This window comes from Eretmochelys imbricata, chromosome 3 (assembly GCF_965152235.1).
Source record: "Eretmochelys imbricata isolate rEreImb1 chromosome 3, rEreImb1.hap1, whole genome shotgun sequence".
In the NCBI taxonomy this organism is placed as follows: Eukaryota; Metazoa; Chordata; order Testudines; family Cheloniidae; genus Eretmochelys; species Eretmochelys imbricata.
In genome coordinates, this window is record NC_135574.1 from 129,539,973 (window position 1) to 129,776,237 (window position 236,265).

Here is a 236,265-nt window from a genome sequence, read left to right on the forward strand (position 1 = left end):
TCTACATGATCCTTAAATTGAAAACAAAAATAATCTCGTGTTGAGTTTCCACCAGGGCCGGCTCCAGCTTTTTTGCCGCCCCAAGCGGCGAAGGAAACAAAAAACAAAAAAACCAAGCCTGGCTGAGCTGCCGCCGAAGAGGAAGAGAGGGACTGCAGGGCCCGCCGCCGAAGACCCGGATGTGCCGCCCCGATGACGGACCGAGTGCCACCCCTTTCTATTAGCTGCCACACGCACCTGCTTCCTTCGCTGGTGCCTGGAGCCGGCCCTGGTTTCCACAGTAAGGCACTGCTCCTGAAAATTGCTCAGCGCATGCAGTAACTGGAGTCTGCCTGGAGCGCAGTAATTTTGAAAAGGAGCGTAAAAGTGAAATCTTCGGTAAGCTTAAACACAAAATGGAAGCTTACAAAGAAGTGGAAACTCGGACAGATGACTAGGGAAGAGTATAAAAATATTGCTCGAGCGTGCAAGGGTGTAATCAGGAAGGCCAAAACACAACTGGAGTTGCAGTTAGCAAGGGATGTGAAGGGTAACAAGAAGGGTTTCTACAGGTATGTTAGCAACAAGAAAAAGGTCAGGGAAAGTGTGAGACCCTTAATGATTGGGGGAGACAACATAGTGACATGATGTGGAAGAAGCTGAAGTACTCAATGTTTTTTTGTCTCGATCTTCACAGACAAGGTCAGCTCCCACACTGCTGTCCTGGGCAACACAGTATGGGGAGGAGGTGAGCAGCCCTCAGTGATGAAAGAACAGGTTAAGTACTATTTAGAGAAGCTGGATATACACAAGTCCATGGGTCCATATCTAATGCATCTGAGGGTGCTGAGGGAATTGGTTGATGTGATTGCAGAGCCATTGGCCTGTTATACCAATAAAATAAAAACCAGCAGGATCTTATTAAAGGGGAAAAAGCAAAATGCCACATTTATTGTGAATAGAGAAAGAATCATAGTAAGCAGTTAGTTATAGCTATAACATTCCATTCAGTTTCATATTTATTCACACGTTCATTCATACACACACACACACACACAGGTTCTGCAAGGTTGTTATCATAGTTACCAGCCTTAGAGTTGCTCATGCCAAGCCACTGGCCAGATGTCCTGGACATGAGGAGGGAGCAGCGCCTCGTCAGATGCATATCTGATGTTCCTGGAAGTTGGTTTGCAGAATCAGACCCCAAAGTTCTCACTTTCTAGAGTCCATTTTTATAGGAATTTCTTCCTATGCCAGTCTATGGGAATTGCTTCATCATGCTGTTGCTGAATCAATCAGCAGATGGCACATTCCTGATGGCTCCGTGCTGCCAGATGTTATCTTGTTCTTTGGTTCTCCCATTCTTGCGGCTGTTGGGTGGATTCCAGTCTGCCCTCCGGGGATCCTCTGGTTATTTCCACTTGACACCTTCTTCAGCCAATGGACACTGAATTCTTAGGTTGGCACCTCCCTGATCATTCAGTTATTATCCACACCAAGCATCCATCCACATACATCCTCTATCTCTATTTTAATCACAATTGTTAACAAAGCAAGATGAATACAACAAAAGGGCGGGGAGTCTCTGGGTGCTGTTTCTATTGTTACAGAGTATTGCTTTGAGGTCCCCCACTCCTCCCCCCAGACGTTCTTGTTAAACCCTGGATTTGTGCTGGAAATGGCCCACTTTGATTATCATACACATTGTAAGGAGAGTGATCACTTTAGATAAGCTATTACCAGCAGGAGAGTGGGGTGGGGGGAGAGAAAACCTTTTGTAGTGGTAAACACCCATTTTTTCATGCTTTGTGTGTATAAAAAAGATCTTCTATACTTTCCATAGTATGCATCCGATGAAGTGAACTGTAGCTCACAAAAGCTTATGCTCAAATAAATTGGTTAGTCTCTAAGGTTCCACAAGTACTCCTTTTCTTTTTGCTTTGAGTCTCTCTCTGTGTGAGTAGTTGTTGTTACAAAGAATTGCTTTGAGAACAGACTCTGTCTTAGAATGTACTAACACAATTAGCAGCTTACAAGTTTCACACAGAGGGAGAGAAACAGTACCAAAAACCAAGAGACCTCTTAATTAGTAATACCCTGGAATTTAAACTGTGGGGTGTTAGGATATAGATATTCAGGCCTGTCGGTAAAGGCCTGTACTCGAAGAATTTAGGTGTATTCTTGGCTAGTTATAGAGGTATAAAAGAAAGAATCAAAATCATTGTCTGCCGGTGTAAGGTCCTTCTCTTACTGTGACAGTCTGAGGCCTGTTCTTAGGCTAAGGCCTTTGGCTAAGCAGCAGAGGCAGCCATGAAGTGGGAAGCCAACGGTCACATCCTTACATTCCAAACTAGTCACATTGAAATAAGGTGCTATTGGGCTGTTAGGAATACAATCCTGTCCTGATAGTGCCCATCACCTTCAGAGAAAGGGAAGTGCCTAGAAAATGTAAAAGTTTGATAGCATCCTGTTTGGCAAGAACTCGCTTATCAATAGCTGGGATGCGAAATCCTCACTTCTGTATTGTTTTGTCATTATAGTTCCCACTTTGCTATTGTTTGTCTGTATAATCTCTGTCTGGTTCTGTGATTGTTCCTGTCTGCTGTATAATTAATTTTGCTGGGTGTAAACTTATTAAGGTGGTGGGATATAACTGGTTACGTAATCATGTTACAATATGTTAGGATTGGTTAATTAAATTTCAGGAAAATGATTGGTTAAGGTATAGCTAAGCAGAACTCAAGTTTTACTATATAGTCTGCAGTCAATCAGGAAGTGAGGGGGTGGGGGAGATGGGAACAGGGAATGGGGGTAAGGAAATTGGAATCATGTTTTGCTAAAGGGGGAAATGGGAACAGGGAATGGGGGTAAGGAAATTGGAATCATGTTTGGCTAAGGGCAGGAATGGGAACAGGGACACAGGTGTAAAGCTCTGTGGTGTCAGAGCTGGGAAGGGGGACACTAAGGAAGAAAACTGGAATCATGCTTGCTGGAAGTTCACCCCAATAAACATTAAATTGTTTGCACCTTTGGACTTCGGATATTGTTGCTCTCTGTTCATGCGAGAAGGACCAGGGAAGTAAGTGCGTGAAGGAATAAGTCCCCTAACATGGGGAATCAAACTCATTTGTGATTTTAATACAGAACTACTTTAATATGATCCAACAGGCCACTATCTTTGGAAACATGTGGTGATCAGGGGAGGTCCCGGACGATTGGAAAAAGGCAAATATAGTGCCCATCTATTAAAAAGCGAAGAAGGAGAACCCAGGGAACTACAGACTAGTCAGCCTCATCTCAGTCCCTGGAAAAATCATGGAGCAGGTCCTCACGGAAACCATTTTGAAGCTCTTGGAGGAGAGGAAGGTGATCAGGAACAGTCAACATGGATTCACCAAGGGCAAGTCACGCCAGACCAACCAGATTGCCTTCTATGTTGAGATAACTGTGGCTCTGTGGATATGGAGAAAGCAGTGGACGTGATATATCTTGACTTTAGCAAAGCTTTCAATACAGTCTCCTACAGTATTCTTGCCAGCGAGTTAAAAAAGTATGGATTGGATGAATGGACGATAAGGCGGCTAGAAAGCTAGCTAGATTGTCGGGCTCAACGGGTAGCAATCAACAGCTCAATGTCTAGTTGGCAGGCGGTATCAAGCGGAGTACCCCAGGGGTCAGTCCTGGGGCCGCTTTTGTTCAACATCTTTATTAATGATCTGGATGATGGGAAGGATTGCACCCTCAGCAAATTTGCAGATGACACTAAGCTGGGGGAGAGGTAGATATGCTGGAGGGCCGGGATAGAGTCCAGAGTGACCTAGACAAATTGGAGGATTGGGCCAAAAGAAATCTGATGAGGTTCAACAAGGACAAGTGCAGAGTCCTGAACTTAGGACAGAAGAATCCCATGCACCGCTAAAAGCTGGGGACCGACTGGCTAAGCAGCAGTTCTGCAGAAAAGGACCTGGGGATTACAGTGGATGAGAAGCTGGATATGAGGCAGCAGTGTGCCCTTGTTGCCAAGAAAGCTAACAGCATATTGGGCTGCATTAGTAGGAGCATTGTCAACAGATGAAGAGAAGTGATTATTCTCATCCATTTCGCACTGGTGAGGCCACATCTGGAGTATTGCACCCAGTTTTGGGCCGCCCACTACAGAAAGGATGTGGACAAATTGGAGAGAGTCCAGCAGAGGGCAATGAAAATTATCAGGGGTCTGGGGCACATGACTTACGAGGAGAGGCTGAGGGAATTGGGTTTGTTTAGTCTGCAGAAGAGAAGAGTGAGGAGGGATTTGATAGCAGCCTTCAACGACCTGAACGCGGGTTCCAAAGAGGATGGAGCTCAGCTGTTCACAGTGGTGGCAGATGACAGAACAAGGAGTAATGGTCTCAAGTTGCAGTGGGGGATATTAGGGAAACATATTTCATTAGAAGGGTGGTGAAGCACTGGAATGGGTTACCTAGGGAGGTGGGGGAATCTCCATCCTTAGGAGTTTTTAAGGCCCGGCTTGACAAAGCCCTGGCTGGGATGATTTAGTTGATGTTGGTCCTGTTTTGAGCAGGGGATTGGACTAGATGACCTCTTGAGGTCTCTTCCAACCCTAATCACCTACGATAGGACACCATCTTGCATGCTGCCCTGCTGGAGGGCCTGTACAGAGTAGTGTGGCATCAAGGACTGTGATTTTTATTGTTTTTCCCATCCTTTATGGAGCCATTTATAGAGACAAAATAACACTGAAGGAGACTTCTCTTCTACCCCACCCAGGAACCAAATCTACAAAGTTCAGATTCGTATTATTTTGGCTCCCCCTCATAAGATTGCCACCTGTCCAGGTTTTCCCAGGATCGTAGCTGTGCCAGGGGATCTGTAGGGTGCTCAGGACACACTGCCAGCTGTCCGGATTCATGGGCTAAGGATCATCCCGCATTGCCCCCGTTGTTGGTCCCGCAGAGGTGGCACCTCTGCCCACACCCGGCTCTGCGGGGCAGTGGGAGCTGGCGGTGAAATGCAATAAACCAAATACAGACATGGCGGGGGCTGTGACCGCTGGGGGGGCTGCGGCCCGGGGCTGTTCGCAGCGGGTGGTTTTGGGGGTGTGTTTTATTTGCGGGCGCTGGGTTCTCTGGCAATAAACATCCCCCAGTGGGGGCCCCGCGCTGGGGCGGGCGGGCGGCCGGGGCCCACTGGCCCGCGCGGCGCAGCGGAGGCCGGATCGGGGCCTCTCCCGGGGCTTCTCCTCCCAGCTTCGCCCTCGCTTGGGGTGGCCACCGCGGGAAAGGGCCCGGGCGGCTGCGGGCGGAAGTGACGCGTTATGCGCGCGCCGGAGGAGGGCGCGGGGGCGGGCTGCAGCAGGTGGGGTTCAGCGCCGCCGCTGGGTCTGTGCAGCGCCTGGGGGGAGCTGGAGCGGCAGGTACCGAACCCCCCCCCCAGCCCCGGGCAGAGCCCGCGGGGTCCCGAGGCAGCGGCGGGGCGCGTGTCTCTCCCGGGGCCGGCAGCCGCCGCCGACGCCGCCGACGCGTGGTGCGAGGCTCCCCCGTCCCGAACCTGCCCCCATAGCCCCGGCTTCCTCCGGGACGGGACTGGGCAGCGCCCGCCGACCCCGGTCCGACCCCGCGGCCGCTTCTCCCCGCGGGCTACACCGGCCACGCTTCGCGCGGGGCGGCCCGGGCCCGGGCTCAGGCTCAGTCTCGGCCCCTTCCCGCCGCCCGGGAGCGATCCCGGCCGTGCCGCGCGGAGGCCGCGGTGCCTTTGCCCGAGGCCAGACAGTGAGAGGTGGGTTCCCATCCCCGAGCTGAGCGCGGCCTTTCTGGGGCTTTCCTCGCACAGGCTTGTCGGGGGAGCGCCGTCTTGTAAAACCTCTTGTGTGCAGAAAAGAGAAGCTGCGCTTCTTTCTGTACGCCTGTTATCTAGCCCCTCTCTGGTGCTCTGGCCTTCCTGAGCCTGTTGGCGTGACTAGGAGGGTTGGAGACAGGATTGGGGGGCACTGATGAGTTCAGTGTCGTCCCGATTAGCCCATCACTGTAGTATGTCGGCAACAGTAATTCTGATTTGGCCAGTGACACTGACTCCCTCGGTGTGATGTTGGACGAGTCACTAAGCTGCCTTGTCTCTTTCCCCATCTGCAAAATGGGAACAAGGCAGTATTGGCAAATCAGCCCTCACCCAGCCGCCTGAGGAGATTAGTTATTTGTTAGCCAAATAATATATCCTGAGGTGTTCATGATCACCCTCATAGTGAAAGGGAGGGTAAATCAGGTTTCATTACAGTATTTTGGGGTAACATAATTATGTACAATATTAGATTATTATGAAGCTTATTGTTAAGTGCTTTGAAGATGAAACATGCTATGCAATTACTAAGTATTATTACATAGTCAAACCTCCTGTTGAAGTTAGTGGGATATTCTTCCATCAGAAGTATTGGTTCAGGCTATCCATAAGTACACAAGTTCCATTCATGTTTAAAGAGTTCCTCTTGCTATAACTTCATATGCATTATTTTGTGTTAATGCTTAGTACTAAGGGGGGAAGCTCAGTGGCGCTGAAGGCAGGATATCCTCAGAAGTCCCTTGCCTGTGGAATTTGTTCCTTGCACAAATGTAGCTAAACTCAAAACAGGCCTTATTTACACTGTGTTGCAAGACCTTTGTCTAGTCTTTCTACTAACGGTGGGTCAAGGAATCCCTGATAAAAATAAGCAGCTGAACAGGTTTTCTTCAAACTTTCAGAACATTTACCTCAGGGCTGGAAGTGAGTCTGAGATTTCAGCCCAACAGGTAATTGTTTCAGGAAGCTGAAAGTTACTAGAAGTGTTTGATAGGGGGGTATTCTATTTTAAGCTTCTAACTGCCCTGTTGTTAGTGCAGCAGTGTAATTCAGGAAAATCAGAAGATTGCTGTGTGCATTAAAAAGATATGCATATATGTCAATTGGAAAACCCCAATTTTTTTCTAACTTTTTTTCTACTCTGTACGGTGCATGTAATTCTTTGGTGAAATGTCTCAGTGCTTCATTTTTTTATCTGGAGTTGGAAAACGAGATTCTTTTTTCTTTCTGATTTTAATAATGTTTTGTTGTTAAATCATTTCCAGCAGCTCAGGCTTCAAGAACAATCCCACAACAACAAATGAATGTACAAGCACAAGGACTAGAAATCTTGGTTTCAAACTAGTGAAGTTACTGTAGATTTAAAATAATTTAAAAAACATATGGAAGTACTTTGGTGCCATTTCGAAAAAATCAGACCAAATTCTACCCTCGGTTGTACCAGGGCACTGTGACTGAAATCAGTTGAGTCGAACTGGTGCAGTTGAGAATAGAGTTGGGTCTGCTGTGTTTTGGAAGCACTAATCAATATATGATGAGCTATAAATATCAAATTCACTTTATTTAGTATCTTGGTAAAATTTGTGCAACATTTGAGTATCTCGTATTAATTTTAATGCGAACATGTAATCTTTTAGTGAAATATTAAGACACAATAATTTTAATATTATATGAATGAATCTACAAACATAGATTTCTGCTACATTATGTTTAAAACTTAAATGAAATATATTACATGTGTTTTGGTGGCAAAGTTTGAAATCATTATAACTAAAGGCTTAGCCCTGCGAACACTTAGGGTATGTCTACATTAGAAATGCTACAGTGGCACAGGTGCGCTGCTGTAGCATAGACACTAACTACAGCAATGGAAGGGGGGTTTTTCCATCTCTCGTAAATCCATCTCTCCGAGAGGCAGTAAGTAGGTTGATGGAAGAATCCTCCCACTGACCTACAGCTTTCTACACCAGGGATAGGTGTAGAAAAGGGGAACTGTGTGTCTCAGATGTGAATTTTTCAGACCCCTGAGCAATGTAGCTAGGTCAATCCAACTTTCTACTGTAGACCAGCCCTTAGACATGTGTGTAGTCCCACTGACTCCAATGGGCCTGTTCGTATGTGTAAAGTCACACACCTACATAAGTTCTTGGTGGGAGTGAGGTTTCAAAGGCAGTATAATGTGCACAAAGAAACATATTTAAGGACTGCTATGTTAAATGGCAGCTGGATGTAATCGTACAAGTTTTTTAAACATACGGTTATCAAGAGACTACTTTTTCCCTTTCAGGTTTTGGCTTGTATTTTAGACTTACTACACAGACTTTTCTGGAGCTGATGTTTTCATAACGTTTCAAGAGTGGCTGAGAAACTAATTGCTGGAATGCTTTAGGGGGGAAAAAACCCGTGAGGGTGTGGAATTATTTTTTATTGAATTGGTGGAATTATTTCTATCCCGACCAAAGAAGTAACTGGAATCATGGATCAGAACAACAGCTTACCGCCCTACGCCCAGGGGTTAGCATCCCCTCAGGTAAAAAAACCCCGCAAATTATTTCAAATTTACTCATGAGATTAATTTCTTTGTAAAAGAGATTTCAGTTTCTTGCATGTAACCTGTCTTGAGTAACAGTATGGATGCTTATGGATAGGAAAGATTGTTTAGAACCTAGCAATATGAACGTGCTTATTTGCTAGAGAAGAGTTTAACATTTGTTGCTTCTGGAATTACTTTATAGGATAACGGGTACTAAGATAAAAAGTAGTTAGTTGTAATCTCTGGAGTATTTTCCTCCATTTCATCTTCAAACATGTAGATTACTATTTTTTTTGTTTTAGATTAAACTACAATTTCATTGCAATTGGGTTTTTAACAGTATTCTCATTTTCCAGATGTTAAAGTACAATTGTTCTGCAAATATCAAATTTTCTTGTGTGAATTGCTTATCTAAAACAGAAGAATATTAATAGGGCACTAAAAAAAAATCCAGTTGACAATTAACTAATTAAAAAAAATAAATCCACTTTGTGGTAAAGCCCTCTTTCACATGCACACACACAAAAGAAAATTCTTAAGGGTTTTTCTACTTCCCTGTAATGTTTATAAGGATCTCTTCAGTATGGGAGAAACATTCATCCTTGATGTAATTCCATTGACTTTAATGTAAACACGTTATGTAGTGGAAAGGGAGAAACTGATTATTCAGATGCACAGCGTAAGCAAATTAATTAAATAGAAAAATACGTTTTTGTAAACTTAAGGTTTACATGAATGGAGATTTCAGAAATATACAAATATATGGAATTCTCATTCTTTCTCTGTTTACATTTAAGTAAAACGAATGTTAAGTCCATTTTAGTGGTAACGTCTGAAATATTTGAATTTCAAAAATTTGAGCCTGGAGTGCCCATCACCCCCAAATATCACTGCCAGTGGCACCCCAATTAGTTTCTTTGGTCAGACAACTGAGCATTAAATTGACATGAGCCTGAATTCCCTTTTAATTTCTGGAGATTCTCTCCTGCTCACGTTTTGAAGCATACCTACAAGGTGATATAAGGAAGCTGCCACTGCTAATGCTGTATCTCTTCTTTTTATAAAAGGACAACTTCAATCTTCTGGGCTTTTAAGTAGGCATTTTCCACAAGCACCAAATTAACTAGGTTTGTTTTTGTTTTTTTTAAGTGAGAGCTGTTAGATATTAGCATATTCATCAGGAAAACAAAGCCCTGGAGTATACACTGAAGAGAATAATGCTTCACTGGCTAGTGGAGAGGAGTACTTGACTGGATAATTTAATGGAGATAAAAAATAATTCTAAGTACTGTCCAGTAAAATGAGCTTCTAAGGCCTGGCCTACGCTACAGAATTAGGTTGACACAAGGCAGCTTATGTCGACCTAACTATGCAAGTATCTACTCTAAAATTTCCACTCCTGCTGACATAACTGCCCTGCTAGGCTGACTTAACTCCACCTCCATGAGAGGCATAGAATCAACGTTGATGTAGTTCGGTCGACGCAGTGTCAGTGTAGATACAGTGTTGCTTACGTTGACTGTTACTGCCCTTCAGAAGCTGTCCCATAATGCCCCACACTGCCTGTACAATCAGTACAAGCGCTCCTGGTGAGGACGCTCGCCGTTGACTCAAGGAGTGTGGTGTGTACAAGCAAAAGTGATTTAATTACTGTGGCAACAGTATGCCAGCGTATGTTAGGTCGACATAATTTTGCAGTGTAGACATGCCCTTATCCCCACTCAGGCTGGACATGTACAAACCACCATTCTTGTTCTTAACCTTATGCAACAAATGTTTGATTTTTCTCATAAAAGTAAATGGACTCGACTGAACTCATGCTTTATTCTTTATACTCTCTTCTTTAGGGTGCCATGACTCCTGGAATTCCAATTTTTAGCCCAATGATGCCCTATGGCACTGGACTGACACCACAGCCTGTCCAAAGCAGCAACAGTCTGTCTATTCTGGAGGAACAGCAGAGGCAGCAGCAGCAAGCAGCACAACAGTCCACATCGCAGCAAGCCACACAGGGAACATCCAGTCAAACGCCACAGCTCTTCCATTCACAGACGCTTACGACAGCTCCTTTACCAGGAACCACGCCACTCTATTCCTCTCCCATGACGCCTATGACCCCAATAACGCCTGCAACACCTGCATCTGAGAGCTCTGGGATTGTGCCACAGCTGCAGTGAGTGTGCTTCATATCTTTTTATTATATATTCTCTTCCTCCCATACAATGAGCCTTTTAAAGATTTAGTGACTCTGATGATTTAGTAGAAGTGGGACTTCTGCTGGTCTTTGTTAGCCATATATCTAATATGCACTGGGTTGGGCCGCTTAATGTCATCCTATGTCTTCATGTGGTAGCTTTATAATGCTGTAACTGTTTTCGGCTATATTCGGTTTCCAAAGTCCCAACAAACCTGGCGTAAAATGTAATCCGAATTGACAATCTAATATTCCAAAATACATATAGCCTTAAATGTATTCTCAGCTGTAACCTATTGAAAGCTTGCATATTGTGTGTTTTTAAAATAACCTCTGTCTCCTGGTTATACTAGTTTGTTAATGAGAGGCTTATTAAAATTGAAAATATATATCTATTGTGGAAAGAGAATTAAAAGGGGGAAAAAACCCTGTTAGTCAACTATAGATGGAATTGTCTCTAATATTTTGTCTTGTTTTCTAGTTGACTACGGAGTATGAATTTATGTTCAGGGAAGAAAAATATAGAATTAGTTCAAGGCATTGGATCTGAAAATCTTTTTCACTGTACTTAGCAATAAAGGGAAAACACTAATTAAACTCTTTTTCTTTTATGGCAACTTATAGAAAAAGTGCCAGTGGGCATTTTGTACTCAACCTTATTTTTGAGTGCAGATGACATTCTAATATGCAAGGGGTCGGCAACCTTTTGCACCTGGACTGTCAGGGTAAAGCCGTTGGCAGGCTAGGCCGGTTTGTTTATCTGGCGCATCCGCAGGCATGGAGCCCCGCAGCTCCCACTGGCTGCGGTTCGCTGTTCCTGGCCAATGGGAGCTGCGGGAAGCGGCATGGGCCAAGGGATGTGCTAACCACTGCTTCCCGCAGCTCCCATTGGCCAGGAACAGCAAACCACGGCCAGTGGGAGCTGCAGGGCTCCGTGCCTGCGGATGCTCCAGATAAACAAACCGGCCTGACCCGCCAGCGGCTTCACCCTGACGGGCCGGGTGCCAAAGGCTGCCAACCCCTGTAATATGCTGTGATATAAACTCAAATTAGCTCTCTAAATTAACAAAAATCCTTTGTTTTTAACTGTTGAGAAAGATGGGAACCTTGTGATATGTGGGGAAAATTGAGAGAACTTTAATGTAAATCAGTTTGATCGTTGCTACCACCCATGTGCTAAACTAATCCTCGGTGTAACTCCATCACAGTCAATAGTGTTAAACTACAGATGTATCTGACCCAATCAACCCTGCTTGAACAGCAAAATCTCAGTATCTAGTCATGTAAGGTTTAAAAAGAGAGAGATTCCAGGAATCCTTCATTAAATCTAGCCTTACCAACTAATCTCTCTAACTTGTCTTCAGGAATATTGTATCCACTGTGAATCTTGGTTGCAAACTTGACCTAAAAACCATTGCGCTTCGAGCCCGAAATGCCGAATACAATCCCAAGGTAAGAGAGATGTATTAGATTTGAATGGGGGACAGACTTTTCACTAGCCATCAATGAAACAAGTCTTAAGCGTAGTCTGCTTTTAAAAATTTTGATCATAGAGCTATACCAGCAAAACCCACCTATTGTCAATGTTTATATGAGAAAAAAGACCTTATAAAAAGAGATTGTCAGTAGAGCTTATATTGGTTCAGGAAGTGAAATGAGTTGTACTGGAAAAAGCATTTCTGTACTGGTATATCTGTGTCTACACTGGGGCTTTTGCTGGTGTAGAAAAATCACACCCGTAACCAATGTTGCTAGATTGGCAAAAGCTTCTTGTGTAGACCTGTCTGTAGTAGTTTAAACAGGGAGTCATGTGCTTCCTGCTCTCAGGGGCTCCTACCTCCCACTTCTTTACCATCTCCATCCTCAAGTGTAATTGTAGAGTCAAATTTATTTGTTTCCATTGTGGGTCTGTGTAGTTCAAAGCCAAGAGCCGTGGCTTCTTAGAGCCTCTAAGCCAGCGGTTCTCAAATTGTGGGTCATGACCCCATTTTAATGGGGTCGTCAGGGCTGGTTCAGACTTGCTGGGGCCCGGGGCCAAACCCGCACCACCCGGGATGGAAGCTGAAGCCCGACCGCCACTGCCCAGGGTTGAAGCCAAAGCCTGAGGGTTTCAGCCCTGGGTGGCAGGGCTCAGGTTACAGGCCTCCTGTAACCTGGGGCTGAAGTGCTTAAGCTTTTCTCCTCCCCCCTCACCCCAAGAGTGGTGGGGCTCAGGCTTCAGTCCCCCCTCCTGGGGTCATGTAATACTTTTTGTTGTCATAAGGGGGTCGCGGTGCAATGAAGTTTGAGAACCCCTGCTCTGCACTATGAATTGATGGTGTTTGAGCACAGTTGTTAACATGGCTGGCAACCAGTCCCTCCCAAGATTCACTTCTCTTTTTGGTTCCATGATATTCAACTGAGATTTGCATTATCGTAGCAGTCAAACGACCAAATCAGGGCCCCGTGGTGCTAGGTGCTATGTGAACCTATAAGAAGACAGGTGTCAGTTTCAGGGCAACTGCACCTGTATTTCCCCCTTCCATGGTCCACCAAGGGCACTGATTTACAGGTTTCCAGTGCCCAGCCATCAGGCCTCCTGGGCAGAGACCCACATCTCAGTGCATTCTGACAAGGGTTTTTAAGGCTGCACAGCTCCCTGATTTACACTGATATCCCCAGCAAGCCAGACTGCCTTTTTGCCATCTCTTTGATGGGTATGACCAGTGTGTTGCCCGCAGTTGTAATTTGCCACACAGGTCCTACTGTGCTAGCACATTTATGCTTACGGAGAAAGCATTTACAGAGAAAACATATTAAACACTAAGAGAACTAAAATACATGCTAAAAAGCTTACCAGAGGTCACTCCCATTTCTAACTTAGGGCTCTAGTATGTTTTCATCCTTCAAAACCCACAACTGGGTTTTCCCCATGGTTACAAGTTCATTTGTCTTAGATCTTGAGCCAGAAAGCAGATTGAGCAGATCAGCTGTTCCTTATACAGATCAGGCCTTTGATACTGGCCTTTTGCAACAAGTGATCAGCAGACAATGGACCCATTCCTCATGCCTTTTCAGAAGGCTGGGTTTTTGAATAACTGGCACTGGGGAATTTGCGTTAACCTCTCCATAGGGATTCCCTAGGAAATCCATGTAACGCTTATTGCCCCAAATGTCCATACTTGTCTGGCATATTTTCAATAGTGTTTTGAACACCCTGGTCTCACATCTGTCACGTCTTTTCCCTAGAGAGGTTACATATGATCCCAGCCCACAGTAATGCATAAACTTAATACAATAAGGTCAATCAAGGATGTTTCAGGAAATTGCTGTATCCGTTACAACAGGGTCCCTGCTACGAAGGCCTTGTCCTCACTAGTGTGAGGCAGGGAGAGTGTCTAAAAATGTGTATTAGCTAATACACAAAAATGGCCATACTAGGTCAGACCAATGGTCCATCTAGCGCAGTATTTTGTCTTCCAACAGTGGCCAGTGCCAGATGCTTCAGAGGGAATGAACAGAACAGGGCATTTATCAGGTGATCCATTCGCTGTCATCCAGTCCCAGCTTCTGGCAGTATGGGGTTGTGTCCCTGACCATCTTGACTAAGAGTTATTGATGGAGCTATCCTCATGAACTTGTCTAGTTCTTCTGTGAACCCAGTTATAGTTTTGGCCTTCGCAGCATTTCCTAGCAAGAAGTTCTATAGCTTGACTGTGTGTTGTGTGAAGTACTGCCAGATGTTAGTTTTAAACATGGTGCCCCTTAATTTCTTTGAGTGACCCCTTGTTCTTATGTTATGTGAAAGGGTAAATAACACTTCCTTATTCACTGTCTCCCTGCCATTCATGATTTTATAGCCTCTCTCTAAGCTGAACAGTACCAGTCTTCTTAATCTCTCCTCATATGGAAGTTGTTCCTAATCATTTTTCTTCCCTTTTCTGTATCTTTTCCAATTTCAGTATCTTTTTTGAGATGGGGCAACCAAAACTGCAACCAGGACTCAGTGTGGGCGTAGCATGGATATATTGATGATATTTTCTATCTTTCCTAATGGTTCCTAACATTGTTAGCTCTTTTAACATGTGTTAACAGGGCAATTAGAATACTAAAAGAAAAGGAGTACTTGTGGCACCTTAGAGACTAACCAATTTATTTGAGCATGAGCTTTTTACCTGGATTTGTGCTGGAAATGGCCCAACTTGATGATCACTTTAGATAAGCTATTACCAGCAGGACAGTGGGGTGGGAGGAGGTATTGTTTCATGATCTCTGTGTGTATATAATGTCTGCTGCAGTTTCCACGGTACGCATCCGATGAAGTGAGCTGTAGCTCACGAAAGCTCATGCTCAAATAAATTGGTTAGTCTCTAAGGTGCCACAAGTACTCCTTTTCTTTTTGTAAAAGACCAGATTACTCAAGTTATATACACACTTGGGTAAGAAGGTTTCTATAATGGTGTGGTGGAAACTCTCTCTCTCCATATTTCGAGCTGCTGGAAAGCGGGGTTTGCTGTTCCTGGACAATGATCGGGAGTTCCATCTTTCATATCATTACATATCTGTACTTCAGTCCCTCTGCTGGAGAAGAAGCAATGCTTTTTCTGTGCTGCATTGCCACCCCAGAGACTTAGGGATGCGCAGGGGTCAGCCCCTCCCTCAGCATGGAGTCACTTCACCTCTCCTCCAACCTCCATTTTTGGGCCTTCTTACCTCGTAGCGCCAGTGTGTTTCTGAGCTGATGGTTAGAGGTTTCTGATGAAGAAGCAAAACTGACAGTACCCTGATTATTTTTTTTGGTCCATTTTGCTCTTGTCCACAAGATTCTAAATATCAGCAGTAAAAATGGATGGCTGTAGTTTATTTTCTCTTTTCTACAGCTTGGGAAGCTCTGAACAGCAAGTAGAGGACCTGGAGCTGTCCTTTAACTGGATCAGGGAAATGTCATTGCTTCAGCTTTTGTACTCCTTTCTTGTTAGGAAGGTTCTTTGCAACTAATTTTTTTTCAAATGAAAGCTTTAATGTTGCAGAATTGATGTCTCTTGCCTTCGGGAAAAGTTCCTACTTAGTAGTGGGGGTGTGGATTTTTTTTTTAAGGCCCTGGACAAGGGAAGTGCTAGTTTAAACTCTAGTCATAGAACAATAAAAGCACATGCTTATGTAAATTTGAGATGGTAGCCATAGTTGTACTATAGCTTATTTCCATAAAGGCAAAACATTAGTTACACAACCACATGTAAGTGGGATGTGACTTCAGCAAGAGTAGTTTGGGGCAACAGCATGATGCTATTGTTGTTTTTAAGGTAGGTAGGCTATGTAAAGTTTGAACTTGGATAATCAAGATGAGGGATTTGTTATTCACTCTGTTTTGATGATAATTCAATGTTTATCAACCTTTATTGTTTAATCTAAAAACCTTTTAAGGAATTTATAGTATCTCTAGCTTTCAAGCCATTCATCTGCATTTACAAGGAAGTGTAGTGTGGTTGTAGGATAATAGCTCCACATTAGATCGGGTGAATGATGATTTTAAATTGAGTTGGGATATTCGCATGAGCAATAGGCCCCAAGGCATGTGACCAAAAAGAATGAGCTTGGGAGAAAGAAGAGTTGTTGTGTTAAATTTGTAGTGACCCTTCAAAATAAGGGTGTTCTCTTATTTAAGGTTTGGGTTGAAGTACTGCATGCATCCGATGAAGTGAGCTGTAGCTCACGAAAGCTTATGCTCAAATAAATTGGTTAGTCTCTAAGGTGCCACAAGTACTCCTTTTCTTTTTGCGAATACAGACTAACACGGCTGCTACTCTGAAACCGGTAATAGAAATAAAACATGGTTAATTGGGTGCCAGGTGCAGTAAATTAACTATATGAGAAACTGCTTCATTTTGCCTTAGCTAAGGTCTGATCATTGGCAGTGACATCACTTGTTTGTTAAAGGGTATAAAAAAGTAAACTCTTAAAGGGGTTCATATGTTAATACCTGCCTGATCAAGCTGACCAATATGGATCTAAGCACCCCTGGGTTTAGTCTGTTTGTAAATATCTTGATCACATGTTTTGTTACTGCTTGGATGAAGTAAATTGCTTGGTATTTAAGCATGTTTAGAGCAATTTGTATAAATACCATTTGGCCTCTGGATTTAATAAAGGAATTTATGGTTAAATTAGTGTTGTGGTACCCTGCATAAATAAAAATTAAGCAGCAGTGTTGGAAATAATTTTCCTAATAATTTTATTAAGGTTTACCACAAGTCATTTTCCACACAAGCATTCCTTTGAGTCAAAAGGCCACATGGTGCTAGTTACAACCAAAATACAAACATAAGCATATCTACACACCTATATTCTATACCCTACCACGATACAGTTATAAGTATTGTCTAAATATACTCTCAATTGGATCACGCCTGGAAGACCCCTTCCCTTCATGGCATGGTTCCAGAGGGCTAGGGAAAAGCTCTGACAAAACACTTAGGAAGCCTTGCTTTTTTTAATACATTATAACTAACAAGTGACATCATTGTTGGTTATTGGGCCTTAGCTGAAGTTAGCTGAAGCAGTTGAGGGCTGCACTTTATTCAGGGGTATTTCCCTTATCTCACTTCCCATATTTTTTCCAACTACTGGACTAAGCATTTCTAACCAATTATTTACTGCACCTGGTGCCCAGTTAACCATGTTTTCTTTATTTCCCAAATGTTAAATAAGAGAACGCTGGTAATTTGCAAAGGGTCAATACAAGTTTAACATACACAATCCTTCTCATGAGTTCATTCTTTTTGGTCACATGCTTTGGGCCTATTACTCATGCCAATATCCAAACACAATTTAAAACCGTAGTTCACTCAAATGTGGGCTTAAATTTCTACACATGGAGATTACAGCCCGGAACTATGAGTAATGATGCTACTGGTGTGTGTTTGAAGTAATTCAGCTGACTTCCATTGACAAGAATTTGGCTTCTGGTTTCTACCCATAACATAACCAACATTCTGAGGTTGGACAATCCTTCAATTTCCCTGTTTTAGTTTCTCATCAGTAAAATGAAGATCTAAGAGTTTTGTACCTTGCAAGGGTGTTGAGGCTTAAAGGGACAAAATCAAACTTCTGTCTGGAAATTGATTGTCACAAGCAATGTTAATATAACTGAAAGATTGCAGAGAGTCTGTTACTTTTTTCAAATAATTTGGTGCATTTCACAACACACGGTATAGAATAATTTGTTCCCTTTTTATAGTAAGATTTCTTCTTGTCTATATCGGTCTTTCACACAGTAAAAGAAACATTTTAATAAAAAAGGAAAATGTGATTGTAAAAGCACATTTTTGCAAGGGGAGTCAGGCATAGTGTTTAAAGCTACTTTTCATTCATTTTTTAAAATGGTTTAGATCTCAAGTTGACAGCGCTTTCAGAATTAAGAAGGCTGCGTAAGTGGAAAGTATAGTACTAAGTTGGTTAATACTGTTTAAAATTTAGTAATGCATTTATTTGTATAGAATTCTTCTAGCAATAATATCACTAACAGCTTCAAGTTATGCATTTCAGCGTTTTGCTGCTGTCATCATGAGAATAAGAGAACCACGAACTACTGCACTTATATTCAGCTCCGGAAAAATGGTGTGCACAGGGGCAAAAAGGTTTGTGTAACTAACTTGTAACTGCTCATTAATCAGCTTGTAATTCAGGATCAATTGACCATTCCAGTCTACAGTGTTTACTGGCATTGGCTATATCTTGACCTACAAGCAAGCTTGGCAGCCCAGACACTTCTTTCCAAATAATTGATTAAGTTAGAACAGCATTTTTGGTGTATGTGCCATCGTCCAAATGGGGTGCAGGCTTTAGAAACTTCTATGGTTTCACCTATTCTCATTAAAACAAAGCCCTCATTTTAAAAATGGAATGTTACAGGCACAGAATTGTAGGTGTGCACTAATGCCTCTGAGAAACGTCTGAGCGGGTGGAGGAGAGTGATCTGACTTCTCAGTAATTTCCCTCATCCATCCCAAATCAATCATGATGACCCTCACAGGTTCCCATGTTCAGAGGCCCCTCCTCCTGGAGCTTGTCAGTGCTTCTGCACTGGCCAAAGGGGATCCTGTAGAGTGAAGCAAGATATACTCACTTCATATGCAATCTGGGCAGAGCATGATACCTGAACAGTGTTCCCAGTGCTACCCTCTGATTTTCCATTAGTATGAATGCATGGCTTAACAAAACATGATACATTAAATCCAAGCCGTGAAGTTATTACATTTTTCCACCAGCCAATAACTACACCACACAGTGTAATACTGATAGCTATGTGATTTCCTAGAGAGAGTATTGGGGTTCTTCATGGAATAAGAAAGCATTGAAAGTATTTTTATAACTTTCAAATGCCAATGCACATATTGTTGAATATTAAAAATCCATTAAAAGGAAAAGCCTAGTTTAAAGAAAAAGCTGAAGAAAATCCCTAAACTCCTTGACTTTAATGTTTAGCTTTAACAATATGGTTTAACTATGTTGTGTTTTGATGAATGTCTAGCTAGAGATGTGCAGTGTTGTGATAGCTGTGTCAGTACCAGAATATTAGAGAAACAAGGTGGGTGAAGTAATATCTGTTGGACCAACTTCTGTTTGTGAGGGAGACAAGCTTTCGAGCTTATACAGAGCTCTTCTTATTGGACAAAAGTCCAATTAAAAGATATTAACCTCACCCACCTGGTTTCTCTAGTTACAAACATAACATTTCTCCATTTTTACTGTAAAAATTAAAGACTGAAGGAATTTAATTGACTAAGCCCAGTCACTATTTGAATAAGGCATATATGTGTTGTCCAACTTTTGTGACAGGCTACCTTTCATTTGAAGAGATCAAGAGGATTACCAAAATGTTTGGGCTTTACTACTACTGACCGAGTGCATCTTTTTAGTTTTAATTTTTTACACAAATTTAGTTTAATTCTAATGAAGCATTTTTTACTATTGACTTTAAATCTTGAATGAAAACAATCCATCCTGTCTGGTTTCTACACTGACTGGTCACTGATTTATGTGATCTTAGGTACTTAACCAGTATGCCTCAGATTCCCCATTTGTAAAATCATTATATTTGCCTTACAGAGGTGCAAGGAGTTAATGTGCTGTGCACTTGATGGTGAAGTTATACTAGGGTTTGTTTATTTGCTTGTATCAGAGATACTCAGACTGAGGCTTGTGAGCTGCAAGAGGCTCTTTAATGTGTCTTCTGTGTCTTTGCAGTACATGATATTAAAACAGGGTGTGATTTAATTAACAACCAATCAGGATGCTTTTACTATGTTGTTAACTAATTGTAGTTGATAAAATAAGTCATTTTGCTGTGAGTATATATGTATATAAAAACTAAATATTTCCCTTCATATTGTTTAAATATGACTATATAGTACTATAGTAAATGAATTCACCCTACTGTGGCTCTTTTGGGTAATGCTGATTTGACCCCCCTCAAGCACTGAGGTCTGAGTATCACTGGCTTATATAATGCTCCTCACTGCAGCTGGATGCTTTACAGAGATTTAAAAATAATTAAAATAGACCTAGACCCAGTGGCCAAGAAAGAAGCTTTACTCTGTGAAAAGAAGAGCAGAGAGCAACCATCCAGAAAGGAAGGACAAAATAATCAGACTAAAGAATTCAGTTACAACGTTTTACTAGGCCTTGTAGACTAAGGGTGGATAGGGGAGAATAGGACTCTGGTAGCATATTGAGAGGGGGATTTGTAGAGAATGAATACTTCTATTGTTAATTTCATAAACTGTAAGGGCCAAAATGTGAAATAATTATTTTGAGGCTGCTGAAAGGATATTAACAGGATAGAAAGCACTGTTAGTAGTTGCTAACAATGTATACGAGTATTTTGGCATACAGCTTTACACTCCTCATTCCCTTCAGTTTTTCCACATATATATATTTGCTTTTTAAAGTTGGTCACTTCAGTGATACTTACATGAGGGAATACAATGAATGTCTTTTCTCCCTTCAGCGAGGAGCAGTCCAGATTGGCAGCAAGGAAATATGCCAGAGTTGTTCAAAAACTGGGCTTTCCAGCAAAATTCTTGGATTTTAAGATTCAGAATATGGTGGGAAGCTGTGATGTGAAATTTCCTATCAGATTAGAGGGATTGGTACTTACACATCAACAGTTTAGCAGGTAAATAATAAAGCTTAGTATGATTCATTATTGCTGAACACTTGATCTAGTGATCTCAAAAGGGTGTACTGTACTGGTTAGATTGTTCCATTGCAGATTGGGAGTATCCTACACCTTGATTCCTCTTGTTCCTTTGCCTCTGGTTTTGTCAGCCAGATGCTAATCCTTCCCCACTAAACCTTTGTGGAGCCTTCTCTTCTCCCCCCCACCCACCCCCCAAAAAAAAGTGAAGGTGGGATAGCTGTTTTCTGTTGCTAAACATGGGGAGAGTGAATCTGATCAGCTAACATCACTTTCAGATTAGTTTGTGCATTTGCTTGACCTTCTCTCTTTCCTTTCAGTTATGAGCCAGAGTTGTTTCCTGGCTTAATCTACCGAATGATCAAGCCAAGAATTGTCCTGCTTATTTTTGTTTCTGGAAAGGTGGTTTTAACTGGTAAGTAACCAAGCCAACACTGATGCTTTTAACGGTCTAGGGTTAGGCTACAAAACCAGGAACATACATCTTTCTTACTCAGAGTGTCTTTAGAATGCTCAACTACACTTCTCTGATTTGGAAAGGTTTTAAATTCTGAAGTTTCATTTGTGTATTATTTACTACTCAGTTTGTTGGTGTGGTGGACATGCTGAGAGCAAAAATGGGTTATAGGCTATAGTTATTTTTACACTATGTTCTAAAAGCCGTTCTTCTGAATAAAATTATATGAAGTTATAACAAGGAAATGCCTACAGGAAATCTATAAACTACAAGTATTCAACACTCAGGTATAAATACAATTATACTCTATTAGACGTATGAAACTATTCAATCATGATAATAGAAAACAAACCAACAAAAATTGCAAATTTAAAGCAATCCCAATAGTGTAGGGAAACAGGGAAGAGATAGTGTAAGTGTGATTGGAAGCTGCCTCATCTGTACAGTATCTGGATCATAACTAATTGTGAAATATAAGTATGTTATAACTGTCACAAAATGTACTTTCTGATTTTTTTTGTTTCTAGGTGCTAAAGTCAGAGCAGAAATTTATGAAGCATTTGAAAATATATATCCAATTTTAAAGGGATTCAGAAAGACAACGTAACAGTTTTTACATACTTTCAAAGAAATTTTTGGGGTACATTTTAAAAGGTATGGAGTATGGCACAGTAGTAACAAGAGATGGACTTTCAGTTACAAACTGCAACACCAAGACTCAGAGTGTTTTCCAGTTAGTGCCTACTTCCCTGATACTCATGGGAAACTATTATTTTTATGGATTATGTCTACTGAGTTACGGTGAATTGCTTTATTGAGCTGTTCTTGGAGCACCTCTTCCAAGTTTTATTTATATTTTAGCTTTTGATTGATTTTAATGTCAATGGTTTTAGGCACCCACAAATATTGGTAAGTTGGTTTGAGACAAATGCAACCATGCCACCCCAAATGTGTAAACCACTTCAATTGCTGTAAGTTTTTATCTTTTTCATAAATGTTTTTATAATCTTACTTCTAAAGTTACTTTTCAAAGTTCTCCATTTGTAGTTTTTTTTTGTTTTTTTTTTGTGCCAGACATTCCCTCTTTCCAGGGTTCAGCAGGACAGAATAAATTTATTAATGAAAATGGCTAGCTGTATATATTTGGGGGGGGGGGGGGGGGGCGGGAAACAAATGTCATGTTTTTTCAGCTCTATATGTACATTAATACTGTTTATAAAACTCTATGGGAAGACCCTTAATGACTTTTAAAAAGTAACCCTGCTTGACCTTTGCTGCTGTTAATGTGGTAAGTGCATGCTGTAGAAATATGTAATGTACTGAATACTTGAGTCTCTTTTATATGACTTTCTTAATAACATGCCAGTATTAAAGCAGTGCATTTGCCATGTGATTTTTGACCCTATTTTCTCAAAATAGTGATCCTCCCAATCTGGTTTGGTTATAAGCAGTTGGGTATTTTAGACATCAGTATTAACATTCTGATTTCACTGGGGTTCTTGAATATCTTTACTTTTACAGTATCTTCTCTTCTGCTTGGTGTTATTAAAGACTTCTAGTATGAAGTTCTGTTTCATCTGAATGACAAGTAGTGATTTGTGCAGATCTGATATATAGCTAATGTTTTGCTGAAAATGTGAATTGAAATCTAAGTGGTGGTGGTGGTAAAGATATTCTGCTATTTTGAGAATAGTGGACAACCAACCCTTAAGTGACATGCACTATTTTAAGATGAGTTTCAGTAGCGCGATGGACTTGTAATTCCTAACTGCTACATCTCCTTCAGTGGATGCTGAAGACAGAACTTGAGCTGCATCCTTTGGGAACTACAGGCCTGAGGATAGCAGACAAAGCCACAGTAAGTAAACCTGAATGGATTTACATTCAAAGGGAATGTCAGAACATTTGGTTAAAGCGACAAAATGTTTTGACCTGACTAAAGCAAGGGCTAGAGACTTCATGGATGCTACAGCTTCTTTAGCAGTAGTAGCATTCCTGAATCCTCTGTGTGGCTAATCGTTTACTTCTGCAGAGCTTTTAAAGAACTGTTGGGCCATACTTGCAGGATGGCAGACTCTCTTTCAGTCACTGCTTCCAGGACTCCTGAGTAAGAATAGAGAGGTTATTTTACCTTTGTATTTGGCACTGATGTGACTGCTGCTGGAATACAGTGTCTAATTGTGGTGCAATTCAAGAAGGATGTTGACAAATTGGAGAGGGTTCAGAAGGGAGCCCTGAGAATTATTAGAGGATTAGAAAACATGCCTTAGTGATAGACCCAAGGAGCTCAATCTGTTTAACTTAACAAAGAGAAGGTTAAGGGGTGATTTGATTACAGGTTGTAAGTACCTACCTGGGCAACAAATATTTAATAACTTCAATCTAGCTAAGAAAGGTATAACATTGTCCAATGGTTGCAATTTGAAGCTAGCCAACTTCAGCCTGGAAATAAGGTATAAAGTTTTAATGATGAGTAATTTATCATTGTGGTGGATTCTTCACTGACCATTTTGAAAATCAACACTGGATAGGAAAGATCTGACATGTTCTAGAGGAGGTCAGACTCCCTACATGATCACAGTGGTCCCATCTGGCCTTGGAATCTGTTTGTGAAACTAGGTCAGGAAGATTACTTTTATGAAAATTGCCTAATGGATGTCAAACATTTAAGTCAGGGAGCTTTGGTAGGATTGCAAGGTTGCTGGTGAAATTGTACCAGAACTTGAAGTTTCTAAACACCAGTATGTTGTAAAGTAACTGACCAAATATCTTACCCTGTTCAAACACTTTTTCTGGACTCTAGTTGTACTTCACTGGGAACGCTTTGAATGATTCAGCTCTAGTCAATGATTTGTGGCTGGTTATCAAGTAGTAAGTGTTGATGTGATAGCAATATCCACCTCTTCAAGAGTAGGATTAGGTAGCCATTTCTTTAGTTTTAAGCCCCACGGGTGTGTACTATGCTATCATGAAATTAGTCTCAATAACTTGTAGACATAAAAGTATAATTCCATACGACACAGATCAATTTTTAAATAAAGCTGGGGGTAGGACAGGATTGTACACAAGACAGAAGTAAATATGAAACTGATACCTCTTGTGTATATGGGTGCTCTTTTCAAGGGGACACCTCTTTCTATGAGCCAAGGTACTGTAGAGGGGAATTTATTCTGAGATATTAATACACCAAGACAACCTGACAGTTAATTACTTCCAGCAGAGAACTAACATGTGTGGTGGGATTCAGTTTCTTTTAAATAACCACCTGAATTGGGGGAAACTACATTTGCATAGCACCATTAAGCACTCTCAAAAAAAAATATCAGATAATCTTTTTAAAGCTACTGTAACATGTAGAATAATGTGTCAATTTACTTTGACAGCAAATTCAATAATTAAGCTACCCACTGCTGTGGAGTGTCTTCACAGCAATGGAATATTTCTGGATTTGGTGTAAAAATAGGCAAAGAGGAATCTAATTGCGAGAGCTAAAACACTGACTTAGTGATACTACTTCATATAGCTGGAAGCCCCATTAACTTATTTAATATTTTTGAAAAACTGTACAAACCAACATGTGCCACACAATATAAATTAAATACAATTTGCAAGAGGTTCACCTCCACAGTGCTATGCACAGATTGTAACCGTTGGGCAGGGACTAAGTTTCCCACACCACTGTTCAACCAACTGGACTATATCCCCTGCAGCAATAACTGCAAAACATTGAGAGGTCAAGAAGCACCAGTAATTAAAGTAAATGCACACTGAGTGATCAAGTACATTAACTCAACTGGCAGGTCACAAAGTAAATCATGCAGTAGGTGATCGGGTTTCAGATCAACCACAGTCTGCTTATCTCCATTGTTAAGAAAATGCTGACACATCACTGACTTAAAGGAAACAATGTCTGAACGAGCCTGAAATTGAGTATAACAGACAAGTTACTGAATCTAGGCACACTAGAAGTGTTTGGGTGAAACTAAAGATAACATTTTTTTTAAAAGTAAAGAGAAACAATTGCATGGGAAAGTGAAACTTTCAACCATGTAGTTTCACTGTCCAAGCTGAAGTAAAAGCTAAAAACAATGAGCAGAAAAACTTAAATGCTCAAGCTCATGTACTGGCCCACAAAAAAAATTTCAACCGAGTCTGTTTTAATGACTTACCTTTAATGTGTATATTGTAATTAAATGATAACCGATACAACTCTGGGCTAGTTCCTCAGTATGAAATATTAGTTCATTTACCTTTTTTTCCTTCTTGCAATGTGTAACACTTCAGTACATGTGTATAAACGCAATTAATTTCTTTACAGAAACTAACAATAGATTTATAGTAGTTAAGTCGAGTTTGCGGGAATGTCCTGCTTCCAGATGAACTCCTCCATATATCCATTTGCTTGGTTACAGTTTTCAGCACATGTGTAGACTACCAGTGTTCCCCAGTCAATACTTTCTCCTAGGCTATCAGCCTTCAGGTGGTTCAGGAGCTGAGGCATAACCTTAGGAACACAAGACATGATTTGTCATTAGAATGCATAATGTAGAATATGGCTGTCTATTCCACTCAATGTTTTAATCAAAGGATGTTATCCCACCCAGAAAAGGTAATAGCTGCAACAAATAGAATCAAATTATTTCAGTAACTGAAAAGAAAAACCGCTGACAAACAAAAATAAATTCATTAAGACAGGTCAAGAACATGGCTCTGGCTATTTTGTTTTGGAGTGGGAGAAGAGATATGGTGAGTGATGCACTGTTTGAAATGCTACCTCCAGTAGAAGTATAAATCAATTTTAAATAAAAATGTCTTTGTTTGCTAACCTGGGTGGTTCTCTTGCGTTATTTGTTATCTTTCTTTTGTTTCACAAGGCCTCCACTACTACATGTCAACACACACCTCTCGGGGATGGTCTAGATATACCTAATCCTTTAATTCTGACGGAGCAGGAGCGGGGAGGGTGGAGGGATGCACTAAATTACCTCTTAAAGTCCCTTCCAGTCCTACATTTCTGTGATTAATAGATTTCCCATCTTTGAGTGGTTTCTGGTGCAAGAGTGCCACCTTTTAGTCTGAGGATGGAAAAACCATGATCAAGCTATTACAGATGCATAAGGAGACATAATTAACTAGAACATCCATTGATATTTTATAATTAGAGCAGGTCAAATTTTCAAAAGGAATTATTTTGTTGGGAAATTTTGATTCAATAATCAAAACATTCATAGATATTTAGGTCAGAAGGGACCATTATGATCATCTAGTCTGACCTGCACAATAATTTCACCCACCACTCCTGCAAAAAACCTCACACCTATGTCTGTGCTATTGAAGTCCTCAAATCATAGTTTAAAGACTTCAAGGAGCATTCCACTGCAATGTTCTGATTTGGTTAAAAATTTTGATGGAAGTCAGGCAGGGTACTCTGCCTGCTTTGTGGGAAACTCAGGCTCCTATGCACCTCAACCAGGCAGGCTGCAGCAGAGCTGAGACTGGAAATGTTCAACAACAACAAAAACCCATTTTGGTTCTTCCAAAAAAGTGTTGCCTTTTTTTTTAGTTTAAATCCCTTCCAAACTAAACCAAGTAAAGCCACTCTTATACCAAAATAAGCATGTCCACACAGGGAGTTATACATGTACAGTAGTTTCTGCTTATGAGCAACCCCTTTATTGCCAGCAAAAAGTTGCTGTTATCCAACAGTTGCTGAGAAGCAGAAGGAAGGTTTGGGAGGCAGGAGCCAGAGAAGGAAGTGCCAGGACATACCTTCCTCAGGGTAGGGCAGCAGCAGGGAGGGGAAGCTGCAGCACAAATGTCAGGGCCTTGAAGCTGAACAGTTGCTCTCCACAGGTCACAGTTTGGCATTTCCTCGTGCACAGCCCGCTGCGGGCAGTGAGGTATTGTACAGCTCCAGAATGCAGGCTGCAACCTCTCTCCCAGCTACTGCTCTGCCCACCCCCCTGTGTCTGTGCAGGCAGGTATGCCAGGCTGCAGCCCCAGAAGGAAGCGCTGAGACAGACTTGCACCGGACACAGGCAGGCCTGTCCCAGCACTTATCTTCCCTGGCTACAGGCAGGGCCTTTCTTAAAAACAAACAAACAAACAAAAAGTTGCTACCAAGCAGCACACCATTGCTAATAACTGAATTTCATTAACAGTGATACGAATGGAAAGGGATTGATTCCCTGCAATATGTTGCCACTAACCGGAAGTTGCAGGATTGCTTTTAAGTGGAATCTACTATACAATTACACTAATCTAACTGATAAAACTTTCCCCTGTAGAGAAGTCCTAAGGGACTGTAGCGAAGTAAAGTATAATATAGACAGAATTAATGTAATGATGTGAGCTGGTGAAATGAAAGGACTTTCCACTTCCATCTTGCAGGCAACCTGTTCACTTATGATTTCTTCAGAATGTTTACCAAGTGACACTGTTTTAAATGGAATGTCAAGTTTCTTATCTTGTATATTAAAGATTTTGATAAAAAACAGTTGTACTCAGTGAACAACATTGTGTATTTCAGTACCAGGAAAGACTTTGTTTTTCATTCCAGCATTCCCTCACATTTGGGTTCTACCACTGCTGACAGGAAGAGATTTTCCCAAACAGCTGACTGGGCACATCAGCTGCAATGAAACCTAACACCAGATTCCCCTTTCCCTCAGTTTGTCAGCAATGTGGCAGAACACTTCCTCACACAAACTCTCCCCTCTTCCACAAGGAAGGCTGGGGGAGCACAAGTTGTTTGAACTTCATGGTGAAGGCGGCCATAACTGAAGTCTAGTAGTCCACATTAGAACATTTTTCTCTTTAAACAATACAGTAGTGTTAGAAACAATTCTGAAAGAGTCCCCCTTCACCCATTACTTTTTTCCATAGAATTCCACGTTTAGAAGACGTTCATCTGACCCTCAACTGGATAGAAAAAGTACTATTTTGTTGGCTGCAAACAGATCGGAAGGAAAAAAGGGCGATTTACTGCGTGATAAAATCTCGTAAGAAAGGACTGTTAAACTTGTAATTGAGGCTTCTACACTCTAGCACAGCTATCCTGTGAATTCAAATATAACTCCTTTCGTTCTAGCCATACGCAAATACTTCTATTTCAGACTTAAAATAGGTTTTTAATTATACACCAAAAATACCATATCTGTGGACCAATTCACATACTTGGAATTCAAACATCCTTTGGGCACCACATGAACAATTTGGGATATCTTTCATCTGAGGAATATTTTCACCTGAGATCCATACGGGGCCTTCTCCTCCTCGACAGTATCTGAGAATCTGAAATTGAATAGAAGTATTAAGTAACTGACAGTCTTTTCAGTTATATAATTAATAATCAACCACAGATAGCTATGTTTAAATGGACATTGATCAAGGTTGTTTCTTCCCCACTAAAACTTCTTAGCAAAGTCCATTGTAATTGGGTATGGGTTTTCTTAAATAAAACAAACAAACAGAGTCTTTTATATAGTTTGACTACTTGAGGAAACAAAATGCCAGAATTTCCCCACGTCATCTAGCATCAGTCCAGCAATAACAGCAATATTTTGTATTCCATAACAGATCATCTCAGAAGTCCTATAACAATAATTTTAGACTCAAAACTTCTGTTTGGGAGCAGGGGAAGTAGACTAATTCATCCAAGGTAACATATGAAATCTGTATCAGGTACCAGAAAAGAACCCAGGTCTCCCAATTCACAGTTCTGTCTCTAACAACAAGACCCGCCCCCCCGACTCTCATGCTTGAGTGATAGTGATCCAGTTTTACCTTGTAATTTCAACACTGGTTAGAAGGAAAAAAGAGAAAACAGGAAGGGAACCTGCAGGGGAAGGGGAAAAAGTGATGACGCCACTCTGCTTGTGTCATAAATATAAAGGGAAGGTAAACCCCTTTGAAATCCCTCCTGGCCAGGGGAAAGCTCCTCTCACCTGTAAAGGGTTAAGAAGCTAAAGGTAACCTCACTGGCACCTGACCAAAATGACCAATGAGGAGACAAGATACTTTCAAAAGCTGGGAGGAGGGAGTGAAACAAAGGGGTCTGTGTGTCTGTCTATAGTCTGTCTTTGTCGGGGATAGACCAGGAATGGAGTCTTAGAACTTTTAGTAAGTAATCTAGCTAGGTACGTGTTAGATTATGATTTCTTTAAATGGCTGAGAAAAGAACTGTGCTGAATAGAATAACTATTTCTATCTGTGTATCTTTTTTGTAACTTAAGGTTTTGCCTAGAGGGGTTCTCTATGTTTTGAATCTAATTACCCTGTAAGGTATCTACCATCCTGATTTTACAGGGGGGATTTCTTTATTTCTATTTACTTCTATTTTTATTAAAAGTCTTCTTGTAAGAAAACTGAATGCTTTTTCATTGTTCTCAGATCCAAGGGTTTGGGTCTGTGGTCACCTATGCAAATTGGTGAGGCTTTTTATCCAACATTTCCCAGGAAAGGGGGGGTGCAAGTGTTGGGAGGATTGCTCATTGTTCTTAAGATTCAAGGGTCTGGGTCTGTAGTCACCTAGGCAAATTGGTAAGGCTTTTTACCAAACCTTGTCCAGGAAGTGGGGTGCAAGGTTTTGGGAAGTATTTTGGGGGGAAAGACGCGTCCAAACAGCTCTTCCCCAGTAACCAGTATTAGTTTGGTGGTGGTAGCGGCCAATCCAAGGACAAAGGGTGGAATATTTTGTACCTTGGGGAAGTTTTGACCTAAGCTGGCAAAGATAAGCTTAGGAGGTTTTTCATGCAGGTCCCTACATCTGTACCCTAGAGTTCAGAGTGGGGGAGGAACCTTGACAGCTTGCTTTCTCCCTTTCCACAGAAGGGCAGCAGATCGCCCTCTCCCTGTGTCTCCCAGCTCCACTCAACCCTCCCACCTTAGCTAAATTTCTGCTTGCCTTGGTTAAGTAGATTTTTCCAAGCCCTAGATGAGTATCTTAATTTGCCAAGCTTTAACAAAACTGGTCTAAGTACAACAAAGGCTGGCTCCTTGCGGTAATATCAGGCATCTTGTATCTGGGGACTTTTATTCTATATTGGTGGACATGTGGACTGGATGATCTAGTGAAATTTCTCTCTATCTTTGACCTCAATTATTTAAGATATTTGTGCTAAAGAAGCACAATTTATAGAAACACAATCAGGATGCTATGTAAGCATCAAGGCTGCAATATATGCTTTAAAAATAAAGCAGGCATCCATCTTTTGACCATTAGGTGATTAGTATTTTAAAAGATACTTTTCTTTTTACCTGTTCTGGCTCCGCAGCTATTCGATTTTTAAACTTTTGGAAAATCTTGTCTTCTCGAGTCTCATGTTTTGCCATTGCCTCCAATACCTCCTCATCTAGTGACTCAAAACCTTCACCTAAGGGAAAAAAGACAACACAGGTTAACACAATATGGCCAAAGTTAAAGCTTACAATATAATGTCTCTACCATCCTCTAAAATCAGTTCAAGCATCCAATGTTCAGGAAAGCAAACTGCAACATCAGAGAGAAGCTTCAGCCTGTTTGGAGAGCCAACAGATTTAGCCAGTTGTGTGACCGATTAGTTCTGTACTATTTTAAGCATACATTTCAAGTTTAGAGCATTAGAGAGAAGTATGCAAGGAAGACAGGCAGAATTCATCTAGGAAAGTGTGTCTGAAACATGGAGCACAAACCTGATGTACTTTCTGAATTTGACACTAAAAAAAGACCAATGAAGTATGCACATGTGGAAATCAGTAAATTCACAACTTTAAAAATTTAACAATGGAAAAGACCTATGTGTTCGCATCCCTTATACAATGCTCACCACCCATGCTCAGTGTGGTTGTATCTTTAATAAGCCCCAGCCACAAAGTTTTAGACAATGTTAAATCACAAATTTAAAAATGGGTAGCATTGTGTCTCATCACAAACTTCAAACCATGCTATATCTGAAGTCCAGTCCAGTCAAGTGGGTATAGTTTCACATGATTCACTCACCCTTCATGGTAAGGATCTAGGGTTTCCTGTTTTTCATTCAGCGTTAAGGATACTCCTGGGGGAATTCTACACCAACAAATTAAAAATTCTACACGATGTTTTAAAATTCTGTAAAATGCTGCATATTCTATTTTCTAAAATAGCACTATGTAATCACACCAGTTTCAATTATTTTAGTAATTTATTTCAAAATACTTGTCAGCCACTATGTCTGTAATAATATAGACAAAAATTCCCCCCCCCAGGAGTAGAGAGTTAAAGAAAGGCCTATGACTTGCGAACCAGCTGAGCAGCGAACAGCAGAGCAGCTAACAAAAGGAGTTTGCCTGGGATCTGCCTGAGAGGAGGTACGCTAAGGGCTGCATTAAGGAGGCTGTGTTGGTGAGTATCTGAGTGTTTGTTGTGAGGACAGTGTGACTGTGTGCTGTGTGCTTGATTGGTTGTTTGAAAAGGGCGGGAACTGGGTGTGCTTTGTTCCAGGTGAGCCTTAAGTGGGCCTACTGCATAAAAAGCCGGTCAGTTGCAAACCAGCTGAGCAGCGAACAGCAGAGCAGCTAACAAAAGGAGTTTGCCTGGGGAGAGCCCACTGAGGCTTACATCTTGCCGGATTCTCTGAGTCATTACAACAACTCCTGAGGAAGCTCGTAGAAGGAAGGTAATATGGATGGGGGATGTTCAGCTGTTGTGACCTGCACTGGATGTGCTATGTTTGTCTTTGTTCCACAGGACAGATGCAACTTTGTCTGTACAAAGTGCAAGCTGGTCTCCATACTGGAAGAGAAGGTTCAAGGTCTGGAGCAACAGGTATCGACCCTGCATTGCATAAGAGAAACTGAAGATTTCCTGGACAGATGTCAGGATAGGCTTCTACGGGCACAAGGTTCTGAAGATTCAGAGCAGGCTGCACATCGGGGACAGAAGGATGATGAAGAAATTTGGCATCATGTGACCTCCAGAAGAAAAAAGGGGAACGTCCACGTACCAGCAGGGCAGACAGGTAAGTAACCGTTTTCATGTTCTCTCCACAGGTACTAATGCGGAGCGTGGACCAGATGATACGTCTGAGGGAAGGGAGCAGAAGGAGACTCCGCTGATTGGAAGGCATGGGATGCACCGTCCTAGGGTTGGGGGTTCCACGACCAACACTCCCAAGAGAAGGAGGCAGGTGGTGGTGGTCGGGGACTCTCTCCTCAGGGGGACTGAGTCATCTATCTGCTGCCCCGACCGGGAAAACCGAGAAGTCTGCTGCTTGCCAGGAGCTAAGATTCGCGATGTGACGGAGAGACTGCCGAGACTCATCAAGCCCTCAGATCGCTACCCCTTCCTGCTTCTTCACGTGGGCACCAATGATACTGCCAAGAATGACCTTGAGCGGATCACTGCGGACTACATGGCTCTGGGAAGAAGGATAAAGGAGTTTGAGGCGCAAGTGGTGTTCTCGTCCATCCTCCCCATGGAAGGAAAAGGCCTGGATAGAGACTGTCGAATCATGGAAGTCAACAAGTGGCGACGCAGGTGGTGTCGGAGAGAAGGCTTTGGATTCTTTGACCATGGGATGGTGTTCCAAGAAGGAATGCTAGGCAGAGACGGGCTCCACCTAACGAAGAGAGGGAAGAGCATCTTCGCAAGCAGGCTGGCTAACCTAGTGAGGAGGGCTTTAAACTAGGTTCACCGGGGGAAGGAGACCAAAGCCCTGAGGTAAGTGGGGAAGTGGGAGACCGGGAGGAGGCATGAGCAGGAGCACGTGAGAAGGGAGGGCTCCTGCCTCATACTGAGAAAGAGGGGCGATCAGCAGGTTACCTCAAGTGCCTATATACAAATGCACAAAGCCTGGGAAACAAGCAGGGAGAACTGGAAGTCCTGGCACAGTCAAGGAATTATGATGTGATTGGAATAACAGAGACTTGGTGGGATAACTCACATGACTGGAGTACTGTCATGGATGGATACAAGCTGTTCAGGAAGGACAGGCAGGGCAGAAAAGGTGGGGGAGTTGCACTGTATGTAAGAGAGCAGTATGACTGCTCAGAGCTCAAGCATGAAACTGCAGAAAAACCTGAGTCTCTGGATTAAGTTTAGAAGTGTGAGCAACAAGGGTGATGTCGTGGTGGGAGTCTACTATAGACCACCAGACCAGGGGGATGAGGTGGACGAGGCTTTCTTCCAGCAACTCGCAGAAGTTACTAGATCGCACGCCCTGGTTCTCATGGGAGACTTCAAATCACCCTGATATCTGCTGGGAGAGCAATACAGTGGTGCACAGGCAATCCAGGAAGTTTTTGGAAAATGTAGGGGACAATTTCCTGGTGCAAGTGCTGGAGGAACCAACTAGGGGCAGAGCTCTTCTTGACCTGCTGCTCACAAACCAGGAAGAATTAGTAGGGAAAGCAAAAGTGGATGGGTACCTGGGAGGCAGTGACCATGAAATGGTTGAGTTCAGGATCCTAACACAAGGAAGAAAGGAGAGCAGCAGAATACAGACCCTGGACTTCAGAAAAGCAGACTTTGACTCCCTCAGGGAACTGATGGGCAAGATCCCCTGGGAGAATAACATGAGGGGGAAAGGAGTCCAGGAGAGCTGGCTGTATTTTCAAGAATCCTTATTGAGGTTACAGGGACAAACCATCCCGATGTGTAGAAAGAATAGTAAATATGGCAGGCGACCAGCTTGGCTTAACAGTGAAATCCTTGCTGCTCTTAAATGCAAAAAAGAAGCTTACAAGAAGTGGAAGATTGGACAAATGACCAGGGATGAGTATAAAGATATTGCTCGGGCTTGCAGGAGTGAAATCAGGAAGGCCAAATCACACCTGGAGTTGCAGCTAGCAAGAGATGTTAAGAGTAAGAAGAAGGGTTTCTTCAGGTATGTTAGCAACAAGAAGAAAGCCAAGGAAAGTGTGGGCCCCTTACTGAATGAGGGAGGCAACCTAGTGACAGAGGATGTGGAAAAAACTAACGTACTCAATGCTTTTTTTGCCCCTGTCTTCACGAACAAGGTCAGCTCCCAGACTGCTGCACTGGGAAGCACAGTATGGGGAGAAGGTGACCAGCCCTCTGTGGAGAAAGAAGTGGTTCGGGACTATTTAGAAAAGCTGGACAAGCACAAGTCCATGGGCCCAGATGCGCTGCATCCGAGAGCGCTAAAGGAGTTGGCGGATGTGACTGCAGAGCCATTGGCCATTATCTTTGAAAACTCATGGCAATCGGGGGAGGTCCCAGATGACTGGAAAAAGGCTAATGTAGTGCCCATCTTTAAAAAAGGGAAGGAGGAGGATCCTTGGAACTACAGGCCAGTCAGCCTCACCTCAGACCCTGGAAAAATCACGGAGCAGGTCCTCAAGGAATCAATTCTGAAGCACTTAGAGGAGAGGAAAGTGATCAGGAAAAGTCAGCATGGATTCACCAAGGGCAAGTCATGCCTGACTAATCTAATTGTCTTCTATGATGAGATAACTGGCTCTGTGGATGAAGGGAAAGCAGTGGACGTGTTGTTCCTTGACTTTAGCAAAGCTTTTGACACAGTTTCCCACAGTGTTCTTGCCAGCAAGTTAAAGAAGTATGGGCTGGATGAATGGACTATAAAGTGGATAGAAAGTTGGCTAGATTGTCGGGCTCAACGGGTAGCGATCAATGGCTCCATGTCTAGTTGGCAGCCGCTATCAAGTGGCATGCCCCAGGGGTCGGTACTGGGGCCGGTTTTGTTCAATATCTTCATAAATGATCTGGAGGATGGTGTGGATTGCACCCTCAGCAAGTTTGCAGATGACACTAAACTGAGAGGAGTGGTAGATACACTGGAGGGTAGGGATAGGATACAGAGGGACCTAGACAAATTGGAGGATTGGGCCAAAAGAAATCTGTTGAGGTTCAACAAGAACAAGTGCAGAGTCCTGCACTTAGGACGGAAGAATCCAATGTACGGCTACAGACTAGGGACCGAATGGCTCGGCAGCAGTTCTGCAGAAAAGGACCTAGGGGTTACAGTGGACGAGAAGTTGGATATGAGTCAACAGTGTGCCCTTGTTGCCAAGAAGGCCAATGGCATTTTGGGATGTATAAGTAGGGGCACTGCCAGCAGATCGAGGGATGTGATCGTTCCCCTCTACTCCAGATGAGGCCTCACCAATGTCGAACACTGTGTCCACTTTTGGGCCCCACTCTACAAGAAGGACGTGGAAAAATTGGAAAGAGTCCAGCGGAGGGCAACAAAAATGATTAGGGGACTGGAACACATGAGTTATGAGGAGAGGCTGAGGGAACTGGGGATGTTTAGTCTTCAGAAGAGAAGAATGAGGGGGGATTTGATAGCTGCTTTCAACTACCTGAAAGGGGGTTCCAAAGAGGATGGCTCTAGATTGTTCTCAGTGGTAGCAGATGACAGAACAAGGAGTAATGGTCTCAAGTTGCAATGGGGCAAATTTAGGTTGGATATTAGGAAAAACTTTTTCACTAGGAGGGTGGTGAAACACTGGAATGCGTTACCTAGGGAGGTGCTGGAATCTCCTTCCTTAGATATTTTTAAGGTCAGGCTTGACAAAGCCCTGGCTGGGATGATTTAGTCGGGGATTGGTCCTGCTTTGAGCAGGGGGTTGGACTAGATGACCTCCTGAGGTCCCTTCCAACCTTGATATTCTATGATTCTATGACAACACAGTTCCTGTTTCTCTGCTCCATAGCCCCCCCAGCCCAGACACTTGCACTACCTCCTCCCCTAGAGCCCAGCCACAGCCTGCTCCCCTCTCCCGCAACAGCCCAGACACTCGCACCCCCTAAGGCCCAGAGCCTAGTTGCAGCGTGCCCCCCCAGGCCACACGCTCAGACGTACCCCCTACTCTCCCAGGGCCCAGGGACCTAGAGGGAGAAACAGCCTGATCCTGGGCTTGTCTGGAGTTTCCTGCATGCCGCCTCCTTCCTTTAGCGCATGCAGAAAACTGTAGCTGCCCAGACCCCTCCAGCTTGCTTCAGTATTGAGCAATAACCCTCCCCCGGCTCCCGGTTGTGGGGTTTTTAACTTATTTCACTGTTCATAAGCACACCGGGGGGGAGGGGGAGGCGGCGCATGGCGCTACCGCCAACAGGGCTCCCCCCCATTCCTGCTAAAAGCCCAGGGGATGAGGAAGCACCAGCACTAGAGGGGTTAAGCCCCCCCCGCAGTGCTTTCAGGGTTGTACATAGGTGCCCATGGGGCAGGGACACATGCCCACCTGGCACATAGGGTGTTTTCTTACCCAGAGACACTTGGGGGGCAAAAAGTTGCTCCTCCTCCATGGTTTTGTGCAGATTATTTTTGTTTTCGGAGAAAGAAAAATATTTGTTGGGATGTGGCAAAACCTGTATATAAAAACTTCCTTTTCACAAAAAACCCCAAACAAACCAAAAACCCTTCCAGCTTTGTCCCCTTCTCCCCCCTACCGCAATCTTTTATTTGTAAGCTGGCCTCTGCTGGATCCAGCGACCCCTAGTGGTGGCCAGCAGCTCAGCAGCCCATTTCCATGCGGGACCAAAAAAAGGAAATTCTGCGCAGAACATTAATTTCTGCACATACGCTGCATTGTGCAGTAGTGCAGCATTCCCCCAGGAGCATATGGAGAGTTAGCAAACCCATTTTCAAAACAGGTTAAAGCTTTCTTTTAGCACAGGCCAGATTTTAGGTACAGCTGGGTAAGTATTTTAACAGCTACTAACTACAAGTTGTCTCCAAAAGTAAACCTAGAGACTAAGAAAAGTCTTCAAGAAATCCCCCTACCAAACCAGAACACTGGCACCGTGCTAAGAATCTAGTCACTAGTTACCCCATTAGCATGCTTTCAATAAAATTTTAAAATGGTAATTTAAATGAATCATATATACTTTTACATGCGTCATAAATGACATGCACATGGTGATGAACTGTAGTTAACAGAAGCAGTAGCTACAGTGGGTTTTTTCCATTTGCCTCAATGATGATTTGTAGACTAATCCTTTGTAATATGTAGTTTATGGTTAACACATGATTTAAAATCACTGAATATTTCAATTTGTGAAGCAACACACAATGCATATAGAAAACTCTCTCTTGGAAGCCCATTTTATTTCTTACTTGCACTGCCTGCAGCCTCCAATTCTTCATGTTTCTCTAAGTCCTTTTGTGTATCTGTATCTGTTTGACTGTCACCAGGAGTTTCCATTTCCTCAGATTCTATTACAATTTCATACTCTGGAAAAAGGAACTTGTGATCTGGAATTGCAGTGTCCAATTGAGCTGAAACACACAAGAGAACTACTGTTTTTATCATTTCACTGCTTTATGCTATATTTCACGTTCTCTCCTGCTTAAAACTGCACAGTCAAGGTTGGCAAGGCAAATATGATTATTTATATAGTGTTAGTGCCTTGAGGCTCCAATCAGGATTGAGGCCCCACAGTGCTAAGCACTGCACAAATGAGTAAAACAAGAACAGTCCCCCCCAATAAAATAAATCACTGTTTAGGAGTAATGAAAAGATGCAACAGGTAGATGAAGAGACAGATTGGGGGTATGATGGACTGGAACACAAAATATAGAGTCAACACAGACATGTTTGCCTAAGTAAGTAGTCTTAGTGGTCAAAGTATGAAAACATTCTTTCACTTTACAGTGATTTGTTCTAGTAGTTTATTTTTTAAAATATCAGTTATCTGGGCTAAGAGAGCAGAAGTAGATTTATTAAAAAACAGATAGCACTTTGCAGAGATCTGTAAAATTAAAAGTCTTCCTTCTGACTGGTGTACTCACATGATGCAAGCACACAACACCTAATACTTCTCCAATAAATGCTTATTTGTTGTGAGTAAGACACAGGAAAAAATGCAGGCATGCCACTGTGTGCACCAGAGCCCACATAACTAAGAGGACCACAGTAAATGATGAGAAGACGAAAGAACATATTCAATAAAAATGATATGAAATATATAAGAAATCTACTCTCTGCAGCATTCAGTTCTTGTGTCACTTTAACTACCCACAAACAAGAACTTACGAGAAAAGCATACAAGTAGGGGAAGAGTACAAAAGAAAATGTACCAAGTGCACCAATACCTGCTAGCACATTTTCTGTCTACTAACTTTGACTGTATCCCTTTAAGAATCAACTTTAGATGTTCCTTTACACTTTTTAATTAAAACACCTTAAAAATGAACTGCAAAGGGGAAAAAAAAGTTTTTGGCCATTTTGTTATTTATGACATGAAGGCTAGAAAGCTGGCATTGAGACTGGCGGTTTTTTACTTTAGGAATATAAAAAAAAAAAACTTATAATCCTTGTTTTCGCTAAAAAACTCTGGATATGGATTGGGACTTTGTAGCCCTTAGTTGAAAGATGATGGTGTTCAATCTTTAATTGAAAAAATCTTTTCTCCCAAGTGTCTGAGTTAGATAGGAGTTATATATATTTCCTATGTATATATTTTTTTAAACGGTCAATAAAAGAAGCCAATCTTCCTCAGTTGCTTTTCTGGATTACATAAATTTACTAATTTTCAGGAGAGGCAAAGTAGACAAGATCTTAATTTCTGAAGTGTAAATCTAGCAATAGAAGAACTTCTGGAAAAAATCTGCAACAAGGGAGATTTAGGTCAGATGTTAGGAAAAACTTTCTAACTATAAGGGTAATTAAGGTCTGGAATAGGCTTCCAAAGGAGGCTGTGGAACCCCCTTCACTGGAGGTTTTTAAGAACATGTTGAACAAACGCGTATCAGAGATGGTCTAGGGTTACTTGGTCCTACCTCAGCTCAGGGGGCTGGACTTGACCTGTCGAGTTCCCTTCCAGCCCTACATTTCTAGGATTCTATTCATGCCTTCTTTATAAGTCATAAAGCAGCACTTATTTTCTTTCCTTTGCAAGTCATTAAACCACCAACCAAGACATTTTGATGAGTTGAAAAAAGTTTAGTTTTTGTTTTTTCTGCAACAATAATACTGACTTCTTGAACAGTTCTATATTATTTTGGTTGCAGTACCCTATTTTGCATATTTTCTTTAACAAATGGTACAATTTATGCAAGGCCAAGCAAGTTAAAAATAAGTCTTTAGCTGAATTTGTTAGTCTTTGTTTGCAGTATTGTTGTTTATCGTTTTGTCATACCCTATATCATTTATTACAATTAAAACGAACCAATTCAGATAAGCCATGCTCTATTGTTACACCCAGGTTTCACAAAGCTCCCTTTCCACATTACAAATTACCTGCTTATAACTGCAAGGATTATTCTGGACCACCAACCATGCCCACAGGTCACCTTGCAAAGCAAATATAACAATATCTATGGCCAAATATAAGATTCCTCACTACATACTAGGTTATATAATGTGTTTATTTATTAGCAACAAAACAATCTTAATATTTAACAGGGACTTTGGGGACTTCCTTGTTTATCTTGATTATATTTGGTTGGGGAAATTGTGACACTTCATCCTTGTTCTGTACCCAAATACCAGGAACATTTCAAGAAGTGAAATAACAGGATATTTAGTAAGCCAAAAATATTGTTCTGCATTCCTTTCCCCAAAAAGGGTTATTCAACGGTCTAATGAACCAAACTAAACTACGCCTATATCCAAACTATTATGCACTTGCTTATATAGATTACTAACTACTGTTATATATATATTATATAGACCTGATTCATTAAATACACTTAGGCCCTTTCCATTTTATAAGAGGTAAGTTCATTTGACTCTCTCATCTCCTTACATTAACAATCACTTCCCAACATGGTTAATGCAGTTCTATTTTGGACCACAGAAGGAACTTAACCCTTGGGTTTTAACCATGAATCAATCATGTTGAAGCCACAGACACCCCATCTGTGGGGTGTTTGAAGTTGTCCTACAAATAGAATCAAAACTTAGTATTCTCTTTAAAACAATACAGCCTTTGATTTTCCTAACTGTTTGCAGAGATTTATGGCATAATAAAGATGTGGACATGATCTTCTAGTCAATTTAGAAGGAAATACAGATTAGTGTTATTTCTCCCGTGCAATGTACTGTGTCTAGCAACAAGAACAATGGTCGACTCTTCCCCCGCTATATTATTAAGATTGTAAGTAACTCTTGTTGGACTTGCATCGTACTTTTGTTCTATACTGCACTACATCTTGAGAAGTTCTCTTCAAAATATGAACGGCAAAGAAGAAAACAAGCAGCAGCAGCATTGCATTATCTTCCAGACAGAATCTTCCCAGGTTTATTTTAAATTCCACTTAACTCACCTGACTGCACACAAGATAGTTTGTGTCCCAATTTCCAATCGACAGTCTGATGATCTTTACTACAGTAATGGGCCCTGTGACATTTGGAACATGTCTTTGGCCCTAAACAGCCACAGACTCTGCATAGATGAGCTCCACATTGAAGCTGCAGGCTCACAGGGGGATGCCCTTCCGGAGGGGGCGTTTCAGGTGGCGGATCATAGGAATAGGCGTCATTCTTCCTAGGAAGCTGGTTCCTAAAAACTTAAAAGAAACACAGGAGTGAAGGGACCAAATGCCATTTGTCCAAAGAGCAGCAGCATGGGGCACTTCCAAAAACCTGCCAGTGATGGTTTGGGTTTTTATTTTTTGCACCTAGGAAACCTATCCACGGGCCAGGCCCACCCCCACCGGTGTTAGGCGCTGTACAAAGGCAGCACAGACGTTGCCCCGGAGAGTTTACACATCACTGGGGGGCGGAGGGGGGGAAGTCCACCTGTGGAGGGAGAGGTAGGGCGGGAAGGAGGCGCCCCGCGTGGAGGGAAGGTGGGTGCCGCGCGGAGCGGGAGGGGCAGGGCCCCCCTGACAGGTCTCAGCCCGGGGGGGGGGGGGCCGGCGGCTCTCAGAGGTGGCGCGGAGCGGGACGGGGGGCGGGTCTCTCACCTCGCAGCGGGCCCTGGGCCCCGGGCCGGTAGCAGGCGGGCCCGCGGCAGCAGAACACGAAGAGGCCGCGGTGGAAGGCGTCGGGGCGGCCGGGGAGCGGCGCGTAGAGCTGCAGCAGGAAGGCGCAGGGCCGCCCGCACCGCCCGCAGCGCAGCTCGGCGGGGCCCGGCAGCCCGGACTCGCCCAGCCACGCCGGCCGCCCCCCCACCTTGCTGGGGAACTGGGCGCTGCGCAGGCGCCACGGGGCCGCCTCCTCCGCGAACCCCAGCTCCACGCGCGAGCCCATCCCCGCAGCACAACACGCGTGCACCGGAAGTGGACAGTGCCACAAGTCGTCCGACCGGCTCCCGTACCGGAAATGCGCGTTGCCGAAACGCGTCCCCCCGGGCTCCCATACCGGAAGTGCGAGCTGTTGCAATGAACGCGGACCCCTGTCAAGCTCCGGAAGCGCGGGCGGCGGCAGACTTGCTCCATCGTGTCCAGCTGGCCGAGGGAGGCTCGGGGGGAAGCTCGTGTTGTTTCTTTGCTCCCCTGTCAGACCTGATCGCGGAGCCGCCTCTGCTCCCTCTAGGGCCGGGGCCCTGCCCATATTCCAGCCCATGGAAACCATCATCAAACCAAGCCGTGCCCCAGAAAGGAGGGGGGAGGGGTGGTGGTTGTTGCCACCAGGCCCAGAGCCTGGCAGGGGAGGGCTGATTTGAGGGAGAGTTGAAGAAAAAGGTTTAGAACCCCCGTTCCTGTAGTTTTCAGAGTAGCAGCCGTGTTAGGCTGTATTCGCAAAAAGAAAAGGAGGACTGGAGACACCTTAGAGCCTAACCAATTTATTGGAGCATAAGCTTAGTGAGCTGCAGGTCACGAAAGCTTATGCTCCAATAAACTGGTTAGTCTCTAAGGTGCCACAAGTCCTCCTTTTCTTGTTCCTATAGTAACTTCCATGTACACATCCTACCCCTTTTACACATTAGTTACCGGCTACATACGTGGGTGTTTATGCGGTTAGTTTTACATTTACCGTGTTCTTCATTTAAAAACCCACCTCTTAAACTACAGCCTCAACTCCCCCCAGTGACATGCAGTTAACTCAAGGCTAGCAGTCAGCTGATGATGCACAACACCTGTAGCAGAGGAAATTTTACATAAAGATATAGTAAAGCTCACTACACACACACACACACACAAACACTCAAAAGTTAGGAAATGCCAGAATTAAGGTGGCTAGTGCCTTTCCCCCCCTAATTTGAGTGTCTGTGCAGCATTAATGTTCTGAGGTGGGGGTAGGTGTAATTTCCTAGGATGTTAAAAAAATTATTTGATCATCCATCATATTGTCACCCCGAATGGTCATCAGCTAGGTTGGAACCCACTGAGCTAATGGAGTGTTGTCATACCCTCTGTGGACCTAGAGAGGGATACAACGTTTTAGCAGTGAGTTGCACAGATGTTTACTGACAGAAGACTTAGGATCTTGGTTACATTCCAGGTTTTTTGTCCCAATCTACTCCCCTACTCCTGGTCCACCTCTTGTCCCGTCTGAATTCAAATAAGGCACCTTCCTCCTTTACACTGCCAGGCCCAGTAAGGAAAAGAAATCTCCATCCTTTCCACTCTGGTGCCTAGACCCAGAACCAATGTGGCCCAGAGCAGCCCAGAACTAAAACTGCAGAGAAAGTTCTGCTTAGCTCTGGCTGCAGCATGCACAGAACGTTTAGGGAACTTAGCTAAGAAACTGTAGCAAGTCTGTATTGAGCATGTATGAACCTCCCCCCCCCCCAAAAAAAAAGCTTAAAACTAAGCAAAATTTAGGCAGATTTTCATGGGACAGCAAGACACATCCCTGATACAAGTACCACCTTCAGAGGTGGTAGCGGTACCAGAATATAGATATCTATTTATACAGTATACACACAGATCACACGGTAGTTGAGAAGGGCAATAACACTGACAAAATGAGTTTATAAAACCTCATTCACAAAGAAACAACAAGGCATTGCACAATAACTATTGATGTCAATATTTTAACAATTGAAAACAGCACAAACTGCTTTAAACTCAGTTTTAAATGCTAAGGCAGATTTTGTGCAGAAGCTAAATACTTGGTAGTTCCAGCTGCACATAAAATAAATACAAAACAAGTGATAAGATAGAAGCAGAATTTTGGCAGTTACAGGACATTTATTCTATGAAAGAAGACCTCAATGGCAATATCATAGATATGACAACCAGCAACATTTTTGTCTAAATATTATGTTTAATGTTAAGTCTTTAGTTCTCAGTTACAGTTTCACATTGATGAAATAACCTATTTGAAACAAAACATTTCCTTGTAACAAAACTACAAAAGTATTTAAAGTAGATGTTTCTGTGCATTTTTTCTTTAAATATGTATCCAAAAAGATGTTTACATTTAGTTTAAAAAGGAACACAGTAAACATCAGTACTGACAAAGTTCAGTACTGGTAATGAAAATATTCCAATTGAACATCCTTTGCCCGCCATCTAGTATAATACATATGAAAATTCCCAAATGGAAAAGGCAAGGTTTATACTTCTGTACCTATCCATACTCCAGCTGAGTACTTGTCAGTGTTCCTTGCGGATTATAGTGCACACGGTCAAGTAATTCAAAGCCTTTTGATTAATATTAAAGTCTTGAGGTCACAAGTTTCCTTATGGGTATCTGAGAATCTAAGGATGAAAGAAAAGCACATACATTGATTAGAAGACTACCTTCAATGCCAAGCTGGAGTTTATCATGCAAGCAAGAACATTTTAAAAACTGCTTATTTTTCATTCAGCTCTCACATTGGTATCGCATTACAACATATGCAGTAAAAAAACTAGACATAATGTGACTTTCAATGGGAATTAGGTATCTAATGGTTCTTTGTGACTTTGAAAGTCTCCCCATAAATACATGTTTAATTAGTATACCAATAAGAAATACACTTACCAAACATTTCTGCTGTTTTACTGAGTGCCTCTTTGTTTACAGTGTAAGTAAATCCATTGGTCCTAGATATGGAGAAAAAAAAACACAGTAATAGGCTGTTATTCTTTTGGGATGGAAAAATGAATATTTAAGAAAAGGATACTACTTCAAGTTATCTGGAGCAAATAATATTTTCGTTATTCTTCCTCCATCAATTTTACCCACATAATCAACTTTGAAAGATCTGCTGACATCACAGATGCTCTTTGAAAAAGCCATACTACAGAGGGATAGATATGCTTCTAGAACATTTATTTTTTCCCTTCCCCTGTTGTTTTATTATATGATTTTTAACTACCCATCTGAAATCAAGTTAGATCTTGAGCTAGTGTAAATCATCATAGCACCATTGACTTCCATGGAGCTACACCAATTTACCTCAGCTGAGGATGTGCCTCAAAAGTTTTTTTCTGTATCACAGTTAGGTGCTGCGGAAAGGATGATACCACAATAGCAACAGTACCTTGCACTGACATATTCAAAGTGCTCTACAAGTCTTAACTAATTCATCCTCACAACACCCTAGTCATGTAGGAAAGCATCCCTATTTTACACTAGCGTCCCCACCAGAAGTAGTCTGTTGGCAGTCTTGATTGAAATCTGAGTGTTTGAGCTAGAAGGTCACACAATCAAAGAACTAAGATAGAACACAACTAAGATCACAGAACAAAGACCAAATATTCACAATAAATTGGATACATCATTTGGTCAACTGTGACTAGTATGTAAGTTTGTAAAAATGTGTCTATTAACAGACTATTCATAAAAGGGAAAAGGGCTAAATTTGCCAGGTAATTTGCTCGCTACAAACTGTTTGCCCCACTAACTAATACCATAGGAAGATCCATAATATATTATAGAATTTATAAAATATGAACACATTTGTGTGTATACACACAATATTTTTATAGCATTGGTTGGTCTCATATTTTATCAGTTAACCGAAGTATTTATTCACAATTAGAAATGTTAGTGTAGCTTCAATTCATTTAACTTGCAATGCTAAAGCAAAAGTCAACACAATGGTACAGTCAGAATGAGCAGTTTACTATATTGCCTGTAACAGTCATTTGTGTCTCCGTTTTAATAAAAAGGAGATTAAAAAAACCTAGCTATTTTTAAGTGTGTTACAAACAGTCTATGCAAACAGAGCAGAATCCTGTTTATCCAAAGATCTTGGGGGGGAAACACCTCATACCTCAAGATAAAAAAGAAATGGGGTCCAGAGATTTAAAAGCCAGCTAGTGAAATCTGTAAATTCTGTATTTCAGATCGCATAATCCTAGCATAGAATGAAGAGATGCCATATTTGGGGAACTGGCGCATACAAAGAAGGTGCCAACTTTGTGACTCAGTATGACACTGGGGGGTATATAATCAAACTGTAGTTGGCTCAAGTTCAGAAAATCAGGGTTGTAATATATTGTTTAGTATTTTATAGGTCAACCATTAAGATATCAGATAAAAGAGCCCCATGGTTCTGTATGTGAATTATGGTATACTAACGGAAGTATCTCCAAAGTACAACCACTCATTGCAATTGATAATTACGTTAGATCTCATCCTTGGATCTAGTTAGACTCATAATGACAACACATTGTCTGCATTTACCTCCAACTTTTGTGTCCAGACCTCAGCAAAATTTTTTTACTAATAATATTCTTGCAAACCTGAGGGCCTCTTATATTACTTACGTTTTCATCTTCTTCACTACATCTAGGCGCACAAAAGCTGCCAAGGCATTTTTCTGCAAATCAGAAGACAAAACTTCATAACATGGAGTGCTTCCTACAGAGAAAGCATAGGGGGCAATTAAAAGTCCATTAATTACTCAAACTATTACACGTGTAAGGAATCACAGCACCAACATCATCATACAAAGCAAACATACCTGTCTCAAGAAGCTGAAAAGCAAAGTTACGGATTCCAAGTATAAACTGCTTCTCGGTAAAGGCCTCTTTTATTTCTTTTGAAAGATATCTGCCGATTATCTAAAAAATAAAAGTTTTTAAAAAAGTATTTGAGCTTTTCCTCTTATTCTATAACTTGAATTGGTCTTTAATTACAAACAAATATTTTTAAAGGAATAACATATCCTAATAATCATCAATTTGGAAGACACATTTTTAGTAGGCTAACAAATATAACATTATGCAAAGCATTAGAAAATTTCAATAGTTTGGGTAATCATAACAAGAATCTTAGTATTTAAAACAATACTGACCGAATAATAAATCATATTAGAAACTGGTTTATGGTCCTTGTCTTTGAAAAAGTTGCCTTGCTGTCAAAAGTGACATTCCTTTTCAGCAACACCCATTTCACAGATGGGGAAAGTGAGATCCAGAAGTGAAGTAACCTGTCCTAGGTCAACAGTGAGTCAGTGGAAGAGCCAGCAATAGACCAACAAGCATGTGGACAAGGGGAATCCAGTGGACATAGTGTATTTAGATTTTCAGAAAGCCTTTGACAAGGTCCCTCACCAAAGGCTCTTAAGCAAAGTAAGCAGTCATGGGATAAGAGGGAAGGTTCTCCCATGGATTGGTAACTGATTAAAAGATTGGAAACAAAGGGTAGGAATAAATGGTCAGTTTTCAGAATGGAGAGAGGTAAATAGCGGTGTCCCTAAGGGGTCTGTACTGGGCCCAGTCCTATTTAACATAATCATAAATTATCTGGAAAATGGGGTAAACAGTGAGGTGGCAAAATTTGCAGATGATACAAAACTACTTAAGATAGTTAAGTCCCAGGCAGACTGCGAAGAGCTACAAAAGGATCTCTCAGAACCGGGTGCCTGGGCAAAAAAACGGCAGATTAAATTCAATGTTGATAAATGCAAAGTAATGCACAGTGGAAAACATAATCCCAACTGTACATATAAAATGATGGGTCTAAATTAGCTGTTACTATTCAAGAAAGATAGATCTTGGAATCATTGTGGATAGTTCTCTGAAAACATCCACTCACTGTGCAGCGGCAGTCAAAAAAGCAAACAGAATGTTGGGAATCATTTGGAAAGGGATAGATAAGACGACAGAAAATATCATATTGCCCCTTTTTAAATCCATGGTACGCCCACATCTCGAATACTGCATGCAGATGTGATCGCCCCATCTCAAAAAAGATATATTGGAATTGGAAAAGGTTCAGAAAAGGGCAACAAAAATTATTAGGCATTTTGGAACGACCGCCGTATGAGGTGAGATGAATAAGATTGGGACTTTTCAGCTTGGAAAAGAGATAACTAAGGGGGGATATGATCGAGGTCTACAAAATCATGACTGGTGCAGAGAAAGTAAATAAGGAAGTGTTATTTACTCCTTCTCATAACACAAGAGCTAGGGGTCACCAAATGAAATTAATAGGCAGCAGGTTTAAAAACAAACAAAAGGAAGTATTTTTTCACACAACGCACAGTCAACCTGTGGAACTCCTTGCCAGAGGATGTTGTGAAGGCCAAGACTATAACAGGGTTCAAAAAAGAACTAGATAAATTCATGCAGGATAGGTCCATCAATGGCTATTAGCCAGGATGGGCAGGGATGGTGTTCCTCGCCTCTGTTTGCTAGAAGCTGGGAATAGACGACAGGGAATGGATCACTTAATGATTACCTGTTCTGTTCATTCCCACTGGGGAACCTGGCATTGGCCACTGTGGAAAGACAGGATACGGGGCTAGATGGACCTTTGGTCTGACCCAGTATGGACGTTCTTATGACCCTGACCGCTATGATCTAACCAATAACTGACATGGTTTCACAGTGGTGGGAATTTGCTATCCTCTTCTAGCATATTTATTTTATTTAAGAAGTGTAAAGAGTTATTTAGTTTTGGTAGGCTTCGGCGGGGGGAGAGAATTAAAATAAACACTGACAGGGCGAAGAATTCCCACACAGGCTTTGGCCAAACATACAACCAACTTCTGCAGTTTGCATACTATCCACTTACATATGCTAAAGAAGTCCTCCTTCTAAGGACTGGCAATTAGCCCATTAACAACAGATTCCCTGAGAAGTGGGCTTTATAAATCCAGAGGGAATTATTTTCAAGGGAGAGGGCTAGAGCTAAGGGAACCAGGTAGCCTACCCTTCCTCTTTTGGCTGAAAACCTCATTTATTTTTGACTTGGGCACTTTTTGTGCTGGGACCTAAACAGAACAAGGTGTTTGTTGTTCTGGATTTCTCTTCTTAAATAAACTGCCCTTCACAGGGCCAGAACACCAACCCTCACATGCAGATTCAATTGTATAAGATACCACAGCTCCAACTAGCCTGTCATAAGACCCTTAGCACTACCACATAAAGTTAATTACCCTGTCATTTTTTTTTTAAATCTGTGTCATGAGAGGGAACCAATCTCTTCACATCATTGGATAAAACTTACTACTACTATGTATCTTCTCCCTTCCACTCCCACCCACGCTAATATTTAGTGTTTGTACCACAGAAGAACTATGACTCATGTCATTCCCCATGGAAATTATGAGTTGGAGACGGGAGAGAGTAGGTGCAAACTTTGTGAAGAACTGTGTACCTGGTAACCTTCCATAAAAGGCCTGAACAGAGCTGCCAAAAAAGCTGCTACAGAATTTCCTTTCTCTGTAAAGAAGATTTCCTGGGGAGTCACTTGAATTACATCACATTTTGTAAGCAGAAAACATCCTTCTTCAAAGTCCTGTAGGACAAAGGAAAAACAGTGTAATTGGTACTTTTCCCAACTAGGACAAGTGCAGCTAAGTCTCCTCATGAAAATAAAGCACACAGCTACCATCAGCCTGCCACTGAAGTTTCTGAAAGAAGTTTTCTAGACACTCTCAGATATACCAAGAATCAATTTCTAAACAGGTATTGAGTTCATATTTTCACCAAGTTTATATTCTCAAACTGCGAGCCTCATAATAGAATGGCCTCTCTATCTTCACAGGAAGGCCTCTGGGACCTTGTCTTGTCTAGGAAAGAAGTTGGCATTACATTAGCCTACATCACTTAATCTAGGACTTTGTCCCAGTATGATGGGTGTTAGCTGGTCCTCGTGGTCAACCCGAGGCTCTCCGCTAGCATCAATGACAACCATCTAACATAAAACATGTTAAAATCTCTCTGGAGTAGGGACCATGCCATGGGTGAAGTGGAGTTAGTTATCATAAGGTCAAACAAAACTGGTTTTCCTACTTAAGATAAGGCAGGAGATTTTCAAAGACATAAATGACGTTTAGGCACCTAACGCCTATGGAAAGTCAATGGGAATTCAGTGCCTAAATTTCTGCCAAGGTCTGTAAAAGTTCTATTTCTGAAGTAGTGCTTTGTCACCAGCTTATTTTGGCTCAAAAAAGACTGGTTACGTTAATCTTCCAGTTCCTGGTTTGCTTCTGGAGATGAGCATTGTCTCTGAACTTTTCCAGTTAGAAATAATCATTACATTAAATTTGATATTTCTAATCAGCAAACGGAGCAAAAAAAGTTAATGTACATAAAATATTCTAGTAGTGCTGTCAAGCGATTAAAAAAATTGAATTGCAATTAATCGTGCTGTTAAACAATAGAATACCATTTCTTTAAATATTTTTGTCTTCTACATTTTCAGATATACTGATTTCAATTACAGTACAGACTACAAACTGTACAGTGCTCACTTTATATTTATTTTTATTACAAATATTTGCCCTGTAAAAAACCAAGAAAAAGAGTATTTTTCAATTCCCACATTACGAGTACTGGAGTGCAATCTCTCTATCATGAAAGTTGAACTTACAAATGTAGAATTCTGTACAAAAAAATAACTGCATTCAAAAATAAAATAATGTAAAACTTTAGAGCCCATAAGTCCACTCAGTCCTATTTCAGTCAGTCACTCAGACAAACAAGTTTGGTTACAATTGGCAGGAGATAATGCTGCCCACTTCTTGTTTACAATGTCACCTGAAAGTGAGAACAGACATTCGCATGGCACTGTTGTAGCCAGCGTCGCAAGATATTTACATGCCAGATGTGCTAAAGATTCATATGTCCCTTCATGCTTCAGCCACCCTTCCAGGGGAAGTACGTCCATGCTGATGATGGGTTCTGCTCAATAATGATCCAAAGCAGAGCAGACTGATGCATGTTCATTTTTATCATGAGAGTCGGATGCCACCAGCAGAAGGTTGATTTTTCTTTTTCGGTGTTTCAGGTTCTGTAGTTTCCACACCTGAGTGTTGCTCTTTTAAGACTTCTCAAAGCATGCTCTACACCTTGTCCTTCTCAGATTTTTGGATGGCACTTCAGATTCTTAAACCTTGGGTCGAATGCTGTAGCTATTTTTAGAAATCTCACATTGGTAAGTTCTTTGCGTTTTGTCAAATCTGCTGTGAAAGTGGTCTTAAGATGAACATTTGCTGAGTCATCATCCTAGACTGCTATAACATGAAATATATGGCAGAATGTGGGTAAAACAGAGCAGGGGACATAGAATTCTCCCACAAGGAGTTCAGTCACAAATTTAATTAACACATTTTTTTAACGATCATCATCAGCATGGAAGCATGTCCTCTGGAATGGTGGCCGAAGCATGAAGGGGCATACGAACGTTTAGCATATCTGGAACGTAAATACCTTGCAACACCAGCTACAAAAGTGCCATGCGAACACCTGTTGTCACTTTCAGGTGACATTGTAAATAAGAAGCAGGCAGCAGTATCTCCCGTCAATGTAAACAAATTTGTTTGTCTTAGCGATTGGCTGAACAAGAAGGAGGACTGAGTGGGCTTGTAGATGCTAAAGCAGGGATCGGCAACCTTCGGAACGCGGCCTGTCAGGGAAATCCACTGGTGGGCCAGGACAGTTTGTTTACCTACAGCATCCACAGGTTCGGCCAATTGCAGCTCCCACTGGCCGCGGTTCACCGTTCCAAGCCAACGGGGGCTGCGGGAAGCGGTGTGGGCCAAGGGGTAGTAGTTTTATATCTCACCTGAAAGACTCTTCTTTCAGCAGCACAAGCCCTTTAATGCTATATGGAGAAACTGCTGCAAATCTTACTCATGGTAGAACTTGGCATTTACTGAATGACCTACACTTGGTTTTCCTTTGAGATGTTCTTCCCATGTACTGATCAGGCTCACTCCTGCTTAGCGGAGATCTGACAGATCTCAGGCTCAAAGAATTTGACACAGAACTCCCATTACGGAGACTCCTAAAGCTAATCCATCATGCACCCAGATAAAATTACATGTACCCTTATTTATTTACACAGGATGGTTTTACCTTCAATGCAATGCCAGGGAAGAAGATGAACTCATCAGAAAAAATGTCTCGCAAGAAGTTGAAGCAGCTATAGATTTCCTCTGGGTGGGCGGGGGGGGGGGGGAGGAGGAAAAGATAAGGTTAAGGATATAACATTGTTCATTTAAGTCATTTGTAAAATAAAGGGTGGGGGGAGCCTTCAGTGTAAGAGGAAATTTTTAACAGGGCACAATTAGCACAAATGTTTTGACAAAAAAATATAAGCATGTGCACAGAGACTGATTCAACTTGAAATAGTATCACCTATATACTTTATGCAACTAATCTTAAAAAAAAGGGGAAGAAGTTGGTTGTATTTGTGCAACCTCCCTGAACATACAGGAAATACTGTAGATGTTTAAAATTAATCTTTGCCAAATCAAACATTTCCTGTTTAAAAAAAGGTATCGCAAGTACTGAACAAGGGAAAGTGCTGACTGCTACAATATTTCACTGAAACAAGCAAGGAGATGGAGAGACAAACTGCACTCTGTGGGAATAAATCTAGGATGCAGGTAGTGTCAGAATATGTGTACACACACTCAAACACCTGAACAGTCAGAGCAAGGCCACGTCCACACTAAACTATTCCACAACCCTATCAAACAGCATTCAGACCTTACTAAAGGAAGTAGCGTGTATCAAATACTGCTCCATATACCACAACCGGAGCGTGGAAAGCTATTTACACTGTCTGTTTGCAGGAGTTAGTCCTCCCAGGCAAGCTCCCAGTGCAAATCAGAAGCCAACAAGAGAAAGGCCTGCAGAGTATCTACTTTCAAATCAGTAATATGTCACAGATCAGTATAAGTACTGTCAGGAATCATGAGAGTCACATTAACTTGTCCCATGACTTAATACATTGCAAAAACATCTGCCGTGGTTCCCAGAGGAATGCTGTAACATGGCTGTGAAAATGGGTTAGCTTTGTCCTAGTGTGAAGAGGGCATTAAAAAAGCTGGAAAAAAAAAAAAAAGAAAGAAAGAAAACCCCTCAAACTCTGATGCCAGTGGGCCTCACTCTGAATGTTGGTGTAAATATTCAATTTGGTTAGCACCCCGTGACATCAGCAGGCACTCCAGGTGCCCAACACCTCTGACCTCTGATCAGGTCAACCTCCCTTAGAATATGTTAATATTATGAAGTTACCTTTTCTGAAACTTTGCGTCATCTGCAATGCTACAGCCACCAGAGACGGGCGCACAAACACATTTAGCAACTGGTTCCTGTAGGCCCCACACATGAGGATGGAGAGCGCCTGTTTAAAAACAAGCTCCTCTGTAGCTCCAGCCTCCATTCCCATGTCATTTAAAACCACTTGGCCATTGACAAGGCTCACAATGTTGGAGTGCAGGGCAACGCTGGACGTGATTGCTTTATTGGCACATAGATTATCTAGTAAAAGGACATAACACTCAGGCACATGCTAAAGGAAAAAGTATGTACAGAATGTATATTACATTATATTTTAAAACCCAGAACAATTTTTACCTCTAGGAACACTTAGAAACCTGTTCCAGGATGATCCATGTTGGAAAGAGGCAGGAAAAAACATAGGGTGAGGTGGAGACAATAATTACAGGCATTGCTGGAACTACAACCTAGACCTTACCAGTAGGGCCCTACCAAATTCACGGTCCATTTTGGTCAATTTCATAGTCACAGGATTTTAAAAATCATAAATTTCATGATTTCAGCTATTTAAATCTGAAATTTCAGTGTTGTAATTGTAGGAGTCCTGACCCAAAACAGAGTTGTGGGTGGATCACAAGGTTATTGTAGTGGGGGTTGTGGTATTGACACTTTTACACTTCTGCGCTGCTGCCTGCAGAGCTGGGCCATCAGTCAGCAGCTGCCACTCTCTGGCTGCCCTGCACTGCTGCCTTCAGAACTGGGCAGCCAGAAGGCAGCAGCGCAGGGCCGCCAGAGCATGGCAGCTGCTGACTGAGGGTCCAGCTCTGCAGGCAGCAGCACAGAAGGAAGGATGGCCTGGTATGGTGTTGCCACCCTTACTTCTGCGCTGCTGGTGGTGGGGTGCTGCCTTCACAGCTGGGACCCTGGCCAATAGCTGCCGCCCTCCAGCCGCCCAGCTCTGACGGCAGTGTAGAAGGAAGGGTGGCAATACCCCCCTAAAATAACCTTGTGTACCCCCCCACTCCCTTTCAGGTCAGGACCCCCAATTTGAGATACGCTGGTCTCCCCTGTGAAATCTGTATAGCATAGGGTAAAAACACACACAAAAAAGCAGATTTCACAGGGGGAGTCCAGCTTTCATGGTCCAGGACGTGTTTTTCAGGGCCGTGAATTTGGGAAATAGGAAGTAGTCTCCTTCCTTCTCTGCAACCAAAAGTGGGTAACCACTGTTCTGAACCTCTCAATGGAGAACACAGATCTACACTATTAGACAGGTACACTGCATAGCTCTGTTCACCACATTTATTTTAGATCTGCAAACATACATTTTTAATTCTCATCTACCCTTCTGTCAAGGTAAAAGCAAATTCCCACAAACCAAAGATCCCTCACACTCACCTTAAACTAAAAGTAGTAAAAATGGGACCATCATGCATAACACACCTGCTTACAGAGATAACAGACTGTACCCAAGCTCAAAGTTCCACTTGCTTCATAAGACATATCCCTGGCACACTTTTTCAAGAACAGTTTTACTGAGAACGCTATTCAAAGATGTAAGTGAGTGTTTGCAAAGAGGAGCGTATAGCAGATAAAAAAAAAATTAAGAAAAGCACATCCCAGAACTGTGGTATGAGATCAAAAATATACAGCATATGCACAGCCTCTTCCACTCAAAAAGCTTAGCTTGAGTTATTCTACTTTGACTGATTCAGATATTTTAATTTATTTAAACTAATTGTTTCAAAACATTCTCAGTGTAGAATATGAGACAATATTCTTTGTCTGACCAGAATATACTAACATGCAAGGGAATAGACAATAACCTTAAACTGAACATGAAGAGGTAAAACATATGATCATAGGATTGTGTGCATGCCAATCTACAGGACATTGAAGGGGTACATTTGTTTCTTTTAAAAATCAATTTTAACATAACCTTCATCCCCAAGCAGCTAGTGGCTTATCTGCTGCTTCAACGTGTCGTCCTATCTTTGCCAGTGCACTAAAGTTGCTCAACTGGGTGAGAAGTGGTGAGGCAGACAGGTTGTTTTGCAATCCTTTAATATAGTTTTCTTACACATAAGTACATTTCAACAGTAGATAAATAAGCCCAGTGTATTACAAACAGCTACTAACTACTTCAAATAAATAACTCAAAGTAAAAAAAACCCAAATGTGTAATCATACCCAGGGCTTGTCTATGCTATGGGGGACTATACCAGCATAGCTACATCACCATGGCTATGCTGGCATAAGCTTGTAATAGAAATGGAGCCTACACTCACGGAAGGGGTTTCTCTGTTACTGTAGGAACATCATCTCCCAGAGTAACAACGGCTACATTGATGGAAGCATTCTTCCATTAGCCTAGCTGCATCTATGCTAGGGGTTAGGTTAGCATAGTTAGGTCACTCTGGGATGAGGATTTTTCATACCTTTAAGCAACATAGCTATATCAACTTACAATTTAAGTATAAACCAGGCCCCATAAAGTGGCCAGCGCAAAATAGTGGAATCTGCTCTATCATCAGTCTTTTGTCTTGCATTTTGACAATATAGGTTGCTTATTTTAACAGTAAATGGAGGTGATTCTGCCATTTAGTTTTACAGAACATGGAGGGCCAAAGAGACCACTGCTAGCAGACATGGTCTAGGAGATGAGTACCGTGGGCCAAGCTAGGACCACAGTTTTTGACTGCTGGGATGCTACCGCTGCTGATCTGTTAAAAAAAAAAAAATTGCTGATGTGCCACACAAATGCTGCTTAAATGCCTGGATCCCTTCAATGCATCATGAGTAATATACCTGCAAGTATATATCAGTCATATCATATATTTAAAAAAATCTGGTTGCTGAGTGTTCCAGATCACAGAATTTCAGACCACATCTGGAGGTCTGAAAACTTCTGTAAAGCAACCAAGGGCTCCAAAGATACAAACACCTAGTGGAAGAACTTTTCAGAATCCAGAATACCACATCACCAAGTTTAAGGATAAACTCACGGGGAAGGAAAAAAAAAAAAGAAGGAAATTGAGAATCTGTGGTTTGACATTTTACAGCAATTTAGATTAGCTGTTTTATTCCTGATGAACTACAGCCCTCAGAGGGAGGGAAGGACCATCAGCAGAGATTGTCATTGCTTATAATTTACATTACTGTAGCATCTAGTGGCGCCAAGTGATATCAGATAAGATATCAAAGCTTCACTTTGCAGAAGTGCAACAACATTTTAATGCAGGGGTGGGCAAACCTTTTGGTCCGAGGGCCACATCTGGGTGAGGAAATTGCATGCAGGGCTATGAATGTAGGGCTGGGGCAGGGGTGCAGGAGGGGGCTCAAGGCAGGGAGTTGGGGTGTGGGGTGCAGGAGGGGCTCAGGGTGAGGGCTCTGGCCCGGCGCCGCTTACCTGGAGCGGCTCCGGAGTGGCAGAGGCATACACCGGGGCCAGGGCAGGCTCCCTGCCTGCCTGCCCTGGCCCCAGCACCGCGCTGCTCCAGAAAGCAGCCAGCACCGCGTCCCTGCGGCCCCTGGGGAAGTGGGGGCAGACGGCTGAGCGCGCTGCCCTTGCCTGTGGGTACCTCCCCCGAAGCTCCCATTTGCTGCGGTTCCCCGTTCCCAGCCAATGGGAGCTCTGGGGGAAGATACCCACAGGCAAGGGCAGTGTGCTCAGCCCTCTACCCCCCGTTCCCCAGGGATGTGGTGCCGGCCACTTCCTGGAGCGGTGTGGGGCCCGTGGGGCCACGGGGGTGGCAATCCCGCGGGCCGGATCCAAAGCGGGTCATAGTTTGCCCACCCCCGTTTTAATGGAAGCAAAAATTATTAGAGAGCTCATTTACAAGAAAATGTCTATGTTCCAGAGCCCAGATTATACTTATAACTAAGGTTAAGATTATGTATTTTTTAGTAAAAGTCAGGGACAGATCACAGACAAACAAAAATTCTCAGAAGCTCGTGACCTGTCCCTGATTTTTACTAAAAATACCCTGGGGGTTGGGGAAGGACAAACAGATCGCTGCCAAGGGCCTGCGGCTGCTCCAGTCCCACCACTGCTCCTGCGGCACTGGCTGACTGCTGCTGCTCCAGCTCCAAGGGGCTGACCCAACCCCAGCCACTGCTCTGGCATGCTGGGGACCATGGCTCCGGCAGCCTTGGGGCTGGTGGCTGTCCCAGCAGTTGCTGCTCCTGCAGCCATGGAGCTGACACTGCAGTGGCCCTGCCAAGAAGTCACAGAGGTCCCAGAAAGTCATGGAATCCATGACAGAATCATCTCCTTATTTATAACTAAGGTCCTACTTAAACTGCGATGTTGCAGAAATTGCAGATCCCACAATATTAGGCTTTCACCACAATTTTGTTAGCCCCAGGCAGCTGACAGTGGGAGTTCCCTCTGTCAGTCCCATGCATTCATGACCGTAATACAGTTGCAGCTAAATGTCTGCTTATAAAAAAAAAAAATTAACAGCATAATATTGAGTGTTCATATAGTTCCAGCAAATTTTTCTTAAACAAATAGGTCTACTCTGGCTTTTCCAAATTACCACAAAATAATGAAAGGTCCATTATTACTTTTCCACAATTTTCCATGTCTTGTCTGCAACTCAACCACAATTATTTGACAGTCATACCGCAGTTCAAGTAGGGTCTGTCTTATAAACATAATTTTTTGTTTTAGTAGGATTGTTTAAAACAAAACAAAACCCTGCAAAATGCCTACATTTGGAGTATTCTTTAATTCACTTTGCAATAAGGCTGTTGATTCGGGACATATATCATTTGGGTAGTTATTTTTACTGGGCTTCCAAAGGCAGAGCTTTCCTTCAGTCAAAAAACTGAAGTATCCGGAGGGAAGAGAGATGGGTTGTTTTTTTGTGATGGACAGTTCTGTTACAGTGTAGTATGTCTATTTTTGCCCTGCAGTTAGGGCTGGATTAATGCAGGGATTTAGGGGCTGCAGCCCAGGGCCCTGGGGTAAAGGGGGCCCCAGCACAGCAGGGCTCAGGCAGGCTGCCTGCATGCCGTGGCCCCACGCCACTCCCGGAAGCGGCCGGCTGCTGGCATGTCTCTGCAGCCCCTGGCAGGGTGGGGTGGGGGAGGCCGCTCTGTGCACTGCTCACGCCCCCAGCAGCGTCCCCACAGCTCCCATTGGCTGGTTCCTGTCCAATGGGAACTGTGGGGGCTGCATTTGCGGGCACAGGCAGCACACGGAGACACGCTGTCCCCCTCCCTGCCAGGGGCGGCAGAAACGTGCCAGCAGCCAGCTGCTTCTGGGAGCAGCATGGGGCTATGGCAGGCAGCCTGCCTGAACCCTGCTGCACCACTAGCCAGGAGCTGCCTGTGGTAAGTGCCTCCTGGCTGGAGTCTACACCTCGCACTCCCTCCTGCACCCCAGCCTCCTGCCCCAAGTCAGAATCCCCTCCTGCACCAAACCCCTTCCCAGAGCCCACACCCCTCAGCTGCACCCCAACACTCTGCCCCAGCCTGGAGCCCCCTCCTGCACCCAAACTCCCTCCCAGAAAGAAACTAATATAACAGCTGTTTTAAGGTAAGAAGTAGGCTATTTTGAATTAACTTAATTATATTCTACATGTTAAGACTGAAATGTAACCACAGAACGGCTTAATGTTAATTAAAAGACAAGTTTAGTACAGCATTAATAGCCTCGATGCTATAATTGTGATAATTTTGTTTTAAATTAGGAAAAAGACTTGTATACAGGGGTGCCACAAAATCTAATAGCCCCAGACCCACAGGAGAGTTAATCCAGCCCCGCCTGCACTGTGTAAAAATATTCCCCCTTTTGATTATGTACAAATGAGCACTAGAGTAAAGACCTGCTTGGACTATAGTTTATATATTTGAGAGACTTTGAAGAAAAACTGTCGTCTTAATCATATAGTGTAAACTAAGTTCTTTATGTATGTTACTACTTATACACTGAAGCACGAGACTGGATTACGCTCATCGTTTTGGCTTGCATAGCTCTCAGTGGCTCCCCATATGAAGTATCATGAGCCACTTTAAGGAGAGGTTAAATATAAAGAATGCTTAAATTAAAGAATTGGGCAGGAGAGCGAACCCTGAGGCAGGCATAAACACTCTCAAACTATGGAATAGAAGAAAAAAATAAAAATCAAAGTTGTAATGTGACTTTCTGTGCATGTGTTCGGGAGAGTTCTTGATTACAGGGGCAGTTTACATTACACTGGATATCAAACTTTAGACTTAGTACTGTACTGAGCTCCTGTTGCAGCTCAGATAACGTTCTGTGACCCATGCTTTCAAAAGTTAGGGTTTGGATAAAGAAACAATATTAGGCAAATCTCAGTACTGTTTTAATATAATTATACTGGAGTTTCTCCCCCTTTACCGCTTCACACCTCAAAAAAGTAGCATATCTGTTCTGTCTCCATATGACTGGATTTTCAGTCAAAATTTTTTGATCAGGACTAAAACTCCTAAGCTCGGCTTTTAGTACTGCTTCAACATAAATAAAACTCACTTCACAGTGTAACTTTCCTTAGCAAAAGAAATATAACTTTCTCTGCGTACCAGGCCACTCGAGGAATCCTCCAAAAGCTTGCGTTAAGCCTTTCAGCCAAAGTGTCTTTTCAACCAGAAGTTCAAAATCTATGGCTGGCAAATTCTGGAGCAGGACAGAAGCAATTAATACCCAGGGGCTCAGAACCATGTTTTCTATCTGTAGAAGCTCTATTTTGTAGGCTATATCAGTAACAAATTCCTGGATATCCTCAGATAGCCTTTGGGGAAGATGCCTGAAAGGAAAAGTCGAAATAACATAATACATTACAACCAAGAAGAAGCTCTACATCCTAGGATATAATTTATATCCTAATCCCATTAGTCCTGTACTGTACCCATATATGTATGTTTTCTCACATAGATACTCTTCTGCCCATTGTACCCACAGTACAGCACCTAACACATTTGGGCAATTATGCAAGTACACGAGACCTAAATTATGAAGCAAGGCTTCCAGATCTAAGCAAGACTTATGTTAACTGATTACAAAAAATCATTCAAAACCTTCCACTTTATTGAAAAGATTCCAAAAATACCATATAATGTGAAAATATATTGCTAATGCATATTGTCTGTTTGCATTATAGCAAAGAAATATCACACCTGCCAGGATAAAGCAGCTCAAAAGGAGGGTAGCCTTTCTGGATTCTATGTCCAGCTTAGGGAGAATGGTTGTTTTTGTGGATTTATGCAATATAAACACATATTTGCAACTCCGTGGGAAAAGGTAAATTTTGCAGCTAACAACATGGTTACATATTTGCATTATGTATGGGGCTTTGATTTTGGGTGTTAAACAATGGTAAACCCTTCACTCTCTCCAGAATGCTCTATTACACAAACATTCTCTCACACACTTAACTCCTTAACTACATTACCCTCCACACCACCTCTTTTAGACACTGAAAATGACTGAAAGCCAAAGTTGGTTTGTAAAGAGAATGTAGTAAATTTCCAGAGTTGGCCTGAGGTTCTTTCTGCCCCGTGCAAAGTAGAAAAATCTTTCCTTCTCACAGCTGTAGTGTCTGCCTTACCTGTGTTGGAGGCAGAGACTTGGATGAATATAAGCTGGAGGAAGCAGAGTCCAGACAAGACAGAGGCAATGATAGCATGCAAGGGGAAAAGCATCTAGATGATCAGGGTAGTGCGGATGAATCCCCACAATAGTGGGGAATACAAATCCTTTGCCAAGAGGTTTGCAGTTAAGAGGTGCTTTTAAATATCCATTTTCTGTCTTCCTGGGAGCTCATCATCTCGGACAGATGGATCTTGAAAGTTGTATCCACAGGTTACTCTATCCAGTTCAGCTTCTTTCTGCTCCCTCGCCTCCTCCCGCCCCTTCTACAGGGACCCCTCCCACAAGAGTCTTCTGAGGCAGGAGGTACAATCCCCCTAACACTGGGGCCGATCAAACCTGTTCCACGGGACTTCATTGGGAAAGGATTCAATGCGATTCCTGGTCCCAAAGAAAAATGGGGTGGAGACCAGTTCTGGATGTCAGTATACTCAACACCTTTGTTCACACCCAGTGGTACAGAATGGTAATCCTAGCAGCGATCACTCCTTCTCTTGGCCTGGGAGATTGGTCTGTCTCCCTTGACCCCCACGATGCTTATTTCCATTTAGCCATGAATCCTTCACCGAGACATATCCTATGCTTTGTGGTGGGCAGAGACCACTGTCGATACCACATCCTACACTTCAGCTTTTTCATCGCTCCAGGAGCTTGGGGCTATAACGTCTGCTATCCTCAAACAAAAGCCATGAAAATCTTAAATTCCAGATATCAAATTGGGAAACCATTCATCCTGTCAGAAAATTACCACTTCCTGGCACAAGGACACACGCTGTCTGCAATGAAGAAGGTGGCAGTGGTGGGGGAAGAGGAAGACCTGAAATGGTGAAACAACTGAGATACTTCAATTACTGACAACTCTCGATGGTAGAGCTCTGCATTTGAGAGCCTAGCATGGCACATACATACATCACCATAATCTTGAATAGGGTACTCAGTGACACTCACAAAACAAGTAACAAAGAATGAGCTTCTTCAGAAATACTTGATCACCGGAATCACACTAGTGCCTGATTTTTAGAGAAACACGGCTGAGCTGCCTGAATGGTCAGATCAAGTAGAGGGGAGAAGAAAGAAAGAACCTGACCTGCTCCCAGCATGGAGATGAAAAGAAAAATGCTACTCTCCAGCCTTCGCTGTTTCACATGAGTCAAAAACAAATTATGGATTTGAACCCAAACTATTGGGAGATCAGATGTTCTGGTACCTTGGGACCAAGTTATGAGGACACCAATTGATTCTGCCAGATGCCAATGTTCTGAGTGATACAGGCTGCCCAAAATACACATGTATGCTTCCAAAATTGTCGCTGAGGATTTTTCTGGCTTTCAACAACCCCTGAAGTGAGGAGAGGGAAAAATGTGAGTTGATATTGCAGGGATATACAGAGAGGCAAATACATTGTATTATTATTGAATATATTTACATACAGATGTAGACTCTTTGGGCTTAGGGACTCCTAAAAGTTCATATGCATAGAGGGATTCTTCTAATGTCCTGTCATAGCTGATGCTGACTGGAACAAGGTAGGTGTCAAAAACCTCTCGTTTAAAAAATGGCTCCATCACAATACTGAGAAGACCTGTAAATAGGTGGGTGAAGGGGGAAAAAAAAAAAAAACATTCTGAGGCTTCTGGAAAGGAAATTAAGCTGAATTGCAATTGAAAGGAGGCATCTGGTTGTGTACCAATAGACAAAAACTATGTTAGAAGATACGCTTTGTGCTCACACGATGCAGATGCAAGCATAAGCCAAAGTTGCTGTCTGTGCTTTAAAACAATGCAAATGAAAAAACTGTTACATTTGATCAAATACCTGTGCTGTATTTACACAACAATACTACTGCTTTGCATTCACATAGCATCTTCCATCCAGCAATCTCTCAGCACTTCTGTGATGATAAATAACTGTTGTTACACCCATTGCAGATGGGAAGCAGGGAGAGGTTAAGTGATTTGCATCAGGCCACACAGGGAGGCAGTGTGAGAATCAGGAATCTTGTATGTTTCTATTATTTGTATTGTGGTACCATCTAGCAGCCCCGGCCAAGGAACAGGAGCCCCTTGTGCTCGGACGTATACAACACAACACTAACCAGTACAGTAGGCTGGTCTGGAGGCCTACAGGACCATTCCATACAGCTCCTGAATTTGTCCACCCCACAACAGACTTGCTCTACAAAATGGTGTCCTCCGTGCAGTGTGACCTCACACACACCTCATGTGCGATGTTATGCCATTTGGTGCCACACAACTACACATGGTCACTGAAGACGTTGGACCACCTTGCTACTCTCCCACATTCTATTGTTTTGGTTCCCCCCAGCAACCCAGTAAGGTACTCTAGTGAAAATCCCCAAATTCAATGAAGATTTTAACTTTTTCAACCAACGTACCAAACTTTGGAGTCAAAGTCTTCGCGGTGCGGCTTCTGGTCCCCTCGAGAAAAAATTCAATTGGGGCATAGCCATTCTTCAAAACAAAACAAAAAAAATAAGTTGATTGGGGGAAAAAAATCAATATGATAATGTTTAATCTTCTCTCTCCACATAGTAAAAAGGCTTATTTTAAGCTGGGAGTCACGCAAGTCTAACATCAGGCATCACTACACCTACATGCATCCATCACCTCCAAAGCAGCATATAGTTAAATTAACCAAATAAAGTTTTTTGCATTAATGTATCTTTCATAGAACACATGTGCCAGTAAGGTCAACTAATGCTTTAAAATGTACTTTTAAAAAAATTGTTCAGTAGTTTATTTACCCTTATCATTGTTTTTACATATTCAGCAAAAACTGCCCAATAGAGTCTGTTCCCACTGAACGTACGTCGCATAAAAAAAGCGCCTGACCTTCGTAGCAGCTCACCAACTATTTTCATTCCTAGGAAATCTGGGGGGAAAAAAACAAACACAAAACTTATTGATTGACTGTGCCACCGAATATTAATCAGTTTCCCTGAAGCTCTGACCTCAGCTGTTGCCATAAAGGACTAATCCTTTGGGGATGTATTGTAAATATCTTCCATTAGCTTTCAAGCACCACACACACAAAAAAATCTACACACAGTGGGTCAAGTTTTTGAATTCTGCATTTGTATGTGCAAAGGGGCACTTACAATCACAACGATCTCTTCTGACATTTAGATGACCAAACTTGAAAATCTGGTCATTGTTATACTGACACAAAGTCCATAGTAATTTCAGGCTTGGTCTACAACGCCAACTTATGTCGGTATAACTAAGTCGCTCAGGGGTGTGGACTTTTCACACTCCTGAGCAACACAGTTATACTGACCGAACGCCCACACAGCGCTATGTTGACAGGAGGGCTCCTCCTGTTGACATAGCTACCGCCTTTGGGGAGTACCTATGCCAATAGGAAGAGCTTCTCCCTTCGGTGTAGGTAGCGTCATCATTAAGCATTGCAGTGCTGTAAAATGTAGACAAGCCCTCAGTAATCCTGAGAGGGAGCAACACATCCATTTAAATATATTCTAATAGATCCAGAGCTGATGTAAGTTGGCCTAGCTCTATTCAAGTCAATGAAACCAGGCCCATTTACAATAGTTGATGTCTGGCTCGCCAACTTTATGAGGCATGGAAAATAGGAACTTGAAACTACAGCTGTTATGCGTTTCCTAGTCTTGAGGAATCAGGATTACTCCTTTCTGGGTTTTGGCAAGTTATTTAGATCACTTGCGTTATAACAACGAATTGTTTGGGGAGTCACATAATGCAGGAGAGTTTGAAAACAGTTTGACCTGTTAGATTCTTGGATCTTCTTCTGATGCACTATATTTGGGAACCTTTTAAGGTTGCACAGTGAATGTCAAAGTCAGTAAACACAAAAGTTACAGTTCCAACAGCAACATGAACTTGGTTGCCATGAATATCTTGTATAACTTTATAGTGCAGTACAGAGTAAACGATAACACACATATTAAGGTACACATCTCACTAGAAAGAGAGGAATAGAACATATACATGTGCAATACAGTGAGCTCAAAGTTTCAACCTTAATTTCTGGTGACTAATCTTAACATATTAAAAATATATTTGGGATTTAATGTCTTATATTGAAAAAGAATAAAGAATAAAATCTGTAATCACCATTAGTGCCTAACACACCTTAAATCCATAGTGTGTTGTAAGGCACAGTAAGTTCTGAACATAGCTGAGGAATTAACGTATATTGCAGTGCCATAAATGACTTAGGGTGCATTCATTTTGGTCTAACTCTGCTCCCATTAACTTCAATGGGAGGAAAGTTAAGCTAATACAGAGTACTTCTGAAAACTTTGTAGGATAGTACCACTACTATCATACAACAATAGGTGTATACCTAATATATAAAGTAATTGCCACATCTGCAGCACCTTGCATGTGAAGAGCACAAAGTTAAGTCCCTAAGACTGAGCGCTACCTACTGACATACTGAAAAGTGCATAATAAGGTCTCAGCTAAAGCTGGTTGAAAGTTTTCTCATGCAATATTTTTTCTGCTGGAAAATGCTAATTCATCAAAAGCAAAACGTTCTGTGAGAATGTGTTGATTTTGACAAGTCTTAACAGAAATCAGAACAGGTTTTCAATTAAATCTTACATGGTTCCCTGCCAGCGCACCTGGTCCCTCCCACCTCCCAAACAGCCTGCTCGGTGGGCTACCAGGGAACCCAAGCTCCCAGTTCTCCAGTTTGCTTGTTGCAGAGCCATGGCTCCCACGACTTCCAGGCTCCTGTGTCCTCCTCCACAGCTTGCCTGCTTCCCGGGGCTTCCCAGACTCCCAGCAACACACCTATAGCTACTCGGGAGTCCCATGGTCTAAGCTCCCTGGCTCGCTGCTGTGGAGCCAGGGCTCCCAGGCAGCTTGGCATTTCATTTGCACAAAAAATTTTCAAGATTTTGGATTTTCATCACGGGAGATGAAATTTTTTCCAAAACCTCACTTTTCTCAGGAGCAGTCAGAACCTTTTTCACAAGATCAGATGCTTACAGGGGCACTTAAAAAAAGCCACGCACAGCACAACAGATATATGAAAATGTTCTACTGCACATATGCAGCTGCCAGTATTCAATCATACCAAATCATCCTCCTCCAAACCAATTTCCCCTCCCGCCCAACTTGCTCAAGTAGATACTCTTCAATAAGTAATAGTCACATAACAAGTTTCAGAATCCAGCTTCAATTATCTGCAAGTATAGGAAAAAACATGGCAACTTTTTAAAGTGACATAAGTATTTCCCCCCACCATTACCGAGAAGTGCAGTTAGTGGGATTTTGCTCAAACGTGCTATAAAAAAAATTCACCAATGAAGCTTGTCAGAACGTTTTAACCATATGAAAATGGGGGGTTATTACAGAAGTTATTTCAACTTTAATGCTGGTAGCTAGTACCAGGCACCTGCTATAATAATATCTCTGCATCTTGAAAATGGATTGTTAAAAGAAATACTTGCCCATTCCTGCAGCAATGACGGGCAGAGCCAAGTCATATGTGTATAACAAATAAGATAGCATCAGAAAATCTATATAGCTTCGGTGACTGGGCAGCAGGACAACTGGATGCTCCTGAATGGCCTGTTGTAACTAGAACAAACACAAACAATATTTATGGGAACCCCTTTCATGGAAGCTATCACTGCAAATTCCAACAAGATCTCAGAATAGAATGGATTTTGTTTCAAGATGACATTATAGTGAATTTCATTAGAGGGTGGTCCTTGTGTTTATCAGTAGTCTGTAATTCTTTCAGTTTTTGCTGACATACAACTTGGAGCTACAGTAACACTAGCACTGGACCCCATATCAATCTAGAGTTTCTCAAAGGAGAACTCCCCTTTAATCATATATCTAGCAGGACCACTCGATAGTGGGAGATGGGTCATGGAAGACTGCTGACATTTAACATGTGTTCTGATTGTCTTAATGAGTCACTACATTTCAGTATTTTGTTTTGGGGGCATTCATACAACATATGGAGAAACATGACCTTTACTTTCTATTCCTTCCAACACCCCTCTGAAGTGCTTTAATATATTTTGGATATTTACTGAGTTAGATATAACGGATATAGATTATAGTGAAATTCTTTGAAATACATATTGATAAGCTAGCTTCTTATTCTCTCAGGCATACCATATACCCATCACCATGGTGTAACTCCAACCAGGTTCCCATGTTTCTATTAGTCACCAATCCCATTCTTCAGTGCTTATGACCATATCCCACTTCATCATGGGTCCAAACTTTACTTCTAGAACCTTTCTTTGTCAGCGCCTACTACTAAACATAAATTAAAGAAAAAAAATGGGCTTATGCCTTTTAGAAACAAAACTTCTTTCATAAAGTTTCCCCAAACACCATAGAGAAGTTACTCTTATGCAATTTTATTTTAATTTAATTAGGAATTCAGGCCCTGTTCAGTAAGACTCTATACTGACCAAGGAACTAATAAAATGGTAACATCATAAGAGAGTGAAAACTGAATGAATGAGGGGAGGAAAATATTTAGACAGACTGTGTCTTTGTTTTGTTAACTATTTAACTTCAAAGACTAATTAATATTCTGGAGAAAGGAAATCTTCAATAAAGATTACTCCCACCATTTCAATAAATGCATGCAAAAGCTCACACGCAGCTTCTGAGCCTGCCAACAAGTCCTTGGTGGGGGGGATGGGGGAGGGGAAGCAAAGATCAGACTTGACATTCTTGATATTTCCAAGGGAAACACCAAGAAAAAACCTTGTTAGGCCTCTCTTTATACAGAATCAAGGGTACAAGCACAAATAAAAAAAATTCTTTGTAGGTCATCTTTAGGAGTTACTGTTTTCTCGGTTTCAAAATTTGTCCCAGTCACAAGCCTATCTAATAGCTCTGTACAATGGGATAAAATGCATGAATTATTTAAATCTGCTGATACTTGTGTACTGAAATTAGGAGTTTAGATTCTCCTTTGAATTCTTTATTCACATCTAGGTTTCTCCCTTTTTAATTGTTGAAAAGGATAATCCTAGTTAACACAGGCCTTGCCACTTTTATTCTTTAAAACTTTTGAATCTATGAATTTGGGTGAAGATTGCGCGTCTATGCCTGAGTGAGTAATATAACCACCAGTTATGTCAGCCTTTATACCAATACTTACTTTCTGAATTCCTTCTTCATTCACACAAACCCTCTGGAAAAGGCGTTTAAATATTTTGCTCAAACTAAAAGCAAAAAATCGAATAGCTCCTATGTGTAAATTGTGACCCATCTCATCCAGGATTTCAATGGCTTCTTCTTGAATAATATCAGTGGACTCACCCATCTCTTTTGATAGCTAAATAAAAAGCAACAATAAGATCAAAAGTCATTTCCCATAATTTTTTTTTAAAAGACTGTTCCACAAACTATAACTATTATTCTGTCAAACTAAGAGAAAGGTATTAAAGCCAATGAAATGTAATACATTCTAAATGTTTCAAACATTATTTTGGGGAAATGTGGGTTCTGCTTTATAGGACAGGCATAAACCTAATGTTACCGATTCCGTTTTATTTCAACAACAAAAAAAAGTAAAGCGTGAACTCCTCTGAAACACAGTAACTTAAGTGATTACCTTCTGAAACATAAGTTTCATACAAAGGCTGTATTTATATTTATAATAAGCCATTAGGATGCACTGGCATATATACGTTATACTAGATTTGTATTTCTTTTAGGAAGCTTACATTTTAGAAGAGGATTTATTAAATTGCCTTTCTGACAAATGCATGCTTTGGTCTTCTTTCACTGATTAATAAAAAGTTAATTTTAAAAAGCCAGTATTCTTAAGACACATTTGTAGAAAAGTTTTAAAATGCTTTTGGGGTAAGATTTTAGTTACCCGGGGATATCCACTCCATTACTCATGCACTTCTTTGTAATGTATCCTTTTGGCAATGGCTAGCTGAAATGCATACAAAGTACCATCACTACAAATGTTGCATATTGATGTTCAGTTTTAATTGTTGCAAATCTTTCATTTGGGAGATTGTTACTATGGAATTAAAGAGTGGGAATCTCCTTATTCAGTATATTGACTCAAAAAACATTTAACCTAAAAGATACTCTTTATGATTAAACAACTAAATAAGGAACATGCATGTTATAAAGGCATGGAGGATGCAGTGAACATCAGTGAATTAACCATGTCTCCTTAGAGAGGTGTACACTATTTACCTTATTAGTAATGTTTTCACTTCTATAACGGTCAAGAAATTTCTCTTCTCCCACCCTCCTCCATCCCAATCAAGTGGCCATTTCATTATCAAATCGATGCATTCAAACTTCCTTCTCTACATAATTTATTTCATCCTGAATAGTTTCAAGTCTAGCACAGCCCGATTATTTTAGCAACACAGAAGAAACCAGCGACTACCTTCTCTAACCCCACCAAACAAAAATCAATATTTAACAGGAAGTAGATTTTTATTATTTATTCAGGGCAGGCACTTTGTTCTCCTTCATTCGTAAAATGCTTACCAGCACACCTATCATTCATGAATAAATAATTATTAATTTATAGAGTGCATATCTCCTACAGCAGCTAATTACTTATGCCATAAAACTAGGAAACAAGAAACCCATATAAACCACAAAAAAAAAAAAACAAACAAACAAATGCAACTCAGCTCATACCCTGAAATTTTCTAGACCAGTTCCAGCAAATTGCCAAGGAAGAAAATTCCAAAGATGGTGGGTGGTTCACTCAAGTGAGTACGTTTTCCCCACTCAGACAGCAGACTGTTGTGCTCTACACCAGCTGTAGCTGGCAGATATATTCCCAAGACAGCCCCAAGTAGAGCATCTTGCAATAGACTGAAGAAGAAATGTTTGAGAGTGGACTGTAACTGGCAAGATCATTAACCTCCAAGGATGAGTCTACATTGCAGCTGGGAGTATGCCTCCTAGCCTGGATAGACAGACTCATGCCACCTCTACTCAAGCTAGCATGCTAAAATAGCAACGTGGACGTTGCAACAGGGGTAGCAGCTCGGGATAGCCACACAAGTCCAAGCCTGCCGATCCCCAGGTCTGAGCTTGGATGGCTAGCCCAAGCCACCACCTCCATATTGATATTTTTCATTCACTAGTTCAAGCAGAACTAGCATGAGTCTGTCTCCCGGGGCTGGAAGACTCGCTCTCAGCTGCAGTGTAGACATACCAAGTGCGTGGGGGATTTCTGAGTAAGGGCTTAACCACCACTTGTTTCAGCATTGCTGGCAGCTTGCCCTGCTGAAGAGATGGTACTGAAATTAGAGGAGGAGCTGGTAAGTAACCCTTATGTTTCAGCTGCTAAAACGCTTTCCACTATAAAAACAGTCACAAGAACCTTTTAAAAAGAAACTAACAGCTCCATGGTTTGCAGCAGCTTTTAAAATGCAGCTGGGAGAAAGCCATTGGGCTAGAGAAGAGCATTTTCTTTGTCTCATGAAATTCCATGCAGGGTTAACATAAAAACAGCCATACTGGGCCAGACCAACGGTCCAGCTAGCCTAGTATCCTGTCTCTAACAGTGGCCAGTGCCAGATGCTTCAAAGTGAACGAACTGAACAAAGTGAGTGATCCATCCCCTGTCATCCAATCCCAGCTTCTGGCAGTGGGAGGTTTACGTACACGTGGTGCATGAGGTTGTGTCACTGACCATCTTGGCTAATAGCCATTGATGGACCTATCCCCATGAATTTATTTAATTCTCTTTTGAACCCAGTTATACTTTTGGCCTTCACAACATCCCTTGGCAACCAGTTCCACAAGTTGACTGTACATTGTGTGAAGAAGTACTTCTTTTTGTTTGTTTTAAACTGCTGCCTATTAATTTCATCAGGTGACCACTAGTTCTTGTGTTACGTGAAGGGGTAAATAACACTATCCTGTTAACTTTCTCCATGCCATTCATGATTTTATAAACCTGTTTCATAACCCACTTTAGTCATCTCTTCTCTAAAATGATCAACCCCAATCTTTTTAGTCTTTCTTCATATGGAAGCTATTCCATACCCCTAACCATTTTTGTTGCCCTTCTCAGAAAATAATATATTAGAAATGGAAAAAGTATAGAGATGAGGTAACCAGAACCGCATGCAGTATTCAAGATGTGGGCATATCATGGATTTATAGAGTGGCATTAGATATTTTCCTGTTTTATTATCTATCCCTTTCCTAATGGTTCCTAACATTCCATTAGCATTTTTGACTGCTGCTGCTGCCTATTGAGCGGATGTTTTCAGGGAACTATCCAAGATGACTCCAAGAATCTCTTTCTTGAGTGAGAACACCTAATTTAGACTCCATCATTTTGTACATATAGTTGGGATTATTTTTCCAATGTACATTACTTTGCACTTATCAGCATTGAATTTCATCTGCCATTTTTTTTGCCCAGTTTAGTGAGATCTCTTTATAACTCTTCACAATCGACTTTGAATTTATCTACCTGGTGTAATTTTGTATCATCTACAAATTTTGCCATCTCACTGTTCACCCCCTTTTCCAGATTTTATAAAGCTGTTAAACAGCACAGATCCCAATATAGATCCTTGGGAGACCCTACTATTTATCTCTCTCCACTGTGAAAAGTGACCATTTATTCCTACCCTTTGTTTGGTTAGCAGTTATAAAGTGTTAAAAACTGTCATTTCCCCTACATTGCCATTTGTCCCCATCACCATCCCCTCCGTGGACCTAATACATCATCCGTGTCCTACCCCATCCGGGAGCACCAGACAGGGCAGGAATTCCTTTAACTTCTCGGGAGGGGCGGAAGGAAGGCAGCCAAGCCAGGTTCCCACTCACAACCTCCTGGATCCAGCAGCCCACCTGAGTCTGGGATAACGGCCTTCTCTTGCTGCCAGCTAATGCAGTGAGTCCTGTAGCTCAAGCAGTAGCAGGCTGTGCTGAAATGCTGAAAGTTCAGGCTTCAAAACCTGATGATGATGCATGAGGGGAAGGAGTTGTTACAGTTGTTTTTACTAATTGTTTCCAATTTGTTTTTACCATTCTCCTTTAAAGAAAGCTAGGAAATTTCATTAAAATGTATGCTTATGTATTTTATAATGTTGCTTTCTTTCAAGACCCATAAAAAAAGTCAAGCAGGGTGGATAAACTGTGCAACATACTGGCATGCTTGTAAAATCAAAACACTGCTTGGAGATCATCTATCATAACCCTGTGGGTAAAACAGTGTATTTATTTTGCCTGCTAGCAAAGGGTGGTGTTCAAGTTCTTGATTTACTGGTCTTTCCAACAACAAATAAATAACCTGTCTGACAGAGATTAGAAAAAGGATTCTCCCCTCCTCCCACACAATGTCTATCTGAATTTCACCTACTACGAATTAGAGACTCGATGTTTGGTCTCACCTGTTTGATAACATACTGAACTTGCTCAGACTGCACAACACTATTTTTAATGGCACTTGGTTTGCAAGCTGAAAGTCCTTTGTAAATGACAGGAGTGTAACATTTCATTGCATATCGCAGGTCACTGGACTGCCGCCTCTCCTCCAAGATATCTTCAAACTCATCCCTTTTCTTTGATGTGAGTTCTTTCTGCTGGGAATATGCAAACACAGAATGAGACCATATCTTAAACCAGCCAATGGTATTCTTAGATATATCAGTTAAGCTTTATTCTGCTGTCATGTAATACTTTTGCAATGTTTGTTTATTGAATGCTTAAACAAATTTCCCATGCATAAACAAATATTACAGAGACGTAACCTTCCCCACCAAAAAGAGCTTGGCAGAACAAATGGGCTTTGAAAGTCAACAGGGACCACAGAAAGTGCCTTGCCTCCAGCATCTTCTTAATTAAACTAATGGGTTGTGACTTAAGCACTTCTGATTTCAACTATTGCAATTACATGCAAGGAATGAGGTGATCTCTGAGATATCCAAGATGCAACCCATCTAAGGCTAAGGATAAATCAAACTGGAAGACAGTGCAAATCAGGGAACACAAGTGTAAAAAGGGTCCTTGAATGAAACACCCTTTACCCAGTGCAAAATGCAATGGCCAGTTTGTTAAAGTTTCTGGGTCGCTTGAAGTGCAGGCTCATGCAATACATACTGTATTATATTTATCCATCTGGAGGTGAGAAAGGCATGGATCACCACGGTAAGCTCCACATATAAAAGAAGAGGACCTGACCTCCCTCTGGCCAAACACAAATAATAAAAAGAAAAGGCGTACTTGTGGCACCTTAGAGACTAACAAATTTATTTGACAATAAGCTTTCGTGAGCTACAGCTCAATGCATCCGATGAAGTGAGCTGTAGCTCACGAAAGCTTATGCTCAGATAAATTTGTTAGTCTCTAAGGTGCCACAAGTCCTCCTTTTCTTTTTGCAAATACAGACTAACACGGCTGCTACTCTGAAACAAATAATAAATAGATTTTTTTGGCCACTGATACTAACTCAGTATCCTGAAGCAACGGTGGATCCAACAAGACCTCAGGGAGAAAAGCTGAACAACAAAAGGCAAACTCTTCCATTTGAAAGGGATATTTCCTATGCCAATTGCTCTGGCTAGTCCCCTTAGTCTTGCTGGGGCTGTATTTCAGCCATCTCGCACCCATCAAAACTCAAGCAGCAGCAGCGCCAAACTCTAGGCAAATCAATTAACTGCACTGGCTGGACTCAAATGAAATGGAAACAAAACTGACAGTCATCTGCACATTGGAGATATAAGACCTCATGTTGCCTCAATGTATCCCACAGAAACCTCACAAATATGTTGAGCAAGAAGCATCATGAGATAGAAGCCTGCAGCAACCAACACAAGAGGACCCTTGAGGCAGACAGGCACCACCTTCTGTGCTCTCTTGGCCAGAAAAGAAAAGAAGTCACTCATCCCTGCCAGTGACCACACCAATACCTTGCGGTCAACACAATCAAAGGTAGCTCACAGACCTAGAAAGGCATGGGTCCAACTCAAGTGGTGGCCTGAAGAAGAGAGATATAAATGTTCCCATGTTGCATTTAGGAACTAAAATAGTATATCTATTCATACTACAAAACTCATCCTATAGCCTGCACCCAACTTTTCTGCCTGTATCAGATATGTGGGAATTTCAAACTCATCTGACAGAGGTGGGTATACTGTAAACTCTTTGTTCCAGGGAGAAAAAAAGCTATATTTTCTACCAACACCACTGGGCATATGAGATAGCAAAGGGCACAGTAGTCTCCTGCATGCATCACAGATTCACAGCTATCTCAGTACTGCAGTAAAAACCCCAGCTGCTACTGAAATAGGGCTTGATTCAAGTCCACTGAAATCAAATGGAGTCTTTCCAAGACTTTAGTGGTCATGGACGTGGCCCATAGTCCCCAGGACTTTGTTCATAATTGAAAACCATGTGTGAGGGGCGTGCAAATGGCAGGGAAGTCCCAATTATATTGAGATTGCTGGCAGCTACTATCTAAAAAGTAATAAAAAAAATACTGTATGTGTGATGTGGCTAAGTTAACCTTGCTATTAGAACCTTTACTCTTACATTTTCCTTATTTGCATTCCAAGTTGCAACTAATTTAGCACTACTGTAGTTTTTTGCATTTTGTTTCTCTTTTTTTTTTTTAACATAAAAGAAAAATAAAGCAAAGTGCCTTAGGCTATGGCACTATAGAGATGCACAACTCCACAAGTCTTAAACTGCACCAAATGATAGTTACACAAAAATCTGCAACAGCAGCATTATACAGCTATTGCATAACTCAGATCTGTGCAACATTAAAGTGTTGCAGATAATTATGAAACTAAAAGCCTAATAAAATTGTTTTACTGTGCTTACAATGAAAGCAAGTTTACGGTTGTTTACTACTATGTTATTTTAAAATCCGTTTGATCATGCTTGCCAAACAACTCTTGCACATAAAGGTGAAGTTCTGGGTGATTTTAAAATTCAGCCATTCAAGTTACTTGTACACAAAAACAAAAATTTTGATTTTTTTACTTAAATGAAACAGAAGTATACTTTTTTCACTTGCTTAACTCACTTAAAAAAAAACAACAGATTTTACACAAACTATCCAAAGCAACTCGTATTTGTGTAAAGACCAAACACCAAAAGAACAAATTGAGAGGTGAGAATTTACAGGAAAGGGAAAACAGTAGATTAAGGCTATGTCTACCCTGCGCACCTTACAACGGCGTGGCTATGCCACTGCAGGTGCATCATTGTAAGGTGCGCTGTGTAGCCGCTCTTTATCACTGGGAGAGAGCTCTCCAGGTGACAAAATAAAACCACTTCAGACAAGGGGCAGTAGCTTCATTACCGGGAGCAAAGGGCCTGCTGCTGATGTTCTGTCCACACCGGTGCTTTCATCGTCAAAACTTTTGTTGTTCGGGGGGGAGGGGGGCACAGAGGATTTCCTCACCCTTAAGTGACAAAAGTTAACACGACAAAAGTGCCAGTGTAGACATAGCCTAAATCTCTACCAGTTGTTAAATACAGATGTGGCCATTTAAAGTTCCTTACACTCGATTTTTTCAGTGAAATTTAAAAGGATTATAAAACTTTCAATCTTTGCTTCTCTCTCCAGTCTCCAATTGATCAGTGTGCTACAATACCTAAGTAATCTAAGAACATATGTGCTATGACTGATATTAGTGTGTGAAGTGTGTCAGCTGTTGCCACTGATCTCTCTGCATCAATCCTCCTGCTCAAAAATAAAGCAGGAAAAGAAGAATCTATAAAAGGGGCTCCAAGACCTAAAATGAGATCAGCGGCTGGGAAAAAAAGGCATAGAATAGTGCTAGTTCATATATTAAATACATGTAACATGACAAAATATATTGGTACATAAATATAAGTTAAAGCCTTTATTTCAGCTAGAAAACGTTAAACAAAGCCCTGAAAATTTGGTAATCTGCAGCTATGTAAAAATGAAAAAATGCAATACTCAGCTTTGGCATTATTACATCCATTACCCACTGCATTGCCAATGCCACCACAGAAAGCTTATCTGGTGACAGCAGATTTTAAAAGGACACTGTCAAGCTAAGAGTTAAATTTCTATCTGACTGAATAGCCAGACCACAGAAACATCCCGCCTTTCTCAGTTTGGTTACATCGTGCAATTTGACAGTGCTTTTCCTACAGCCAATTTCTCTTCTGGCCCAATGGTTATTTTTGTTTCCTGGCCTCAAGCACTGCTCGGGGAGCCCCTGTTCACACTCTCTTCCCCAAACACTAAAAGCAGGGTGGTTTTACAGAACAGCAAAGCTACTGTTTCAGATTGGCTGGACGCTGCTATAGAACTCCCTCATTTAGAAAATTATATTAAATGTTTTAAAATGCACATATTAACAGTTGTCATGAGAAATGTACAGGTATTGCAGGATACTGGAAAAGACAAGCAGCCACAAGCCTGGAATTCCCCAAACTTTACAGAGCTATCCCCCTGCTCCCAGGATACCAGTATGGAGCCAGGGAGAGGCGTAAAGAAGAAATCAGGAGGCTGTTCCCAGACACTGGAACTGGGAGTTTCCTCCTCCTCTCCCCGATACCTTTTCAGAATCCAGGTAGGAGAATGGTTGAGCATCCCCCCCTCTCAAATTCTCTGCATGAAACAGGGAGAAGAAATCCATGAAAAGTAGGGCTAGGCATGTTCCCTCCCTCCTCCCTCTTCCCCAGAGCCAGGAGAGAGATGAAGGGGAAACAGCCAGGGCAAATGGGGTCCCCTAGACTCATCCCTGGATCCTGCCAGAGGAAAGAGGGCACAGTGAAGTGTGGCAGCACCCCCAGGAACTCTCTACAGTACTGTGGAGTGGCCCTGGCCAAGAGGGTAACCACAGGGATGAGAAAATCTTCACTTGTTCTTGTACTCAGAGCCAGGAAGTAACGGCAGGTGCCCGGGCATATTGGATGAGAGAATCTCCCTGAGCACAAAGAGCAGTGAGATGGCTTTTGCTGCTGTTATAGAAGGGTAGGAGATAGGAGAGAAGGGGCCTTGCATGGGGACTTTTGTGCTGGGAGTGGGGAAGAGCAGTCTTCGCTTCACATGCCAGACTCTGATGGTACCAGGGAGTGCTAGGCACAGATGATACAGAAATCTCCTGCATTCACAAGGGCCATCCTTGAGGCCAGGAGAAAACTCCCATCTCTTCCATAAAGCCAGAGAGCAGCTGCTGGGTGCCTGAGATGGTCTCCCTCCCAATAGCCTGGGAAGTGAGAAGCAGCTGCAGGAGCCAAACAGGTGCAGAGGAGCAGCAGGAGGTTCTTCTCTGAATCCTTACACGGGCCTAGATGGCTGAGGATTGATTGCAGTGGGAGTCAAGTGAGAAGCAATGGAAGGCTGGGGAGGTTTCCCTTTACTCTTCTTCAGGACTAGGAGAGGTGAGGAGCTCACTTTTTCTCCCTTCTCTCCTCCTTCCCCCCCAAGAGCATTTGTTTCAGTCCAGAAGGTGCTCCATGCTCATTCACAGCACTACAGTGTAGTCCTCACCAGCTGTGAGCTTCAGGTCCACACACACTTCTGTAACTCACATACAAAAATCTTCACTAACAGGGATTTAAGGTCATAGGCCTTTAGTACTGCCCTGTGCTAACACAGCCACCCAGTCTTGGCTCTCACCTCTTTGATCCCTTCCTTAAGGAGCTCATCAGGGCAGACACAGTACCTTACCTCCCTCAGCATCTGCCAATCAGCAGCAATACATCCCAGACCAATAGGTCTGCAAACAGCATGGTGATAGTCCATGGAACTCCATGACTACGATTGCTGATTTGGAGTTGTGCTGGGCACAGTGTAAGTGGTAGGTTTGTTTATGGAGGGCTATGGTATAGTTATATTCCTAGTGCCAAGTTAAGGTTGTGCTGTGGGGGAAGTGCCATATTAACTCTGCATTTCCTGGTTTTCTAATGTCTGAGTTTTGGGAACTCTTACACTCTGTCAGGGCATGAGGAGCAAAAGGCAGTGCTGAGCGCCTACAAACTCAACTTCATGTTAAGGATGATATGTGTGTGTGTACATTTCTTGTTTTTTTGGGGAAAGTAGGGGACAGTGAGGAGGCCATAATTAAGTAGGGGCAACTGCAGTATTACTAACTCTTCTGAGTTTATCACAAGTCACACTACTTGGTGTCTCTCAAAGCCACAGCTTCTGGATTCATGTGAGGTCAGAAGCTCATATTTCATTTTTTAAAACGTTAGTTTCTAGCACTAATGTTGGCAGAGAAAAACTTTGAAAATGTCAATGCTAAAGGCTCCAACAGCAGAAGATAAATGAAAAGAATCCAAATTGTTTCACTTTTGGTCTCATGATTTTTAAGCCACTCGTGATTTTTGGACATTTGACTCATGAGATTTGAACACCTGGGTTTGGAAATACTGCAACAGGAGAACATAAGAACTGCCATACTGGTCCACATAGCCCAGTCTCCTGTCTCTGACAGTGGCCAGTCCCTCAAGCTTCAGAGGGAACGAACAGGGCAATTTTGAATGCTCCATCCCTGATCCAGTCCCAGCTTCTGGTAGTTGGAGGTTTAGGGATTCCTGGAGCATGGGGCCACATCCCTGACCATCTTGGCTAACAGCCATTGTTGGACCTATCCTCCATGAACTTATTCTGTTTTTAATCCAGTTATAGTTTTGGCTTTCACAATATCCCCTGGTAATGAGTTCCACAGGTTGACTGTGCATTGTGTGAAGAAGTACTTCCTTATGTTTGTTTTAAATCTGCTGCCTATTAATTTAATTAACCCCTAGTTCTTGTGTTATGTGAAGGGGTAATTAACACTACCCTATTCACTTTCTCCACACCATTCATGATTTTATAGACCAGTATCAGATCCTCCTCTTGTGATCTCTTTTCTAAGATGAACAGGCCCAGTCTTTTTAGCCTCTCCCCGTACTGGAGCTGTTCCATCCCCCTAATCAGGAGGAAGGGAGGGTGCTATCAGGAGATTTCCTGGGCACTTCTTACAATCCCTCAGATCATAGGCACGGACTCCGTGGACTGGAGCACCCACAGGGAAAAATTAGTGGGTGCTCTGCACCCACCAGCAGCCAAGCTCCCCTCCCCCCCGCCCTACCCCCAAGCGTGCCACATCCCCACTCCTCCGCCTACCTCCCAGCACTTCCCACCGCCAAACAGTTGTTTGGCAGCACTTAGGACTTTTCAGAAGGGGGGGGGGAGGAGTGGGGATGCAGCCCGCGCAGGGGAGGAGGCGGAGAAGAGGCGGGGCAGGGGTGGGGACTTGGGGGAAGGGGATAGAATGGGGGCAGGAAGGGGTCAGGGACTTTGGGAAAGGGGCGGAATGGGGGCGGTACAGGGGCGGGGCCAGGGTGGGCTTGAGCGCCCACCAGGAACAGTGGAAGTTGGCGCCTATGCCTCAGATATCACTGAGGAAATGTCCCTGAGAGGTAAGAGGAAAGCAGATGAGAAACCTCCATTTCAGTGGCAAGAAAACAGGACAAAAGGGTGACTGCGAGAAATCTCATCAAAGGATTAGAAGTAAGAGGGAGGGACCCTGCAGTGGGTAAGAAGGGTAAAGAAGTCAAGGGGTCAACAACTGAGCTGAAAAAGGAAAGGGAGGACAGAGATGTTAAGTCTTGAACATGAATGGATTGGGAAAAACTGAAGGAGCAGGTGGCAGTGCAGAGCAAAGGAAGCGGATGGGCGATGCAGTAGTAATGAGAAGGAGCGATCCTTGGTGAAGCTGAAGTCAAGCAAGCGACTGTTTGGAAAAATGGAGATCCAGACCTGAAGGTATAACAAGACGGTGAGGAGAGGAAGGAAGCTAAGGAGCGGACGGGATGTCAACTTGGAAGCTGAAGTTATTGAAGATGAGGGTGGAGGACTGCAACGATAAATCACTGCAGCATGAAGGGGAGAGCCTCTCTCTGTGCTGTGGAGCCCTACTGAATACAGTGGGACTCCACAAGGGCATATGAGTGTACAGATCAAGTTACAGTCATCACAGACTCAAGAAGCCATTCTGCTTTAAAATAGAGTTCCAATCTCCTTTCTAGATTCCACACATGCACACATCTTTCAGCTGTTCCTACATTTCTCAAACAAATTCCTGTTAGTCTGAAGTTCATGATTCTGTGTGTAGGAAGGAAGAGAAGAGATGGAGTAGATTTTTAAAAGGTTGAACAAATTTTGCTCAGTTATTTGAATGGAGAGCAGTTTATCCATATGTTCTAAATAATAAAAAATTGCATTAATTTAGGTCCCTCAAAAATTGGCTGATGCTAGAAATGTCAAACTGCACTTGTTTTGTGGAATCCTCACTAGGAAAGGGGGAACAAAAATCAAGTTTTACAACAAACAGTTCTACAGTAAAAAATGCTGAAGCTGGGAATTTTACACATGTTATTTGTGTAACTGAGCTGGAGAAGCAGGGCAGATTCCACAGTTAAAAGATATACTGCTTAACTGATCCACTTAGAACCACCCTAGTACTGCTATCCCACTAGACAGGCACAAGATATCTAAAGCATTCTGGGCCTGATCCAAAGCCCAGTGAAATCAACCAGAGTCTTTCAGTGGGCATGAATCAAATTCTTTGACAACAAAGACATCTAATAAATTGGTTAGTCTCTAAGGTGCCACAAGTACTCCTTTTCTTTTTACGGATACAGGCTAACACGGCTGCTACTCTGAATCTATCTTTAGTCTTGGTGCTTTCCCTCCCGCCCCCATTCTCCTTCAAACAGACAGGATTAAGTGCAAAAACTAGCATTATTGTAATATTAGATTTGAGAAGTCAAACACTCAAAAGTCAGGACATTACAAAAAGCTAGAGTTGCAATCATAACATCTTGTATATATCACAATATTGATTAAACAAGTAATACTGTAGGTTTCCATTTAAAAAGGAGGTGTTTGTATATCTGCAATAGAAACCTTTTTGTTGGTGATAGGGAATTTAATTACTATTTCTTTCCAACTATATAATTTTTTTTTTAAAGAATTCAGATGGAAAATAAGTCTCCTGTAAAGGGAAAGGAACTGAAATAAGTAGCCACCTTCAGATTTAGGAGCCTATAGAGATGTAGTTGATGGCTTCTGGACAGAACCCACACAGAACCACAAATTTAGTGAATGTTAATTAACAGACATTCAGATGATAGTAAATTAGTGTTATTTATTGTCAGTTTAAACAGCAATCATACTTGCAAATCTCTCTCTTGTTTGAGCCTATTTTCTTCCATTACTAAGTAATTCCCACTAGTGTGTGGGAGGTGAGATTAGTTTATAACAACATATAGCCATCATCACACCAGCATCATGTCTTGTCATTTATAAGGGTGCATTTATTACCTCATCCCAAGTGTTTTCCCCCAGGCTATTAATTGTAAGATACTATAGTTCATTTTATGGGTTTTATTTGTACTAGACATTTCATATTCTGCCTGGGAAGCTGAAGCAAAAAGAAAAACCTACAGTGACTAAAAGGAACAAGGGGGAAGATTTCAAACAATCCTGAATGAGAGTGTCAAACCAGAATGTGAAACCATCAGAACAGAAGGCAGCAGGTTACACGCAATAGTAAGATCCCTCGGGTGGGGCGGGAGAGAAAGAGAACGACTAATTTCCACCTTTCCTAGGGGGGACACCGAATGAAGAGTTTATAATACACAGCAAAATCCCTCCCACTCCAGGACAGAGAGCGGCCCCAGCTCCCCACTCTGCTGCACCTGAGGGTTGGCGAATATGACCACGGTGGGTGCAACCACCCTCTACTAGAGGGGAACGGGCAGCGCACTGAGGGCTGGTAGCGGGCACAGCACCGCGGCTGAGCAGCCCCACGGGAGCGCGGCCATTTCGCGGGGAATCGTTAGGGTTCGGAGTGAACGGCGGCGACAGGGGTCCCCTCGCCTGCGGTCTGCGCGGCGCCCCCGGAGCAGTCCTACTCGCCCCCAGAGTCCGGGGACCGGACCGGACCAGACCGGACTAGCCAGCCCCACCCCGCCAGGCGGCCCCGCAGCGCCCTCTTCCGCTCCCCAGGGGGAGGAGACCCGATACCCGCCCCCCAAGTGGCTGTCGGCGGCGGCGCTCCGGAGCCTGGTCGAGCCCAGACGCGTGGGGAAGGGGCCGCGCCGCGCCCCCGGCACCTACCGAGTACATAGGAGCCCCGAGCCGGGAGCGTCCCGCCGCCGTCGCCATCCTGCCCGCGCTGCCGCCGGACTGAGCCCGCCCCGCCTTATCGGGCTCCGTCTCCACCTGGAGCGCCCATTCCCCCGCCCGCCTCGCTCTGCCTAGCGGGCGGCTCCGAGCGAGGGCGGGGAGAAGCGACCCGTGGGCGCCGCCATGTTGGATACGACGGCGGCCGCGTGCGGCCAAAGCCGCGCGTGCGTGCGCTCGTTCTTCCGCGCCGCGGGCGGGTCGGGGGAGAGCGTGGCCCCGGGGATGAAGCGGCGCCCGGGCAGGTGCCCGCAGGAGGAGGAAGAGGAAGTGGCGGCGGCTGCGCGCTGCTGTCTGCTGGACGCGGTGCTCGGCTCCCTGTATGATCTCGGTGGGTGAGAGCGGGAGCCGCGCGTGTAGGGCCGGGCGCTACAGTCCCTGAGGCGGGGCTCGGGGCGGCTCGCTCCAGGGGCCCCTCGCAGGCACTGTGCCCCCGGTGGAAGGGTGCAGGGCAGCTCCTGCGGTTCCAGTGAGCCCAGGAAGTTTGTCCGTAAGCCCTTCATCCCCCTTCCCCTAGAGACCCTCGAGTCCCCGTAGGCTTCCCTCGAGCAGTGCTAAGGTAGCAATCGATTCCTCCCCGGATCAGGAGCTCGGTCTCTCCTTTGGCTGTAAATTTCATGGGCTCCTCAAAACAGCTCTGTTACCTCCTTCCCTGCCCCGGTTAACTCTGCTTAGCATTTAGCCTTTACTAGGCTAGCAGTCTTTTACTATGTGCCTATCACGTGCCCATCATCACTGTGTGGTACATAGACACCCAGTGGTCCCTTGCGCAAGTAAACCTGCGTTGATCGGGGCTATACCGGTGGCTCTCAACCTTTCCAGACTACTGTACGCCTTCCACGGGTGTGATTTGTCTTGCGTACCCCAAGTGTCGCATCACTTAAAAATTGCTTGCTTACAAAATCAGACATAAAAATACAAGTGTCACAGCACACTATTACTGAATTCAGAGTAACAGCCGTGTTAGTCTGTATTTGCAAAAAGAAAAGGAGTCCTTGTGGCACCTTAGAGACTAACCAATTTATTTGAGCATGAGCTTTCGTGAGCTAGAGCTCACTTCATCAGATGAAGTGAGCTGTAGCTCACGAAAGCTCATGCTCAAATAAATTGGTTAGTCTCTAAGGTGCCACAAGGACTCCTTTTCTTTTTACTATTACTGAAAAATTGGTTTCAGAGTAGCAGCCATGTTAGTCTGTATTCACAGAAAGAAAAGGAGGACTAGTGGCACCTTAGAGACTAACCAATTTATTTGAGCATAAGCTGATGAAGTGAGCTGTAGCTTTTCTTTCTACTAAAAAATTGCTTACTTTTCCATTTTTACCATATAATTATAAATAAATAAACTGGAATGTAAATATTGTACTTACATTTCAGTGTATAGTATATAGAGCAGTCTAAACAAGTCAAATTTTAGTTTGTACTGACTTCACTACTGCTTTTTATGTAGCCAGTTGTAAAACTAGGCAAATATCTAGATGAGTTTGATGTATCCCTGGAAGACCTATGCATACCCCTGGTTGAGAACCACTGGGCTATACAAAAGAGAGTGAAAGGTTGTGAGGGGAAAACAAACAAACACTACATGTCTTAAAGTCTGATTATTGGGTATCTGAGAAAGAAAGCTGAAATGTTTGTTTTGAAGCACAGGAGAAGAGCCGTTAGTTAAAAATGAAAAGAAAAAGATCCAGAAGAAAAATGTGGAGAGCAAGATGGGGTCAGAACCTTCCAGAACAGTAATGGAAGATAGAGCTGCATGTCCTGATTCAGCAATCCCAGGCAAAAGGAAAAGTGCTTCCAGTTTCTTTGAAAAACTGAAAAATGAGATGCATCATGACTCTGTTGATTCAAAACGATCAACCCCAGAAACCAGCGGTTCTAATGCTGTGTCACCCGAACCTACGCAACAGGGAAAGACCACAGAGGTGGAAGTTGTGACATTTCATGGTCGGAATAAAAAGAAGAAACCTAAAGTGGAACTCACTCAGGACAGTGTTTCAAAGGTAATGAATGGGTCATTCATTCAGATCAAAGGAGGTGGGCCAGGGCTCCAAGGTGGTACAGAGTATTCTCTCTTTCATGTGGCACCTTAGAGACTAACCAATTTATTTGAGCATGAGCTTTCGTGAGCTACAGCTCACTTCATCAGATACATACCGTGGAAACTGCAGCAGACTTTATATATACACAGAGAATATGAAACAATACCTCCTCCCACCCCACTGTCCTGCTGGTAATAGCTTATCTAAAGTAATCGTCAGGTTAGGCCATTTCCAGCACAAATCCAGGTTTTCTCACCCTCCACCCCCCCACACAAATTCACTCTCCTGCTGGTGATAGCCCATCCAAAGTGACAACTCTTTACACAATGTGCATGATAATGAAGTTAGGCCATTTCCTGCACAAATCCAGGTTCTCTCACTCCCTCACCCCCCTCCAAAAACCCACCCCCATACACACACAGACTCACTCTCCTGCTGGTAATAGCTCGTAGTCTGTGTGTGTATGGGGGTGGGTTTTTGGAGGGGGGTGAGGGAGTGAGAGAACCTGGATTTGTGCAGGAAATGGCCTAACTTCATTATCATGCACATTGTGTAAAGAGTTGTCACTTTGGATGGGCTATCACCAGCAGGAGAGTGAATTTGTGTGGGGGGGTGGAGGGTGAGAAAACCTGGATTTGTGCTGGAAATGGCCTAACCTGACGATTACTTTAGATAAGCTATTACCAGCAGGACAGTGGGGTGGGAGGAGGTATTGTTTCATATTCTCTGTGTATATATAAAGTCTGCTGCAGTTTCCACGGTATGTATCTGATGAAGTGAGCTGTAGCTCACGAAAGCTCATGCTCAAATAAATTGGTTAGTCTCTAAGGTGCCACAAGTACTCCTTTTCTTTTTGCGAATACAGACTAACACGGCTGTTACTCTGAAACCTCTCTTTCATGTGATTGACTTGCTGATTCTTGTTCACATGCTCAGGGTTGAAGTGATTGCCATATGTAGAGTCAGGAAGGAATTTCCCCCCAGGTCAGATTGGCAATGACCTTGGGGGGGTTTCTCCTTCCTCTGCAGCATGAGGTCTGGGTCACTTGGCTCATCTGAGTACATCTCAGTTAATCAATTTCCTGCCATGTCAGGAGCCTCCGGCAGTGGTGCACCTCGGTAGCTCCTAGTCTCTCTGCCTGTTTAGTCTCCTGAGGAGTATAGTACCTTTTTCTAATTTCAGTGGTTGGGTTGAGGGTGCGGATGCTGGGTGATGTTGGTGACTGTGTTATACAGGAGATAAGAGTAGATGATCTGGTGGTCCCTTCTGGCCTTAAGTTGTACGACTTTCTGAAGTCTTGAAACGGCAGAGACTATGCTAGGCCAACCCCGCCCCTGGCAAACTCCATTGACATAAAACTAGATGAATTTGATGTTTTTTGTCATAAAAAATTGGCAGTATTTGTAGACTGTGTTTTGTCCATTATTTATATTATAATAACACAGTAGGCTAGCCTTTTTTCTTGCACATTGCTGACAGAGTGGATACTTCTTAACATGCCACAAATTTGCTATTTGTTGCTGTAATACTTTATAAACACATTTCCTTACAAATGTAAGATTTTCGTCCATATTTGCCTTGACATTCAAATATATAATGTAGTGATTTCAATTACCTCAGTTAAATCTATTAACTAAGGGTTGTTTGGATGGAAAGTGCATTAAGGATGAGATTTTCATAGCCATCTAGGAGACTAAAAGGGCAACAAAAATGATTAGGGGTATGGAACGGCTTCCATATGAGGAGAGATTAATAAGACTGGGACTTCTCAGCTTGGAAAAGAGATGACTAAGGGGGGGATATGATAGAGGTCTATAAAATCATGACTGCTGTGGAGAAAGTAAATAAGGAAGTGTTGTTTACTCCTCATAACACAAGAACTAGGGGTCACCAAATGAAATTAATAGGCAGCAAGTTTAAAACCAACAAAAAGAAGTATTTTTTTCACACAACACACAGTAAACCTGTGGAACTCTTTGCCAGAGGATGTTGTGAAGGCCAAGAATATAACAGAGTTCAAAAAAGAACTAGAGAAGTTTATGGAGGATAGGTCCATCAGTGGCTATTAACCAGGATGGGCAGGGATGGTGTTTCTCGCCTCTGTTTGCCAGAATCAGGGAATGGGCGACAGGGGATGGATCCCTTGATGATTACCTGTTCTGTTCATTTCCGCTGGGGCACCTGGCATTGGCCACTGTGGAAAGACAGGATACTGGGCTAGATGGACCTTTGGTCTGAGCCAGTATGGCCGTTCTTATGTTTTTAAGTTCAGTGTCTAGTTTTTGTTAAAGTTAAAAGGAACTGGACATCCAAACCCCTTAGATGGCTCTGAAAATACCACCATAGAAGTAAAAGGTATTATTATTAATTTGTTGTCTGTCTGGGCAATGAGCTTATTTTGTAATTTGCCACTGTGGATCATGAGACAGACACACACGTGCTCTCTATGCCTTCACCAAGTGTGCTTTTAGTAGGGCTGCCAATTAATCGGAGTTAACTCACGCGATAAACTCAAAAAAATTAATCGCGATTAATCGAAGTTTTAATCGCACTGTTAAACAGTAGAATAAAGAATACCAATTGAAATTTATTAAATATTTTGGATGTTTTTCTACATTTTCATATATATTGTATTCTGTATTATAATTGAAATCAAAGTGTATGTTATTTTTATTATAAATATTTGCACTGTAAAAATGATAAACAAAAGAAAGTATTTTTCAATTCACCTCATACAAGTACTGTAGTGCAATCTCTTTATCATGGAAGTGCAACTTACAAATGTAGATTTTTTGTTGTTACATAACTGCACTCAAAAACAAAACAATGTAAAACTTTAGAGCCTACAAGTCCATTCAGTCCTACTTGTTCAGCCAATCGCTAAGACAAACAAGTTTGTTTACATTTACAGGAATAATGCTGCCCTCTTCTTATTTACAATGTCACCAGAAAGTGAGAACAGGCATTTGCATGGCACTTTTGTAGCCAGCATTGCAAGGTATTTATGTGTCAGATATGCTAAACATTCGTATGCCCCTTCATGCTTTGGCCACCATTCCAGAGGACATGTTTCCATGCTGCTGATGTTCGTTAAAAAAATAATGGGTTAATTAAATTTGTGACTGAACTCCTTGTGGGAGAATTGTATGTCCCCTGCTCTGTTTTACCTGCATTCTGCAATATATTTCATGTTATAGCAGTCTCGGATAATGACCCAGCACATGTTGTTCATTTTAAGAACACTTTCACTGCAGATTTGACAAAATGTAAAGAAGGTACCAATGTGAGATTTCTAAAGATAGCTACAGCACTCAACCCAAGGTTTAAGAATCTGATGTGCTTTCGAAAATCTGAGAGGGATTAGGTGTGGAGCATGCTTTCAGAAGTCTTAAAAGAGCAACATTCCGATGCAGAAATTACAGAACCTGAACCAACAAAAAAGAAAATCAGCTGTCTGCTGGTGGCCTCTGACTCAGATGATGAAAATGAACATGTGTCGGTCTGCACTGCTTTGGATTGTTATTGAGCAGAACCTGTCATCAGCATGGACGCATGTCTTCTGGAATGGTGGTTGAAGCACGAACAGACCTATGAATCTTTAACATTTCTGGCATGTAAACATCTTGCGATGCTGTGCCATGAGAATGCCTGTTCTCAATTTCAGTTGACATTGTAAACAAGAAGCAGGCAGCATTATCTCCTGAAAATGTAAACAAACTTGCTTGTCTGAGTGATTGGCTGAACAAGAAGTAGGACTGAGTGGACTAAAATTTTACATTGTGTTATTTTTGAATGCAGTTTTTTTGTACATAATTCTACATTTGTAAGTTCAACTTTCATGATAAAGAGATTGAACTACAGTACTTTTATTAGGTGAATTGAAAAATACTATTTCTTTTGTTGTTTTTACAGTGCAAATACTTGTAATCAAAAATAAATATACAGTGAGCACTGTACACTGTGTTCTGTATTGTAATTGAAATCAATATCTTGATGGAAAATGTAGAAAACATCCAAAAATAATTAAATAAATGGTATTCTATTATTGTTTAACAGTGCATTTAATTACGATTAATTTTTTTTAATCACTTGACAGCCCTAGTTTTTAGTTATACATGAAAAAATATGGTTACCTCTAAGGCCCCAGTTCTGCAAAGATTTATGCATGTGCTTAACTTTATGAATAGTTCCATCGATTTCAATGGGACAACTCATAGTAGTAAAGTTAAGCACGTGTGTTTGTAGGCTTGAGGTCCAATTTCCCAGTTTAGGGGAGATGTTTAAACAGATTTATTCAAATTTATATTGCTGGTGGAATACTTCAGGCACTTTGCACAGACTAACAATATTTACAACAAAAATTTAAATAATAATCAGTGTATAGAACTTCCAATACTACAATAAAAACAAGCCTGCCAAGTGATAGATAAAACAATGAGTCATACCCCTTGTATTCCCAGGCCCCTTATACAAATAGCATGAGTTAAGCTTTTATAAGGGACTTGTTCAATAGAAATATGTTTGTTGCTTCAGGTCAGAAGTAAAGCTTTGCATAGTCTTCAACAAGCAACAGCAAAGATGGGTCTAGTGTCCTAGAGACAAAAAAGACAAAAGTCTGCCTCTCAGACTCTATGTACACGTTTTGTGTTGTCACTGAGCCACCAGCTGCTCTGCTCTGACCTTGTGAGCTGGCATAGAAATGACATCCATAAGGATTCTTCCCTTTCTCTGGAGTCACAGCCTTGTACAGTTAGTACTGTGTCTGCTCATAGACGAGTTTGGAGAAGCAGATAGCTCAGGGAATTGGGGATGAGATAATGGAGCCTGTTAGGTAGTTGGCTCAAATCCAGACCTGGTCTGTAGTTGTTTGGTGGTCTCAGTCCATTTCTTAATGCTGTTGAGATCCCAAAAATCACCATCATAACTGGCTGTAACTGGCCCACTTGTTGACAGAGTGAGCAGACAAGGACTGACAGAGCCAGGCAGCTGAACTACCTCCCATGCCTAGAAGAGGTTCCCTTCAGTTATTAATTAGTTACAGAGTCTTGGGATAGCTGGGGAGGGATAGCTCAGTGGGGGTTTGAGCATTGGCCTGCTAAACCCAGGGTTATGAGTTCAATCCATGAGGGGGCCATTTAGGGATCTGGGGCAAAAATTGGGGATTGATCCTGCTTTGAGCAAGGGGGTTGGACTAGATGATCTCCCTTCCAACCCTGATATTCTACGTCTATTTCAAAAGTAGTGTTTATTGCCGTAATCTCTAAGGTCCTGATGCTACAATGGGCTTCGCCTGGGTAGATCCCTGTGCCTCCACTGCCTGTAGGTCTGCTGAGGTGGAGCTCATTGTAGGATTTGGACCTTAGTCACGAACAGCTTGTGAGAGCTGCAAACCGTACGATGGGTTCTGCTGTTCATCCCTCTGTTTCTAGGAATCTCTTTACGTTGTTTTTCTCCTCCCCAACACGCTCTTCTCCCTCTTCTTCGTGTTTGTGGTTTTTGCTTATGGAAGGTTTTGGCAAATAGCATGTTACAGAGTGCTCTGGAAATTACAAGCAATCAGATGGTTGAGTTGTGATGTTTCATATCTGAATTTTGCCAAAGTTTGGAGGTATTTGGGTTTGATGTGTTGAGTTAACTTGATACATAGGGAGCTGCAGCATGAAATTCAGGTTTGATACGAAAGGGGGTTGAATTCAGTGTTCTAATGCAGATTGAGCTCTAGTTTGAATAGCTCTACGTGACGCTCCTGCTCCCTCTGGGGAGAAGGTGGGAAGGAGAAAAATGCTTTTGCATTTAGACAGTAAAAGTTGAGTGGACGAAACAGTGAAATGGCCTGAATTTTCCAATCCAGAGTGCCACCATACTGCATCAGCCTGCTTAGGAGCTGGCTGTGTATTGGCCTAGAGAGTGCAGTTTGATGTGACTGCTCCCTGATTGCCAAACTCAAGAACTTTAAAAAAAAATAAAAAGACAAACTGAAATAACTCAATGAGATTTATTACCAATCTGAAATGCACAGAGAAACTTTCAGGGTCCCACAGGAATGCATTACACACCTTTGCAAGTAGTACTGTATCCTGAAAAGAGCAGAAATCTTACATGAAAATAGCCTGTGTAGAGACAGGTGGTGCCCTGTTCCCAATTTGTCAATTCATGCTGCTTCATACCCTGCCATGACATCTCCTTCCTCCAGCAACTGAACCATCTCCGAGTTGTGGGATTTTTGATTAAGTCTGCAACTGTAGAACCTCATGCAGCACAGCCTTGCGGTCACAGCTGAGGCATGTTGGCCAGGTAATGTGGAGAAGCTTGCATTGCTGCTGCGCCAGTTCTTTGGTTAAACCAAGTTATTCATTTTCCAGGACTGTCCACCCAAACTACTTTCACCAGCATGAACTTTACCTTTTGAGGAAAAAAAAAAATCACACCAAGCTAAGGAGACATAGGGCTCTGAAATGATCTAAGCTTTGGGTGCATGAGTTGTTTAGCAGGAAAGATGTAGTTTGTACTTTTCTCATTGTGGGCAACTGATAGTAGATTTCTTTATTTTTTTTAAATAGTGCTTTTATTGGCCTGCCATTGTTGACTGTGCTCCTGCATAAGATTTTTTTTCTTGTATCCATCATTTAAGATGGCTATATACATTAATACATTTGTTTCTGTAAACAACTATAAATTGAGCATTGTCCTGCAGATTACCACAAATTGTCAGGCAGATACTGGTACCACTGTTCCCTCGAGGAATACACAGATTTTCCATGGCTGACGTACAGTTTGTTTTGACCACTCTGTGTGTCCCATATTTAATGTGCGAAATAAGTGATTTCAAGCTTATATCCTCTTCTTATTCTTTCTTGGTGACCTTATTACAAATTAGTAATAGAAGTACTGTTCTAGCAATAAAATAAAAACCAGCAGGATCTTATTAAAGGGGATAAGACAAAATGTCACATTTATTGTGAATACAAAAAGAATCGTAGTAGGCAGTCAGTTATAGCTATAACATTTCATTCAGTTTCACATTCATTCACACATTCGTTCATACACACACACACAGGTTCTGCAGCTGCTGTATAGTTACCAGTCCTGTATGTAGCTTGAGTTCGTGGCTTGGGTTCGTAGCTTGTGGCGGCTAACTGGCCAGGAAAGCCAGGCACAAGGAAGAGCTGGGTCTCTGTTGGGCATGCACCAATGCCCTTCCATGTTGGCAGCAGAATGCTACCTTTCAAAGTCTTCCATCTCACCCATCCTTTTCGTAGGCTTTAGTTTGAATCCAGAGTCTATAGGTCTTGCTAAAAGAAAAGAGAGTCTGTATCCGCAAAAAGAAAAGGAGTACTTGTGGTGCAGCACCTAAGGTGCCACAAGTCCTCCTTTTCTTTTTGCGGATACAGACTAACATGGCTACTACTCTGAAACCTGTCATTTTGGTCTTGCTGTGTCACGCTGCCTCTGGGTCCGTTGCAGACTTTCAGCCTAGGACCTGGCTTTGATGTTTCTTCAATTGTACTTTTGTTCTTTTTTTTTTTTTTTGAGGGTGGACTCCTCTTACTTTGTCAGGGCTGTTTACACTTTATTTCATCAGGACAGGCTGGGGCTGGAGGCTGATTCCATCATCCATACATACCTCATTCAAACATCTAAACTAAACTAATAAGATTACAGCCGAATTTTTCAAAAATGAAGGTTGCAGCAAGCATTTACAAAATGGACTGAGCATTTTAAAATGGAGTTTGGAACAAGTTAAAATGGAGTTTGAGTTACAATATGGACAAGTGTAAGGAATGACAAACAGTGAACAGAAGTTACAATGTTGAAACAGTGTAAGTTTCAGCGATTTAAGCAGCAATTGGATTGAAAGTGAAACTTAATTAGCCAGTTATTGGGGTAACCGGTTTTACGAATGAATGTTGTTTCATTCATAAAACTTTGCTTATGAAGTTATATTAATAAAGTGAACAATTAAAAACAATTTCATTGATCAGTTCTACAGTATGTGAGGTAAAGATGTATTTTGCAGGCAGTATTTTTTTTTTTTCTTTCTGACAAACTGCAAATTAAATTTGAATTTTTAAACCAAGTCTGCATTGCAGTTATGCAGAATGTGGCCTGTATATTGTTAAAGAGTGAGTAATTGTGGAATACCAGTGTCCACACAAGATGAATAGAGTCTGCTTTTAAAATGGATTATTTTTCTTGTGTGACATTTGCAGGGGTAAAAGACTATCAAACAGAAACACACACACACACAGGATAAAGAAATATGCATTTTTAGAGTCCATACTCTGGACACGATACAAAATTGTTCCATATAAAAGTCTAAAATGTTTATGTATTGTAACAGAGACACAAGAGGTTCCTGCTGAAAGGCTCTAAGCTCTTTCTAGCATTTTATTGCCATTCAAAAAACTCTCGCTATTGGCACACATTTTACATCGTGGCTAGTTGTCAGATTGAAATGGAAACACTTTCTTTTCTTTATAGACAAAGATGGCTATTCCAGAGAAAAATGTGGCTGGACAAGAATTTAACTTAGAAAAAGTAAGTTACTTTGGCTCATCTAATCATGATGGTTGCTTAGAGTGTGTGTGTGTGTGTGTGAGATTGGGAAAGTTAAAGTGGAGACCAATTTGGAATGTTCTTAGATAAATTTATCTTTTGCAAACAGAGCATTCCAGAATATATTGTTTGGTGCAGGCATGTCAGAGGACTGCTAGAGCTGTTGCATAGGGTATCCTTTGAAGATAGATGTATCACAATTGTTCCATGTCCTCTTCTTTCTAACATATTTGTAGCCACTAATGAATGGTCACTGGCTCACTCTGTGTGAGCTTCTTATAGCTCCTCTCCCTCTATTTGTTCTTCAGTTATATTATTAAACTAAAGTAAAAATCTGTGTCTTTACTAATTCCCCCTCTGAATGTGTATCCAGAGACTGGGGTGAAAAAAAAAATTAAATAGGTAATGATCGATGTTCCACAGTAGTACCAAATTTGATTAGTCTTATTTTATAACTATGTTGATTTGCCAAACATTTGTTAAGCATTCTCTGGAATGGATTTCCTTTGTGGTGTGCCGACCATTTTTTTGTGATAGCTCATACCTTTTCTGAAATGGTTTCAAATTTCTGTAACGTTTTAGGCCCGTCTGGAAGTACACAGGTTTGGAATCACTGGATATGAAAAGAAAGAACAGCGGATATTGGAACAAGAACGTGCCATCATGCTGGGAGCCAAGGTATATAAAGATCATAGAATATCAGGGTTGGAAGGGACCTCAGGAGGTCATCTAGTCCAACCCCCTGTTCAAAGCAGGACCAATCCCCAATTAAATCATCCCAGCCAGGGCTTTGTCAAGCCTGACCTTAAAAACTTCTGAGGAAGGAGATTCTACCACCTCCCTAGGTAACGCATTGCAGTGTTTCACCACCCTCCTAGTGAAAAAGTTTTTCCTAATATCCAACCTAAACCTCCCCCACTGTAACTTGAGACCATTACTCCTTGTCCTGTCCTCTTCTACCACTGAGAATAGTCTAGAACCATCCTCTCTGGAACCACCTCTCAGGTAGTTGAAAGCAGCTATCAAATCCCCCCTCATTCTTCTCTTCTGCAGACTAAACAATCCCAGTTCCCTCAGCCTCTCCTCATAAGTCATGTGTTCCAGACCCCTAATCATTTCTGTTTGCCTTCGCTGGACTCTCTCCAATTTATCCACATCCTTCTTGTAGTGTGGGGCCCAAAACTGGACACAGTACTCCAGATGAGGCCTCACCAGTGTCGAATAGAGGGGGACGATCACGTCTCTCGATCTGCTCGCTATGCCCCTACTTATACATCCCAAAATGCCATTGGCCTTCTTGGCAACAAGGGCACACTGCTGACTCATATCCAGCTTCTCGTCCACTGTCACCCTTAGGTCCTTTTCCGCAGAACTGCTGCCTAGCCAAGATGGTACAAAATGTTGGGTTTTGTCTCTTTCTAAAACGATTTTTTAAATCACACCCCTGCTTTTGTCTATGTTGGAAGAGTCTTTGGCTGACTGGAGAATTAGTAGGTGTATGACATCAGAAATACCCAGGAAGTGAAAATATGATTGAGAGGGAAAGTGATTTCTATTGAGGCCATTTGAAATTTAGTCTGTGAATTTTGTGCATGTTTTTAACCCTTACTGAACTTAGTTTTTCTCCCAGTGTTTCAGTTAAGGCCCTAGAGAGCTTTCCATCTACATTTCCGAGTGGTCCAAGAAACTACCACCAAAAAAGGAAAGAAAACAACAAGCAGAAAACCTTTTTTCTTTTAGGGTTTGTTTGATTTTGGGGGTTCTTTTATTGGGGAGGAGATTGTGGAAACCTTTCAGACTTTCTTAACAAGCCCCCCGTGTCCACTCCCCAAAAAGGACACACAACCTATTTATTCTGTTTCCCTTTGCAGTCGCTCATGGAAGCTGATTCTATGTAGAAACATGTAGATTTTTAGAATATGTGTGAATCTTTCTTGCAATGATAGCTTTACTCATCTTTTTCACTGCAGCCTCCCAAAAAGGAATATTTGAACTACAAGATTTATCAACAGAAAATTAAAGAGAAGAAAACAGTGAAGAAAGAGGATCATAGTATGGTTTGTATGCAATGTTTCCTATAAAATAACAAGGGGCAGATCGCAACTAGTCCAGTAGCTTAATGGGATAATGACCCAGATTTCATTACCAATTCCAGTCTCTTATTACTTGGGCTGGTGCTCTGCCTTGAAGATGGGAGGATATTGTTCCAGTCAGCCTCAACCCATTAGATCAGGGGTCGGCAACCTATGGCATGCGTGCCAATTTTTAATGGCATGCTGCTGTCTGCCTATCCCAGCAGACAGCAGCCTTCCATTAAAAATCCTGCCCTGACCGGCCTGCTCTTCTCTGCCCCCTGCCCACTGCTCTCTCCTTGCAGGGCAGGCAAGCTTCCCCCTCCCCCCACCTCTTCCCCCAGCATGCTGGGTTCCTGCCCCTTCTCCTCCTCCTCTCCCTCCCTGTGGCAGATCAGTTGACGGCCCTTGCTGCGGAGGGGAGAGGGAAAAGCGGAACCGCAGCGCACTCTTTGCTCCGGGGACCTTGGGGAAGTGGGTGGAATTGGCATATCTCCTCCAGCCCCCTGCCGTGAGCCGCTCAGGGCAGGGGGCTGGGAGCACCCCCACGACCCCAGCCCACCGCCCTGACCCCTGCACCCCCCCACACACCCTAGCCCTCTGCCCTGACCCCTGAATCCCCACCCCAACCCCAGCCCTGACTCCTGCACCCCCCACATCCCCACCCCGAGCACCAAACTGGAGCCCACACACTCTCCCTCCCCCCCCCACCTGCACCCCTCACACCAAATGGGAGCTGCCCAGGTAAGCGCTCCACACCCAAACCTCCTGCCCCAACCCTGAGACCCCTCCCTCATTCTAGCTCCTGGCCAGACCCTGCACCCCAACCCCCAGCCTGCTCCTTCCTCCCCAGCCCTGTTCTCAGCGCACTCCCACCCTCATCTCAGTGCAGAGAGAGGAAGAGAACGGCTAGAACCAGGGAGAAGATAGGTACCTACTTTATGTGGACAGGGCCAGGACCCTAGCTGGCAAGAGCCCGCGGGCAGAACCCCAGACTGGCAGCGGGCTGAGCCGCTCAGCCCACTGCCGGTCTGGGGTCCTGGCCGCCGGCCTCTTGCCAGTCAGGGTCCCGGCCACAGGTGCTGCTCAGTCCACTGCCGACCTAGGTGAATGGAACCCCAAGCCGGCAGCGGGCTGAGCGGGCCAGCGCTGTAAGATCAGCATTTTAATTTAATTTTAAATGAAGCTTAAACATTTTGAAAACTTTGTTTACATACAACAACAGTTTAGTTATATAATATATAGACTTATAGAGAGAGACCTTCTAAAAAACGTTAAAATGTATTATTGGCACGCAGAACCTTAAATTAAAGTGAATAAATGAAGATTCGGCACACCACTTCTGAAAGGTTGCTGACCCCTGCGTTAGATTATACTGTGGTATTGATGATCTTCTACAGAGCGTCCCAGTCTATCAGAAGGACAGTAGCCGTTATATCTAGCCTCGAGAGAGGAGGATTCTAACAGGAATAGCGAGGCCATCCTATGGGACAGGGAGCATGTATCTCGCCCCTCTCCCCCTACTCCTTTCCCCCCAAGGTTTTGTGGCAGGGTTGGGAGATCCACTGAGGTTTGTAGCAAGCTTTACAGAGATTATATTTGTAAATTGCAAGAGGTGTGGGAGGACTTTCTGATAACTTAGTGGAGCGGCCGTTGATGCCGATCAAATCCTTTTCCTTGGTCTTTCCAAACTGCCTTATCCATTTGTGGAATTGTGAAACAGATCACCTTATTAGGAGGGGAGCCTAGAGCTCATTACTCCATTTACTCCCATGAGTTATTTGTTCTGATTCTAGCAGGGCTGTTCCCATCAGTGAGGATTGTTCACATGATTATGGAGGATGCAGACTTAGGATAATATGTTTCGTTTAATTTCCTGCCCGCCAGCCCACCCTTGTTTAAATCAAGCCAGCAGTATCACTTTCACCTTTCAAAAGAAACAGAATTAACTTTAGTGGATTTTTACTGCATGTTGCCTAATTACATTTGGCCGGATCCTCAGCAAAAGGAAATCTGCATAGCACCATCAAGGATCCAACCCATTATTTAAGCCACCCTGAAACAGTCCGCTCCCTAGACACACAATATGCAGGAGCCTTTATGTTCTGGACTGCTGTTCAGCCAGGAGCATCTGTTCGTTTTCCACTGAAATATTTATCTTTAAATCTGACATCAGGAATATAAATCTGATTCTATCAAGAAAAAGAAGAAAAAAGGTCAGGAGCAGAGGTGAGACATTTTAACTAAGTATTGATAGCAAACTTGCTTTTGCTTACGCTTTCCTGGTGAATTGCCTGTAAATAAAAATGCAGTCTTAGGCCAAAAGCTGTGCATATCAAAATGGAGTTTATTTTTTCGTATACATTCTAGAAACTCCTCACTGCAACGGTGTGATCTTGTTTGTCTAACCTTTTAAACTTGCTAATTTAAGCATTCTCAATTAAACTGCCTTAATTCTGCCCTGACTTGTCAAAAGGTTTGGAAATAGTGGTTTGAGAGTAAGGTGAGGCACTTGATGTGAAATCTAGTGCCTTCCGCCCCATCTTACAAAACAGGGCATTGGTTTTGTCCCTGAGGACAAATTTTAAAAACCACATGACATGCTCAGAAGGTGTGATTGCATTTTTAATTACAATGTAGTTGGTTCACTGGAACGATTTCTGTATTTCTCTAAAAGCCTTTATGCTTTCTGATTTTATTTATCCAAATATCTGTGTATGGTTAAGCTAGTACGTCAAAAATTAATCACATGCATAAGTGTTTGCAGGATTGGGCTATATATTTGTAAAACTTTTCAAAACATATTCATGGCATAACTAGGACCATAAAAATAAGGAAAAAAGCTACTTTTGACCTAAACTGAAATAATGTACTTCTAATATTTTTCTGATTTTTGTATATGTTGTTTTAGGGGTGGTTGATTTAAAGTTATAACTGACTTTAGGGAAGCGCTAACCTTCTAATTTTAATTTTGTTGTTTTTAAAATTTGTATCCTATTTTTGGAGTTTGTGTCCATTTAAAATTTGTGTTTATTTAATGTATTAGATGGTTTGGCCTGTAGCTAAGACTCTATATTAATAAACTTCAAACTACTACTATTGCATTATTATAGGTTATGAAACAGGTGTATTTTCACCTTAAATATAGCATTTTTTGCAAATGCTTTGGATGATGACTTTTCTTTATCCTCATTTTTTCTTTAAACCTAGGAAATCCAAAAAGAAAAAATCAGCAGCCAGTATTTTGCCAACAGGACAGGTTGGAAAATTTACAAATGGGACCTTGATTCTTAGAGGTAGTGACCTAAAGAAAATTAAATCATCAAAAGCGGTTAAATGAAGTTGGTACACCACATCAAACCTGAAAATGAGCTAGAATTAATTTCTTAACTAAAAATGTCTACATAGCCAATGTTTCTTCGCTGTATTTTAATACCTGTTGCAATACTTTGGGGTTTTTTGGTTTTTTTACCTCAACATCACCCAGTTTCCACTCTGGGGAGAACATAAAATGCATACATCATAAATTCTGAGTAAGAAAAAATAAGTTTTTTTTTTTTTCCTCTAATGGCAAGTAACCTAATTAAACGATTATTTTCATTGGCTAACAAAGGTGTTGTACTTTATTAGTCTGAGAACTGTTCACTTTGCGAGCTGAAAATTACTTGGGTGTTGTCTCAATGAAAAAGTGACTTATGTTTGTTTGGGATTTTTTTAACTGAAGAAAAAAAGTTTAGCTTTTTGTGAGTATGAGGACAGTGAGGAAATAGCCCACGCTTTCCTATTTAAAAATAACATTCTTTGGATGTTTGCACTTTTTTTTTTTAAACAGCTCTTGCACTGAAACACAATCATAGATGGGCAACTCAAGTTTAGCAGGGAGAATAACCCTCACTGTGGATTTCAGAGTAACAGCCGTGTTAGTCTGTATTCGCAAAAAGAAAAGGAGTACTTGTGGCACCCTAGAGACTAACCAATTTATCTGAGCATGAGCTTTCGTGAGCTACAGCTCACTTCATCGGAGGCATACTGTGGAAACTGCAGAATGTCTTCACATCCGATGAAGTGAGCTGTAGCTCACGAAAGCTCATGCTCAGATAAATTGGTTAGTCTCTAAGGTGCCACAAGTACTCCTTTTCTCCTCACTGTGGAGTCCATGCTTCTGAATGTCCTGGTGGCAATTGGCAAGCAGTTGGCCCAGTAATGACAGTTCAGAAAGCACACTTCATACGTGCACAGCACCAGGGATGGATTAAGGCAATCTCGGGCCATGTGGAAGCATGTCAGAGCTCTCCAGTGTGGCTCTTCTCTTTCTGAAGCAGGAGCATCAGCATGGGATTCCCTTCTCCCCAGGAGTGGCTGTAGCCAGACACCCAGCCCCCCCCCTCAGACCAGCATTGCTGGGAACACAAGGGAGCCAAAACAACAGGGCACTTAACATCAATTCCAGCACAGCCTTTGAAGCTGTGAGAAGCACAGGTGTGCTGCTACAATGTGCCTCTGGGAACATATACAACGATTAGGCTCACAGCAGACAGAGAAGCTGTGACAGACATGGCTCTTAGCCCCTACTAAATAGCGTGATGCACACACCCCAACATCCTAGGTGGGAAAATATTTACCCTAATAAAAGGAATGTCCAGTAGTCAAAACTTATTGTTTTTCTCCCTTGCAAGCGTAAACTACTCTTGCGAGAGCTGGCGTCGCCCAGACAGACCAGCCCCAATTTGGCATAAGAAAGGAGAAAGAGAATAAAGGAGTACAGAGGTATAAGTAGGGGACCTACAGCACCATGATTTTTTTGAGTGCTTTTCACTATCTATCTGCTGGTCAGATAAGTGACAGCCTCCCAAGGCTTCTGCAACTAAGAGGGTCCCTAAGCCTTGTCCCTTATTTGTCTTTCCGCGGAATTGAGTGACCGATCCTGGCTTGGCACCGCTGGAATCGAGAGATGCAAGGAGGGTAAGAAGCACCCACACCTGAACTCCTATCTTTAGTGTACACATATTTTGAAATAGAGCTCTATACTTTGTTGTCTTTCTTTGGGATTGTGGCTTCAGTTTTGTAACTTGTTTGTGTGTGTAACATCTCTACATTTAAATAAGTAGGCACTAGCAATTTTGTAACCACATGATTAGACTCTAGTTTAATAAATTTTGGTAACCATTTGTGCATAAGCCTGACTTGTTTCTCTGGTTTACTGTAAAGCAGCCAACACAATTAAAGAACCTCAGCCGTTTTGGCTCTAAAGCCTGGCCATTAGGTGAGAGTACTAAGAGCCTAGCGTTGAGTTGTGCCGCCTCCACGGGGCAAACTCTTGGGGCACCTGTCAGTCAATCCTGACTGCCCACTGCGAAGGAGCTCTAGCAGTTAAAGTCACGGGTGTTTAGGACCTTGGGGCATCCGTCAGCCTAGCCCGGGCTGCCCGCCGCGAAGGGACAGTGCGTCCTAGCGGTTAAAGTCACGGATGGTATAAACGGGCATAGCTGGCACCTCACCAAACATCCTTGGCCATCGGCTAACAGATTTGGCGTCACGAACAGGATTGTGATATAGGCTGCACTACAGTAACACAATGAAACCAGTCATGATAAACACCACAGAATTCCCTGAGCTAGAGAAAAGTTTGACCCAAGAGGGATGGGGAAATCCTCTGTGGAGCAAAGAACTGCTGGAGAAATATTGGGGAAAACCAGCAGAGATCTGGCAGCATTTCTGTAACTGGAGAACTGCCTGCAAGATGAAGAAAGGGAAAGGAAAAGGTGCTTGTATATGGCTGCTTACTAACATTTGGCAAGCTGCCTGTAAGGATTATCATAGTCTGGCAATAGAATTTAATAGGCTACAACAGGAAGGGGACACACTGCGCAAGGAATGCCAGAATTTAGATACCAGAGTAAGAACACTGAATAGGGATATGGAACATCTTCAGAAAAGATTACTTCCCTTAATTGAGAAAGAAGGGATAGAACGAAGGGAAAAGCTGGAGACTAAAACACGCAGAATCAACCGGGCTAAAGTTGAGACTGCTCTCTGGCTAGACCCTGAGGAATGGGATGGAGACATTTGGGATTCAGCAGATGAGTCCCCCTCCTCTGAGGAGGAAGGTCCCTCTGAAAAATTAAGACCAGCTATCACACATCACAAATCAGAAGAATATGAGGGAAATTTGAGTGGGGCAGAGCTGGATGAAGAAGGGGATGACAATGATCCATCCACCTCTTCAAAAACAAAGAAGGGAGGTAAAAAGGGAAAAGGGAGTAAAGCTCCAACACACTTTACCAAAATTACCACCCACCAATATACTCCCATGGAGTTAAAAACAATCCAGGGAGATTTTGCTAAAAAGCCCGAGGAAGGTATAATAGAGTGGCTGGTCCGTCTCTGGGACACTGGGGGGTGGATATATACACCTGACAGCCCAAGAAACTGAGCACCTTAACTTAGGTGCAGGAATATTCCTGGAACATTCAGAGGGGAACACCCCTAAAACACTTTGGTCTCTAGCTTGTCGATGGGCAAGAGGAATTTACCCAGCAGACCGAGATGAACCCGCAGTAATGCACTGGACCAACATAGATGAGGTAAAAATAGCTCTATTAACTGTGGCTGTCATGAGCATGCTTGGCCAAAACCCTCAAGAGTTAGCCTATGAAAGTCCATGGGAGGGTCAGGTAGATGTAGATGATCTCAGACCCCTGCTTAAGGGAGCTCTGAGTAACCATAGGGCTATGGCACTGTCCCTTAGATCAGAAGCTGCAGCACATAACAGAACCTTTCGGGCACTGCTAAACCGTCTGGTGTCATACTTTAGAGAATTCGGAGACATCAGAACACTGACAGGCAAAGCTAAGATGCGTTCCCTTCAGGGAAACAAGGGGGCACCATCTAAAGGACATAAAAACAAGCGAGAGCCAACCCAGGAGGAAAAGGAGCTTAGAGCCAAGTTGTGGAGACAATGTCTGGCTTTAGGTTATCCCAGAGATGTGATAAATGGACTGCCCACAGAGCGGCTAAAATTATTAACCACCTTTAAAAGAGCTGATTGGGAGACAACTAATGCTACTCCCGGTGCACCTCTGCAGCTCTCTCCTCCTCCCCCACCTGCAGACACCCTGTATACTCCATTGCTGCAGCAACTGCAAGAGTTACCAGAGCAGGGAAACTAGCTTGCGGGGGTCAATCTCCTCTCCTAATAAACCAGCTTAAATCCAAAGAGGAGAAAACAACAGCAAAAGACCCCCGGATACATGTAACTGTAAATGACAAACACATTATTCCTTTCTTAATGGACACAGGGGCTCAAATGTCCATGATTAAGCGAGAAAGTTTTCAGGGCTCGCCACCTGCTGGCCGAAAGCAGGTACTTGTTACAGGAGTAAATGGCAGTACCATAACTTACCCATTAGTTAAGATAAAACTGGATATCCCATTGCAACCCCACCATCAGCCCCGAAAATATGAGGTGATTTTGGGCAATGCCAACATACTGGGCATGGACGTTTTAAGAAGAAAGAAGGGAGTAAAGCTCCAACACACTTTACCAAAATTACCACCCACCTGGAAGAGGAAAGCCCTCCCCACTATTCTGTAAACTTACTTAGCAGCGCGCCTGCTCTCCCGCCCTCAACAGTAACAAACATAAAGCAGTGTAATGTCCCAGCTGAGGCCATAAGCCCTGTTACTGACCTGATCAAAGATTTGGAACAGCGAGGAATTTTAATTCGTACCCTCTCTTGCTTTAATTCTCCTGTGTGGCCCATCAAGAAACCAAATGGCAAATGGAGACTCACTATAGACTATAGGAAGCTAAACAGTAACACTGGACCATTAACTGCAGCAGTCCCTAGCATAACAGATATTGTAAACACCATACAAACCTGGGATAAACCCTGGCTAGCAGTATTAGATGTAAAGGACATGTTATTCATGGTCCCTTTGCAACCAGCTGACCAAGAAAGATTTGCTTTTACTTGGAGAGGTGTATAATACACTTTTATCCGAATGCCACAAGGGTTTAAACACTCACCCACTATTTGCCATGGGGCACTGGCAAAGGTCCTAGATGACCTTACACTGCCACCCAATGTACAAACTGTGCAATACATTGATGACATCTTAATAGGTGGGAAAACCTCAGAAGAGGTACAGGAGGCTATGAATCAAATCAAAGGAGCACTAGAAGCCGTTAATTTAGAGTTACCAGCTGAGAAATGCCAAGGTCCCTCCCAAGAGATAAAATTCTTAGGTACTGTATGGATGGGAGGTAGTGCCTGTGCCTAATGACACTGTGCAAGAGCTAAATCAGGCACCCTCCCCTGAAAGTAAAGATCAATTGAGACAGATTTTGGGAACCCTGGGGTTTTGGAGAAAACATGTACCTGGCTTTGCCATTATAGCCAGACCATTGTACAATTTGTTAAAGAAAAGTGCTGCCTGGGAATGGGCTTCTGCCCATGAGGAAGCCCTCAGGCAACTGATAGGGGAGATACACATCTATCAGGCTCTGGGTCCCATACATCCTGAAGCCCCATTCCATTTGTACCTAACTGTGGGAGCCACTGGAATGTCTTATGCTCTCTGGCAAGAAAGTGACACTGCTCCCAGACGACCAATTCAGTTTGGTTCCAAGTCATGGCAAGGGTCACAGGCTAACTACACGCCTTATGAGAAGGTGCTTCTGGCAGCTTACACAGCCTTGAGAGAAACTGAGGAATTAACTCAGGATAAGGACATCACAATTCACACTCCTCTTCCAATCATTAAACCTATATTGGAAGGGAAAGAGTTACCACTTGGTGTAGCACAAAAATTGACTATCCAAAGATGGGCACTTTACATACACCACAGGGTAGGTAGTGCAGACACTGCACAAAACCCCACTATGATTCAGGAATCCCTAGGGAAAGTAGGAATGCCTGATGAATACCGCCTACCTCCACAGCAGTCTCCCATTAAGGATGCTGCCCCATTTGATCCTTCTAAGCCTGAGGGAGTATGGTTCGCTGATGGCAGTGCCAGGCTGGTTAAAGGAAAATGGAAGGGAAAAGCTGCAGCAGTGCCTGCAGACACCTCTGCAGCACCCCTAACTGCTGAAATTGATGGGTCAGCACAACTTGCAGAATTGGCTGCAATTAAACTGGCCTGTGAAGCAAGAGCCACCGCAGTATATACAGACTCCTATGCGGTATGGGCAGGTGCCACTCAGTGGATCACTAACTGGAAAAATAACCACTGGGAAATAGGAGGTAAACCAGTCTGGGGACTGGAATACTGGAAGTGGTTATATCAGCATGCCCTGCAACAACCCCTGTCTATAGGACATGTCTCAGCTCATCAGAGGAATAATACCCCAGCTGCACAGTTAAACAATTTAGCCGATGCAGCTGCCCAGCTCTTTACCGCACAAGTAGAATGGGAACGCTTATATTCATGGTTACATGATAATTTAGGACGCACAGGAAGTGATGAGTTAGTGCGGCAAGCACATATCAGGGGGTGGCCTATCACCCACAGACAGGCTAGAGACTTGGTGCAAGCCTGCGCTGTTTGTGCTGAGACTAGAAAACATATAGCAGAAGGACAAAGGTTTGCCAGGCTAAGAGATGGAAAAACACTATGGGCAACCTGGCAGGTCGACTATGTCGGACCACTGCCCACTACAAGGCAGAGGTGGAAATACATCTTGACTGGGGTAGAAATTGTTTCAGGGATTGGTTTTGCATATCCAACCCAATTGGCAACAGGGTTTTCCACAGTTATGCGACTAAACCGCTTAACAGCAATTGTCCCAATGCCTCAAGAAATCCAATCAGATAATGGTTCGCATTTTAAGAATAAACTTGTAAGGGAATGGACCCTTAACCATGGAGTCCAATGGACATTCCACCTTCCATATCGACCTCAATCTAATGGCATGGTCGAGCGCTGGAATGGGTTGCTAAAGAATCACTTGAAGCCTACTGATGGCACATGGGGAGACAGACTGGACGAAGTGGTGCAGAGATTAAACAACAGACAGACTCCTACAGGAAGTCCAATCAGCAGTGGATTCTTCCCTACAGGGAAAGCTATCTCCCCTGCCAGAACACCACTGCACAGTTCCAAGTATGCTCCCGGAGACACTGTTGTGATTAAACACCCAGCCCTGGGAACCTTTACCTGCGTTTTGCATGCATATAAAGAGAAAGGTGTATGGAGTACCTTAAATGCTGATAAAAGGCTAATAACCATTACAGAGGCTTGGATCGCATCCAAGACCGGCTGCCATGTGATTTATTGCAGGAATGGTCCCATGGTTCCGAGCAACCTGCCAGCTAACCTGTCAGCAAAATGGACCATGCAGCAGACCTGTTTGATCACTAGAGACTACTATGGACTGTTGATATATTTGCCATTACTTATAATAGCAGGTGTAACTTTTGCTTTTGGTTTTAAAAATAAGTTTTTTAGCTAGAACACGACCCACCAGAGATATGTTCCTGCAAGCCCTCATGATCCTTCTGTTGGCTCCAGTCACCTTGGCAATACCAGAACATCCTCTTCGGGGAGCAATCCAAACCATCGCCTCAGCTGCTGGTGCTACAAATTGCTGGATGTGCACCTTGCTAAATTCAACCAATGGACTGGGAATTGAATTTGTACCACTCAGCCTAAACGATTGGTGGAACAAAAGCGACATCTTTTGGTGGGGACCAGCATGGTACACCAACAACCCTCGCATTGACTCGGGGGGGGGGGGGGGTGGGACAATGGCATCGCACTGTTTGGGGATGGCCTGTGGAATATGTAACGGGATCATCTAAAGAAGTATACCCTATTTGTTTTGAAACTCAGGGTGACATACAAATGGGTAGTCTAGATAAGCAGCAATGTGCCCATACAATTGTATTTGATAAAAGAAGTGGGGATTGGACTACCTACCCACCCATGAACGACAAAAGGACTTTAAAATGTTGGAAAGGTCCCATCAATGGCACACTTGAACATAGACCTCTTTTTAGAATATATAATGCCACAATTTTTCCCCTGAATATGAGTAGATACCCTGAAAGCAGAGATTGGTATGACCAATCACTGTTCTTTATTCCCAGTTCCGGACACATTTATAACCCATTGCTAATCAAATCTATTAACTCCTTATTAGATCAGTGGCTGAGAATGGACAAACCTCATGGATGCAATGGTTAGCTCAACACTTGGGATTTTCCCTCTACCCATTTTTACATTCGGTTGTAAATACTGTTTTAACCATTTTAATTATTGTAATTGTTTTTTGTGTAACTTTATGTATTATGAAGCGTTTGATTCAAACTGCTCTTTCCTCCACACAAATCAGATACCTAGAGCTAAAAAGGGATCCTAACCAATTCCGCGAACCCTCATCCTCTAATTTGTTTGTTGGGTATTTCTAGATTTCCCCAAGGAGGGCAAGAGGTGCTGGCATCACCGCCACCTTGCAATCTGGGATGTAGTGTGGTGCATCAGGGGGTGGAATGTAGCCAGACAGCCAGCCCCCCCCCTCAGACCAGCATTGCTGGGAACACAAGGGAGCCAAAACAACAGGGCACTTAACATCAATTCCAGCACAGCCTTTGAAGCTGTGAGAAGCACAGGTGTGCTGCTACAATGTGCCTCTGGGAACATATACAACGATTAGGCTCACAGCAGACAGAGAAGCTGTGACAGACATGGCTCTTAGCCCCTACTAAATAGCGTGATGCACACACCCCAACATCCTAGGTGGGAAAATATTTACCCTAATAAAAGGAATGTCCAGTAGTCAAAACTTATTGTTTTTCTCCCTTGCAAGCGTAAACTACTCTTGCGAGAGCTGGCGTCCCGCCCAGACAGACCAGCCCCAATTTGGCATAAGAAAGGAGAAAGAGAATAAAGGAGTACAGAGGTATAAGTAGGGGACCTACAGCACCATGATTTTTGAGTGCTTTTCACTATCTATCTGCTGGTCAGATAAGTGACAGCCTCCCAAGGCTTCTGCAGCTAAGAGGGTCCCTAAGCCTTGTCCCTTATTTGTCTTTCCGCGGAATTGAGTGACCGATCCTGGCTTGGCACCGCTGGAATCGAGAGATGCAAGGAGGGTAAGAAGCACCCACACCTGATCTCCTATCTTTAGTGTACACATATTTTGAAATAGAGCTCTATACTTTGTTTTCTTTCTTTGGGATTGTGGCTTCAGTTTTGTAACTTGTTTGTGTGTGTAACATCTCTACATTTAAATAAGTAGGCACTAGCAATTTTGTAACCACATGATTAGAATCTAGTTTAATAAATTTTGGTAACCATTTGTGCAGAAGCCTGACTTATTTCTCTGGTTTACTGTAAAGCAGCCAACACAATTAAAGAACCTCAGCCGTTTTGGCTCTAAAGCCTGGCCATTAGGTGAGAGTACTAAGAGCCTAGCGTTGAGTTGTGCCGCCTCCACGGGGCAAACTCTTGGGGCGCCTGTCAGTCAATCCTGACTGCCCACTGCGAAGGAGCTCTAAGCTCTAGCAATTAAAGTCACGGGTGTTTAGGACCTTGGGGCATCCGTCAGCCTAGCCCGGGCTGCCCGCCGCGAAGGGACAGTGCGTCCTAGCGGTTAAAGTCACGGATGGTATAAAACGGGCATAGCTGGCACCTCACCAAACATCCTTGGCCATCGGCTAACAGTGGCGTTGTATGTTGTCCTCTCCTCAGCAGAGGCAGAAGGGGTGCACCCACTTCTGCCTCCCCACAGAAAGGACAGCAGCTGGGGCTCCCCAGTACTTCATCCGAACAGCCAGGGCATATTTATTAAGGGGTTGTCCTCTGCAGGGGTGGTGTTGGGACAGTCCCCCAAAGTAGGCTCTTGGCTTTAATGCCCCATTGGAACACAAGGGGCAGTTCATACCTCTTGTAGCTACTGCTTAGGGTTCTCAACTAACTCAGGCAAACATAAGAATGGCCATACTGGGTCAGACCAAAGGTCCATCTAGCCCAGTATCCTGTCTTCTGACAGTGGCCAATGCCAGGTGCCCCAGAGGGAATGAACAGAACAGGTAATCATCAACTGATCCATCCCCTGTCACGCATTTCCCAGCTTCTGGCAAACAGAAGCTAGGGACACTATCCCTGCCCATCCTGGCTAATAGCTATTGATGGACCTATCCTCCATGAATTTATCTAGTTCTTTTTTGAAACTCTGTTATAGTCTTGGCCTTCACAACACCCTCTGGCAAAGAGTTCCACAGATTGACTGTACATTGTGAGAAGAGCATCACTGCATTAGTTACTCTGTTCATGTTTTCAAGGGCTATTTTGCAACCCTAAGGGCTAGAAACTTTTTCTTTTTTTCTTTTAAAATGAGAGTTCTGATGCTAACAATTGCCTGACTTCTGAGATGGGGGTCACAGGCACATGCTTATGCTTTAATCAAACCCTGCACAGTCCTTGAGCAGTGATTTCTTTAGCCAGTTTCACCAACATTCTAAACAAAGGCTAAATTGCATATCTGTTTGGGCTAACTTGGGTATGCAGCAAATGAGTCGTTTTTGCATATTGAGCATTGTCCACTGAGCATGCTTGGTAGAAAATGTTAAATTGACATTATATGCTGAGATGAGTTCACTGCAGAGCCAAGTGCTCGTGTTTCAAAACTGGTTAAGGCAGCAGTTGGGTTTCGCTTCCCTGCTACGTTATAACTTGAATTTTCGCACTCACTGCCAAACGCTCCAGCCCACTTCTTCTCTGCTCCACCTTTGAGTTAAGGTAGCTCAAGCTTTTTTCCTTGGCTTCAGTTGCTTAGATCCCTTGAACTTTATGGATGCTTAGACCCTAGTGAGCTTAGGAAGCTTATAGGGGTGGAGCCATCTTAAAATTTATGCAGGAGCAAAGCTTCAGTTATACGGAGCTCCTAACCTTTGCAGAACTGGAGTGCAGACCTTGTGGGATCTGTTAAGGAGCTGGGCAGCAGGGATGCAATTTTTTTTCTTTATATAATCCCTCTCCTCCCTACAGAAAAAACCCTAGAAAATTAAGTGCCAAAACCAACAATGTTATAGTTGCTCATAAAAGCATTACACTCAGGAAATGCAAAACCAACAATTTTATAGTTGCTCATAAAAGCATTACACTCAGGAAATGCAAAAGGTTGAACACACAAGCCTAATGCTTCCTCTTGTATTATGACTGAAAGCTCTCATATACTCATACTGTTTGTCAGTATAACGTTTCAACAGCAACTCTTCAGGTAGTTATATTTCACATATGTAGAACTTGGTGTTTTGGGTTAAATACAGTATGTAGTTTTAATTGCTGTTAAGTAAAAATGGTGAAACTTATGTAATGCGCAATGCCACTGAGTAAACATTGCTGTGAAACCTTAACTTTTTTATGCATTTCATATTGTATTGAGAAAACATGTAACTAATGCATGGACGCAAGGGGGCAGTGGGTGGTTGCATGTTCATCCGGTACTTTGCATGTAATGTTGTAGCTATGTCGGTCTTAGGATATTAGACAAAGATGAGGTAATTTCTTTTATTGGACCAACTTCTGTTGGTGAGAGAGAAGCTTCCGAGCTACACAGAGCACTTCTTGACTTGAAGAAGAGCTCTGTGTAAACTCAAAAGCTTGTGTCTCTCACCAACAGACGCTGGTCCAATAAAAGAGATTACCTCACCTGTCCTTTGTCATATGCTGACTTGAATGTTTCACTGTGCAACTTGAACAGTGCATTTATTGTTTTCTTTGATTTACTATATGGCTGTAATTTTCAAACTGTATGTATGGCAGGGGGTGGGGTAGGCTCTTGCAATGGAACAGCAATAGAGACAGTATTGGTGGTAGAAAACACAATATGTGAGCGGTGTACAACCAGTACTGACCGGACTAGTAGCAAAAGAAAGGTGATAACTTATTTTATTCTGCCTTCTTCCTGGGTGAGGGAGGGGGAATCTCTGCATCCTGCTAGAATTCAGAGGTTCCCTTTCCTTAACTGCTCTACCTTACAGCCCTCACATCCTAACCACAAGCTCTCTGACAATCCCCAGAAAGGCTGCAGCCATCACTATTGAGTCTTCCCTCTTCCAACACCTGTTTCTTCCCCACCCACCTTTTGCTAGCCTGTGGAGCCAGGGAGTGGGGCATCAAACCTAGGTCTCCTACAGAACACTACGCCGATGCTGTGATTACCCCGTCTTTATGCTTGAGTCCAGCCACCATCTCCCGCCAAGGTGTTCCCACCAGAGCTCATTGCTTAATAATATTAATAACTGTGGAAGCCTCACAAGCAATGTGAGGTACTTTCCTTTCCCCAGGGGCTAAGTTTGCTGCCTCCACAGCATTTCTCAGTCCCTTGCTGGCCTGAATATGCAGTTTCATGTACTTTATATGTGGCTGCAGGCTTAGTACACCCTACAGTATAAACCACTTCTCTTCTTAAGGAACTGTACAGTTCCTGCACACACAAGACCTCTTGCATGCACTATGACTTCTGTAGAGCCCAAAGGTGTTAAGAACATAAGCATGGCCATACTGTGTCAAATCAAAGGCATGGCCATACTATGTCATCCAGTGCAGTATTCTGTCTTCTGACAGTGGCCAATACCAGGTGCTTCAGAGGGAGTGAATAGAACAGGTAATCAAATGATCCATCCCCTGTCTTCCATTCCCAGCTTCTGGCAATCAGGTCACCTACTTTCATAGTATTACAATTACTATTGTACCCTGCCTATTTCAATAATTTATTTGAGAAATTCTGGAGAGTAGGAAACCATCCAAAAGTCTTAGCCATAGACTGAGCTAAATAACATGTTTGAATACACTTCACAAATGTTCAATGCAAACCATACAAAAATACACAGCTGACTGGAGGATTCATTCCCTGCCTTGGAAGTTAATAAGCGTTCTAAACCAGGAAATGAATAATTGTGTGATGAAGATGAATTTCCTCAGCTTTCCCCTATCATTAAATCAGCAGGTTCTTCTGCTAACTTTCCCAAATTGTTGGTTGCATTGTACGAGTGCAACTTGAACTTTATAACAGCCATTTATCAGTAACAGTAAACCAGGCACCATCAATGAATTTGTTGGCAGTGTATTAAGAATTTATTTAAAAACTGTAAAACAGCATAAACTCATACGTCACGTTTTCCAAAAAGGATATTAATACAGTCAGACTTAGACCAAAAGACAAAAAAAGTTTTGTTTCCAGTTCAAAAAATACAAACTTTTGCTACAGGTACAAAATTATAAAAAGTTTATTTTTTCCTTTTGATCTGGTGATGTACATATACAGAAGTGATGTATATTCCACCAGTTACAATTGATGGAAACTATGGGAAATTATAAAAGTAAAAATGTCATGGCTAGGAAGAAAACAGGAAACAAGTTTTGTCTTTTATTTAACCAGATGTGAACACTATGTTATTTTGTTCCTTTGTACTTTTTTTTGCCAACATTTAAATTAATGTCTTTCATGCTTCATATCACAATTGGAGAAAAAACAGCAGTCCTACCTCATGCATTAATTCTAACATTTCATCACATTGTGTCTCCTGGCTGTGCTTCATTTATTAGTTAGAAAGCTTTATATTTTTATTGACAGCATTTATGCAATGGTGTAATGGGTTAACATCATGATTGCTGTATTGAGAGAGTGCAGTCTGGACCCATAAATGTTTACATACAGATCCACTATATAAAATTGGAGATTCTCCAAGTGGCATGGAATTTAGTTTTGCATCTTGTTTTACTTGGATTTGCTTGCAGTAGTATAGCTGTCAGATGAGTTCATTTGACCCAGAAATGCTACTGAACACCTGTTTCAGTAAAAAACACATCCATTTTCTATATTGTGCAAGGATGCAGAAGCCCTGGGACATCTATTCTCTGCGGTTTGCATGGGCTTCTGCACCTAAGAAGCCTGTATGTATTTTAAACAGATTTGTGCTTGAAGTTCCCCTTCTATTTCATGTGGATAACCAGCATTGCTGGTCAGAGGAATTCCAAACAAGTGCTGTCAATAAAAATGAGAAACAGCTAATTTCCTTTAAAACAAAACAAAAAGACAGAGAATCTTATTTTCAGTGACCAGTGAGGTCTTTTACATGTGAACATATCATTTTGTAATGTTTGATATATTACTTTAACCTGCTGAAGGACTCACTGAGTTTGTAATCTCTCTTCCATCAATGAGCTGGCCAAGATGTTTTATCACTACTCTACAGCAAGGTTAATGCTTTGCTTTGCTATTAAAAAGGACACTGCAAAGGTGGCAAAGCCTGAGATTAGGCCTAACAGTTTTGCTTTATTAACTATCTGTTTTGGAATGCAGGATTCCAGTACTTTTCAGCATTTTACCTTCTCATGGGACCAGGTAGGCATAGCAGATCTGTAGTCTGGTAAACACCCCTAGATCATAATCTCAGACACAGTCCCTTGCATTTGTTTGTGGTGGATTAGCCTTGATCTTATCTCTTTAACCTTGTTTATTCAATATTATCCTTATTAAAGTAAGAAGGCAAAAAAACTGTATATCACATTTCTTCTTGCTCTATAACGTCTAAGAAACTAGGGTATCTGGTGCTCTTTCCTATCTTTTTTAATTACACTTTAAAAAAAAAACAAAAAACCCACCAAACAAACGTCACAACACCTACAGTACTACAACAGATTACCAGCCAAAAACCAACTACAGCAATACATTACAATGTTCTTATTTACAATATGATGGAATATTATGTATATGATAAATTACATTAATACTTTTCCTCTTAAACTCTGATATACGTAATCATGAATTTTTTCTTTCATTCCAATATAAGTACATTTGTCCTCTATAGCTCTCTTTAATTATATAGGCTATAATGGGAGACGACACTGGTTTCACCTGTCTTTTCTAAATTTAAGAAGCCAAATTGCACTACAAATTCTGGATAAATCACAGCTCTCTTCACTAACATTTACATTTTAAAGATATATATTATGTGCTTTCTGTGTACCTTTTATAATGAGAAATAACAAGGGATTGTCTGACAGGCCCACATCCAAACTGATCAGGTTGTAGTAACACTTTTGTGTGCGCTTCTTTTGAACTGATCTGATTAAAAGAAGCCAATAGTGGGTGCATAGGTCTACAACAGTGACAATGGTGTGTGGCCCTGTAGAGCTGGTACCCAAAGAGGTTCTGGGGGTAGTGGAGGGGAAAAGAGTATGGTCCTGAGGTGAAATTCCCCATTCTCCTCTCCCTCCACTTTCTACAGCCGCACAAGTTTTCTAATCTGTTTTACTGAACATATAGGGGAAATCTGTAGAGGAAAGAACTGAGAGGAAGGTTTACAAGGGGTAATGTTCTGGATCACACAGCAGTGTGATGGAAATCAAGGAACCCTCATTATTCTCTAAACAGTAGTGTTTTTCTTTCACCGTGGTAGAGACAATCCAGGTGTGTGGGTACAGGAGTCAATGCCTTAATTTTTTTAATTTAAACAGAATTTAAACTCTCCGAGGTCAAGATTTTTTAACTCTGTAAATCAGTTTACCCCTGTCTTGTGGAGTCTGCACCCAGGCAGGCAAACTGTAATAGGTAAGATTTATTCCAATGCCTAAGGTCTTGCTCACCCTCACCTGGGATAATCTGTCCCAGGGGAGTAGAGGAAACTCCATGAGAGAACTTTTATGCTTGTCCAGCTTGCCAGGAGGCAGAGTTTCACACACACACAAGAAGCTGGAAGCTCGATCTCCCATGATCCCCAGAGATCTACACAGATCTCAAGGAAGCAAGGGGCATCCCAAATGGACTCCCTTGTCCCTGCTCTACCATCCAGCCCCATTGGTCCTTCCTGGCCCATCAACAGCCCAACTTCTGCGAGAACCATATTCCCATGGGCTTCCTGCTAAAGAAGGGGTTGGGGGTAGTGGCAATATGAATTAATTCAGCGAAAGACTGTTTTACTTTTCAATTGTAGGCCCCACAGCTTGTGTGAGGAGAAGCTGGAGGAGCCCCTGAAGGCCTGCAGAGCTGCAGCCCCAAGGAGGTGCTTGGGGGAAGTGGAAGGGAAAGGAATATGCACCTGAGGTAAGATTGCTCTTCCTCCCCCGACTTTCTACAGACACAAGCTCCCCTCTGTGCACAGATGTTGAATAGAGGAACACAGAGCCGGCAGGGCTTTGTGGATGGAAGGGCCTTGTGTTAGTGATCTACAGTGGAGTGAATTACTTCCAGCCTAAACAGAGGAGTTAATTGCTTTCATTCCTCATGCAGTGCTGGTCTTAAAGGGACAAATTTTGCCCTCACATACACACATGAGATTCCCACTAAAGTCCATGGGAGCTCTGCATGTGTATTCAAATGCAGAACTAGTCTCATAGTCTGTTTCTAATTATTTTTTCATTACCCCATTAGACAAGCTACCAAAATGCATGCAGCTTAAGTTATTAAAATTTTCTTCATAAGGGCAACTTGGTCTAGTTTCAAATATAAGTCCTTAAAATAAACACATACGCAACCAAAAATAGACTCATCCTCTATAGACTTAGTCTAATTAAAATTGACAATGTTAGTACAGGATATATGTTTCTAACTGCTCCATTTTGCAGTTTCTCTAGGTTGGAAGGGGACTGCAGTTTAAACTAGTCTGCATCACACTTTTACCAGTGCTGGAATATGTAGAGAACAGCAATGGAGAGGTCCATGTGTTTCTGCACAAATTTGGAGCCTGCCCCACCACATTTCATTAGCTCTTTGAAACCTGTAACAGTCTGTATTTTTCATTAATAAAAAGAAAAATAAACTTCAACTGCACCCTGAGGAGTGACACACAAGGAATGATACAGAAGCACTTATGAAAAACAAAAACAACATAGATATCAAAAGCAATTCCAAAACCCTTTCAGAATTCACTTTAAACATCTGGCAGTGGTTGTGGATTGGAAGGATTTAAATTCATGTGAATTTTACTTCACAGATATTCGGAGTAAAGATAAAAGTTCAGTCCTTATACCCTATACAAGCAGTGCTCTTCTTTTTAATAAGAAAAGTAAAAGTGGAGTGCTTTCTTGTATCAAAAATTGTCACCGGATGTTACGTAGTATAAAAATCCATATGCAACTTAAAACACACCATTCCCATGTGCTGCTCTGTAAAGCTGTACTCAAAACCAAGGCTACTGTTACAACTTCTGTGTTAGCAGAAGACAACTTTACAGCGAGCACACACAAGAGGAAATTCAGGGTCCTGTAGCATTCTAGCTGAGGTAGGCTTAAAACAGACCCACTGAATTAAAAAATCCTGCACAGGGTCAGATGGTATTTAAAAACAACAGACAAAAAAAAAACAACACAGTTGGTCTCTGTTAAACGTTTAACAAACTGAAATTAGTACACCACAGTTATTTCCGTGTCTGAAAATGCACTAATAGAACATATAGCTGTCTTGGAGGAAAGTATATCTGCTCTTCCACTTAACAGTTTGAGGGGTGTTTTTTTTTTTTTTTTTTTGTTATGCTTTCTAGTTCAGTTGTGATATAAAAGAAGCTACATTTCTGTTCTGTAAGGGGAGGCTGGGTAAAGCGAATGGGTGGCAATAAGCATCCTGCACAGATGGTTATAGATTACTTTTAACTTACTACTTCATTCTGGCTTGCTCTAATACCCCATTTTTCATCCCTCCCCAATGGCTGTTCATTATGATGGCATCTTTCCTGTAACCAGAAGTGCAAGACCCTCTGTCACATTGGAATCTGCCATCACTTGGTATTACCTGTAGTGGGGAATGCACTTAAGCTGGAGATCATACGTGCGCCCACAGCAATGTGCCTTATTTCCAGCATCCCATCCATGAAGAGCTCCTTGGATAGACCTGTGCCTAAAGTTTTACACAAGGCAGTGAGCTGGTTTAAAAATTACTTTTCAGGTTTACTGACCACACAACATATTAAAATCTGTGTGCCATTATATATATATAAAGGGCATGGTCATACACATGTGTATGTGTACGGATATGTGTGTGTGTAGGAAGCATGATTACAAAGGAAATAGTATAACAATAGTATGCAGCGGGTTCTGGTGTTTCTGTCTATTAGCACCACGTTTAGGCTGGATCATGAGGGCAGAGTTCTAGGTACAGTGTCATGATGCAATCTGTTGGGACTGGCTACTATAAATTAACTCAGTTCACCACTCTTCCCTCAGCAAAATACACACATGCACACATTATTTTGTTGCGAGAGAGAAAGAAATTGAAAATCAAAATATTTACTGCTGACTGCATGCTGGCAAAGGTGCTGCCTAGTTTTGCCATGGATTGAAACCGTCAGTAGCCAATCAGTCACTTACTTTTGTGGACGCCATTTGACAAGGCGTCTCATTTTCATATGTTTCAGGTGACCACAAAATTCCTGAGGTGCAGGACAAAGTCAAAACCTACCAGATTCTTAGGCCCCAGTTCAGCAAAGCGTTTGAGCATGTGCTTAAGTGCTTTGCTGGATCAGGGCCTTAATTAGTTCATCCCAGCTGAGTAGAAAATTAAGACCTTTGATCCCAAGAGATGTTGCCCATCCACAACTCTCAGTGAAATCTACGGGCACTGCAGGTGCTCAGCACCTACCAGGATCAAGGCTATAAAGTATCACTCCTCTTCCCAACACAGTCTATTTTGTGTATACCATTTTCAAAGAAACATCTGTGATTTCACTGGACTCTCCTCTGCTCCCTTTTCAGAAGACGATTGTTGCAGGTAACTGAAATGAGTTCTCCCGTTTGTGAGACCAAAAGCCACTGCAGTCACACTGAAATGAGAAGCACTAAGGTTTACTGAGCAGTTTTAACCCTCACTAGGTATATATCCTAGTGCTAACTAAAATGAGCACTAATTTTGTATAAAAGTACCTAGGGCCTAATTTTGTTGCCACTGAAATCAGTGGGAGCATAATTCATAAATGCATTTGAGGTCAGAAGGGACCATTATGATCACATAGTCTGACCTCCTGCATAACACAGGGCAATGAATCTCCCCCAGTAATTTCTGCTTCAAGCCCATAGCTTCTGTTTGAACTATAGCATAGCTATTAAAAGATAACCAGTCTTGATTTAAAGAACTCAAGTGATGGAGAATCCATCACCTCCCTAGATAAATTCTCATGGTTAATTGCCCTCACTATTAATCATCCATTCACAATAATCATGTGAAGCGCAGATCCAATTATGAAAGGGAAAATGTGCTCATTTTAGCTGTCACTATGTGTCTGTAGTGTGCTGTATATATGTGCTTTTGTACTAAAATGCAGGAATGCACACCCATTGTAATAAAACACCCCATTCTAGAAGCATTCTTGTTACCAGTGTAAAACTAAAAATGGATGTGGATTAATATTAATTATCAGATCACACAGTGCTAATTAGCAATGTTCTGCATAAGTGTTAGTCTAATTTAGGGATGACACTGCTTTTCTACTGACAGCGAATAATGACAAATTGTATTTAGAAACATTACAAAATCCAGCATAGGGTTAGGCAGCAGGAGCTCAGTTAGTTACTGGGCAGCTTTGGCTGTCTTACACTCTGTGGTACTTCCAGTCCTGTGTGCAGAGTCACCTGTGCAGAAAAGAAATAACTGCTTAGTTAAAATACAAAGTGGGACATCCTTAGTATAGAGAGTTTGTGAAGGCCAAGAATATGTGGTTAATGGTGAAAAGCTAATGTCACCAGGGGAGGACCAACGTACAAATGATTCTTCCCCTGAGGTCAGGTCTACACTACAAACTTACATTGGTATAACTACGTCGTTCAGGGGGGTGAACAATCCACGAAGTAAACAGAGCGTCTCCCGCCGCCATAGCTACTGGCTCTCGCAGAGGTGGATTAACTACGCTGACAGGAGAAGCTCTCCCGTCGGTGTAGTAGCGTGGTATCTTCACTAAAGCAATACAGTGGCGCAGCTGCACTGGTAAGTGTAGAGCTGCCCTGAGTCTAGCTGCCAGGTGTTTGTGACTCTTCCCAAGGCTAGCAACCATTTATCAGCCACCGCTGAGCCAGCTGCTTCTTGTCAGCAGGAAGGGTGACCCCAGATGGAATGGGTGCCCAAGGGGTTATGAGGCAGGTGGAAAGTGGACTGGGGAGAGGGTCTCCTCAAGTATACAAAGCAGAGTCTTGTAGACCTTTCCCTGCGACCCTGTCAGTGTAGGACACAGGAGGTTCTACAGGTCTCACCATAGCCTGACACCGCTGTCATCTACCAGGGTTCTGACAATGGCATCCATCACTGTAGGATCTGAGCGCCTCCCAGGAGCTCTCACAAGCTGAAACTCACAAAAGGGTTCTCCTCCACCCCCTCGTCTGCATCTTGTTCCCCGGGGAGGGCAGAGGGGATGGAGGGCATGTTGTGACAGCAGGGGTGTAGCAGACTGGTTGGGGCACCTGGGCAATGGGGGGAATTGGACTGCAGCACTAGAACTGCCAGAAAGGCCCTAATAAGCCATGTAACGTCAGTGTCATTTTCCTAGTACCCTGTGTCTGTCTGGTCTATTTAGATTGTATCATCTGTGGGGGAAGAACTATGGGTTAGATTTTTAAAGGAATTTAAATGCCTAAAGACACAGATAGGTGCCTAGTGGGATTTTCATGTGGAAAATGGGAGTTAGGCACTTTTGAAAATACCAATAGGTGCCTATCTGCATCTTGAGGTGTCTCAGAACCTTTGAAAATCTGACCTGTGTCTTTCTGTGTTTTAGTATACCACCTAGTACACAGATTCATAGATTCCAAGGCCAGAAGGGACCATTGTGATCATTTAGCCCGATCTCCTGTATAACACAGGCCACAGAAGTTCCCCACAATAATTCCTGCTTGAACTAGATCATAACTTTAAAAAAAAATCCAGTGGAATCTCGATCTTGACTGGCATATTTGGGCACCATTAATAACAAATTATTAAAATGTTATTAATATAATAAGCAGCACATGCAGAGTCATTGTGATAGTTTGGAGTATTTTGAATTATTATTAATAAAGTCTGGGTGTCTAATCTCTTTGTTAACTTGGTGTGACTGGCTGTAAATACCTACCTACTCTGCAACATGCCATATGGAGTCCCTTGCAGTTATTTCTGAAAGGCTGTGTAATTCTTAGAATTTTGTATTACCTTTATTACAGTCGTGCCTAGAGCCCCTAATCAGAGATCAGGGCCCCACTGTACTGGGTGCTCTACTCCACTCCACTCACAGAACACCTGCTGGGTGCCTGAGTCCATATTTAGGCACTTAGAAAGTGACCCAATTTTCAAAAAAGCTGAGCACTGCAGCTCCGAATGGGAAATTCAACGCAGGCCCAGGGTGTAAAGCTGCTGCACAGACTCCAGAAGTTACTACTACCCCGTCTATGGGCTGGACTAGCAGCCACAGCCCCTCCATGCCAGTTGCGCAGGGTATTGGGGCCAATGGATTCACATCACCTGGATCTGCAGCCTCACCCCAGCCCCGCTCCAATGTAATCTTCCAAGCCTACATATAGCCTGTTCAGAGACCTTTCCTGTGGCACGTAGGGCATGCACAAGAACTTCTGTACAGCCAGTGGACTCACAGAGTAGCTCCTCTGAAGGGAGTAAGTGATGTGGAGGGTCTTGCACTAGCTCTTCCCACCACAGGTGTATTTCACCCTGTCTGAACAAACTGCAGTGCAGTCCAGGGCCCACCAGCTCACTACCAGTGGGAGGTCCAGTACACGGGGATCCTAGTGCACCCCATAGGAGGTGGCCACTGGGAAGAAGAAAAGGCTATTGCTCCTTTGTACAAGGGCCTTTGTGGAAGGGGGAGACACAAGGACTTCAGAGGGAACAGCCAAGAGAGGCTACCAGCTTCAAGGAACAACGCTGAACTGAGACACTGCTAACAAACAGATTATAAGAATACAGCTACCAGTCATTGACCTTTTTAACTTCAATTCCCAGACCACTATTAGTACAACTTCTAAGTCCTTCCTTCCTTCCTTCAGTGAACAGTACCTAGTATAAATGTAGCTGTAATTGGACCTGGACAGTGGGAGTTTATTGCTGTCATGCGACATCCCTTGAATGAAGGATTCTCTACCCTTGCAGAAAAAGAGGAACAAACTGGGGTTAAGCCAACATGCAGGCAACTCAAGTCAGAGGAAAGAGACTTATGGGGTGCAGCAGTCTCTACCCACACAGGTACCACACTTGGTTATTGTGGATTCAGGCTGGTGTCACATGAACCCTCCAGCCTTTCAGGTGCTAGGGCACATATAGGATCTAATTCTCAGTTACATTAAGGCCCCATTCTTGCAGTACAAAGGAGCCTTAACTTGGGTTATCATAAATTACATTTACACCATTAATCCCAGAGAATATATAAGTGTTTCCAAATGTCATGAATTAAAGAGTGTGAATGAATTGCTTACTGGGTCTTCTCTTTCGAACTAGACATTCTTTGACCTACATTTTCTTAGCTTTATTTACCACCATGCTGCTGAAATTGTACTTACTCAGCAGTTAATTATCTCCAAACATAAGAGATCTAAGAGTATTTAGATATCAATACTTTTACTAGAGGCTGGCCTTAGAACATTGCTGCTTCCTGGATGGTGGAGCAGCAACAAAGCAATCCTGGGGTTGTGTGTGTGTGTGCGTGTGTGCGCATGTACCTATTTATTATTTCTAAAGCATCTTTTCCCTATATCTGGGATGTGACACAAAAAGGTTAAATCCAACTATTCTCTTTTAAAAAGTGGTACTAGCCCAGATACAGTCAGCAAACAAAACTAGACAAAGTGGGGGGAAAAAAATCCATATTTACACCTAAGAACTGCATCTCAATCTCTTCTCTCTGGCAATCATGCAATAACTTTTGACAGGCAGTAGAATTTCTCCTTTGGTTGACATGCAGAACGAGTTAGACGGAACTGAAAAGGATTTACCTGTACATTTCGGTTGAGGCTTAATGCAGGCATGAAGACACCCTCCACATTTTCAAATGCTGGAGGTCCTTGCTGCTGCCCATTTATGTAAAAGGCCAGGCTGTGCTTGTTTAGGTCCAGGAGAACGCCCACAGTGGCACCTTTAGAAACACCCCCTTCTGTCCTAAGAAACAAAGTGACCATATTGTCCATCTTAGAGGAGGCAGATTGTTACATTCCAGCCTCTCTCTATTTCAGCCAGTCTTACTAAAGTGAAAGGAAAGTGGAGCAGCATGGTAAAATCAGTATTAGTTGGAGGACATCTGCTAAAGGCCTTTTCTCCATGTGTAGTTCCCATTTTCCACTAAATGCAGGCAGCCTTGAGAAATGAGGCCCCATAAGGTCATATCCACCCAGTGGGTACATTTTGGCACAGCTGTAAAAGCTGAAAGGGCTTGACAGAGAAAGGGGGAGTTCAATTAACACGATAGAGCAAAGACATTGGGGACGGAAAAGTTATGGTTTGAAACCAGTACTCTTCATACCTCACATTCTGGAGGGAATATGTTAATATTAATAAAGAACTGATCCTAAGAGCTTTCCATCAGCTTCATTGAAATTCACAGGATTGTTCACATAAGTAAAGGCTGCAGGAACTAGCCTAAATGTTAATGTGCATTTGAGGTCTCAGATAGGGCGGCACATTAAACTCTTTATAAGATAGACTGTAAGAACAGACAGTCGCTTATGACTGATGAAATCCCTTCTGCCTGAACCAAATACACAACATTCATTCTATTTTAATTTGGTTATCACAGCTAGCAATTGGGATCTACTCTGCTCTAGTCAGAGGTGCTGAGTTTCTGATTTCTCCAGGGGTGCTGGACACCCACTCCACCCCAGGCCGTGCCCACACTCCACTCCTTCCCCCAAGGGCCCACCTGCACCCTACCTCTTCCCACCCCCACTCTGACTCTGAGTGTGCCCCATCCTCGCTCCTCCCCCTATCCCCCCCCAGCGCCTCCTGCATGCCACTGAACAGCTGATCACCGGTGGGCCGGAGGCGCTGGGGAGAAGTGGGAGGAGCTGATCAGCGGGGCTGCTGGCGGGTGAGCACCCACTATTTTTTTCCCCGTAGGTGCCTATGGCTCTAATTGCAGGGAAGGACGCAAAAATTATGTCCAAAAATAGCAGACACCTTAGGCTGCCCCCAGATTGGGGGGGGGGGGGGGTTGTTTTGGTGGTGGTGGTGATAATCAGTTGTGTCAGGAGTAGCTGTTGAGAGCTACTGTAGCATCAGAATCCTACCATGACGACAGATTCAGCCAACTCTTATACGCAAGAATAATCTGACATTCATGCACTTGTCCTTTAAGGACTAGGCTAGCTCAATACCGTACTACTTGAAAGAGCACTGAGCTAGAAAACCACTAGATACGTGGATTGGCCCTAGGCACTGATGCTTTTAATGTCACTGGAATTGTGCAAGGGAATTATAGCCTGACGTGCGTGGATTCAGTGTTTATAATATTTTTTAAAATTTACAGCAGAAGAGAAAACAACTCCCCCACAATTCACAGTATAAACACAATTTTAATGTAATATTCATCAGAATGTCTAGTGATCAACAATAACATGCATGCCAACCAGAAAAAAACGATTAAGGCCAAATATGTGGAGCAGGGAATTGATATTATTGGTAATGGCTGTTTTAGTTTTAAGAAAAGGAGTACTTGTGGCACCTTAGAGACTAACAAATTTATTTGAGCAAAGCTTTTGTGAGCTACAGCTCACTTCATCGGATGCATTCAGTGGAAAATACAGTGGGGAGATTTATATACATAGGGAACATGAAACAATGGGTGTTACCATACACACTGTAACCAGAGTGATCACTTAAGGTGGGCCGTTTCCAGCAGTTGACAAGAACGTCTGAGGAATGGGGGGGGGTGGGGGGGCGCGCAATAACATGGGGAAGTTTTACTTTGTGTAATGACCCATCCACTCCCAGTCTCTATTCAAGCCTAAGTTAATTGTATCCAGTTTGCAAATTAATTCCAATTCAGCAGTCTCTTGTTGGAGTCTGTTTTTGAAGTTTTTTTGAATTATTGCCACTTTTAGGCCTGTAATCGAGTGACCAGAGAGACTGAAGTGTTCTCCAACTGGTTTTTGAATGTTATAATTCTTGACGTCTGATTTGTGTCCATTTATTCTTTTACGTAGAGACTGTCCAGTTTGACCAATGTACATGGCAGAGGGGCATTGCTGGCACATGGTGGCATATATCACATATATCACATTGGTAGATGTGCAGGTGAACGAGCCTCTGATATTGTGGCTGATGTGATTAGGCCCTATGACTGGGAGTGGATGGGTCATTACACAAAGTAAAACTATTTCCCCATAAAAAGAAAAGGAGTACTTGTGGCACCTTAGAGACTAACAAATTTATTTGAGCATAAGCTTTCATGAGCTACAGCTCACTTCATCGGAACTGTAGCTCATGAAAGCTTATGCTCAAATAAATATGTTAGTCTCTAAGGTGCCACAAGTACTCCTTTTCTTTTTGTGAATACAGACTAACACGGCTGCTACTCTGAAACCTGTTTTAGTTTTGTCCACCAGGTGGCACAAGGTGGTTTTCTTTAGATTAGACCAGTGATTTAAAACTTTTTTTCGTTTGCGGACCCCTACAAAATTTCAACTGGAGGTGCAGAACCCTTTGGAAATCTTAGATATATTCTGTGGCCCATCCTCAGTCCACGGACCACAGGTTGAAAACCATGGTTCTGTGGCAATGACAACCTTTCATGGACCCACTTAAGCACAGTGTGTGGACCCCCAGGAGTTCTCAGACCACAGGTTGAAAACCACATGATTAGACCATTGCGTGGCTCAGCCCAGCTCCCCATGAACTCAAAAAGAGTTTTCCTCCTGACTTCAGTGGAAATAGGATTGTATCCTTTATTGGGCTGATAATGAGAATATGGCAGATTCTTTCCCCAATGAAATCTCTTTAGACAATACCAGTATTCCACTCAAAACTTATGAGTTGGGTCCCCCACCTAATCATGAGATCTGTTTTAAAAAACCCCACAAGATAATAACTATGGGATGCTTTTTTTTGCCTCCCAGTGTAATAGTCACTTGGGATTGTGTTTTCAAGATTTGCTCTATAACTGTAAGGGCTAGGAACCTAATTTTTTTTAAAATGAAAGATGAGATTCTCATAACCTAATTACATGAATCCAGGATCTGGGGCTTAAAAAAAAAAACACACACACCCCAAATATCACAAGATTCATGATAAAAATGGCAAGAACTGGCAACACTGAGATAACAGAGATATTTTTCTGATGGACTTTATTTTTTCCCCTCTTAGTACCTGATTTGATTACAAATTTTGTCCTGCTTTACATGCTGCAGCATACAGCTGAGTTTTTAAATATACTTTTTCATCTTTTAAAATGTCACTTAGCAGAAACATTGATCCTCTCCAAAAGCAGAAATTTAAGCTTCACCCTTTTTGATTATTATTATTATGCTCCTACCTATCTAAGAAGTTAGTTAATTCTCTGAAGCTAATGAATTGTGTGGTAAACCAGTGGTTCTCAACCAAGCGTCTGGGGTCCTCTGGGGTGCCACGAGCAGGTTTCAGGGGGGCTGCCAACAAGGGCCAGCATTAGACTTGCTGGGGCCCAGGCCAGAAAGCTGAAGCCCCACCGCATGGGGCTGAAGCCCAGGGCCCTGTGCCCCTCTACCTTGGGCTGAAGCCTGAGCAACTTAGCTTCACAGAGCCCCCTATAGTGTGGGGCCCTGGGCAGCTGCCCGGCTTGCTACCCACTAATGCTAGTCCTGGCTTTTATATGCAGAAAAACAGTTGCTGGGGCACTGGTGGGCCGTGGTGTTTTTATAGCATGCTGGGGTGGTCTCAGAAAGAAAAAGGCTAAGAACCCTTGTGCTAAACAATGACACAGAGCCATAGGTCCCTGCCCCTCCACAGGCTGAGGGTATGAGAGCCCAGCAAAGCCCTGCTTGCAGGCTGGAACCGAGGACTGCTGCCCCTGCAGTAGTGTTCCCCCAGCCCATACCGGAACAGAAACCCCTCCCTGAGATCTATCATATGGAAAGGGGCAGAGTTGGAGGTATACCCACTTTCCAGCATCATCCTCCCACCAAACCCACGGGTCTCGAGCAGGTAAGTTACTAATATTCTGTCAGCATTAACCACTTCCTCACTGTAATTTGGAACAATTTCTCTAGGGGTGTTACGGGGCAAAGGCAGAGAGGGGATTCTCTAACACCGTGGCTGAGGGCTGCAGGAAAGAGGGAGCCACTGCAAAGACAAAGGGTCTCAGTGCAGATTGCCCTGTGTTTCTGATGGTTCCCACAAAAGCTACACACCTCTTGGTGGTCCACTGCTTTTGGGACCAATTTCCCAGTCACTCTAATGATGGGGAACGGTGGGAAAGTGAAAGTTGCATGGACAAACTTTACCAAGGCATTTCCTGACTTCTAAGTGCTTTATTTTGCAGTTTTAACATTTAGTTTTTTTCTGATTGAATGCTTTGGATATAACTTAGAAACCAATTGGCTGAACAGACTTTGAACTCATGTAATTATGGTCTTAAATAATACACACCACAGAACTACCATGCCTTTTCATTAATCAGATCACCATGCCACATCCAAAATATTTCTTGTTAAGCAGCATCCACATACAAAACACAGTTACATAGGTTCTCCCATCGGCATAGTTAATCCACTTCCCCAAGAGGTGGTACCTAGTTTAACTACACCAGGGGTTAGGTCGTCTTAAGTACATCGCTCAGTGGTGTGGCTTTTTCACATCCCTGAGTGACATAGCTGGGTTGATCTAATTTTCGAGAAGACCAGCTAATAATTCTAGTGTAATTCCTTTTTATAACTTCATACTTGTTTTAAATATTATATATAAGATAATGCATGTTACATTTTATGTGAAGCCACTTAGTGTCTTAACAATCTGCATGACCACTTAAACGGAAACAGCAGCAATTTGTTATAATACTTTAGGCAGTTAAATAAATATTTACTGGATAAGAATCTTTCTTTGTAGAGATATCCACCAATTTTTCAGTATTTCCATATAAGACCCAATTCCGCCACCCTTACTCACATTGACTCTGGTCCTGTTGGATTATTTCATCACGTGTAAAGTTAAGTATCTGTATGAGCGTTTGCAGATTTAGGACCACTGAGTAGTACCTTACTCCATGAGAAACCCCAGAAGGCACTACTGCTTGTGAGTAAAGATGGAGGAATCTGGCCCTCCATGAATAATGCTGTTGTCTCTCAATAGAGCCTGCCACTTTAGAATATTTCCCAGCAGGGGATTGACCAAATTGATGATGCAAAATAGGTCTGAAAGAATTGGCTATATCATTAGAAAATGGCAAAAAGTTTCAAAGTTCCTGTAACACAGGTCCTAACATTTTAAAAACACCTTTTAGTTAATGTAAAAATTGGTTTAACAACTAAGTTGATATTTGTCTTATAAACCTACCCTACAATAATTTGAATACCTTCTGATTTCTAATGGCAAGGCTGATTCCTTTCACTCCTACTTTGCTTCTTCAACAGCCTGACAAAAGCCCATTGAAATCAATGAAGAGACTCCTACTGATTTCTGTCCCAAGTTCTCAAGGTGCAGCTTTTCCCATCTGATGGTTAATTATTCATTTTTAGGATGCTCCAGACACAAACTCTTCTTAGTGATTTTTTTCTTCTTCTTTGCGATTTGTTGCAGTGGTTGGGATTTTATATACATTGCAATGTATACATTCCTCGCCAGAGAACAGCTCCACTACCATGAACTCCAGTGGCTCTAGACAAGGGACACATTGCACACCTGGTGTGTCTGTGCACCTATTCCCAGCAGTTAACAAATGGGAATTGATACTTGCTAGCCTAAGTTTTTTGTGCCTCTTTTTCTGCACTTCTTTTGCTTCATGAAAGACTGATTCTCTGCGCTGCTACGGCTACTAACATTAATCAGCCATCTTCTGATGTTTTTTAAAAAAATTTTTTAGGGCCCAGTTATGCAAGATGCTGAATCAATGAGAGCTGAGGGTGCTGCCAACTTGCAAAAGGAATTTAGCAATTTCCATGATTAGGACTTTTGACTATGTTTATTTTCAGACTCACACATTCCTATAAAATTTGTGAAAGCTGAAACAATTGGTCTCTAGATATCTATAATTATAGTGGCCCCCATTACCATAGCATCTGCAACCCTCATAGGCTTTAATAGATTTGTTAAATATATGATCACTCAGAGGTATATTTCTATTTCCACTGGGGAGTGATAGTTAAGCAGATTCTACTGTTTTTAAAAGACTGTTGAAACTAGTGGGTTAACCAAGTGACCTAACTGGTTGCCATGGTTAAAAATATAATGCCTAGCACTAATACCATTAAAGCGCATGTACGTTAAAAAAATGTGCACTCCACAGTTATGCGTCACTCTAGTGAATAATCCATCAGTCTGTCCCTTTTTAAGCTATCCCTGTAACAGCTGGCAATTCAACATCCATGGAAGCGGTTTTGTTCTCCCGTTTAGGCAGAGTGATCAGAAAGCCAAAATGTGTCTACTGTTTGCTGTCCATGGAAAAAAAGCTTTTGCTAAGCTCTTGAGCGGCCAAGCAATACAGAGTGCTTGCCCGTAACAACACTCCAAGGCTGTTACTCTGAAATCTGACTCCAAGGCTTGAATCCATTAAATAGGTTTCTAGGACAGTGTCACACAGACTATTTGCCAGCATTTTTTCAGAAAGCATCAGCTATTTCATGGACCACTAATTTATTTACTGCTTAAAATTACTTCTGCCCTAAATCCAAAGGCACTAAAGGGACAGAGACAAATATCTTTTCATATAATTTATCACATTTTGTTATTTTATTCTATGTTGGTTTAGGGCCTGAGCCAAAACCCACTGAAGTCAATGGAAAAATTTCCACTGACTTCAGTACACTTTGGCTCAGCCCTTAAATTCTTTTGCCAATCTATAATGGCCCAGAAGCCAAGATGGCTTTTTAAAAAATACTTCTTTGTTGTTGTCATGCATGTCGTTTGTGATGCTGCCTATAACATGGTGATGGCTGCATTATAAATTAGAACAGAGACAAATATACAGATTTCAGAGCAGCAGCCATGTTAATCTGTATTCACAAAAAGAAAAGGAGTACTTGTAGCACCTTAGAGACTAACATATTTATTTGAGCATAAGCTTTCGTGAGCTACAGCTCACTTCACTGAATGCATCCGATGAAGTGAGCTGTAACTCATGAAAGCTTATGCTCAAATAAATTTGTTAGTCTCTAAGGTGCCACAAGTACTCCTTTTCTTTTTGTAAATATACAGACGATATTCACAAAAGAAATGGTCAAGAATTTTTTGACAAATCACTTTGTTGGAAAATGATGATTCATCAAAACTGAAACTTTTTGCAGGAACATATCTGTTTCAACAAAACTTTCTCAGGTCGTGGATAGAACACCTGGGATGTGAGAGACCCAGGCTCAAGTCCCTGCTTCACCTGATTTGTCTCAGGAATTGAATCTACGTCTTCCACATCCCGGGTGGGCACCCTAACCACTGGGCCACTGGCTATTCTTGGAGGAGGTGGGGGTCCTCTCACCCCCAATTCTTTTTTTAAATGTCTAGTATTCATTCCAATGGGTAACAAAACCAAATGTTGAAAATTCAAAAATTTTCACAGAAAAATAAAAATAAAAATCTAACTCTTGTTTTCTGGCCAGCCCTAATCCACTGTTTTGGGAACAGGATTTGCTGGATAACTTTGCAGCAGTTTTGCTAGGTCATGTTCTGGCAGTGGCCTTCGCTTTAAAAAATTTTCAGCAACTGTGGTATATTTTAAAACATAAATACATATTATAATATACAGTACGTGCTACAGGAGATATAGAAACCAACTTTAAGGTAATGTGACTATGAGGTAAATATCCCTTTAATATCTAAAAAAAAGGGAACATTATAAACAAGACTTTTCAAGATCATTGCAAGACTCTCTTCATTATTGGTTTTAAGGAACAAATATTCAAGATAGTGGGGTAAGGAGGGGCAGTGTGGTCCAGAAAATAGGATACCGAACCAGATTCTATTCCTGGTTCTGCCATAGACCTGCTATGTGACCTTGGGTAAGTCACATAATCTCTCTGTGTGTCCATTTCCCATACCTGTAAAATAGGGTTAATAATACTTAGGTAAGCTTTTCAAAAGCAACAAAGTGCCATAGGCGCCGCCTATATCCCATTGACACCTTTTGGCACCCCCCGATTGACTTTCATGACCCCCATATGGGTCATGACCCACTTGTTGAGAAACACTGGTATAGATAGAATGGCCCAAATTCACTCCACTACATGCTGTTGTAATATTGTGGGAATAATATGTCAGTTCAGAGAAGAAGGTCCTGGCTGTGTAGTTAGAATATAAAGTTAGAAATCAAAGATGTGGGCAACCAAATAAAAATCATCAGAAGACTCAAAATAAGCAGAAGAAGCAGAAGAAGATGATTACTTTTCTTAGTCTTACAAATGTTATAACTAAATAAAATTCTCGATAATACTTACTCCTGCCTTGAATGCAGGGGACTGGACTAGAAGACCTCTCGAGGTCCCTTCCAGTCCTTCAATTCTATGGTTCTACGAAAAACAGCATTATCCAGTGATTCAATCAAGTCAAACATCATGACATGAATGGCGAACCCTAATCATGCCACTTGGTTTGAAATATTTCTTGTGACCCATGACTGAGCAGTCGTGTCTGCAATTTACCCTAACAACACTTACATGAACCATCATAGCATTCCTGAGAGTTACCTGATACTCCTAGACCCAAATTCAACCCTCATGTAAAACTCTACTGACTGCAATTGTAAATCTTTTAATTATTATTATTTGGTTGCTCACACTTTTGATTACTAACTCTATTCCAACTACACAACATTCTTCCCAGCCATGCCTCCATTTCTGAAGGCACATATTATTTCCAGAAATTACAGTATTGTGATATTGGCTGTTACACGCTGGCTGATGCTGGGAAAATCTTCCTGATAAAACCAGGGTGCAGAATACATAAATGCCGATCTCCACAGTGGTAGGAAGGGGAGTTAAGTATTTCAGCCTTAGCCTGTCTCCAGCCCCCAACTGCCCAATTCCCAGATAAGGACCCCCAAATTTTCTCCACTTTGTGCCTTCAGTCCTAGCAAGCTTCCATTACAACCACTAGTCTTCCTGCTGAAGAAGACTGACAGGCTTTGCAAAGAATCCCATTCAATACCTCTGTTTAATACGGCAGATTGGTCACTCTTCATCAGTGTAAGGCATTCCCTCCTCTGTCCTTGTCCTCAAATCACCCCTGGGCGTAGCCTATCACTAGGTTTAATCAGCTTTCAGTACTGACAGTAAATATCTTCATTTTGAACAAATTGTTATTGGTGCTAGTGTTTGCCTAATTGCTATACTGCCCTGGGACCACAAAGAATCCTAGGGAATGGAATGAAATCACCTTTCCCACTGCTTCAATGAAAAGGAATGCATAATCTTTAAACTGTGTCGTACTTAAAGGGGGGGAAAAAATAAAGCCACGAGAAAAGTCCATGATCAGAGCTTACCGACTTGTATGAGAATTGCAATGCATGAACCAGCTGCGGTTGTTGTCAACATACATGGCCCATGCCTTGTCGTCCTTTCCTAGCATCATGTCCTTGATCACATTAATTCTGGCAATTCCAAAAGCCGGATCTGGATGGTTATCATAACGATCCACATGTAGTTCCCAGTAATGTACACCCTTGGAGAAGGCCGCCGTGCCCAGAACAACACGATCGTCGTAACTACTACAAGTGGCAGTCTGGTTGTCATTCGATAGGACTATGTCCCGATGGGCTGAAGAGGGGTCGAAGGTAAACCAGGCCACTGTGCAGGAAGAATAAAGGCAGCTTAATAGCAGGAAAGGATGCAATAAAATTTAACTGTGCTTTATTTTAAGTAAGTTTCTTCCCTCCTAAATTCCCACCATACTTTCAAGTGGAGAAGATATTCTTTCCTTGTTATGCTAGACTACAGCACTATGCACTGTTTCACCTCAGAGATGATTGCATTTAAGTCGGGGAGAAAATAAGAATGCTTTATGTCATTTACATAATCAGTAAAATTTGCAATGCATTTTTCCAATCTGTTTGGATTAAAGGTGCTATATAACTGTAAACCAGGCAATGTGTTTTGTCCTATCTGGGCCTGCCTTTCAGGATGTAAGCTCCCTGGAGAAGAGAGTATCTCTGCTTGGGTCAGGTACATTCTTGAGCAAATTACTGCTGCACAAATAAGAGAGAAAAATAATTTGACTCTGGACTTCCGCAAAGTCTGGGGCTGTTCAGATATGGGATTTGGTTCAGGCCTGTGTCTACTGGAATTACTGTTTCATTGTGTGTCCAAGTTCATCACAACTGGGTTTCACTCGCTTATTTTAAAAAATTCTTTACACCTAAATATTTTATTCTGCCATATTTTGAAAACACTATATAAATACGGAGCACGATTATGGTATTTGCTTCAGGATTAATTTACAGTATTTTTAATCAAGATGAACTTCTTGTGGTGCCCATATGGATGTCAAGTGTAATTACACGGAAACACAGCATGAATTACCACCCAGGTCTTATCAAACACTCTTGTGAAATTAGTATCAGTAGTTAAGAAAACACTGAAACACCAAAGACACAGAGAGAGAGGTGGAGACAAGGAGTGGCATATAGATATTCACAGTGTGTGGTATAAATGACTACGTACTCTAGAGCAAACACCATTTTAATTAAACCCAAAGCTTCGACAGGCAAATGCACTTGTATCATTTGAAACCTGAAGAGCTGCCAATAACTAAAACATGCCAAAAGTCTAAAGAGCTGGATTTTATTTTTCTTTTATCATTTTTGAGTATTTGGGGCAGGGGAAAGTGCTGGATTGACAACCTCAGAGACTGCAGGCTTGATTTTCAATGAGGGCACAACATAGCTGCACAAGTACTTTCCCAGCACTAAATCCTGTGAATGTACCCAACTGATCCTAACGCTGTGTGCAAGCGTTAGACTCCACAAATGTGCACACACATACTACTGCTGGAAAGTATGCACATGGAAATCACATGTACACTCATCAAAGCCAAGGTCTGCTAAAGGGGATCTTATATCTTCTATTTAGCCACAGAAGGAGCAGCAGGAGTGTGGGCATCCCCATCCTGCCCCACTAACCTACATCAGTCCTGACCTGGAGTCACAGCATAGAGGGCTGAGAGCAAAGCTCAGTCTATAGGCACGTTCAGTCCTGGGGCCCCTTTCTGAAGGTTATCAAAACTCATAATGCCAAGTATATTGGTGGATGTGATGGAACGTGAATACCTGGCCGCTAGAAACTGGGGCTCTTTATTTTTTAATGATCTAAAACAAACTCACCGTCAGATGTCTGTAAAACAACTGTCTTGCTATAAGGGCCAACTCCTGATGAATTAAAAGCTTTGACTCTTGCATTGTAGGTACTGTTGAAATGAAGGCCATCAATTGTGCATAGGGTCTCCTTGCCAACATACACTTCCTGAGCATTCAAAAAGACAGGAACATAGCTCACCACCTTCTTCCCAACACAGGGTCTCACAGTCAGACTTTCAAACATAAGCTACAAGTAAATATTGTTCAATGTTTAGGGGAATTTAGAATTTACATTATTATAGTAGGGATACTTACGTCCAGTGAGGCTCAACGTGGAGAAGAGAAGTCAAGAAAGAAAGGTGAAGGCAGCAAGAGTGAGACAAAGATTAAAAAAGGGAGTCTAAAATGTATAGTTTTGTTATTTCAAGAGGGCTGTCTCAATCCTCCTATGGGTACTGTTAATATACAGCAATGTAGTTTTGGAACCTAGATCCAAACCATGAATACAGAGTCTGAAGAGGCTTATTTCTGAAGATAAAAAGAACTTTGTATGTATCATTTGGGTATACATCAACTAAGAGGGTGGAGGGAATGTGATAAATGGCTGCAAGGATCTGACTGGTGCAAACACCAAGCAGGATGAGTCGTCATTTGGGCACAAAGGGGATGGCTAGGAGTAATGGCATGAAATTATGAAAGAGAAAAATCTAAGCAAAATATAAGTGAGATCTGTCAGGCAATGGAAGAGTCTATAGGGATGAGGAAGAAACCACATTTTTAATTGGAGACTAGATAAAGCATTAGATAATCTCCAATAGGTGAAATTCTTTAATTTTTTGTTTTATTTTTTGGAAATTTTGCATTATTTCATGTCATCCAGCCCCAGGAAAAGTGGAAGCCCTGGGGTGGGATGGGGTCCGGCTTAGGGGGCAGTAATGGAGAATGAGCCTGCCCCACACTCACCCCTCAGTGGTAGTTCTTGTCCCGTAGGGCTGGACCCGGCTCCAGGTGTTGTGACCTGTCCTATGGGATCGCAGCACTGCTCGGCCTTGACCCAGCAGCACCCCCATCATCATGATGGAGGGGTGGCTGGGCCAAACATGAGCAGCACTGCAACCCTGTAGGCCAGGTCGCAATGCCCGGAGCAGGGAGGCAGGCCCAGACCTGTGGGACAGGCAATCCCACTTTTCCTTTTATAACTTTTTATACTATCTTTTTTGTTTTATTTCGTGTTATTTCATATTTGCAAAAAACGCGGGGCTCTAGAAATAATCCTGCATTGGCAGGACGACGGAATACATGACTTCTGGAACATTCCACATCCAATGTCTATGATACTGTGAACTACTTAGATTTATAGTACTAATGCCCTAACACAGAGCTTATGGCCCAGATTCAGCGCAGCACTTGTGCCCCAATTCTGTAAAGCACTTAAGAACCTGAGTAGTCCCACTGAAGTCAGCGAGCCTTAAGTATACATTTAAGTTCACTGCTGAATAGAGAAGGGATTACTTGTGCTTTCAGTAACACAATAAAAAGTCTAAGGCCTTGACTTCTCCTCCAGTCTTTTGATCAGAGACACAAAGGTTATTGTGAAGTGGTTTATTTAGCCCCATATTATAAAATACATTTTGTGCGAGCTAGATTGTGATTTTTGGACAATTCTTGCTTTCTTGTATGTTTTCACCATTGTTCACCGACTGTTTGTGCTCATTCAGAGTATGGCACTTTGCAGTGATATGAACTAAAGCTTCTTGTTAAATTCACAGGCCAGATGCGGATAAAGTTTTGGGGGAAATCCAGTTGGTATTATTGATTTAGACATCAAATATCACATACAAAATGTAGGCATATTTTTATTGGAATGGCCTTTCCTGAGACGTAGGCACTTTGTTTTAAAACAGCTAAAGCAGATGATATTTATATCACAGCAGTGCAGGCAATATTATCCTTTTAGAGGCATGTCAAAAATTGGGATCTTTCTTGTTATATTCTAAATCCACAACTTTGAAATTTTGGGATTCACAAAATCAATCAGAAAGATAGATCTGAATGTGTCCCTGCTTTGGGTATAAGTAAAGGCTGTACTGACCTGAGATCTTATAAATTATTTATACTGGGGATGACATTTGTTTTTAGTTATTTAGATTTAAATGCTAATTTTAAACATGCCTATCAAAGACTCTAGGAGCCCTAACATATCATTACTACTACAATAAACTCCAAGAATCATTAAAGTATTAGATAAGTTAAAAAAAGAACTAGGTAAGTTCATGGAGAATAGGTCCATCAATGGCTATTAGCCAGGATGGGCAGGGATGGTGTCCTTAGCCTCTGTTCGCCAGAAGTTGGGAATGGGTGACAGGGGATGGATCACTTGCTGATTACCTGTTCTGTTCATTCCCTCTGGGGCACCTGGTATTGGCCACAGTCAGAAGACTGGATACTGGGCTAGATGGACTTTTGGTCTGACCCAGTATGGCTGTTCTTAAAGTAATCATTTCAACAGGCACTCAGCCATACACCTCCAACAGGCACTCAGCCATACACCTTCCTTCCACCCTTTCTTTGTTGTGGAAGCACACCCTCAGCCCTCTCCAAAACCCTAGCAAACAGATGGCTTTTACAGCATGCCCAGAAGGCCACCTATTTTGGGATATTTCAGATCAAGGAGGTGGGGGAGCAAGTTCCCAAAGTCCTGCAGCCTGCACAGAGAACCACCCTGCCAGCCACTCTCTCTATTTCATAATCAGCGGGTTCCTACCCTTGCTGGCCACAACTGTGGCAGTACGGCACAGGGAAAGAGAATATCCCTCAGGTAGGCCAGTCTCAGGTCAGAGCCATCACCTAAACTCCACCCAGTGACCAATGGCCAGTCAGTGCAGATCCCAGAGCACCGGTGTCATGCGCTCCCAGCATGATGACCTGCTCAGTAAGCGATTTGATGTGTTCTGCACAAGCATTAAGTCACTGAATGGTTTTAAGGTGCAGCCCATTGAGCACATTGCAACTGTCTAATCTTGAGATAACAAAAGCCTAGATAATGGTGGCACAGTCCACACCTGAGAGGAAACACTTCAGCCTCCAAACCAGATCCAGATGATAAAAAGCTGGTCGGGTCACTCCTATGACTGTCAAGCAGAAGGAGGGGTTTTAGATCACCTCTACACTGCAAAAATTTGTAACTAATGGCAGACATACTCCTTCAAAGGGACTCACATAACCTCTGCCATCTACTGCTGCTTCCCCCAGCCCACCATCACCACTTCAGTCTTGTCCGAGTTGAGCTTCAGCCACTCACCCTCTTCCATGACCATAGAAAGGATTTTGAGAACCTCAGATAAAGGCCAAAATTTACCCAGAAAACCGGGCATAATAGAATTGTTCCATGACTGCATTTCTTGATCTGGGTCATTGTTTGCTGGGTGCAGCTGACAGTGAAATCTGCAAAGGAACCTCCCCAATTCCTGGGCCATTTATACAATGGCTTCAACCCCAGCACACATTAGAGCAACCTTGGGGCGTCTCTATTCCACTCCAGTTGACTATATCCTGCAAGGGGCTATCATCCAGCTGTGTACTGCAGTAGTGCCCTGAAATCCCACCTTCCACCCTCACAAGCCCAGAGAGAACCCAAATAAATACTGAATGAAGTCCTCACTCGGAATTGGCCACCATCTCCATCATCAAGTTCCAAGATATACCCTTCCACTGGATTGTGGGTAAAGGGTGGCATCCTCCAGGCCAATGTCACACTGTTGTTTCGGGTACAACACTTCTCCAGCTGCAGTAACGGGACTGGTGGCACTGTAATGGGAACTGAGTACAGATTAGTGTAATTCTGTCCTTACCCATCAGACTCTGTTGTCAGCAATATGATGAGCCATCACTTCCCTCACCTCGCTTTTAATCTCCCTCATCCTGCAAAGCAGCCAAAGTTACTTGGAGATACAGCTGGTCAGAAAATGTGTTTTCCCCACGGAAAATTTCAATTTTTCACCAAAAATTCTGTACCAAAAATTTTATCTGAAAACTGAAAAAAATTCAGCTGATACCAAAATATTTAGGCCAAAAAATAAAATTTTGATTTAGAAAATGCTGCCACAGTGCCTCATGGAAATTGCAGTTCAGGTACCACAGACTTCCATTCTCCTCAATAAGCCAGACTCCCTGCCAGACTACATCTCCCATGATGCATAACAGTCTCCCCCCCTTACAGAGGGGAAGTGCTGCCTGGGATTGGGTGTCTCATGCCATTATGCATCATGGGACTTGTAGTGTGGCCAGGGAGCTCAGCCCATAGAGAAGACTGGAGACATGAAACAACCCAACTTCAACACCCATGAGGCACTGTGGTACCCTATCCAAACTGAAATATTTCTGTATGGGGTTATTTTGTTTTTCAATGAAAAATTGAAATTTCTCACAGAAAGCAAATTTCACAACATTTTCTGTGTAGTCAAAAACCCCATTTTTTGTTTAAAAAAAGTTTCAGGAGAAACGTAAGAATACTATTAAAGAAAAAAAATTTCATTTGAATCTTATCTGAATCACTGTGTTCAGGTAGAAAAAAAGGTCATTTTTAGGTTACAGGAGTCTGATGTTGGCTTCATCCATTTGGAAACTATAAAAGTGAGGGTGAGGTTGTGGATGAGGGTATTGTCTGTACTGACTGGGCCAGGAAAATGTTACTGTGCCATTGACCGGGCTGATATTTCAATAATAAAAATAAGCAAAGTGGAACATTCAGCCATGCTTCTGTGAGGAGGGATCATGTATGTTATCTGTCTGTGCCACTAAACCCAACTTACCTCTCTTGCCTAGCATCACAGCATCTTTCCGTTCTCCCTTCACTAGAATTAGTCAGCAAGAATCCTAATTTAGAGTGAATTTCATCCTTGTACAGAAGACTAGTACAAGGTTTATGCACCACTTAAATCCCAGGGCTTTAGTGGGGTATAGTGGCATGGAGGCCTTGGACTGGCCTTCTGCATGGTTCTGAATTTTACTATTAGGGCTCAGTTCTGCAAAGTGCTGGGTGCTTCCTGCAAGATGCTGAGCACTTTCAGCAGGGGTGGATGTAGCCTCCCAGTTCAACGGGTGCTCTATACTAAACTGCTGAGGGGGTAGCAACTGCTAGCAGTAGTACTCTCCTCCCTAGCACTGCAACCCTAATCCTGGCCTGGAGAGGAGGAGAGGCCCAGGGAGGGGTGGGTGCTGAAGAGCAAGCCTGCCCCACACTCATATCACAGTGACAGCTCTGGTCCTGTGGGTGTGGGTCCAGCTCCATACTCAGGGTGTTGTGACCTGGAGCATGGAATCACAGAACCACTCAGATTTGGCCCAGCCACTCCTCTGCCATGATGGCTGGGCCAAACCTGAGTGGTGGTGCAACCCTGCAAGCCAGGTTGCAAGACCACTCAATGAAATTTGGCCCAGCCACCCTCCAACCCTGAGTGGTGCTGAGACCCTATGTGATAGGTCACAACACCGAGAGCGGGGATCTAGGACAGGAGCTGCTAGTGCAGGGTGATTTCTGTGTGTGCAAATGACCCCATAAGCTCATGCTAAAGCCACCCCTGGCTCTCAGCTCCCATGGACTTAGCTGTTAAAAATGTCAATTTGCTCTTCTTTTGTAGTTTGTTTTCCTCATTTGCCTGTGTGAAAGCCAGACCTTTGTACTGTTCTTTCTATTCTCTCTCTCGCTGGTATACTGTGCAAAGAACACTGTGTAAAAATTACTGGGATTGTGTTACGTAGCCACTCACGAGCTGACAAAATATCAATATTGCACTTGCAATAAACAATACAAAAGTTATAGTGGCCTTCTGATGGCATCAGCAAGCGTTGCAGTGAATGCTGGTACTACGGAGCCCGGAAGAATGTGTGGCTGACAGCTTTTAAAACAAACTATTAAAGGTGACCCCCTCCCCCAAGTTGTGACCTTTTTTGCTTCTTTATGATATTCAGTGAAGACTTTAATGATAATAAATAAAAATCTGCTTGTTTTTTTTTTTTTTTTTTTAACATTCGAGCTTGGGTCTGGTCTTCCCTAGAAGATGATATGGTAACTGGAGTACTAGTGAAATTGTGATATCACAACAGTCAAGAAACTAAGTGCTTTGTAACTAGGAGGTGAAGGGAGTTTTAGTTGGACTGTTTAAAACTTCTGGGTTTTTTTTGTTTGTTCTTGTTAACACAGATGTAATGTCAGTGACTAATGAACGCGTTGGAGAAAAGATGTTTTTGTTAAAAAGTCACACTCCTGCCACTGTAGTTAAAATGTAAAGTTCACAATACACATCCAATGAGACCCTCTCCAAGATCCCCTTCACAAAACAAGGGGAAGATCAGATTCCTGACATTTCTAAGGTTTAAATCTAAGCAAAAAAATCCCAAAACTTTAAAAGAAAGTTTTCAGGTTTTGTCCATCATAAAGAAGTGAAAAAAGCCACAAGCCCAATTTAAAAAAATTCCTTTGAAGATCATCTTTAAGAAGCAGTAATGTCATGTAGTTTTGCTATGTACTGTTAAATATGTGAGACAATTCTCACTCCTTCCCCTCACCCCCCAACCCTTTTCGCCCAGGACACCTAGACTTCAATGTATATAACTCATATCTTTTGAGGCAAAGAATTGGGGATCTGCTGTGCTACATCCCAGAAGTGGATGCACTTCAGAATTTGTGAAGTGATCCTTGTGCACCTCCGACCTACCACACATGGATATTGTGAAACTTAGGGCCACAGTGTTCTGGAGGACTGCATGGTCACACAGTACTGCAAGGGGGAGTAAGACCCACAACCTACCTCTCTACCCCTAACTAGGCCCCTGCACAGCCTCTCTGGATTTTGGGTCCACGCATATAAGAGTAAGCAGTTGCTGCATGCCTGCTGCTAATCTCCTCCTCCCACCACATGTAGGTAGGTGGGGAGTAAGTAGGAATGGGCAGAGCTTTGACTCCACCCCCAACCCTAGCTGGCCTGGGTGGAGGGGGCAATCTGCTACTGATAAGAGCCAGTAGCAGACTGCCAGTCTCCTGGGGAAAGGGGGGGGGGAAGGAATTGTGCCTCTCGGTCTACAAATACATAAAAGGGAAATGAATTGTTTTGGGCAGTACACTGGGCTGTACCTAGGAGCAATAACACACACTTCAAAAAAAGGTAAATGTAGGCTAAGTATCAGGTGGGGGGAGGAGATGGAATAGAACACTTAGCTGTTAAATTACAGAACTATCCCATTGTTTGTGCCCTTTAAAACTATACTGTAGAAAGCACTAAAAAAATGCTGTACGGAACAATGCTGCCTTGGCAGGGAGATGGAGCTGATAACCAAACCCGTTTTTTCCATCTGTAAATGCTGTGCTGTGCTTCTACAAATGATGCAGGCAGGACATCCTTTGGGTACTAGATCAACACTGTGTCACTGATGTCTCATGTCAAGTTAGAAGCTTAGTCACACGCAATTCAATGCATCCCATTGCCCCTCCCTCTGTAGGGACAGAGCTGGATGTTCAAAGGTTCTGTTCTGCCGTTTGTCAACCTGACCGGCGAGTTGTACAATGACTTTTCCCCTAGGCTAGACAGTCGGGGGGATTATATTCAGCAAGACAACAGTCCAATGAGAAATTCTGTAAGCTTTAGGTCCCCCTAAATTAAATAGAGATAAAACTAGGGATGAAGCCACACCTTTGGATTTTCCAAACACCAAATAATTTCTTTGTGATGAGTCTGAGTTGTGAGAGACTTGTCAAGTTGTGGGGGGGGGGGTCAGGAGGGAGTCCCCATAGCAAGATGTGAGTGGGGTGATCATGGGGGCTGGGTAGGGATGACAGGAGGGAGGTATACTCCTCAGAGAGAACCAGACAGGTTGATATTTGGAGCCATCAGGGTGGAAAGAGGTGGTTGGTTTTTAAAGCTGTGTCAGGCTGGCAGAGAAGACCGCAGTGGTTGTGAGTCTTTCGAAAGCAGGGCTGGATATTGGACAGGAGCTACAGCAGAGGCAGTGAAAGTATGGGGGTTATCTCTGAATCATGCCACATGGCAGGAAGTGGCTGGAGTGGGTGAAAGGGAATGGGGGAAAAAGATGGACCACCACATGCCAAAAGTTATTTTAAGCATTTGTATCCATTCTCCATTTTGCAAACAAACAAACACACACTAATCCCATCAATATTCCAGCATTCAAGAACAAATCAAACCTGGATTAGATCTCCATCCATGTCTTTAGTGAAAACAGAGAGAATGTGATGTACAGACACAGCTAGTCATGGAGAAGGGTAGGGATTTCAGATCATGGCAATCAGAAAATATAATGGAGGGAAGAGGACGGAGGTGAAGGAAAGAGGTGTGGGCTAGATCAAAATGCCACCACATATTAGACACTGCGCAGGTTTCTCAGTGGATCAACCTATCCCCTGGAGTACTGAGCTATTGCTAACAGGCTAGCAAAGAGTCACTCCTGTCACTCATCATTACAGTACCACCCTTGTGCTTTCTGTGCAATTGATTACATTTCTCAATATTAAAGAAACTCTGCCTGATCATTATTTACTGAGATTAGTTTTGGATCTGAGGCTTATCCTTAAACCATGAGTAAGATATATGCACAAGTCATCACTAAGGCTAATTTAATACAATCCGATCTCATTTTCATTATGCTTTGTCTAACGCAGTGAATCAGTGTTTGTTTATGAGCAGGCATTCACCTCCCACTGACCTGTGCAAACTCAGTGATGTTGAATGAGGCGAGGCCAGAGATTTGAAAAAAGATTTCAGAAATTCAGGCATCAACAAGGGCTGATGACAATATTCCATTCCTCTGGGGTGAAGTTACCCCTTGCAGTTCTCCCCTTCCTCTCTACCCCACCTCTCATCTTCCTTATTTAACCATGGACAGCTTCCTCCAGTTTCCAATCTTCAGGCAACAGGGTGAAAATAAACATATAGGAAAAAACAACTTGCAGTTAAAAGGGTCGGTCTGGTACTTTTCCCCTTGGGACTGTACCGGATCTCCCATTGTGGTTTAGCTCTGAATGTCATTAAAGCTCATTCTGAATCTGCTGTTTCCAGACCAAACACAGAGAGTTGATAAAATTTCCATATTACACCAAAACACTTGGCAAAGACTGATTGCTCTCTGGGGCAATGTGGTGAATGGGACTGGAAAAAGAGGAGCAGGTTTCAGGAGGGGCATATATTTTTGTGAGACTACTGGTTCAGGAATGCAAGCTTAGGGGTTGCTCTGTATTTAGTTTATAGATAAATAGCAAAGCCTCAACATGTTATGCTGGCTTGCCAGTTATTTATAAAGCTCTGTTTCTTACCACTCTGATTTTTGGCTAGTGAAACATGGCTACTTATTTTGAAATAATTCCTTCCATTTCTATATGCAGGGCCATCTAGATAGGGGGTACTTCAGATTCTCAATATGTGAATGAGATGATATTGTAAAGTTGGTTTTAAATTTTTTAGGTACTAAGGAATTAGTGGGGAAGGGAGAGACTTTACAGAAGGAACGGGAGTCCACGTTAGCACAAGCTTGCTGACACAGAAAAGTTTTTTGGGGCAAGTCAATACATACTGGGGCAGGTGGACACAGACTGATGTCAGGAATACAAAGATACCTTTCCGTCTAGTATAGAATGGAAATGAACTGGGGGAGAAAAGGGTTGAGATCACAAAAATAAAGTCCAGTAAATACCAACACGTCTATACCTCGATCACAGGGTGTGGCTGCAGCTCAAGTGCACATACTTGAACTCGCTTTAATCTAGTTATCTTGGGAGCTGGAGAGCCTGCAGTAGGGTGCATTTCAGTGCTGGCTAGCACTGAGACTAATTATCCAGGGTGCAGTGTGGGCCTGTTCAGCCCATGTTGAAGTGCACTCTGCAACGATTCACTGCTCAGAACCCGAGGTAGCTAGATTATAGCTAGTTTGGGTATGTCTACCTGAGCTGAGTCACACCCCGTGACTGCAATATATATATACCCTGTAAGGTTACATAGAAATAGGCACACAGCCAAAAATTTTATTTATTTGTTATTTATTTATATATTTATTTTTTATATTTATTTTATTATTATTATATTTTATTTTTTTATATTTATTTTATTTATTTATTAATTTTATTTATTTATATATATATATGTCTCTCTATGTCAAGCAACTCCTATCTTCCTGTGATTGTATATTTATTTAGAACTAGAATATGGCTTGTACTACTTGATCAAACAGCATAAGGGGAAGTAAGAGCCTTCCCTATGCCCCTGAAAGGGCTACCCTGGTCTTTGGGTACATTTCCCCAGGAGAAAGAAGGTGCTACAAGCCCACTACTCCCCACCAAGGCAGGTGTGCAGAGAATGGGCACAGCCTTGGTCCTACCCTCCAAATGCACAAGTGAGTGGAGGTGACATGGCCTAGGGTGGGAGGGGAGGGAGAGTGATTTTCTGCAGGTTGTAAATTAAATCTAAAGTGTTCCCATCTCAGGTACTCTGTGGGTTGCTTAGCTATTTGGAATGCATCAGTGGCTTAGTTAAATTCATTATTAGCTGTTCAGGAGGGACCATAATCCACTATTACATTTAGATTGATTAAAACACCAGTCTAAGTTGACAGCTGACTCCTTGGCAGATAACACTCAGAGAGGATCTCTCAGTTACATGTTAAATCTCATGCCTTGTGCTCTTGCTTCTATTTTTCTCTCTGTTATGTTTTTAAAGGGGTAATTTACTGATGTTTTTAGAGTGGCTTCATTAATATATCCCATTTATGCTGAGATGCAATCCCCTCTCAATGATCTTATTTTGGCCTTTAACTATTTATCTGAATTCAACAATTTCCATTGTTTCTCCAAGGATTTATCTGTCAAATTAGCCACTCTGTTTCGGTTCAGGACTAAGCCTACAGAGAACAGATAAATTACTAAACATGAGGATTCATGTTCATCTATGGAATGGTCTTGTGGAATCAGAGAAAAACAAAATTATCTTCAGCCCATCCAGTACTTTCTGGTAGACTCTTCCGTGTCTTCCACATGTATCTGTAGGTCTGGATTCAAAGCCTATTGAACTCAATCGAAATACTCCCACTGATCTAGAAGGACTTTAGATCAGGCCCCTACAGAACGTCTATCTGTCCATACATCCAGTCTGGATGTGTCCGTCTCCCTAGTATCTAAGTTCCAAGCACAACATTTAAAACTGCATTACATTTTTTTTTTTTTTTTTTGCAAATGGCACCCTATTCCCTACCAACTCCTACTTTCAGGCATTTTTAGCTTAACTTCCCCCCGCCCTTCCTTTTGTTCTCCCCTTCCCTGACCACAGGAAACATCACTAGGCTACTCTTCTGTCATTTGTATTGAAGGAGGCCTTGTACAAAACGATTGGTTTTGCAATTTGTCCTACAGACAGTCAGGACTTATCCTGATCTTTGGTGTTAAGGAATTCCATAGCCAATGACATTCCATGGTAATTTCTTGCCCATACCTCCAAAACTTTATCTTGGGCTCTGGCAACTGCAGTATCCCCACTGAGCATAATTATCATGGTGGTTCTGCCTTACTGAGGGTTTGTCTTTATTACCACATTAAATCAGTGCCAGTAGCGCATCTGATGACAACACATCACGCTGACAGGAGAGCGCTCTCCCATCGACATAATTACGTCACCTCAACAAGAGGCAAAAGCTATGACACCACTGTAAGTCGATTTAAGTTACATTACTCAGGGGAGTGGTTTTTTCACGCCCCTGAGCAATGTAACTTACATTGACTTAAGCGGTAACACAGACAAGCCCTGAGCATAAGAAGTGACTCATTTGCCACTGATGATACTCTTGCTGAAACACTGAAAAATTTTCAAGCAACTCTAATTACCAATTAAACTGTTTTCTGTCAAAAAAAATGCTGTTTTGTCAAAACCTAAAACGTTTTGTGGAAACGGATCAGGTTTGACAAAAGTTTGAGGGTGGGAGGAAGAAAGAGAGCACATGAGCAAGTTCACTTACAGTAGCCAATAGCATGGTGGTTAGGGCACTCATCTAGGATATGGGAGACTGGGGTTCAAGTCAATGTCCTAATCACTGAGCTATATAGTCAGTCTTGTGCTTTCTCTCCTATTGAAATTGTTCCACCTTGTATGAATCATTCAATATCAATTGCTCCAAAGTGATACTGACTATATAGCCCAGTGGGTGGGGCACTGACCCAGTTGTGACTCAGACAGAGCAGGGACTTGAACCTGAGTCTCCCAAATGCCAGCTGAGTGACCTAACCACCAGCCTACTGGCTCTTCAGGGCTGGCTTCTTGCCCATGTTTTCACAATAAAATTTTGAAACCTCAACATTTTCCATAAAAGGCAATTGTGGTTTTTCCATCCAGCCCTATCGGCAACTCATTTTTAATTAATTGTATTAAACTTGTTAATGCTACACAAAACAGCTAAGTTGTTTTCAAGTTCACATTGACACCAATGTCTTCACCACCTTCAAAACAGACAGATGGTCTTTGTTTGAAACTTTTATCTTTTCAAATCTTTAACTTCACCTAATTTCACTGTCTGAGCTTGTCCGGTCACTTGAGGTGAGGTGAAAGCCCTCCTTGGTAAATTCATGTTTGACTAAGAGAAGACAAAAATAACTATCCATAAATTCGCAAAAAGAAAAGGAGTACTTGTGGCACCTTAGAGACTAACCAATTTATTTGAGCATGAGCTTTCGTGAGCTACAGCTCACTTCATCGGATGCTGTAGCTCACGAAAGCTCATGCTCAAATAAATTGGTTAGTCTCTAAGCTGCCACAAGTACTCCTTTTCTTTTTGCGAATACAGACTAACATGGCTGTTACTTTGAAACCTATCCATAAATTGCAAGTAGTTTCTCTTTCTCCCCACCTTCCTTCACCTCTCCCTCTACAGCACTGTTTCAAAACAGACACACACAAAATAAAAATCAAATCACAAAAGCTCACCCCTACATTTCATTTGAATAAAATCCAGCTGGTGAATTGACTGTAGTAAAGGTTCACTATCCAGAGTCAGGTCAAATTCAGCTGATACTTTTGGTTCCAAGGCTCCTTTGACCCACTGTTCCTGAGACACCTGAACACGTTTGATTAAAGCATCTGAAATCTTAAAAAGAACATTAGGCTTTTAGTGAAACTGCAAATGCAAAAATAGATCAGAATAAATTAGAAGTGACAGACATGAATGACTATGCTATATCATACAAGGTGACTGAGAGCCTCATGGTCTAACTGAAGCAGGGCACGTGGCAATTTTGCTGTGAGTTCCCATGTGTGTTGCATCTTCCCATGTTGTCTTTTCAAAGCAAATCCCCTGTGAGAGTTGGAAAAGTTAGTTTTCTTTGAAAAGAAGCTTTGTGGAACAGGGCTAGGGAGCTATCTTAACTGCTTGAGAGCCACACAGAAAGCGGACTTTCCTCTCTGATCTGCACAGCAGCTGTCTTGATGTCTCATTTCATCTCCATGAATAGAAGGGAGAAGATATCTGACACTAGAAAGCTTTTTAATTTAGCAAAGTCTAGCAGACAGAAATTGAAGCTAGAACAATTCAAACTGGAAAGAAGGTGCCCATTTTTAATAGTTAGGGGAATTAACCATTGGGAACAGATCTCCCCAAAGGATGAGGTTGATTCTCCATTAAATTAAGATTGGATGCCATTCTTAAAGCTCTGCTCTAGTTCAACCACAAGCTATTAGGACTTGACGAATACTGCCAAGATAAGTATTCACCCCCTTCTGTTGGGTTTGAAATGGTAACCATGAAAAGATCTTAGAATTTTCAGAAACAACTTAATAAATCCATATTGAATGGCAAACTAGAGAAAGTCAGAAGAAAGCATGTCAGTATGGGGATTTCATTGTAATAGCTGAGCCTAAATGATCAGATAGTAAGTCTTTACACTTGGCAAAGGGAGGAAGAAGACACCTGCTGGTCACCATGTTTTCTTTTGTAATTGACTCAGGATCATCCCCAAAATCCTTATTCAGCTATTATTAGTTCTTGCAGAGGCAAAACTCCAATAGGCCAAATCCTGAGACAAGGGAACTGCAGATGTTCAGAGCCTCTCAGAGTTTGGTACATAGCTTCAGTGAAGACTGAGTAAGGACTTCAGATTTAGCTCTATTAAAATACCATGGTAAATGGCAGTTTGGATCAAAGAAACTATTTAGACTTTGCCATGTGTTAATTTGGGGTTAGACTGTGCTTTGGACTAATTGCCCATGTGGGGGTACCTGTAGCCCCCCTCCCTTATATCCCAGCACAGATTTCCTGGCAGCAGAACTAAAAATAAAACTGAGGTTTCTGATATTGGAGACAAAACTATTAGCCACTCAATCATATTGCCTTTCAAGCAGAATGCACCAACCAGGTACTTTGGTTTTCCTGTCTCCAAACGTTACATTGTGTTTCTCTCCCAGAGTAAGGAATAGAACCAAGCATCCTCATCTCCAATATTAACTGCTATCTAGCGAAGAATTGTGTAACCCACTGTCAAGGCCACCTTTAGAGGCTAGTCGACAGAGATAACAGTAATTCCATCTGTAGTTCAAGTGGTAAAGGTCTGTGCCGAGGATCTAGAACTCCAGGGTTCAATCCCGATAATGCCTCACATTAGGGGACTTTTTTCAGAGTAACAGCCATGTTAGTCTGTATTTGCAAAAAGAAAAGGAGTACTTGTGGCATCTTAGAGACTAACCAATTTATCTGAGCATAAGCTTTCGTGAGCTACAGCTCACTTCATCGGATGCATACTGTGGAAAGTATAGAAGATCTTTTTATACACACAAAGCATGAAAAAATGGGTGTTTACCACTACAAAAGGTTTTCTCTCCCCCCACCCCACTCTCCTGCTGGTAATAGCTTATCTAAAGTGACCACTCTCCTTACAATGTGTATGATAATCAAGGTGGGCCATTTCCAGCACAAAACCAGGGTTTAACAAGAACGTCTGGGGGGGGGTGGGGGGGGATAGAAAAAAACAAGGGGAAATAGGTTACCTTGCGTAATGACTTAGCCACTCCCAGTCTCTATTCAAGCCTAAGTTAATTGTATCCAATTTGCAAATGAATTCCAATTCAACAGTCTCTCGCTGGAGTCTGGTTTTGAAGTTTTTTTGTTGTAATATCGCAACTTTCATGTCTGTAATCGCGTGACCAGAGAGCTTGAAGTGTTCTCCGACTGGTTTATGAATGTTATAATTCTTGACATCTGATTTGTGTCCATTTATTCTTTTATGTAGAGACTGTCCAGTTTGACCAATGTACATGGCAGAGGAGCATTGCTGGCACATGATGGCATATATCACATTGGTGATGTGCAGGTGAACGACTCCCTCTTCAGGCCCTACGCTACCAGCACTCCCAGCTACCTTCGAGACACCACTGACTTCCTGAGGAAACTACAATCCATCGGTGATCTTCCTGATAACACCATCCTGGCCACTATGGATGTAGAAGCCCTCTACACCAACATTCCACACAAAGATGGACTACACGCCATCAAGAACACTATCCTCGATAATGTCACGGCTAACCTGGTGGCTGAACTTTGTGACTTTGTCCTTACCCATAAGTCTTTTACACTTGGGGACAATGTATACCTTCAAATCAGCGGCACTGCTATGGGTATCCACATGGCCTCACAGTATGCCAACATTTTTATGGCTGACTTAGAACAACGCTTCCTCAGCTCTCGTCCCCTAATGCTCCTACTCTACTTGCGCTATATTGATGACATCTTCATCATCTGGACCCATGGAAAAGAAGCCCCTGAGGAATTCCACCATTTCAACAATTTCCATCCCACCATCAACCTCAGCCTGGTCCAGTCCACACAAGAGATCCACTTCCTGGACACTACAGTGCTAATAAACGATGGTCACATAAACACCATCCTATACCAGAAACCTACTGACCGCTATTCCTACCTACATGCCTCCAGCTTTCACCCTGACCACACCACACGATCCATCGTCTACAGCCAAGCTCTGCGATACAACCGCATTTGCTCCAACCCCTCAGACAGAGACAGACACCTACAAGATCTCTATCAAGCATTCTTACAACTACAATACCCACCTGCGGAAGTGAAGAAACAGATTGATAGAGCCAGAAGAGTTCCCAGAAGTCACCTACTACAGGACAGGCCCAACAAAGAAAATAACAGAACGCCACTAGCCGTCACCTTCAGCCCCAAACTAAAACCTCCAACGCATTATTAAGGATCTACAACCTATCCTGAAGGATGACCCAACACTCTCACAAATCTTGGGAGACAGGCCAGTCCTTGCCTACAGACAGCCCCCCAACCTGAAGCAAATACTCACCAACAACCACATACCACACAACAGAACCACTAACCCAGGAACCTATCCTTGCAACAAAGCCCGTTGCCAACTGTGCCCACATATCTATTCAGGGGACACCATCACAGGGCCTAATAACATCAGCCACACTATCAGAGGCTCGTTCACCTGCACATCCACCAATGTGATATATGCTATCATGTGCCAGCAATGCCCCTCTGCCACGTACATTGGTCAAACTGGACAGTCTCTACATAAAAGAATAAATGGACACAAATTAGATGTCAAGAATTATAACATTCATAAACCAGTCGGAGAACACTTCAAGCTCTCTGGTCACGCGATTACAGACATGAAAGTTGCGATATTACAACAAAAAAACTTCAAAACCAGACTCCAGCGAGAGACTGTTGAATTGGAATTCATTTGCAAATTGGATACAATTAACTTAGGCTTGAATAGAGACTGGGAGTGGCTAAGTCATTATGCAAGGTAACCTATTTCCCCTTGTTTTTTCCTACCCCCGCCCCCAGACGTTCTTGTTAAACCCTGACTTTGTGCTGGAAATGGCCCACCTTGATTATCATACACATTGTAAGGAGAGTGATCACTTTAGATAAGCTATTACCAGCAGGAGAGTGGGGTGGGGGGAGAGAAAACCTTTTGTAGTGGTAAACACCCATTTTTTCATGCTTTGTGTGTATAAAAAGATCTTTTATACTTTCCACAGTATGCATCCGATGAAGTGAGCTGTAGCTCACGAAAGCTTATGCTCAAATAAATTGGTTAGTCTCTAAGGTGCCACAAGTATTCCTTTTCTTTTTAGGGGACTTTATGGCTGCATGTGACAAGAATCTGATTTCCCAGTTTGCATTTTAAAAAGTGGTTTAATTAATTCACATATTGAGAAAATAATCCTTTAAACCAGTGGTTCTCAAACTTTAGCAACCGGAGGACCCCCATTTTGATTTAAAATTTTTCACAAAACCTGAGTCCCCCACTCAACCCCTTCCCCTAAGGCCCCCTCTTCTTCCCTCCCCCACTCCACCCGTGCCTCTTCCTGCCCCCTCTCCCAAGCTCGCCCCCTCTCCGCTCCACCCCTCCCTCCCAGCGCCTTCTGCATGCCGCTGAACAGCTATTCCCCTGCATGCAGGAAGCACTGGGAGGGAGGGGGAAGAGTTGAACAGCAGGGCTGGCGGACCGCCTGGAGTACCCTCACAGACCCCAGTTTGAGAAACGCTGGTTTAAATGAAGTCTCAATCTAGAAAACATTATCGTCTGTAAATTAGGTTTGACACGCAACAAGATAGGTGTTCCATATCTGCATCAAAATTGGCACTCATTTTGCACTACACACTGGCAGGTATGAAGGTTGAGAGGTATGGTGCCAGGAAGGGGACATATCAGAAGCAAGCTGGAGACTTGGTGGTATCAATGGAGTAAGGTCTCTAGGCTGCTCTAACTAACCAACACTGGGACTGGGTTGGTGCAAAAATCAGGAAGCCATAACCAGTTCCCTGATGGTCTCTTACCCCATTTCTCTGCAAATAGAGCAGGCTGGGCAAAGGGGAGAATTGAATCTTCTAGACCATTCAAATCTTGGCCTCTACTTAGACTACCAACGAGAGTACCAATTATGTTGGACGCTTCTTTGGTGATGCAGACCCTTGTCTATTGGTAAACGCATAGATGCCACCAAAATCATTTAATATTAGCTACCAAACTGTAATAATTTCTAGGTATTATTGACAAGGACAGAATGTGAAACTGCAACTGAAAGACTCCATAGCCCATTTCCAAGCCATTAAGCCAAACACTCCACCATAGCAAGTTTTACATTCCAGTATAATCTTTTTGTTTCTTCACAACAGTAGAAAAGAAAATACCTGTAAAAAACCAGAGGGATCATTTTCTTTGATTACTTCCAGACAGTATTCCATAAGCCCTGTTGACTGACGTAGCTTCAACGTACAGTGATTTATCTGGTCCCAAACAACCTGCAAATGAAAACCTCAGTACATTTCTCATAATCCTCTCAGTTTTCACTGAATCAAGTAAATTATTTCAGAAGCAGCAGCAGTGAATGGAAGAGAGTGTTAAACCTATGTTTGTTTTAGCTGCCATATGGGTATAACCCCATCTGCATCAGCTACACTTCTTTACTCTGTATTGTAAATACTGATAATTAGTTTGGCAAAATGTCATGTACAGGGAATCTCAAGTATCAGAGCAGATAAAGTGTTGAATACCCAGGTGTGCTCATGGCTGAAGGAGTTAGGATCTAATAAGTGTAGAATTTGTTCACTGCACATGCAACCACACTTCCATTAAAATTTGAGCTTTAAATAACAAAATAACTGAAACCTAATATATTAAACAGAATAACTATGAGGACTACTGGGCAGTTTATATTCTATCATTCCCTTCACAATTTACAGTAGACCCTTGTTCATCCAGAGGAAAAGAATAAGAAAAGCACATCTCTCATTTTTCCCCAACTTTGGACTTGTTTCTGCTCTCATACTGCTGTAAATCAGGAGTAAGTCCACTGCAGTCTATGGAGTTATTCAAGGTAAAAATGGTGTAAGTGAGAGGAGAATCAGGCCTTTTAGTGGGACATCACAAATTTAGGAAGTTGTGAGAGTGGGGTTCCCAGAACATTGAGCTGAAGCAGTTTGTCCATTCCCTCTACATTGTGTTAATCAGACAACAGAAAAAAAATCTAAAATATTTATAATGCACCCAGAACTTGTAATATTTTCAAATACAGAGCTATGAGTTGCATGAAATTTCACCACAAAGAACCCTACTGATCACCACTCCAATCAGCCAGTTACATTTTCTCTTTCCTTCCCCTTTCTCTTATTTCTCTTGAGAAGAGAGTAAAAGAGGATCCCAGGATGTGTCTCACTGACACTTGAGATTCTGAAGGTTTAAAGAATGGACTAAATCCTGAAGTTTTTATTCAGTCCTTTCTCAAACAAGATGGCTTCTACAAGGTCAAAACCAGAGATGTAATAAGTGCTTGAATTGCCCATTGATTTCAGTGGGAGTTGTGATTACTTAGCACCTGTCAGGATTTGACCCATAAACTTCAATAAGAGTATTGCCTAAAGACTGAAGCACCAATTCAGCAAGTTACTTAAGCACATGCCTAACTTTAAACACATGCATAATTCCATTGCAGTTATGCTTATGTACCTTGTTAAACTGGGGCCTGAATAAGGACTTCAAGATTTGGTCAATGAGAATTTTCACTAAGGACTTCAGGACTTGGCGTCATGTGCATTAACTCTAGGCTAAAGAGTCACTTCAATAGAAATATTTGTAGCCACACTCTCTAGAATGCTTACAACACATAATAGTTGTACTCACCTTTAATTTGTGCTCACGGTCTTTGGTAACTTTTGTGAGCAGTTTTGCCTTTTGACGAGTTAATGCATCAACCAGGGCATCACACTGAGCAACCAGACAAGCTTCATAGTCCAACCCATTCTCCTAGAAGAAGGTGACAACCATATTCATCTATGAAAATGAATTTTTTACAGTAAAAGCTGTTATTTACCCAAACCAATATACGTGTTTTACATTTAGAAAATGTTTCCTTTCAAGAGTTTGGCACGTCATGTTTCCTTTGTGATTCCATTATATATTGCACTGTTAACAACTGCTAGCTATAATATGCCTTAAGGGACACTGTCAAGATGATCATGCTACAAAATTAATTTATTGTAACCCCTTAATATACTAGCATTTTCCAGACAAATGAATGTTTAGGAGTCTCTATGTATTATTAAAATATTGTTCCAAATTCTGCTCTGAGTTACCTCACTGAAATGCCTCTGAAATCAGGGGGGTCGCACCATAGTAACGAAAGCAGAATGTAGTCCACAGACTGATCCCAAGGGGAATAAACCAAGAATAAATATAATTCTTGAGATTGTGGTATATTGCCTCAAGCTGAGGGCAATATGCACAATCAAAGGAACAATTTTAATCTAAGCACTTTTTTTTGAGCTTCTTCTTGTTAGCACATGCTTACATCTTCCCTGGAAACATGAATTTGGTTAGCCTTTTAAAAATAATACACTGTAGATTTTAGTCCCGTAGCAGTGGAATTCACCTCTATACAGAGTACCAGCAGAAGGCATATACAGCACTTTAGTCAGAGCTTAAGTGGGATTTAAATAGTACTAGGCTTTGGTCTGGCCCTCTGCACACAGGTGAATTTCACTCCTATGGAATTCACAACATAAAACTGGTTTAAATGGAAGTCATCATACAAGCTAAGCAGCTGCTCTTGAGGAGGGAAGGAAGCCTTCACGCGCCTGTTTCCAGGAGACACTGGGCTGACTAACTAGCTTCTCCCCAAACCCCAGTTCAGCACTTAAGCTTTAGTGTGCTTAACTTTAAGCATGTGTTTAAATCCTATTTAAGTCAATGTCTCTCTCTGTTTCCCCCTTGGATTATATATTACTAATCTGATTTATCCACTTGGCCAAAATTAGATTTGTCCTATTGCCTTCCTAAAGGTTGGAGGACAATTCTTTACATTTGATATAGCCACTGCTATCCACTTCTAACAGGCTGGCCACTGTGGTAGTCAGTTTTCCCAGGACAAGTATAGGTGGCAAAGTTCTCCATTGTCTTCTGCTTAGAATCCCAATTCAGAAAAACACTTAAGCATGTGCTTAACTTTAAGATTAAATCCCACTGAATCAACAGAGAGTCTCAGAGAAGAACTCATCTGTCAACAGATATAAATACTGATTCACCTCATGTGGGCATTTACACCTGTGCAAAGTGGGTGTGAAATACTACCAGTCTGATGGGGAGAGTTTTACATGCACTTTGCATTGGAGTAAATGACTCTAAGGTGAAAAGCAGTGGAAAATTAGGCCCAGTGATGATAAAGAGATAAAATTACCAAAGGGTTTACAGTATTTTTAGACCATTAACCTATCCATTTCTCTGACAAGGGTCTCTTTCAAATCAGTTATTAAAACCACAAGTGTTACTTTTACAGGAATTAATTCCTGAATGCTTTTAGGTTTTAAATATAAATTAATCTATGAATATCCACAATTTGGTGCCCCAATATGTATGGGTTATAAACACTGCTTTGTTTATGTTAGGACTACATATATGTCTTTTTATCTCTGGAAAAAAAATCAGTTTTAGAAAAAAACGGTTTGCCAATTTTACTTCAGTATTCTGGATCCATTGCCAAGCTAAATTAGGTTTAAATGGGCATCTTGTCTTAAGATGCAAGTGCCATCTCTTCTACAAAGTATCCCTACTTTGGGATATCAATAAACATTGCTACCAAATTCCTCTATTCTTGATCTTCCCTGTTGAATTGATTCAAGTGATAGAAGGGACATCTAGATAGGAAAGGAAAATGAAATTTAGTTCTATAGTCAATGGACCCAATTCTCTTCTTTCTTATATCACTTTTGCACCAGTGTAACTCCCTTGACTTTGACAGTTTCTTCTGATTTACACCAACATTAGAGCACCATCAAGCCTATGCTCTCATTTACACTGCCATAAATCAGGAATATCTCTACTGAAGTCATTGGAGTTACCTTACAGTAAAAATAGTGTGAGAGGAGAATCAGGCTTTGCATAGCTATCCCTTACACACGCGTTACTTATTCCCGTCTTTTTCCCTTTGTTTCGGCTTTTCTCTTCCCCACTATTTATTTCAATCTACCTCCGGTTTTAGATTAAATTTTTTTACCTTCATCCTTACACCCTAAGGCATGATTCATGCAGCCCTCTCTCTGATTAAGGAGAGATAGAACATTCTTCCCCTTGGAGCTGAATGCTCTGCCTCTTTGGCTATGTCTATACTGCAGGCACAAGCTCAGTGTAGCTCAAGCTGACATACCCAAGAGAGCTATGTTCCAGAACAGTGACGTTGCAGTGGTGTATGCTTCAGTGCAGATTAGTCCTGTGAATAGTCACCCATGGTTCTCTGCTAGCATGGGGAGCAAGGGACCAAGCTTGGCCTGAACTTAGATGAGCTACAACGAGACCACGGGTTAGCCCCAACCCCTTTCCACTTGTATCTGTCCCTCCTCTACTTGGGTTACACTCCCTGTACCTTCACTTTGTCTCTCACAAGATGATAGGGAAATGTTAGTTTCTGCACAGAGCTCGAGTCAGAATGAGTGCTCTTGTGGGTGACCCTGTCATGGAGACTACAACCCCTCCCCACACACACACACACACACAAACACAGTACTTGTTGCAGCAGATGGGAGAAGACTGAGGATCTTATAGTAAGAGCAACAAGGCCCCTTAGAGAGTCAGGGAAGAGGTAGTGAGGGCAATCGGGCAGGTTGTGAAGAGTGTGAGAAGAATAGTGTAAGGGACTTGAAAGTGACCTAAGAAGAGAAAAAGGAGAGAAGAAAAGCAGAAATCCACAGTCAGGGAAAAAAATAAAGAGCAGAGAAAGAAAAAGGAGGCTGTGAACCCAAGAGTAAGCCCTGGTCTACATTATAAGTTTAGGTCGAATTTAGCAGCGTTAGATCAATTTAACCCTGCACCCATCCACACGACGGAGCCATTTTTGTCAACTTAAAGGGCTCTTAAACTCAATTTCTGTACCCCTCCCAGACGAGGGGATTAGCACTGAAATCGACATTGCCGGGTAGAATTTGGGGTCGTGTGGACGCAATTCGACGGTATTGGCCTCCAGGAGCTATCCCAGAGTGCTCTATTGTGACCGCTCTGGACAGTACTTTCAACTCAGATGCACTAGCCAGGTACACAGGAAAAGCACCGGGAACTTTTGAATTTCATTTCCTGTTTGGGCAAGTGGCATGACCATACAGAGCTCATCAGCAGAGGTGACCATGCAGTCCCAGAATCGCAAAAGAGCTCCAGCATGGACTGAACGGGAGGTACTGGATCGCTGTATGGGGAGACGAATCCATGCTATCAGAACTCCATTCCAAAAGACGAAATGTCAAAATATTTGAAAAAAAATCTCCAAGGGCATGAAGGACAGAAGCTATATCAGGGATACACAGCAGTGCCGTGTGAAACTTAAGGAGCTCAGGCAAGGCTACCAAACAACCAGAGAGGCAAACAGCCACTCCAGATCAGAACCCCAGACATGCCGCGTCTATGAGGAGCTGCATGCAATTCTAGGTGATGCCCCTACCACTACCCCATCCCTGTACGTGGAGTCTCACACAACAGGGATGAGGATTTTGGGGATGAGGCTGATGATGATGAGGTGGAGGATGAAACCATTCTCCCTGACAGCCAGGAACTGTTTATCACCCTGGAGACCCTCCCAACGCGGACTCCCAGACTTTGAAGGCGGAGAAGGCACCTCTGGTGAGTGTACCTTTGTAAATATAATACATGGTTTAAAAGCAAGCGTGTTTAATGATTAATTTTCCCAGAAGACTTGGGATGCATTCGTGGCCAGTACAGCTACTGGAAAAGTCTGTTAATGTGCCTGGGGATGGAGCGGAAATCCTCCAGGGAAATCTCCATGAAGCTCTCCTGGATGTACTCCCAAAGCCTTTGCAAAAGGTTTCTGGGGAGGGCAGCCTTATTCCGTCCTCCATGGTAGGACAATTGACCATGCCAGGCCAGTAGCACGTAGTCTGGAATCACTGCATAACAAAGCATGGCAGTGTATGGTCCTGGTGTTTGCTGGCATTCAAACAACATCTGTTCTTTATCTCTCTGTGTTATCCTCAGGAGAGTGATATCATTCATGGTCACCTGGTTGAAATAGGGGAATTTTATTAAGGGGACATTCAGAGGTGGCTGTTCCTGTTGGGCTGTTTGCCTGGGGCTGAAAAGAAATCATCCCCGCTTTTAGCTACGCAGTGGGGTGCTGGGTGGGGGGAGCATTCATGCTGAGCTGTTCACGTTTGGCTGGCAGGGATCTTCCCTGATTCTAGTCATGCAGTGGGAGGAGGGGTGAAGCGATCATCCCAGAGAATTGGGGGAGGGGTTTAGTTGGATTTGTGCTGCACGTTAACCCGAAAACTGCAGCCCCTCCTTTTAAATGGCCAACCCAATGAGTGCTTGAAATGGGAAAGGAGGGCGCTGCTGTTTGAAACCATTCACCATGAAAGAGTCTACCCATTGTTCTCTAAAATGTGTCTTTTTAAATACTACTCTCCCTTTTTTTCCTCCCGCAGCTGCAAATGTTTCAATGCTCCCCCTATCATCTCCATCCCAGAGGCTAGCGCAGATAAGAAGGCAAAAAAAACGCACTCGCGATGAAATGTTCTCTGAGCTCATGCAGTCCTCCTGTACTGAAAGAGCTCAGCAGAATGCTTGGAGGCAGACAATTGCAGAGTCCAGGAAAGCAGAAAATGAATGCGAGGAGCGGTGGCGGGAGCAAGATGATAGGTGGCGGCAGCAGCATGGTGAGAGGAGGCAGGAGGCAATGCTGAGGCTACTGGAGGATCAAACTGATATGCTCCGGCGTATGGTTGAGCTGCAGGAAAGGCAGCATGAGCACAGACCGCTGCTGCAGCAGCTGTGTAACCGCCCACCCTCCTCCCCAAGTTCCATAGCCTCCTCACCCAGACGCCCAAGAACGTGGTGGGGGGGGCGCCTCCAGGCACCCAACCACTCCACCCCAGAGGACTGCCCAAGCAACAGAAGGCTGGCATTCAATAAGTTTTGAAGTGCAGTGTGGCCTTGTCCTGTCCTCCTCCCCCACCCCACCCGGTGCTTCCCTCTTCCCCCACCCCTCCTGGGCTACCTTGGCAGTTATCTCCCTATTTGTGTGATGAATTAATAAAGAATGTATGAATTTGAAACAACAATGACTTCATTGCCTCTGCAAGCGGTGATCAAAAGGAGGAGGGCGGTTGGTTTACAGGGAAGTAGAATGAACCAAGGGGGCGGGTTTTCATCAAGGAGAAACAAACAGAACTCTCACACCGTAGCCTGGCCAGTCATGAAACTGGTTTTCAAAGCTTCTCTGATGCGCAGCATGCCCTCCTATGCTCTTCTAACTGCCCTAGTGTCTGGCTGTGCGTAATCAGTGGCCAGGCGATTTGCCTCAACCTCCAACCCCAACATAAACGTCTCCCCCTTACTCTCACAGATATTGTGGAGCACACAGCAAGCAGTAATAACAATGGGAATATTGGTTTTGCTGAGGTCTAACCAAGTCAGTAAACTGTGCCAGCATGCTTTTAAACGTCCAAATGCACACTCTACCACCATTCTGCACTTGCTCAGCCTATAGTTGAACAGCTCCTGACTACTGTCCAGGGTGCCTGTGTATGGCTTCAAAAGCCATGGCATTAAGGGGTAGGCTGGGTCCCCAAGGATAACTATAGGCATTTCAACATCCCCAACAGTTATTTTCTGGTCTGGGAATAAAGTCCCTTCCTGCAGCTGTTCAAACAGACCAGAGTTCCTGAAGATGTGAGCATCATGTACCTTTCCCGGCCATCCCACACTGATGTCCCTTGTGATCCACCAGTGCTTGCAGCACCATTGAAAAGTACCACTTTCGGTTTATGTACTAGCTGCCAAGGTGCTCCGGTTCCAAGATAGGGATATGCGTTCCGTCTATCGCCCCACCAAAGTTAGGGAAACCCATTGCAGCAAAGACATCCACTATGACCTGCACATTTCCCAGAGTCACTACCCTTGATAGCAGCAGCTTAGTGATTGTGCTGGCTACTTGGATCACAGCCGCCCCCACAATCGATTTGCCCACTCCAAATTGATTCCCAACTGACCAGTAGCTGTCTGGCGTTGCAAGCTTCCCAAGGGCTATCACCACTCGCTTGTGAACTGTGAGGGCTGTTCTCATCTCGGTATTCTTGTGCTTCAAGGCAGGGGAAAGCAAGTCACAAAGTTCCATGAAAGTGCCCTTACGCACACGAAAGTTTCGCAGCCACTGGGAGTCATCCCAGACCTGCAACACTATGCGGTCCCACCAGTTTGTGCTTGTTTCCTGGGCCCAGAATTAGCGTTCCACTCCATGAGCCTGCCCCACTGCCACCAGGATGTCCAAATTGTCAGGGCCCGTACTTTGAGAGAAGTCTGTGTCCATGTCCTCATCAATCTCATCACCGTGCTGCCATCGCCTCCTCGCCTGGTTTTGCAGATTCTGGTTCTGAACATACTGCAGAATAATGCGCGAGGTGTTTACAATGCTCATAACTGCCGCGATGATCCGAGCGGGCTCCATGCTTGCCGTGGTATGGCGTCTGAGGAGAGCAGAGTTGCAGCTCTGGAAGTGGTGGATGATGATGGTTAGCAGGCCTCCTACACCGTCTGCTGAAAGCAGTATGGCATCCACACGGAAAAAAGGCGCGAAATGATTGTCTGCCGTTGCTTTCACAGAGGGAGGGGCGACTGACGACATGTACTCAAAACCACCAGTGACAATGTTTTTGCCCCATCAGGCATTGGGAGCTTAACCCAGAATTCCAATGGGCAGCGGAGACTGCAGGGATAGCTACCCACAGTGCAACACTCCGAAAGTCGACACTAGCCACTGTACTGTGGACGCACTCCGCCGACTTAATGCGTTTAGTGGGGACACACACAATCGACCGTATAAAATCGCTTCTATAAAAATCGACTTCTATAAATTTGACGTAATTTTGTAGTGTAGACATATCCTAAGAGCACAGCTCTCTCTCACTCAGCAAGGGAGTAAAGGGTTTAATTTGCTGTCTGACTTATATGGTGTTTAAATACAATGATAAAAACTACACATCTTTTATTCCACTGAGCAAATGTTTGTGTGTAAGACAGTTCTGCTGAGGAGTGAAAGTGGGAGGCTGTCAGTACTGAGGTATTTATTGGAGACAACCAGAATCATGCTTCTCAGTTCAAGCCATGGATCTGAATCCAAATATTCCCAGTGTTCTGACTTGGTCAGATTTTGTGTTCCGGTTCAGACCCATTATAGAGATGGGCCCATGAAGTGGAGTTCAGCCCAGCTCCAGATTCAAATTTTCTCAAAACTCAGAGGGTGGGGTGTCATAACGATAGGGCTAGCCTAAATTCCTCCTTACCTGTAAGGGGTTAAGAAGCTCAAGTAACCTGGTTGGCACCTGACCAAAGGAACCAATGGGGACAAAAGATACTTTCAAATCTGGGAGGGGAGAGGTTTTGTTTTGGGTTCTTTGTTTATGTGGCTGTTCGCTCTTGGGACTAAGAGGGACCAGACATCAATCCATGTTCTCCAAATCTTCCTCAAGAAGTCTCTCAAATTTCAAACTTGTAAGTAACAGCCAAGCAAGGTGTATTAGTTTACCTTTGTTTTCTCAATTTGTAAATTTTCCCTTTGCTAGAGGGAGGTTTATCCCTATTTTGTTATAACTTTGAAACTACGGCCAGAGGGGGTTCCTCTGTGCTCTTTGAATTTTCTGATACTCTGTAAGGCTAACTACCAGCCTAAGTTTACAGAGGTGATTCTTTTACATTTTTCTCTTTAAATAAAATCCTTCTTTTTAAGAACCTGACTGATTTTTCCATTGTTCTAAGACCCAGGGGTTTGGGTCTGTAGTCCCTTTGTAACCAATTGGTGAGGATATATGCTCAAGCCTTCCCCAGGAAAGAGGGTGTAGGCTCGGGGGAATATTTTGTGGGGAATAGGACTCCAAGTGGTCCTTTCCCTGATTGTTTGTTAAATCATTTGGTGGTGGCAGCAATCCCAAAGCAAGAAAGAAATCTGTGCCCTGGGGAAGTTTTAACCTAAGCTAGTAAGCTAGTAAGAATAAGCTTTGGGGGTCTTTCATGCGGGTCCCCACATCTGTACCCCAGAGTTCAGAGTGGGGAAGAAACCCTGACATGGGGATTAGCTGCAGGTTTCTACTTTGGGTTCACCTCTAGGATTTTAGTAACATGGGGTGGAGATTCAGGGGGTCACAATCAAGAATACCAGAACAGACAATTCCTGGTCATTCAACTCTAACTACAACAGTACCATTATGCATAACAATTTTCCACTGTTTCTGTTCATATGCATTAAGGGATTTTACAGCACAGTTTTAAATATCTTTAGGTTTCAAGAGGGCAAAAGTAGCTACTGACGGGGGCTAGGTGACCCAGTGGATCAGTGATGGACTATGGAGTCCTTCAGCTGCAGCTCCCTGCTTCAAAGCTGTCCAATATAGTGAGTGGCTGAAGTTCATTACCACCTGACAGTTGTTTGGTGGCCTAAGGGACATGGGTTGGTGGTTCAGGCCAGTTCCTATCAGTCAGTTATCCATATCACCTAAAAAAAATAAATTAATCTCCCTTATTGGCACTTCTAGCAGAGCAAAAAAGGAACACAAAAGGTGGCGGATACAACATTCTGTGGCACTTCACATATGTTGGCAGCATTTGTGGTATAAACTCAATTTGGGGTTTTTTAAATAATTTAATTTTAGATCAAATTTGTATTTCTCAAACTCCTGCCTTCCCTTTCTGGGCAAAGCAGGAACTGAGGATTGCTCACTGATGACAAAAGGGCCAGAAGTAAAGCAGAAAGCACACAGTGAGTATACCATAGAAGCTACGCTAGAAAAGATCACTAGTTAGAACAATAATAATCCTCCCCTAGCGCCCTGCTAAATCAGTATAGGGAAGCAGGCACTGCTGCTCCATGTCCCAGACCTGTTCTATGGGTAGAGAGAGAGATGAAAATTCCCCAATATCCAGCAACTTTCATAAGCCTACATTCACTTGAAAAAAACAATTGAGTTTCCCACTAGTTTTGTGCTCTTGTCGTGCAAATATAAATTTATGTTTTAAAAGACATTAATTAGCCTTTTGCCCAATGTAATGAGTCAAAATCCAATTATCAGAGCTGAACATACATATACACAACAATAATTTCCACTCAATACCTCCCCGAATTCATTTTGGCAGTGTTTGGGCCCTTTTTGTATTTTGACTTTCCACAAATATCCGAACTATTAAAATATAAGAATGTTCTCAGAAACAGCATAATTTATGCAAATGTTGAACTATTCACGGGTAGTAAGTTTTGAATTTGTAAAAATGAGTATTTGTACCAAAACCCTGACTCTAAGAATTACATTCATCCAGTCAGTGAACAGAAGCACACCATACAACTAATGAGTCCAATCAGAAATTAAACAACACAGTTCAAACTTCCAATTTTGAATATCAACTTCTTGCAACAAATGGCATACAATCTACAGGCCAACAAATATTTGTAGACATTAGCTGATGAATAATTTTGCCTAACAAATACATTCAAGAAAAGAGTATGTTATTCCACGCAATTTGTGAACAGCAAGAGACTAAAGTCATCAAATAAATTATGCACTCAGCTCTAATGATTACTGTATTATCAAAACAACAAGTAGTATACAATTACCTGTATCTGCTGTAATATATTTTTCAGCTGAACCAAAAATTCTTTAGCTTCCTTTGCTTTATCTGAAACACCATTTAAAGCCTGAGACAGCTGTGTCTGTAAGAAACAGAATTTAAAATGAAAAATTAGAGATAAAATGCAAATGAATTCTTACTAATCCTTACTTCTTACAATTAAATGTTAAAAGGCTTACTTGGCATCGCATGTATTCTTACTTGCATAGAGGATTTGTGCTAGAAAAGAGCAAGTTAGAATTTCAATTGTAATAGATTTAGTAAGGGTGAATCTCTGTGTGGGTAGTCAGTTTTTGTCTCCATTTTCCAATTAAATGTAATGACTAGTTAAGTCACAACACTTACAAAAGCCTAAAACTGCTCATATATGCATGGAAATGATAGCATCTTATATTTACATAGTGTCGGTCATGCTGAAAAATCCCCAAAAGATCTCAACTAGCAATTTCTTAACTCTAAGCCTGAAATTTTTACCAACTTTGTAGTGTCAGCTACAATTAAAATATATTAGAACTTTCGTTACAAACCCTGTTTGTATAGTCTTGTAACATTGTATAAAAATTTCTTTTGGGGCTGAAAGCATCCATTCTTCAACTTAACCCAGAGGTGAATATTTCTGGAAAGATTGAGAAAAATTCCTTTACCCATTTTGAGTTATGAGAGGGTGAAAAAAATATATGAACTTTCACCATTGTTCGACAACTTTAAGCTAATGTTTTGTTTATGAACAATTTAAATGGCAGAATTTTACAACATGATATTTGAACTACAATTCTAGCCACAAGACTAAGCAACTTTAACTCCACCCCTTTGTGCATATGAACTACAATTATCTTTACATGACCACATATTAGTGCTCAAAGTATAAAACATGGCATTTGATAACTTTGTATTTAGCTGTGATACTCTGAACACCTTTCCCAGAGCTGAAGAAAAGCTCTGTGTAAGGTCAAAAGCTTGTCTCTTTCACCAACAGAAGTTGGTCCAATAATAGATATTACCTCAGCCACCTTGTTTACTTGATAATAACCTTAGACATGTGCAGTATCTTGCACAACCATATTCAAGTAACACACACAAAAATGCATTAAATTATTTCTCTGAAAAGTACACGTGAAGGCCCTGCTCCTGTAATTGCATCCATGGAAGCAGACCCTTGCCCCTGCGTAGAGCTTCAATTACCTTTGCCCCCTCACAGATGAGATTGCAAGATCAGGCTCTAGAGTATATTTAAACAACATACTACAGATGCAGAATAGCAAAACTGTCTAATTGTCAACTGCACTATGTTTTGTGTTACGTTATCGCAGATGTAACTTCAGGAACTCTTTCAATACTATATCAACCAGCAGTGCTTCATTAAAATAACTTGTGGAAAATATACTATGAGCCACATCCTCTGCTGCTGTTAATTGATGTAGCTGCATTGAAGCACATGGAGCTATGCCAATTTACACTAGCTGAGGATCTTGCCATTGGTCCCTTACTACAATGTTAGCTCTTAGGCCCAGAGCCACAAAGGTACTTAGGTATTCTCTCTCTCTCTCTTTCTACCTCAATAACCGTTTAAATATTTATCTACAGTGAAATGTTAGATTACTCTGAAATCTTAGGTGCCAAGTGAGTTCAGGGACCTACAGAGTTCGGCAGGAGTTTTATGGCTCGCAGTGGAGCGAAAACTGGGACTTAGATACCTAACTTTGTTGTTTAGGCACTTACGTACCTTTGTAGATGTGGGCCAAAGTCACCATTTATTCTCTGCTTGCTCCTTGGGGGAAGTGATTTACAGCTACCCTGACAAGAGCACAGCTCACTTCCCCCTTGTGCCAGCTCAGCTCTACCCAACCCCTCCCCTGCTCTACCCGTCCTTCACCCCTTCCTCCCTATGCACCTGCTCAACTGGGAGAGGGAAGACATTGGGTGCTCTACTCCTCCTGCTCTATTTCCTATGCTTTGACCAATGTGGTAGGAAGCTCTAACACAACCACAGGAGGGTCTTACCTTATGTAGCCACATTAGGGGTAGGCACAAATTGGCCCTTAATGGGACATAGCATTGAAGGCTTAAGGAAGAATCAACCCTAATGTTTACCCTTCTGTTCATGGGAATGTTCCATATTAAGCCCAGTTATATGTATTGTACTGGTACCAAATTTGAAAATAGAATATCCTCTACTACAATTAACTTGTAACTAATCTAATAGGAAGAGCTATAATAATTATATTATTGCTGTCAGTACCTATGTATGTGTTTTTACAACTTCCTACTAAAATTCTTGGCATCTCACAAAATTTGAAGTAACAATGTCTGGTACAAAAGTTTACCAGGCTCATTGGGCCAAATTCTTATCCCTTGATAAGGTCCCTATATGCTACCAGAGCACCACAAAGAGGCTGGTGAAGATTCCCTCAGTTTTACATGCCTTTTGGTCACATGCCTGTACCCCACCACAGGACATATTTTTGCCAGCACCAGGTGGGAATGTGATGGAATGGTGTGACAAAGTATGGAGAGAGTGGGGCTGGAGTGTGATGTGCTCTGCCAATCAGTGGCTAGTGGAATGGTCTCAACAGGACAAGTGTGCCTCAGCCACAAAACAAAGACAACTATAATTAGTCCATGACAAAAATATAATTGCCACCACTCCAACATCTAATCCCATCCCCAACATCAGAGCACAGTGCATCCCACAGTATGGATGGGGCCAAAAACTAGGGTTTGTCCCATAGGTATCATGGCAGCCATTAAATTCTGAGTCAATCCAGATCAATCATCAACTACATGGATATTAATGTAACTGAGCACATTCAGTCTCAGCTCCTCACATATAGCCACCATGAAGACCCTGTATATAAACTTGACAAAGACTGATCAAATAACTTGACCAAACTTTTCCACTCATTAAACCATTGCAGTTGTGCTACTGCAAGTAGAATATGAAAGCCAGTTCTCTGAGCACTAAACCCATTTAGAGATAATAGCCTTGTTTATTAAAACATTTATAGGGTAGTTTTTAAAGCAAATGGATTTAGCCATGTACTTTCCATTAAAACAAAATGGATTCAGATGCCTAAAACCTCCATAAGCCACTATAAAAAGCACCCTGTACATTCAGAGCTTTCTTTCAAACAGTGGAAGGATTTGCTTGAAGCTGAACAGCAAGTTACAAGCTCTATTAATTATGACAATTAATAATTCCTGACTAATGTTGTTCTGTCCACATTGATCTTAATTTTAATATCTGGGTCCAGCAATGAAATAAGGATTCTGTAGATGGGTAAAAAGGTTATACTCTTATCAAATATAGTAACAGACAGATAACGAGGAGGACAAGTAATCAAATCTAGCTAGGCATAGAAGACTGATGTTTTCCCTGATTTTAGAAAATGAGACTGATAATTCTATCATTCTTTTTCAAAAGAAGAGTTCATTGCTCATTTATCTTTCTTTTTCTCCATCTATCATCATAGCAAATTAACTACTGATTACATCATATGATCCAGGCACTGAATTCTTAAAGAGCTTCCAAGTTTCTGGGAATGGAGGGTAGGGGTTTGGGGGCAATTCTGGTCTACCTTCTAAAGGGGCATCCATACTCCAATATTTGCCCTCAACTACTTGCTCATATCCCTATGCCTCAGTGTCCTAAACAGACCCCTGTCCAACTAAAGTTCCTGATGCCATCTCTACTACAAGATCACACATACACAATAGTTATATTTTTGATGTACATGGCGGGACTCAACAGAAGTTGCAGAGCTGAGACTTGTTCACCATGCTTCCCCATACCTGCGAGTCAAAGGGCCCACAAGTTGAAATCTATCATTAGTAATATTATTAATATTTTTGTATTACAGTAGAGCCTAGAGATCCCAAATGTGATCATAGCTCCATCATACTAGGTGCTGTCCAAACACAAAGTACAATATCCTTCCCTCCGACAATAGGAGCACACAATTTTGATCAATCCCTTTAAAGCCTTCCTACCAGAACCTCAGCTGATATAAATCAATGATCCTCCACTGATTTATACCAACTGAGGATCTAGCTCCGTGTCTGTATATTACATAATTTCTAACTTCTCCAAAATAATTTACTTATGGCAGATTCCTACATATATTTCTAGGGGAAAGTATCTTTATTAAACTAATATGACTACAAAATGCTCATGGCGGATGAGCTAGATTATCTAGCAATAACATGTACAAACAATTAAATGTGTCATATAATTCTAAATACAATACTATAATTTATGGTTGGCCAAAGTTACAGGACCCAGGAGGCAGTAAGTGTAAATTACTGCATCTGAAAACTTACTAAGGTCCAACTACAAATATCCAATTCCAAAATCCAACTATCTGAAAATAAACATGAAATGAGCGGTTAGACTGGCTCCTGTTGGCAGTTTCAATATTTTTATTTCCTGCCAAGTATATTATTCTAGGATAATTAAAACTTACAAGACATGAAAAGATTACTATCACAAAATTAGTTAATTTTAGGTTATTTTACTGTTCTCTTTAGAACCTTTATCATAACATTCAAGCTACATATAACAAGGGAAAATCACATTCTGTGAGAACAAACTCTCAGGAGGAAAAGTGCAGTGAAAACACAAAACAACAGAATTTAGTTCATTCCTCTGACAAAGTCTCTAAGAAGAATGAGAAATGATTTAAAATGTATCTTGATCAGCACCACAGTTTATCACATCATTTCAAAAGGCGTTAATCAGTTGTAGCACAAGTAGACTCTAGTAGAATACAAACTGGCTTCACAATCTACAAAACACTAACACTTATGCATACTGAAGTCAATCATTGTTCATCAGGGGTTCGGCAGGCTCCTTGATGAAGACTTTCCACCAAAAAATCAGATTCTGCAATTAGCATAAATGGCAAAAGCTGTGAATTCATGACCTGAAGCTTATGAGTCAAGTGAATTTAACTCCTGAACACAAAAAAATCAAGTTATTCAGGAGATGGTTTAATGGTCTAAGTAAGTCCTTAGCTGGAAGTACTATGACTCTATTGAAACACAGATTGAAGTACTGCCAGGGCTGATTCACCCATTCATTCTTCTGATCAATAAACAAAGTTCTGTGCAATGGATGCCATGTGGGATCTTTTCATGAGTCTTTACAAATTGAAGCCCAGTGTGTTCTGCATCAGCACTACTGTGTGGGGGAGCCAGGGATCAGGGCACAAGAAGTGATCCATTTTCTTCCCCTATGCAGAAGCCAGAAATTATCACAGACCCTCTCATTACCTCCACAGGTGCTAATCATACCAAAGAGAACAGGGAGGAGGTGAGCCTTTCCTCTGCAGTAACCAACAGAAGGAAGCAAGCTGCCCCACCTGAAGGGTTGTAGCAGTGGGGTGCTCACCCTCCATGAGGGAGGGACCCGCCTCAGTGCTGCTGTATGGATAGTTGTAATGTGCTGAGGATGACAAGCACTCTATAAATGTAAAATATCAATCATTAATTCTTAATCGAGTCAGTGTCCAGGCTTCCTGGCGAGTCTGACAAGCTTCAGATCAATTTTAAGACAATCATCTCTTGGTCTCTATCCAAAAAATATATGAAACAACCTCAGCTCCATCTTGCACACAAATATCAGCAAACTTATGTAAAAGTACTATCTCCCAAAACCCCCAGACAGGTTCAAATTATAATGAGTATTAATACTAGGGATGAGTGAACCAAACTGGAACAATCTGTGAACTGGCCAAGCCTTCATCTGTCCCATAACCAAACACTACCATCACTAGTTTTTGGATCAATGTGGATAAGACCCTCACCTCCTCAATCCTTAACTGCCATCATGACTGTGGATCACAGCCACCATACAACCCTCTAAAAGACCCTAGCACGACTTGCAAATAAACCTCTACACACCTTCCCTCTCTGCAGCCCTCCAGTGGGTCCCGGGCAACCTTCTGTCACTGATACGTTTATAGCAAAGTGACAGCTAAAGATGCTATCGAAGGCCCAACAACTGTCTGCCTCTCTAATTTAATTTGGATTGGGAAGAAAGCAGATTTGGTTTGAGATTTGGAAGTTGAGATATTATGGCCTAATGCAAGATCACAGAGAGGGAGCGTTTGGGTTACTAGAAGGTCATGAGAAGGGAATATGCTACCCAGGGTCTAATGGAGGGTCAACAAGAAGGGAGGAAGGACCAGGGGCCTATTGGAGAGTTGCGTGAAGGGAAAGGAGAGCGGAAGGCTATCAGAGAATTATGGAAATGAGGTAGCCTCAATGTTCAGATAAACATCAAGACACTAAGGTGAGTCACCCAGAATCTCCCTCTTATCTCACCCGCCTCAACAAGAACTGTCACTGACATAGAATACTTCTTCCTCATTGTGGGGCTAGATCCTTGGCCCCATTAAAGATACATTGTGTTACTCTGGTGGCATAAAGTGTACCGCTGCCCTGAAGGGGTAACAGGATTCTGCCAATACAGGGGAATCTTGGGTGGGCTATATCTGGTGTAGCCAGGTTTATATCAGCCCCCTTTCACAGAAGGTGTATTGGGGCTGGCTGAAGTTGGGAGGGGACATTCTGAGAATGTCCCTGTTGGATCATATTAAAGAAGTTCTGTATTAAAATCACAAATGAGTTTGATTCCCCATAGTTTAAATTCCAGGGTATTACTAATAAAGAGGTCTCTTGGCTTTTGGTCTCTTGTTTTTACTGTTTCTCTCCCTCTCTGTGTGAAACTTGCAAGCTGCTAATTGTGTCAGTACATCCTAAGACAGAGTCTGTTCTCAAAGCAATACTTTGTAACAACAACTACTCATACAGAGAGAGACTCAAAGCAATACTTTGTAACAACAGAAACAGCACCCAGAGACTCCCCGCCCTTTTGTATTCATCTCGCTTTGTTAACAATTGTGATTAAAATAGAGATAGAGGATGTATGTGGATGGATGCTTGGTGTGGCTAATAACTAAATGATCAGGGAGGTGCCAGCCTAAGAATCCAGCGTCCATCAGCCAAAGAAGGCATCAAGTGGAAACAACGAGAGGACCCCTGGAGGGCAGACTGGAATCCACCCAACAGCCTCAAGGATGGGAGAACCAAAGAACAACACGGAGCCATCAGGAATGTGCCATCTGCTGATTGATTCAGCAACAGCATGATAAAGCAATTCCCATAGACTAGCATAGGAATAAATCCCTATAAAAATGGACTCTAGAAAGTGAGAACTTTGGGGTCTGATTCTGCAAACCAACTTCCAGGAGCATCAGATGTGCATCTAACAAGGCCCTGCTCCCTCCCCGTGTCCAGGCCACCTGGCCAGTGGCTTGGCATGAGCAACTCTAAGGCTGGTAACTATGATAACAACCTTGCAGAACCTGTGTGTGTGTGTGTATGAATGAATGTGTGAATAAATATGAAACTGAATGGAATGTTATAGCTATAACTAACTGCTTACTTTCTGTATTTCTTTCTGTATTCACAATAAATGTGGCATTTTGCCTTTTCTCCTCTAGTAAGATCCTGCTGGTTTTTATTTTATTTGCATAACATCCCAGGGGTGTGCTGGGGGCATTCCAGGACTAACCTTGTCTAGGGGACTCTTATAGACAGCATAAATTGCAGCAGTCCTGGGGCTGCTTTAATTTGAGTGAAGGGCCAGTTTAACCCCCTGCCTGCTACAGGAGTACCGGAGGAGTAAAGGTAACTGAGAGCCACCTTTATCTCCTCCCACCTCAGCATGATCTTGAGCAGAGGAGGATTGCAGAACCCAAAACAGAGCCCCAGTCTGGGGAAAGTGCTTGGAGGTCTGGAGCTGGAGGGTGTTGGAGAAGAGGCGAGTGGAGCTAATGATCCGAGACCGTCCCCCCCCCCCCCCCAGTCATGAAGGCAGGGCCGTGCTGCTTGGGCTGGGGGGGGGGGCACCCCCACGCCCCCGAGCTTACCTTGTGCTGTTTCCACATAGCCCCCAGGGCTTTCACCTCGTGCTGGCCATGCTTGCCCTCCTCCAGGCACTGGTAGCAGACAGGGGTGCCGCAGCTCACGCAGTACATGCTGTAGTTCTCCAGCTCGTGATCGGCGCAGGTGGGCAACTTGCGGGCGCCCCCCGCCGCCTTGCCGCCGCCGGGCCCGCCCGGGAGGCTGGGCGGGGGCAGCAGACGGTGCTTGGCGAAGGGCCCCCGGGTCGGGTGGCACTTGAGCTGGCAGGCGGCGCAGTACAGCACCTCGCACTGCTCGCACGCCACGGCGGCCGCCTCGGGCGGGCTGCGGTCGCAGAGCTGGCACTTGGCGGCGGCCCGGCCTTCCTGGTAGCGCTGCACGATGGCCTCCAGCAGCCGGTTGCGCGGGAAGCCGCGGAGGCCGCGCGGGTCCAGGGAGGCGCTGCGGTGGCATTGCGGGCAGGTGAGGGACGAGCTGGGGCCCGCCCCGCGGGGAGCCGCCGCCGAGGAGGAGCCGGCCGGGGCCGGCCCCAGCGGCAGCACCCGCACCCCGTTGGGGGACTTGAGGCTGGGGGTGTAGGAGCCGTAGCCGCTGTCGCTCTCGCTGTGCAGGCTCAGCTTGTCCGCGTGCTCCCCGCCGCCGCCGCCGCCGCCCCCCGCGGCGCCCTCAGCCTCCGAGCCCGCCGCCGGCCCGGCTGCCGCGGCCCCGGGGGCCCGGGGCTGCAGCAAGGCGGGCAGCTGCTGCTCGCGCTCGGGCGTCTGCACGGCGATGGTGCGGGCGCAGGGCAGGCAGACGTTGTGCGAGCAGGGCAGGATGATGGGCTCCCGGAACAGCGAGCCGCACACCGGGCACTTCAGCTCCTCTTCCATGGCCGCGGCGCCGGGCCGGCCGGGTCAGCGGACAGGCCCGCCGAGGCGGGGCTCGCTGCCGCCTTCCCTGCCCATGCCCCAGCGTGGCCCCCGGCGCTGGGGCTCAGCACCCCGGGGGAGGGACAGCGGCTGGCTGGGCGGGGGCGGCGGAGCTCCGCGCGCCGGGCTGCACACAGAGCCGCTGCTCCCGTGGCGCGCGCCCGGCGGGGCTGGACAGCTCCTGAGGGGCTGAGCGGGAGAGGAGGCGCCGGCGCTGCAGCGGCAGGAGGCTATTGTTTATGGCCAGGCGATTTCCTCGCCCGTGGTGTGTGTGCAGCGCGCGGAGCGGAGCGGGCTGGCTCTCCACTGCGGCGAGTAGTACGGGGGGGGCGGGGCGCGGGGGGGGGGGGGAACAAAGGGCGGGAGTAGGCAGTGCCGCAAATAAGGGATGGCTCGCTGGCTGGCTGAGTCCGGAGCCAGCGACTCCTTCAAAGGGACTGTGCTGTGATGGCTTTATCGGTTTAAAAATTCCGTTATTAATGGAAATAGACAGAGAAGAGGAGGAAGCTTGAAAGCGAATAACAAACCAAAAAAATATGTTTCTTTCGATACATTTCTTATCATGCTCCAACCCAAATGCGAGCCACAAAACGTTCAAGCATTGTTTGAGAGAATGCAAGGGGAGGGGGGGAGTTTGCTATTATAGGCATGAATCTTGGTTGGCTGCTCCATGCACAAGCAGTGGGAGTGGGAATCATGAGTAAAGAAATGCACCAGAGCTAGTAGCAATGTAACCCAAACCGACATTTGCTGAGAAAATAAATCAGAGATGCCAGCTGAGAGTTTTGTGAATTGAAAATAAGCATCATTATAAGAAAGGAACCAGTGGTGGGAAATCCCCCATCTGTTTTGTTTGCGCTCCATATGTTTAGAGGGGATGTAAGGGTGGTTTATTAAGGGAATGAAGAGATTATAAATAGAAATGATTTCACTACTTTGGGTAGATTACACGGTTTTGTGAGTCCCATCATGATTTAATATATAGTTTGGTTAAAAGCCACATTCATATTAAATTCCATCCCACCAGCAGACTTATTGTTTTTGTATTTAAATGTTTGTGGGTTGTCTTAAAAGAGAAGGTTACACACCCTGTGCAGTATCTGAGGTTTGTTTGATATGTGTGTCCCTGGGGGTGCTCCACTTCAGGTGTCGGTGCATCCCGGTGCCATTAATCGGAGATCTTCAGTAGCAGGGCCCGGTCGGGACACACGTGCACAGTTGGTGTCTCGCGGCATCATTGGAGTCTTTGGCACGTGCATGCGTTCCGACCCCCTCACTTCCTTCTCCGCCACAGAGTCCTTTGAGTCGAATTCCAAAGCAGAGGGGAGGAGGGTGAGTAGTGGAGCACCCACAGGGGGACATACATCTTGAAGAACCTCAGTTACTGCACAGGGTGAGTAACCTTCTCTACTTCTTCGAGTGGTCTCCCTGTGGGTGCTCCACTTCAGGTGAATGTACAGCAGTACCTGCTATGGTTGGGGGGACTTTGGAGTTGCGGATTTGGCAGTGGCAGACAGTACTGTATGACCTACTATAATGTCTGCTCTGGCATCTTGTGTGATGGTGTAGTGTTTGGCAAACATATGGTCTGACAACCATGTAGCGGCTTTGCATATGTCAGTCATGGGTACGTTGTGTAGGAACTCTACCGATGTTGACGTAGCTCGAGTGGAATGAGTTCTGATGCCATCAGGAGGTTCAACGTCATGGATCTGGTAGCAGGACCTAATACAGTCGGAGATCCACTTGGAGAGCGCTGTTGTGAAATAGCAGCTCCTTTCAGCAGTAGATACGAAGAGTCTAGGTGATTTATGAAATGATTTTGTTCTGTCCAAGTAGAAGGCAATCGCCCTTCTAACATCCAGGGTATGAAGTGCCGCTTCCTGTGGGTTTTTGTGGGGTTTGGGGTAAAAAGTGGGGAAGTGTATCAGCTGGTTAAGATGGAAAGAGAACACCACCTTTGGCAGAAATTTAGGGTGGGGTTGCATCGTGATCTTGTCCTTAAATAAATTAGTGTATGGGGAGTGGGCCATCAGTGCCCTTATTTCTCTGCCCCATCTGGCTGACGTGATGGCCACCTTCATGGACATGTGGAGTAAGGAGGAGGTTCAGAGGGAGGTTATTGGTTCAGAGGGAGGTTTCATTAGGCCTCTGAGGGTGAGGTTCAAATTCCAGGTGGGTGTGGGGTGGGGTGGACTTCAGGGTAGAGGTTTTGGAATCCAGTAAGGAAACATTTTGTAGTAGGGCGTGTGGAGACAGAGGAGCTGTCCAGTTTCTCATGAAAGGCATTGATTGCCACGAGATGAACTCTGATGGAACTTAGTGATAGACCTTTGTTTTTGAGTTCTAAAATTTAGTCTGGGATATCAGGAAGGGATATGGTGCAGGGTGTGAGGGTTTTCTGTAAGGACCACATTGAGAATTGTTTCCACTTTTGGAGGTAACTATTGTGAGTGGAGTCGCATTTACTGTGTAATAACACGTGTCTGACTTACTCCGAACAGGCTAGTTCTTGCAATTGGAACCAAGGAGGAGCCTCTGAGGTGGATGAAGTTTCTCCAGTTGTGGATGGAAGATGCAACTGTCGCTCTGGGAGAGGAGGTGCGGTCTCATCGGGAGAGTTCTTGGAGGGCAGATTGACATGTGAAGCAGGTACGGATACCAAGTCTGTCTGGCCCGTGCCGAGGCGATAAGCATGACCTTGGCCTTGTCGTCCCTGATCTTGCGGAGAACTCTGTGTATTAGAGGAATTGGAGGGAATGCATACGTAACTGTCCAGTTCCATGAGAGTAGGGATGCGTCTCTCAGGGAGCCTTTCCCGAGTCCCACTCTGGAGCAAAATAATTGGCATTTGCGGTTCTTTGCTGTGCCAAATAGATCTACCGAAGGAGAGCCCCAAAGGGAGACTAGGTGGGATGCGATCATAGAAATTAGTTCCCATTCATGTTTTTGTGAAAAGTGTCTGCTACGGGTGTTGGCGGTGGTGTTCTGACACCCCAGCAGGAATGAGGCCATGATGTCTATGCTATGTCATATGCACCAGTTCCAAAGTTTGATGGCTTCTATGCACAGGGAGTGTGATCTTGCTCCCCCTTGTCTGTTGATGTAGAACATACATGCAATGTTGACCGTGAGTACTCAAATAGATTTGTTTCGAATGAGTGGGAGGAAGTGAAAGCAGGCGTACCTGCCTGCTCTGAGTTCTAGGAGGTTTATATGCAGATGGGCCTCCAGTGCAGACCACCTGCCCTGTGTCATGTGGTGTTGCAGGTGTGCCGCCCCCTCGCGTATCAGGGAGGCGTCTGTAGTGAGCATAAGCGCGGGGGGATTTTGGCAAAAGGGAACTCCTGCACATATATTCTCCCTTTCCGTCCACCAGTGCAGTAAGTTCAGCACATTTGTGGGTGGAGTTACCATCATGTGGAGGCTGTGCTTGGCAGGTTTGTACTCAGCCAGCCCTGTAAGGCCTCATGTGTAGTCTGGCGTGTTTCACCACGAACGTGATAGCTGCCATGTGGCCCAGAAGTTGAAGGCACTTTCTGGCTTCGACCCTTGGGCAGGTGGACACTGTATGTATGAGGTGTTTGACGGTGAGGAACTTGGCCTGCGGGAGGAAGGCTCTGAGGAGGGTCGAGTCCAGGTAAGCCCCATTGAACTCTATTTTCTCTATTTTGACTTTTGGAAATTTATTTGCAATCCAAGCCTTTGGAAAAGAGCGATGGTTGACTGGGTGGCCGTATGCATTTCTTCATACGATCGGTCCTTGATGAGGCAGACATCCAGGTATGAGAAAAATATGATCCCTTGTTTACGTAGGTAGGCTGCCACCACCACGAGAGTCTTGGAAAACATCCGTGGTGCAGTGGAGAGACCGAATGGGAGCACTCTGTATTGGAAGTGGTCGTGTCCCACTGTGAACCATAGGAATAGTCTGTGTGCTGGGTGTATTGAGGTATGCGTCTTGCAGGTCAAGGGCTGAGAACCAGTTCCCTCATTCCAGCACCGGTATTATCATGCCCAACACGACCATTCTGAATTGGGAGCGGACAAATTTGTTGAGTCATTGCAGGTCTAGAATGGGTCATATCCTCCGCTTTTCTTCTGGGTCAAGAAATAGTGGGAGTAAAATCCCTTTCCTCTGTGCTGTGTAGGAACTCATTCCACTGCACTTAAGAGGAGTAGGTGAGTTACTTCTTCCCGAAGTAGATGTTTGTGAAAGGGGTCCCTGAAGAGGGACAGGGAAGGGGTAGGGGGGCATGAAATAAAAAGGATGGAATAGCCCAACTGCACTATTTCCAAGACACAGTGATCCTGTGTGATGTTTCACCAAGCGTGGTGAAAGCATTGGAGGCAATGGTCAAAAGGGCAAGTAGGCGCTGGTGGTAAGGAGTGGTCACTTAGACCCTCGACCAAGACTTCAAAATTGCGGTTTGTGGCCCGATGGGTGGGACGTAGGTTGTTCTGACTGGGTTTGTCAATGTCTGTTAGACCTGCCGCGGGACCTCCCAGTGTCATAGAATCATAGAATATCAGGGTTGGAAGGGACTTCAGGAGGTCATCTAGTCCAATCCCCTGCTCAAAGCAGGACCAATCCCCAATTTTTGCCCCAGATTCCCTAAATGGCCCCCTCAAGGATTAAACTCACAACCCTGGGTTTAGTAGGCCAATGCTCAAACCACAGAGCTATCCCTCCCCATACTGCTTGGACTGTGGGCAGTTGTATTGCTGCAGGTGAGACCTCTGGTAAGGCTGGTATCTCTTTCTCTTGGAAGGAGGGGTGTAGATCCCTAGTGTTTGGAGGGCACTGGAATCTTTCATTGTGTGAAGGACTTCATTGGTTTTTCTGGAAAAAAGTTTATCTTTGTTGAACGGTAAATCCTTCACTTTGGTCTGCAGCTCTTTAGGGATGCCAGATGAGGAGAGCCAGGAGGCCCCACGCATCACCACCATAGTAGCTGTGGTGCGAGCTGCTGTGTCAGCCATGTCCAGAGATGCTTGAAGCGCTGTTCTGGATACTAGCTGTCCCTCTACCAGGAACAATTTAACATCTGCTCTTCGGTCCTCTGGGATGTGGGAAGTAAATTCAGAAAGTTTGTTGTAATTATCAAAGTCATAGCTAGCAAGAAAAGCGGTATAGTTGGCAATTCTAAATTGGAGAGTAGAGGATGTGTAAATCTTGCCACCTAAGAGGTCAAGGTGTTTGAGGTCTATTTCTGGGGTGTGGACCGCTAATAAGGTTGTTTAGCCCTATGGTTAGCAGCTTCAATCACAAGGGAGTTGGGCTGCAGGTTTGAGAATAAAAAGTCCACGCCCTTAGCTGGAACATAATATTTCCGGCCAGTCCTTTTGCAGGTTGGCAGGACAGAAGCTGGTGTCTGCCAGATAGTGTCGGCCAGTTCCAATATGGCTTTGTTTATGGGGCATGCAATCTTTGAGGATGCCAAGGGTTGGAGGATCTTCAAGAGTTTATGTTGATTCTCCTGTACTTCCTCCAATGGAATGTCCTGGCTGATTGCAACCCTCTTAAATAATTCCTGAAATTGCTTAAAGTCATCTGCTATAGTTGGTGGGGGTAGCATGACGGCTTCATCAGGTGAAGAAGAGGAGTTGTGTTAGGGCAATTCCATGTCAGGTGTGGGCTCTTCCTTCACTTCCTCATGTAGATCCTCAAAGGCTCTAGACGCAGATGGTGTTGGGGATCCAGGTGGAGAGTGGATCTGCACTCTATGAAGCGAGGAGGTGTGGGAGTAGTGGGCCTTATAGGGTGCCCATGAGTCCCAAGGTGTCCATTGCATGGGATATGGTAGTTGAGGTCCCATCCATGGTGGAGCAAACCATGGGAATTGGGGTTGGTCCTTGTGATGCACGTTCCTGTCAGGTGGTCTTTGTTGTGGTGGAGGAGAGTCAGGTGGAGAAAAGACTGCGTCTCCGTGGTCGTCATCATTGCTGTCTGTGAAGACAGAGCGTTCAGTAGAGCGTTCATCCATTATTGGGAGTAGACCACATCCACCCTGACTGAATTGGCCTTGTCAACACTGGTTCTCCACTTGTAAGGTAACTCCCTTGTCTTCATGTGCCAGTATATTTATTCTTGTATCTCTAATTTTCACTTCATGCATCTGAAGAAGTGGGTTTTTTACTCACAAAAGCTTATACCCAAATAAATCTGTTAGTCTTTAAGGTGCCACTGGATTCCTCATTGTTTCAGTAAGAGAGGGTGCCTGGATCACAGGTGAGCCCTTGGTACCGAGTGGCGGTGAATCCAGCACCAGCGCCACTGAGATGTCTCGAGGCATTAGAAATTGCGTCTGCGCCGGAGAGTGCGACACCGTGGATTTAGAGTCAGAAGCCATTGGTTTAAGCAGTTTGCCTTTGGTCCTGGCTGGTGCAGTAGCCCCATGGTGGCACTGTCAGTCGCTGCCGGATGGTGTGTCGGTGGAGTCGCCGGTGCCAACGGCGTTGTCGGTGCCAGGGCTATGTGCACAGATGGCGCCAACTCCGGCACAGGCGTCAGCGCCTTCGGTGCCGAGGAGGAGACCTGGCCGTGACGCGGTCTTGACTCCTTACTTTTCTGCACCATATGCCCGGTGCCAGAGGTGCTGGGAACGTCACAGATGCTGACCCTTGAGGCAGTTGGCACCGCTGGCAAGGACCTCACTGGGAAACATTTCTTTTTGCCCGGTTCCCTGTGGGGGGAGGTCAAGGCTCTCTTCCTCTTCTCATGAGAGGGTGGAGCCCTGCTCGTGGTCAGTTCTGACTTGGTCGGAGAGCACCTAGGAGAGTTGTTCCTCCCGTCTCCAAATAGGTTGGAGGGATTTCTCCATAAGACCCATCTTTAAACCCCAGTCTCTGTCTTGGCTAGCTCTGGCTTTTAGATTATTGCAGTGGACGCACTTATTTGGGACATGAGTCTCACTGAGGCATTTGACACACCAGCAATATCCTTCCGAGTGTGGTATGGGGTCCTTGCAAGAGTTGCATTTTGTAAAACCGGGAGACCCCAGCATCTTGAATGTGGCCCACTCAAGAAAGTCTAAGAATGAGACCTTAGCGGGGTTCACTCCCAAAGTGGGAAAAGGGGTTAAGAAAAAACTAGGGTTTTTTTGTTTGTTTTTAAAACGAACTATATGCAACTATCTAAAGGTAGGGTAGTAACTGGGGAGTTTTTATCTAACTAAAACTAATTTTCCTCTCAAAATAGAGGAAGAGGTTCAGCAATGCCCTGAGTTCTGTCTTCAGCCAAGGAGGGTTCAGAAGGAACTGAGGGGGGTCAGAACGCACGTGCACCAAACGGACTCCAACAACAATTCGAGACACCAACTGCGCACACACGTCCCGACCAGGCACTGCTACCGAAGATCTCTCATCAATGGCGCCGGGATGCACCGACACCTGAAGTGAAGCACCCACAGGGATACCACTCAAAGAAGAACTTTTGTTTTCAAACAAAAGGCTAGCATTAACTTTTGGTAGCTGAAAAGCATAGTGAGTAGAAAAGCTTAATCCTCTTTCATGATTCATTACAAGGATTTTAGCATTTTATTTGTGTCACTGGAAAGGAGGGCATACATTGGTTTTGGCCTTTGCCTTTGTCCTACTTGTAACATTATAGCTGTACATTAAGTGGGAAGTTTTAATACCAGTTATGCAGAAATGGACTAAATCGATAATGAGATAGCATTTGACAGAGCTAGACCTGAGTAGGCTGACCATCTATGTGGCATCGTAAGGATATTAAAAACTCCCACTATTTTCATTCTATTCACTTGCCCCATTTCTCAGGTCTGGCCAATGCAGGCCCCAAGAGGAAGGGACAAAGTGGCTTTATATCTTTGTAGCTTCCCAACTCTGGGCTGAACAGGGCTGTTTTGGGCCCCTGTTACAATTTAGGAAAGCCTCGGGGCTGCTATAAATCACATGTGGCTGCCTTGGCCATCAGGTGGTAGGGTGATTAGATGTCCCTATTTTATAGAGACCGTTGCAGTTTTGGGGTGTTTTTCTTATATAGGCTCCTATTACCCCCCACCCCCCGTCCTGATTTTTCACACTTGCTGTCTGGTCATCCTATCTGGTGGGGACCAGGATATGGATGGTGTAGATCTGCTGTGCTCAATCAGAGATACCATTAATGCAAGGGGATTTCCCAGGTAGCAGGTCACACTGATTTTTCCAGATGTTTTATGCCATCAGATCTTAGGGAAAAACTGTGACCAGTATCCAGAGGTGAAAGTAAGCCAGCACGGTCCGGTCTGGCATACCGGCAAGAGCCGGTATGCCGTGCCGAACCAGACCAGCTTCCCCAGGCTGGCGATTTAAAGGGCCCGGGGCTCCCCGCAGCGGCCGGAGCCCCAGGCCCTTTAAATTACCACCAGAGTCCCGCTGCCAGAGCCCCTGCGTAGTGGAGGCAGCTTGGGCGGTGATTTAAAGAGCCCTTTAAATCACTACCAGAGTCCCCGGCTCCCGCTGCTACCCCAGGGACTCCGGCAGCAGGGCTCAGATGGCGATTTAAAGGGCCCATGGCAGTAGCGGTAGTTGGAGCCCTGAGCCCTTTAAAACGCCACCCTAGCCCCACTGCTGGAGCCCTGGGGTGGCGGCGGCCCGGGGCTCTGGAAGTGATTTAAAGGGCCAGGGGCTCCCAGCCGCCGCTACCACAGTGTAGCCCCAGGCCCTTTAAATCTCTGCCAGAGCCCCGAGCCCTGGAGTAGCGGCAGCAGTCGGGAGGCCCCGGGGCTCCGTCGGCAATTTAAAGGGCCTGGGGCTCTGCTGCAGTAGCGGCGGCTGGAGCCCCGGGCCCTTTAAATCTCCACCGAGCCCCGGGGCTCCCAGCCACCTCTGCAGCTGGTAGCTCAGGGGGTGATTTAAAGGGCCCTGGGCTCCCAGCCACTGCTACTGCAGCCGGGGATTTAAAGGCACCACCTCTTCCGGTTGAGGACACGCCCTGCTCAGGACTCCGGCGTACCGGTAAATCCTTTAAGTTACTTATACCCCTCCCAGTGTCTCTTATATGGTGGTTAAAATATTTGTATCATCTAGATAGTCTAAAGTGGACCTCCCCAACTATGGGACTAGATGTACAATGAATATTTCTGGTATGGATATATGTCACACATGTTATGATATATATAATTTCCTAGAAGCAACAATTCTTATGGAGGTCTTTTGGGTTCTTTTTGGCCTTTTGCTAGATTGCTGTCACTTTTAGTGATCATGTGGGGTGTAATGGCATATCTTCTCTGAGAGATTATTGGTACGGTGGGAGCAGAAGTAAAGAGATTGGTCAAAGTGTGCACAAAGTTTGACTACTACAGTGTCATGCTGGTTTCCAGATTTGGCAGGAGCTGATGGTACTTGAAAGTAGGCCATGGGCTTTGCAATATTTCCTTGAAGCAGGAGCACTGGTCAAACACATCTGGTGATGAGATACAGCATTCTGTTTTAGACTGAGCTTTATCTGTGTCATGCACAAATCTGGTTTTGCCTCACTATTTATTTTTGTAATGTATTATTAACCTTGAAACGGAGATTATAGAACAAGTACTAGATGTTTAAAAAAATCAATCCACATCATTTCAAGATTCTTTTTCTACTATTTTGTGTCATGTCTTTTATTCAAGGTCTTTGCCATCCAGTTTAAAAGGTCATTGTCATACATTTAGGTCTTGGGAGGGTGACAGCTAAGCCTCAGAGGAGTAGTAATTTAATATGATGCACTTGTTCACATATGCTAGTCGCCTCAAAGGGTCTTGTTTCAAAATAATTCTAGAGGCTGATTGCATGCTCAGTCAACAAAGTGACACTATGGGCTAGTGCTGGAAGAGTCAATGCTGTGATGGGGAGCAGAACTAGTTTTTACCTTATGCCAAAGGTACACATAATTGTAATTGCATTAGAGATGTGGATGTGAAGGATTATAATGAGACTGTCATTTTTGCTGCTCTGAGGGCAGAAAAGAAACTAATATAGACAGTGAAAAATGACACTTAGATTACATAAGAAAATACAGCCTGTAATCCCTATGGACCAGATTCTGACACCTTACTCCTATTAAGTAACAACTTACTCTGAAGAGTCCCATTGATTTCCCATTGATACTTGTGTAGTAAGGTGCTATTCAATGTGAGCAAGGGTGTCAGAATCTGGCTTGAACATGTTTTGTATCTACATTATTCTTATAAAAGCTGAAGCCTCTTATATTTCCTCCTCTTTTCTGTCTTCAGAAGAATCTGAGAGAAATGGGACTGGACATGGATAACCTGGAGACCCCTATTCTGGCAGTTATGGCTTTGATTCTGAATGTCTTTGCCTTGTTATGTAAATACCTCAGTTTTATAACTAATATCCCCTTAAATCATTTACCTTCTATCAGTACTCATTCATTCATATCTTATAATTGAGTATTTATGCACTGGAGCAAAATGAATAGATTTTATTTTTATAATTAAAAAACATAAGTCAGATAGCAATTCAAACCATGAAAAGAGAGAGAGAACAACAACCAGGAGCTCATTTATTTTGTTGGGTGGATTTTTGTGTGAGTATATTCTTTCTGTATTCCTACTTTCTCCATGTGTCAGGTGGTTTCCTCTTTTGTTCTCTTCCTTTCCCTAACTCTTTTCTTTTATGTCTTACACTATTTTCCTCTCACACTTTACCCTCTTTCCTATTAATTTTTCCCTCACTTTTTCCTCAGGTTCTTTTCTTCAAAAGCTGCTGCTGAGATCACTGTAGGTAGTTTTCTTCTTTTTTACATTTCCCTGATCCAATTGCCTTCTCCTAGCCTTTATGGAAAGCTGGGGTTCCAGTAGTCCATTCCTTTTCCAATTAAAGGGACATCACTCAAAACATACTGCTTGCTGTTCGAATGGCAGCAGAGAAGAAAAGGATATCACGCCAGAGGTCATCACTCCATTGCAGAAGCAGCTACAAGAAAGGGTTCATAAGTTAAAAAAGACAAAGTGCACCTGGACCAATTCTAGAGGCCTACACTGCAATGTGATTTTTTTTTTTTTTTGCACCATTGAAAATGTGTAGCCTGACTATCAGAGCTGCTGAGCACTCACAGGTGCCTGCTACTGAAGTTAATGGGATCTGCAAATGCTCAGCACCTCAATATCAGGTTACTAGTTTAAACTAGTGTATGTTTGTCACACACATACACACCCCCATATACAACAGATTGCATTCACACTACAACCTTAACTCTGCCCTCTCATCACTTCCTGCACACAGCCTTTAAACCAAACTCTCCCTCCAAACACTGTTGTGGATGTTTGGTTTGTTTGAACAGGATGGTTTGGCTGACAGGGTGCTGAAAATGTGGTATCCATAGTGGGGCAGAGTTAAACTTGTTGTGTATGATCTGTGACGTATGGTAGCTGTGGTGATGGTAAGGTGTGTACCTGTGGCTGGAGGAGTAGATGACAGGTACTGTTAAGTGGCTTGACTCTTCATTTCCTTTCGTTTGTGGGTGTGTGTCATGTATGTTATACAACCCAGTTTTTGTGTGTATTAAGTTATGTGTTCAATGAAGCAATGGGGACAGAGATAGGGAGGATACCAGAGCTGTGCCACAGAAAAATAGTTGCTGATAAAGATTTTACCTGCCTGCTGACAGAGAAGATTGTATCTGTCAGAGAAATGCAGCTGTGCATAAAATCTTCTCCATGAGAGGATAAAATCTGCCAGAAGAACGTAAGTGCTGACAGAGAAGATTTCTATCCAGTAGAGAAGATTTTATTTATTGACTACTTGTTGAACACAAGGTTTCATTATCATTAATAATGGCAAAAAATGATCCTTATCCAAACATTTATTTTCAAGAATTACCTAATCTGCTTCTGATTCACCTGTGTACCGATTTTGGTGTAAACATACAATGTTGTTTTAAAAATACATGCCAACCAAAGAGGCTGGCAGACAAATTTCAAACAAGAAGCCAGCTTCAAATATTTCCTGTCAAAAATTTATGCAAAGCCAAATTACTTTGAAAACACAAAGCGCACAACAATGAATGCTGTGTGAAGTTTCGCTCTGACAAACCACCTACATAAAGAGAAGAACAAGAATTTAGGCCCCATTTTAAGATTATTTCAGCATGCACCATCACTATGATGTCATAATCAGCACCTCCATAATATCAGAAGCTCTCTTAACATCTGCCACCCTTTCAAAGGATGCAGCATGTATTTCCTTTGAAGCTGACCCAGCTTCGCTAATTGGTATAGCAGGGATGGGGCGATGATAGCTCTTCACTTTCTCCTCCCTATCTCCAGCAATGGCATTAGACTCAATCAGTCTTTATGCTCAGTGAGCACAAGGACTGGGATTGTGATTGGTTGCTGAATAGGAGGGAGGAATGCTCCTTGCACCTCATTCTCCATGTCTGCCATTCATCCTCCCTTCCCCACAGCTGCACAGGGCTAAACATAATCTGGCCTTTATTATACCAAGTCAATATAATTTTCTTTTAAGGCAGAACCATTGAGAAGAGACACCGAAAAAGTAAGGAAAATGTAAGCAGTGGGGGAAAAAATAAAATTTCTGAACAGAAGGAAAGACACAGGAGATAATATGTCTGTAACACTGAAAAACTGGTTCCATCTAAGCAAGAGTGCCTGAAACAACAGACAACTAGAAACACTAGAAAAGAAGCTTGGTTCACCATTGCCTTGCACCTTGTATAATTATTTACACAAGGTGGGTGTAAATTGCTACCACTCTAATATGGTTGCATTTTATACTCCCTTGGCATTCACTGTGCCTGAGTATAAATGATTAAACCCTGGTCTACACTTAAAATTTTGGTCCACCTACCTGCATTACTTAGAAGAACAACACATACCCATAGTGCCGTAGTTAAGATGACCCAACACCTGCTGTTGATATGGCCAGGTTGACACAGGAATTCTTCCGTCAACCTAGCAACCACCACTCTGGGAGGTGGCTTAACTACAGCAACACAAAAACCCCTTCCACTGATATAGGAAGTGTCTATACTGTGGCACTACAGAGTGAAAACAGTGGTTTATTTGGCCCCTGAAGTTTAGGACATCTGAAAGGGGAAGTAATATTCAGTGAACTGAGCCATACAATTGATCTGTCTGTGACTCCCAGAGAACAGGTCTTACCAAGCAGGGAGCAAAAGGAAGGGAATTCAGCTGAATCAAAAAGGATTGATAAATACCCTAGATGTGGGCTTTGCTTGTCTATTCCTAAGGAAGCTAAAGATCAGTTCCTGTCACAAGGGCTCACAAAGCCATTATCAGAGATGCTCTATTTGAAAAACCTGCCAGACCTATGAAGCAAGTAAGCATTTGAAGCAGACAAGCCTGACCTGGCTACAAGGACTTGGACAAAACCAGAGGGAGGATACAGTGGATTTCACTGACCACTCATCCAATCAATCACAAGCTCTCTCATGGTTGGCCAAGCAAAGTAACCATAATGTAGAGCAGTCATAAGTTGTGCTGCAAGCTCTTGGACAAGTCCAGAATCCAGAGGGCACAAAGATGATTGTGTCTCCTGTGAGGCCCAGCATAGAATCTGGCTCATCAGGCCTGATTCTTTTCTTACTTACACCAGTTTTACACTCTTGTAACTCTACTGATTTCAATACAGTTATCTTCTAATTCATAATGGTATGAGTGAAGAATCAGATATATGGAAGGGCCAGTTCCTTCTCACGCTGCTGCTACTGCCTTCTAAGGATAAGCAAGATGAATAATGAACAGGCTAACATAATAAAAACTCAATAGTTAGTCTACTGTAATCCAGCGTTTCCATTTCTTCATAAAAAACCATGAGCAATTTGAGTTTCAAGTTTGGGTATTTGGTACCCACACATAAACAAAGCAGGAAGATTCTAGTGAAATAAGGAATCAAGTGTACTTGTGACTTTAAGAAGAAAAAAAATATGATAGTATATTAGACCAGATGCTGGTCAAGCTTCTCCAGTGTAAACCTTTTGTTACTTCATTGAAATCAATGGATTTAGTCCAGCTTTACACTGAATTGTCTGAAATCAGAATCTTGCCCCCAATGTTTCCTTCTTAGGTGTCTTGCTGGGTCCCTGCCAATAAGTCTGAACCACTTTTAATTTTATGCTTACTATGAATAACAGAGAACTAAAACATCTGAAGGGGACAGATAAGAGACTTAAACCAAAGTAACCACTGTCCCAGTCCAAATTGGATTGACTGGTTTGGTGCCCAGAAATCCCCCCAAATCTCTATGGATATGCAATTTAATAGAATGGAAAACATCTTTTCACAGAAAAAAATAAGAATAATAAAGCACTCTTGTGGAATAGAATATCTTCAGTAATGTGTGTATATATGTATGTATACACATATGGCAATAATAATGTATATATGTATGTACACACATAATACAAACATATTATATATCACACACATGCACTTACATTACCCTACCCTGAAAACAGCTAGTCATCTGTGACATTGATGAACACTTATCCGTGCAAGTAGTCCCACTGTGAAGACAAGGGCAGTGCTTATATGTGTAAGTGCTCACCAGTGCACATGAGGGTTCCACAATTTGGCTCTCTGGGCCTGATATAAGCAGTAACTATTGCAGTGACAGAGCACTGGATGCCTGTACAACAATTAACACATTTTTCTTAAATATCTGAAAATATTTCTCACAAGATTATATCAGTTCTGAAGGCAAGTCAAATGCTGGAATCCTCAAAATATTTGTCTCTCTCTTCTTAACAACTCAATAGATTTAGAAGGTTAAGATTAAAATTCTGCTAAATTCCTTTCCCACAATTCAGGCAGATCCCTGCCCTGGATGTATGCTGTATTGCTGTAATCTCTCTCTCTCCTTCCTGTTCCCTCTTTATTTAATCTATTCCACTTTACTTCACAAAAAGTGTCTTCCTTTGCTCCCACAATAGAATAGCGACCGGGTGATTTAATTCTCATTTGACCCTTTGATCCCTTTTTGGTATTTCTGCCTGCAACATAACCTTTTCTCTGTCAAACTTTGATTTTCTCCTCATTTTCCTCCCCCTCTGCCACCACTTTCATCTTTCTCTACATCTTGATCCCTTGGTTTCGTTATTCTTTTCTGCCTGGAAAATGCAGTTTAACCTGCTCGCTGCTGATCCACCACTGCAACTGCTGTGAACAAGGAAGTCAGTGGAATGTTACAATGGAGCTGGCTCATTCAGCATCACAGCAGGTGTTTCCTACCAAGAAAGGTAGAGAGATGGACAGAAAGCTTTTCAAGTCGTGGCGGCATTCAGTCACCATATTTGGCCTGTGTTAAACTGAGGACAGCAAGTGGGAGTGGAGGAATCTAGAGATTTCTGCCCTTACAATGATCTAAATGGCTGGGAGCCAGGTTTGCATTAGAGACAGGAATGGGACAACAGAGGCAGCAAGAGTATAGTGGGGATAAGAGGAGTTAAGATTCAAGAGGGCAATTCTATCGTGTGGCCAAGGAAGAGCAACACAGTTGACAATTCCATACTCTGGTCACCAGAGAATCAGGGTACTTCTGGCCTCACTTGCAGTCATTTTTGTATTTAGGATGATAATGCCATCTCTGAGATTCGGCATAAATCAACCCACATCCCGCATGGCAAACAAAAGAAAATACACAACAAATAAATTAAATAGCACAAACTACCTTGTGTGGAGAGTCTTCATCTCTCAGTAGGTCATCTTGACCCATCATTGCCATCCTCCTCTAATTCTAGGTTTCTAATGCATATCCCTCTTGCTCTTTGGTCTATTCATCCTTATCAGAAATTGTTTGTAACTGTGACATACCAGGGTACAATCCAGAATAATGAGCAGCTGTGTCACCCCTGCAACCTTGGCTGCCTTACAATGCCTTGCTGAAGTAGCTCCCACATGCGCCGCTCACAAACAGCCTTCCATTGTGCAAGCCACACTCTGAGTATAACTGGAGCCTGCCAGCCACCTTTGGGTTATACTTTTCCTCTCACCAGGCTTGGTTATACTGCAAGGTGACCCCGACACACCCCCAATCCCATATTTTCCCCCAGAAACGTATCTCCTGTACTGCCCAGCCTGCTTGTTATCTGGTTTCAAGGTTTGGTAGTCTACAGGGTCGAAAACTGCTGCCTTTTTCCTTGACAAAGACGATTGGCCCACCAGCCAGCAAGGGTGGATGATGAATCCTTTGGCTGGTTTTCCTGGAAGTATTCATGCAGCACAGGCAGATTGGGTTCTGACATGGCATAAATCCACCTGAACTGTATTTTTGCTCCAGGCTGCAGCTCTATGGGGTAGTCCCAGTGCAGAGGGAGGTTTTCCCCATGTTCTTCTTTTCAGACCCTTCAGCATATTCATGATATTTAAGGGGGATTCTGATGTAGGTTCAGAGGGTGTCCCTGCCTGGGTGATCACCTCCCCCTGAGCCCTCCAGGACCTGGGTGTTGGGCCATCATCAGTTTGCTCCTGACAATATTGTTGACAGAATTCTGAAGGGAAACTGACCTCCTGTTCTTGCCAATGAATGAGGGGATTTTGAAGGGTGATCTAGGAGATGCTCAGAATCAGAGGGAAGTGTGGGGATTGAACTGCATTGAATCATAGTATTTCTCAGTGCCCCTGAATAACTGTTTCCTGGGGGACTGTCTCCTTGATCACTGGACCCGAAGACAGAGGGGAGCAGTCCACAGTTTTTATTAGGTGCTGAGTGGCCTTGCATTGCAAAGTAAGTTCCCAGGCCTGGGCTGCCACTGCATCTATGAAATTGTTGGCTGCTCCTGAATTGATGAGAGCCAGCTGTGTGGAAATCCATGGGGGCCTCTCAGGGATGCACAGCCAGATATGCACCTGCAAGTATAAAGCTCCCAAACAGAGCAGGGTGCATGTCCCAGTCAGGACTAAGGTGTGGGGAAATTCTCAGAGCCCAGGCCGGTCCCCCTTACCAAACCTGAGTCAACTTGTTTCCCAGGTCCCGTGGGGCTCGTGCAGGACAGGCAGAAATGGCATGACCGGGTTTGCTTCAATAGAAGCATTGGTGGTGCAACAGCATTGTTTTCTTTGGTGGTGAGCTGTCAATGAGCCAGATTCACCTGCATCAGTTGAGTGGATGGAATGGGCACCCATGCAATGGTGGTCAGACACAGGGGCTGCAGGGAACTTCTCTTTTCCTTCCTCTATTCCTGTAACTGATTATCTATGTGGATGGCAAGGTTGATGAAGACATCCAGACCCATGGGAGTCTCTACACAGGCCAGTTCATCTTTGATTTCCTCCTACAGACCCCACCGGAACTGATACCACTGCATCACCTTGTTCCTTGCTGTGTCTGCAGGGAGATGGCAGAAAAGCACTGCCTAGAAAGCAATGATACCCTGCCCCTGCCAGAGTTTCCTTACAGCAGCCTCGGCCAAGCGGGCACAATGCAGGTCATCAAAGATTGTGGATATAGATTGGAGGAAGGCATTCAAATTTGAAGGCACTAGGCTGTTAATATACAGCAAGAGGGAGGCCCAGTGCAACACCTCTCCCATCAGCAGGCTGATTATCAAACCCACCTTGGCTGGATCAGAAGCCTAAATTTGGGCATGCAACATGAATAGGAGGCAGGATTGGTTCATGAAGCCCCAGAACCACTAGCAACTCCCACTGAATGGTTCTGGCAGAGGTGTTGCAGATCTCCGTTCAGGACAGGGCACGGTGGGTTGTATCTGGAATACAGCATTCTCCACAGAATGCTGGTTTGCTCGATCCAACAGCAAACGGTTCTCTGAGCTTAGCTGCATGACTTGGGCCTGCAGTGCTTGGTTATCGGCCTGGAGGCGGATAGTCCTTTTGGCAAATCCAGTACCTCTGGAGGCAGCAGTTGGGCTGCTAGTACCATACCTCTCACCTTGGGCCCACCCTCTTGAGGATTACTGTGTGGTCCGTACAAACTGTCAGGGTCAGGATGCAGGTGGCCATGCCTAGAGGTTAGTGTTAGGATAGGGGGCCGGGTCCTCACGCCAGGCAGGGTTCTGAACCAGGAGGTCAGAAGTTGAGGTCAGGGACCTAGAGTCAGATTGCAGGAATCAGGCCAAGTCAGGACACCAGGGAGGCTGGGGCAGGAGGCAAGAGCAGGTAGTGCTGAGTGAGCCGTCCGAAGCGGTGTGGAGCCCAGTTATATAGACAAATTCCTATTCCTCCCTGTGGCTTAAGTAAGGGGAGCAGACCAACCAGGAACTCTGGTGTTCCGCCAATCAGGGCCCAGGGTGGAGCCTACTGTCTGAGCTGGGCTTCAAGGAGCCCTGGTTCTAGGTGATACCAGGAAGCTGTTGGGTGGAGGATTAGAGTTTGATGCCCCCACCCTCCTCCAGGAAGCTGTAGACCCAGGTTTGAGACTCCTGGGGTCATGACAGGTGGGTTTCCATAAACAATGACACTCTCTAAATAAGAGGATTCATTGACTAGGGCCGCCAGGAATAAGAAGTGCAAACAATCCTAGGCATGCTCACTTTACACTTACAGCAAATGAACAAAACAACAGTTCCTAATCCAGCCCCAGGGCCAGACCACTACAGGGGTGAGTCTAAAGGTAACTGTAGTTGTAACCTCACCCCAGCATTCTGCTGCCTTCTCTCTGCAACTACTGCTGGCCTCTTGTCAGCAACAGGGGAAGTCTCTGTCCACCTCTCAGGTTGCCTGATATCAGGGTACTATAAAGAGAATTGGAAAATATCTTTATCCTTGAAAATTGTCCATTCTATATCTGTATTCAAAAAGTGAAGATGCATGTGTCTGGAATCTGGAATGTGCAGAAGAGCAAAGAAGCTGCTGGTCACACTCAAACAATACAATTAGTGTGACATACCATTAGACAGAAGCTGTCGTGCACATATGTCAATAAACATATTTTACATTAAACCAGTAACACAATTAGGAAGGTTAGGGACGAGTTAAATCACCTTGATTAAAAGGCAATGCATTCCCTATATCAAAAGGAACTCCTTTGATCACAAAAGAGACAGTGGTGATTAAAGCAAGCAAATGTCCTGTGGAAGTGTTTGAAGCAAACTGCAGACTCTTGATCAAAGCCTAGGTAATTTAATTATTTGTCTTCCTGACTGAAGTCCTTTGATGTGACACTGACTAACAGTATATGGGGATGTTTTATGTTCCTGATCAGCCTAATCTGAAAACCCAATGCCCAGAAGGGATTGTCCTATTACCAAAATAGAGCTCCTTAAGAGAAAAGTGAAAGCAGAAGCTTAAAGAAGAGCCTTGTCCACAGAGCAACAGTCTTTTGGTATAACCATGCCAGATAATCACGTTCTAACTTGGCCAAATGGGTCTGTAGAGCAACACTGATACTAGCCTGTTTCAAAAGTGTTGTATCTCTGTCTGTCAACCCTATGTGTACTGCATTATGGCAATTCTTAACAGCTATCCTAGAGTTCTTCATCCACTGATGCTCAGAGCAGGGGATCCTGGCAATTTTCCAATATGGTTCCTCCCCACGATGCATTGCACTCTGGAGATTTTGCACCAGTTTGAGAATCCCCTGGGTGATGTTGCACACTGATAGGCATTGTGAGAATTTTCTAGGTAGAGGCCTCTAAACTAGGAGTTTTCGCCTCTTCCTTCATAAAACACATAGAACAAAGTATTTGGAGGAACAGATGTGCACAAATGCTGGTGATAGCTGGATAAATATGAGAAAAGTACAAATCCACAGACCCACCTAGTCTCTGGCTTTGAAGACCTTTTAGTCAGATTCTGGCTTTCCAGTTCTGTCTCCTGCTCTCTTGGCTGTACTCTGCCATGTCTGGCTGCCTCACTGCCAAATTAAAAAACAAAAACAACAAATCTGTGCCTCATACCTACACAAGGGCTCTGCTCTTCCAAGCGCTGCAAGGCAGGCAAGAGGCCCACCTGAGATCAAAAAGAAACAAGGAAAGCCCCATGCCTTTAGGGGTCTCTCTGCCTGCCAGCTCCTCCCCATCACTGTGGAGCTCATGTGGGAGAGCAGCAGCTGGAAAACTCTGCACAGCACGGCCAGGCCAGCAGCGGCCCCTCCTCTCCCTGACGAGCTGTGATCTCAGAAGGGAAGGAGGCCAGGCTGTTGTGCAGAGGAGCCTGATCCCCATGTGGTACCAGATGGCACTGTGATTCTATGTATTATGGAGGTGGGAGAGGACGGATTGATTTTTGTAAGAGTGGAATAAATTTTGAAAAGGGGAATTGATTTGGAGGAGGCACTGAATTTTGGGTGGGCTAAGAAACTTGAATTTATGTTCTGAGGTGTGTGATGGGCAGTGCTTACGGGCACTGCCACTTAGTGGTCAGAGGGCGAAGGGAGACCTAGTACCATCACCAGCGTCCATCACTGGCCCCGGTCACATCCGTGGCAGTCTGCCTTTCGGTGCGTGTGTGTTGACCCAACCTCCAATCTGTTCTCCAAGTAGCTGTATCCCCCTCTGGGATAACAGTCTGAAGGAAGATATCAGGCCCCATGCTCTCCCAAAGGTGGGCAGGAGGAGGACCTTCCCTCTGTTTACCAACCCCTGCAGGTGTTCAGCCCCATCCATGGGCTTTGCAAAGTCTTTACCCTCTCTGTATTTCCCTGGGGTGAGTTTGGAAGAGAGGGTTTTGTGCCCTCCATATGAAGATGATTGGTATGAGAGTCCAGGTCCTCTCACTCCACTGGGTTCCAGCCCAGAGCTCTGTAAGAAGCAACAATGTCCAGCACCTGGAAGTGCCTAAAGGATCCCCCCCATGTCACATCTTACCACTTGCTACCCCACCGAAGTCTTACAGTTTGACACAGTAGCAAAGTGTAACGGGGTGGCACCCACCTCTCGTGAGTGCCCCGGTCGCGTGTGTGTGCTGCAGCTCTCTCAGTTTGTGGTGACCCCTGTTCGTGGTTTCTCAGGCAGGTTTTCAATGACTCAGCCGTCCAGCTGAGTCTCACACACAGAGTCTGTATTTGAAACTGTACAGACCCCTTCCAGGGTATATAGTCCAACAGGAGCCAATCCCAGTACTCCTCTGTTGGTATCTCTGTAGCCCTCCCCAGCCTCAGTCTTTAAATAGTCCTGGCCCTACTATGGGGCTGTATCTCCAGGGCTTCCTCCCTGGAGACACTGCCTTCCTGCAGACCTCCATGGGCTCAGTCCTTAATCAGTCCCACAGCCCGTTCTGGGCAAGCCATCAAATAGTCTCTGACCCTGGTATGGGGGCCATACCCCCAGGACTTCCTCCCTGGAGATTCTTCACCGTTTCTGGACCCACCTCTCCAGCTGGCCACTTAACAGTTCAGTTTCTCTTCCAGGGATGTATCTCAGTTCAATATTCAGGCCAATTCTGTAGTGGCAGGGGAGGGACTGGGCGCGCTCACTACTCCAGGTCCCAGACCAGGGACCCTATGAATAGCAGCCGCCTACTGCATCTCTTTAACTAAACTGTGTTTCTGTTCCCTGGGCCACTTCCCTGCAGCTCCAGCACCTTCTCAAATGCTTCACCCTTACCATAGGGCTGAAGTCTTGTACTCAGTCCCAGCAGCTCCCTCTTGCTCCTCCAATCCCTGCCAGCAATTGATCTGTCCATGGTCCTGCTGCTCCTTCAGCCAGCCAGCCAGCCAGGAACACAGTTCTCACTCCTCCAGCTCCAGGCAACAACTAACTCTCTCTAGTACTGCAGCTCATTTTATATGGCCCTTTTGGGTCCTGATTGGCTACTCCCCGCAGCTTCTTTCTAATTGACTGCTTCCCCCACAGCCACTCCAGGCACCCTGGAGGACTTCTGTACTGCTCCTTTCTGGGACAGGGTGTAGTGGGACTCTGAGACCTCCAGCAGGGGGTCTTTGGGCCTATTCCACCCCATCACAAAAGGAAAAGGAGAATAACTGAATCTTCAGCCCCTCTGGGCTCAGCAGGCAGGCTCTTTCCCCTGGGAAAGGTTTCTATAGCATCCTTCTTCAGAAGCTCCCAGAGTAGGTCTCACTACCTTCCCTGTCTGGCTCTCTTTTAAACTTCATCTCCAGCTGCACACTGCAGGTGGGGATAGGTGGGGCTGCCTGGGCCCAGAGCTGCTCCTTAACTGGTACCATTCTGGTGTGGAGTTTATTCACCCCACCACAAGGTGGCATATTGATTTTTATGAGGTGGCAAAGAATTGATATGTGGGAGGAAATTTGTTTTGCTGGAGGAGAAGAGATCTGACTCTGTGTGTGGTGGTGGCAGGGGGAGGTTGAATACTTGATGGATTGTGGGAAGGGGGATTTGCAGAGAGAAAGAGAAGGAGTTGTGCAAGGACAGTGTCTTACTTGTGAGGAGCGAATCTCAACTTGTCTCTCCCTTGCAGTGGCACACCAAAGGGTTCATTTCAGCAGAGGGAGGAAGGACAGACACCAAGAGGGAAGAAGTGAAGCAGAGGAGGAAAGAGCAAGAGCCAGAGTTGTGATGGTAGAGCTAATAAATGGTATGCAATATTAATGTAAATGTTTTTCAAATTTATCCTCCATCTTTGATGGGCCGGTGTTGGTAGATGTGGGAGGATCCTGTTGCAGAAATCCCTTTGGTGCTACATCTCCCAAATATCCTGTGAAGAAATGAAAATTTGCACCAGAGTCTATTGTACTCCTTGGTGAACTGGGAATATTCTGCAAAGAAGAATCACACTGAACGGCTGACTAACTTGCAGATGACCAGGGCTGCCTTTAACTTTCTCTGTCTAGCCCAACATTTCATCAGCAGTCTGTCCATTTGTGAGCTGCAGGCCTGTAGAGAAGGGAATTATTATTACTTAATGGATTCTGCCTCTAAACTTTGAATACCACTCCCTGACAGGTTCTGAAGTCCTGTCACAAAGAAATCTCTGAGGAATGTATCTTCATCTGTTTCTTTGGCAAGTACTTTCTTCCATTTGCATAGTATTTTATAAAAAGCAAGTGGAGACTCCTGTGCATGTGTCAGCTGCATTTTCCTTCTCTGGGCAGAGTTGAGCTCTCATTACACACACTGGGGTTTTAGAGTGTCATGACATGTACTGCATTACATTTATTTTTAGAATGATAAAATGCACCCTATCCAAGTTGCCTCAGAAAGCATATGCATAATGTAGTAAGAATACGTGTACAAATGTATCTCTTATGAAAGGCAAAAAGAAAGAAGGACAAGCTCTCAGACCAAGTACTTCCCCCTCGCAACCAGCTTACCCAACCTCCCTGAGGCAAATGCCTGAAAAAAGAGAGGGGCCTTGAGCTGAGTCCTAACTGTCAAAACCATGGCCACTGCCTGATCAGCTAAAGGAACAAATTTCAGAGTTCCAGCCTAAGAATGCCCTTCCTCTGTCCCTGATATTTAAATGTGGGGATGGGCATGCGCACCCCAGTTCATCTCTACTTCCATGGTGGTTCACAAGGAGAAAGGTGATCTCTGAGTTAGCCAAAAATTGATACTTGAAATACACCCAGAATTAATAGGAAGCTACTGCAACCGCTGAAAAGACTGGTGTAATATATGCCCATCAACTACCATAACCTAAGAGGCTGGTGTGACATAACAGAGAGTCAATCCAGACTAATAAGCAGCTGTGTCACCCCTGCAACCTTCATAGAATCATTGAATATCAGGGTTGGAAGGGACCTCAGGAGGTCATCTAGTCTAACGCCCTGCTCAACCTTGGCTGCCTCACAATGCTTTGCTGAAGTAGCTCCCACCAGGCACACTCATAAACAGCCTTCCACCATGCAAGACACACACACACACTCACTCAGGGTGTGACTTGCAACTGCCAGCCACAAATGGGTTATACTCTGGATCTCACCAGGCTTGGTTATACTGCAGGGTGACCCCAACACCCCACCCCAATCCCAGATTTTCACCCAGAAACATATCTCCTGTATTGCCCTGGACAGTACAGATTATATTAAGTCTGTTATTCCTTTAAGATAATAATATGCACACAACTTGTCACAGAGTTACTCAAACACTTCAATTTAAACACACTGGATTAGATAAAACAAGTTTATTGACTACAAAGAGATAGATTTTAAGTGAGTACAGGTAATGAGGCATAAAAGTCAGAAATGGTTACAAGAAAAATATAGACAAGACATTTATTATTACCTAACTTAAACTAAATCAGATTCAAGCAAAGTTTTTCACCACTTGCTTTCAGCAACCTTACTGACCAAAGCCTATAGGTCAGGACCCATTCTCCCTGAGTCCAACAAATGCTTCCTTTGTTGCTTCAGGTGTAGCGAATGTGATGGGCAGGAAGAGGGGCGGGGTACCTTGGGGATGTTTGTCCCTCCTTTTAATAGTTTCAGTCCCCCGCTTGAAAAACATTTCCAGCTGGGCACCAGGAGACAGTCTATGGGGAAGGATGTTCCCTGCTGCTTTTTTCTGACCTCTTTGAGCTTTCTTTGTTTCCCTCTCTGCTTGATTACTGTGCTTACTGCTTAAATGATAATTAAGTGAAGCACACATTCCTTTGTTTAGGACTGACCTGTCTGCCAAATTCTGTTCGGGCAGAGCTGTGGGGTTTGAAACATGTGTTAATAACACCATACAGTGGAATCATATAGCTTTGCATACAATGTTGCCACACAAATTTTACCAGGACAATACTGACCAGCAAATTATGAGTTTTCAAATGATACCTTACAAGGCATACTGTGTACAAAGATCATTACAGTCGTGTGTAGGGGGTTTGGATACAGGGGTGTTTTCTGTCACAGTAATATGTGCCCATCAACTACCATGACCTAAGAGGTTGGACAGCCATATTCTGCATCAGCAGCAGTTCCTGAGTGGTGTTAAGGTGTAGCCTAAAGTAGAGTGCAAAGCAGTAACCTGGTCTAGAAGTCACATATTCATGGGTCACTGTGGAGAGGCCAAATCCAAAAGAATAGGATGCAAATGACTAACCAGATGTTGATGGGGAAAAAAAGCTTTTGGTCTCTGATGCTAGTTGGAATCCAAGAAGCAATCAGAGATCCAAGAGTACCCTTGAGTAAATTGCAAACCTCTTAGACTAAGAATGCACAAGCACATTCAATAATAGCAGCAAAAATCTGTCACATCTTCAGAATCATCCCTCAGGACACTAGCATCAGAGTTGGGTGAGAAATGGTTTTTCTGTCCCATAAAAATTTTCACGATTTCAAAAAATGTCCTGTTTTGCATGGGGATGAAACCAAGACTGTTTGAAATTTTTAATAAAAAGCCAGAAAGAGAGAGAGAGAGTTAGAGACAGTGTCAGTCAGTCTCTGGCTTCCTTTCTCAATCTCTCCTGTTGGAGCTAGCCCACTTTGTATAATCAAGAAATATTCACTGAGCCAGATTAGGAGACACTGACTTGATAGCCTGGTGGTTAGAGCACTCAGCTGGAATGTAGAAGACATGGGTTCAAGAGGGCCTGTCTCAGGCTTCTTGCCATATTCATTATGGCCCACTGGGTGAGGGTAGGGTCTCCGATAAGTATGGCATGCAGCTCTTTGTAAAAGCGGCAAATCTGCAGATCAGCATCAGATTGACTGCTTGCCTCTCTGGCCTTATGGTATGCCTGACACAGTTCCCTCGCTTTCATGTCGCATATACCCATTCCCCTGCATTCCCCTGTGCAATCTGGCCATAAATGTCCATATTTCAATGGCTGGTCCGTAGCTGTGCTTGCACAGCTTCTTCTCCCCCCAGGCATAGGAGTTCCAATATCTCTGGATATCTCTAGCCCACAAAAGCTTATGCCCAAATAAATTTGTTAGTCTCTAAGGTGCCACAAGGACTCCTTGTTGTTTTTGCTGATACAGACTAACACAGCTACCACTCTCAAATTTCTCAATTTATGAGTTGTAAGAATTTATTTTTAACATGGGCAAAGCATATTTTCCCCCTAACTTTGTTCTAGGAAACAGGTAACTGCCTTTGCTGAAATTCAAAGGGAAAAAAAAGCCTGAGGCAGACATTTGGCATGGAAAATTTCAGCCCAACTGTTTAAAGTTTAGCAAAATTATAAGCCACTAGAAACAGGATCTTCTAATGGCAAGTGTTAGCTAACCTTAACTAGAGGCATTGCAACCAGCACTGCTCATAACAACAGAGATTCATTGTGAAGGGTGCTTTTTAAATGAAGGTGCAGTTGCACTCTGGCTAGGAAAGATTATAATGTACTAAACTATTTGTGTTTTTAAGGGGACCTACAAATACAAAAATAATAATTTTCTCCCATTGTTTCTTTATGATGCAAAGAGAAGGCATGAAAGGTTCAGATTTAATTTTTTCCCATTTATTTTGAGTCTTAGAAATATTGGGAATGTTGAGTCTAGTCTTCCCCAGTGAGTCCATTAACAACAATAGTGATCTCATGTGTGTATTGGGAGCTTTTCATAGAATCATAGAATATCAGGGTTGGAAGGGACCTCAGGAGGTCATCTAGTCCAACCCCCTGCTCAAAGCAGGACCGATCCCCAACTAAATCATCCCAGCCAGGGCTTTGTCAAGCCTGATCTTAAAAACTTCTAGGGAAGGAGATTCCACCAACTCCCTAGGTAACGCATTCCAGAATTTCAACACCCTTGTCGTGAAAAAGTTTTTCCTAATATCCAACCTAAATCTCCCCCACTGCAACTTGAGACCATTACTCCTTGTTCTGTCATCTGCTACCACTGAGAACAGTCTAGAGCCATCCTCTTTGGAACCCCCTTTCAGGTAGTTGAAAGCAGCTATCAAATCCCCCCTCATTCTTCTCTTCTAAAGACTAAACATCCCCAGTTCCCTCAGCCTCTCCTCATAACTCATGTGTTCCAGTCCCCTAATCATTTTTGTTGCCCTCCGCTGGACTCTTTCCAATTTTTCCACATCCTTCTTGTAGTGTGGGGCCCAAAACTGGACACAGTACTCCAGATGAGGCCTCACCAATGTCGAATAGAGGGGAACGATCACGTCCCTCGATCTGCTGGCAATGCCCCTACTTATACATCCCAAAATGCCATTGGCCTTCTTGGCAACAAGGGCACACTGTTGACTCATATCCAGCTTCTCGTCCACTGTAACCCTAGGTCCTTTTCTGCAGAACTGCTGCCGAGACCTTAACTTTCTCAGACCTTAACTAAAAGTGGGAGGTAGTAAATCTTTAAGGAACAGATCTTTTCTTCCAACTGTTTACTGAACATTTTAATTAAACAGATTACTCACAGCAATGCAAAACAGAGTTTCAAACAGTTTGAATAAGTCACTTTCCCTTTCAATAATCAGATTTCATTTCTTGATATCTGATGTAATGATTTCACTAATTCTCCAGATGCATAGAATCTTCTAGCAAAAACATTATCAATAGCTCCTAGATTCTAATGTAAAATTCATGTATGCAAAAAAAAAAAAAATACAGATAAAAAAAACTATTCAGGCCTTCATACAGCATAAAAAAGCAAAACAAAAAAGTTGGGGGGACACAAATATTTAGGGAGAGAAAGGGAAAAGAGAAAATATGTGGGTAGATGGGATGAACATAAGAACAGCCATACTGCATCAGACCAATGGTCTATCTAGGCAAGTATCCTGTTTTCCAACAGTGGCCAATGCCAGGTGCTTCATACGAAATGAACAGAACAGGGCAATCATTGAGTGATCCATCCTTTGTCAAACACTCCCACTTCTGTCCGTCAGAGACTCGGGATACTCTCAGCATGGGGTTGCACCCCTGACCATCTACACTAATAGCCATTGATGGACCTATCCTCCATGAATTTATCTAGTACTTTGTTGAATCTTGTTATAGTTTTGGCTTTTACAATATCCCCTAGCAACAAGTTCCACAGGTTGACTATGCGTTGTGTGAAGAAATACTTCCTTTTGTTTGTTTTAAACCTGCTGCCTATTAATTTGATTGGGTTATCCCTAGTTCTTATGTTACGTGATGGATAATGGGGAGGGAGGATTGGGATCGTGTCAGACAAGGGAGTAGGTGTAAAAGGAAAACGGGTGTGGGAGAGTAGGTTAAATTTAGGGGGTAAAGAGTAGAATTCTGTATGTGTGTGAGAAGAGGCAGCAAAGGGTGGCACATTGCAGTCAATAATCGTGTGCATGTGTCCTTTCATTTTGTTCATGTCAACTATACAAACCAGGCCTCCTTTCTTCCTCTCTTGGAGCATGACCTCTTGGTGGCAGTAAGCATGATATGATGGGGGGTTCAACACAGGAGTTATATCATCTTTCTCCATTTTGTGACTCGTAATTTATGCCTGAGGAAATGTAGCAGGTTGATTTCCACACTGCCCATGAGCACAGTATATAATAAATAGCCAGGTATATTTCTGCAATGATTATGGACCTGATTTTCCTTTTGCTTACACTGGTTTTCAGTTGGAATTGATGGCATTATTCCTATTTTATACTGCTGAGAGAAGAGAATCAGGCCCTATGCCTTCTTACCAGCTCTGCTGGTGTAGGATTGTAGTCAGAGTCATGACCAGAACCAACAGAGATTTGGTCTGGAAAACTTGGTAAAATTGATGGTGATTGATGAATGTTGTGAACTGTAACAGGGTTCACTCATCACAGGAGCTCCTCCTTGTGACCAGACATAGCATAGCAGCTGTCTCCTCTGCTGATGGTCCCTCCATTACTGCAGTGGTCTCTTTCCCTGCAACTTGGCCCTCTAACCCCTTACACATTAGTCCACCCCTTCCCAGGTAACAGGGAGTCTGACCCAGCTACAGTCCAATGACCTTACAGCAGATCTTCCACCTGTCTCTAGGCTCTGTGGTCCTTACACCCCTTTCCTTAGGGGATTTCAACCCACCTTCCTACATAGCTGGTCGGGGAGCCCAGTCCCATCCTCTACTCTGGGATCCAGTCCAGAGACACTAGCTGACTATCAAGGTCTACACCCTCAGACTCCTTGTTGCCTCCCTAGGCTGCTTCCTACCTTTTCTACCCCCAGAAAGTGACCACAGACCCTCTCCCTCCAGCTCTTTCTGCTGCAAAGTTCCTGGCTTTATTATTGCCACCTAGCCCCTCCCCAGCTGGGCTTCATTATCAATTACACCTGGACCTTGTGTGTATATGTGTGTGCTCTCTTTCTCTCTCTCAGGTGCTGCCAGATATGTTAATTCACCTCTCAGGCTCACATTCGCTCCTTCAGGGCCTGTGTGGGGAACACACCCCATCACAATGACCAATTGCTTATTTTGTTATTGGTGCTAAACTCTAGTTTGCCCATGTCTGGATTAACCAAAGACAGGTGCAGTTCACCTCAGAGAAAAGCATAAACCTCCCCTGTAGTGCATCTCACTGCACAATGCAATATTAGGTTGAAATTCACCTATTCTGTCTTTGTATCTTATTTAAAAGGATATAATAGTGCCCCTCCCCTCTCCCCACCTACCCATTCCCATAGATTCTCCCTCATTTCATGAGCTCTGGGAAAGAGTCTGTCAGGCAGAACAGATCAAATTCATAACTGGTGCAGTACTGTAGTCACAGTTATGCCCGTGATGAACCAGGCTCATCTGTGTCAGCCTTGCATGCCAGCTGGTAAAAATAAATCACCCAATTAAGAGAGAGTGTGCAGTGTAGGAGTGAATAATTTCAGTAATACACAAAAATTAATGGGCCTGAAAGAAATAGACATAATTTTGTGAGAGGATTTAAAATAAAGTATTGTCACACACACACACCCAGTTCTTAGTAGCTTTGTCAGTCTTCACTTAGACTTCTTTTGTTGCCTCACAAAAAAAGAAAATAGCACTTCAAAGTGCTAATGGAATTTTTTCCCACCTAATAAGTGTCTGATAAAGCCTTGAGTGAGAACCGTTTGCCTCTTCAAAATGACAGTTGAAGGGGGCAGTTAGCACTGCTTCTCTGCAATTCAATTCTATGTTTGTTAGTCTTGCAACAACCAGCTTCTGACTCTTAGCAGTGCAAGCTCCATTTACAGTAGCAGCCTTGCAGAATCTGATTACTGAAAGCTAACTGGTGAAATTAGAGCTATAGGCTTTAAAGGTATTTGTCTTATTATCCCAGTGACACTGAACCAGGGCTGGCTCTACAGTTTTTGCTGCCTCAAGCAGTGAAAAAAACTGCCGCTCTGGACGGCAAAGGGGAGAAGCTGCCGCCGAATTGCCGCCATGGCAGAAACACTGCCGCCCCTTTCTAACTGCCGCCCTAAGCACCTGCTTGGAACGCTGGTGCCTGGAGCCGGCCCTGCACTGAACAGACCTTTCTCTTTGGAGAGATCTGTGGTGGGGTCAGCTCTTACGGGGGTGCTCTCCTGGTTGTGCTGAGGTCATCTGAGGTGGAATTTATGAAAGTTCTTACTCTGCACATAAATTAAATGGCAGAAATGAAGTGCTACCGAAATGTAACAGACAGGAGAAGTGAGGATGATTGGTGCTCACAATATGTGCAGTGTTTCAGATTCTCCAGCCATCTGATCTCTGCCTTGATGCGCTTCAGAGGGGGAGCAAATGATATTTTAAAACAAAACTAATTCTCTATTTATTTTATGTGACATGTGTATAAAGCACATTTTAAGCATATACAGCAGTTTCTACGTAGCATTATATTCAATTTATTAAAACAGGGATAATTTTTCTCTCTTCCTCCCCCAGCCCCCAAAATAAGTTATGCATAATTTTTTTTTATTTTACAAAAGCAAGTCTACATACCAGGCAAAGCTTTAAAATAGTAATATTACAAATATTTAAAGTTTCAACATGCATCATACAGCAAGAATAATTGTTGAAAATAATGTTTTGGCATGAGTGCATATAACATCAGATTCTGACCTGAAATGAACCTGAGACAGAAATGTAACCAAGGCCATTTAAATTATAGTCTCTCAGTCAGAGAAGAAAATGCAAATTCCTTTCTCTTCTTCCTCTGTCAGGAAGACATGACAAGACCCTTCTGAAGCCTAGTCTAAACTACAAAGTTAAGTCTATGGAAGCTGCCTTACGTCAACATAGTTATACATGTGTCTACACTTAAATTTGTCTCCCACTGATGTGAGTGCCCCATTAGAGTGACACAATAACACCACCTCCCCAAGCAGCGTTGAGCCATGGTCAATGTACTGAGGTCAATGCATTGTGAATATAGACACTGTGTTACCTATGTCAACTCTTCTCCAGCAGCTCTCCCACAATGCCCAACAATGACTGCTCTGGTCACAACCGAGAACTCCAGTGCCCAGGGGTCACAGAGAGTGGCCAAACCGGACAGTCTCTAAGCAAAAGAATAAATGGACACAAATCAGATGTCAAGAATTATAACATTCCAAAACCAGTAGGAGAACACTTCAATCTCCCTGGTCACTCAATAACAGATGTAGAAGTGGCAATTCTTCAACAAAAAAACTTCAGAAACAGACTCCAACCTGAAACTGCAGAATTGGAATTAATTTGCAAACTAAACACCATCACATTAGGCCTGAATAAAGACCGGGAGTGGTTGGGTCATTACAAAACCTAAACCTAATTTCCTCCTACTGTTACTCACACCTTCCTGTCAACTGTATGAAATGGGCCACTCTCATTACCACTACAAAAGTTATTTTCCCTCCCTTGGTATCCTACTGTTAATTGAATTGTCTCGTTAGACTGACCTCACACTCGGTAAGGTAACGTCCATCTTTTTATGTATTTATACCTGCTCCTGTATTTTCCACTCCATGCATCTGATGAAGTGGGTTTTAGCCCACGAAAGCTTATGCCCAAATAAATTTGTTAGTCTCTCAGGTGCCACAAGGTCTCCTCACTGTTTCTGAGAAATTTTAGTGTCTCCATTTTGGAGCAGGGACTTGAAACACCAAGGTGACCCCCTGCCAAATTTCAGGGATGCTCCTTTTGCCATTCCCATGGAAATCTGCTCAAATTTGCCCAAGTTATAAGTCTCTGAAAAACTACAGTTTGCACATGCTCACTAGAGTTTTGTTAGAGGTTGGCAGCATTATTTTCTGAAGATTTCATCTACATTGAGCATGCTCCATCCCCACACAGTTCCTATATGCTTACTGGATTGTGCGTGCACCATCTCAACTCAGTGACGAAGCATATTCAAGACTGGTCAGGGGCTGAGCAGGAATTTTCCTGGATCTACTTCTCCAGGCTGCCAAAGGCTGCTGTGGCATGAGGTTCCGGAAGTGAAAGGACCTTAATCTCTCTGTGTCCTAGGCCATGTCTACACTACAGTGGCACAGCTATGATACTGCAACTGTGCAGCTATAGTGTAAATGCTTGCTGCAGCAGAGGAAGGGAGTTTTCCATAGATGTAGGTAATCCATCTCTCCGACAGGCGGTAGCTAGATCAACAGAAGAATTCTAGCTGTACCTACAGTGGGACTTAGGTCCAGCTAACATAGCTCAGAGCTCTGAGTGATGGAGCTAGGTCAACGTAAGTTTTAGGTGTACATCAGGCCCTAGTTTTAGGTGTACATAATTCCACTCTGTAAAACAGGGATAATAATGCCATCTTATATCACAGGAGTGTTGTAAAGAGAAATTAAAAAATGTTGTGAACCAGTCAGACACTACAGTGTAGAACATCATAGAAAAGCCTGTTACGAAATCAATACATTAATTCAGTGAAGGGTTCACATGATTTGTAGTAATTAAGGCATAGTGCTATATACTGACTGATGACGGGAAAAAGAAATATTGAATGACTACCTGTCAGTGACCACTGTCCATCCCATGCACTGAACAGGGCAGTGTTTTGTGGAAAAAACAGTATGTGATCATGTAATTAAAGACTGTATCAGAATGCATATGCACAAGGAGGCCAAATTAAGATTATATAGGCAGCCTCGATTCTGTCATTTCCCAGCTTTTGAAAACTTAATATTTTAATGTATTTTTTTCTGTGTATTTTCTATCAAGAAGCATTAATTAAAGAAAAGTTAGCAGCAGTAACACCTGTCTCTAGTCTAGTTCTAAAAACTAAAAAAGGCTGAGGGCTAGACCCACAAGGGACGTAGGCCTGGCATACACTACACATGCTTTGCCAGTCTAGCTCTTCTAGTATAGCTGTACTGACAGAGCCCTCTAGTGTAGATGCAGCATATGCTGTCAAGTTTTTCTGCTGGCATAGTACCACCTTCTATAACAGCATCACAGCTGTGCTGACAGAAGCCCTCTTCTGTTAGCATAGCGACACTGGGTGTTTCGCTGGCACAGCTATGTCAGCGGAGAGCAGGGGTTCACATCCCTGACTACCATAGCTATGCAGACAAAACTTTTTTTGTGGAGAACCAGCCTTTGGGGTTGCAAAGCTCAAGGTTGCAATGCCTACCATCTAGGCACCTGGCCACCTCGTGGAAACCACAGCCCTGAGTTAGGTCCCCTAAATCAGCGCTTCTCAAGCTATCTGATGTGGGGGACTGGCTTTTTTTTTTCCCCAATGTGCACGCAGACCGGCAACTGATGGCTCGCGGGCGAGCACCAGTCCGCGGACCACCACTTTGAGTAGCACTGCCCTAAACAATGCATGGGGAGATCTAGGCACCTAAGAATGTGATCTACAGAAGCCAACAGGCTGAGTGGGGAATTGCCCAAACTAGCCAATAGGAAATGCCAAGGGGAGGGGTGTGGCCTAAACCCAGCACTTCTCAGGCAGTTAGGGCTCCCAAAATCTGGGCCAGAGGGAGACACCTGTCTTTGCTTGGGATTCTCAGCTGTGAACCCTCTCCTAGAGTTGCGCGTCTAACCTGTTTTTTGCAAGAAACGTGGGAGGGAAAAGAGGCTTCCCTTATAACCTTTAGCCCAGTGGTTAGAGCACTCACCCAAGATGTGAGAATCAGTTCCCCCCACTGCCTGATGTAGAGCTGAACATGGCTTCCCTACCTTTCAGATGTGTGTCCTAATCACTGGACTATAGACCCATTCACATGTTCTATCTGGCCCAATGCACATTTAGTAATTTATACACAGCAGAACAGCGTTAACACAAGAGATGGAGAGAGATTCACACCAGACTACATCATAATCCAGTGGATAGGGCACCTCTCCTGAGAGTCGAGTATCCAGGTCCTGCTCCACATCAGACAAAGAGCGGACTGGAACCTGGCTGAGTGTAAAGGTTAAAACCCCAACTGTTTTGTGTGGTTTAGGCATGCTCTGAGAATGCCCAATGGGCAGGTCCCGCTGGCAAGGTAGGTGGGGAACGCCTCGTCTGAGGATCCCACTGGGCCTTGGGCATGAGATGTGCCCTGATGCCTAGACTCAGAGGCGCCAACTTACAGATTTCCCCAGAGGTGCTCAACCCCCACTCTGCCCCCCCAGCCTCTTTCTGCCCCCTTCCAAGCACGCCCCACCCTCCCTCTGCCTCTTCCTGCCACACTCCTCCACCACCCCCCAGTGCCTCCTGCGTGCCACTGAACAGCTGACCACCGGTGGGCAGGAGACACTGGTGGGGAGGAGCTGATCAGCTATTTTTTTCCTGTGAGTGCTCCAGCCCCAGAGCACCCATGGCGCTGGCGACTATGCCTAGACTGAGGCAACAGTGTACATGCTGACTGGCAGAAAAGTAGGTGCTTACGGCAACTTTAACAGTGGAAACTCAGGTGCCCAGGCATTTTAGGCACCTTCAGGATTAGGTGGCAGGTGAGCGGAAATTTGAGGACCTCAGGGGCACCTAAATGTTGGACTTAAGTGCCTAAAATGGCAGTTAGGCACCTAAGTCCTTTTGTGGATCTAGCCCTGAGTGTGTTATATAATTAAAGGAATTACATTCATAACAGAGAGGCATAATTGCCGAAGACTCCAGCTTCCATTATCACCATGTTACAACTGGGTCAGAGTAGATAAACAGCTAATTTAGACTTAAAAAAATAGGTTAACTTTGCATGAGTGGAGCCATTTAGAGCCTGAAAGTCAATAGACAAACTTCACAATTGATATGAACCTGTACTGTAAGCCAGTGTAAAATTTTTTTTGTTAAATAGAAGTAAAGATGTAAGTGCAGGATGCCTAGAAGATAAAATGAGAATATTCAAAAGAGGTTCCAAATGGCTTTCATTTAGCAAAAATGATCTTTGGTAACAGAGCAAAGAAATAAGTCCATTAATAAACTGAAGGATAACACAATACCTAGATCCTAATACTTGAAGAGTCAATAGTACTGTCATCAAACATACTTGACATAGAGGGAACATGGCTCTGTTGATGCATTTAGCCTACATTAAGAATGGTTTTAGTTGGATTTAATTTCATAAAATAACGTGATAGCCACTATGTGACTCACCATTGGTGCCAACAAGCAAAAGGTTCATGGTTCTTTACAAGCAACTCCTGTCTCAGAGCTGACAAACTCACTGCACCTAATATACCACTTTCAGGTATTTATCCATGAAGAGTAGCATGTGAGTTTTCTACTGAAAGCTTGTAACTTATCAATACTTGTAATCATTGTAAGATGTATGTAAGGGTAATATTTAAGGAATAATGTAACTATATTGAAAACTATGCCTTATGATCATAGAATAAAAGTTAGTCACCTGAGAATCATATTTCTCAGTAATGGCTCATTGAAGCGGGAGGGAGTTGTTATCCCGCCCTGGTCAGATGGTGATGTAATGCAGTTGTCTACCCTTGCTCCATTCCAGAGCAGTCAATGGAAAACCATCAATGGCAATTGCAAACAATCTAAACCACTTAGAGATAAAAAGGAACATTATAACAGACAGGGGATTGTCCTGTCTGTGAATAAAGACAAAAGACTAATTCAGTAGATCCAAGGTGCAGAAAGACACTCTACATTCATTCATTGAGGAGACATCTTGTTGAGGGAAAGTGTTTTATGAAAGATTGGATCCTGGCTTTTGGGAAGCCAGCCAACTCTGCCTCAGACTGATCTGGGGGGGAGAGGGGAACCTACTTTATTAGATAGGAAAGGTAACTATTAAGTGTAGGCCCTCCTTTGTATTTTGTTTTATACTGTTGTTGCCCTGGAATGGAGGGGTGTGTTACCCCAGAAGCTGATCAAGCTAATTGCAACCATATTGTGTGCATTTAGCCACCATGAATTAATAAAATAGAACACCACATAGTTAAGGGTTAATTTGAACAAGCAGAGCTTCTGGAGGCCAGGTCAAATGCTAGCTACATGTTTGCAGTTTCTGCTAATCAGAATGAGAAGAGGGGGAAAAAGGAGTCAAGACAAAAATTGAGACTGAAATAAACTAAGTGGATGGAGATCTTGAGTTTGGGTGTCTTTGCTATGGAAGCTTATTAGACTAAGATTGTTAGGAATGTTATGTTGATAAGTAGTTGATTGAAGTTAGGAGAAGTGATGACCCAGTAGGGGTCACTATGAGTTATGTGTTTTGTAAAAATTAGTTATAAAAAGACTAGATAATAGAGTGTACTTTAGAGCAGTTCTCTAATGCTATCCTGAGAGACTGTTTTCTGACACCATACTCCCTGGCGCAGAAGTGATCAGCTATCGCTGACCTGCTGCTAATTATTCAATACCATCTCAGATTCTAGGTAATTGTTTGGGATGTTTTAAACCTATAGCTTATGCCTGTCTGTGCTAAAAAACTGTAGTTTTAGATAAGAGCATGCTTACTTGCATCAATCTGTCATCAGCCGCAAGTACTGTGTTCCTATTGTTTATACCTGACGCTGCCTGGAGTGAAACAGTTAAGTTATGACTGTTTTGGGTTCTGAAAACCATGAGTAACATTGTAATAATTGTTTCTATCAATGATTCTCTTTTGCTTCTAGTGGACCCAGTATTCTTTTTTAACATTATTTTATTATAAGTGCTGTGTTATACAGAAGTGGGGTCTTAAAGTAAAACTGGGTACAAACAGCACCTTTGGATGCAGAGGATCTGAGGTTTCTGTGAGTTGCCAGTGTGAGGGGCTGGATATCACAGGGGAACGCTTCAAGGGACTTAGGGAATGGGGTGCACCTCCTGTTAACCTCCAAGGCAAAGACAGGGCTGGCATAGCCCAGAAGAGAGTGTCTGAGTGGCTAAAAGGCTGGTGGTGTTAGTGAGCTATTTTATCTTTCACAATTAGTTAGGAATGAAGTTGCCTCATGACAAATGGAAAGGATAACTCTTCTTGACTATGATCTGCATTATAATCCCCTTATAACTGATCTCTGAAGAAGCACATAGATAGAAAACATAGGTTGGTAAAAAAATCCGTATTAAACTGATTTAATGAAACTATTGTCAAAGACAGCAATGATATTTAAACCATGTGAAAGCCATACGAGTCAGAAAGAAAACTGGGTGAAGTTAATGCCACCTTTCGTCAGGGGAAAATGGGAAATCACTTAGAGGCTTAAGTCACACACTAAGAAGGAAATGATCTGGTCAGTTCTTGAACAGGAAACATTGAAAGACAATCTACGGTTGTTGCTGTGAGTGATGTTGGTGATTCAGCAGATGGCAACCTTCCTGCTGAACCAATGTCACAGCATGGTATGGGGGGCTACTGTAATACTGAACGTTTGCAAATGAGACAGACGAGCAAGGTCCTGACCCTTTGTGTCATTCTAGATCATAAAGTAACTTTTGCAGGAGTAGTAATAATAGCACTGATGTCCTGGACAAATGCCAATTTTGTAAAAGTACATACTGTCTCCTTAAATTTCTCTGCATGGTTACAATGAGCTACCCGGTTATAGAGAATCCAACATACCAAAATCTGTAGAAGGTCCATCAAGGCCTGTATCCTGCCTCTTGCTATAGCCTGCCAGATTTGATGCCACAGAAGGTGCAGAGCCCCTTAGTAAAGTACCTAGCCAATTACACAATGCATATTCGGGGAGGAAAGAAATTCCTTCTTGACTCCTTAGCTAATTAGTTTACATCCTGATGCATAAGATATGAAATGCCGTTAGGATGCAGAACTCAAATGTTATTAGTAATATATTACCCTGTTGTTCTAGCCTGTTGTGCAGTGGTACTGTGTGCTCTTAAACAGCCGCAGAGTTCTATAGTATAAGTGGCTGCATTTCAGTGAATGGTGAAGTGGTTCATCCATATGTTTCTTATGTGTCCATCTACATATGTAGTGATTTCATTCCTGTCAATTGGTGGAAAGACATTGAGAACTGGTGGTGCAATAATCTATAACCTTGCATCAGATAAACAGGTATGAATTGGTGTACACGCAGTCCCAATGATCATTGTCTTCTAAGTGGTTCCGAGGATTGTACCGCTAAACTGCATGCTCCCAAGAGTCTGGATCTGCAGTGGCAATGTGTTCTGACAACTCCAGTTTTGTACCCTTCCTTGATTTTTTATTTTTCAGTCTCTCAGCTCTGTTGCTTAGCACAAAGAACTCTGAGTATCAAAAGAAGAACTTCAAAGCTCTGTTTTTTCTAGAGAGTGACAGAGACTAGGGAGATCCAAGATATAGAGTGATTGAGTGTGTTTGTGTGCGCATGCATGGGTGTAGACTTAAAGAATGAGGAAACATTATAGTTGGTTCATGTTTTTCTTCTGTTGCTGTTTGGAGAAAATAAGAGCCTGTGGTCCTGATAATAAATCTGATGGATGTCATTAACTTGTCACAATTTGCTATCATCACTAGTTCTGGCATAACAGGCAGCAAATTCTGATGAGTAACTCTCACTCCTAAAAGTTTGCTACCCAGGATAGAAGTCTACAGGTTTAACAAGCTTTTTGTGGTAGCAATTTTTTATGGGGTAGCCTAAACTGATGGATTAAAACCACTGATGTCTGTGAGAGAGGAATCCACGCAAAAACCTCCAAGCTGGAGACTGAGGTAAATAGTGGTCACAATATATGCAACAAATGGGCAAGGATATTCCAGGAAGATATACAGAGCAGCTATACATTATTTGGCTAGGAAGGTATTAAGTGTTTTGGGATTTCTCTAGTTTCAATCCCTACAAATTAAACATTGGATAAGAATATCAAATTTTACCATTGGATATTTTGATACATTTTGTGACATTCCAACTGGAAATGGAAATTTTCTTTTAAGTGAGATGCATGGCAGTTGTACAGACTTACAGATCAGACAAACAAGATAATGCTGCACATTTTCAAAGAGGCAGAATTTAGCCCTTCTCTTTCGCAGTTCCTAAGACTTGTATAGCTTTTAATAGTCTCTTGTGTGTGTTGTCACTTCATTTGACCAAGGATGTAAAATATTTTGACGATACTAGCCATACCCGTCCACAATCTATTTTGTCCTTAAGAACAACCCCCAGGCTAGAAAAAAAATCCTATTGTCAGACTGCCTAAGACAACCAAAAATCTCATACAAACCTAAGACAGAAAATATCATATTGCCGCCATATAAATCCATGGTATATCTACTATTGAATACTATGTGCAGATGTGGTTGCCAGTCTTAAAAGAGATATATTGGAATTTGTAAAGGTACAAAAAAGGGCAACAAAAACAATTAGGGGTGTGGAACAACTTCCATATAAGGAGAGAGATTAATAAGACTGGAACTTTTCAACTTGGAAAAGAGACGACTAAGGGGGGGGATATGATAGAGGTCTATAAAATCATGACTAGCGTGGAGAAAGTAAATAAGGAAGTGTTATTTACTCCTTCTCATAACACAAGAACTAGGGGTCACCAAATGAAATTAATAGGCAGCAGATTTAAAACAAATAAAAAGAAGTATTTCTTCACAAAACACGCAGGAACTGGTAGCCAGGGGATGTTGTGAAGGCTAAGACTATAAAAGGGTTCAAAAGAGAAATAGAGAAATTCATGGAGGATAGTTCCACCAATGGCTATTAGCCAGGATAGGCAGGGATGGTGTTCCTAGCTTCTGTTTACCAGAAGCTGGGAATGGGCGACAGGGGATGGATCACTTGATGATTCCTGTTCTGTTCATTCCCTCTGGGGCACCGGCATTGGCCACTGTCGGAAGACCGGATACTGGGCTAGACGGACCAGGCAGCTCATTTTCATTTCTACATCCTTTTTGCTGTCTCCACTCTATGCCACCGTCTCCCTTATACACATTCATGTTTCAGAGTAGCAGCCATGTTAGTCTGTATTCACAAAAAGAAAAGAAGGACTTGTGGCACCTTAGAGACTAACACATTTATTTGAGCATAAGCTTTTGTGAGCTACATACATCCAATGAAGTGAGCTGTAGCTCATGAAAGCTTATGCTCAAATAAATGTGTTAGTCTCTAAGGTGCCACAAGTACTCCTTTTTCTTTATACACACTCAGACTCCTTTCTTCTATCTCACACCTATGTCACATACTCCGTTCTGCTCTCATACCCTACCCTTCTTCTCACTCACATATACCCGTATCACTTTCTTCCCATTCACACACACAAAAACCCCCAATTATGTAAATCTAGATCTTTATAAAGGCCCCATTGCCTTATGAGCGGAGGTCTCACAAGGATTTAAAAAAATCACAAAAGCAGTCTCACTATTCTCCCACCTATAGGGGAAACAATTTGATTAATGACAGGTTTCAGAGTAACAGCCGTGTTAGTCTGTATTCACAAAAAGAAAAGGAGTACTTGTGGCACCTTAGAGACTAACCAATTTATTTGAGCATGAGCTTTCGTGAGCTACAGCTCACTTCATCAGATGCATACCGTGGAAACTGCAGCAGACTTTATATATACACAGAGAATTTGATTAATGTATACTTAACTTGTACGTGTCTTGTGTGTCAATATGGGTGTAGTGTGAAAGAAAAACCTATTGTAGAAAAGCTAAGTTAAAGTTTTGCATCCAGTCCTAAATACAATGAGGTGCCAGGTCATTCTTATCTTTGCTGGGATGAGGCCCAGAGCAGGGTGACCAGATAACAAATGTGAAAAATCAGGACACTTTTTTTTGTTCGGAGGAAGGGAGAGGGATAGGTACATATATAAGACAAAGCCCCTATTGTCTTTGTCCCGATATTACTGGGATGCCTGGTCACCCCTAGGCCCAGCTCTCCCGGGGGTTCTGTCCCTTACCCGTGCGCTCCTGGGCCTCCTCATCGCTGGGAAGCTGCACAGGCCCAGTGGAGTGGAGCTGTGCGGGAAGGAATCGCTGGCCAGGGAGAACTGAGCTCTCAGGTAGCCGGGGAGGCCTTTCAACGTCAGTGCAGCAAACGTGCATTGTGTTGGCACCCCGTGCAGCAAAAGGAGGGGGTGGGCAGGGCGCTGCTAACTGCCCGGCGGCTAAACTTGCTCCCAGGCGGAGCTTCCTCCCACCCGCCCCAGCCCCCTTCTCCTCCCACGCTTCCCCCGATCACCCCCCGCCCCCTTTCCTCTCTGGTCGCAGGCACCCCGCCTCTGTCCGTCTGACTCCCCGCTGCAGCCCGGAGGCGGGGCCGGGCCGCAGGGGCGGGCTCCGGCGCTGGGACTGGGAGCCGCTCGGAACCAAAGGGGGCGGCGGCTCCTTCTCGGCAGCGGCAGCATGAGCGGGCCGGGAAGTGGCGGGGAATCGGGGCTGCCGCCGCTGCCCAAGAGCCTGAGCGGGCTGCTGAACTCCTCCTCGGGCGGCGGCGGCGGGCGCTGGCGGGACCTGGAGCGGCTCTACGCGCAGAAATCCCGCATCCAGGACGAGCTGAGCCGGGGGCGGGCGAGCGGCGTCGGCCGAGGCTCCCCCCGGCCGCCCAACCTGGACGCGGCGCTGGCCCTGCTCCGCAAAGAGATGGTGAGTGGTGGCGGGCGTCAGGGCTGCAGGGGCTTGTCCCCCAGCGCAGGGCCGCGGGCGCCCCCCGGGGGAGCCGGCAGCGCGACGCTGCCCCGTGACACCTGGCGCCCCACGCAGCTGCCGCCCTGGCTGGAGCCGGCCCGCTGGGGAAGGAAACCACGAGCCGCCGGCTAGAAAGCGCCACTCTCGGAACTGCGAGTGAGGCGCCCCGCTGGTCTAGCCGCGGCCGCGTTGGGGTGGGGCCGGAGTTTGTTTGCACGAAGGAGGCAGGGATGGGGGAGCGCCTGGTCTGAGGCTCGCACTAGGGGGAAGGTTTGGGGATGAGATTTGAGAGCTGAGACCATGGGTTGTTGCCGCACCCCCGGATTGAAGTGGTTTCCATCATAGCTGGGCTTTGATGCTTCTGCGATGGCTCTCAGCGCCCCCGATACAAGTTCCAGCACCTCTGGCCGGCACAACTGCTGGTTGGATCAGACCCTTCCCCTGCTCGGGGGCGGCCACGTCCAGAGTCATCCTCGCCCCTTCCCTCTCCCCCTCCCCGCATAGATGGTGTTTTAAAAGCCATAGCACGAAAAATAGGAATTACAGCGAAGCTGTTCAACAGGGCCCAAGCAGCTCAAGCTTTTAAGGCTCGTGGTGGCTAAAGTACCCAGATCAGTTTTGAAACTGAGAGGTCGGCTTCTAAATCACTGATAGTCTTCTGAAAATATTACCGTGTGCTCTCCAAGTAGCATAAGTAAAGTGTAAATCAAGCAACTTAAGTAGTTTTTACAGAGGCATAATAGTAATACTAAAAAAAAGTTATGAACACCCATAATAGTTACTTTGTGGGATAAATTAAGGCTGTAAATATTTAACATCTCCATCCCTAGGACAGACCAAGGGATTGTGAGGAAAGTATGCTTTTTGTGGTGTATCACAATTAAAGGGTTAATATACTTTTGCCTTAATGAAAATGACCCACCAAGCCAAAGAAATTACTAGGCTTCCTTTAGCTACAGATAAAATACACCCCTAGTTCAGTCTTTTTTTTTTCCAGTTTAGGCCCCTTTACGTGCCCCTCTCCTTCCTCCTGCTATGTTGAAAATATTCATATTTTTAAAATACTTTTTTTTCCCTGTGCTTAAAGTTGATTTAGGAAACACTCTTGCTGAAATTCTTTTCTCCTCCAGTTAAATAAGAAGATTTATTTTTGAAAATGCTTGATACAGTGATCAAGGCTTAAAAAAAAATTGTCTTTGAGTATTTGAATGATAAAAGTTTCTTGAAAAAAGAAAAGGAGTACTTGTGGCACCTTAGAGACTAACCAATTTATTTGAGCATGAGCTTTCGTGAGCTACAGCTCACTTCATCAGATGCATACCGTGGAAACTGCAGCAGACTTTATATATACACAGAGAATATGAAACAATACCTCCTCCCACCCCACTGTCCTGCTGGTAATAGCTTATCTAAAGTAATCTTCAGGTTAGGCCATTTCCAGCACAAATCCAGGTTTTCTCACCCTCCACCCCCCCACACAAATTCACTCTCCTGCTGGTGATAGCCCATCCAAAGTGACAACTCTTTACACAATGTGCATGATAATGAAGTTAGGCCATTTCCTGCACAAATCCAGGTTCTCTCACTCCCTCACCCCCCTCCAAAAACCCACCCCCATACACACACAAACTCACTCTCCTGCTGGTAATAGCTCATCCAAACTGACCACTCTCCAAGTTTAAATCCAAGTTAAACCAGAACATCGGGGAGGTAGGAAAAAACAAGAGGAAATAGGCTACCTTGCATAATGACTTAGCCACTCCCAGTCTCTATTTAAGCCTAAATTAATAGTATCCAATTTGCAAATGAATTCCAATTCAGCAGTTTCTCGCTGGAGTCTGGATTTGAAGTTTTTTTGTTTTAAGATAGCGACCTTCATGTCTGTGATTGCGTGACCAGAGAGATTGAAGTGTTCTCCGACTGGTTTATGAATGTTATAATTCTTGACATCTGATTTGTGTCCATTTATTCTTTTACGTAGAGACTGTCCAGTTTGACCAATGTACATGGCAGAGGGGCATTGCTGGCACATGATGGCATAAATCACATTGGTGGATGTGCAGGTGAACGAGCCTCTGATAGTGTGGCTGATGTTATTAGGCCCTGTGATGGTGTCCCCTGAATAGATATGTGGGCACAATTGGCAACGGGCTTTGTTGCAAGGATAAGTTCCTGGGTTAGTGGTTCTGTTGTGTGGTATGTGGTTGTTGGTGAGTATTTGCTTCAGGTTGCGGGGCTGTCTGTAGGCAAGGACTGGCCTGTCTCCCAAGATTTGTGAGAGTGTTGGGTCATCCTTTAGGATAGGTTGTAGATCCTTAATAATGCGTTGGAGGGGTTTTAGTTGGGGGCTGAAGGTGACGGCTAGTGGCGTTCTGTTATTTTCTTTGTTAGGCCTGTCCTGTAGTAGGTAACTTCTGGGAACTCTTCTGGCTCTATCAATCTGTTTCTTTATTTCCGCAGGTGGGTATTGTAGTTGTAAGAAAGCTTGACAGAGATCTTGTAGGTGTTTGTCTCTGTCTGAGGGGTTGGAGCAAATGCGGTTGTATCGCAGAGCTTGGCTGTAGACGATGGATCGTGTGGTGTGGTCAGGGTGAAAGCTGGAGGCATGCAGGTAGGAATAGCGGTCAGTAGGTTTCCGGTATAGGGTGGTGTTTATGTGACCATTGTTTATTAGCACTGTAGTGTCCAGGAAGTGGATCTCTTGTGTGGACTGGACCAGGCTGAGGTTGGTGGTGGGATGGAAATTGTTGAAATCATGGTGGAATTCCTCAAGGGCTTCTTTTCCATGGGTCCAGATGATGAAGATGTCATCAATATAGCGCAAGTAGAGTAGGGGCTTTAGGGGACGAGAGCTGAGGAAGCGTTGTTCTAAATCAGCCATAAAAATGTTGGCATACTGTGGGGCCATGCGGGTACCCATAGCAGTGCCGCTGATCTGAAGGTATACATTGTCCCCAAATGTGAAATAGTTATGGGTAAGGACAAAGTCACAAAGTTCAGCCACCAGGTTAGCCGTGACATTATCGGGGATAGTGTTCCTGACGGCTTGTAGTCCATCTTTGTGCTGTTTCAGTAGGGGGAAATCTGTTTATGTAGCGGATAGAGGTGTACTAAGCCTGCTCAAGCTGCCTTGCTAACAATAGCGTCATCACTGGGGGTAGTATGGGTGATGGCTTGGGCTAGCTGCCTGAGTATGTTCCCTGGAGCATCTGGGTGGATTTGTATTTGGGTGGCTAGGCCAAGCCCCATCCATGCTACCCTGGCTATGCTGATATTTTTAGTGTGATAGCTTGAGCGGAGTTAGCACACATCTGTCTACTGGAGCTGGGAAGCATGCTCCCAAGTGCTGAGTATACATATTCTTAATATGACTTTCTTCTCTGAGAATGGGTTATGTTAAGAGTGTTATGAGCTCTTGCTGCTTTGCAAAGGGCTGTAGACAGGGCAAAATCCATGACTGATCATTGGTTTAAACAGAGTTGCACCAGTGTTAGAATTATTAATATTTGAAATTATTAATATTATTAATATTGATGTGGGAAACCACCAAACATGAACTTTATCATAAATTCCTTTATTAAATCCAAAGGCCAAATAGTATTTATACAATTGCTCTAAACATGCCTAAAAAGCCTAACTAATAAGCAATTTACTAATCCAAACAGTAACAAACCACTTATAAGCATTTGATCAAGATACTTACAAACGGGCTAAACCCAGGGGTGCTTAGACCCATATTGGTCAGTTCTAATGTGGCCCAGCAAGAATTAGCAATGAATCCTTTAAGAGTTTATACCTTTTTGACAAACAAGTGATGTCATTGCCAAATTACTGACTTCAGCTAAAAATCAATTTGAGACAATTTGCTTTTATTTCCAGTCTTAATCCAAAAAAGGTTTACAGCGTCCTCTCTTCCCAAGGCCTTTCCTTTCTTCTCTTCTCCCCCCACTCTTTGTTTACCAGCAGAACAGTGGGAAGATTTGAGCTTGTTTCTTTTAAGACAGTTTTTCTTTTTCTTGTTACTGCAGATCTTTAGTTATTTTGGAACCATACATCCTTTCTACACTACAAGTAATACTACTTTATAAAAAATTTTAACTTTATAAAAAGAAAAGGAGTAGTTGTGGCACCTTAGAGACTAACAAATTTATTAGAGCATAAGCTTTTGTGGGCTACACCCCACTTCATCGGTTGCATAGAATGGAACGTATAGTAAGAAAATATATATATATACACACACACACATGTACAGAGAAGTTGGAAGTTGTATATACATACAACTTCTCTGTGTGTGTATATGTATGTGTATATATATATATATATATATATATATACACACACACACATACAACTTCTCTGTGTGTGTATATATATATTCTTACTATATGTTCCATTCTATGCAACCGATGAAGTGAGCTGTAGCCCACGAAAGCATATGCTCTAATAAATTTGTTAGTCGCTAAGGTGCCACAAGTACTCCTGTTCTTTTTGCTGATACAGACTAACTCTGAAACCTTTAATTTTATACTTATCCTACAATCAGTGTTGTGTTTGTTTTGTCTGATAAGGTGTTGCTGCCAGCCTGTAGAATGCTCCTCCTCAATATACTAAGAAGACATTTTAAATGCTAAAATCTTATTCTGTCACAACAAAAGTGTTTCAACAACTAGACAGTTTTATTAGTGTCTTCAGTTTCATGTTGGAGATATCAATTTGCATTGACATCGAGCAATCATTTTTAGGTGGTTGTCAGATGCAGTGTATCTCTATGGACTGCAAACTCTGTTTCAGCAATGTTCTAAAGGGCAACAGGAAAAAAAATCTCAGTTTTTCATAATATGTATCATCACTGATTTCAGGAAGTGTTAGAAATTTGAATGTCTTTGGATGGAAAAACAAGTGAGAAATGCACATCAAATGGCTTAAATTAGAATATCTCTTTGATGCTATAGATAAAATATCCTTAGTGATAATCTGGTTAAATAAATCTTTTGAGGAGTAAATATTTTACCCACTGGAACAGATCTCCAGTTTAGGTGCAGTTGTTAACAGACAAATGCAGGAGTCTCTAACATTTTAGTAATAGGTCACCTATTTTCTCTTGGACAGGTAGTACTATAATATAACTAATATACTGCAAACTTAATTTTTTTACATTATACTAAATTAAAATAATATTGAGCATGTTTTTGATGCTTAAACAGTAGAAAACAGCTTGTGATAAGATTCTAATGTCAGTATGGGGGGGGGGGGGGAATATGTACCAGCATTCTTCCCTCCGTACCCAAATGAAGTTCTCTGCATTGATTTTGAAGGGGACAGTAGTAGATTTAGAAAGGAGTAAGGTTTTTATCTTTTGCGGGGGAGGGAACCCTCTCTGAACTGTCATTCGTGTAAGGAGTAGGTACAGTGACAACTTATACTATGCCTTTTGCGGTGTCTACGGTGAACACTTTGAGTGAGCGAACTTTTTCACCATACAAGATCAATTCGCTAAAGTCTGAAAAAATGCAGTACCAGTAGCCTTATCAGCAACATGCCAAGAGCCAGAGACTGTATTTTTATCTTTCTTGATAGATCTGTTTCCTTTGTTTGTCTGAGATATGGAACAAATACAGAAAAACAAGATATTAGCAATTGTTAGTACATATTAGTAAAGACATATTAGCCCTTTGTGTTTAAGACGTTCTCTCTGTCTATAGTGGTTCTAGAAAATATAGCACAGAATCAAGGACTACATACTGGCCTTGTCTCTGCACATAGGTTCTACTGAACATGAAAGATGCTGAGTGTCTGGGTCTGAGCCATAATTTGAAAATAAGATACTGATTATATCAGATTGTACTACGTTAAAATTGAACCTGCCTTTACCTTGTTGAACAAAACAAACAGTGAAAAACAATAATTATTAGGATGTCTATTCTAGTCCATTTCCCAGCTAGTGCAGAATTTGTCTTCACAGAATGTTCCCAAATGTGTTTAGCTGAAACTCTTGTTCCATTGGTAAGAACTCCATTACTTCCAATAAGACATAGACCTGAGTGTCTAGAATCTTTTTCTGTTCTCCAGCGTAAAGGTTTCCTTGCTCAACTTCAACTCACTACCTCTAATTATTCTTCCCTGAACAATTCTTAACCTCAATATTGATGCCCTTTAAATATTTGCAGATACTATTCACCTCTGAGGTAAGATTGCCTAACCTTTCCTCTGTATGTGTGTGTGTACATGGCAGTCGTACAACATGCTGCTCGCATGCTTGCTTGGGGTGAGTAATTTGTTTTGATCGCTAGTTGCCATCTTAAGGATGTAGACTTTGCCTGGGCTGCTAAATATTCATTAGCCCTTTCAAGGCTGAATATGATCTTATCCTGTGATTTGAGCGGAGTAGGGGTTTAAATTCAGCCATGGGTATCCCGTTTTTCTTTTCTCTGTCACGCTCATTCCCTGGAGGGGAGTTGCATTAGTGCTGCTTTGCCAAGGCTGAGAGAAACAGAGGAGAGAGAGCAAATGATGTGCTCCTGACCCTGCTTCACTTTTTGATGGGAGAAAAGTTTGGTGCTGGGGTAGCAGCACATGGACAGAACTGGGGAGAGGAGGAGGAGGAGGGGGCAACAGCTAGAGGAAATCATGAAGATGGAAAGAAAAACAACAGATGTGAGGGTTATGAGGGAGTTGTGGCAGTGGTCTAGTGACATCTAACTTGACAACTGATGTCCAGCTTTCTTTAACTAGAGGGAGGCAGTTTGTGGGACATTAATGTATCCCTTCCTTCACCTCAGAAATGGAGGACCCCAAACAAAAAGCTAAGTGTGTGTTGCTTTTATCTTGTTTACCCATGTGTTGTATCTACCTGTCCTCTCTTCAGGTATTTGAATCCTAAGATCTCTGGGGCAGGCACTGTCTTTTTGTTTAGTGTGGTCTTGATTTCTGATTTGGGCCTCTATGTGCTACCACAGTACAAATAATAAAAATAATAAATATTTTTTCCCTTTCTTCAATTGTTGGTTATGGTAAATTTCTTCCCTGGAACTAACCCTGATTAGGCACTATGTGTCAAACTAATTTTTGTTCTCAGAAATTGGTACGTATGGCAGTTCACTTAAGTTTTAGCTGTGCAGCATTTTTAACATATCTCAAATAAAGGAGATGTTTGGTTTGAGCATTTCCTTTGGTCAGTTGAATACTCTTAAAGGTATATTGGCCCTTCAATGCTAGAGTGAAGAAATCCTTTCATATTAAATGGCTAGCTCTGTTTTTCTCCCCTCTGGTCTCTGCCTGCTTTGTACCTGACAGGGGCGTGTGTACGCTTGCCCACACACGGATTCATGTAATTCTGGTGCCCTCGCTACATGGAGAAAGGTCAGCTCCTCCCACTGCTCAAGTCTAATCTGTCCAGGTTGTCTAAGGTAAAATTTTCAAAAGTACATAAATCACTTGTTTAAAATGGAACTTCAACTCCTAAACCACTTAAATGCTTTTGAAAATTTTACCCTTAGTCCTGGACTCAAGAAGTTGGGACATGAGGCAGCTGACTTATGTTGTAGCCCTGTGTCGGGGCAAACAAATCAATGTAACACAGTCCAGCAGGCTACTTGAAGGCAACTAATAGCTACAATCTCCTGAACAGTGGGATAAAGGTATACACCATAGCTTCCAGTCCTGCAAATTTCTAGAATGCTTTGATGTGGGCACTCAGTAGCTTGATCTTTATGCTCCCTGGGTTATACAGATTTGATAACTTTTTAGTTACACTCTAACCTCATTGGACCTGGATTTCTGAAACAGAATAGCATCTTGCACACAGTCTGTGTAAGGAAGATGAGTAAATGGGACAGATGTGGTCGCACCTGTAAATCTATCTTGGGCATCACAGGGCGTACAAAGTGTTTGAGTTCTCTTACATTGCAGCACACCGGCCTAGGATTGCACAGCTTTTTGCCCAGTAAACAGGGCATGGTAACATGACTGAATCATGAGGAACGTTTTGCCACATTTTATACCATGGAACACCGCTTTCTCCACAGCTGTTTCATCTGGCTTATTCAGTGGGGTGGATATGGCCTTCCTTTCAAAGTGACACACAACTCATCCTCTGAACCTGAGTAGCTGTGGGGGAAAGTGTGCAAGTGCCACCATATTGCAATCAAATCACATTTGAAATACCAACGTGTCTTTATTTTTTTCCCCCCAATAGGTTGGCCTTCGGCAGCTGGATATGTCATTGCTATGTCAACTATACTCTCTTTATGAATCAATACAAGAATACAAAGGGGCATGCCAAGCTGTATCTAATGCAGACTGCACATATGCTTTGGAAAATGGCTTTTTTGATGAAGAGGAGGAATATTTCTAGGAACAACCCAGCAGGGACAAAAGTGCATGGATCAGTCTTTCACCCTGCATAACTCCCATTTCCAAGAAAGATTCCAGTCTATCTAGATGTCTCTTCTTGGGGGGGGGGTACACCCCTGCTACCTTACCTGTTGTTAAATTCATTTATTTCTGGCAGACTGTCAATACAAGTTACACATGCATAAGCTACGTCAGGAAAGTGATGTGCTACACGTGTTTTGAAAAGTCCTCCAGCATGTTTGACAGGTGGTATCATTTTTAATTTGCAGGCTAGGTGTTTCCAACTTACTAATTTTTGGCAAGTAACTTACAGCTATAATTTTGATCATACAAGAGGGCGATAACATCCTGAGTGTTCTCATAACTCTTTTGTAATTGTGGTGTGAATAACTATGGATGGTATGCGTTTGTCAACAGTACAGATAGATACTGTTTGAAGAAATGATTTGATACACACATTCCAAGCTGTACTAAGCTAGTCTGCTCTTATTAGCCATCTCACTTAACTCCAGTTCTGTACTGGGTGGATTGTTTACACAATTTCCAGATATTTGTCTTTCTCCCTCTCTCCATATAAAACCATATTTTGCCATGTTCTTTTCCTCCTAGCCCAAAAGCTACATGTATGCCAGTGAATGTTATCAATACCTTTTTTTTTTCCTGCTGATCTAATTCACTTTGTTAGTGCTACCAAGGGGCTATAACTTTTACATTGACTTCTAGAGATGTCTTGCATAAACACAGTTCTGTGAGTGCTAACATCTGTTTCAAAATGGTTTACTCAGCTTTTACTGTATTGAATAGTAAAAGCACGGGTTTAATCAGTCTGTCAGCCACTGTGTGGCTTGTAATAAGCCAAACTCTTATGCAAGTGTTTTCAATCGCATGAAGATGAAGTATCAGGAGACCTTTAATACAAGATACTGGGACAAGCTGCAATATTTTGTACTGGGTGAACTTTGTTTTTGGAAGGTAACCTTCAACTTTTTAAAAAAACCTACAAAATAAGTACGTTGGGAGTATAGTTCGCATATGTTAACGCTTTTGAAACTACAATATTTGCTTACAACTAAGCTTGAAGTACATTTTTTTTTTTGTTTTCAGAGCTTTTTAAAGCCTTAAACTAAGTTTGTTATGATTTAGTAGTGCAAGTGTGTATGTGTGCACATGTGTGTAATATTGAATGTGTTCAAAATGTATCTGGGAGTAGCCAGCTCTTTGCACCATTTTAAAATAAATGGCAGTGTTCAACGTGGCTAATTCCCTTTACATTTAGAAATTTAAAAACTGCTGTAAAATTCTGACATCAGACTTTGATACAAGCTAATAATTTGGACTGCCTTGAGAAGAAAAGGAGAGAACAACTAATTTAAGTAGTTTATATATTATAAACTTTCTAGTTTCCATCAGTGAAAGGACTAACATGCAGGAATCAGTGGTTTATTAAGGTGTTCACTTGGCTATCTCAAATTACACTTTTAGAGAAGATGTCCTGAATTTAGGATTTGTAAAATGCTTACCTTGGAGTATCACACTTCACTAGCTATGCTGAAGGCTGGTTGTAAAGGAAAATGGCGTTGTACACTTAGGCAGTATACAGTGTCTTTAAAGCAATTATTGTAGATGTAGTATCTATGAACCTTCATAAGACAAATACCCACATTGTAGCTACATTTTTGATCTCTGAACTAAGTCTTGTGTTGCGTCAGTATAGCGATGCCTTAATTGGCCACGGTTTCTGTTTTAAAAACAGAGTGACCTTAAGGGCTTATTCTTCAAAGGATGTTTGCCTGGTTTAAGTGTCTGGCACACATTCAGTTTACACCCAGGATCACATCCAGTTCTGCAGGTAGTTCCCTCCTTTAACTGTCAACAAAAGCTAATAGTATACAATGTGTTGCATTGACATAAGTGAAGATAGTTTGGGTTGCTGTTTGTGTGTATTCTCCTTTAAACTGTGATAGCAATGGAATCTAAACTCAACAAAAGTAAAGCTTCTGGATAGGAAAAAGCTATTTCATGTGAAGTAATTTGTATTTTTACCTCTTTAAATGTGTACTACAGAGTGCTGACGTTTAAAAAAATAATTTCTGACTTAATTCACTCAGTAAGGCATAAGTGAAAAATGAAACAATGGAGTTCGATAAGTTTCATATAGCAAATGTAGTAATCAAAAAGACAACTTGTGTATTTAGGCAATTCTCATGTTTTGTGTGTATATTCAGCAATTGTACCCTTGTCACCATGGTTAGTCTTTCCAATGTATTAAATGTAATCATTTGGATACAACTTGCTATACTCCTGGCATTAAAAAGGCTTGTCCTATTCTATTTACATCCCCCTCTTTTCCTGACCCATCCCCAAAATAAAAATGTGTGTGGCATAAAATGTAAAGTTGCATGAATGTTAGTTCATTGTACTGAATTTCAGAAATACTCAGTTCTAGGAACAGTGTTTTCCTCCTATATACTGAAGAAAAGCCATGTTTTGGTCATAATGGAAAGGAAATTATATGAAAATAGAATATCTGTATTTATTTGCAATAGGAATGCCCCAGTATTCTGGTTAAGTTGTTTTTGTGTTTTCAAATTAAAACAGACATAGATTTTTTTTACCTGTAATTTAAGGGTCCAATCCTGCAAACACATGTAAATAGTTTACTGATGGATGAAGTCCTAATGACTTCACTGGGACTGTGCTCGTGAGCAAGATCACTCCTGCATGTATTTGCGTGACTTGCCCTAATAGAGCAACTTCTTCCACAGGAGCAATTTGGCTTATGAGCAAATGATGGCTTGATGATGGTTTTTAAATCCCTGATGGTCTCTCTACCTCTCAAAGCATAACAAGTTTTCAGTAGAGCCCTGCAGCAGGACTGGGATCCTGTGGGTCCCAGATGGACCCGCTGCCATAATACAGTAGTGGGAGTGGGATAAAAAAAATCAAGAAACAATGTGTGAGCAGGTACGAGTGAGTATTGCAGGGTGAGACAGGAGCAGGATTTAAAAAAATAGTTCCACGTAGAGCTCTAGTTTTGAGTACAAATGAATTTTTGGACTGTATTCTTGTCTCTCAAAGTTCACTTTAGAAAAAATTTGAAACTATTAGATAAGTCTTAGAGCACCTTCAATTCTAAAGGATCCAAAAGTGTTTTACAAACTGGAGTAGTATAGCTAAACACAACTGAAATGCAGTCACAGCTGGAGCAGAAGTCAGTAGCCAGCTAGTGCACTGCACAATAACAGGAAGAGCGGAATTTGGCCATGTCTTTTGAAAAGTGCCATGCAATCTCTGATGTCTACCCAGAGCAGCCGGGACCTTGTTTTTAAGGTTCCACTCGAATGGCACCACTTCATGATATAATTTTATCTACATTGGAAGGCACTTTTGAACTTAGAAAGCAGGGTCCTTTATAGAGATTTCAGAACAGTTGTGGTCCCTGCTCCTAAAGCTTTCAAATGCAGAACTGTAAGCTAGACAAAAACGGATAGAGAGCAGGTTGAAGGTTAAAACCAAATATTTGTATTTATATAGTGAGCATATAGTGTTCCAGGGATTTCCACACCTGATATATTTAGATCACTAAGTCATACCTCTCTCCCAAGTTATCTGACTAGATAAACTCAACTTGTGCAGTAACTTGTGTGAGAGATGCTGCCAGCTCAAACCACACAACAAAGCTTTTCCCATTCATCTTCCTATTTCCAGCTTTAATTATATATTCTTGAGGAAACTCATAAATTCTCTGTAATACCCTCACATATCCCTATCAGGCTTTTAGCAGATGGATTTGTTGCAGCCCTCAATTTTTTCTCCCTACATACCAAAAAATAAAGCTGAGATGAACATAGCTGACTTGTAGCTACTTGTAGAATGTCTTATTATGGCATACTTAAGTCACAAAGGAGAACTTTTCAGAAACTCATGAATGACTGAGAGGAAGGGATTATAGTTGAAACACTTTACAACCTTACTAACAGTGTTTCCTACTGAGTGAACACTAAAGTTATAACTATTTGTCCTGGCCAATTAGTGCTGTGGTGTTAGCTAGTAACCTGGTAATGTCAAAAGGGCCAGGTTCTTTTTACTAACTTATTCTGGCATATGCCTTCTGATAGTACAAGCAGTGAGTTGGATGTTGAGTAAATGATCTAGCCACTATTACGGCTGTGTCATCCAGAGCTGTTAAGCACATCCATTCACCATCAAGAGGATAAAAAGGGCAGTTCATAAGTATAACTTGAGATCCGCAGGGGCAGGGTAGGGAGCTCAAGAAGCCTCAGCAGTAGTTAAACCCCCCCCCCCCCCCCGGCTGACCACAGTAGAGCCTGTTGTAACAAAGAAGGATCTTTTGGTTCATATAGTTGTTCTCTGGGGGCATACAAGAGCCAAGCCAGCGAGATGAGGGGACTCAGACCTGAGTTGTCTATCTGCCAAGAAATGCACCACTGATCCAAAATATAATCCTGCACCACTTGTTGCTGCTGTTCGGATGTACTGTCGGAGAGGCTCAACTTTTTCAGAAAAGGACTTTAGATTTTTTAGAATCTTTAGACTTTGGGGATTTTTCAGAATCTTGACTTTAACTGGGATTTTGATGTGGCTTTGAGATGAAATTATGAAGTAAGCTGTCTTGATAGTTTACCACATATAATAATGTAGCTAGGGCCCTGCCTTCACACCTGACTTTCAGGGGAGCATGGGAGTCAGGACCGGAAGGTTGGAAATGAGTTGTCCGGGTTGCACCGATGATGATATGAAGGGCAGAGTTGATCACTGAGTCCAGCTTTCCACAATGATGTCTGGAGCCCCATGCGGCTGCACAGTTTTTGGCAGGTGCAATAATTAGGGCATTGGTAGATGTCTATAAGGTTGCAGCTCTTCCACCCCATGAGTTGCCAGCAAGAGGAGTGTGACACTCGACTGGATTTTAGGGAGTGTCTTCTTTGAAAAGTACTTAGCCAAGATGTCAAGATCAGGTAACAGACAGGACTCCAGTGCCTCAAGCTCCTTCTGACTCTTGCCAAGTAGATGCCTTTAGTGTACACAAACTTAGCTGCCGAGGTGGGCGGCAGGTCAGCTGTATATATATTAAAGAGCATCAGCACTAGTACAGATCCCTGGGGAAGTCTGTTGTTCATACAATATGGGTTCCTTGAAGCGTCTCCACACTTGATGATCACTGTTCTGTTATAAATGAGCTGCAAAATAAAATCTACACGTTTCTTGTCCAGGACAATAAAGTATAATTTTAGCTTATTAGCAGCTTGTTTTACTAACTGAATAAGGTAAAAGCAATTTATATTTCCAAGACTTCAAGAAAGGGAAAAGTATAAATGTTTAACCTCTTACTACCCAGAGGTGGACAGTTTTTCCTGCATTAGTAAAATATCTTGAGGGTAATATTCCATTGCCGAATCTCCACCTTTAAAAGAAAAAAGATCCCCCCCACTTAGCAGTTTTACAGATTCATCAGCTATATTTACACTGGTTAAAAATGAAAAGGGAGTAAGTAAGGCTTCTGTTACTAAGGCCATGTCTACACTTCCAAGCTTACAGCAGCTCAGCTGTACCAATACAGCTGTGCTGCTGTAACGGTGCTCATGTAGCCTCGTTATGCCGATGGGAGAGAGCTCTCCCATCAACATAAAACCAGCTCAATGAGCGGCGGTAGCTGTGTTGGCGGGAAAGCGTCTCTTGCCGACATAACACTGTGCACACAAGCACTTATGCCAGCAAGACTTACGTCGTTCACACCCCGTGCGACAAAAATTTTGCTGATATAAGTGCTAATGTAGATGTGGCCTAAGTTACTTTTTGATTTTATGAAGTGTACAAAAATAACAGTAGAAGCCAGAAATGTCACATTGTTAATTTGCTATTTAGTTGCTTTGAAATGTTCTCCGCCTCCAAAAGGAGAAAAAAATCACTCTTATGGGCATTCTGCTGCTATCTCCCCTCCCTCGATGAATCAAAGTCAAAATTCCCAGGAGCCAATGGCTCATCAGGCTGAAGTGGGTAAGGCACAAGGTGTCATACCTAATGGAACAGAAAGGGAGCAATGTGGCCAACATCACAACCAACTGCCTTTGACTGCCCTAACCTGCTGGATCAGGTACCCAGGTTGGCCTTTCAGTGTGAGATCAAGCAAGACTCAAACCCACACCTTTCAGGATTGTGGTCAAGCACTGTAACCACCCAGCTATCCATGGCAGCCCTATAAAGAGATGGATGGCTGCAGGTCTTACAGCTATGGTGGATGGGTTTTTAGGACCAGATCCAGCTTCATTTGAAGTCAATGGAAGTTTTACCATGGTTTTTAATGGAGCTGGATCAAACCCTTAGTAAAGCAGCTCAAAACTAAAGCTAAATCAAGTTAGATTATTTCCAGGACTATGAATGATTAACATGAAATGACATTTTAACACTACCGCATAGTAGGTGCTTAGTTAAAACCTTAAAATCCTCACTGTACATACTATTTACTGTGTAACAATGAAATCTGTCTTAAACCATTCAAATGACTAATGAAACGTGGTTGCTTAACAGAAGTAGCTTTCTAACAAAGGTGGGGTAGAATTGTACTCTATATGTTTGGGATACTTTGGGCCAGTCTCTTAAGACAAGAGGTTGCCTAATAAGGGTGGTGTCTCTTACAAATTTCACTATAGACATTGTAAAGTGGAAAAACCAGGTGTCCTAGGACTGTGTCCTTGCATATCTACTGGGAAACAGATGTACAAGGGTCAACACTTGAGCAACAGTGACAGGCATGCTCTTGTCAAGAGTCTAGCCATGCCTTATAGCTGCAGATTACTTTGAACTGCATGTGGTATAGATTACACATCCTACCCCATGCTTAATTACAAATTACTAGTCAAGATTCTGAATAATGGACACTCATATTCTTCCACACTTTGGAGGGGAAAAGCCATGTCATGCTTAACAGCAGTGCACATTTTTGTCTGTCGAGTAAAACAGAACAGATTCAGTCTTTTCTCTATGAGATGGAGAGCCATCTGTTTTCAGTTCACCAGAGCTAATATATTTGTCATTTCATACTTGACAAATCATTTACAGCCCTGACCTGCTTTCAGTGAACACCATGGGAGACTCTTCAGGGCCTGTAGTGCGTGTTAGATTGGGCTTTTATCAGTATGATAACAAATAAAAGATAATGCAACTCTGAATTGTAATCGAGAATTACTTAGATATAATGTTAATTCTGAGGCCATAGAAAAAAGATTAATGCTGATATCTGTATTTAAAGCCATTGAGATTAAAGCTTTCTTTCCCACCAAACTGTGAGATTTGTTGATGAGAAGAAATTCATATTGAGATTTTGACATTGCCAAAGCTTTTCGAACAGGTTAGTTAGGTGATAGGAATGTTTGAGTGCAGAAGAACTGGATAATTTTGATCATGGCCCTGATCCTACAACGTGTTCCATGTGAGTACTCCTTGAGCCTGCACAAATCTATATTGACAGGAGTCTGTCCATATGGAAAAAGTTGCAGGATTGAGGACTGGATGGGTAACGTTACTGGTTCCCGAATAGTCTTTTAATATGTTGCGTGGCATTGCTTTTTATAAGCAACAAAATGTATCTATAAGCAGCTGAGTTTTTAATTCCTATTTGCTTTATTCCTGGCTCTGGTTTTTGGGGAATGGATGTTTGTTTGAATTGCTCAAGTTGTTTTTCAGGACTTACAACTTTATTTTTCAGGACTTTTTGAATCATCTTTTTGTTTTTATTAAGATAGCCTCCAATTAATTAAGTCTGCAAAATTATAAATAAAATGGAGAAGGGGAGTGAAAGTTCCAAAATCCTTACATAGTAATAGCTCTACTGCTTACTGCCCACTTTTTTAACGTGGATCCCAACCCCTTTTCTTTTTCCATGTTCTTTTTCACTGTGGTTTAAAGGCTAGATAACTATACTTTGCTGGTTGTCATATTAATGAAAAGGTGAGTTACATACAGTTGTTGCAGGGATGCCACTTTGCTTAATTGGCACATACATGCTGTATTTATCTTGTTACGTAGCAAAACCAATACAATTTTATTTAAAAAATTAGGTAATACTAAGATTAATGTAGCCCCTTCAGTGAACTAATTCCCCCCAGCCCCTGGAATTCAGCTAATTGTAAGGTGAGAAACCTGAAACAGGTGGACTAACAGGTATGTGTTATAGCCTTAACTGTTTGTCAAAACATGTCTGTTTTCATATTTGGCATTTAGTGTTGTCTGCAAGCTATTACCAAATCATTTACATATAGTTTCTTGGTGCCTGCCATTTGAGGTCACATTGAGAAACCTGTTTAAGGCTCATATTCCTTGTCATATCCTGCATGCATTTTCTAAAAGGATGATTAATTTAGTTTGAATGCTAGATAATGCGAGACTAAAGAGACTCATTTTAAAAGATTTCATGTGTCAGTTGACTCTTACAGTAACGTACATAGAAGTAATTTCCGAGCCAAACCATTGCCTTACTCACCAGATATTTGGTTTTCTGGTGTGCTTAAATCCCACAGGCTCCACGTTGGGTGGGCCGACAAGGACAATCTATTCTGGGACCAGATTGCCTGGAAAAACAGCCATAGCCTACAGTTTGTGGAGGTGCTCAAGCGTAGATATAATAGATTAAACTGTGTAGCTAGGCTTGATTTGTGCTCTGTTGGGGTCTATAGCTTGTAGGCAAATAAAATTGATCTAAGAGTACTCAGTGTTCTGTGATCTTATTGATTCACCCTACAAAGATACAGATTCAGTAACAGCACACTGGACTGAGGTACATAGAAAATACCCTTTGAGAATAGGCTAATAATTTTGGACGAAGTTCTCAGCTGGTGTAACTCAGTTGACCAGCAGAGAATTTGGCTCTTTGTTTTTTTTTAAATGACAAAATTCAATATTTTTGGATGACACTGTCATATCCACAGCAGAAGCCCATTTCCCCTGCTTCCTTGGCTTCCTATTGTCCCTGCTAATCAGGAAACTGCACCAGAGAATGTGGAAATAGCAAGCGTTGCACAATCTGAAACTGATCTAATTTCAGAGGAATGTGCTTTTAGCAAAAGAATTTGTATTTTATAGATAAAGTTGGTAAGTAATTTAAAGAGATTAATCCATTTGTTTTTTAAACACAGCACTATTTCAGTAGTCAACTGAACTTCATTATTACTATTATTGAAAATTAATCACTATTGTGTTTAGACTTTAAAAAAAAAAAAACTTTTCCTGGACCCCTCAATTTAAAATCAGCACAGGAAGTTTCCCCAAATACTGTATTATACACAGTCTGGAAGCATGGCAGCCACTGACTACAGTCTGCTGTTCATTATTGTATTGTGGCATATTGTGGTGAAGTTTAGCTGTCAAACTACAGTCTTAAATTCATAGTGGGAAAGCGTTTTCTTCATTCTTGCAGCACTGTGTGTGCTCCTCTTTCAGAAACCAGGAACATTTCTCGCCTGGGTCATAAATCTCTCTTTGTGATTATCCTGGTAGACAGAAATAATAATTCTAGAGCTCATTTTGGCTCTTGGAACTCAACCCTGTCACAAACAATAATTATGCCTGTCTGAGTCCTAGCCATTATCGCTTAAACTGTTCTGACTGGTCAAACAGCAATGCCATTTGAATCATTTAAAAAAAAAAAAAAAAGCCAGTGTGTTAAGGTCATTATTTCTTCTGTAAAAGTACCAATACAATACATGGTTCTTTTTACAAGCTTCCAGGGGGAGGTTGGTATTTTGTTAATATTCATCTAATCTTGACCCTTTATAGTGCCTTCACCATAAATGAATCAACATGTCATTTTAACCAAAGCCTCTATCACAAATCATTTAGATTAAAAAATAACATATTCAGATTTTTATTGTGAAGAGTTTTGGTACTGGAATGGTTAGAGGGTAAAAATAAGAGATGATCCAAAGATTTGAATGAGAAGACAAAGCTCAAATAAGACCCATTTTAGTAAAAGATGCCAATTATAAGTTGTTAAGCTTTTAACATCATCACTGTATGTTGTCCATGTGATGGAATGAACCCCATTTTATAGACACTATGTTATACTGAATATAAACCATTTCTCTGAATCCAAGCGATAACATACTTGTTTGAAATAAGATGAAGTACTACTGTCTTATCAGAATCAGCTCATGATGAAAAATTTACTTCAAATGTGGCAGACAACTATATTTTCTCACACACAGTTTGAATTTCAAAAACCTCTTTTGTCCTTCAGCTACAGCTATTTTGTCTTTTAACCACAGCACTTCTATATTTCCTTTAAGGTCTGATTTTAAAAGTCCTGGAGTGCTTTCTTTCTTCTGTGTGATATTCATCATGGAGTCTCAGATCTCTTCATATCATAAGGGGGCTTTACCAGTATCAGCAGATTGTCTTTGTTCTTTCCATACATTTAATCACATCTTTCAGCTTGGAAAAGTTTATTTCTTCCTCTTGCAAGGCCATTATAGCACATCATTTACTTGTGGTGAGAAAGAAAATATAATATCCATTCAGAATATTATTATTATTACCATCTCTATACATTTATAAAGGAGAAGAGACATTCATGGGCAAAGATCTAATGTATTATGGGAACTGTAATTGGACTAATAAAGGATTAAATTTTAATGATTAACCATTCGGGGTAGAATAGGATAGAGCACAACTGAGAGGAAAGGTCAGCTTCCCCTTTTGTTTCCTTTACTGCTTCTCTCATATTCTCTTTCATGTCCAGTGGGATTTTCTTTAGATCTAGGCTGATCATATATAGATCTAAGATAATAGCAAAATATTGACTCTTGCCCTGGCACAAATGCTGTTTTATGATTATGCAATTAGACATTTTCTCTCATGCTTTGTCGCTAGCCATTCATGCAAAAAGTCCTTTTTATTTATGCTTTACATGCATACCTTTTCCACAACTTTAAATATTATACATTCCTATGGCTATACAGTCCTCCTCCGTATCACTACATTCTTGTGTATATATACAAAACTAGTCCATCAGCCAGTCCTACAGAGGTCAAGGGTATATCACCATTCCTATGGGTATATCACCATTCCTATAGAGACACTAATTTGGTAGTGCATTACTCAAAGTAGGCTAAGTGCAACAATATAGGCTGCAAAATATTTCTGTTATAAGCAAAAAGAGAGATCATGCACAGCTGTGTTTATTATCCTAGAACAGGGGTTACAACTAATGGGTCACCCCCATCCACCTTTTCTTCCATTTTAAAATCATTTAAAAAAATGTCCCTAGCTCTTAGGGTTGCAGTGATCACATTTGTTGTTGTTGGTGGTGGTGGTGGTTTGCCATGGGTATCCTAACACAGGGGTGCCTTCCAGGATCTGAAGACAGCCTGAAATAATAGTTCTGAGAGGTGTGAGCTGCCCTAGTCAAGTGCATGTGGACTCTGAAATTCTGCAGGCGTGGAATCTGACATTTTTCCAATATGCCACAGATTGCAGCAGTAGCTGGCAAAGGATTATGGGGCATGAATATGCTCACTAAAAGGACGGGGTACTGACCAATTTGTAGACCACACCTCTATCTTTACACGAAACACTTCACTTTAAATCTTATACATTTATAAACTCAGCAGACTGTTTAATTAAATGGCAATACTGTAAACATGAGACCCTCTGAGTGTCATATTAAGTGTCACTACACATAGCCAAAGCTGCCATGCCTCATAACAGGGAAAACTCTGATTGGGAGCCTATAGTTTGGGTGCTGAGATTTGTTGCTGCCAATCAAGTCAAAACAAAACAATTCCCCTCTCCAAGAGAACAGGCAGCTAACAAATTCATGATCTAGCTCCAGGTGTTCAGGAACAGCTGTTTAGAAGAGTTCAGGAGAGCCAGTATTTCTTAATACAGTACAACTGAATGAAATTACAGCTGTGTCATCATCTGCCCACCTTTTATTTTCCATGCTGAGAGGGAAGGCTTCATACATAATGACTTCCTGTTTTGCTGTGCTCTGACATGATGTATTAGAGAAAAAAAAGTATTTGAAGCTTTCTACAAATCAGCTCCTGCAGCTGAGTTGGATTGGTATCACTGTGTTGGTATTTGCAATGACAGAGACCAAGCAATGAGATGAAAGCCTGGTCTACACCCATTTTTGTACCGTTTATGTTGGTACAGTCCCCCGTGTAGACGCATTTATACCAGTGTAAAAATACCTTATACCCATATAGCTTATTTGCCTTTCTGTGCAGGCCTAGCTATACTGGAATGAGCATCTTTCAACTGATATAATTGTGTCCACACTGTGGGGAAGAGGTTATACAATTTTTGTTGTAGACAAGCCTGAAACTACAGAGGCTGATCGACTAGGCTTATACCCCAAGCTATTTGGGCTCATTGTTCAATTCACCAGGAAGCTTTCGCAGAAAAGAGGCTGCCAGTGGAAACTAGAGGTACTTGACAAGGCTGCTAAAGATGTGAACTTTAATAGATCCAAGCCTCTTCCCTATTTTATGTGAAGAATGGGGCACCCAACATTGGCAGCTCCTCTGCCACAATGAAGTTTGTTAGTTTTCACATGGTGAAAATTTGAAGCTCTTGCTTGAGTGGAGAGACATACCAAGGGTTTTCTTTACTGAATGTGGCTCTGCCCCTGCTGAATACTTCACTGATCAGCAGTGGCTTACATTGAATGCTTCTCTTGAGGGGCAGAAAGTGACATGGGTTTTGAGCCTGGGAGTTGTAAGTCACCTGCCCTTCCCATATTGTTAAGTGGAAGGGAGGGAAAAGGTTGAGACCCATTGTCCTAGAAATTATTATATTCACTTCTCACACGCTCTATCCTGCACATCCCCAGACATTTTTCCTAATATAGGTACAGTGTTGGTACTGGGTCTTTGCTATTTTCAGTCCCTTCTGTACCTCATTCAACATTAGTATAAATTTCCACTCTAGTTAGCTGTGATCATTTTATTTTAGCGTAGGATTTTATACTGCTATTTGTATTATTTGAGCACATTCCTGATTTAAAAAATTAGCAAAGGCCATAGTGGGCTTCATGGAGTCTCTGCCCCCCCCCCTTTTTTTTAAGGATAGAAAGCTCTGCTTGGGATAGGATTTTTTTTTGTTAGGTTTTTTTTTGAGGTGGGGAGCAGCAGGGAGCCAGGGTTGACTTGACAGGGGAATGGCTGATATTGTGAATGTTTTTCTGGTTATGTAGAAAAGCTTTAACAAAGCAAGAATGTTGCACAGAATTTCCTAAAGGTTGGTGAGATTCTGGATTAGTTTGTTCTGCGGCAGTTCATTGCACCTGTGATCACCTCAGTTGATAATATTTTGCCGTCAGTTTAAATGTGCATGATTCTGGACTTTGTGAATGGTATTGTTTCAGCAGAGTACAGCAGACCCGGTAATGTGTAGAGAAAAATGCTCTCTCTAAGGTAGCTGGGGTTTGAGCCATTATTTGCTTTGAAGATTAGGACCAATGCCTTAAAGAACATAGGCTTGATGAATTTATGGCAGCCTAATCTGAGAAGGAGGCAGGCAACTAATAGGCACGAATAGCACAGGTAGAAACAGCAATATGAAAGTGATAACCATCGTGGCTTAGAACTAAAGTGAAATACTAACTCTGGGAAAAGTGCTGAAGGTGATTAGAAGCACTGCTGAGTTGTTTTTTTTTAAATGCAGACTACAACATAGATCAGATATTGGATTAATTGTTCATCAGAAGACTATTTGTTCTCCTTAAGATCAGTTAACTTTCACCCACCATTTCCCAAACTAATTTCACGCTTATTTGGTACAGGGCAAGTGGGATAACATCTAGAACTTCACATTAAGGAAAGCAGAGCTTTCTATATGCATTGTGAAGAGTCTGCAGCTACCTCTGCTATGGAACTGTATGTTAGGAAGAGTCAAAATCAATGCTTCACTTAACATAACTAAGGAGGATTCTTTAAACATGCCATCTTGAATAATTTCATATTCTCAGGTTCTTGGCTTGTCAGTTTTAATATCAGAGTTCAGAGTACTTACTGACTTCCAACCTGCAGCTAGGAGAAAAAACCTCTTATCCTTCTCATCTTCAGACAGACATTAGCCATTTAATCCTCTCATTACTCTTGTAAGGCAGGTATTGTTACCCTCATGTTACACATGGAGGAACAGCAGTAAATGACTTGGCCAAGGCCACAGAAGACATCAGCCTCGGAGCTGGAAGAGAATTCAGAGTATCTTGTTTCCGATTCGTTTGTTCAATTAAATCAGGACCCTCTTGCTCTAGTTTATGCACAACAATCCTATCAGCTAAAAATGGTTTCAGAGTTCTAGCCCCGTGTGATTAAGGTTCTGTGGGTCATCTAGATTTAGGAATTTCAGCTAAATCGTACCCAGAAAAACAAAACAAACATTATCCTTTCATAAATAACAATGAAACCTGTATTGAGACTATACCTGGTCATTGCACCCTTTTCCCAAATTTTCTGCTTTTTTATATGGTACCCAAACGTGTGCTAGGGCTTTAGAAATTTAAACCAACAGGTCATGTTTCTGAACTTTTTTTTAAAATGCTACCCTTCTTGGTTCCTCCTCCTAGCCAGTCCCAAAAATGCAGTATCACTAGAAATGCTGAAAAAGTCAGTTCAGCACTTTAAAAGCATGAGTGAAAAACACAAGTCACGTTTGTGACCTTCTTGCAAAAGCCTCATGAGCATATCTGGGAATGATCCTATTCCCAATTAACTCAATGACAAAACTCCTGTTGATCTCCCTTGTAAAGGAGCAGCCTCATACAGCTAGCATGTGTAGGCTCACTGAACGTAATGGTATTCTTGTGATAATCAGAGTTTGCACCATTTTGTAATCTTATAAAATAGATGTCCACTGCAAAGTAATTAGCATTAAACAGGTTTCATTGGTGACTGTATAATGTTATGTGCCTTTATCTTTCAAGTAATCACAAAACCAGTTATTTTACATATGTTACCATGAGCATTATCATCACTTATTTTTAACACTTCTACAAAGTAGAAAAAAACTTTTAATTTTAAAAAAATTGAATTTGTAAAGTTTACATAAATTTAAAGCGTTAGGCCAAAATATTTAGTTTCTACAGAACTGTAATGAAATTTAAAAGGAAAAAAGCATATATCAACTTCAGAACACACTTTCCTACTGGACAGTTTTGAAAGCAAAACTAAGTCCCTTTCATTTTGGACTCCAGGTGGCACTGTAGGCACTAGTATTGCTTGGTTGGGAGAGCAGAGATTAAGCACTCAGAAAACACATGGCTTTCTTGACAGACAATTGCTTTCTTTTTTTGAAAAGAAGCTGGGAAATAACTTTTCAATTAAGGTTCGTTATTGTATTTCCTGTTCCAGCCACAGTCTATTAAGACTATGCTAACAAATTTTAGTGTATATGTCTCTAGCTTGGCTAATGAGTTGACAGAATACTAGTCAATGAGAAAGGAAAGGAAGGCCTAGCTGACTTCCTTGTGTTTAGTCTGTTAATCAGGACATCTTCATGACTATACATTCTCAAGGGATGGGGCTATCAGTATCATGTTCTCTAGGGAGATTTCCAGGTTAGGAGACCTCGCCCTCAATGTTACAAAATGTTTCTTGGCATCTCTTTATATCACATTGGCCCACTCAAATACTACCGGTTTCTTTAATGTTTGTCCTTTTAAAATTTAGAGACATATGATATCCATATACACAATCATATAATAATTCCTCATAAGGTAATCCCTTCAGACTTCCGCATCCCCTTTAAGTTTATTGTGCATCTCTCAGTTCCACAAAGCTTACAGCTGTCTTCCTACCAAAGACGTACTTGGGATTGTGCCTAATATATAAGGTGTAATCTCATCTGTGTTGTACTGAAATTTAACTCCTTGTGCTATGATATGTCTGTAGATATAGCTAAAGCTCACATTGATGGGTTCTTCTACCATCTCACATTGCAAATTTATCTAACCTGCTGTTGAAGAGATGTCCTAACAACATTATTGCTTTCCATGTATTTTCTCCTACCAAATACTTGGGTCTTGGATGTACTTGCTCTATTTTATTTATTTTTTGCCCATGGGCTATACTGTGCCATCAATTTTTAAGCAAAACTCCAAGAGCTTTAAGGGGGTGCATTTTACAGCTCAATGTTTTTAACCTTTCTAGGTCCTTTCATAAAACAATCTTGCCCTAGATTATTCCTAGGTATGAAGAATGACAGGTAGATTGTCACAAGTTTCTTTACCATGTAAAAGATAGTCCAATATGTAACTCAGGCTATTCATCACAAGAGGTTTCACTCGGAAGAGTAAAGAGATTGGAGAAACTATTTCAAACAGGAAGCCCCTTAAACTAGCCTACGTTGTCTCTGAGGTTTCTTACTCCTAACAGAATTCATATGGTCCACATATTTCTGTGCCCCCCGTGCAGAAAAATGCAAAAGAAATCTCTGAGGGGACACATGCGTCTTCCCCAGCAGCCCAGGTAGCACATCTGTTTGAGCATGCCTGGTCTCTGGAGCAGCCTCAG

General features: G+C 42.8%; 6 protein-coding genes across 12 annotated transcripts; 3 read left to right on the forward strand and 3 right to left on the reverse strand.

Annotated features, from left to right (window-relative positions):
* Positions 1 to 5,306: 5,306 nt before the first annotated feature.
* TBP (TATA-box binding protein) lies at positions 5,307 to 22,321 on the forward strand. Of its 3 annotated transcripts, none has more exons than XM_077813367.1 (8): positions 5,307 to 5,395; positions 8,099 to 8,341; positions 10,192 to 10,517; positions 11,903 to 11,990; positions 18,063 to 18,154; positions 20,527 to 20,694; positions 21,036 to 21,130; positions 21,700 to 22,321. In XM_077813367.1, the coding sequence occupies exons 2-8, from the start codon at positions 8,288 to 8,290 to the stop codon at positions 21,777 to 21,779; spliced, it is 903 nt and encodes a 300-aa protein (XP_077669493.1). In that variant the 5' UTR covers positions 5,307 to 5,395; positions 8,099 to 8,287; the 3' UTR covers positions 21,780 to 22,321. The 3 variants fall into 3 exon arrangements, with proteins under 3 accessions (XP_077669493.1, XP_077669496.1, XP_077669494.1); XM_077813370.1 differs by having other exon boundaries at positions 5,318 to 5,337; XM_077813368.1 differs by lacking the exon at positions 5,307 to 5,395 and adding an exon at positions 5,508 to 5,757.
* Positions 22,322 to 25,323: 3,002 nt separating this feature from the next.
* Positions 25,324 to 41,358, reverse strand: PDCD2 (programmed cell death 2). 2 transcript variants are annotated; one of them, XM_077813366.1, is made up of 6 exons: positions 41,026 to 41,358; positions 40,384 to 40,626; positions 37,231 to 37,392; positions 30,431 to 30,546; positions 28,420 to 28,465; positions 25,324 to 25,676 (listed from the first exon to the last, which is right to left on the reverse strand). In XM_077813366.1, exons 1-6 carry the CDS (start codon positions 41,309 to 41,311, stop codon positions 25,642 to 25,644), a joined length of 888 nt encoding a protein of 295 aa, XP_077669492.1. In that variant the 5' UTR covers positions 41,312 to 41,358; the 3' UTR covers positions 25,324 to 25,641. The 2 variants fall into 2 exon arrangements, with proteins under 2 accessions (XP_077669492.1, XP_077669491.1); XM_077813365.1 differs by having other exon boundaries at positions 28,349 to 28,465.
* A 1,895-nt stretch (positions 41,359 to 43,253) lies between these two features.
* Positions 43,254 to 81,296, reverse strand: GNPAT (glyceronephosphate O-acyltransferase). Of its 3 annotated transcripts, none has more exons than XM_077813372.1 (16): positions 81,119 to 81,296; positions 71,406 to 71,594; positions 67,166 to 67,342; positions 65,481 to 65,610; positions 62,787 to 62,914; positions 62,418 to 62,493; positions 61,453 to 61,604; positions 61,230 to 61,360; positions 58,957 to 59,180; positions 52,420 to 52,665; positions 51,253 to 51,332; positions 48,548 to 48,688; positions 45,906 to 46,005; positions 45,709 to 45,802; positions 43,976 to 44,037; positions 43,254 to 43,710 (listed from the first exon to the last, which is right to left on the reverse strand). In XM_077813372.1, exons 1-16 carry the CDS (start codon positions 81,164 to 81,166, stop codon positions 43,667 to 43,669), a joined length of 2,022 nt encoding a protein of 673 aa, XP_077669498.1. In that variant the 5' UTR covers positions 81,167 to 81,296; the 3' UTR covers positions 43,254 to 43,666. The 3 variants fall into 3 exon arrangements, with proteins under 3 accessions (XP_077669498.1, XP_077669497.1, XP_077669499.1); XM_077813371.1 differs by having other exon boundaries at positions 71,406 to 71,597; XM_077813373.1 differs by lacking the exon at positions 81,119 to 81,296 and adding an exon at positions 75,558 to 75,583 and having other exon boundaries at positions 71,406 to 71,597.
* Positions 81,296 to 97,479, forward strand: FSAF1 (40S small subunit processome assembly factor 1). Its single transcript, XM_077813374.1, has 7 exons — positions 81,296 to 81,515; positions 82,832 to 83,184; positions 91,706 to 91,762; positions 92,363 to 92,458; positions 93,751 to 93,837; positions 96,029 to 96,081; positions 97,063 to 97,479. Exons 1-7 carry the CDS (start codon positions 81,311 to 81,313, stop codon positions 97,190 to 97,192), a joined length of 981 nt encoding a protein of 326 aa, XP_077669500.1. The 5' UTR covers positions 81,296 to 81,310; the 3' UTR covers positions 97,193 to 97,479.
* Positions 97,480 to 116,358: 18,879 nt separating this feature from the next.
* Positions 116,359 to 169,712, reverse strand: TRIM67 (tripartite motif containing 67). 2 transcript variants are annotated; one of them, XM_077811826.1, is made up of 10 exons: positions 168,849 to 169,712; positions 160,904 to 160,999; positions 150,931 to 151,053; positions 149,442 to 149,552; positions 144,203 to 144,356; positions 134,887 to 135,032; positions 131,253 to 131,391; positions 129,417 to 129,720; positions 119,761 to 119,923; positions 116,359 to 116,424 (listed from the first exon to the last, which is right to left on the reverse strand). In XM_077811826.1, the coding sequence occupies exons 1-10, from the start codon at positions 169,710 to 169,712 to the stop codon at positions 116,359 to 116,361; spliced, it is 2,166 nt and encodes a 721-aa protein (XP_077667952.1). The 2 variants fall into 2 exon arrangements, with proteins under 2 accessions (XP_077667952.1, XP_077667951.1); XM_077811825.1 differs by having other exon boundaries at positions 144,197 to 144,356.
* A 41,384-nt stretch (positions 169,713 to 211,096) lies between these two features.
* FAM89A (family with sequence similarity 89 member A) lies at positions 211,097 to 219,762 on the forward strand. The gene is made up of 2 exons (XM_077811827.1): positions 211,097 to 211,336; positions 219,573 to 219,762. The coding sequence occupies exons 1-2, from the start codon at positions 211,097 to 211,099 to the stop codon at positions 219,729 to 219,731; spliced, it is 399 nt and encodes a 132-aa protein (XP_077667953.1). The 3' UTR covers positions 219,732 to 219,762.
* Positions 219,763 to 236,265: the final 16,503 nt, after the last annotated feature.

Excerpts from the sequence above, each read along its gene's own strand:
- TBP (XM_077813367.1), top strand. The coding sequence starts at position 8,288 with ATGGATCAGAACAACAGCTTACCGCCCTACGCCCAGGGGTTAGCATCC. Across the intron at positions 8,342-10,191 it reads AGGGGTTAGCATCCCCTCAG|GGTGCCATGACTCCTGGAAT; the intron begins GTAAAAAAACCC and ends TCTCTTCTTTAG. Across the intron at positions 10,518-11,902 it reads GGGATTGTGCCACAGCTGCA|GAATATTGTATCCACTGTGA; the intron begins GTGAGTGTGCTT and ends ACTTGTCTTCAG.
- PDCD2 (XM_077813365.1), bottom strand. The coding sequence starts at position 41,311 with ATGGGCTCGCGCGTGGAGCTGGGGTTCGCGGAGGAGGCGGCCCCGTGG. Across the intron at positions 40,627-41,025 it reads GGCCCAGGGCCCGCTGCGAG|TTTTTAGGAACCAGCTTCCT; the intron begins GTGAGAGACCCG and ends GTTTCTTTTAAG. Across the intron at positions 28,466-30,430 it reads TAGCTGCGGAGCCAGAACAG|ATTCTCAGATACTGTCGAGG; the intron begins GTAAAAAGAAAA and ends ATTCAATTTCAG.
- GNPAT (XM_077813371.1), bottom strand. The coding sequence starts at position 81,166 with ATGGCGACGGCGGCGGGACGCTCCCGGCTCGGGGCTCCTATGTACTCG. Across the intron at positions 67,343-71,405 it reads TTCAGTATGTTATCAAACAG|CTATCAAAAGAGATGGGTGA; the intron begins GTGAGACCAAAC and ends CTTTTTATTTAG. Across the intron at positions 62,915-65,480 it reads CGTCATTGCTGCAGGAATGG|ATTTCCTAGGAATGAAAATA; the intron begins GCAAGTATTTCT and ends TTTTCCCCCCAG.
- FSAF1 (XM_077813374.1), top strand. The coding sequence starts at position 81,311 with ATGTTGGATACGACGGCGGCCGCGTGCGGCCAAAGCCGCGCGTGCGTG. Across the intron at positions 83,185-91,705 it reads CTCAGGACAGTGTTTCAAAG|ACAAAGATGGCTATTCCAGA; the intron begins GTAATGAATGGG and ends TTTTCTTTATAG. Across the intron at positions 92,459-93,750 it reads CCATCATGCTGGGAGCCAAG|CCTCCCAAAAAGGAATATTT; the intron begins GTATATAAAGAT and ends TTTTCACTGCAG.
- TRIM67 (XM_077811825.1), bottom strand. The coding sequence starts at position 169,712 with ATGGAAGAGGAGCTGAAGTGCCCGGTGTGCGGCTCGCTGTTCCGGGAG. Across the intron at positions 151,054-160,903 it reads ATATATTACAGCAGATACAG|GAGAATGGGTTGGACTATGA; the intron begins GTAATTGTATAC and ends ACCTTCTTCTAG. Across the intron at positions 135,033-144,196 it reads TATTCAAATGAAATGTAGGG|TGCCACCAGTCCCGTTACTG; the intron begins GTGAGCTTTTGT and ends TTCCCATTACAG.
- FAM89A (XM_077811827.1), top strand. The coding sequence starts at position 211,097 with ATGAGCGGGCCGGGAAGTGGCGGGGAATCGGGGCTGCCGCCGCTGCCC. Across the intron at positions 211,337-219,572 it reads CCCTGCTCCGCAAAGAGATG|GTTGGCCTTCGGCAGCTGGA; the intron begins GTGAGTGGTGGC and ends TCCCCCCAATAG.